At 39.3% G+C, this 211,167-nt stretch overlaps 14 protein-coding genes, 1 long non-coding RNA gene, 2 other non-coding genes and 3 pseudogenes across 22 annotated transcripts; 15 read left to right on the plus strand and 5 right to left on the minus strand.

The window, feature by feature from the left end:
- Positions 1-2,974: 2,974 nt before the first annotated feature.
- On the plus strand, positions 2,975-7,350 carry LOC122660208. Its single transcript, XM_043855423.1, has 8 exons — positions 2,975-3,211; positions 3,290-3,407; positions 3,502-3,924; positions 4,008-4,268; positions 5,660-6,195; positions 6,298-6,422; positions 6,510-6,685; positions 6,806-7,350. Exons 1-8 carry the CDS (start codon positions 3,012-3,014, stop codon positions 7,343-7,345), a joined length of 2,379 nt encoding a protein of 792 aa, XP_043711358.1. The 5' UTR covers positions 2,975-3,011; the 3' UTR covers positions 7,346-7,350.
- Positions 5,519-5,600, plus strand: TRNAS-GCU. The gene has a single exon. It is a non-coding gene; the product is annotated as a tRNA-Ser (tRNA).
- Positions 7,351-11,097: 3,747 nt separating the features above from the next.
- Positions 11,098-12,111, minus strand: LOC122659585 (ethylene-responsive transcription factor ERF073-like). The gene is made up of 2 exons (XM_043854687.1): positions 11,921-12,111; positions 11,098-11,833 (listed from the first exon to the last, which is right to left on the minus strand). The coding sequence occupies exons 1-2, from the start codon at positions 12,078-12,080 to the stop codon at positions 11,133-11,135; spliced, it is 861 nt and encodes a 286-aa protein (XP_043710622.1). The 5' UTR covers positions 12,081-12,111; the 3' UTR covers positions 11,098-11,132.
- A 5,664-nt stretch (positions 12,112-17,775) lies between these two features.
- On the plus strand, positions 17,776-20,120 carry LOC122659586 (annotated as a pseudogene).
- Positions 20,121-21,408: 1,288 nt separating this feature from the next.
- LOC122659636 (ethylene-responsive transcription factor RAP2-3-like) lies at positions 21,409-22,325 on the minus strand. Its single transcript, XM_043854731.1, has 2 exons — positions 22,114-22,325; positions 21,409-22,046 (listed from the first exon to the last, which is right to left on the minus strand). The coding sequence occupies exons 1-2, from the start codon at positions 22,294-22,296 to the stop codon at positions 21,447-21,449; spliced, it is 783 nt and encodes a 260-aa protein (XP_043710666.1). The 5' UTR covers positions 22,297-22,325; the 3' UTR covers positions 21,409-21,446.
- An 11,131-nt stretch (positions 22,326-33,456) lies between these two features.
- LOC122659589 lies at positions 33,457-34,365 on the plus strand. Its single transcript, XM_043854689.1, has one exon. The coding sequence runs from the start codon at positions 33,457-33,459 to the stop codon at positions 34,363-34,365; it is 909 nt and encodes a 302-aa protein (XP_043710624.1).
- A 2,358-nt stretch (positions 34,366-36,723) lies between these two features.
- LOC122658496 (F-box/LRR-repeat protein 3) lies at positions 36,724-39,974 on the plus strand. 2 transcript variants are annotated; one of them, XM_043853485.1, is made up of 8 exons: positions 36,724-37,436; positions 37,580-37,705; positions 38,005-38,109; positions 38,214-38,366; positions 38,532-38,613; positions 38,739-38,868; positions 38,974-39,268; positions 39,360-39,974. In XM_043853485.1, the coding sequence occupies exons 1-8, from the start codon at positions 36,750-36,752 to the stop codon at positions 39,624-39,626; spliced, it is 1,845 nt and encodes a 614-aa protein (XP_043709420.1). In that variant the 5' UTR covers positions 36,724-36,749; the 3' UTR covers positions 39,627-39,974. The 2 variants fall into 2 exon arrangements, with proteins under 2 accessions (XP_043709420.1, XP_043709419.1); XM_043853484.1 differs by having other exon boundaries at positions 38,214-38,613.
- Positions 39,975-43,949: 3,975 nt separating this feature from the next.
- On the minus strand, positions 43,950-62,749 carry LOC122658493 (putative GTP diphosphokinase RSH1, chloroplastic). 4 transcript variants are annotated; one of them, XM_043853481.1, is made up of 25 exons: positions 62,321-62,749; positions 62,000-62,190; positions 57,518-57,703; positions 51,997-52,062; positions 51,796-51,888; positions 51,509-51,640; positions 51,276-51,377; positions 51,068-51,145; positions 50,922-50,993; positions 50,206-50,313; positions 49,907-50,004; positions 48,025-48,085; positions 47,837-47,899; positions 47,686-47,742; positions 47,483-47,584; positions 47,155-47,310; positions 46,890-47,021; positions 46,690-46,776; positions 46,526-46,597; positions 45,855-45,941; positions 45,681-45,765; positions 45,312-45,605; positions 44,617-44,678; positions 44,459-44,530; positions 43,950-44,379 (listed from the first exon to the last, which is right to left on the minus strand). In XM_043853481.1, exons 1-25 carry the CDS (start codon positions 62,343-62,345, stop codon positions 44,281-44,283), a joined length of 2,580 nt encoding a protein of 859 aa, XP_043709416.1. In that variant the 5' UTR covers positions 62,346-62,749; the 3' UTR covers positions 43,950-44,280. The 4 variants fall into 4 exon arrangements, 3 of the variants coding, with proteins under 3 accessions (XP_043709416.1, XP_043709414.1, XP_043709415.1); XR_006332451.1 differs by having other exon boundaries at positions 43,950-44,382; positions 44,462-44,530; positions 44,617-44,712; positions 45,312-45,765; XM_043853479.1 differs by having other exon boundaries at positions 43,950-44,382; positions 44,462-44,530; positions 45,312-45,765.
- LOC122658497 lies at positions 56,753-66,833 on the plus strand. The gene is made up of 3 exons (XR_006332452.1): positions 56,753-56,764; positions 58,918-58,921; positions 66,693-66,833. It is a non-coding gene; the product is annotated as an uncharacterized LOC122658497 (long non-coding RNA).
- A 2,314-nt stretch (positions 66,834-69,147) lies between these two features.
- LOC122658495 (sucrose synthase 2-like) lies at positions 69,148-95,744 on the plus strand. The gene is made up of 16 exons (XM_043853482.1): positions 69,148-69,164; positions 86,157-86,318; positions 86,484-86,616; positions 86,721-86,872; positions 86,980-87,172; positions 87,521-87,639; positions 87,791-88,007; positions 88,375-88,470; positions 88,590-88,763; positions 90,116-90,232; positions 90,321-90,487; positions 92,314-92,538; positions 94,393-94,714; positions 94,810-95,054; positions 95,165-95,303; positions 95,570-95,744. Exons 2-16 carry the CDS (start codon positions 86,221-86,223, stop codon positions 95,606-95,608), a joined length of 2,436 nt encoding a protein of 811 aa, XP_043709417.1. The 5' UTR covers positions 69,148-69,164; positions 86,157-86,220; the 3' UTR covers positions 95,609-95,744.
- Positions 95,745-99,369: 3,625 nt separating this feature from the next.
- LOC122657650 (probable acyl-CoA dehydrogenase IBR3) lies at positions 99,370-139,789 on the plus strand. The gene is made up of 17 exons (XM_043852420.1): positions 99,370-99,588; positions 99,721-99,855; positions 100,463-100,603; positions 100,795-100,926; positions 102,030-102,215; positions 102,509-102,586; positions 102,744-102,863; positions 103,249-103,347; positions 103,446-103,563; positions 104,445-104,713; positions 104,904-105,098; positions 126,815-126,957; positions 128,040-128,124; positions 128,227-128,436; positions 138,174-138,326; positions 139,211-139,315; positions 139,593-139,789. The coding sequence occupies exons 1-17, from the start codon at positions 99,454-99,456 to the stop codon at positions 139,782-139,784; spliced, it is 2,496 nt and encodes an 831-aa protein (XP_043708355.1). The 5' UTR covers positions 99,370-99,453; the 3' UTR covers positions 139,785-139,789.
- On the minus strand, positions 108,132-108,244 carry LOC122660612. The gene has a single exon (XR_006332723.1). It is a non-coding gene; the product is annotated as a small nucleolar RNA snoR100 (small nucleolar RNA).
- A 3,079-nt stretch (positions 139,790-142,868) lies between the features above and the next one.
- On the minus strand, positions 142,869-147,660 carry LOC122657651 (pectinesterase). Its single transcript, XM_043852421.1, has 2 exons — positions 146,656-147,660; positions 142,869-143,563 (listed from the first exon to the last, which is right to left on the minus strand). Exons 1-2 carry the CDS (start codon positions 147,650-147,652, stop codon positions 142,869-142,871), a joined length of 1,692 nt encoding a protein of 563 aa, XP_043708356.1. The 5' UTR covers positions 147,653-147,660.
- A 14,242-nt stretch (positions 147,661-161,902) lies between these two features.
- LOC122659869 (pectinesterase-like) lies at positions 161,903-164,344 on the plus strand. Its single transcript, XM_043855014.1, has 2 exons — positions 161,903-162,917; positions 163,639-164,344. The coding sequence occupies exons 1-2, from the start codon at positions 161,903-161,905 to the stop codon at positions 164,328-164,330; spliced, it is 1,707 nt and encodes a 568-aa protein (XP_043710949.1). The 3' UTR covers positions 164,331-164,344.
- Positions 164,345-166,446: 2,102 nt separating this feature from the next.
- Positions 166,447-168,314, plus strand: LOC122657960 (probable pectinesterase/pectinesterase inhibitor 21). The gene is made up of 2 exons (XM_043852773.1): positions 166,447-167,500; positions 167,623-168,314. Exons 1-2 carry the CDS (start codon positions 166,447-166,449, stop codon positions 168,312-168,314), a joined length of 1,746 nt encoding a protein of 581 aa, XP_043708708.1.
- A 3,657-nt stretch (positions 168,315-171,971) lies between these two features.
- LOC122657961 lies at positions 171,972-173,836 on the plus strand (annotated as a pseudogene).
- A 1,618-nt stretch (positions 173,837-175,454) lies between these two features.
- Positions 175,455-177,701, plus strand: LOC122659590 (annotated as a pseudogene).
- A 6,718-nt stretch (positions 177,702-184,419) lies between these two features.
- LOC122660273 (putative pectinesterase/pectinesterase inhibitor 28) lies at positions 184,420-186,284 on the plus strand. The gene is made up of 2 exons (XM_043855507.1): positions 184,420-185,461; positions 185,593-186,284. Exons 1-2 carry the CDS (start codon positions 184,420-184,422, stop codon positions 186,282-186,284), a joined length of 1,734 nt encoding a protein of 577 aa, XP_043711442.1.
- A 751-nt stretch (positions 186,285-187,035) lies between these two features.
- LOC122660276 lies at positions 187,036-187,802 on the plus strand. Of its 2 annotated transcripts, none has more exons than XM_043855510.1 (2): positions 187,036-187,361; positions 187,569-187,802. In XM_043855510.1, exons 1-2 carry the CDS (start codon positions 187,049-187,051, stop codon positions 187,703-187,705), a joined length of 450 nt encoding a protein of 149 aa, XP_043711445.1. In that variant the 5' UTR covers positions 187,036-187,048; the 3' UTR covers positions 187,706-187,802. The 2 variants fall into 2 exon arrangements, with proteins under 2 accessions (XP_043711445.1, XP_043711444.1); XM_043855509.1 differs by having other exon boundaries at positions 187,036-187,357.
- An 8,026-nt stretch (positions 187,803-195,828) lies between these two features.
- LOC122660274 (pinin) lies at positions 195,829-202,760 on the plus strand. Its single transcript, XM_043855508.1, has 6 exons — positions 195,829-196,134; positions 200,005-200,083; positions 200,169-200,231; positions 201,793-201,837; positions 201,924-201,980; positions 202,356-202,760. The coding sequence occupies exons 1-6, from the start codon at positions 195,929-195,931 to the stop codon at positions 202,446-202,448; spliced, it is 543 nt and encodes a 180-aa protein (XP_043711443.1). The 5' UTR covers positions 195,829-195,928; the 3' UTR covers positions 202,449-202,760.
- Positions 202,761-211,167: the final 8,407 nt, after the last annotated feature.

A 211,167-nucleotide genomic window follows, 5' to 3' on the forward strand; every position in this document is an offset into this window, starting at 1 on the left:
GATATTCTTTATAGATAATACAGCTAAGTGATTACTCTTTTCCCATGCAGCATGCACGGATTTTTCATCTTCAGTACTATCAGTTATTAGGTTTACTGGCCTATCCATTACAAGGGATGTATGCACATTTACCATTTCCATAGCAAACATAAAGTCATCTTGCCACTTCTTCAAATTTAACTCAGTAAAAATCTCAATGGTTACCATATTATTGTTGACAGAAAAAGTGACAAAAAAATCAAACAATATATATTATTAGTACAATGTGAGCAATGTGTAACTTTGAAAACCATATAAGTACACATTTTAGAGAGTTCACAAGCATCACCATGTAAACACTTTTGGGCAGAATTCATGATATGCAGTTGTAATACCCCCTCACGCATTAGCGGCCATGAGAATATATTCTAATCCTTGATAATCTATCACCTTTGGGTGTATAGACTTCTTGGGTCAGTCAATCCTCAATCATATGCTGCATGTGTGACCCTCTAAGAACTAATATACAATCACCACCTTTGGGTGTATAACTATGCATTAGAACCAGAGAAATCCCATTACCATATGAGACCAATATTCCATGAACCCAATCAAGAGTGTCACTTTGGCGGTCAACCCTTAATTAGATCCACAAAACTCTCTCATATAGGGACATACTTAATGTTACTCACACAAACCATAATGTATGTAATTTTACACTGGATGACAAGGGGCTAAATTGTCCAAAAATTACAACACATGCCAATCACATCGTTTGAAAAGGTTTGGGATTGCAAAAAACAATCAAACTTAATTAACCAAAATTGCTAGATTACATAAAGCAAACATTCCAATAATATAGAATATGCAAAAAATTCCTGAATTAACAAAAAGATTCCAGAAATCATGCAAAAAGATGGAAAAGTAACAAAAAAAACTACTATTATGCAATTTTCACAAATCCTGATGCATCAAATATACCAAAATTACCTATCAAAATGTAAAGAATTTCGAGACGAATCCAACGGTACCTGAAACCCCCCAAACGGAGCTCCTACGCTCCCTCACGTGTCGGTCAAAGTGTACGCGTGCAAACAACGCGCGGTCAAAGATTTCAAAATCAAAGCAGAATCAAACCAGGTTTAGGTCCGGTCCAACCGTGAGTTCGACTCGGTTCGGTCCAAACGATCCACCCACGTGAACCGGATCGGTCAACCAAGTCACATGTCGACCCAACGGGTCATCAAAAAGGGGTTCATGGGTCGACCTTAATGGGTCATCGGGTCGGGTTCCCGGGTCGACCCGAATGGGTAAGGGTCTCTTTTTCGGGTTAACCCAAATGGGTCAAGTTCTCGGGCCACGGGTCTGACCTGAATGAATCGCGGGTTCGGGCTTACCGGTCCGACCCATATGGGTCAGGGTCACTGGTACCGGGTTGACCCGCAGGTCAGGTAAAAAATGCTTTTTTTTTTTAAACCCAGCGAGCAAGTGAGATCACCCGCCGGAGTCCGTCGGCGCGTGAGGGCGCATCCGACGGCGATCCACATACCAGAATGCTCGCGATGCCGAGACCTTCAACCCCGTATGGTTGGTTTCAATTTTCGCCGGTCGAAAATTTTAACAATGGCCGGAAAACGTACGGATTCAACAGGAAACCCCATAAATTATTTTTTTTCGACAGATCGATTCAAAACCACAATGAACAGAAGTCACAAATCAATCCATATAGGTTCATAATCAAGTCTATAACCGCTCTGATACCACATGTAAGCACAAATCCGTACAGGATCGCATATAGATAGATTAAGAACATAACAAAATATGTGACAGAATCGTTCACGGGAGCGTACCTTCTTTAGAATCCATGGAGCAAAGATCTTCTCCTCTAAACTTCCCTTTAGAACTGGCTCAATGGTAGAACCTTCAAGTCACCGTTTCTCTAGAGTGCCGACGCAATATTGTGAATGAACAGGGTTTAGAGGAGGGACCTAGCTTCCCCTTTATACAGATTCTCATTAGATCTTCCCATTAAAGATCTAACAGTGATCTGTGAGCCTACACTAGCCAGTCCATATTAGATCCTCAAGATATTGTGTATCTACCTTATTAGACCAACCCATAGAAATACTAACTGCCACAATTAATAGAGCCCACCCAAAAAGATAAGAATATCATAAATTGTTTACGCCTAACCCCATGTGTTTAAGTGCAGCCTACGTTTCCGACACAGAGAACATTCTCCCTTAATATAAATCTCACATGCTCAAGATAAGAGAGAAAATAATAATAAACTAAACTTTCATAGGTGACAATAATACATGATGTCGTGGGAAATTTTTTCCCATTTGTTTATTAGATCATCCCATTATATTTATTAGGGTAATACAATCGCATGGATCCCATGCCTAGACACATAAAGCATCTTTGGTGACTAGAAATTCTGTCTTTACATGGGTATAAGGCGGTAATTTCCAAGCCCATAAGGCGCTTTGTTTGTCTAGGCATGAGATCCACGAAGGCGTACGACTGGCTAGCACTATTTTTTTGAATATATTATTTATTAATTAGACAAAAAAATTCATTGTAGAGGAATGTAGCATTGAGACAGAGGAAATGAAATGACTGTCACCCTCAATGAAAGATGGAAATCCCACCCCCTATGATACTAAATAGTGCATTTTCACTTGCCATCTCTGCCTGCGCAAGCAAGAGCTAGACTCCCCCCACAAAGAACGCCGACCCTGATTAATAAATAGTAAACACACCAATTATCAAAATTATCCATAAAAAACAGAATAATGATCTCTTCTTTCTTATTAGCTTTTTCCAAATTGATTAAAGCCTAAGGCCCCTTCCCTCACCAGGAATCTGACACCATCCCATTCGTACATCATACAGAGAATCAAACCATCCACCTGGCCTCTCTCACTCAATTTGTGTATAGTATAAATAATCCAGACCCACCTCCTCCATGCTTCGCCATTGGAGTTTTTCCAATCTGAGTCCAACACTGTAAGTGTAATTAAGAAAGAATGTCGAAGCTGAGTAAGGGTATCGAGGTGTCCGACGATGCCTCGATCAGAAGTCTCAGTGAGATATTGGACGATTCAGCTTCTATCCGATTCAGTATTGATCTGGTCGGCGCAGCCAGAAGACATCTCTCCTTCTTAAGAATCGTCGACGAGTCTCCATGGCTTCACCACTCCAATACTACCCTCCTCTCCATCCGAAGGTTTGCTTCTTTCGTAAATCCCTAATCTACTCTGCTCTACTTCCTCAATTAATTTGATCGGATTCGTTTGCTTCTTAGGTATGACGAGCTGTGGATGCCTTTTATCGCTGATCTCACGGTTGGGTCAACAACGCCTCCGATGCTTCTTCCTCCTTTGGACATTCAATGGGTCTGGCACTGTCACTCTCTGAATCCGGTAAATTAAACAAACAAAATAATGGAGCTCTACATGTTCGATGATTTTCCCTTTCAGTTGGAAACTCTGAAAACGGGACGATTCCCCATTTCAGGCAAAATACCGGCAATACTGTGAGTCCAGATTCTCGAAATTGGTGGGGAAACCCGTAATCTTAGACGATGAGAACGAAGAGTACGCTTTGAATAGATGCAGGGATCTCTGGAACCGCAGATACCCGTCGGAACCTTTCGAGCTCGAAGCCGACACCATCACCGGAATCGACGATTCCCTTGCCACTACTGTTACGAACGAGGACATCTTCTCCCAAGTTTCTAAGAACAGATCCTTGTATTCCAAGTTCTCCCAGCCTTACATGTTCGAAATCGTTTATCTGATCGCAGCCAGGCAAAGATACAAGGGGCTTCTGTATCTTCTGCAGAGTTTGCAGAGGTCGGGAGCTGGAGTCGACGGAGGAGGTTCAAACTCAGTTCTTGTGCCCACATCAGATATTCTGCTGATGTGGTTGACCCATCAGGTGAAATTGTGAGAATATATTCGCCTTTGTTGCTCCCTTACTTACTCATGAACTATGACTAATCTGGGCTTGGCTTGAAACAGAGCTATCCGTTGGCGTACGCCGGTGACATGAAGGAGATGGAAGGGGACCTAGAGAAGGTGGTAGGGGTTTGGGATTCTGTGAAGGAAGAGGACATGGAAGCCACCAAGGAGCTGTGGGAGAAAACGATCGGCCAGCCATACGAGAAAGCAGGAGCTACCTTGGATCAAACTCCATCTTCGAAATCGCTGGTTTATTGGGAAATCTCAGACTATGACGTCAACAGGAAATACAAGTCCATGGAACCCAGGTTCTTGTTGGAGGTCTAACCCTGTCTGTGAGACTCAACACTCTGCATTTTTAGATTCTATGGCTTCTAGGTTAGTTTCATTAGCCGCAGGGTGTGCGGTGCACATCCTGTGGCATAATAGGAGCCAAGTGTGACACGCATGGCACAGTCACACTTGGCCCCTGCCGGGATCTTGATTCTCTACGGCCGAGCAATCAAACGATTGTGTGGGGTCTCAGATAGGCAGGAGTGAAATGACCTTCCTACCTACTGCCCGAGTCCATGTCCTACATGTGTGAGGCCGCACAACGATCACTCGACTACCTGACCGTAGAGGATCCAAATTGGCCTCTATTGTATGCACCGCATGCTCTGCAGGATAGAGAATTTTTATTTTTTGGTGCCTAAATTTACTTTAACTATTTTTTCTTAACTTTTTTGCTTGGCTTCTACTTCAAAAATATTTAAATATCCTTAGTCAATGCGGATCGAAATCGATGATGGTTGGACCTGATTTTGGCTGTTTTAGGGATGAAATTTTGTTGCTACACTGTAGCGAGAATGTTTTTACTGTATGGCTTGCATCTAAGAAAATGGGATCTTAAAGAGTATTTTAGAAAATACTGAAACCTAGGTTGGTTTTTATGAACCTAAAGGGGAAGTGAATTATTCCATTTTCTTGGCTGCTAACCTTGTAGCAGGAACACATTCCTGGGGGCACCGATTTTAGTCGATCCAACCCGAATCAAAACCGATCATGGCCAGTCCTCATTTCAGTTGATTTAGAATAGTCAATTCTAGTGTATTTTTGAGATCTGATTGATCTGGATTGAAATTGACCAATTCGATCCTCAATTTCGAGTTTAAAATCCTTTCATGAAAATAGGACAGCTGGAAGTAGAGGTGGTCAGTTCATTTGTTGGTTTTTTAAATTGGACACCCCATTACATGGTATCAAAATCGGCTAACTCGGATAGGAATTGATCAAAACCGATCCCAATACTATCTGATTAGGTCGGGTTGACCCACTTCTAAACAAGTTTTAAACCCTGCCACTGTCTTAATCTTTAGAGAAGATATTAGCATCAACAAACTTACAAACCCAAATGGATATCAATTGAAAACCAAACAAGCTCATGTTATTGATCTCTAAAGTGATGGTGTCCGTCGCTGATCATGACGGACAGTGTCTTTTTATTCTTTTTTCCTTTTGTATATGTAAAGGTGGACCCATCTTACCTCATAGAGGTAAAATCAATTTTAAACCATTCATTAACATCAATAGTCGCTTTGGCCGAGTGGTTAAGGCGTGTGCCTGCTAAGTACATGGGGTTTCCCCGCGAGAGTTCGAATCTCTCAGGCGACGAATTTTTCCTTTTTCCTCCTTTCCGATCAAACTGTGAAATCTCTCTCTCCCTCCCACAGGTATGCGTTTTCATAGGGTCGAACCCCAAAGTCAAAGAAGTGGTCAAAGGGGCGAAACACGAGTTCCTGCGTCTCTGCACCATTAAATGCCATAAGGAGCTAAAGATCGACAAGAGCATCGCCGACGGCGTTTCGTGGAGGAAGACATGGCATCTGTATTGCGAGTTTGGGACGAGAGGTGTGGTCTTCGAACGCCGGTGCCGGCGCGGCGGAGGTTGTTTCAGAGGAAAAAGTACCCTCATTGACAAAGTAGAATTCCTGTGGAACGACTTACTCCGAGCTCCCTCTCTTACTCTGGCAAACAAAATGGAGCTGCAAACGGAACAGTTGAGCCTGAGGGTAGTGGCCTCCATTACTCCACCCGTCCAAGCACCTTACCTGTTGAAGTGCGTTCCTGACAGGGTCACCGACGACTCCGGCGCCATGATTTCCGACGTGATACTCAGAATGAACAATTATCGTCCGCAGGAAGGACGGTGGTTGTCTCGCACCGTGCTCGACTATGCTGGTAGGGAGTGCTTCGTTATCAGGATCAGGTACTATAAAACCCATAGCATCTTCTCTCTAGCTACTACCAGTAATAAGTCTCCAATCATTTCTTGAATTCCACCAAACAAAAATATTTATTCTGTTTATAGAGTGGCCGGAGGATTTTGGAGGAGAGGTGGAGAAACGCCGGCGGCGGTGAGATGGCAGGACAGGATCATAGAGATACGTGAAGGTTCTTGGAAGTACGTCGCCGGTTCCATCGGCACCGCTCCAGGTTTGTTTTTTTCAATACCATAACGTACTCTAATGGCCTTGTGCATCTTTGTCGGTGCTAACTCAGCTCTGGCGTTCGCACAAACAGAGAAAGTGGTCGGAACTGCAACGCCGGTGGAAGAAGAAGAAGAATCGAGAGCCAGAAAAGCTTCCTGGCATCTCTCCACGGGAGAAGAGTTAACGATACATTGGGAATCCACATCACCCCTTTTCGTTCTCTCCTTCCACCTTGAAAACAATAGCTCCCTTGAGCCATCCGAAAAGGTAGAATACAAATTCTTTCATTAATTCTTCTGAGGAGGAAAATTGGGAAAAGAAAAAATTAATTTCGTCCAATTCATCATTCTATTTCTGTGTTGTAAACTTGGAATGAACGAAATGCAGGTGAGGTTGCTAAAAGGTAGGAAGATGCAGTATCGAGAATCAAAGAAATTTGATTCAGAGAGAAATCAAGTCCAGGAAGAGGACCAGGAGGAGAACTGCGTGGAAGAAGCAGAAGAAGAAGAAGGTTTCGTGACAGTGGTTCGATTCACGCCGGAGAACCCGAATGGGAGAGCAACGGCTTTGTTGAATTGGAAGTTATTGGTGGTGGAGTTGCTGCCCGAGGAGGATGCGGTGATGTTATTGCTTTTGTGCATAGCGATACTCTGGAGCGTATCGGAGAAGACAAAGGAGGACTTTGGGAGACTTTTGGTGAGGAGGAGATTGAAAGAAGCTAAGATTGGAACCAGAGATTGGGGTTCTGTCATGCTTCACCCTTGGTGTACCACTTCTTCTCCTTCTCTTCATTCGTCTTACCTTCTTCCTTGGTACTGGAATGCCAAGGCGGTAATGGCCTCAGTAGATGCTGATCCTGCTTCGAGGTTTAATTACTCTCTGGCTGAAGGTGGTGATAAGCTTTATAAGCGAGAAATTTTGTTCTAAGCCTTCCAAAGAATTTATTTTATTTTTCTCACTTTAGAACCTGCTTTTTTGTTAATTTTTAGTTTTTGGTTGTTGAAATCTTTAGACCCTGTTTACTATCTCCTTAAATATTAGATACAAAAAATGGGAAATAGCAGTGATTTATTAGAACATGCAACAACTCAAGGCATTGAGAGCAAACATATCTCTCCCAACCAAGGAGTGGAAAGCGGTCAAACAGAGCCCTCCGAGTCAGGGAGTCAGCCACACTGTTTATTTCTCTTGGAACATAACAAAAATTACAAATAACAAACAATGATGACAAATGTAAAATATCGTCAAGAATCGGACAGATCAGTAACGGTGATGGCTGTGTAACATCAATTAGAAATCTGATTAGGTTGAAATTATCAGATTCTATGATGACTCTCATGTGACAATATGCTTGTAGATCCACCAAGCTTTGACGAACCACCATCGCCTCACCAACCAGAATATCATTGAAATGTCGTGGGGATGACATAACCATTAGTGGGTGCACTTGCATAATCCCACCAGACATAACCATTAACCAATACCACCAGAAGAGCCATCCAAAGTTAGACTTGCATCACAATTGCATTTAATAAAATCTGATTACTGTAATTGCCAATGTAGAAGACCATTCATATTTGTAGTAGAAACACTTCGAACAGTAGGAAGAGATCCAATAAAATCCTTTCCGTCCATATGTTTTTCAAGAAAAGGTTCTACATGCACGTGTCATTGTATGAGTATGGATTAGTGGATCAAAATGTTGATTAATGAGCTTGGTTAGATGGAGCCCAAGACATGAGGTGGTCTCCTTAATGGGTGATGGGTTTTCTAGTTAACTCGCTCTAATGTGTAAAACTGTAAACCTTGTTCCTTTGTGTGAGCCTATAACAACTGACCCTATTATGGGAGAGAGTTGAAGCTCCTCTACGCTCGCATCGTCCAACTCATATTCGAAGTCGTATCGTGTGATCTCATGTGCGGCCCTCATTAAGTCGGGCCTGGGCTGCCTATGGTTACAGAATTGCCCGCAGAAGACGCTATCGCGACTACACCATCCGAGCTATTTCTATGAATCCTCTAAATAGAATGATGGCGGAAAGAATTTTTATCTAAACATTAATTGATCGTGTCTTGGTAGACGATATATATGGGTCCACGATGGATTGCCACCCGAAATCAAGATTTCGGGATTGGGCTTGGACAACAACTTAGTTAGTCTCTACTTCTAGTATATATAATATTAGTAATACACATTAGTTGCTAACTCTATCACCTATATGGACAAGGGAGCAAACAAGATCAATGGAGGGAGACACAACCTTATCCCAACTAAATGGGGTCGGCTACATGGATTCTTTCAAAACAAAGTAATAGGAATAAAAAATATATATATATATGAAGAAATGAGATAAGTAAAGTGAGAACTAGAAACAAAAAAATGAAGGATGAAAGTAAGAGGAAAACTGACAGCCTAGGAAATCAGGAAAATCTCAACGACATGGGGTCGACAACGTGGATCCTTGCCCTCCAATAGACTCTATTTGAGTTCATATTTGACACAAGACCCAGATTATGCATATCATTCTTCACAACAAAATCAACAGAGGGAGAGATAACGACTATGAAGAATTCATTCAAACGCTAGGAATCTAGGTACGAATTTCTTGTCGAATCTTTTCTATGTAATTTTATGATCAATGATTCATCATATCAATCCTATAAATAATTCTTAAAGCATGAACCTGGCACCAAAAGCTTCATCAACTTCTAACTAGAAAATCAGAAACATTAAACCAAAAGAGCCCTTTTTGTTTTTCTTTCATTGTTTCTGTTCTAGAACAATACAGAAATTATGTTTTTGGATAAATACATAATCAACTTGATACGAGTTCCAGTTTCACCTGTTCAAGTATGGTAACAAAACAAACTAAACAACAAAGAGTCCCTATTAGCTCAGAGATCTCCGACTTGTTTCGCAAGGAAGAGAGCTGTACACTGCTCTACCGGATCTCCAAGACAGGTGACTGCAAAAAATTCTTAGTTCTGAAGTTGAATGAATGATAATAGAATAGTATAAATATAATGAGAAGGGAAACTAAAGTTTTTTTTTTTTTGGTGAAGAAAACAAGACCGATCCAGACCGGCGATACGGCTGATCTGGACCGCCGATCTGGATTGGAATTAGCAGTGTCCGATGTTGCTTACTAAAATCCTGGTTTAGACTCTGTCACTAGAGTTTTTTTTTTATATTTTTTATATGGCACGAATTCAATTATTTAAGAGATTATCTAGATCAGCATTCTAAAACAATAAATGAGGGTTGAAGCAATTTTAAAAATTCTTTTTTATTTTCTTCTTAAGTGGCATGATCAATAAATAAGAGAATTAAATAAATTTTGTTAAAATAAAAACTAATAGGTGTAAAATAAATTTTAAACCTATTTATATTGTAATTTCAATTCTTACCTAGCGGATCTAGAAATTATCCCTTTTAAATTTCTTGTGACCATATTATCGGACACCACAAGCAAATTGCCTAGGAGAGTAGAGGCTAGCAGCAGCCTGGGAAAAAAAGAACATTCCTTGGTTACGCACTCCCTAGAAAAATGAAAAAAGACTAAACGTACCCAGTCTTCTCGCGTGCCACTAGGCGTAGGTACACACCGAGCGACGACCGGTGGCTTCATTTTCTCTTTTTATATTTTAAAAAATTTCTCCTTAATTTGCGTTCCCCAATTAGAGGATCACAAATCATAAAATGATTCTCTAATAATTGTTAACAGTTTTATACGTGGTAATACTTTTTTTTTTTTTTTTTTGGTAAAGAAGAAATTTTATTCAAAGTTTACCAAAGAGAAGTTCTGGACATATGAAGAGAAGGATTTACAATAAAAGTTGCCAAACTCGGGGAATTTTTAATCTAGAAGACCCAGAAGCTTAAGTAGTCAGCAAAGGTATTTAAGTCCCTGCTTATGTAGCGCAACTGAGCTGATGAGAAAAATGTCAACTGCGGCAAGTAAGTAAACACGTGAAGTTACAGTATTGCATAAGTTTCCACGCAATAAAATCTGTGGGCGTTCCGCCATCCAGAAACCGTCAGCCCGCCGCAAAGGAATCCGGTATTTCGCGATTCTGGGAGCGCCCATCGTTTTTAATTCGCGATTCCCAAACACTGATGCGTGATCCCGGCATTCCTCGATCCGTGTCTATCTCTGCGACAGACCATAGACCCAGGAATCGCAGCTCCCTGAGAAGAAACTAATTTGTTATAAAAAAAAAAGAAGAAATTAATCGTAAAAGCTCTGAAACATATCCATCGCCGAGGTCTGCAAAATCGACTTTCTAGAGGTGAATGGTTCCTTTCCTCTTATTATTCAGAATCATTATCATCGATGTTGTCTCTTTCTAAAATCGAGCACGACTCTTTACGGTCGAGAGAGAGAATGCATGAAAGAATTCTGAGCAGAAATGGACCATGAGTCTGATCTAATCTACGCTATAGTACCAGAGGGGAAGAAAGAAAAAAAAAGAGAGAAATTTCTCTGATACATGCTTGATGATCCCATCGATTGAAGATAAAAAGGGCAGTCGATGCTTCAGAGACATGAATCACAGTCAAAATGGAGCATACATAAAAACAAATCCAAAGCCTTCCATTAATCTTTCAAATAATGAAGAAGAAAGAGAATCTACCCTCATCAAATCTTTTTGATAAAATTATTTACAGGACTATCCAATGAAAAAATCAAGCATTTTCCGTTTATATAAACGGTTATGATAAATCAAAAGAGGTGAGGGAAGGAAGAACATCGTCGTCGAAGCTCCAGAGCTCCAACGGAGCGCCACCAACTACGTTTTCCTGAGCGGCGTTCTGCTCATCTCCCCCGTCCAGATATGGAATCTGATAGAACTTCATGTATGCCTCGAACGCCATCAGCTCCTCCGACAGCCTCTGCACTTCATTCTCTTCTTCCTTCACTTTAGCTTTCTCATCTAGTCCAGACAAAGGTGTCTCCTCCTTCGGCATTGGCACCGGCATAGGTGCAGGCGTAACAGCCGCAGGGTCACTTGGGTTGGGATTGGAAGCAGGGCGGCCATAACACTCCGAAAACGCTCCTATCTGATTCAGATCGCTGGCGAACCCGACATTCGAATCGTTCAAGAAATCAGTACCTGATAATTGATACAAAGGTTGGGGATCCCTACGAGTAGTAGGCTTTTGGGTATTCTGCAAACACTCCTCTTCTTCATTTGGGAAATTAACCTTGGCTTTCTTACCCCTTATCTTCCTCGCCTCCCTATCATAAGCCCTCGCAGCCTCTTCCGGGGTGTTGAAGGTACCCAACCAAACCCTAACTCCTTTTCTGGGGTCACGAATTTCAGCAGCCCATTTCCCCCATGGTCGCTGTCGAATCCCCCTGTACTTATTCTTTCTTCTCCTCTTGACATCCTTCTCAGCCCCACTCTCACTACCTGTTCGAACAAAGTCCAAAGTTAAAAATCACACACAGAGCGTATATATATATATATATATATAGAGAGAGAGAGAGAGGGTGATACCTGAAGAAGGGGAAGGCCGTTTCTTAGGTGGTTGTTGTGGGCTGAAGCAATGGAAATCCGACTTAGCAAAGTGGGAATCAGACCAGAAGAGGTCGGAAGAAGAGACGGAACGACCTCGGTTGCGAGGGATGAGGTCATGGATAATCGCACCGCCGCACATGTCCTCAATGGAACTCGGACAATCTCTGGGAAACTTTGATGGAAGTACTGACCACCAAGCAAAGGAAGGAAAAGACCGTTTGAACTTTGCTGTTGTCGTTGTTGCTGTGGAATAAGCAAGTAGGCACTAGAGGGGTGGTAGCATTTATATGGTTGTGTGCGGCCAATTCCGGTGCTTCGCTGGAGCGCATATCGCCAAAGTTTAATTAATTCCACGTCGTGTTTGCCCTGTTTGGAAGTCATGAAAACAAAAGAATGAAAGATTTTACTCCCATCATTCTGTTGTGACGTTTGGTTGTTAGGAAAATTTTTCTCTTCAATTCCCTAAAATTGTGTAGTGTGGCAGTTGGGGGTGACACACATGGTAGTTCAGACATCCAACGGATCGAGCTTAACAAAAAAAAAAAAAATGAAAGTCAATGTGCTCGGATCGTTGGATATTCAAGCTGCCACATATTGAAATCTCTATTTACTATTGCATTGCATAGTTTAGGGAATTAGAGAGGATTAAAATCCAATTGTTTCTAGTGGGATGGAAGAATGAAGGCTCTTTCTTCAAAATTTCAAATTTGTATTGTTTAAAAACTTTCTCACTCTGCTTCAAAGTAAATTTAGCCAATACAATGAGAAATGTTAATTTCTTGACATGAAAATTTTTGATAAGTTGAGAGAGAAAGGGAGGGATTTTCTCTTGGATTCCATGGCCCGTACGAGAGAGATTCTTTCCACAGGGAGGGATTTTCTGCTCTTATACGGGATTATGTCAATTGGAAGAAATTATACAGAATGTAAATCCATTGTATTCGTTATTTTATTAATATAAACTCTCCACTTTTCCAAACATGAATCTACACTGCACTCGTTTTTACACCACTATTGGATTCCATTTATGCGAGTCAAGCCATAGAGAATGGTTTGCCTAGCACAGTTGGTGAGTTGTGGTGCTCTTCATGCCCATGCTCACCAAGAGGTCTCGAATTTCAGTCTCTTACCTACCCCCTCCCCAATTCAACCCCCCCCCCCCCCTAAAGAAAAATATATAAAAAGCTCCCAACTAGTAGAAAAAAAAACTAAGCTACACTCGCTTTTACACCCCTCTTGGATTCCATTTGTGCGGCTCAAGCCATACGAGAATGGTTCTCATATGAGAATTGAACCAGCGTCGTAAAAACAAATGGGGGAGAGAGAAAAGCACAATGATGCCTGGATCTCGTTGGGCTGAGGGACTCACCTAGTGCCATGATATGAAGTTGATGCTTGATCCTAGCCGTCCATTTGTCTAAAGTTCGATCTAAGCATTAGTTTTTTTCTTTCTTTTATGGTAATGATCCAAGCATTAGTGACATGGATTGAGGCTGTGTGCCTGTGTGTGTATAGATTCCTCCATGCACGACCACATACAACAGTCTTAAGAGTCAGTTACTGAATTTTACCAAAAAAAATTCGGTTGCTGAGAGAGATTTTTTTTCTTTTCTTCTTCACAAACAAACACAACCCTTGGCATACGTCATCCGTGACACGCAATAATTAAGGCTTAAGACGTTCTTCCTTTCTTTATAGAAGGTTTAAGTTACTTCATTTTTTTTAGGGCAAACACTTACAAGTTACATATTTTATAATCCCCAAAATACCCATTTATATCCTTGTAGGAAAATCATGTCAAGCATTAAACATCCAGATTCATCCCCTTGTAGACCTGTCCAGCCAATCAGCAAAATCACGGTCAAACTTGGACTTGGTTTTCATCGTCCTTACAATTTCATTAATCACGACCGTAGAAAAGTTACGAGAAAATCCCTAATGGCCTAATTGGCTATTGCTAATTTGCATTCCATATAACTTCATAAAGATTAAAGAATGCCATACTATTCTCAAGGTGACTAATTTAGTCATATCCGGTCTTAGGCTTGAACCGATTGAGTTGTACTGGTTCAACCAGCCAAGCAATAGGTGTTGTACTCAAGGTTCGTAATCTCGGTATCGGCTGGATCGGATTGGATCAGGATCGAATCAGGATCGCCCAAACTCGGGCAAATATGACACTTGTCTCAGTTTTTTTTATAAAAATCTGATTTTTAAACTTTTTTATCATTGTCTGTACAGTTAGATCGGATCAGTATCGAGATCGGTCTCAATCGTATTGATCCTATCCAGCCAAAATCGGCCGATCTAATCCAAGATTATGAATTATGATTGTACTCTTTCCTTATCAAAGTGAGATCATATTATAGGCTTAGAGGCAGGGTTTAACAAAAGAGGAATCGGAATCAATTCAGTCAGTGCCAATTCCAATCAAAATCGATCGAAATTGATTGGAATCAGTCAGAATTAATTGGAAACTAAGCAAAATCAAAAAGAACCAGCCGGAATGGTTGAAATCATGTGTAGAATGCTATTTGAGACTCGGATGGCTTCTTCATGTATTACGGTCCCACCCATATAAGCCTCTGTTGCAGGCAGCTTAGGCTTAGTATGTAGTTAATCAGTTCAGATTTCAGTGTGACCCTCAAACGGTCCGGCCAGAGTCCCAGACCCGGTTCATTTGATACCGTGTTGCAACTTGGAAGTTTGAATTTTTTTTATTCTCAAATTCCGGAGTTGAAGCAAGTTCACAAGTTGGTGCGGCGGCGGCAGTGGTGGCCAAGTGCCACACTGTCGAGTTGAGTCAAGATTGTGAGTTGTGAGTTGTGAGTTGTGAGCTGTGATTGGTCAAAGAGAGCTTAGGAAAGCAAAATGACAATTGTACTGTAATATATTGTTCCTCATATGGGTGAGGCGGTCATAGTTGTGTTCTCTTCAAATTCTGTTGGGGGCAAGGTTCAAAATCCAGGTATCGGATTCGGGATCGGTCATGGTCAAAATCTTTTCGGATCAAGATCGGATCGGCCCAAATCGATTAAAAAAACCCCCAAAATCATTTTTTTATGGATAGGGTCATCTATCGGCCAGAGTTGGTAGGTGTTGTGATCTCGGGATCGGATCAGCCAATATTAATCTGGATCGGATTGGTCAAAATCGGTTGGTATTAGTCAGTATCGGCCGGTATCTATCAAGATAATATAAAAAAATTTAAAAAAAAAACCTAAAAACTTTGAAAAAAATAAAAAAAATTCTGTTGGATCGGTCAAAGATCGGATCGGATTGGCCGATCCAACCGAGTTGGGCGATCCAATCAACGATCCAGTCAAATCTTGTTGTATCGGTCAAATCTCAGGATCGGCCTTGACCGATACTGGTCCTATCCGGCCAATCCAATCCGATACCTCAAACCATGGTTGGGGGCATGGTTGTGGGATCGGATCCCCAATTCCAAGTTGACTCGAATCTTGATTTCGTTCCTACCGGACCTATCTTATTCATATTGGATTTCTACTGTCGATTTCATTTACTTTAACTAAGGTTGTTAGCAAATAATCGCTAACTCGATTGATTGGAGGGATTGTAGGTTGAGTGTATGCCCCCCAAGAGATCAAGGGACTGATTCTTTTGGATTGCCATTAAAAGGGCACCCCCGCCCCCTCCCCGTAGTCCTAAGATTCTAGGACTGACCAAATTAGAAAGGAAAAATGCTAAGATTGTTAAATGGTTTGGTTTCAATTTGGTTCAAATGTAATAGGGTAAAAACTAAAATCAAATAATTTATTAAATAGTTCCAATATCTCAAAACAAATTCAATTACTAAATTGCTTCAATTTAACAATTTTTTTAAATTCGAATTTGTTGTCGATTGGATAAGAGGTAACATTTTTAGGCTCAATTGGGAACAATCCTAAATTTTAAACCCAATAAAGAAATCTGATGCTGATGGATTCGAACCACGACATCTAGGCTCAAATTGTGATTTTTAAAATAAAAACAAGGAAGATGGATCTACACACTACACTACAAGTGTATAATGGAATTTTATAACTAAAGAGTTATTGATTGTTGGATGAGATGGAAAACATCTCAATCATTTTTTATCGGTTTGTTATGTATAACGAGTTCAATAGCAAACTAGTTATAATCGGTTTTAATTGGTTCAAAACGATGGTTAAATGATTTTACATATTAAATCAAACCGGACTATTTAATATACGATTTCATTTCTTATGATCAAAATTGAACATATTAATGAACGACCTATCTGTTCTAATTTAAACCGTTTGATTCAATTTTGTTTAATTATATTAGTTTGTAATTCACACCCTTAACTAGAACCATGGTTGAGTGTATGATTTGGAATATTGCGTGGAAGGGAATACGAGCAAGATTTTGGTTAAGGGAAGGGATCAATAGTAACTTATTAAGATGAGTGTTGTGTCATTAGTAGAGTCCGGATCCTCTACTTTCCTTGCCCTAGCGTCTTGTCCGAGTGGGGGTAAGGTGGTCTTTGATCGCCTCGTTGTGTATAGGGTGCACATGAAAATAGAAGCAGACGGAAGTAGAGGATGCCGATTCTCATTAGAACCTCTCAAGAATAATATTACAAGGTGATTAAACGCTCTTTCTTTGTCTCCCAAGTGATATGATTAGAATTCATTTTTAATCCACAATTCTTTTGGTTAAAACGTTGAGCGACTTGGTCAAGCCAAAAAAATTGCCAATTTAATGTTCCAACTCTACCGTGCTAAGTTCTTTACCTTAGGATACTCAGATTTGTGGTCACATAATAGACTCTTGCAGTCAGGAAATTTCCATTCCAGCTGGAAGTAGAATAAGAAAAGTTGTGTGAACTAACCCTTAGACCTTCGGCTCGGATACAGATTGGATGTGATCGGATCTAGATATTCTCTGACCGAATACAAATACCTCTGAACAAATTCGGATGGATTCGGATACTTATTGAATTCGTATTTTTTGACCATCCGTTTACATCTCTACCTTGTGTAACCCGGATCTTCCTCCTCCTAGTGGATACAATTCACTCTCAATCCATATCTCTTAAACCATGATTCTCTTTTCCTCATATTCTAGAACATGTTGATTCTTCAAAAACCCTCAAGATCATTATTTACTTAATTTTTTATTATTAAAAAAAAAACGATATGTGACTATTAATGTGAATATAAAATTTAGCACACAATCAAACATTTCCTTGTTGGCATGATCCAAGTTTTTTTTATATGATAGCGATCAAAAAAGGATTAGTGCAACTATAGGTATTAAGGGAAGGTTTCTCAGTCATTGAGGCATGTATCTTTGGCACCTCTTTGCTATAATTAATATTTCGCCCAAGCATCGGTTGGATTGTCACATCATCCACGGGATACTAGGGTTGTGTTTGGTATGCATTTTAGATTTAAGGTGTTAAAAATGTTGTTTGGCATGCATTTTCTAGAACTGGCTTTTTTCCCATTCCACATTCTCGTTCGTTTTGTGATCTAAGTGGGAGTATTGTTGGAAAACTTTGATATTACAGATTATAGTTAGGCAAAAGTTTTCATGCACGGTCATGTATGTACCCGACCTGCATTAAATGCAGTCAGATTGGCATTTATGCTCATCTAAAATGTCATACAAACTCTTAGACCCCCTATTTGATGGACTTGATGGGAGAATCTCTCATGTATGAATACCTTCCCCTTACAGTTAAATTAAGAACAAATGACTCGTGTACTGAATAGGCAGTCTATGACTCATTGCGCAATGCCCTCTTTTTTCAATTCAGATCCTCTACGGTGCGCTGCCCGCAGTGGCCTGAGAGGCGCAAACACATGGGTGCATGCAATGACCGCCTTACCCCCGCTCAGGTAACGTGCTCGGGTAGGGGTAAGGTGGTAAATGCACGCACCCATGTGTCTATGCTGCTCAGGCCGCTATGGACAGCGTGCCATAGAAGATCTAGATCCCTCTATTTTCTTGTCTTTTGTTGGGTCGTTTCTGGATATCAACTTAGTTGGATGGAATTTTTTTTTTTTTTTATACAGAATGATTGCCCATTTTAACAGGTTTCCACTGTGTTCAATGCATATGAAATTGGAATAGTAGATGTTTCCCTTGAGATGTTCGATATAATGCCTGAGGCATTCTAAAATAAAATACAAAAAAAGCATTTGAATTGTATCCAAACAATCTTCTCATCCTCAACAAAGAATGCATTCTGCATTCTAAGAATGAATGTGTGTATACCAAACACAGTTAAAGGATTGAGATCTCTCTATCGATATCAGTATGTGCTTGGATCGGTCAATTTTATTCTTACTTTTCATTGAAAATAAAAAAATTTACAATTTTATCCTTGATTTGATACCAATACCGATACCGATACTATTATCGGATTCAAGATTGACTAGGTATCAATATCATTTCGGCCGATCCAATATTGATACTTTAATCCATACCACAGACTAGATGTCCAGTGCCTTAAATAGACAAAGCTAGAGAAACTTTTGCCTTGTTCATTCAATGATTGATTTTTCATTCACCGAAAGTGAAGTGACCATTTTTATTGGTGTTGAACAAAGGGAGTCTCTGAATGACAAGACACCTCTCTAAGTATATTTAGAGCTTGACATTCTTTTATTTGCCTCTTGTTTCATTCCCAAAAGATCATTATTATAGGTACATAAACTAGCTTTTAAAATAACCTGAAAGTGATATATCATTATGTCATTATCAAAAAGAGTTGTTGTCGTGCATATTTTTTCGAATGAAATAACACTATTATCTTTATTGGAAAAAAAAATTTGTATCATATTAAAACGGCAAAAAAATAAGATTACAAAATATTTGACACTTTAAGGCAACATTGACACTTCGTACAATATTTACCAAAAAACAAAAGATTAAATACACGTACCCCCTGTAATGCACCCAATATTCCTCGTACCCCCCTAAGCTTCTAATAAGTCCACATACCACCCCTCAATATTTCACGTGCCACCCCTGCTTTACCCCCCTAAAGCCATTTAAGTCCACACCAAATGTTAAATGCTAAAAATGACCAAACTACCCTTCTTCTATCCTTTCTAAAATTTGAAAAGACCTAATTACCCTGATCTATTTGCTAAAATTTGAAAATACCAAGATGCCCTCATCTTCCCCAAATCATTATCTTCTTTTACATACCCAATACCATTGCCGCCACCACCACCGCCACCCACCAAATCAAATACTAATTCCTAAACTTGGAGTTCTGGACCTTTCGATCAATAACCTGGCTTCAAGAAGCTACGGAAGCTCAAGTATCTCGACATCTCAACCTGCAACATTTCAGGGAATTCGAATCTCCTATCCAACCTTCTCTCGTTGAAATACGTCGATGTATATGAGAATTCCATGAACGGTAGCTTCCCTTCTGATTTCCCTCCACTCGATAATCTCAAGTATTTGAATGTCTCAGTAAACAAGTTCACCGGTCGAGTAGACCCAGATAAAGTTAAGAGATTCGGTAACTCAGTTTCATCAAGACGAGGATTTTCAATGCTTCAAAGGCCCTAAATCCGATAATTCGAACTCATCCAAGAAAAACTGTCCCTCCCAAATCCCCCAGAGAACACCACCAACCTGGGGTCCAAAGCAAGAAAAAGAAGAAACCCAATTCAAAACCAAAAGCTCTAGTTCTGGGTTCAATCATTGCAGCTACTTCAATCATCTTCGCCATGGCTGTGCGCATAGCCTGCTTGTATAGGAGAAAGAGAGCGAAAAGAAAGCAATGGGTGATCTCAAGACCGACTTACTTAGCAATTAAGATTGAGAAATCAGGGATGTTTCATTCGAGACCGAGTCAGGGACATGGGTAGCAGACATTAAAGAACCATCGTCGACGCCGGTGGTGATGTTTGAGAAACCGTCGATGAATCTGACATTTATGGATCTGATTGTGGCCATGTCTCACTTCGGAAAGGAATCGCAACTTGCAGAAGGGAGAGGTGGGCCTGTGTACTCGGCGGTGTTACTCGGAGAAATCCATGTTGCCGTCAAGGTAGTGGAGAAGAGTAGAGATGTCGCCCTCGAAGATGCCGTGGCATTGTTCCATTATCTTTCTCGGCTAAAACACCCTAACATCCTTCCTCTTTCCAGTTATTGCATTGCAGGTACTATAATTTTTAAATTGTAATTCATTCTTTTGAGAAAAAAAAATTAGCTTCATTCTTCTTCCACCAATTCTATTTATTAAAATGGATTCATGGGTTCCGACACCGTCGACGTCACAATCCAACGGAACTGGCGGATCCCAGAATTTCTGCAATGGAGGTGGTGCTGGAGGTGGGGCTTCACGGTGGTGATGGTGTTAATGGTGGGTGGTGGTGGTGGTGGTGGTGGTGTTATTGGGTATGTAAAAGAAGATAATGATTTGAAGAAGATGAAGGCATATTGGTATTTTCAAATTTTAGCAAATAGGTCAAGGCAATTAGGTCTTTTCAAATTTTAGAAAAGATAGAAGAAAGGGTAGTTTGATCATTTTCTAGCATCTAACACTTGGTGTGGACTTAAATGGCATTAGGGGGTAAAGCAGGGGTGGTACGTGGAATATTGAGAGGTGGTACGTGGACTTATTAGAAGCTTAGAGGGGTACGAAGAATATTGGGTGCATTATAGGGGGTACGTGTATTTTACCCCAAAAAAAAGGGCATTTCATACAATGAGGGTAGAAATTATGATGGCCCAAGAAATCTCTTCACCTTTCTCCTTCATTTATTATTGTAGTTGAAGGTTGGAGCTTCAGTTTGGTTCAACTCCATGGTTCTAAGTATCATCGTATCGGGCGATACATATCGGGTTTTTTAGTCACAGATACCGATACTGTGCCGATACTATTTCGATAGCATGATACGAACAAAGAGTAAAATGATAGAAAACTCATTTTTAAGAAAATTCAGGGGTAATTTTTATCCGATCCAGGCCGATATCATATCGATATTGTATCGATTTTGCGTGTTGCTGATATACCGTGCACTAAAACCATGTTCAACTCTATTCAATCAAAACAGAATGAGGATTGACTAGCCTTGGTCCAGCCCGGCCCAAACCAGGAAAGGCCAGGCCCTAGCCCAGTCCGACCTGAAATTTTTGGAGCGAGCTGGAAAGGACGTAACTTCCGAACTTTCCCCATCCATAGTGCCCAACGCCAACGGCCCCACTGTCAGTTCCATCACCAATAAATAACTCACTTCACGACAAAACTACGATGAAGTCATAATCCCCAGCGCACCACACGAACCATTTATTCACAATAAGAGTTAATGTGATTTATTTAAGGTTTAACTGTGATTATTAATGGAAATACGTATTAAGTAAGATAAACAGAAATTAAGTATATTAAACCACACGCGCTCACATATGCGCAAAAGAGACAAGGAGAATGACTTGAGGAAGAAGCCACAGTGACTCAGCAAGAAGTAGTACCTAGTAGGGAATAGTAGTAGTAGTAGTGACTGAGTTTCTAAACGAGATCATGAGCAGTTACGAGGACGTCGTCCCACAGCCAAAGTCCATCACCCACTCCATCCCAATGATCTTTAGTGCTCACCTCCGATTCAGAAGACTCGGGAGGTAGACCCAGAAGCGATTCCAAGCTTGAAATCTGCTCTTTTATCTTCAGCTCAGCATCCTCGCTCGGTTTAGTTACTACTTCCTCTTTAAATGCCGCCGGCGGTGGTGGCTCTGTTAAGCCCTTCTCGCCATACTCTGGTTCCAGGCAGCGCCGCTTGGCAGGTGCGGCAACTGGAACAGGTGGAGGTGGTTGTGGTTGATAAGGTGGTTGTTGTGGGAAGTTCAGCTTTGCCTTATCACCTCGGATTCTCTTTGCCGCTTCGTCATATGCCATGGCAGCCTCTTCGGCGGTATTGTAAGTGCCCAGCCAAACACGAACTCCCTTTCGTGGGTCGCGCGTCTCAGCCGCCCATTTGCCCCATGGTCTCTTCCTGATGCCTCTGTATATATTCTTCCTAACTTTTGCTCCTCCTCTTCCTTTCTCGCTCTTTCCTTTCCCAGCATCTGATGCTTCTGCAACCGAGTTTGTCTTTTCATTTTTCTCAATCGTTTCTGCCAAAAGAAAAAGATCACGTTAGAAATTCCACATTTAGAAACTCCAGAAACTATATTAACTCACCTTCGGTTCGTTGCTTGGGCTCATCGGCTGATTTAAATTCAGTGGAGCAGTCGTCTTTTTCACCGAAATCGAAGCCGAGGAGATCGGAGATGGCTTCGAATTCCGATAAGAGGTCTTCCTTCGTCAGCTTCCGGCCATGTTTTCCGGCGATAAGCTCGGAGATGATTGCCCCTCCACACATTTTCTTCCTTTCTTTGGCTTTGAGATGATGAAGTGAGCGGAGAGTTCCTTCCCACCGCATTTATTTATAGTGGGTGAGTAATGTATTATTCTAAAACTGACTAAACCGTCTGATGGGTACCTTTTCCTTTTTCATATCATGACGAGTCGATTTGGTGGTGATGAATGGTGAAGATCAATTCTGTAAAAAGCTAATATTAAAGAGATACGTCATACATGGCCATGTGAGTGTGGATGTGACAATCGACATAGACCGTACGATCCTGCGAATTTCGAGAGGGCCTGAAACTGATTGTGGGGCCTACCCGTATTTTGTTATAAGATCTGACAAGTTGGGCCAGAGATATTCACGTGGCAACTCCTAACTTGAGAGATGGACAAGACTAGTGTTGGGATAGGTGTTTCAGTTTGTAACGCTTTTAGGCTTTAGTTATAAAGCTTCCAAAATATAACGGCCATGTGCGGCTGCGAGGAAAACGTAATTGGGACCTGCCATTTGGGATGGCCTGAAAATAAATTGCCCCTAACTTCTCCTAAAATATCCAAACTAACTCTTCACACCCCCCCCCCCCCCATGCTGTCGTTTACAAAATGTCATCAGGGTAGCCAACACAGCTAAAGATGTAACCGGATATTTGAAACTCCGTATTTGGATCTGTGTTTGTATCTGTTTAGGAGAATTCGAATTCGTTCGAAACTAATCGGATACTAATATGATAATTTTTCTATTCGATCGATTATTATTCAATTTGTTTAGTAATACGATGGTAATAAAATATGTGAAATATATCTCTGTGTCCGTCTATCCTTTTAAGTTACCTTATTGGATTTTTGTTATCTTAATTTTATAATTTTATAAGTTAAGATAATGTGATTTTTTTTCTATATTTTCTATTGATTTATATATATTGTTTATGGAATGTGATAGATGGAATCATATATCTATGTGAAAAAATAAAAAACTAAGAAGAGTAGAAGAAAGGATAGTTGTCGAACTCTCAAGTCTCAACCTTAACCCTTATCATAAAAACGGTAAAGATGTCAAGGGATTTTTAAAAATTCGTATTCGATCCGCATTCATATCCATTTATGAGAATCCATTTTCAAAAAATCACTATCTGGAACCTATCTGAATCCGTCCGAAAACCGATAAGATATTATCCGAATCCGTCCAAATATAAACAGATACGAATATGATAATGCCACTATCCGATCGAATTCGATCTGTTTACATCTCTACACACAGCCCATAGTTCATGGCCCAGGTCTTTGCCTATATAATCTTTTATCGGCTCTACAGATGCAAGAGATCGTTGCCTGGTTGTGTAGCACCTGCACGAGCATGGAGGTTAATGGGAACGCATGCAAGAGTATCAACATCGATGACATTTTTTTTTTATGAGGGTAGGGCGGTACTTTCATGCATTCCTATATTTGGGTGCAAGAACCACATGATGATGTATATAACATTCTTTTTCTTTAATAATCAAAAAAGAAACAAGTTTTCTCCTACAATAAATTAAAGTGTTGTGGTAATTTTGACCATTTAAATATTTGGTAAATGGGAAAAAGAATGTCGCCTGGTCATGTGACCCCTATGCTGCTGCACCTAAACACAAGAGCACATGAAATTATCACTTTGCCCCCATGAAAGAAAAGTCCCACCCATGTTGATGCCCCTATGTGCACTCTCATTCCCCCCTATTGGTACAGAGGCCATGTGACCAAGCAACGATTCTCTTGTCCCAAAAAAATAATCTTAGATTGGTCAAATTTCAAACTGAAATTCCCATCAATGATATATTCCCTTTATTTTCAGCCGTCAACTTTTTAACAAGAAGAGTCATTTTTATTGGATTTGTGGAGTTTTATTTTGCCACTTGGCCAGCTATACTTAGGGCTGTAAACGAATCGGATTCGATTCGGATAGTGCTATATCCGCATCTGCATCCGCATCCGATTAGTTATCGGACGGGTTCGGATAGTGCTAAATGGATACGGACACGGATACGGATCGAATATTTTATCCGTTTACATGTAAATATAGCTTTTCGGATAGCTATAGCCTATCCGTATCCGCATCCGTTTAACTTTCAGACGGATTCGGATAGTGCTAAACGGATACGAAAACAGATTTCGACTATTCATTTATACCCCTAGCTATACTTTGACTAAAACTTGACAAATGACCATGGCCTTTGGAGTTTGTCTGTCCATGAAATTTCAGCCCTACCGAATCTGCTACGTGATAAATATTTTTTAAAAATTCCAAAACATGGGGGAACCAATTGTTAATATTCTGATATACTAGTTTGGTATGAGCTGACCTTTTTAAATCGCTTGGCTATTGAGATCCAAGTCATTAAGCCCAAGCCCAACCATGCGTGGTCGGCCCAACTTCCCTCCATTTAGGATTCAAACGTCATCATATTTGAACATGGTGGAGCTCTTCTTGCTTCAAAAGATAGGATTTTCATCCTCTCAACTGCAGTGCACTGCCTAGCGGCATCTATTATCCTTTCAATTGTTGGGTGGACGGTTGGATTCTTAAGTGTAGTGCACTGGGCGGTGCAAAAAATCATTTTCACTTGGCACTAAAGGGTGGAGAGGGGTTTAACAAAACATAAGTAGCAAAACACGAAAAATCGTCGTCACTTGGCACTTATAGGTATGGGCCTACAAAAATAGAGAATAGATCATCTGCCCGTACCAATAGGTGAACGTACATCTCAAAGCCAATCACATTTTAATTTTGTTTCCATAAAAACCTCTCCTCCTCTTGTAAATGGCAAAAATAAGACAGGTGATTGGCTCTCACATGTACGTCCTCCTGTAACCGAATTCACAAAAATATTACTTCTGAGTTTTCTCTCTCTTCTCCCTCCACTTAGCCTATTGCTTTTAGGTGCATAATCTGGGTTATCAAAAAGTTGAAGTCAGTTAACATTTAATACAGTTCTTATGGGAAATGATATATTTATTCTTATGTTAAAAACCTACATTAAATATTTTTGAGAATAAGACAAGAGATTATTAACGAAAGTATCAAGTTCTTATGTGTAACTAGCCATCCATAATAATAATAATAAGATGAATTATTACTAGAAAATTAATGAGAGCGTGCAAGCATGGACATTTGTCTAGATGGGATTTTTTATTTCATGGGGGGATGGTAATTTTGTGCGCTTACATGTTTGAGCACAAGATTCATACGACCAAGCAACTTTCATTTTCCCATTATTATTACATAGGTAGTTATCCATTTAACGAAGAAAAGCGATTTTTTTAATATCACAAGATAAATATGAACCATTCGTCTCTTCCCTATTAGAATTGGGAGAGTGCAAGATATTGTCTAGAGTATTGATTACACATGCTTGGACGCACATGAGATACATGCCAATAAAGGGTGGTATTTGATTGATGAACTCTAAAATTTAACATGTGTTTAATCTAGACCATGCCTTCTATATCCATTGGTTGGAATGAACGTATCATTTATCCATGTAGTAGATTACATGTTTGTGACAAATATTAAACCCTTTCTACCAAAAAAGACAAATATTAAACCCTTGTGACGATAATAATTTGCCTAATAAATATTTTATGGTGAGCCATGCTTCTCCTATCTTTTAATCATGTCACAGGCTTTAGCTCAAATACATATCAGCAAAAGGGAATTTTTTGTTTTTAATATGGATACTGGTGAAATGCATGAGAAATACCAATACCTTCTAGAGATGAGACGGAATGAGACATTACCGACGTAGGCACTACTAATCCATCCATCTCAACGTCTAAATGACCAAGTTAATTTTGCATGATGTAAAAAGCAGGTAACCAAATTTACTGGGAAAAAGATTGCTAGGTACATGGTTCTTTATACCTTTTTCCCATAATAAACAGTGGGGTCCAACAAAAAGAAAAAAATAATAAACTGTGGGGTCTCACATTGACACGCTCTCTCTTTTATTCTCATCTTGTAGGCCTAATGTGAATTCATATGGATGATACCATTTGTCAACTCGTCATCAGTATAGTGAATAGATGCCTTCTGATTCTCCTTGCTACGAGGAAACTACCGGCACCGGGGAGGAGGGCAATACCAGGGGAAGGAGTACAGAGAATATGGATTTGCGGACCACGCACCACTCTCTAGCACTGTAGGTTCAGGTTGGCGTACAGGCTGGCCGAATGTCAGACATGCCAATCACAGGCCCGACAGGGGTGCCAGAGGACAGAGATATGATGTCTCCCCATTCCATGCATGTGGTACCCCATCCATCCCCCAGTCATACGTGTCCAAAGTCCCATAAAGATTATCCCCATCACCATAGCACCTACCCCCATGCAGGCCAATCATCCCCGTCCCAAATTTCAAAGCCAATACCTATGCAATCATATTGTACCTCGATGGACCTGCCATACCCCATACATGATTACCTTAAACGGTGTCCCGAACATTCCACAGTTGTCATCTCACTACTCCAACACATGGCTGGAGTTTCATTAGCTGCCAATCAACCGAAATCTACTCTTCACCCAATACCGCTCACTACCCCAGACCATGGCCCACTCGGAATCACCCATCTTACTGCTCCGCACACTGCAACTGTATCTGTGGCCCAAGCCTCTGACCTGAACCATAACATACCTTATTACCCTACAACCCAGCCCAGAACTAATGCAACCGGGATGCCTCCACCCCAAAGCCCATCTACCCAGAGGCCCATACCAACTCTCACACACCCAATATCCGACCCCCATTGTCACGCCCCTATTCCAGACAAGGAATATAATATCATATAAAGGGTGACTAGGACGACGCGTGTCATCCTACTAAACCGCCCGGATCACAGACACAGTGTCCCAACGCACAGTCATAACCAATATTAACACAATATAATATTAGAATGCAGAAAAGAGGAATATTACATTCCAAGGATCAGTAGTATTGCGGAAGCGTATAAATCGAATAGTTACAAGATGTTCAAAGGCTAGATGATAAATACAATAATTAGTTACATTTCCAATGACCATCTAATAACTATCAAAAACGGTATAATAGTAAGTATTTCAACATAGGCCTTAGCCTCAAAAGTAAATCAAAAAGGGATCGAGTCCCGAATATCCTCACGGTCCGTAGGCACAATCATCGCAAGGACACCCGTCGCCATGTTCCTCAAACACGGCCTCCGGTTCCTCCTCACCAATCTCATCGTACCCCGAGGGCTGCACTCCAAGTCCCGCGAGATATCCGTCACCTGCATCATAATCTAAAACATGTGCGCACGAGGGGGTTAGCTCCACTGAGCCAGTGAGGGGATGGGGATGCACAAACACGCAATTCACATAGTCCAATGATGCATGCACATGTTAAGTCCATTTTTCCACCAAACAAACAACTAAGTCAATGGCATATGCTACTGTGACAACTCGGGAGACACTGTGGGTCACTTAACTTATCGCCACAATGAAACCTCAATTGTCACGTGGGACCTACGCCGATCGAAGCCTCCAAGACCACTCAGTGGCAGACCCCTGATAACCAATACTACCATGATTGGCCTCTCCCACCTCCACAGAATCCGGTGTACTGATTACCCAATACCTAAACCCCTGTTGGTAAGGGTCGTAGCATAAAGGTGTGAAATCCTAGCCACAATATACTACATGCCAGTCCTATCGTCCCAAGAGGTAATCCGGGCTCATCAACTTTTCATCTGGTTTAGTGCCCGGTTACCAGCGACGCACGCGCATATAGTTCAACATGACATTCAACATAATTTCTTCATAAATGTATATAGTGTTCGGGGTTAAGCACGGCACTCCACCGCACCGAGACCCATCAAGGTACAACATTACCGATCAACATTATAACAATTGTATATAAGAGTATGCAATATGCGCAAACATGCTTATTAATTATAATGATTACATAATATATAATGCAATAATAATAACAGGCCCAAACGACCAAACCCACTCACAACGTATACGCCAAGCACCAAGATTATCGGTTGTCGCCTCGATCAAGCAATAAGCCACAAGATGAATATATTAACCTAAACAAAGAGTGAAATAAGGTTAAACGAGCGAAGGAAAAGGATCCCCAAAAGGTCTCCCATAATCACTTAAGTATAAGGTTTCAGAAACAAAGTGGTTGCAGGAGTGGTTTCATGCCCAAATTCTACAACCACATGTAAATCCTAGGAAACCGGGGGTTCGGGACAGTTTTAGTCAAGGTCGGATGCGAGATGTGGTTTCGAAAACTGAAACCGAGTGTAAATCCGAGCTTCACAGGGCTCAGGACAATTTTAGTCAAGGTCGGATGTGATGTGGTTTTAAACGAAACCGAGTGTAAATCCGACCTTCACAGGGGCCTTCTCGGGAAGGTAATTTCGGGGTGGTTTCTTGCAGTGCGAAACCACATGTAAACCCTCACACCTTCAGGTCCAAAATCCGAAGGATTCTCCTCCAAGGACCCCATTTTCAAGTGGTTTTAAAGCACAAGAACTTCTAGGGAACTCCATCCTAAGCTCATTAGGGTCCAACCTTAAATCTCTCAAATGGCAATGAGAACCCTTACATTAGAGCTCATAATGGAGTGAAATAACTCTACCATAGCTTGGGCTTTAATGCTCCATCGACTCCCTAGGTTCCAAGAGAGATCTAGGTCAATCTCTCCCATTACCCAACCCCTTTTAAAATCCAAAATAGAAGAAGGAAGAAGCTTCAATAGCTTACCTACCCCCAATATGAGAGAGCTCCACGATTTATGGCCCAAGAGATGGGGTCTCCACCTTCCTCCAAGCCTCTTCACCTTCCTCTTCCTCTTTCTCTCCTCTTTCTCTCCTCCAAGATTTAGGGTAGAAGAGAATGATGAAGGAGAAGTAATGTTCTCTCTCTCCCTCATGGACTCATTTATAATAAATGGGTATTTGGGTACCTCTAGACAAATGGGTCATGAGGCCTAATGGGTCAACCCATTAGCCCTATGTGGGTAAGTGGATGGAATAACCCATCATTGGGTCAATAGGTTAAATGGGCCTGCCCACAACCTTAATTAGGGAAAAGCCCATTCTTAGATGGGTTCATAAGAGATGGGTATAAGTCCCCAATGTACTTCCTAAAGGTACGCGGGACCCGAACTTAAATTATTCCCTTCTCTCATGAAATAGCTCGAGCGGTTCAAGCCCGGACCCGCACTTCGAGGTTACCAAGGGAAGAATAATTAATAAGTCTTGAGGCTAGAACTTACTTTTCCCCTGTCATGGTTTATTACCCATGACCCCGAACAACTTCGCCATGGCAATGCTAAGCTCATCACCGAACGAATTATCCAACTGAGGTGACGGTACAGGATGCTCTCTCCTAAACTCCTCGCTTCCCGGGCTGGTACTTGGAGGGTAGTCGACGAAGTCGCCGTCAACGAACTTTCCCCACTGGCGGTTGAGGAATCTTTCCTCCACAGGCAAACCCGTGCTGTGGTCAACGATTTTGTAGCTAGGTTTGACCATCATGGAGAACAGGTCACTAGCATACATGGCAGCGGTATCTACACGTCACGAGAAGAAATGATATTTAATTATATCCCGGGGTACGGGTATAACACCCATGACCCATCAGCCCCTACACCCTAACTCTGAACCCATCCAGATACCCCAGCCCATAGAGACTCGCTTAACCAGAGGCCAGAGATAGCCCCAACATCCCAAACATAGGCAGCGACTCACCATTTCGGATCCTTTCAAGACCGTTAACACGCTAAAGAGAGCCAGACTCGGCTACAAACCTCATGAACTTCCCCTGGAGGGGGATGGAAACAATGGAGGAGCAGACAATGAAGCGGTGCACTTTTTAACTTCTGGACCCATGGTGACTGGGGTGAAACAATCCCATGGGTTGCCATAAAAATACTTAGTTGGAACTGCCGTGGGTTGGGGAGTCCGCAGACAGTTCGAGTGTGGCATCACCTCTCCAAGACTGAGAATCCGGATATCATTTTCCTTGTCGAGACTAAGAGCCAAGAGAAGAGAGTAGCTGACATCAGTAAGAGGCTGCAGTTTGGCAATTACTTTGTAGTTAGTGCTGATGGTCTGGCTAGTGGCCTTGCTTTAATATGGCAGAATCATGTCAAGATCCAGGTAATCTCGGCTAGCAACCGCATCATAGACTGTAAAGTTGAGTCAGACTATGGGGAATTTTGGTTGAGCTGCATATATGGAGACCCGATTAGAACTCGTCGGGAGGCTGTTTGGAACCAGATCACTGCCTTTGGCAACACACGGGTAGACCCTTGGTTGTGCGTCGGGGACTTCAACTCATTCTTAGGATGGCACGAAAAGGCTGGGGGCAATCGTACAGGGGACAGGGACATTGCCAGCTTTCGCGAAATGGTGCACAATTGTGGTCTTATAGACCTGGGTTCGAAGGGGCCCCAATACATTTGGAACAACAGGAGGACTGGAGCGACAAATATCAGAATTAAATTGGACCGCGCTTTAGCCAATCTTGCTTGGCAAAGTAAATTTGAAGATGCGGCAGTGTTTGTCAGTCCATCTATTTGCTAGGACCACTGCCCGTTAGTTGTTGACACTATAGGGGGCAAGGCGAGGGGGAGGAGACCATTATGCTTCAAGGCGATGTGACTCCGTCACAATGGGTGCAAGGACGTTGTGCAACAGGCGTGGAACCAAACTCACTTAGCTCCATCTCCGACACAGTTGACGCAAAAACTGGACACTTGTAAACGTGATTTGAGGGTCTGGAACCGAGAGGTTTTTGGACATCTTAAGACCAATGTTCAACACTTAAAGCAGAAGTTGGAAGAGTTACAAGATCATCCTGCTGCTTCCTTCTGTCAGGCCACCGAAGCATAAACTCGCCAACAGCTTGAGGAGGCCCTCTTGAGGGAAGAGATCCATTGGAAGCAAAAGTCAAGAATAGAGTGGTTGCGGAATGGGGATTCCAATTCAAAGTTCTTCCATGGTGCTACAGTGGATAGACGCCAGCACAATAGGATTTTGAAACTGAAAAACTCTTCAAGGAACTGGACCAGAGACAGCACTGGGGTGAACTCGGTTCTCTTAACTCATTTTGCTCAGGCTTCCACTTCTGAAGGGGTCAACCAGGAGCAGCTGCAGCAAGCCTTGGTGTCAATACAACCCGTTGTAACTATGCAAGAGAATGTGGCTCTATGCTCCATACCTACAATGGATGAGATTATGGGGGCCCTAAATAAAATGGGCCCATTGAAGGCCCCTGAACTTGACGGATTCCCACCAATCTTTTTCCAAAGGTTGTCGGATATCACAAAAGAGGAGCTGCATACGGTGGTCACTGAGTTTTTCTCTAATGGCATACTTCCACTGGAACTGAATCGCACATACATATGTCTGATCCCTAAGGTGGCTCTCCCAGAAACGGCAGAACAATTCTGGCCCATTAGCTTATGCGGTGTGGCTATCAAGGTCATATCCAAGATCTTTGCAAACAGGCTGAAAGGCTCCCTCACAGGTATCATTTCTCCTTACCAATCAGCATTTGTACCGGATCGTCTGATTTCAGATAATATTTTTATAGCCCATGAGATGTTTCATTACATCAAGCATCAAAAGGGAAAAAAGAAATTCCTAGGCCTTAAGCTTGACATGCGTAAAGCCTATAACCGACTAGAATGGGTCTTTATTAGTGCCACCTTGTCTAAATTGGGTTTTTGTGACCAATGGATTGATATGATAATGAAGTGCATTTCTTTGGTCTCTTACACTCTGCTTGTGAATGGAGTGGAGGGTGGCTCGTTTATTCCATCTAAGGGAATCTGACAGGGAGACCCCCTATCACCGTTCTTGTTTATTCTGTGTTCCCAGGTTCTGAGTTCCATCATCGGAGCAGCTGAAGTTGCGAATCTTACTAAGGGTATCAAGGTACGAGGTCGAGCCCCTCCTATTTCCCACCTACTATTTGTTGACGATTGCTTACTCTTTTCGGAAGTGAAGCTGCAGAAGATCATCCACTTAAAGCATTGCCTAGAGTTATACTGCGACGCCAGTGGACAAGAAATTAATCTTCAGAAATCCTCCATCATGTTTAGTCCCAACTCAGCTCCAAGACTCAAATGTCGGCTCTCTAGAATTCTGAGAGTTAAATATGGAAATGAGCCTTCCAGATACTTGGGCCTTCCTACCGATTTTGGAATTAAGAAATATGACTTGTTCAAGGAGATAGGAGACAGGGTAGCCAATAAGATCCAGGGGTGGAAACACCGGCTGCTCTCCCCTGCTGGCAAAGAAGTTTTGATCAAATTGGTGGCAAGCTCAATGGCCACCTTTGCTGGGTCCCACTTTGCATTACAGGCGTCCATCCACAACTCAATCAGAAGTGCAATGTCCAAGTTCTTCTGGGGCCAACAGGGGGAGGAGAAACGAATTAGTTGGATCTCTTGGACGCGTCTGTGCCGCTCCAAGGAGAGGGGTGGATTGGGCTTTAGGGATCCACTTCTCCATAATCGGGCTCTTCTGTCAAAAGTGGCGTGGAGGCTTTGGGCCAACCCGGATTCCTTGTGAGCTAGATTTATAAAGGCCATTTACTTTCCCAATTGCAATTTTCTTCAGGCCAAGGTTGGATCCAGATCTTCGTGGGCCTGGAAGAGTCTCTAGGTGGGCCGAGAGGTGTTACAAGAGGGGCTTCTATGGAAGGTTGGAAATGGGAACCAAATTGACATATGGGATGCTAGGTGGGTTCCAAATCTCCCTGATGCCAGCATCAAGAGTCTGAAACCAAGTGGCTGCACTCTATCAAATGTGTCGGACCTTATTGACACAACTCATATGGCCTGGAAAATGGAAATTCTTCGACAATTATTCTCTCCACTGGAGGTGCAGGCTATAACTGAGATCCGGCTCCCTTGGTCTCAAAGGGAGGACATGTTGGTATGGGGAGGTGACTCCAAAGGAAGATTCTCAGTTAAATCGGCGTATCACTTCTTAACAAACAAAAGGGATAACCAACAGAATCTTAGGGCCTCTTCTTCCTCGAATCATGGTTGGGACCTCATATCGACCCAGACATGGAAACACATCGGGAATTGCAAAACCCTGCCAAAGGTTAGATCTTTCTGTGGAAAGCTTGTGCTCAAGGCGTTGCGTCTGGGTAAAACATGATCAAACGACAGCTGCGAGTCGACCCGAGCTATAAACCTTGTGGGAATGAGGTGGAATCTACAGATCGTATCATCTTGGGATGTTCGTTTGCTAGAGCTGTCTGGTTTGGAAGTAATCTGTCCTATGTGATGCCCAATTCAAACAACCCGAAGTTATCTCAACTATTGGGCTTCTGGAGTCAACTACAGTTTCCCAACAAGAAGAGCCGGATGGCAGCCCTCTACTTACTTTCTTTTATAGTGTGGCATTTATGGCTCGCAAGAAATGAGCTGGCGTTCAGGGACATGCGATATACTCCAGAAGAGATAATTGAGAGATCACAGAAAGCTTTCCAAGAATTCTGGGCTTCCTGCACAGCCCCGTCGTCAGCACATAGCAACTCTTCCAACCAGCCTGTTCATTGGACGGTGCCCCCTCCAAATCGGTACAAACTAAACTGCGATGCTTCTTTACCACACTCTGCTTCGAGGGGAGGGATTGGAGGCATCCTGCGCAACTCGATGGCCAGACCTGTAATGGCCTTCTCAGCTCCAGAGCATTTCTTAGATCCCTTTGTAGGAGAGGCGCTTGCAGTTCGGACTGGCCTAAAGGCGACGCTGGATGGAGGCTTCGAGAACATCAACATTGAAGTGGATAATGTTAGCCTGGCGTCTCTGCTGATAGATGAATCCCTACCTGTGCCTATGAGTGCGGCTAATATTATTGACGATATTAAAATTCTGTTGCAAAATTTCCCTTTTGTAAACATCAGTTGGATCCCTAGAGAAGCGAATGATGTCGCTAACTCTCTAGCCAGGAAGGCCACATCCTTGGTAGGCAGGATGGATTGGCCAAATTCCAATCCTTGGCTCCTTGACCTTTGTCAACAGGATGCCTTGTGTAACGCTTGCCCTCCTTTGCAATGAAACTTCTCTTTACCAAAAAAAATAGAATAGATGCCTTCTTTACACTACCCCTGTAAGAAAACCTCCCCCAAATTTATTACACCCAAAGAGTTTGGGAATGGGGTTGAGCAGGGTAAAAAGAGGGAAATCCGTAAGGTGTCAATTAGGGGTGTCAACCAGTCGTGCTGGGTCGAGCCTAATCGGGCTCCACCAATCTCAAGCCCTGCATTGGGACCGCGTCGTATTGCTAATCGGATCAAGCCTAGATTGGCTCGATTGGTGTCTAGCTATAATCAGGCCTTAATTGGATGATGTTCATTATTTAATCATCTTAATCAATCAATTATCCATTAATTAAAGAATAACTTGATCATCAAGGTTTCCTTCATAAATGTTTCTTATGATGTAAAGAAAGAGCACCACTTAAAATAGCATATGAGGTCCATAATTTTTTTAAAAATAAAATAAAATTACCTGAACACCCTATGATGCCTTTTTCTTTTGTCTTATTGCATAGCAATGATTCGACAATAGAATTTACGTATGCGGCAATCAACCCAAAGCTTAAAAATAATAATCAATTGTTCTAATTTGTCCAAATTATCTTTCTAGTTCTACCCTCAACTCAACTACTCATCCAATCAACTTAATCAGTAGAAAATGTATCTTAGGGTAAAATGAGAATTTCAAGCAATCTTAAATGGATCAGGCTATGTCGGGCCTGGAATTGGTCAGTCTGATCGGATGCCCGACGGACTAGGACCCCACACCATGATCGCGTGATTATTAAACGCTTCGAGCTTAAGCCCGACACATTTAATAATCGGGTAGGGTCGATCTGAGCCTAGAATTGACACCCCTAGTGTCAATAGGTAGGTTCGGTATGGTTTTATCAAATGAACCTGTCTTGGTCTTAATTGGCCAAATAGAAGCAAGCTCGATAAGAATATGATCGGTTTTAGTTTGAATCCAACTTGGACCAATGGGTTCGTTCATTCTTGGGTTGGTTCGATTCATTTAATATAAAAAGCTATTTTATTGAATTTTTTTCAGTTTTTTCCTGATTTCTTATTGGTTTTGGTTGATCCATTTTTTTGGCTAGACTGATCTCGATTGTGAACTAATTTCATAAAAGCTAGACCGAAGTTGGTCCGATAAAGATTTATTTTCGTTCGCTCGAGGCTGAACCGAATAGTTTTGATTGATCCAATCAATTCGATTTAAAATTCGACACCCATAGGAATCGGTTTGATCAAACCGACCGTGACCCATTCTGATTTCCTTCGAATTGGCCTCTCCACTAGGTTCCATCCCCTTCTCAACCGATTCCAATCCAAAACGGATCAAAATCGTCTGATCCGATTCGGAGGCCGATTCCAGCTTTTAAAACCCTTGGGGTGAGTCAATCCAGATCGGTCTTGGCCAATCCTGAGTTATATCGGTTGATCCAATACCATATGTTTTCTCTCTCTCTCCCTCTTTATTGCCTATGATGCATATTCATGATACCTATTTTTAATTGGTACACGTGGTACATTCTTTTACCTCCAAAGTACGGGCGGTGGAATTCTGTCCTGGACATCGTTAGATGGGCCAAGTACCGTACGGGTGCAGACGGAAACACGTAAAAGTTCGCGATAGACATCGTTAGATGGGCCCAGGTACCGTACGGTTACAGACAAAACACGTAGTGCCGGATAGCTGGCAAGTGGCAAAGTTAGTGCGGCCTAGGGGGTGTTTTTCGTACTTTTCGTACTTTTTTTGTTTGAAGAAAGAGTTTTTAATGTTTTCTGTAATAAAAAATCAATAAATTCCAAACTACACAATTACCTAAAAAAATATTCCAAATTTCACCTGTCCATTGACTACACTATCGTACGCCGAGAGCCAACTCCACCCCCAACCTCCAAGGCCCAAGGGCAGAGAAGTCCCAATAACCAAACAAACCTCACAGACCCTTCGTTCCATCCTTCTCTCCCCCTGTCTCTCGCTCTCTCGCTTTCTCTCTGCGTCACTGGTTGTCTCTGTCCTTTATGAGATTCGAGGATCTCTGGTAATTGCTAATCTGAGAGAAAATTTTCTGAAATCTGATCGTCGTCGACCTAAACAGAGCTAAGGAAAGTATGCAAATGAAGCACAATCGCTTTGGCCGGAGGAATTGTTTCGGCTTGTCTCACCTCTTCTCTGAAACCATCCAACAACCTCTCCTTCACTTTCGCTTTCTCTTTCTCTTCGTACCCACCTGAATTCTGTTCCTACTTACAGTTTTTTTTCTTTCGAAATTTGTTTTAGAGGATCCAGATTTCTGACCCACCCGCTTCTCTTCCTCCATCACCGTCGTCTATCTATCTTACTCTCTCTGATCTCTTCTAGTGTGTGACTGAAACACCTGTAGTGCTGTTGGTATGATGATGATGATGATGATGATGATGGAGGCTATGGTTGCTACAGTTTCTGTCCCTTTTCCTTCCATACTGACTGTCTTGACTGAAGACTTGCTTTTACGAATACTTGACATGCTCGTCGACGACTCCCACCGGAAATCCTTGCGTTTGGTTTGCAAAGAGTTTCTCCGGTTGGAATCCCTTAATCGTCGATCCCTTCGTGTCCTCCGCCATGATTCTCTGCCTCGCCTCCTTCGCAGGTACCAATTCCTTGACCTCCTCGACCTCTCTGTATGCCCCTGTATTGACGATGCTACCATGACCCTCCTTTTCGGGATCCCAAACCCCTACTCCTGCTTGGCTCGATGGATCAAAACCTTGGTTCTTTCCAGAGCATGCGCCTTGAGATCAGGTGGCTTGGAGGTGGTGGTGAAGTCGCTCCCCTGTCTGCAAGAGATCGACTTGTCTTATTGCCGTGGGTTTGGAGATCGGGAAGCTTCGGCCCTCTCGTACGCCCAAGGATTGAAGGTTCTGAAACTGGTCAAGTGTTTGGGCATCACCGATTTCGGATTGGCCAAGATTGTTGTTGGGTGTGTTAGGTTGGAAAGCCTGAACTTGAAATGGTGTTTGAAGATCACAGATCTCGGAATCGAGCTTCTGTCCAAGAAGTGTACCGCCCTGAGAATCCTTGATCTCTCTTATCTCAAGGTAAATAGTGTTAAAGTTGTTATTAAGACAATAACTATCCATGTCCCACCACACTTTCTCTCCTCTCCATTCTTTAATAAATACTACTATTAGTTCATTCTCCCTGAAAATTTATTTGCTTATTGGTAATTGAAATCCATCAGGTGACCAATAAATCCCTTCATTCTATCTCTTCTCTCTGGAGACTGGAAGTTCTGCACATGGTAGGGTGCTCCTCTGTAGATGACAATGGCTTGCATTTTCTAAGTAATGGAAACCCTTCACTCCTGGTAATTTTCTTTTCCTTGGCTCAAGTAATAAATATGGGTTCCTGTAAATGTTCTCATGTAATTTAATTTTGCTTCTCAATCAAATATAGGTCACATGCTAGTTCTTTAATTAATTTCAGTCCATGTCAGAAACCCTTACTATTTGTTGCTTTCTATGAAAAGGAATGTACAACTTGCCTCATCTATGATCTAACACAGGAAAAAGGGACTAAAATATAAAATATAAATAGGAATTGTAAAGTGGAAAATTGAATTCTTTAGGTTTTGATTTTGATAAGTATAATTTCCATGGATTGCAGTCTATTGATGTATCAAGGTGTGATAATGTGAGTTCACGAGGCTTACTTTCGGTTATTAGAGGACATAAGGGTCTGCATCAGATCACTGCTGGTTACAGTTTTTCTGTGAGTTCGCTTTAAAAAATTAGTGCCTTGCCACTCTTGGCTTATACTGTTATCTTGGTAATTTCTGGACTGGATCATGACTCAGTTGAATTTTGATTCCACAGGAGCTTTCCAAACCTCTTGTCTACAAATTGGGCGAGTTGAAAAACCTGAAATCCATTAGAGTTTATGCAGCTCGAGTGTCTGATTGGAGCCTTGGGATCATCGGCAACAATTGCAAGCAGTTGGTCGAAATTGGACTGAGCAAATGCACAGGGGTGACTGATTTAGGCATAAAAAAGCTGGTATCCGGTTGTCCTGATTTGAAGATACTTGATCTTACATGTTGCCATTTAATCACCGATGCAGCACTTTCTGCTATAGCAGACTCCTGTAAGAATCGTTTGTGCCTCAGGTTGGAGTCTTGTAATTTGATCACGCAGATGGGTCTTGGTCGTCTTGGATCATGTTGCCTGCTTTTAGAGGAGCTTGATCTCACCGATTGTATGGGTGTGAATGATGCAGGTAGTAAACAATAAAACTTGAACTTGGTTTGGTGTTGCTCATAGATGTTTCAAGTTTGGCTTTGGTAATTAAATTCCAGCTTCCAAGATGTCGAATTTAAGCATGTATGGCTTCTTTCCTTGCAGGTCTCGAGCAATTGTCAGGATGTTTGGAGCTCCTGTGCTTAAAATTGGGGCTTTGCACGAACATTTCAGACAAGGGTCTGATCCATATCGGATATAAATGCACAAAGCTACTTGAACTCGATCTATACCGGTAATGTTACTATTACTTGTAATGCCTTCATGGGCTTGTGTGAATGCATATTCTAAGGTTCTTCGATGATTTTCTAGAATGGTTTTGTGCATTTATTTGTTGCAGCTGCAAGGGCATTGGAGACTATGGATTGGCTGCCATTGCAAATGGATGCAGGAAGCTAAAGAAGTTGAACTTATGTTATTGTGTGGAGATCAGCGATGAAGGCCTAAAGTATATAAGCACTCTAGAAGAGCTATTAGACTTGGAGATTCGTAGGTTAGTGAAGATCACTAGTCTGGGATTGACAGCTATTGCAGTTGGGTGCAAGAGCCTGGCAGAATTGGACATGAAGAGGTGTTATAGCATCTGTGATGCAGGTTTATGGTCTCTTGCCCACTATTCGCCAAACATCCGGCAGGTTGGTTACTTCCCTGACTGTCATCGATCAACCAACTCACTGAAAAATGCATCTTTACCATGAATAAGTGGGAAATTTTGTTTTTGCACAGATAAACCTGAGCTACTGCCGGATATCAGATGTAGCATTGTGCATGGCGATGGGAAATATGAAGTGCCTACAGGACGCAAAGCTGGTGCACCTTACCCTTGTCTCAGTGGAAGGGTTTGAACTGGCGCTTAGAGCTTCCTGTGTTCGACTCAAGAAGTTGAAGTTACTGAGCACTCTTAAGTTCTTGCTGTCCGCAGAGCTGCTTCAGATGCTGCAAGCTCGGGGTTGCAAGATTAGGTGGATGGAGAAGGCTTTGGTCTTGAGTTAACATGAAACCATGTTTCTTCTTCTTCTAGTACTATGGTTGGTCCACCTAGCCAAGCGTGGTTGTGTAGCACCTGGAATAGGGTGGGTTGATGGACCAAAACATCTTCCTTCTACTAAGAAATTGAAAAGAAGATTTAGTGTAATAAGTTAGACAGTTAAGTCATAAATTGAATGTCTCTTAATTGTACAAGATTTGAGCTCTGTACCCTTTTCTTTACTATTACTCACCCTGAACCAAAACATTAGAACTGTTTGATAGATTTCTAGTTTTTGGTTGGCCAAAAGGTGGTCCTAGAGAAGATGTGGAATCCGCTTACCAAAACAGAGCAAAATGGGGTGGGCGAATGAATGATTTGGAATCCATATCCATTAAACATTTCTCAGTGTACATGGGTGGTTTCTAAATCTGCCGGAATCGGCAATCCAATTCTGGTTGGATGGGATTGGACTATCTGATTCTGGCCATTGTGGCGGCATCAATCGTTTCATACTTGCTTTATAGGATTCAGGTCAAATTTGGCAAATTCTTGACGGAATTTCTATACTGATACCGATATAGATTGATCTTATTGGGTTCATTGTTTTGTCCTCAACTTCAATTGAAAAAAATCATTTTGTGGACAAATTTACCTCCAGTAAGATTCGTTCCATCGATAGATACGGGGAGATGACATACAGATGATACAGTATTACAAAACAGGTAAATTTGACTTTGTTTTACATTTATTTTTCTTGTAAACATCCTTGTTTTGTAATATTTTTTCTTACCTAAGTAGATCAAGGAAGTTGACCCTTTTAAAAGCATGTTCTGAGCATAAAGGAAGGGCCGATGCGAACTATCCGACTCCTCTGCTACAGATGAGCAACCCACGGTGCTAAAGACCCGTTCAAATGGTAGAGACTAGAGAGTAAGGGGGGGGACTACTGACTAGAGAAGAGAAGTGTGAGAGAGATAATCCTCTCCTATAACAAAACCAAGAAGAGTGCAAAACCCAAATTAGTAGATTTCAGAATTTTCAGGTGCGAGGATTTCTGAACAAACCTCAGGCTACTCTTCATCAGTAGCGATTAGAACGTCAGGTGGTGACTTTGCCAAAGGTTTCCGCTTTAAACTCCGAATCCAAAAAGAAAAATCCTGCTCACATACTCCATTTAGATTAAAAACCAATTTAAATCCGGAAAGAATAAGAATCTAGTCCTCACCATCAAAGACAGAAAAATGGGATCAGAGATCAACTCTGATCAGGGGAAGGAGAAGGAGAAGAAGAAGACGACGAAGCTTATCGTCCGTGGTGGTGCCGGATGTGACATCGGAAGACTAATTGCATTGGCCGGAGCCTTAGCTGCTGCAACCCTGATAGCAGCTCTTACGAACAATGCAAGAAAAAGGAGACCAAGCGACACCACCCCGACCCAAAAGTCTGTCAAAGACCCACCAAAGCCCATTGGTCTAACAAAACCATTAAAGAACAGAAGCCACTGCAGCTGTGAAGGAGGAGGAAATGAAGGTCTTCGTTCTCTTCTTCAAACTCCATCCCAGTCAATGCAACGCAAACATAGCTCCTGGTAAACTTAAAAAACCCAAAGCACAAAATTGCAGATTAATTTTTATTTTCTTATCCTTTAATTTGATCTAAATTTAGATAATTAAAGCATTGGTTACCAATAATCTTCAGCTGCTTCTGCGATGAAGGGTTATCAAAAATTGATTCAACCCATGTCAATTTTTCTGAACTCGTGGTGGTTCAAAATCTGATATTGGTAATTCTTTTCTCAATTCTCTTTCTTTTCTCGATTAAGAGAAAAAAAAAACCCAAACACCATTTTCTGATTAGTATTGTTACCGTTCAGGAAGCAAACGTCAACAGATCGAAGGAGGAAACAGATAAGAACACCTCCGATGATGACACGGAGGTTTGGAAAATACCAACATTTGAGTTTGATAACTATAATATCAACAAGGCTGGAACTCCCATCAGCACCATTGAAGCATTGCCATTGTTGAACTACGGCGCCTGCTCGCTCAAACAGGAAAACATAGAAAAAGATGATTACTTCGGGGGCTCACAGGCTGTGGACGAAAAACCATTAGTGAAGGCCAATGGCGAGGGAGAAGATGATGAATCTTTCGATCAGCTAGAAGAAGAAGAAGGAGAAGGTTCAGAAGTAACACCAGACTCTTCTGTGGAATCCAGAGCTGAGGCTGTTTGGCCGGCTGAGTCAATTGAAGCAGAGATGTTGGACTTTGGAGAAACAAAGGCTTACTGTTTATATTCAGATGAGCAGAATGGCAAAGAAGCTAATAAAGCAAGCAGAGCAAAAGATGGTGAGAAAGAGGATGATATCACAGGGAGAACGATGGAGAGTTTGGATCCAAAGGATGAAATGGAGTTTAACATGGTTAATCATTCATCATTGAGTGGCAGTGCATCATCAAGATCAAAGCTCTCAATATGCTTAATGATGCTAGCGATACTGCTGCTTCTTTTGCTCACCATTACATCGCTAGGTGTAACCATTTCCTTCTTCCTAATTTCATTTATGACATGATTTACTCTCCCCCATCCTATTAATAACTACCACATTTAATAGGGCAATCTGATTTTTTTTTTTTTGCCCTTTTTTTTGGAGTTGGGGGTTGGGGAATATACAAACCCTCGCCCACATCTTTCAAAGAGATTAAGAATAAAATATAAGAAATCCCTAACTCCAAAAAGTACAAAATTGCCCCCCCCATAAATCCACCCGGTTCAGTCTTGAATCAACAAAGGGCAAGATACATATCAAATCGAAGCTCTCGATGAGCTCTATAAGGCCAAAGCCATATGCATTTTTTGGCCATTTTTCGAAGGCGATATGGCCCGCCAAAGATTCATCATAGCACTTTCTAAATTAAAACTGAGATCAGGCTTCACCAATACCAAGAAGGTGGCAGTGGAGGTGACAACAGAGATTTCTCCAAACACCATCAAATGTGGTTCAAAGAAATAGCCCTCGAGACTCTAAGAAAAGGAATCGTTATCACCTCCAATTCCTACCCGCTCCAATTCCCTCTAATTCCTCACATAGGAGCAAAAATGACCACCCTACCCCCTGCCCGAACACACTACCCAAGGTGGGGTAGGGTGGTCATTTCAACTCCTATGTGAGGAATTGGAGGGAATTGGAGCGGGCAGCGAATTGGAGGTGATAAAAATTCAGAAAAACAGCATCTCGTGAGGCCCCGAGCATGAGCCTGAGCCTGAGCCTCGCTCATAGCTTTACTCAGCTTAAAAATCAACAGATGAAGAAGTAGTCAAGATAAGCTCGAAAGGAAATCACCCCACAGGGTGAAGCTCAAGGTTTTGAAATTTCGGATTCCGATCATCACTTTGATTTTTGTCGAAATCAAAATATTTCGGTAAAATTTCAGTCCGTTTCACATATTTCGGTCCATTTTTACACTGCATTTTTCCTAATTATTTTGCTTTGAAATGATTAGCAAAATAACTAGAACTGTTTCAGCCACTGGTTCTTATCTCTTTCAACCACCAACCAGATCAGTTCAGTTTTATAACTACGTTCAGCAGAAAGTACAGATATGCATCCTGACCAGGCACCCAGACAACAAAGAAGAGTTTCAATTGGCTGTCATCAATGTGATGCACCACCAACCACCCCAACCATCCGCACCAACTAATACTGCTACACCATGCCAAAACCTATTTACAGAATTTACCTTAGTTTACCCAAAAACTAATCTGTGATCCAATCTAATTATCTAATCAATATAAAGTGTCCAGTTTCTGATCTAATCCAAGTGGGGACCATGGTTCCTAATCTCAGGATCAGATCGATTGATATCGGTTTCAACTGAAGCTGATCCTGAATATTGACCCATGTGATGCTGATACACTGGTTCAACCCTATGGCAAAAAAAGTAATAAAAACCATTTTTATTAAAAATCAAGGGCATTTCCATGGATTTTCAGCACTGGCCAGTGGACATTTAAAATGCATCGGATGGTGACCACAGCATTCGAGAGGATAAAAACCCAAAAACATGTTCTTGGCCATCATCAGATACACTTCAAAGGTGCACTGGGCAGTGCACCACACTTGAGAGGATAAAAATTCCAATTCCATCCGATCTGGACCGATTCAGGGCGATCCGGATCGGTATCGGCCAAGACCGATCTTGATCCCGATCCAATTTCAGATGCCTTAAACCATGGTGGAGTTCTCTCTGAGTTGTTGGGAAATCTTCTATGGATTTGCCTGAAAGCTAGCCGAGAAAGGCCTCTGCTATTCAACCATCCCATTTGAAAAACCACCATAAAAAACATAAAGAATGTCTATAACCTGTTGTATAAATATTTTGTATTACCACCTTGCAAGAAAGAAAGAGCATTTACAATCACACAAATCCATAGTAAAGAATGTCTAATTCCTAGCACTCTTCTCTATATACAAGCTCATTTAACTGCTGTTGCTGCATATCTCTCCGGGCTTTGAAAAAATAAATGAGAATTGCTTACCAAAAAATATGAACCAAGGAATGTAACTAATCTCAAAACCCACTACAAAAACATACCAGATTACTGGTCCCATGAGCAAAAATCTCCTATTCACACCCTAATTCACTTTATGTAGTATGGGTTTCGCCCCCTAACAAGTTAGCATTCAAGAAATGTCTGTCCATTGTAGCTTGGCCAGCTACAACCAGTAGACCAGCATAGAACACCAGGAATCAGGTCTACACTTGAGCAAGCATTAATCTGAAGAAAAGTCGATTTAACATTAAGAGCAGAAAGAATAGGAGGCGGCAAAATATGGAAAGAAAGCCATCAGACATACCAGACTGCCAAAGCTACCCTCAATGTGAAATAACAGCACACCCATTCCTCTTCTTCTGTCAATCTCTGCCTGCTCATTAAGTGAAATTTTAGAACACATTATGCAACAATGAACAAGTACAGACATCAAATGTAGTCCAAAAATAAATTACTTACAACGCACGAACAAATAGCAATTCCCACAGTGGTCAATATGGATGAAATATCCGCCATCATACCTGAAGTTTGGTTGTTCAGTTTAAAATACCAAAGCTTAAACATCATCGTCATTATTATTTAAGGTCATACTCATAATGAAGGAAATCTGGACCCTAAGAACTGCAATCGTACACCAGTAGTCTGGGTGTGTTCATGACAGGATTCAAGGAATAGGATCAGTCGAATCGGAATCGGCCACAACCGATCCTGACTCCGGCCAATTTGACAGTTTTTTCTAAGGTTCAGACGACTATGGCTGATTCCAGCTGGCATCGGAATCAGAATTGGTGGGAACAGATCCCATCCCTGACCCCGTACTCGTGAACCATGAGGTGTTCACCTTGTAACAGGGGAACCACCAAGATCTACTAAGAAGAAATATAAGTTGAAAGTCGACTAAATTCCATTACAGGACAAAGGAAACCCATCTAACTGACAGTAGCCCATAGAAGATATGGTTAGTCATCATTTCCAGTATCTTTTAGGTCCACATCTCCTAAGTGACCACTGTTAATGGTGGCTCCCACACCTTGCATGTCTGCCAAGATACACCTTATTTTAAGTAGTCACAAACACACACCTCAGCATATATGCATATGGTGGTTTTCTAAACAAATCAGAGTGGACATTGCTATTAAAGTTGTGAAACTCACCTCTTCGATCGATACATACTACAGAGAACCAAAGAATTGAATGCCCTTCGAGGTTGTGCCAAGAGGCAACCTTCCCAGCTTGCCAGCTTTCTAAACCAGGCAATACTTCCTTGTACATTGGAATGTTAGTATGGATCAACTTGGCGAAACCATTTCCTTGAAACCATTCTTCATTGGTCTTAAAACTCATATGCTGCACATTCTTGTTATGGTTGCCATTGACCTTAGGGATTCTAACACTGCCATTTTGAATGTGAAGGACATCTTCATGGCTTCTCTCCAAAGTAGAGAATTCTGCAGCATTCCCAAGGATTTGCTTCCAAATGGGGTTGCTTTCTTCAACACAGTTGGATAAGTCAACCGATGTACTCTCATCCTCAATATCAGCAACTGAGTTATTTACAGTATCTGCCTTCATTTCAGCAGCAGCTAGTGCAGCTTGTTCTCTCAAGAACTAGACACGTGACAAAGTATTGATTAATAGAAAAGTCAAATATAACATTGAAAAGCAATATATAATCTACACCACATAAGATGATTTACTTTTATAATCTTGTGTCGAGCAGATCGGGTCTTTGCATGTTGCAACCACTGCTGATGCCTTTGGACAGAAGATTTGTTTGAGAGAGCCTGGTAAAACATAATCTAGGCATGTCAATTGATTTTTCATATCTGTGCAATCTGATAAGCTTCAGCGGATGTGCATACTCAAAACATCAGACAAAAGGCCAGTTTCTAACCTAAACTGGCAAAGATACAAGGGATATCCAAATTTCCACATGGTGTGACATCACATGTTGAAGTTAGTTAAATAGTAAAAGAAAGAATTTAGACTTTAATTTTGTCAAGTTCAATCTGACAAAATTAAGATCACGTGTAGAAGTTAAAAATGTTAAACATAAGATCTCATTTATCACTTTATCAGTTTCATTTACATGCGGGTGTGCCATTCAAGATCACGTGCACCAGCATGTAAATGAAATCAGAGAATGTAAAAAACAATAACATGAAAATAATCATAAGCAATTTTATTTAGTTCCATATTAGGGTATGAACTAAAAAAAGGCCTGCCACCATAGGTAAGATCTAAATTATGTCCCTAATGATCTACCACCCACAAGAAGTATAGATGATATACAAATAATAAAAGTACTAAAACAATCATTGTAAAAATGCATTAGAAAGACGGTTATGATAAAACGCTGGGTACTAACATTGTATGTAATTATCTCCACAACTTCAGCATTTGCAAGTACATGCATGGGAGAGACAAGATTACCATTGACCTGAATCATAAAATCATGCAGTAAGACTCTCGACAAAAAAAGGAGACGTAAGTACGTAACAAAGAAAGACCATCCAAAGGTTAGAGGACAACCTTTGCAGCCACCATTTTGTTCCCAATCTCGGTGTGTATCATATAAGCATAATCAACCACCGTAGCTCCCTTAGGTAGGTTTTTTATCTGTATGACATGGTAAAGAAGAATAGGGAACTCGGCATCAAAATATCTTATTCGTAAATGTGTGTGTACGTGCATGTGCATTTGTCTTTGATGCTATCCAATATATTTCCTACCTCTCCTTTTGGAGTAAAGACAAAGACGCGACTCCCTAGCAGGTCCCTTGTGATAGTATCAACAAACTCCCTAGAACTCATGTTCCCAACAAACTCTTCTTGCCATTCTCTGATAGCATTTAGCCAGCCAATCTATAGGGGAAACAGGAAGGACTTTCATCCATAAATAAATACTCAGGGCAGAGGATATGAAGGAGTTTACCATAAATCCCTCCAGGAAAGACTTTTCAATATAAAAACTCATCATGGACAGTTGATCACATACCCTGAGAGCAATGTTTGCATTGTTGAGACAGATGGTTTTCCCTCTAGAATTTTTCCCATTCCGGGCATGTCCAACTAAGCCAGTACCAAATACTCTCCCATTGTAGTGAGCAGCAATTCCTCTCTCAGCTATCAGATCCATCTCTTCAGTTCTTATCTGCCAAAAGTCGACAAAAACAAAGACACGTCAATTTCAAAGAAATAAAAACCAACAAGACAGCAAATAAAGGACATAAATAATAATAATAATAAAAACTATTAAATGAAGCAAAAGGCTACTGTATGAATGGAAATTGTGAGTTCAAGAAGAAAAAGCATTTATGGATCACCTGAACTTCAAGCCGAAACATACTCTCATACAGAAATGGTATTACTGTTGTGTGAAGACTTTGATAGCCATTAGGTTTTGGGGTGGCAATATAGTCTTTCATCTGATACAAAAATAAATTGGTGTCACTTTCCAAATACAAAGATTAACCACCTCCCCACACCCCCAGGGTACCTATATAGACAGCATGCAAATTATACGCACAGCTCGAGGAAGAGGGGTCCAGATTCCATGAACCAGCCCAAGAACATGGTAGCATATCTGCACACAGGAAAATAATGAGGGGAAGGAAATATATAATACAAAATGTCAAAAACTATAAAACCCTATGACTTTAACATAAGTGAGGACTCACCTGTTGTGCACTACACAGAGGTCCTACTCCAACACATGGCTTTGGTTTTATGATAATACGAAGCTGGTACATGAAACAATAACCAACAAATAGGATTACATAAGAAGCAACTTTAGTACAATGATTATCAATGAAAATTACAGATTTTTCTTGTAATCAGACTTCGAAGGATGGCATCAAAATAAAACCTGTGCGATTTGGTTGATCTCATTTATTGAACCTTGAGATTTCAGCACTTCCTTATAGACACTGCAATACACAATCACAATCAATTTTCTATCAGAAAGAATAACTACAAAATAGAGAAGCTTGAATAATTCAGAAGGTCTATGACTATCACCTAGCTTCTTATAATCATATGCAGGATATGCTCCATTGAACAACATCAGATATCTATATAATTTTTGTCAGAAGCAAATAGAAAAACACCAATATCCAAACACGGCTGATTTTTTCAAATTTTATGTGCTATCCAACAAAGATTGTTATCTACACAAAGGGGAAATAGTTGAGTAAGAACATTATTGTTCCAATCTCCTTCCAGACATGCATGACAGCTTGTGTCCTATGTATTGATCCCAATGTTTTAAAAGACAGACCTGGCATTTGAATGCCCAGTCAAAAAAGTCTGATCTGGTGGGCCGACCATCCAGTCTGATGGTCTGAACTTTCCTACATTTTTTTAATACATATATGGGAAAAACTTCCCGCGACGCCAAGGTGCAATTTCCCTCCCCCATTGATATCTCCTAATCTGAATATGTGGGTCCCATGGGGATGATACCTTTTCCAGAACAGCCATTGTTGTGGTGTGCAGATTCCTTCCCACACTGGCAGCGTTGGAAACCCTATCTGTGGATATACATATATATATATGGGAGTGTCTGAATGACACCTCTATAGGTGTATTTAGAACTTGACACCTTCTTTTAATTGCCTCGTCTTATTCTCAAAAAGGTCTTTAAGATAGGGATATAAAAGAGTTTTCAAAATTAAGTTGAAAGGGACATATCATTATGTCATTATCAAAGGGTATAATTGACATGCACATTTTTCGAGTATGCATGTGAAATGCCATTATTACCCTCATTGGAAAAAAAATTAGTGTCATAGCAAAGGTTGACAGTCCGCAGCCCAACAGCAGTCTGACTATACGGTCTGGTGGTCCTTGAAACATCATTGAACTTAAACCATCTTAATGACTTTTGTGCTCATGTAGTGGTTCTTGAAAATATTGTTGAACTCAAAATGTCATCATTTTCATAACATTTCCATGACTACTAAAAAAATATCACACAATGTCAACAAACTTTCATAAAAGATTTCTGTTTCCACAAGGGATCAAAATAATGAGGGAAATCAAGATATTAAATCATGGTGTCTACCAATATGGTAGTATCTGAACATTTCTACCAATAACCAATCATCTGGACATCTAATTTAGTCCTTAAATAGTAATGTAATAAAAGCATCCACACTCACTCCATCACTGCCCTTAAGGATGCAAAGGCAGGGCAAGGCTGAGCTGAGGTACATCCAGCCCAGTCTGGCCCATTATAACATCTGAAGCATCAGGCTGGGTTCAACATGTCCTGGTACTAGAGAGCCTCCAACAATTTTACATGTATTTTATTGCAAAAGCGCAACATTGGAGTACAAAGAGTTGAACTCATTACCTTCTCAAATATTAATGTAAAAACTTGACCAATGTACCACTAATCATATTCTGTCTAATTAGAGACAGGTCATTAAATATATAACAAATTAGGTCATGCATATATGAGTAATTCGAGCCTGTGCCTGGACCAGGCCATGGCTATTGGCTTTGACTGATGTCCGCCTAGCCAATACTTGGCTGTGGCACATAAACCTTTTGTGCTGATGTTGGACTGGGCTAATGGCCCACACCCAAGTTTCATCCCCAATTGACCTTGAACAATGATGTAAAATGTCACATAAAAACAATAGTCATAACTATAAGCAAGGTCAATTCACATATGTAGACTGAATAAGAAAAAGTAAACACCGTATGACCGTAATAGAAGTGAGGTACTGAGGTTAATGTATGACCTGTAAGGTTCTTTGCATACAAAGCGGACATTTGTTTTCACTGTCATTAGATCCAAAAACTGATCATCTTCAATCTTTTTCATTAAAATCTTTTTGGCCTGAAACAAGGAACGAAGTGTTATGTAAGCAGAATACCTGACACCACGAGTAATGGCATAATTTCTTGAGGCCAAAAATAAGAGGTGTACCAAATTGAATTGTCAACAAACAATCGTGTTAATAAATTTGAGAATGAATAATAATTCCTTAAAACTTCATTCAGGTACTCTTTGTACGCATTAAGGCCACACAAGACATACCTCTATGAGTTCTTTCTCATGCTCTTTATACAGGTTTGCAATTCTTCTCTTAATCTTTGCATAATCTTCAGCATTTGTGTACATGAAGGACAGATTTTCCAGCTCCGACTGCAAAGGATCATCAAAATATGTATCTTTTAGACTGCAAAATTTTAAAAGAATAGGGAAACAGAAAGCGAAACTACTCCAATATTTAAGTTCTGTAGACTTCAGCTGATCAATGCAGATGGGTATGAAACAATGTTGTAGAATTACATTGTCAAATTTTTTCTTCTTAAAGGGAAAAGTAGAAGAACTGTTTCAGAGGCAAGTTACTTGATGTCACACAACAGAAGCAGACAATATCAAACCTAAAACAAGAAAACTTCACCAAAATGGAGAGAAGCTATGATGCAACTTGGGAGAGCATTTTATAAATTTGGATCCCCCAATATATAACAGAGAAGGAAAATAGGATCGATAGATTAAAAAGAATAATACAAATTGGGATCCTCCTGGACAATAGAATCTTGAAAGACTACTAGGATTAGAGCATAGATGGTGGAATACGACTTCTTGAATGTTAAAACATGACTGGGGACTGGGGCAGATCACAGGTAACCTTTGAGATGGCAATGAGAACATTTTCTAATTTATAGGTAAGGTTGTAATCACAAGGTCTTCAGGATTCAAAAAGCAGAAGATTAAGTTAGGATTTCAGAATTTGGTGCACATACCTTAATCTGGTACATCCCCAGTAACTTTGCAAGTGGGGCAAAGACCTGCAATGTCTCCAATGCAATGCTGGACTGCATACAATGCAGTAAAATTAAATATAATACAAATTTTCCAGCCACTAAATATCAAAGTAAGATGGTACCACCTGCTTATGTGGGGGCATGTGTGAAAGCGTTCGCATATTGTGTAACCTGTCAGCTAATTTGACGATGATAACCCGCACCTGGAGGAAAAATGTTAGTTTACATGTCAACATGTCAGCAGCAGAGATAACAAATTGCCACAGGTAATCCAATAGATAGAGAGTAATTTATAAAAATGTGCATGCACGTGTGACTAGCGTCTACAACCACCTCCTCTGTCATGGCTAGAAACATTTGACGCAGATCGTCAGCTTTGACATCTTGTGCTGAGCTGTTAACATCTTTACATTGAAGTTTACCCAGCTTGGACACCTTCATTGCAAAAGAAAAAAAAATGAGATACAGCTGTGCCCAGACCAAACTTAAAACGTTTTCAAAATATTCAGAGAGAACGACGACATACAAATTGCAAGTACCAACAAAACCGAAAATAAATATAACACCTTAGTTTCTCCTTCTACGATGTGACGCACAGTGGCACCGAACTCCTCCTCAATGCTTTCAAAAGTAACAACATTTGTGTCTTCCACTGTGTCATGTAATAATCCAGCAGCAATGGATTCCCAGTCCAGTTCCTGGTAGTAGAGCTAGTGGTCAGTTTACAATGTTGGTTACAACACAATGAAGTAATGAACACAAGAAATTTCTTAAATAATTGCACCAATGAGTTTTCTAATAAAAATTGAAATGGAAATAAAAAAAAATCAACACCATAAATCAGGTGCCTTACAAGTTCTCCAAGTATACGTGCAACTTCTACTGGATGAATGATAAAGGGCTCTCCACTTCTTCTTTTCTGACCATCATGAGCCTCAAAAGCCAGCTGTACTGACCAAAAATACAATTTCAATATAATTACTGTTCCAGATGGTGACTAGGAAAAATGATCAAAACTAATGTGATAAAACAATAATACTGTGCAGGAATTTACCTCCAAAGCATCACGGATCAATTTCAACTCTTTTGGTGGAAGATATGAAATAGTCGGTTTAAGATCCTGGAACAATCAAACAAAATATTATTGTTGAGATAGTGGGAGTACATTGGTTTGTTTTGGTCCTTGGTTCCTCCATATACTTAAGGAGCACCCTCCACCTAATGCCTTAAGGTTTTGGGTTGGACCCTCCAACAATAACATTAACAACGACAACTTATTATTATCCAGTGTCCGACAATGATTGTCCTCTTTGAAAAAGGACAGTTTTTTTTTTTGGGTGGGGGGGAGGGGGGATGGGAGTGGGACAGCCATGGCATTAAAAAAACCCTTAACTTTCTAAATATGCCCTTCCTCTACATATTTGAACTCTCGTAAATGGGTTGTGATAATCAGCACAAGTGGTCAAATAGAAAACTTATAAAAACATTTCCTAGGTTGAAAGATGGAGAAAGAATTTGGGACAGCCCAAAATGGGAAGGACTGTCCTTGCGGGATGGATGGAGTAAATAGGGGACGTTGCAAAAGACAACAGTAGTTCATTTAGATGATCATGTTCAGAGAAGAAAAAACAAGTAAACAAAGGTAGGGTAGGGTCAACATCTAGCAGGATCCCACATAGGGTGCAACTTGGGTTGAATTGAGCCACAATTTTGAACCAAAATGAGCCAGGCCGGGCTGGGCATGGGCTCGATTTGGTTCAAAAAATATCAATTCCCCAACCAGGCCTGGCCCACTTGGACCCTAATCCCACATTACTAAATAATTTAAAACTAGTCCAGCAAATATACCAATGCATTACAAGCAGGGGGAGGGGTGGGGACGGAAATCGAGAGGGATGTGTGTAATGGACAACATGGAATGGAATACTAAGATCACTGCCAAGAAACCACAACCATACAGCCAAAGTCTTACATCTTCCAACCCAATTAAAAAATCTTCATTTTTCTACTTACTGATGCAGGACAAGTTATGTTACACAGGTTCATGTATGAGAGTACATGTCAAATAGTCAGAGCCACCTGACCCTCAAAATTTAAGAATTGGGGGCATGGTATAAGAAGTGTCTGAGTATCCAACTACTAGGTGCATGTCCGGCAGGAATCCCAGACCTATAACCATGTCATGCGTTGACATGGTGCTCCAGAGATATACGAAGTGTCAGTGTGACATAAGGACCAGAGCAGACAACTCTAACATGCAGGTCTATGGGCCCAAAGCTCATGAAACAGCATTCTGGGAAATAATTTACACAGTTCTTCCTTATATCTTAATAGATGAAAAAAAGGTTTAAAACACATAACTCCAACCAGCAGGTATTCATTCTTTAACTCCTCAGTCAAAATACTTTACAATGCATTTAAATTTTTTTTACATAAATGCATTGAAAATTTTTAACAGACTCACTAACAAATACAATGCAGTTCGAATCACAATTAAGAGAAGAATAGGCCCCAAATAAACAGGTCAACAGACTGATACGCACCATAGTTGTCATGGCGTCGCCATATCGATGCCATGGCCGCACCACGGCCATGGCGTCATATCGCTGGAGAAGTGGGCATATCGACCACCGATATGGATGATGTAAGAATATCGACCGATATGGCCTCCGTGTTGTCGCCATGGCGCCGCCATGGACGCCATACCACAACATATGGCCATATCAGGCGACATGGTTGTTTCAAATTATAAAACTTAATTTTTTAACAATAATTTTTTTTAACCATTTTTTATTTTAATGCTTTTTCCTTAACATAAAATAAAAAATTAAAAAAAAAAACATCAAACAAAAAACACTAATACACTATTGACTAATACACAATCACATATTCACATCAGCAAATTTTTTTTTTATTTAGATGGGTTGTTTATTAGCTTTATTCACTCAATATAAATTACATTCTTGTAATTGTTTTTTTGTTTTGTTACTTTTGTAGTCACTTTCATATGAATCATATCTCAACTCTCATGATTTTTCAACTTTATTATCAGCAAGACTATTGCTATCAATTATTTGATAATCCATGATTTCATATACACTAATGGATATTACACTTTCATGAATTAAACCATAGTAGATTAGTAGTGCACTTTCATGTTAATTTTTTATGTTATAGGGTATATATTATAGCATACTAAATAACATTAAAAATAGAGAAAATAAAAAATAAAACATGGTCAATATGATCGCCATGGCGGGTGACATGTCGATATATCGACATGACACCCCTCCACCGACTTGGATCGCCGTGACGATGTGACAACTATGATATGCACATGAAGTTGCAGACAACCTGCCTTCTCCCAAATAAGATGACTGACAACAAGAACCCGTCTCAAGCTGACAATTACAGGCTAATAGAAGACATCTAGAACCATCAGGCTACTGCTTGCAATCCAGTCACAAATTCAATGTAAGGTTTCTATGCTGATCTATCTGACTGGCTTCTGAGACTAGATACTCAGTTCAACGTGTAAATTGAAAGAACTTCAAATCTCAACACAAGCACTAGAATCTCAGAGATTGATGGTCGTCGAGCATCTATTTTGTGAATCCAATCAACAAGTTGCTTGAACCATTAAGAGATAGACTACTTGGCAATCTACATTGTGGAACATAATGGTCCGAATCTCCCTTACCCCAGATCTGATTGGAAGCTTGAACCTCCATGACATTGACAAACTACTTACCTCCAGGGACTGGTTCACCACTCCCCACCCCCTACCTTTCACAGTTTCACTTTTTTTTTTCTCTTCCATTAACTCCCCTGGTATTTCAGGAACCACCTTACTATGCTTGACAATGTCTAGACTCACATATCAAGTCTACGCATTGTGCTCTCCAACCGGGGCAACCCCCCACCTTTTGAAAATCACCACTAGTGTCATATCTGCTGATGACCCTAACCTGTCCTCTATTCTCGCCACTAAATCACATTTGTGGCACCTTGGAATGATTCTAGAAGAATTCATTTTCTCCAAATCTATCACCAGCAACTCTGTTGAAAGGTTTTAGGGCACTTGATCTTGGCAAGAAGACGTAAATGAAGTATATAAAATTCCGGATTTTTTTTTTTGGTCCTCCCTATAGTTCATCCTACTGTGGTTTACCACCTACCTCCATGCATAGTTGTCACGGCATCTAGGTGATCCAAGGCGTTGGAGGGGGCCTGAATGCAAGGTGACGCCAACAAGGCAACCAAGGCACCTAGGCAACTCCTTAACAACTATATCTCCATGCTTGTCAGATGCCAAACTAAAAAAGTTTCCACCAAATGAAACTTTGGTAGAGTCATCCACCAGCAAGAGCGGTCTTCCTTTAGCCCTATATCTCATCCGCAGCAATTAGAGCAGTTAAGAACACCTCCTCCTTTCCCCCAGTTTTAGTACATCCATGCCTGCTGGGGTTCTATACTTTTCTTAGTTCTCCATTCTCCCTCAAATCCTGTTGACGAACTTCACCTGCACAACCCCCCCCCCGGGGTGTCTGTAATTCCACTTTACCCTCACTCAGTACCCATGCAATTCTAAGCATACCTAAAATCACATCTCTTAGAATTGGCCTGTCAATATTCCCACTGACACGAATGCTTTAATCTAAGTGTTTTTGTTTCAGAAGCGTACAGATCCTGAGGCAGGCTTGTGTTCCCAGATATGTGCACCAGCCGTCTAGTTGTTTAGTCAATGCTTTGACCATACTTCTAAGCATAGGAGTAGAAAGGAAAAGGGAGGAATCCAAAGCTCATAATCCACTATTATCATAAATAATCAGAAATTATGAAGCTCCCAATTGATCTGACATGTCAAACATATAAGCAACGCTGGTAACCAGCAGAGAACAACAAGCAATCCTCTAGGTCTTCCCTTAGGCTATGTTTGGAAGCCAAGGAAAGAAAAAATTCAAAAAAAATTGAATTTGAGGAGAGAGATAAGATACATAAATCAATCATTGTATCATCATGATTTTTGTCTTGTTATATTTTTTCTTTGGTTTTCTTGGCTTCCAAACATAGCCTTAATACCTTTAATGTACTGTCAAAATTCAAATCATAACATTATCACATTGTCAAACACATTATCAACTCTACTTGTTTTTGCAATTTTCTGGACCTGAAACTTACTTTCTGAAGCCTAATCATCTACTCTTCCATCAGAAGCTTATTCCTTATTTTATGGTATAAAGTTTCATATACCTCAAACCCTGTTAACAACATTCACCAAATTGACGTTTTGGTGGCATAAACCTAATCATCTGGATCACCATCATAGCTGTCCTACATTAGCCAGAAGTTCCATCTTTCTATTCTTCTATCTTAGAAATCGAATAACAGCAACATTTAGAGACGGTAAAGGTCGTCAAGTCAAGTAAAAATAGTTGTCAAAGCGTCGCTTAGGCGTCACCTAGGCGCCGGCTAGGCATAAAGGTAGAAAATCTAGGCCAAAGCAAGCTGTCGCCTTATTGTCCAAGGCACCTTGGTGTCGGCAGCACATGCTCACCCCTGCGACTTGACTCCCCCCAACCTGATAAGGAGGAAACAACAATAGAAACACTGTCGCTGCCACCACCAGCGCCATAATAGCAGCGTAATAAGTAGAAGAAGATGAAGATGGAAGGAGGGAGAGGAGGAAGAAAAAGGAGAATGAAGAAGAAATAGCAATGGCAGCCACAATAATTGCCTCCGATGAAGAGAAGTTGCAGAGGCCACACCACGTCATAATCGTTACCATAAAAGGAATAGGGGGAAAAAAAAGAAGAAAGGAGGTAGTGTACCTGTTTGAGTTCCAGCGCCGTTGTCATTCCCTTTAATGCTATCACAGCCTCGTCGAGAACTGGCAGCCACGGAGTCGCGATTCTTTCAGCGTTGTGCATAGAGCACGTTTCCAGGAGGACGAGTGGATTTTGCTCCTCTATTCTCCCTGGCCCTCCGGTCCCCACTTCTAGAATCCATCGACATCGAGAATGCCCTCAACTCCCCCTTCTTTAATAAGATATTTGTTTATCTCATTTTATATATTAATTCCCTCAACCCCCTTTCTTTCATAAGATATTTGTTTATCTTATTTTAATATATTAATTTTCTATTTTATTATAACCAAAAGGAACATGAGTAAAAAATTAATGCATAAGTAAGGCTTCCAAAGTTTTTCTGGACATCTTAAGAATGAGATGGTGACAAATCTTACGTGAATACATAAATAAATACTAGGCGCCTTGTCGCCTAAGCGCTTAGCTGGCCTTTGAACGCCTTGGATCCCCTAGTGTTTTGACAGCTATGCAAGTAAATGTCTTGCCCGATCAAAAGATTACCTTTCCCAAAAAAATACATTGTGATGTTGAGTACATGACTATAAGTACTTCAGCAGATAACAGTTTCAGAGTTTGGAACAGTTATTTCAAATGAAAGCATAAATCACAAGACAACAATAAAGCCTTTTGGAAATAATAGTGACAATGAACAAAAAGGATATTCTATAGATTAAAAGGAATATATATTTTGCAAGAGTCGAGTAATACCTCCCACAACATTTGAGGAGATATGGCATCAGAGAATTCTGAAGAAGAGGTAGAACAGCTCAACTGCCATCGTTTACATTCAGTATAAAGCAAACAAGATCCAATTAGCCTCCTGGAAAATGCAGAATAGGAAGTTTCTATGTTGCCAGAGTCCCCAACATCAGAGGCTTCACATCTCCAGCACGACTACAAGAGCAATATTCTTACAATTAACAAATATTAGAAATTATGCAAACCCGTTCTAAGAAAATGTAGCAAGATACTAAGAAACGTCCATAGTAGTCACAGGCTCACAGCAACCAAAAAATCTTTGACATAGTATACATGCTCAAGGACCAATGAATTACAAGGTGGCAACAGAGTTCCTCAACTAGAGGACCCCTGGCACGCTGGGGAACCAGCTGCTTTTATGGACTAAATATGCCTGCTAGTGGAATTTTGTGAATTATCATCCAGCTTTACTTAGAAAGAAGTCAATAGGACAGAATTTCCCATTTTAGAAATAAAATCAAGCCTGACGTGGTTTCATATAATTTTAAAGCATGTTCAGCAAATACCCTGTAAAGATATTGATGAAAAACCAGAAACATTTACCTAATGCAAATGAGAGTCGGTTAGTATCCGAATTCATCGTTGTCAAAGAAGGAAAACCATAAATATGGTATGGGTGTCCCTCAATTGCGTCATTGAGTTTCATCTTGTCAGGGAAATTTAATTAGGTTCCTGGAGTTCGATGAAAATTTTAGATTGTCCATTCTACAAATATTTTCATCAATCTACTTTATCTTTCGGATATTCTGTTACGTACACAGATATTGGTGGAGAGAAATTAGGGTAGAAGACAGGAAATAATTGAGGAAGAGATAAACAAGAGATAAAATAGGAATAATGTATAATTTTAGTCAAACTATAATGGATATTGAGATGGTGTGAATCTCTCCAAAAAAACATGTTTTTTTTTACTGACACAAAGAAAATATTTTGTTGCAAATGAACAAGATATTGAGGAATTGTCCATACGTATGATCATAATTATTGATACGGGCCTTTTCCACATAAAAAGGGAATCTTTTGTTACAATTGAACCAGAAGTGATGTGGATTATTCAAGAATCGAAGTTGATTTGCTTTATAAAAAGAAGAGATCAATGAACTTCTATGAAATGGTTTCACGGGATTCAGCCAATTCTCTTGATGATGGGATATCATTGAGAAATAGGAATAAGTGTTATCAAAGGATTTCCTGCGATTATTTTGAGGAAAGGAGATTCCGTAAAGTGACTATTTTAGATATCTGGGGTCAATCATAAGTAAAGAAAGTGACATAGAGGATGGGATGGATGAAGTAGAGAGGTGCGTCCGGAGTGCTGTGTGACCAACATATTCCTTTAAAGCTTAAAGGAAAGTTCTATAGGACCATTGTACGACCGGCTATGATGTATGGGGCAGAATGTTGGGCAATTAAGAAGTGTCATATTAATAAGCTATGTGTAGCAGAAATGAGGATGTTAAGATAGATGTGTAGAAAAACAAGGATAAAGTACGGAATGAGCATATTAAAGCGGACTTGGGAATCGCCCCGATCTATGACAAGCTCCGATAGAGTCGTTTAAGGTGGTATGGTCATATTCAACGGAGGCCTAGGGACGCCCCAGTAAGGAGGAGTGATATGATTCCGATTGAAGGAGCTAAAAGAGCGGGGCAGGCCTAAAATGACCATAGGAGAAGTGGTGAGGAAGGACATGCATAGTCTAGGTCTTGCACCAAGAATGACCTCGGATAGAGCCTATTGGAAGGCAAGGATCCATGCACCAGACCCCATTTAACTGAGATCCTCCTGACATGTTGGGTTGTGCCTCTTTCCTCTTACTAACTTTCATCTTTCATTTTTCTATTTATTTCCATCTTTCATTTGTCATTTTTCATTTTTAAATCTCTTTCCCCATCCCTCTTTTCTCATCCTTTCTTTCCTTTTTTTGGTTAGAACTCAGTTTTCCTTGCTTTGTTTTGTTTGGATCCATGTAGCCGAGCCCATTAAGTTGGGATAAGGCTGAGTTTGTTGTTGTTGTTGTTGTTGTTGTTGTTGCTTTACGGACGAAGCAAGGGCGTCTGGCTTATTGGGAGGTAGCCGACCTCTTTTCAAGATAACCTCTAGAGATAATTTAGGGATTCAAAGATTATCTTTTCATTATGACTAGCTATGTTTAAATAGGCATACAAGATATCTACCTAATACAACTAAGCATCCCACTCCCGAATAACTCCTAGCCACTTCACTAATAACTTCTACCCACTACGTTGATTACTCCCTAAACCACCCAACTACATAAAAGAACAGCTAACCCAATGCTGACTCAATAGCCTCCATGAATACAATTCCCTGCACAATAACACCACAAGATAATAGCACACACTAATACCTAGTATAAAAAACCCATGAAAGCCGATGCATGTAACATAGTCATACACACATAATCGTATTCCCCTTAAAAAATTTAGACAATACACACCTGAAAATGAAGAAAGATAGTTTTTGCTCCACTTTTACAGAGGCATAGTTAGGAGGAGCCTTACACTTTTAAAGTGCTTGTTTATTACAAAGAAAAAGTTGACCTCCACCTCTAATGCACTCTGATAGCTTAACTTTGTAGATGAGAATGATTTTTAAAGTTTGAACCTCTCCACAACTACCAAGGAAACAGAGACAAAATAATTTAAAAGAATAACACCAGTGCATCTTTGAACTTAGTTCAAACTTGCGAAGTACTAATAAGAAGAAAGTTTCTAATAGGGATTGACCATGTGAACTAAGACTCCTTTTGTTCCAACAGAAAATATTTTATATGGATTGTCTTTAAAGCAAAAGAAATTGTATAGGATTAAAAAAACAGAAATTATTTCACAGAACTGCAATACAAACATTTCAAATGAATTTCCACTTAAAAATTTTCTGATTTTGTTTAAAAAGAAAAAAAGTGGTGCTATCTTAGTCACCGAGACAATTGACACAAATGGAAGACGCCACTCCATCATATGGTTGGATTCTTTCACTCAATCAATGATACCCAAATATGCTTCCTTGGCATGTGCAACCAAATAAAGGGGATAAAACTAAAAGGAAAAAAAATACAAAATAAATTGTATAAAACTAGGAACTGATTATCCATGAAATATTTTTCATCGAAACAAATGGAGTATAAATGTAAAAATCCATCTCACAAAGAAAGCCCATGAAAAGAACTGTGATTCCAAAGAATTTCTTGCCAAAATGCTTTGATGACCTGTTCAGTAACTAAATGGAAAATTTTCAAGACAACTTGCATGCTCTCAAGTTCCATAGTTGGGGATTGAAGCTAATCTTTACGCAATATGTTAATTCTCAGTTTAAGTTTACTTAAACCCCGCTCAAAACCAAAATCCTGCCTGATTTTTTGGGTCTTTGTTCAAAACCAACTGGAACTCCAAAATAAAAGTAATAAATTTCTTTATCTTTCCTATTTTTTTCCATACTCTTGGTACTCAGCCAACTATTATTCCCCCCCCCCCTTTTCCGTTACTATTTATTCTGTTTCTTTCATATTACTTTCCCATCCCTTTTCTTAGCAGTCAAAACTGGTACATGGACTTGTGCAACTTATTCTGTGGAGATTCATCAGTCACCTGCTAATAACTACTCAACTGCTTGGGATCCATAGAGACCATGTTTTCATCCATAAGTACCCGGATCAATCAAAAGTTTGATTCTATCTGAACTACTCATTTTCAAATGATATCCACATTGCTCCTCGGGAAAATGATAACGTAAACCCATGGTGGGGCTGTGAAGTTCTAATATAGTAAATCCTCTTGGAATATAAGGACTGCACCCAAATGCAGTCTTTTGTTTTTTTTTGTTTTTTTTTTTTTTTTTTCATGTGTCTGAACTTCTGCTAGAGGTTCACGGAAGTTGTGCCACATTGGGTTCACACTATCAAAACCCCGTCCATTTTAAGAGGGGAAAAGGAGGAAAAGAGACAGGATCACCGAAATAACAAATCCAAGTAGATAAAGCTATTCTTGTATATGCAGATAGCCCAGGTTGTTCTAATTCACCAACCAGCACAATCCGTCATTGGTCAGTACAGCGTAGGTAAACCAACGATTCTAAGCAAAGAAAGGTTAGTAACGTCCAGTTAAAGATAATTCGAGTAGATAACAAGGACGTTTCAGATGAGGAACAGGATGTAATATGTAGGGACTTCAGTGCCCGCATTTTTTCAAATATTCTATGATACATTGATAACCCCCAGGCGCAACTGCGCAAGTAAACCACCCAAAGCTCTAGCCTGTATTAAAGCTTACAGAAGTAACTAAAGAACGCAGTAGAAAGTTAAAAAATATATATTGAAAATTGTTGGATTCTATGAACGGAAATGTTCCAATCCAATTGAAGTTGATAGATGAAACGAAAATATAATATGGCACAATCACTGAAGAAACATACGGATTTAGTCCGGTTTCGACTTCCCGCCCGCCCATCCAACAACGAAGAACAGTGAGAATGATGGGCAGTACTCGCGAGGAAGCCAGTCAGGGCCCTCGGAGTCTTCCAGGCGCAAGAGAGGACGGTACAATCATATCTGCTAGTCCCATCCCCTTTCGACAACTTACAGAGGTTCACGCATTCTACGGAGACTGCAAAATTCAAATTCACCACCACAAGTCCGCAAGGAATCAAGAAAAGAAAGGTTCCGACCGTAACAAGCATAGCAAGAAAGAAGAACAAAAAAACTCTTCCCAGAGAAATTTGCGAGAGAAAACGGACCTGACATAGAAGGAGCAGAAGCCATTTTCTACAATAAAGCATCGGAGTAAAGAAATCCCATCGACTCGAACGAAAGGGAAAATATAGAAATAATCGGACCAACAAAAGAACACAATCCGTGAAATCACGAAGCCGATTCAGAACTTCTCAAATAAGCAGAAGAAGATATTCTTGCTAATCCGTTAACTCATTCAGCTCATCGTCTCGAAACGTCCACAAGTCGATTCTTTATATCTTTGCTTTCGGTTCGGAAGCCCTTCGGATTCGATTTCGAACAAGAAGAAGGTCTATTTTCCGACGAAGAAGAAGATCTACGAGATGTTAAGCGTTGGTAAGCGAAGCAGAGGTCGACGAAGGAAAGGATAATGGAGAGAAGTAGAAGTGAGAGCGCTCAGCCAAGGCCACACAAACACAACCCCTTCGGTTTTATGAAGATATCTACAATTCTATATTTCTCTCTCTTCCTCGCTCGCTTGCTCGCTCGTCAATTTGTCATCTTCGTTGTATTTTCTTTCAGTTTGGTTGACGCTTTTGCCACTGAGATTTGCTCAAATTCCACAAATGCCACCAGAATCTCCTTTCGATGATTCAATTTCGATTCTCTATGAACTACTAAAAAATTTCTCCCTCCCTCTCCAGTTTTCCTAATTCCTTCCCACCAAAAATATGGAATGAATTCTGGCGGTACCTACTTATTACCTAAAATTTGTAAATCAATATGGAACAATTGTTATAGGGTCCCATTATTATATGGGAGAAGGTTCGCTAAGCAAGCAGTATAGAGTATAGAGGAACGCAGCAATAAGGTGTGATAAAAATAATATCATAAGTAAGAGAAAAATATTGTTATTTCATGTGAGAAGAAGAGAGATGGACACGGATGTGCTAGTGTATCTTGTCGTGGTTGTTCAAATAATTTTTTCCGAGGCTTCCAACACACATCAATTGGTGGGCGATCGGTTTCGTCAGTAGAATATAGACAAAAGAGAATGTCACACTTTGGCGTTATGGAAAAAAATTTAATCCATCGAGGAAGCTTTAATAGTTCTGATGACCTGGGCTAAAGGACTGATAAGACCATTCACATCACTCAATGGCCAATGGGCTATGAATGACATAACTTTTAAATTTGCGAGATGAGCATTAAGTTTCATGATCTATTTCAACATTGTGGTTCCATTATGTCAAATCTTTTCTCAACTATGTAAGCATTTTATTAGAATGTTGATATAGTGGTCAATGTTTTAACTTAATACCTATACAACTCTATCACTAATTACACATTATCTAAAACTTAGTTGTTGAGAAGAAGGTGTTGGAACATAGATAATACGTCCACAAAACATGATTAATGCATTGCATTAAAATCCACCAAATCCGCGAAACCCTAGGAATTCTCTATCATCAAATTAGAGGGTTGTTTCCAAATGGATTGGGTAATATTACAAATGATGTGATGTAATTATTAATAATTTATTAAACGCCGACATTTGATAGTGATTAGTCATTTAAAAAACTACTAATTCGACTACCATATGCCATTTGTTACTTGTGCTAGTCGATGAAAAGAAGTAGTTGAAACATGGATAAAACATTCACAAAATTTATGTGCAAAACTTAATTACACAATCGTGTGCTAGAACGCATTGCATTTAAAGTTACCAAATCTTAGAAATCCTAGGATTTCTCTATCATCAAATTAAATGACTGTTTCCAAATGGATTGGACAATATTACATATGATGTGATGTAATTACTATTAACTTAATGTTACACATTTAAATGTTCAACATGTAACCAGTAGTTACATATGATGTGATGTAATTACTATTGCCTCCCAAAGAAATTGTATCATTGATTTTGTGTTTCAATTCCTACAATATATCAGAACAAGACCTCCACCTAGAAATAATATCGTGGAGTTTGATTTCCGTTAAGATGTGGGAATTATTTGCCTCTATGGAAATCTAATTGACTAATTAGAACAATTATCATTTGTAGACTCAATGTTAAACCAAACTAATTCAATGTGTTTCAAACTCTTACAAATTATGATACCAAATAAATAAGTGTCTAATGAAATTTTTTATTTAAAAAATTAAAAATTTTGGGGTATAGCAAGCATTATTACATATGGGTAAAGGTTCTCTGAGCCTACAACACACCCTACACCAAGGTACATTGTCATATTTAATTTATTTTTGTAAAATAGAGAAAATATTATTAAACAAACCTTATGTGTTTTGGCGTAGAGAACGCCTTAGGCTCAGAGAACCTTTTTCCCATTACATGTATAGCCCCCTCCCACCTTGATCTCCAAATCCACCAATAACGAGGGCAAGTTTCTATCATTAGACTTGGATATACAACTAATCAATGTGCTTACCAACTACTCTACTGGAAAGCTAAATTCACAATTAGTATATTGATTATTGTTATTTCTTTGAAAAGAGTAGAAGATCAATGCTAGGCTGTGTGGCCCTTACACGAGTGCGGGGCCAGTGAGAACGCATCTAAGGACATCAACAAGAATGAGATTTATTTTCATTTCAGGGGCAAGGCAGTCATTTTGTGTGGTCCTATGTCTGGACAGGCTACATGTAGCTTGGCAAGGATCATTTTCTTAAAAAATCAATTGATAACTATATTAATAATCCCCTTTCAATAATATTTTCAAACATATAATTAGTTAAACAAAAACTATTTCTTACTACCACTTTGGCATGCATCCCCATATATTTCCATGCTCGCCTACGATCATTCTTCCATGGTCCTAAATTTTGAAAGTTCTATTTTACCACTTGGCAAGTTCCATTTGGACTGAACTTTGACATATCAAAAGAGGATGATTGGTTTTACATGTCCACAAAATCTGAGCCCCATATGATGTACCAAGAGACATATATTTGGGCCATCCTAAAAAGATTTAGGCCAATAATTTACTACTTTCTCAATTTTGATAAGAAAAAAAAGAAAATTTCTTGGTAATTGGTAAGCAATACATTTATTAAGTGCATTAAATTGATTGCCTTGCAAGATTAAAAAGATGGACCTGCATCCCATAAAATAAGGGGAAGAGTTTTTCAACCTGAAGCGTGGCTCTTGCATCTGCACGGGGCCAGTGGTATGTAGCGCATATGATGACATCAACATGGGCGGGATTTCCACCTTTTATGGGAGGCGGGCAATCATTATGACACATCCTGTGTCTGAGCACAGGAGCCATGCTCTCGAGTAGAGTCCTTATTCCCATAAACTATATGAAAAGACAACCGCCAGCACAATTGGATGGTACCCTGTCAATAAAGTGCAGAGGTCCATGGAGGTTAAGAGATATGACTCTTTTGTCTTCATCGACTGTTTCTAACTCCCTTGCCTTCTCCCACCCCTCTTGTAGCCCTATGCGTTGTGTAATTTCTAGTTCCCACTTCCCACCTCTCTTCTAGCCATTGTGCATTGTTTTATATTTTTTAAAAAGAAATAAAATAAAATAACATATCAGGTCGGCTTTTTTTTTGTTTTTTTTTTTATGGAATCAGGTCGGCTTTTTTGAACCTAATAGTTTGAATTTGACAATTAAACCTTATTGACTCCATCCAAGAACTTTGGATTTGCATTCAAATAAAGTTTTAATTTAAACATAATGGTAGCAATGTTGGATTTGTCTTCTTCTATCACTGTGCAACAAAAAGTGTCTGAACGAAAAGGGTTTCACATCATTCCAATTGAAATTTCATTATGGCTAAATAAAACAATGATGGCAGTGCTCCATCAATCTCAGTCATTGATTTTCTGACATAAAATCTGAACCGTTCAAATTTTTAAAGCACAAATGTTATTTTTGAAATTCGGTTGATCCAAGCAAACCAAGCCGGACAGGTCGTAAACTGAAACCGATCAAACCCACTAGGGTTTTGTTTTGAAGAGAAGGGAAAATCGTTCGAGAAACCAGCTCGTTTTCTTCCTCTCATGCTCATGGAAACCCTGCTTCGTCTTCTCACGCATCTGGTTCTGGTTTGTCCATAGCAGAAATTTGAGTCTTCTTCTTCTCACGCATCTGGTTTTGATTTGAGTAGCAGAAATTGAAAGTTTTATTCCTCTCATGCATCTGGTTCCATTTGAGTAGCAGAAAAAAGGGGATTTTGAAGCCTTCCTCTCCAAAGGCCGTTGTCTGCAAATCGTAATTGTTCAAGAACATTCATCAACTTCTTTAATTCAAGAAACACTATTTTTAAAGCCAGCACCAGCAAAATAACATCTGAAATGAACAAAGAAGTGGATGGATAGATTGAATGAAACCGCAAAGACACTGCTTCAAATTTATATCAGAAGTTGTAAAAGGATGATTCCATTATTTTCATTGCCACTAAAAGGGGAAAAAGAAGAACCCAATTACGGATTTCTCAATTCCTGTATCAGAGCTTCTTCCAACAAACTCTCTGACTCCTCCATCAATTCATGGCTCAATCTAAACATTAAAATACAAAATTCCATCTGATTAAGAGCACCATCACCATCCAAATCACCTTCTCTCAACATAGACAACAATTCATCATCTTTCAAACCCTGCAACCCTAGTAAATCAGCGTTCCTTTCAAGCTTTCAAACATGATGACTTCCTTGTTAGGGCCCATCGATAAATGGAACCCATTACAAAGCTCTCAAATCAATCCTTCCCCATCCAATTTCTCAGCCATAGTTGGCAAGAAATCTTCAAAATCAACTGCCTTTCGTCCTGCCATTCCTGAATCTTCAAGTTCTTGAATGAAATCGAAGAAGAGAAGATAAGAGAGAATTCAAACTGAATTGGGAATGAGGAGAAGTGAGAGGAGGCAAGAGAGCTAAATAATGAAGAAAACAAAAGGGGTTCGTGCAAAGAGAGTCCATGGATGCCAATGAAAAGTCTGTGAGGTTGGATGGGGTTTCTTTGGATTCAGAAGCGTGAGAGGAAGAAGACGAGCTTCCTTACCCACGTATCAACCGACGAAGTCCGCGAGGTTGGGTGGTTTCGGTTTGACTGGCCGGTTCGGCTGGTTTGCTGGGATCAACCGAGTTTCACAAACAATATTTGAAAATGTTAAAATTGATCATTCGATTTTCATAAGTACACGTGTCGCTTAATTTGTGCTTTAAAAAATTGAATGACTCAGATTTTATGTCAAAAAATCAATGACTGAGATTGATGGAGCACTGCCATCATTGTTTTATAAAACGCTGCTTCCGCTCGCCCTTTCATTATTATCCTTGAGAAGGACACTTTCAAATTTATTTTTTTATCCAATTTGGTCTCATTTATTTGGGGAAAATGTAGGGGCACCCCCTCAACTATGGCCTTTTTTCATGTATATCCTCTCATCTTTAAAACCTGTTAAACACAACCCCTCATCTATTGAAAACATGTAAATTAGTCCATCAAACCAACTGTTGTTTAGTTTTAAACGTCAATACTCACCTTATCATATTTTTAGGATCAAATTGCCCAAATTAAAAGTTTGAAGACAAAAATACCATTTTAAGGGTAAATACAACTATGCCTTTTTTTTCCATAAGTCTGCCGCATCTGGGTCTGGGTGCAGCCTGCAATCACTATAGAGTTAGGATGGATGTCTATTCAGTCCTTCATAAAAAGTGAAGGACCAGTCCTTTGGGATAAAAATACTTGGAATCAACATCATTGTCAATTTCTTCCTCCTCTCGTATCTTGCAAATGGAAAAAAAGCATCTCAAAGCAGCCAATACTATAACATCAAACTAACGGAAATGGCAGAATTACCAAAAATCCATTTGCAGGATAGGAGAGGAGGAAGAAATTGACAATGATGTTGATTCCAAGTATTTTTATCCTAGAGGACTGGTCCTTCACTTTTTATGAAGGATTGAATAGACATCCATCCTAACTCTATATTCAAGGACCAATAAGACAATTGCCGAACTTGGTTGTGGAAATGGATGGATATCCATTGCATGCACTGGCTAAGAACTGGTCTCCGTTTAAAGGTTTGTTGGTTTTCTCTGTTTCTTTTTCATTTTCTTGGTGAGTGGGAGAAGCTAGAATGATTCTTTACTTCTAATCCTCTTTCACTTTTGATGATCTATTTTCACAGTTAGAACTTAAAATGGAGGATTGAAATAAAAAGAAAAAGAGAAAGGACTTTTGGATTTGTTATTTGGTGTATCTTATCTCCATAAGAAATTTTATATGCGTTCAATTGTTGACGCTTATTGGGTCCGCCATGAAAACAGAAATTTTATATGCGTTCAATTGTTGAGGTTTATTGGATTTGCTCCTCAATAGTATATTGAGATTCTCTGAAGGCTGGATTTTTTAGTAAGAAATGGCATCATTACCACCGGGATCTCCACCCCTTGTTGTAATTGGTCCATTTGTAAGGAACTCCGACGACATTAACGTCAGATCCCATTTCCCTCCCAGCATTGCAGTCAGATCTGACAGAAACTGAAGAATAGAAGGTATTTTAGTCTTTTTATTTTTAATCTATTAAAGTATAGAGGGTATTTTAGTAACTTTACTTTTTCTATTGGTTAGATAATGGTGTCATAGATGAGGGGATGTGTTTTAAAGGTTTTAAAGATGAATGGGTGTACATGAAATTAGGCCATAGTTGAGGGGGTGTCCCTATATTTTCCCCTATTTTTTTTATTGTTTTAATTGTAAATTATTACGTGTAAATTATATTTTACACAAAAATTTTCATACTTTTTCACTACATTTATTTGTATTTTATGTAAAAATAAACATTGCAAAATCTTAAAGGCATGAAACCACTGGTCAACTGTGAAGATTGATGGACATTAACCATTGTAGCAGAAAATGAAGGAGGTGCAATCGTTAATTGCATATTGAGCATTTAAATGTATAACCATTGATTGTATGTTGAGCATTTAAATGTATAACCGTTGGCTGCATAGTGAATATTTACATGTGTAATCGTTAACTGCATGTTAAACATTTAAATGTATAATCGCTGGTTGCATGTTGAGCATTTAAATGTATAATCGTTGGTTACATGTTGAGTATTTACATGTGTAACCGCTGGCTGCATGTTGAGCATTTAAATGTATAACCATTGGCTACATGTTGAGCATTTAAATGTATAATTGTTGACTGCATGAGTATTTACATGTGGAACCGCTGACTGCATATTGAACATTTAAATGTACAACCGCTGACTGCATGTTGAGCATTTAAATATATGACCGTTGGCTACATGTTGAGTATTTACATGTGTAATCGCTGGCTGCATGTTGAGCATTTAAAGATATAACTGCTGACTGCATGTTGAGCATTTAAATGTATAACCGTTGGCTGCATGTTGAGTATTTATATGTATAACATGTATAACTGCTGACTGCATGTTGAGTATTTATATGTATAATCGCTGGCTACATGTTGAGCATTTAAATGTATAATTGTTGGCTGCATGTTGAGTATTTGCATGTGTAACCGTTGACTGCATGTTGTGCATTTAAATGTATAACCACTGACTTCATGTTGAGCATTTAAATGTATAACCGTTGACTGCATGTTGAACATTTAAATGTATAACCGTTAACTGCATGTTGAACATTTAAATGTATAACCGTTGACTGCACGTTGAGCATTTAAATGTATAACCGCTGACTGCATGTTGAGTATTTACATGTGTAATTATTGGCTGCATGTTGAGTATTTACATATATAACCGATGGCTGCATGTTAAGCATTTAAATGTATAATTGTTGATTGTATGTTAAGCATTTAAATGTATAACCGTTGGCTGCATGTTGGGTATTTATATATGTAACCGTTGGCTGCAATGTTGAGTATTTAAATGTGTAACATTGGGCTGCATGTTGAGCATTTAAATGTATAACCGTTGGCTGCATGTTGAGTATTTACATGTGTAAACTTTGGCTGTATGTTGAGCATTTAAATATTTAACCGCTGACTGCATGTTGAGCATTTAAATGTATAACCGCTGGCTGCATGTTGAGCATTTAAATATATAATCGCTGGCTGCATGTTAAGCATTTAAATGTATAACCACTGGCTGTATGTTGAGTATTTACATATGTAACCGTTGGCTGCATGTCGAGTATTTAAATGTATAACCGTTGATTGCATGTTGAACATTTAAATGTATAATCATTGACTGTATGTTGAGTATTTACATGTGTAACCGCTGACTACATATTGAGTATTTACATGTATAACTGCTGACTGCATATTGAGCATTTAAATGTATAACCGTTGGCTGCATGTTGAGCATTTAAATGTATAACCGCGGGCTGCATGTTGAGTATTTACATGTATAATCGTTGGCTGCATATTGAGCATTTGCATGTATAATCGCTGGCTGTATATTGAGTATTTAAATGTATTTAAATATATAACCGCTGACTGCATATTGAGCATTTACATGTATAATCGCTGGCTGTATATTGAGTATTTAAATGTATTTAAATATATAATCGCTGACTGCATGTTGAGTATTTACATGTATAATCGTTGGTTGTATATTGAGCATTTAAATGTATTTAAATATATAACCGTTGACTGCATGTTGAGTATTTACATGTATAATCGCTGACTGCATATTGAGCATTTAAATGTATTTAAATATATAACCGCTGACTGCATGTTGAGTATTTACATATGTAACCGCTGGTTGCATGTTGAGCATTAAAATGTATAATCGTTGGCTACATGTTGAATATTTACATGTATAACCGTTGACTGCATGTTAAATATTTACATGTGTAATCGCTGGCTGCATGTTGAGTATTTACATGTGTAATCGCTGACTGCATGTTGAATATTTACATGTGTAACCATTGACTGCATGTTGAGCATTTAAATGTATAACCGCTAGCCTCATGTTGAGTATTTATATGTGTAATCGCTGGCTGCGTATTGAGCATTTAAATGTATAAATGTATAACCATTGACTGTATGTTGAGCATTTAAATGTCTAACTACTGGCTGCATGTTGAGTATTTACATGTGTAACCGTTGACTGCATGTTCAGCATTTAAATGTATAACCGTTGGCTGCATGTTGAGCATTTACATGTGTAACTGCTGACTGCATGTTCGGCATTTAAATGTATAATCGTGGACTGCATGTTGAGCATTTAAATGTATAACTGTTAACTACATGGGTATTTACATGTGTAACCGTTGACTGCATGTTGAGCATTTAAATGTATAACCACTGGCTGCATGTTGAGCATTTAAATGTATAACCATTGGCTGCATGTTGAGTATTTACATGTGTAATAACTCGCTGCATGTTGAGCATTTAAATGTATAACCACTGGCTGCATGTTGAACATTTATGGCTGCATGTTGAGTATTTACATGTGTAATAATTTGTTGTATGTTGAACATTTAAATGTATAACCACTGGCTGCATGTTGAGCATTTAAATGTGTAACCGTTGATTGCATGTTGAGTATTTAAATATATAATCATTGGCTGCATGTTGAGTATTTACATGTGTAATCGTTGGCTGGATGTTAAGTATTTAAATGTATAACTGTTGGCTGCATGTTTTACATGTGTAATCGCTGACTGAATGTTGAGCATTTAAATGTATAACCACTGGCTGCATGTTGAGCATTTAAATGTATAACCGCTGGCTACATGTTGAGTATTTACATGTATAATCACTGGCTGTATGTTGAGCATTTAAATGTATAACTGCTTGCTGCATGTTGAGTATTTAAATGTGTAATCGCTGATTGCATGTTGAGTATTTAAATGTATAATCGTTGGCTGCATGTTAAGTATTTACATGTGCAACCGTTGATTACATGTTGAGCATTTAAATGTATAACCGTTGGCTGCATGTTGAGCATTTAAATGTATAATCGTTGGCTGCATGTTGAGTATTTGCATGTGTGTCTGCTGATTGCATGTTGAGCATTTAAATGTGTAACCGCTGACTATATGTTGAACATTTAAATGTATAACTACTAGCTGCATGTTGAGCATTTAAATGTGTAACCACTAGCTATATGTTGAACATTTAAATGTATAACCACTAGCTGCATGTTGAGTATTTAAATGTGTAACCACTAGCTATATGTTGAACATTTAAATGTATAACCACTAGCTGCATGTTGAGCATTTAAATGTGTAACCACTAGCTATATGTTGAACATTTAAATGTGTAACAGCTAATTGCATGTTGAGCATTTAAATGTGTAACCGTTTGAATAGAGTTACGATCGTTTAATGCAAAGGCTGGTTGAAGGGAACAACCACGAGGAATCACTATAACAACACTGAGCATGCCAAACCAAAATCGCTAGCTAGAGCATTATTTCAGGCTTCTTCAACACTTTACTCAAACTCGTCCCTTACCATGAACTTGTGTTCATCTTCATCTTTGTCTGCGTCTTTGCCTTCGTCTTCCCTGGTCGCGTGTGGCACATGACTCCTATGCTTAGACACAAGGCCTTGTAAAATGACTGCCACGCCCTCAAGGACTTTTGCCTTTCCATGCAAGCACGATGGTCATTTCTTGCACTTGTGTGTCTACGCACAGGAGCTGTGTGCCACATGCGATCATATAGCATTTTTTCCCCCTTTTTTTTTTTTTTTGTTGCCACATATGAACATAGATATTAAACGTTGAAAATCCATAAAATTTTATACAGGAAGAAATAATGGCTCTCACCGAGGTAGACAATAAATTTGATTATTTTAATCAAAAAATGAAAATAATTCAAATATACTGAACTTGTCATATTTTATTATTCAACCCCAAAAGATTGAAAAGTGAAGAAATTTAATTGTTATGTTAGAAAGTGTTTTAGTTACATGATGATTGTTAGTAATTATATAAATGATTGTGAGATTATCAAAAAAGTTACTATTTTATTATTCTTTTTCTAAGTCTAGCAAATCTCAAGGGTATCTCTAGCCTGGTGAAGATTGTTGCCACATAGCAGATTAGAAAAAGGCTGAAATTTGTAAACACTAAACAGGTACATCACAAGGTTTCCCGTTCGCATGTTTGGCCTAGTAGCAAAAAGAGCTAAGGAAACCTAGAGAAAATATGAAACTTTTCTAACAAAACTATGGAAAATACAAAATACTCAAATATCGAAAAAAAAAATATGGTGGGCTTAGGGATGTAAAAAAAAACCCGGCTAGCCTAAGCACACCCTAACTTGCCCTGAGTCATGACAGGGCTGGCCGGGCTTGTGTTTTTTTTTTTTGGGGGATAGGTCCTACTCTATTCTATTCTATACGGGGGTGGGGGGGGAGGGGAGATGTGAACCTGGAGAGTTAAACTCAGGACCTACCTCCTGGTAGCAATGGACTTCCACACACCACATACTACCAAGTGCGCTAGGCACTTGTTCATAGTGTCGGGGCTAGGTTTAGTGTTTTCCTGGCCTTGGCGGCGGGGGCTAGGTTGGGTCAAGCATGGGATGAGGTTTCCACCCTGGTAGGGGCAGCCCAACCCTGTATTATATGGGAAAGAGAACGCCACCCGGTCACGCAGTGCACGACACCCCTGCACCCAAACACAGGGGCACGTGAAATGACCGTTGCACCCCTGGTCATTTCCATCTTTCCAAGGGAAGTAACAGTTATTATGCATGCAGCACGCCCTTGTGTTTAGTATTATATATATATATATACATGCTTTATATAACAAAGCATGGGCTTAGTTAAGTGGACTGTGATTGGGCTTTGTAAGTTCCACGACTCAATGGGCCAAGATATTCAGGACCAATCAGGGCTAGCCCGGCCCAATCAAGGTCAATCAGGGTCGGGCCAGGCTGGACTTGGGTTTAGATTAAGACCCCTAGGGTTGATCTAGGGTTTAGGCCATGCTCGGTTCTCTCTCCCATATATTATATATACATTACATATAATAAAGCCTAGGCTTTGTTAAGTGGGTTGTGATTGGGCTTTGTTAGTTCTACGACTCAATGAGCCAACTTATTCAGGGCCAATTAGGGCTGGCCTAGCCCAATCAAGGTCAATCAGAGTCAGGTCAGGATTGGGAAAACCCTGCCACACTCGAACTGATTCTAAGTGTGTTAGGCCCTGGCAGGGCCGGACTGGACTTGGGTTTAGATTGAGACCCATAGGGTTGGTCTGGGGTTTAGGCCAGGCCTGGCCCAGCCTGGCTTGTTGACACCCTTAGGTGGGCTTGCCCTGGGTCAGGCCAAGACGCCTAGTATATGGTATAGGGGCCTTATGCCAGGCCCGGTCTCACCTAGACTTTGGAACAGATATTCAAGGTATGGCCCAAGTCCACGACCCTAACTATATGGGTCTGGCTGAGCATGGGCCTCTTAGGCATTTTTAGTAGTTCGGGCTGACATCCACGGTACCCTACATTGGATGGTGATGGAAAAGATTGACTACCCTATAGTCAAACAGTGCAGGCTTCTCTTGCCATACATTTGAATGGGTAAAGAAAGGAAAATAAAATCTTACTCTCCTTGTTTACTCCCTTGTAATTTTATTATTATAACATACAATGCAGAGATGCAAAGAAAGGTATTCGATGTAAGATGCCAGCATATATTTCATTATACAATGCTTCTCCCTATATTTTTAATATATTTTAGAGAGAGAGAGAGAGATCACTGCCTTAGCCTCTAGAGTCTGCATGCACTGGCTAATGGGAGCATGCGCACAAGCATATTGCCTTAAGTGGGATTTTCACCTTTCCATGGGAGCAGCACGATACTTTCACATGCTTTTGTGTCTAAGCGTAGGAATCATGCGATACATGTGACCAGATAGCATTCTTTTCCCTATCTTCTAATACTTTGTTTTGCCAGATTTCATGGTTTCTTAAGATGTGATGGACCTAAAGTCACAAAAGTTTGGAGTCGAGTAAGCTATCATTACAGAATTGATAAAAGTAAATCACCATCTTCTACAAGTTGCAGGTCCATCCAAATTTATTTATTTCAATTTTTGTCACTAGGATCCATGTAATACATTAAGGATTAGAGAAAGTTTTCCATCTCCCACTTGGAATGACTCACTCACGAATCTATGGCCATTATTACTCTCATACTCAAGCCTTTATAGCACCAATCTCACCCATTATTGCCACCGATGAAGGAATTCCTCTTTCACTATAGCATGAGGAAAACTTGATCCTAAAGGATTTTCAACATTTATGTCTTTGTAAAATTGGTGTATGATGACATTTTTTTTTAGGGAAAAGACTAAGCACACCACCCGTATACCGCAAATACAGTTGGCCCTACAGTGTAAAGCAATGGAACTAGTGTATCAAATGGTGGGAAATGAGTGTCAAAAGCTATATATGGTCCCTCCAATAATAGCATTGTATCTCAGTGAAACATGCCTTTACCAAAAAAGAATCTCAGCGAAACAAGCAACCAGTGTTTGATGAATCCACTCTTCCTGTGGATCTCACAGTGGATTCCATGTGAATGGTCCTGAGAGGGCCTTGGACAGTACTTGTACAAGGACATAATCCAGTTTCGTGTTTGATACCCTTATCCACAATAAATGACCACTGAGAGCAGGGCTTTAGATTTTTATTGGTTGGGATCAATATCAGCCTTGGCCGAATCCAATCTGGACCAGTTTGAATCGGACAGTTTTATCCTTGTTTTCTTTTAAAAAATTAATTTTTTTTTGGCATTTTTTACCCTTATCCATACCGATCCATCGATGCGAGATCGGCAAGGAATATCGGTCTCCATCGATATTGATAAGAATGGGCTGATCCGATACCAATTCTTCAAGCCATGACTGGAGGTCTTATCCAAATCTCAAACAACAGAACCTCCCAGCCCCTCATCCAGTCATCCTTGTGCTTGATCAAGATTTTTTCAGGACAATTCTTGTTCTTCTCTCCCCACCAATAACACCAATCTGGATTTAGGTTCTGTTACAACCTTCAAGGTAGGGAAAGGAATGAAACACAAATTGGCAACTAGTTAACATCATAAAAAGAAGTTGTGGTGGTTCCAAGAATCTAGACTCATTACAACTATTCGATAAGGATAACTGACACAAGGATCTATACCGTTTGAATGCTTCAAGAAGACTCATAAACCTTTCCAAAGATACAGAAGAATATACATAGAATTGACCACCGAAAGCAAGCCCAATAATTAAGCAGCTTTTCACCTTTTCCTTTGATGTGTTTGGTATTGGGTCTCTGAGGGAGACGATTTAGTATATAAAGGGATGAAACCTCTCCAGCTTTGCCGTGGCCAAGCAAGTTAGTAAAACTCTGGTTTATATGTAGTTTGTTTTTAGGGATGGCACCTTCAGGAGAATATCGTGGTTGGGTTGGGAAGGAAGAAATCGCTTTACTGGACGAGTTTGCGCGCAAGGTGAGGGCGGTGAGGCCTCCTCACCAACCACTTCATGTTACTCATCCTCAGTTTCCAGCTGCAGTGAAAAATCCACCTAGAACATCTGAACCCATTGATGCTAACCAGGCAGCCCAAATGTTTGGTGGAGCTGTGGTTGTTGAGCACCGTGTCAAAATGCTTCCTCGTAATCAGCCTCTTTATTAGTAGACCTTCTTGGCTTCTTGTACTTTTAAGATCTTTATTATATGCCCCCCCCCCCCCCCCCACTCTCTCTCTCTTGTATGCCATAGTGTGTATTACAATAAGAAGTAAATAAATAAAGTTTAACTCTCTCTCATCTTGCCAAGTTCTTGAATTTATAATTAAAGAGCAAACTGGTATAGGTAGCTCGATCTAAATATTCCATATTCTATTTAGTGGTAGCAATTTGGTGGGCTGGCTCTGGGTCAGGCCTAGTATATGGTATTGGGACACAGGCCCGGTCTCACCTAGACTTTGAAACAGATATTCAGGTTGTGGCCCAGATCCAAGCCGGTCCTATGGGTCTGACTGAGCATTGGGCCTCCAAGGCTTTTTCAGTAATTCGGGCTGGCAATGGGTACCCTTTTATTTGGTAAATTGCCTAATCCACCCTGAAAGGTTGTGGAAAAGATTTAAATTTTTTTTTTTTTTTGGGGGTATATGATGGAAAGACCCTATAAGCAAACATAGTGGGGGTGAAATGATGGCCCCCACCCCCATGAAAGGTGGAAATCCTACCCCTTGAGATATCAACACACGTTCTCATTGGCTGCCGCATGGGCGTGGCCCCTGCACTCTCCCATTTTGTTATTATAAATACGATGATGAGATGCAAAGAAGGGATCCGACAATCAATAAAATGCCAGCATATATGATTCTAGTACACAATACCTCTCTCTATATTTTTTATGGGAAATGGTTGTCTATCTAGGAGTATGGCCTATGCAAATACTCCCATGTGTCTAAATCTCTCCTCCTCTAAACAAGGGGGCAGAGGTGTCTTTTCATATGGGGAGGAGAGAGATAAACTCATGGGAGTGTAGTGTAGGCCACATTCCCGGACAGAATTCGTTTTCCCATTTCTTTATATCTTATAATACTTTGTTTTAGCCCGATTTCATGGTTTCCTAGAATTTGATGTGCTTAAAATCACAAAAAAAATTGGAGTCGAGTAAGCTATCATTACATAGATATGGAATTGATAAAAAAAAATAAAAAAAATTCGGTAATAGAATTGATAAAATTAAATCTCCATGTAATACGTAAAGGCTTGGAGAAAGTTTTCCATCTCCCACTAAGAAGGACTCACCCACGAATCTATGATCATTATTACTCTCCTACTAGTTGAAGATCCAAAATACCCCTCAAGCCATTATAACACCCATCTTACCTATTAATGCCATCTATGAAGGAATTTCTCTTTCAATATAGCATGAGGAAAATTCGATCCTAAAAGCTTTTCATCATGTATGTCTTTGTAAAATTGGTGTATGACATTTTTTTGGAAAAAGGCTGGACACACTGCCCGCATATCGCAGACTAGTGCCCGTTGTGTCTATCTCTCTCTTCCCTTCTATCAAATGACCCTCATTCCTCATCTTGTGCCCTGATTGTTGCCACCTGGTAATTTACCACACGCAAACGATGTGCTTATCCCTTTCTCTTTTTTTATTGAAAATAATCAATGAGTTTTTAAATGTTGTCTGAAAACTTGAGTTCTTCTAAAAGAGAGGGGAAACAAAATAAAATTGAGGAACATATTTGCTAAAAGGAGAAATATATTTTATATGTCATAAAAATCGATATGCCCCAGCCCAGCTTCTTTTCGGAATTTGAAGGTGGAGATCCAAGACCAAAGCCCAACCAAATAAAAGACAAAGAAGATGTTCAAGACATCAACATTCAAGAATAGCACGAATTGAGTGGGACCGAAACCATGGGACCCACATGACCAATCATCTGATAAGAATATTTGACAATGTTATTGACTATTAAGATTATAGTCAAGCCAACACATGCACCATTTGCGGCTAGAATGTATCATAAGGTTCATACCGATTGATAACTTGAGATTGTTAAGTATGAGAATTTTTATCTCCTCAAGTATAGTATACCTCAAGTGTACCAAAAAGGTACATCTGACGGTGCACCTTAAAGTACTTTTATTTAAAACACTCCCCTAAGTGCATGTGTACCGTTAAATATACCTTTTTGATACACTTGATAGTGCAAGTGTACTGTACTTGAGGGGATAAAAGTCCAAAGTATGTGCGTTTGTTTTGAAAATTAAGGATAATTTACAATTGATAGCACTTGAGAGTTGTATATATACAAGATATGTGTACCAATATGAGGAATTAGGACAAAAGTTTTAAAAATCAAAATTGGATTAATTGAATCAATCGTGATTTTGGTCATTCTAGAGTGGTCGATTCTAGGGTTTTGAGGATCAGATAGTTGAATTTCAGATTTGAGGGGTCGATTCTAAGGTTTTTGAGGATCAGATAATTGAATTTCAGATTTGAGAAACCGATTCTAAGATTGATTCCAAATGGGAACCGATTCAATCTCTGGTTCCGTGTTTAGAATCTTTGCTACAGACTTTATTTTCTATAAGCTTTCCATCTGAATTGTACATTCTACATCACTGAATGTCCTTATAAGCAACTGTACAAAGAAATGACTTCAATGATATGATTATCAGTGAAGGAATTCTTTCATCATGACTCACGGAAAACTCTCTTGGATTCATGGTTTTAGTGTACGATATCGAAACGGGTATTGGTAACCTGTAAAATCGATATGATATCAATACGGTATCAGTCTGGATCGGCTGTATCAGACAAAATTATCCCTGAATCTCCTTATAAAATGAGTTTTCTAACCATTTACCCCTTGTCCGTACCGTGCTACAAATAAAGTAATGGCACGGTATCGGTGACTAGTGAAACTAGTATATATTAGGCGATATGATACGGATACTTAGAACCATGCTTGGATTCCATCTATGAGGGATGAGGCATACAAAAACTTGAACCATGCTCCTTAAATGGTATGTGAAATGGATCCAGATCGTCTATGGCGTAGCTGCCCGTCCTGCCTGTGCTGCATAGACATAGGGCCACGTGCAAAAACCGCCTTACCCCTACTTGGGCAAGATACTCAGACAGGGGTAAGGTGATCTTTACATGCAGCCCTGTGCCCGCGCAGCATAGATAGGACGGACAACTGCGCCATAGACGATCCAAATTGATGTAAAATATATTACTACGTACAACGGTTGTAACTTGAGTATGATTGATCCAATCACCCAATTCTGTTGGCCCTACATTGTAAAGGACTAAAGCAGTGGGACTAATGTATTTAATGGTGGGAATTGAGTGCCAAAAGCTATTGTCCCTCCAATAATAGCCTTGTATCTCAGTGACACATGCAAGCAGTGGGTATCCACAACAAATGACCACTGGGAGGTCTTATCCAAATCTCAAACACTAGAACCTCCTGCTGAAAACGAATATTCTTAAAACGATGCGGAAAAAAAAAAGAGCAATCGAAACAGTAATCATATAAATAATCTCAAGGATTTATGTGGTTCGATAAGATTGTCTATGTTCATCGTGAGATGAGATATATTTTACTATCAATAGAAAATAAGTTACAATCGTTTATCCTCACACCTCTCAGATTTTGTTACAGATAAAGAGAATAGGTTACAGCCACTCGTGCTTACATCACTCAGATTTTGTTACATAGAAAGAACCCTCGCTACATATTTATAGTGAAATCCTATACATGAATTTTATCAAAATACTCATATAGTCCTTAAAAAAATTTCCTCTAGACCTATATGGTCTCTTAACAGTCTTTTGAAATCAACCCACAAATCAAGCAATGGAATACAAGACATCGTACCCCCAACACCTCCGGACCCAGCCTTGAGTTTGATCAAGATTTGCTGAGGAAAATTCTTGTTCTTTCTCTGATGACACCAATCTAGATTTGGGTTCTATTCCAACCTTTAAGGTAAGGAAGGGAATAAAAGATAAATTGGCAACTATCTACATCATAAAAAGTTGTGGTTCCAAGAATATAGACTCATTACAACTATTCGATAACGATAACGATAACTGACACAAGGATCTATTCCCGCTTGAATGAATGATTCAAGGAGACTTATAAACCTCTCCAAAGATATAGAAGAATATACATAGAATCTCTCTTATAGAATTGCTGACCACCGAAAGCAAACCAATAATTAAGCAGCTCTTCACCTTTTCCTTTTGTGTTTGGTATTGGGTCTATGAGGGAGACGATTTAGTATATAAAGGGATGAAGCCTCTCCAGCTTTGCCGTGGCCAAGCAAGTTAATAAAACTCTGGTTTATAGTTTATTTTTAGGGATGGCACCTCCGGGAGAATATCGTGGTTGGGTTGGGAAGGAAGACATCGCTTTATTGGACGAGTTTGCGCGCAAGCTGAGGGTCGTGAGGCCTCCTTACCAACACCAACCACTTCATGTTACTCACCCTCAGTTTCCAGCCGCTGTGAAAATTCCCCCAAGAATATCTGAACCAATTGATGCTAACCAGGCAGCCCAAATGTTTGGTGGAGCTTTGGTTGTTGAGCACCGTGCCAAAATGCTTCCTCGTAATAAGCCTCTTTATTAGTAGACTTTCTTGTACTCTTAAGATCCGTTTATGTATGCCCCTCTCTTGTATACCATAGTTTGTATTATGTCGTAATAATAATAAGTAAATAAATAAACCATAGTTTGTATTATGTCATAGTAATAAGAAGTAAATAAATAAAATTTCCTCTCTCTCTCTCTCTCTCTCTCTCTCATCTTGCCCCAAGTTTGTATTATGTCACATGTGATTATGAGAAAAGCTAATATACAACACTAACACAAAACCGAACTCAATATGATAACTATATAACTACTCACACACAATAAGGCTCATATGTGGCATGCAAACTAAGGGTGTCAATTTTGGACCGGAACCAGTAATTGGACTAAAACCATCCCATTAGGAATCGGAACTGACCCACCCAATAGCTTATTGGTCCGGATCTAGTTGTAGTGATATATTATTGGTCCGAATCTGGTCTGATCCCCGGAACCATTAGAACCGAAAGAAATGCATACACTTGAGCTTGTCTTGCATCATTTTTTTGGTTTTAAAATGTTAAAATATGATCTTTGCTATTTTAACATACAGTTAAAGTGACTTTTATTATACAGTACGTTGTTGTTCAATTGCTAATAGAACATGACCCAAGACTAAGTAGGACACGTGGCCCTTCAAATTCTAGTATTCTACCCCTCTCATATCTGTTGCACATAGAGGACACACACCAGTAGTTAAGGAATTGCTTTTGAAAGATTCTAGTTTGCTTGAGATTTCTCATTCCAATGGGAAGAATGCTTTACATTTGACTATTCAACAAGGGCATGTTTGGACCCGATTAGGAATCAGAACCGGACCACACATTAGTTAATGGTCATGGGTCTCAGATTTGGAATCGGTGAACTTATTGGTTCGGATCTGGTCTTGATACCTTAGCACCGGAACCGTTAAAGAACTAGATTGATAGCCCAAAACCGGACCAGTTGACACCCCTAATGCAAACCCATGCATGTATCAGTTTTATTTTAAAAACAAAAAACATTTTTTTTTGATAACGTAAAAACTCATGGCCAAAGGATACATAAATTCAATAATCATGGACCAGAAATAGACCACACCATCTTATTAGTTACTAATTAGGCTTGCGCTGTGCGTCCTTGTGAGGGAAGTCCTAAATCTGTAGCCCTCTGTACTGATAGGCTGCCTTCCCGTTATCTATAACTTTCTCCTGCAGAATGATAAGAACTGCCGGAGCACGATTACCGGCTTGGGGTCGGAGATTCTTCCCTTTCCGGCCAACTTGCTCGTCCAGGACTTGGAAAGCTTCTCTCACGATCTTCTCCAGATTGGCTTGACGTGCCTTTCTACTTTTTAAATCTTGGAATGCTTCTTTCCCTATCTTCACAAGATCCACTTGACGTGCCATTTCAATCTCTATTGGAAACCGAACAAAACACAAAACTAATGCAATAATATTTCAACTCAATGTAAGAATCAAGTGGCCGGGGCTCCATTGGATGAAACATCTTTCACGTGTCGAGTTCTTAGGCCCGAACTGCAAGACTAGCCAAGATGAAAGAATTGAAAAGAATTTAAATTCGTTTCAATCCTACTTAATTATTTAGGAAGTGAACCTGTTCTGTCTTTTTGAATCTTTGATCATGAGAGTCATGTGTTGTTCGTACCCACCTTACGTAATAGCCATTGACGAAAGCATCAAACATGTCCTTGCTCATCATGCATGCCTCTCTCTCTTTTGGGGCAAGAGTGGATGTCCTGCTGCAAAGAAACTTAGAAAAGGGTAAATTACATGTCACCCCTTGGTTTTCAAACAAACTCAAATCACTTCTTGATTTTTGAAAATACTCATCTGTTCCCCTCTATAGTAACAGTGTTAGTCAACTGTTAATTATTGATGTGAAAGGACTATTTTACCATTGTACTAAAACATTAGAATTAAATTTATAATACTATTCTTCTTTCATCTTCAAGGGTAGTTTAGAGGTTTAAATTTATTTAACTGGCTAACATCATCACTTAACAGCACAAAACTAACGGTAAGGACTAATTTGTTATATTGGGGTCTAATACAGAGCGTGATTTGCATATTTTAAAAAACCAAAGGGTGATTTGAGTTTCGTTTGAAAACCCGTGTAATTTACCCCTTAGAAAAACATATAACAATAACCTATGGACGATCTAAATATTATATTCTCTTTTGTTTTTGTTTTTTTTTTTCTGAAGATGCCTATTTACTGGACTGGTAGCTATTTGGTGGGCTGGCTCTGGGTCAGGCCTAGTATATGGTATAGGGACTTTATGCCAGGCCTGGTCTCACTTAAACTTTGGAGCAGAAAGTCAGTCTGTGGCCCAGGTCCATGACTGGGCCTGGGGGCCTGGGCCTCTAAGGCTTTGCAGTAATTCGGGCTGGCAATGGGTACCCTTCTGCCCTGTTATTTGCCTCATCCACGTGTACCCCTACTTTGGAAGGTGATGGAAAAGATTGACTACACTATAAGCAAACAGAGCAACATACTTGGTGTTGATAGGTCTCAAGGAGAATTGAACTAATGACCTCTTAAATACTTGGTGTTGGTGTTTTCCAGTTGATCTATGTACCACTTGGCGTCAAACTTGACTGAAATTTTATGTACAAGTAAACTCCAAGATTCGTCTACTCATGTGTTAAGTTTCAATCCTATCGGATCAGCGCCACCATGTAGAAAAAATAAAAAGCAAGAAAAATCTGAACATCATCAAGAAGGTGGTCGAAGACTATGAGGTGTGTATGGACATACATGAAATGACATACAAGGGGAAGTTACCAAAGAGAATTGTTTGTATCCTATTTCGGTCAAAAGACAGGGCTAATGAAACTGGACAAGAGCAACATAAGCTAAGAGCAGGCATAATGGATGGTTCACTCGAGCGAAGTCGAGAAATTTGAAATAAATTGGACGGTTTAATTGGGTCTAGATAAGGTGGTTGTTTTGTAATGACAGGAACGGTTATAGTCGGTCTTTGAAATCTTAATACCGACGGCCATGATTAGTTAAGAGTGGAGGTTACAACCATTGGTGGGAACATGGGGTTTAATCAATTATGGAACCATTCAAGTATAAATAAGAGATTTTGAGAAGAGAGAAAGACCTTTCGTCCAATCAACAACTTGAATCATTCATCTTTTTTAAGGAGCAGGAGTAAGTTAATTTAGTTTTAGTTCTTAGTTCCTATAGTGTAATCATCCCATCCATGGATCATCTTTATGTATCATTTTCTTCATTTCCTCTTATTGTCTTATTGTTAACCTGTATCAATTGAAAGTCCTTGGAGTAATCAAGCCAATAGGGTGATTCACATTCATTTAGAGAGGCTAGATCGGCATTTATGGTCAAACCACATTTCTTGAGTCCCCATGACTCTGGCATGCTCGCGCATTCAACAACGGTCACGGGACTGAAATTGTGACAAACAAGAATATACAGTTGTTTATACCTCTTTTTTTTCCGGTCTTGAGACTGTAGGTTGAGATGTGCAAGCGTGCCAAAGTCATTAAGACTCAAATAAAATTGGCTGAAATAGTGCAATTCATGTTGGCCCATGTCCCATGATATAAATCTAAACTAAAAAAATATCATAAAAATATATTCAATACTTAAAGCCCAGTCCAATAAAAAATTAATGTCATAAATAGATTTGAGCCAATAAATCAAACAGGTCCAAGCCCAAAGCAAAGTTTACAAATTAAAAGGGTCGGACTAGGTTGGGTTGAAACCGATCGAACTCCCGACGGGCTCGGACCCTACCCCGTACAGATTTGAGCCAATATTTATCTTGAAGGAAATTTCGTCACGGACTTCTTGGCGATTTTTAGGTTTAAGAACCCCATCTCTTTGTTGGAGACTTGGAGGAGGGATCAGCTACCTCCTATGATCTGGTTCATCCATGTAATGGGACCCACCTCTGGAGTGTGAAACCCACGACCCATGGAGGGTTCAGAACATTCCCCCCTAGTCCACTGGACCGTTCAAAAAATGGGACCCAATGATATGGCATATAAAGCCGTGCTTTTTTTTTTTTTTTTGATAATGTAAAGCCGTGCCAAATATAAAGACAGAAAGTCATAATTACCTTTCAAAAATCAAAACTGGCAATGGCCAACAGCTAACGTTATGCAATTCAGAATTCTACAAGTGATGTAGCGTGGTGTGACGTGACTAGGCTTCGGGCAAGGGGTAAGATAGTCTTTGCACACCTTGTTGTATCTGATACTGCGCATGCAGCGGGCAGAGTGCTGCACAGGAGTCTTTCCTGTGACGTGACTAGTAATCATTTATGCGGACCGACTCAACTCCAGCCGTGGCGGGAGCTGGAAGATCAGTCCAGTCAAAAGAGAGGGTTGACAATGAAATGACATAAACACCCCTCATTTTGTTGGATTGGTGGAGGAGAACCGAATTCCATTTACGTTTATGGTCGATAGACTCAACGACACGTTTTGGAAAGTGACTGATCTACCATTCGTTGCATACTAATGGAGTTACTGACCAATCATCTTTGTGGCTTTGTCACCATCAACACCCCCTCGGAGAGAGAGAGAAAGATTAGAGCAGAGTAATCCCACTCGCTGCACACAGACATTAATGTCGGTTTTATGGAAATAAAATTATTTAGTTTTGGATAAACATAGATTAAATTCATTCAGCCTTGACCCTTGTTTAGTCTCCTAGAATCGAGAATCGAGGATCGAGAATCATGATCCACCATTGATGAGCGAACTTTCATCCTCTCCTTCTGTGATCTACACATGCCATCTTGTTCTTTAATTTGATCCACTACCATCACCTCTGGTTTTTTGTTTGGTTTGTTATTGGTTACTAGTTACCACTTCTGGTGAAGAGAAAGTGCAAGATCATGGCGAATCCTAAACTTCAACGACTGCCAACCTTCCGAGAGAGGGTCGAAGATACCCTCTCTACTCACCGTAACGAACTTGTTTCTCTCCTTTCCAGGTTCTTCTCGCTTTCTTTTCGATCTTCTGAAGCTAGGGTGTTTTTGAGTTTCATTTCATGGTTTCCCTTCCTTTATTCTTCCTTCTCTCTCTCTTCTCTCTCTCTCTATCTTTTTGGTTTTGTTTGGTTCATTTCTTCTTAATGTGATATATTTTTGTTGGAAAGGTACGTCGCCCAGGGGAAAGGGATTCTGCAACCGCATCGCATCTTTGATGAGTTGGCCAACGTTGTCGGAGAAGATAAAGGAAATCAGAAGCTTACTGAGAGCCCCTTCATTGAAGTCCTAAAGTCCGCGCAGGTTCACTCTACAGTTTTGCACTTCTGATCTTGCACAACCGCATCACTTGGCTTCTGTTATTTCTACTTTTTTTTTTTCCTGATCTACATGGTATTTGCTTTTAGGAAGCTATAATTCTTCCGCCGTTTGTCGCTATAGCGGTTCGTCCAAGGCCTGGCGTTTGGGAATTCGTTCGTGTTAACTGTGATGAGCTCAATGTAGAACAATTGAGCGTTTCTGAGTATCTTCGCTTCAAGGAGGAACTCGTCGATGGCGAGTGAGTACTTGTTCTCCTCTTCTCACTCATTTTTATCACTGCCTCTTACTGGGGATGCCCTAATTATTTCTTCTGACGAAATCTTGACGTTTAACATTTTGTTTCAGACACAATGAACCTTTCGTGCTTGAACTTGATTTGGAACCCTTCAACACATCGTTCCCTCGCCCTAATCAGTCATCGTCCATTGGCAACGGTGTTCAATTCCTCAACCGTCACCTCTCTTCGAATATGTTTCGGAACAAAGACTGTTTGGAGCCTTTGGTGGACTTTCTCAGAGCTCACAAATATAAGGGACAGGTTAGTCTGCCGTCGCCATTTCTCCCCTCTTTTTGCACTCTGTTTCTCATGATTTCACCAACCTGTACACCATGCTATGCTCTAATACTTTATTACTTATATTTCTTTATCGAATTCTCTGCCTTTTCTTCTAATTGAACTTCCAGATTGCTACACCCAACTTCCTGCCCAGTTTTTTTTTAGCTTAGCAGGTCCCAACTCCCAACCAGAATATATAGAGGGCAATGGCAAGGGAAAAAGATAAAGCAACTATGAAAGAAAAGCAAATTCTGCTGAAGAGCATTCTTTGCTGTTAATGCTGTTAAACCTTAGAGCTGAATAGTGTGATTTGGTTAATATGGTGTGCAGGCAATGATGCTGAATGATCGCATTACTAGCGTATCCAGGCTCCAGTCTGCCTTGGGGAAGGCAGAGGAGTATCTTTCAAAGCTCCCGCCAGAGACACCTTATTCTGATTTTGAGCATAGGTAAGCTGCTTAATTCATGTTTGTATGCTCTGCCTCTTTATTCCTTAACGGTGTATCCACTTTCAATTGTTTTAAAGGTTTTTATCGCTTATGTGATGCACAATTCATTTGCTTAAAGTTTCTCATTTACGGTTCATCCCCTTGTAAGCAGATTCCAGGAAATAGGTTTTGAAAGAGGTTGGGGTGATAATGCGGATCGAGTTTCAGAGACTGTACGTCTACTCTCTGACATTCTTCAAGCTCCTGATCCATCTGTTTTGGAGACCTTCCTTGGGAGGATTCCTATGGTGTTCAATGTTGTCATTCTATCCCCGCATGGATACTTTGGCCAAGCAAATGTCTTGGGTTTACCTGACACTGGTGGGCAGGTATTGTCATCAATGGCTGTGTTTATGGACAATATATAGAATACAAAGTTGGATTTCCTTTTACCTCTTTCTGTTTTTTCTTTTGGTTCATACACTGTAATGTATTTCTTTTTAATGTTAAATATTTGATATATAGGCTCTGTTTGGTATGCATTTTTGGAATAGATTCTGGGTCTGGAACACATCTGAAACCCGAATTTTCTCTAATTTCTCGTTTCAGAATGCATTCTAAACCCAGAATCTATTCCAAGAATGCATAGTAAAGACAGCCTTAATCTCCAGGTATGTGTATTATATTGACATTGTCATTGTGAAGTTCATGAATATCGGAATAGCATTCTCCTCAGATCTTTTAATTGTTGCACAGATTGTTTATATACTGGATCAAGTGCGTGCCTTGGAGAATGAAATGGTTTTGAAAATAAAGAAGCAAGGGTTGAATGTTACTCCTAGAATTCTTGTGGTATGTGCATTTTCTTTGCTTCTCACAAGGTAGAATTTATATCAGTATGCTCTACTTTGTTTCACATAGGTTATCTTCGTAGTTTTCTATGTAATACTTTTACTAATGTTTGGTGCAAGGTTACCCGACTAATACCTGATGCAAAAGGAACGACATGCAACCAACGCCTTGAGAGAATTAGTGGGACAGAATATACACACATTCTGCGGGTGCCATTTAGAAGTGAGAAAGGAATTCTTCGTAAATGGATATCAAGGTTCGATGTATGGCCATACCTGGAAAAGTTTACAGAGGTAAAATCTATTTGACAATGGCATCCTGAGCTATTCCTTCCCTAACATTTGGTAATTATTCATAAGGAACAGCTTTTGTTGGATGGTTTCCTCCCTTTCCAAGTTTTTTGTTTGTGAACCACAGTTTATGGTTTGCTGAAATGGGCTGAAACTTCTAGAAATTTTGGATCATATTGAAGATACTTAATGAAAGTACAAAACCTTTAACATACTTCTAAAGCAATAGGAAATACGAAGTCAAAAAGTAGATTTATCTTTTAACATGTTGGCCTTGGCAGAGGGTATTGAGAAACTCAAGAGATTACCTTCCTATCACTTTGTTGCTAGGAGTGGTTATGATTGATTATTATTCTTTGCCCTCTATGTGGAGGTCTACTGCTTCACTATTTTATTTCTGTTATTAATAAATATTTATTTGCATATAAAGAAAATTGTTGCAAATTTTTAATAGTGGTTGAAAGAAAAGGCATTATTTGGTAAGATTCCCAAGCACAGTTCCTGAATTTCCCATTCTTCTTGGTAGCAGGATACTCTATTACTAGGAACACTAGTAAAATTAGGAACTGTGCCAGGAATATTCCCACATTGCGCCTAAGTATTTCAAAAGCTATTGCTTCTCGCTTTGTGTTTCCTGCTTTCGTTGCTTATCACCTTCTTCTGCTTCTTATTCTTCTTTTACCACCTGTAATTTGCTCTTTAAGTTATTTATCTTTGGATATCCCTGCTTCTCAGCTCAGACTTTTGCTTCTCCCTGTATAGAGTAATGTGTTAGTAACCCACCCACTGGGATCATCTTGACCTTTGGGGAGATTTCTGTGATGTGTCCGCTTAGAGAAGTTAGAAAAATTAGTTTGGCAAAACCACAATTGCATTATTGGACTATAGATGGGTATGCGAAGTTAGATTCACTGGTGCTGATATAGACATGTTCTTTGACACAAATATTAGAAACAAAATGTTAAGGAACACGGGGAGAGATGTCTGTTGTCCCCACATTGAAGAGACATCTGTTGTTTGGTTTCAGAGATAAAATGGCAATTCGTTAACTTTTTTGATTCCTACCATACTGAAATTTTGTGTTTCATATCAATTTTAAGATACTAGTAACTTAGGAGGATATACCCTGTTTAGACCAAAAATTAATTAAGTTTGTTATTTTCCCATAAAATGAAGCAACAGAAAAGAAAACCATAAACTTAATGAAATGAAGTAAATATTTTGTTTGCGGAAGTACAGTTTGTGTGTGTATCTGTGCACATCATGCATGCATCTGTGGTATGGGTGTGTGTGTGTGTGTGTGTGCTTGCCTTCTTGTTTATGGGATTTCTCTAACTGTTTTATGCTGTGATTAGGATGCATCAAGTGAAATTGCTGCTGAGTTACAGGGTGTTCCAGATCTGATCATTGGCAATTATAGTGATGGGAATCTTGTTGCTTCATTATTGGCTTATAAGCTCGGAGTCACACAGGTCTTTTATCATTACTTGACTCAGTGTTTCTGCAATACCATTGCTATCTATTGAGAACCAAATTTTACTTTGAATTGTTTATGTGCAGTGTACAATTGCACATGCACTGGAGAAAACAAAATATCCAGATTCAGATATATATTGGAAAAATTTTGATGACAAGTACCATTTCTCGTGCCAATTTACTGCTGATATACTTGCCATGAACAGTGCAGATTTTATAATCACTAGTACATACCAAGAGATTGCGGGAACGTAAGCCCATTCTTTATTATTATTTTTTTATTTGGATAGATAAGTTCATTTATTAGTGTGTTGATATCCAAATGAATTTGCATGCAAGCAGATATATTTGTTTTACCTGTTAGCATATACTATTATTTTGAGATGCAAATCCCTGGTGCATACTGTGGTCTGCTGTAAGAACAGCAATAATCCTCAAATTATGCAATTCATGCTCACTTTGTGAGGTCCTTAGGTGTTGTATTTCCTAATGCATGTATGTAATCTAATATTCTCCTGAATTATATTTTAATACAATTGACTTTTCCTACTGTGGTAACCAGTAACCCTTGTATGGTTGAAAATGAATTCACTATTTGTTTTTGGAATGGAGATTCCGTCTACTTGTTTTCCATGTGAACCTCTTGTTTATCCTTAATTTATTATTCTAAAAACCACGAATTGTATCTTGGATTGCCTCTTATTTTAAGGCTTAAATAGACTATTCTTCTTATTGTTGAATCTAGTACTGGTCTTTGGTTGTTTTAATTGATCACATTTTTTTTTTTTATTATTATAGTTTTCCACGTCATTATGAGATTTGTAGTAGTGTTGTACCTCATGAACTTTCTTGCAATTCCTTCTGATTTTGGCCCTGATGTTTCTTTCTATGCCGATTAGGTGCTAAAGGTGCATAGTCTCAGTGGGGGTTTCAATATCCTCAGAAACCGTAGGTCAAATCCCCAAGTAACTGCATTTATTTGTCACCACTGCATATTTGAGTGACATTGCTCATGCAAAACTTCTGAAAAATATGGCTAGAGATCCAGCAGTCTCATTGGCTCAGCAAAGCCTCTGTTTCATGATATGCTGTACACTAGGAGGAGACTAGCAAAGACTGTTTAGTTGACTAGTTCTTATGGTGACCATTAACTTGGAATTTTGACTAGTGAGTTATTCATGGTGAATGGTGTGCATCAAACATCTGAACGGTATTCTCAGACCAATTCATGATGACCTTCCATGCAAATATGAGAAGCAATCAGTAGATTAAGATGTAGAAGCCAAGAAGTTAGGAAGGTAGTTCACTCTGAAAGCTCTACAGGATCCAATTCCATTATGAATTTAGTGATGTCATGAATTCTTACTAATTCCACAATTAGATGCTTTTTGTGGATCATACATGTTCTTTCTCCTGAGACTTGATTTTTATGTCAATCAACATAATTCTATTCTTTTGGAATGTGTGCTGTCAACACAATTTTTTTCTCTTTAAATCATTTAATACAGTACTCAATTTGTTCTTCCTCCTTTCCTTTTGGTTGCATACTTAAAGATATCTTTTTGTAGTCCTGTGCTATCTATGCCATTCGAGTATATCCTGGTTTGCTTTAGTTTCTTCTTCTTCTCATCATGCACTTTTTGCTTGGTCATTATGATGTTTTCAGTCTCTGCTTTGCATAAGTTTTTCTGTATAACATATGGAATTTATCTGCAGCTACCAAAAATTGTACCTCAAATGAAGCTTATCATTTCCCCCTTTCCCTTTCCCCTTGGTATGCATGCTTATATGTTTTCTTACCTATTCTAGTATTCTAGTTGTGTTGATACTTCAAACAAGATATCTTTACACATCAATATTCTTTGTTAAGGTTTTTGACTGCATTTTTGTCAGTCCATAAATTGTAAAGATGGTGGTACCGGATGCATCACAATGTATTTTGCATGATTTAGCCTTGCTATGATTTTGCCTCGTATAATGGCATTTGTTATTTGGAGGTGCTCATGTTAGTGCAACAGTGGTTCAATGTTTCTGCTTCTCTAATGATGGGTTTATCTTGTATCCTGTTTTTTCTCAGCAAGAATACTGTTGGACAGTATGAGAGCCACAAATCTTTCACTCTTCCAGGGCTCTATCGAGTTGTTCATGGCATTGATGTTTTTGATCCGAAGTTCAATATAGTGTCTCCTGGGGCAGATATGAGCATTTACTTTTCATACTCAGAAAAGGAAAAGAGATTTTATGCCCTACATGATTCAATTGAAAAACTTGTGTATGATCCTGCGCAGAATGATGAGCACATGTGAGTGTGTTTGGATATTACCTTCTCTAATATGAAATGTTTAATTTCATTGCCTTTAACACATTTTGTGATCATTCATCTTCATTATCCTCTGGCAAAAATCTTGCTTGGAAGAATATTAATAGAATGATTCTGCTGTGCTTGTACATTGATGTTTCAAAATTATATTAAGAAACTTATTAAAATGATGCTTATTTTTTGTTTGGGCTAGTCAAGTCTTTTTGCTGTTTGTTTATTGGGGTTATGTTTTAAAACCTTTCTGCAGATTATCAGTTTCCTTATGGTGACCTTGTGTGTGTCATTCATGTATCTTATTTGTGTATTTTCTTCCTGGATCTTTCTGTACGTATGTGCTGTTGAACTGTGGCTTCAACACTGTAGTTCCCAGATAGACACTGAGAGGGAGGTGGGGGTGAATCAGGGTAAAAAAAATTCTTTTAAATTTGAGCTTGCAAGTGTATTGTACTTGGTGTAACTGATGATCTGTAATTCCCAACACGCAATGGTTTGACACAGAGCTTACTTGCACAAACAATCACACACTATCCGCATGCACACTGTGCTACAACCACCATGTGGCTAGGCATATCTGTTTGTGCACACCCATCCTAGAACACACAACACTTCTAAACAAATACAAGAACAATACACAAGATATGTGTGGTTCGGCAAGTTGCCTACATCCATGGAGTAATACCCAACCCAGGGTTTTGTATTGGTTTAATATTGACTACGTATTCAACTGCAACTACAGTCCAGGTGATGCAACACCTACTTCCACCTAAGCACCCACTTTGGCTAGGGCACATACTGCTTTTCAATAAAACACCCACTTAACTGGTTACGGTATATGTGAATCGAAAATCAAAATAAATGCAAGTCCCACCCTCTTTCAATACATGCCATAGATTCTTCAACACAATTCAATCTAGGATAAATACAAAAGACTTGCTAATCTTAAAGTTACATCCCTTGACAGTCATATTCTGAGTGGCTTTACAGAGATCTCCAGGTGGTACTGGAATCTTCAACTGACCCCAAGAAAGGGGAGACTTGAATCTTCAAGTACCTTAACATAGTGGCCCCCTTCTTGTTTTCACTTGAGCAAAGTGATGCTGAGTTCTTCTACTTCAATGGAGCACAACCACCAACATTTGCACTTGAATGTGTTAGAGTTTATGTAATAGGGGTACTTTGGGAAGGGGTTTATAATCTTTGTTGTTTTATATTGTCTTTCCTTTTTTGTCCTTTTACCTCCCTAGGGAGGTGTATGCAATTTCTTATCTCCCCTCTTGCTTTCTTGCAACCTTTAGATCAAGAGAGCAATCAATGTCCCACAGACCTTAAGAACAGTTTGGGGTCACATACTGTGATATTATCAGGATTGAAATCAAAGCTGCAGATATTCCTTCATAATAATCTTAAATGAGAGGTTGTAACATGTGAACCATATTTATCTAAGTTGCCTCTGATGCATCTTAATCTCATTGATAAGAATGTCAATTATCAGAATTAGCTGTATTCAAGTTACCACCAATCAATCTCACTAATATTTAACTACATAGTTGTGGGCTGAAAGTGAACTAAGAATATTTGAACAACAATAATGTTGCAATTATAGGCCATTGCTTGGAGCAATGGTAAAAGGTTCAGCCTGCCAGGGCAAATGCCCTGGTTCAAGTCTTGAGAACGGCCACTTTGCGGTTTGCGCAAAAAAATGCCAGAGGTTAGAACCTTCTCCAAACTCACCCCTCCCAGGACCCCGCATAGGAGTGACCGACACTGGATAATGGCAATTAATATTGCGATTACTAATTAGTATTTGCAGTTAATCTGATAATTTATATGTTGCAGTGGTACATTAAGTGATCGATCGAAGCCCATCATCTTTTCCATGGCTAGACTGGACCGGGTGAAAAACATTACAGGGTTGGTTGAGTGCTATGGTAAGAACACCAGACTAAGGGAACTCGTAAACCTGGTTGTGGTTGCTGGTTACAATGATGTGAAGAAGTCCAGTGACCGTGAAGAAATTGAAGAGATTGAGAAGATGCATGGCCTCATAAAGAAGTACAAGTTGGATGGCCAGTTCCGGTGGATATCAGCCCAAACGAATACAGCACGCAATGGTGAGCTTTATCGCTATATTGCTGACACAAGAGGTGCCTTTATTCAGGTAAGTGGTGTTGGTTGCCTTCTTTTAATTCAATTGCTCCCCTTTGCACGGAGAAAGCACACATTATTTTAACTCCACTCTTTGCTTGAATACAGCCTGCTTTCTACGAAGCTTTTGGGCTTACTGTTGTCGAGGCCATGACTTGTGGCCTTCCAACATTTGCCACTTGTCATGGAGGTCCTGCTGAGATAATTGAACATGGTATCTCAGGCTTCCACATTGATCCATATCACCCTGATCAAGCAGCTGAACAGCTGGCCGACTTCTTTGAACGTTGCAAGAAAGATCCCAGCTACTGGGATAAGATCTCTGATGGAGGACTGAAGCGAATCTATGAAAGGTCTGTCTTTCCTATTCAGTTAGTTAAACAGTGTTGCACATTATTTATGTGGGATTGGTGTTATACAATCGTGATTTCCCTAATTAGCATGTCAACTTAAATTTTGGCAGGTATACATGGAAGATATATTCTGAAAGGCTAATGACATTAGCTGGAGTTTATGGCTTCTGGAAGTATGTGTCAAAACTTGAAAGACGAGAGACCCGGCGCTATTTGGAGATGTTCTACATTTTAAAATTCCGGGATCTGGTGAGGATTTATCATTCTTTGTTTCCTTCACATACTAACAATGACTAAAGGTGTGTTGAAATGATGGTAAAACCCGTATGAGAGTTTAGAGTGGGATGGCAAGCACAGTTGTATTCTTTGTCTGCATTGAAATTAATTAGTGAACTGCAGCAAAAAATAATTGAATTAGATGGATTGGAAGAGTATTATAGTTGTACTTTACTATGATATATGCTTGATCATTGAACATGGAAGAACTCTTTCACCCTTATTGATTTTTTTTGCAGGCAAATTCTGTTCCACTGGCAGTTGATGATCAAGACTAGAAGCTGGTGTGCATATGAATATCAATGGAATTTGAATAATGTCCAGAGTGAATAAAATTATCTGTGAATATTCTTTCAGGATGCTTTTAGACTCCCATGTTTAAATTTGTTTGTCTAGCAAGAATATTTGAATTTCATGTTTCTCAAATAATCCTGTGAATCTGCTGCTACAGTTCAGCTTCGAGTTAGCTGCCTTAAAGAAGAAGGCAGGTAAGCTCCCTTTGCTTACTTGAACAGTTGAACCTAGTTTGCTGTAGCCTTGTTGGAACTCTTTCTTAAATTCCAGTGGGGCCATAATTACTGTTTGATATATTATTTTTGGGTAAATTTATTTGATAGTTGGGTAAGCACCTAAATTTAGTGGAAAATTTATCTACACATCATTTAACCATGTATTGATTGTAAACTATTCTTATTCCATGCATTCAATTTTAAGCTAATTAAATTTCTTCACATGTCATTATCATACTTCGAAAGCTATTTGGAAAAGCAAAAATTTATGATGGTTTGCATCACAGGTAAACAATCAAATTTAATCGACTATTTCAGTGTTTTAAAATTTGAGATCGGTCAATTGAACCTGTACAAGATTTCTAAAGTTATTTCATCACAAAAAAAAAAAAAAAAGATTTCTAAAGTGAGGTTTTAATTTGGTTGATTTTGACCCATTCCTAATAGATCTAGATCAATCCCAATAATTTTAGCTTTGCACTATTTGCATTCCAAATCGTTTTCATATAATGTTAAATCTAATTTTTAATCACGGTATTGGAACAAGTATCAGCCAATTTCAAAATATGTATCGGCCCATATTGTGTAGTTTTGCCTTCAATAATATCAATTCCGTGAACTATTAATTTTATCCTCTGTTTGTACTGTATCACCAATCTGATATTAGATATCGTTATCAGTTGTCCTGTGCAACCGATACTGATTTACAGAACCCCTGTAAAATTCATTTGCAAAACGATGTATGCACTGTCTTGCATGGTGCACGATCATGCACACAACCCTTAGATGGACTTAGGGGAGGGGGGGTTGCACCGGAGGGACTTGGCTCCTCATCCAGTTCGGCAGCAGGCGGCGATACATGGCTTTAGTGCCATTTGGACGGCTCGGATTGATAAAGCATAACTGAACGTTGTGCACGTGGGATGAAGAGAAGCATTCGACTCCTTATTTCCAGCTTGAATCACGCCGTCTGAATGGCACTAAGAACACGTGTCGATGCTTGTTGCTGCATTGGATGATCTCCAGCTCGAGGGGGACCATGATGGATAATAGAATTGAAAGTAGTTTAGAAAAAAAAAGATTGCTACACTGCCCTTGAATAGGAGGAATAGAAGGTTAGGACTCCCATTATATTTCTCTCTTCTATTTTAGCCATGTTGGTTTCATATGGATCCCATATGGATGCTACTGTTTCCTAATCTCTCTTAGGGAAAATTACAAGATTAAGCAAAATCAGCTTTGCTTTTACAAACTAGCGACTCATTGTTTGGGTTTATAAAAATACACTCTTTTGGGTTTGTGTTTACAAAATTAATCAAACCAGTACTTCTACTTTCAATTGAAGAATTTTGTGGACAATATTAACCGCACCTCCTTCTCTTCCACAATCAATGTCACCGGCTCCGACTCTTTTCTTCTTCAACCTGCAGTTTCTCCTCAAACTAACAATGTTTGTAGAAATCAAATTGATCGAATCGGAAGTAGTAGTCCCGACAGAACCGTAGATCCTCAGATCCGAAGAATATTCCAATCATTGATGTCTTGGAATTGTTGATTGAAGTGGTTTCTCTGAGACGGCTTCTGAGACATTAACTTCTCCCGTGCTGGAGGAAGTGGAGGAGGAGCTATTATCGTTTCTGCTATTGAGAAACCCACAAGCAATATCGAAGAGAACATGCAAGAGATTGACTGAATCCCAATTCCTCTTCACTGAATTGGGTTTGAAGCCCTAAGAAGCGAAAGAATTTCAAAAAAATAGGAGGAGGAATGCGACAATGGGGAGCAACAGAATCAACAGAGAATGATTAAGGAGGAGAGACGATGAATGGTGATTGCAGTGACGATATAGAGTGTTGTTGGTTTGTAGCCAAAAGGGTGTCACCGGATCTCCATCTTCTTCAATGATTTGTGCTAACATAAGATAGATGATAATTTTGTGATTGTATTATGTCTCTCTATCAATCGTAGAGGAGTTTAGTTAATGTAGTTATATACAGTTCAATACATGGAAAAATATAGAGCAAACGATGATTCTGAAATATTCCCCACTTTGCAACGGTAACATCATTAACGGATCTTGTTATACATGTCATATACGAGCACACTTTGATTCGCCACCTACTGTAGCTCTTAAACTTTCTATTTTCCTCCCCCAATCTTTCCTTTCTTTACTAATTTTCTATTGTTCAATCTTTAAAAGCTTTATTGTTCTTTTAATTAGTTTTCTTTTCTTCCCTTTCTTTCTCTCTTTCTCGCTTATAAAGCCAGCCTGAGTTTGAGACTCTCGATTGTTTTTCGGGGTTTTTTGTTACTTATTATTCTCTGTAGCCATGGAGTTGCAGAGACCCACTAGCCTTTTTGTTGCCATGTTAATTGGTTTTGTCTATTCATCGCAAGCTTGTAATTTTTATGTTGGAGGAAGAGCTGGATGGGTTTTGAACCCTTCTCAAAACTACAATCACTGGGCTAACGAAACAGGTTCCAAGTTACTGATACTATATGGGTAATCTCTGGGTCTCTCTGTAAATTGTTGTTTTTCTTAAAATTAGTCATTTAATGTGCACTGAAGATGCAATACAGAAAAAGAAGAAGTAGGGGGGTAGGTGCGGGTGGGGTGGGTTGGCGTGCAGCAGGGTGTGGAGATGGGGGCAAAATTATCAAAAAAGTTTCTTAATTGAGAGAAGATACTTTTGTGGTTAGTTTTGTAAGCCCAAACAATGAGTGGCTAGTTTTGTGAAAATAAAACTGATTTTGTCTAATCTAGTAATTTTTTCTTATTGTATTATGCAGATTTCTTTTTACAGTGCCTTATGAATTTTTATCCGCTGCTGTAATTGGAGTATTGGTGTGCGCATCGTGCGATGCAGCAGCAGTCATGTGTGCATGGTGGGTCCCACTATGCACACATGGCCACTGCTACATCGCACGATACGCACAACAGCGCTCCAGTTATAGCACTGGATAAAGGTCTGCCCCGCCCTTTGTAGGAAAATAGGAAACTTCTCCCTAATAGTCATGTGTGCACAGTGAATTCTACTGTGCACACATGGTCACTGCTACGTTGCACGTACAGCAACGCTCCACATACAGCAGCGGATAAAGGTTTGCCCCGCCGTTTGTAGGAAACTAGGAAACCTCTCCCTAATAAAGTAATAAGTAGGCCTTATCCGTTGGGGGTCAGTAAAGGGGAAGGTCGAAGGTACGATCCTTTGACAAGTGTGCTTGCGTATACAAAGCTGCCTTGGGCATTTATATCCTCTACGAAAATTACATTTATCAGCTATGGTGTCTACATGAACCGGGAAGCATGTGGTAATGACTAATCTTTGATTTTGCCATTTTGGAAGAAAAAAAAAATCTCTTTCTAGTAATGAGAAAGAAGATCACAACGACATGACTCATGACTCTCTCCACGGTTGTATAGAAGAGAACGAGTGACGCTGAAATCCTTTTTAAGGTCCAAAGCCTGCAACACATCCCCCTTATTATTTTTTCGTGTGCTCTTCTTCCTTTCTTCTCTCCTCTCCTCTCCATTTCTAGGGTAGTTTTGCAGAGTTCCGTTTCACAGTCACAGGGATTATCTGATCAAAAGATCACTTGAAAGAAACGAATTCATGGCGATCCGTACATCTGATCTTCTAGGACGCGTTCAAGCGGCCAACGAGTTCAACGTTGATGCCTTGTTTCGCTATGCTAGTGATAATGTCGATGGCTTTCCTCCCCCTCCAGCTCACCTTTCCGTTTCGCAGGTTAGCCGTCGTTTTGCTTCTTCTCGTTGGCACTGTCTCACTATTTTATTGATTTTCAATCCAGTAAACGCCTAATTTTGATTCTACTTCGTTTCTGGCAAATTATATTGATTTCTTTTGAATTGTTTGCAGTTTGGGCATGGACAGTCGAATCCAACTTTTTTATTGGAAGTTCGTTCGGGATCTTCGGTGAAGCGATACGTCCTCCGAAAGAAACCTCCCGGCAAATTGCTAGAGTCCGCCCATGCAGTTGAGAGAGAGTATCAGGTAGAGTTTCCGAAACTCTTGCGCAGAAAAAAAAACAAACATTATTCTGAGAGGAAAAATTGGAATAAATTTCCATCTAGATCTGTGTGCTCATGGTTGAAATCTACACTGGAGTTAATGTGCTTCTTGCAAATCAAGCATGTGTTTCCACAGTCCCTCCAGAAGTTAAAAAGCGATGGACATAACATAACTGCCGAGAGGGAAAAATGAGTGCCAGAAAAGTTACAGAACACGAGATACGGAAGCAGTAAATGGATCCTTTCGTGAATCGTAAATGAACACCCCTAAATGGGATATGCAACAGAAACAGATTTCTTAAGAAACGCTCTGTTCATGCAAAGAATGAGTTCCTATTAACCATGTAGTTGAAATCATTTCGGGGAATTGTCTGTTTGTCAACCATATAATGGACTGTACTTGATGTTTAAATTTGCATTTTATCAAATTCTTCCAATTGATTTGAGTTGTCATTTTCTCTTCTATTTTGATTGCAGAAGTTCCTTTTTTTTTTTTATTTTTATGCTCAAGCTGTTAGCTTCCTCGACGCCGTATGCTTTTTTATAATGGCCACATTTTTAGCATCATGACTTTTTCAGTATTCTGACAGGTTCTCAAGGCACTAGGTTTTCATACAAATGTCCCAGTTCCTAGGGTCTTCTGCCTTTGTACTGATCCAAATATCATTGGAACTGCCTTTTACATTATGGAATATTTGGAAGGGAGAATATTTTTAGATTCGAAGCTACCGGTAAGATATTGAGTTTGAATACATCTTCAAGTTCATTTGGAAGTTGTTTGTATGGTATGCTGCACATTGCCTCTGCTCTTGCTTTATTCATTTGGCTTGTCCTACAGGAAATGGTTCTAATTTTCAGTTCCTGAACCTGTTTCTATTTGCTTTGTTTCATTCTATAATATTGAAATCATCATTATGATCAGGGAATAAGTCCTCACCAGAGGAAGGCTCTTTATTCTGCAACTGCCAAAACCTTAGCTTCTTTACACAGTGTTGATGTGGACTCAATTGGTTTGGGAAAGTTTGGGCGACGTGACAACTATTGCAAGAGACAGGTGAGTTATATTCAGAAGATTTAGCTAATGTAAGTAGATACTTTGATCATGTAAAAACTTTTGCATCTTGCAAAGTGAGTGCCTTAGTTCATGTAGATACTAAGTGAGTGCCTTAGTTCATGTAGATACTCTGGTTTCTTTCCATTTCCAATCTCAATAGGGAGAAAACATGGGACACTCACAAGATGTGTTCTATTGGATTACTGACTTTTATCTAAGTAATTAAAGAGCAGTAATAAATTAATAATAAAAGAGAGACTTCTTAAAATAAGAACCAGCTAGAGGCATTAGTTTAAACCATGCCTAAGAAGACATCTACACCTCATGAGTTTGTGCCCATGTGCATTATGATTCTTCTCAAAGGTTTGCAAACAGATGGCAATTTCTAAAAAATACTTCAGATTGGGGAGAAGCACTCTCCTGAATTTATTTGAATCAATTTGTTAATATGGAGAGCTGGTCTGGGTCCTTTTTTTTCAAGGTCAATTTTAACTTTTTATTCCCTAATTCCTAAACATATTGTAAGTATGAGTAGATCAGGTTTTCCCAGAAATGAATTACATCATGAATTTACTGATTCATATACTATAGGCGAACTACACATTCTTCGGTCCCATACCTTTTGCCAAAACATTTAACAGCCAACATTTTTTTTCTTAATATGAATAACACAGTTTTTCATAGGTGTAGCAAATTGTATGTGCATATCTGTAACACTTGCCATACTTGGCCCCAAATTTTAACTGAAAATCATATTGTACTATGCATTTCTTGTCCTTTTTCAGCCACCAGATCCCAGTGTTTGTCCCTCTATCCAATCTTTGATTGTTAAAATTTAATAAGCTCCTATTTTCCTATATAGTCCCATAATGTGACTTTGCCATGTGCTGAATTGCTAACTATGATTGGATACTGCAAAGTATGTCATCCATTTGGATTTGGAATTTCATTGACACTCTACATACTTTTCTTGCAGTTATGTGGTTGAGGTCCCTGACTACTCATTTCTTTCAGAATTCCTTTGGTTATGAATTCTATAGAGATGTGGTATGCTATACATATTTGTGGAATCCTTACATTATTAAAATTATTGTATGATTTAGGTGGAGAGGTGGGCTAAACAGTACATTGCTTCGACTGGTGAGGGTAAACCTCAGAGAAATCCAAAGATGCTAGAGTTAATTGACTGGCTACGGCAACATATTCCTCTCGAAGATTCTTCCGGAGCAACTGGAGGGCTAGTTCATGGGGACTTTCGGATTGACAATCTTGTATTCCATTCTGTTGAGGTCTAGTATTTTCAATACCTTATTTAACTTAATGCAACTTTATCTATGTTTTACACATTTATTTTTAATATCTCAATGTTTTGTTATGCGCTCCAGCTTTCTTGGCATGCTCCCCTAGCATGAAATGATGTGGTGGCAAACCTCTCATTCTAATTCAGTGCTCTCCATGAACTGTGTATAAACTGAAGTCTTCTCTTGCACGAGGTTATCCTTGTGATGAAAAGAGAAGCAAAAACATACAGTTTGTGGACAAGTACCAATAATGCTATTAATGAGGTAAATTCATGTTGCAGGATCGGGTTATTGGCATTATTGATTGGGAATTGTCAACTCTTGGAAACCAAATGTGTGATGTTGCATACAGCAGCTTGGTACGTGATCTATTTCTCATCCTTTAGATTGTAATGTTTTACACGCTTCTGTTTCATCAATCATCATTCCATCTACCCTTCTCCAAGAATTTAGAAGTGACATTGTAACTCAAGAAGTTATAAACCTGAGCTGATCAATGATTTCCTTTCCTGGCAGCCTTACATTGCAGATATTCAGCATGCTGATGGACAATTCTACGATGGATTTGAATTTACTGGCGCTCCAGAAGGGATTCCTTCACTGGCAGAATACCTCGCAGAATACTGCCGTGTATCTGTAAGCCCTACCTTGGGGATACTGATCCTACAGCTGTACTCACGTATCCAATATGTTTCTTTAGATCTATTTTTTTATTAATAAATTTAAGGTGATTGCTTACTTGGTAAGTGTCATGTAGGCATGGGGAGTTGGATCTATCATGTAATGGTTACATGTAACCCAACCTGATCTCAACTTCAAAAGACCACTATAATGATGATCCGATGTTCAGAGTAAATTTTTAGCAAGTCACATCAAATGATGGATCGTCTTTGAAATATTTTTTTATTTTCATCAGTGACTTTCCATTTGGGTCAATCTAATGGTCACCTATGCTTTTGCATGCATGTTTTGTTACTAAATTTTGACAGAGACTTATGTTTTATGAGACTATTGGAATTAGGGCAAGTCTTGGCCTGTGGCAGAATGGAAATTTTATGTTGCCTTCTCCCAGTTTCGTGGGGCATCAATTTATGCAGGAGTGTATCACAGATGGACTATGGTATGTGTACCCATTGTTAGGAAGTTAAGTATTTTGTTGTTTGTAAATCAAGAAGAAGACCTAGAGATTAGTGTGACATGATTTACATTGAAATGCAGGGTAATGCTTCGGGGGGTGAACGTGCTCAATATACAGGAAAATTAGCTAATGGTTTGATAGATTCTGCCTGGGCATTTATCAACCGAAAATCAGTGCTTCCTGACCAGCCTCCATCTGGTAAGTTGATTAGTTAATGAATTTAAAGGAACTAGAACTATGTAACAAATTGAACTTGGTCTGATCTAAGCCAGCCAAAAATCTGTTGGGCCTAATTTGGACTGACTTATTGGGCTTCGGGCTGGCTGGCACAAGTTCCATTGCTAATAACATTCCCAATTCTTATTTCTATTTCTTTTAAAACATTAAATTTATCTTTAGCAGCTAGAAAAGAAAATAAAGTTTCCACCCTCGTGTACTGGAAGTCAATTTTCCGTTAAATTTTTTTTAATCTATTTTATAAAAGAAAAATAGAAATTAGGATACATTAGCTGGACCCCTGAGAGATGCAACTTTGTTCATGTGAATTAGGAAATATTAATTTGCATTCTATAGCATGTGAATCCCTTTGCATCACCATATATGTTATGATTAAGCTCACTAGGGATGGTCATGAAATAGAGACACCGAGTAGTTGCCGATTGGAAGCCAGGAATATTGCTTGGTTTCTCTCTCCTTTTTTTTTTTATATATTAAAATAAGTAGATTTTTTTTTTTGATAAATTAATAGATTTATATAAAATATGTTCGGAAAACCATGACTTGATGTCCCTTTCCCTTACATTATACTAGTTGCTGCATCAGTAGAGTCCTTGGCTACAATAGAATGTTCAACTCCCTCTACTGTTTTCTATGAAGCAATAAAAATTTCCACATTGAGCTGCTAACCAATTGTCTACAAAACTATCCTATGGGTTGGGTTAACTGATTTATCTGGGACACTGTATTTCTGAAGAAGCATTCTCCTTTCCTCAACTGTCTGAGTCCTTAATGGGAGTAACTGTTTTGAGATCCCCAAATCCGGGTTATCAACTGAAGCAAATTGTTCAATTTCATTTCAGGTCATTTGGTTCCTGTAGATGATTTGCGACAACTTGAAAATGACAGTGAAGTTCAAGAACTCACAAAACAAGGTGGAAAATTTGTTCCTAGTCAAAAAGTTGAGGAATTGAGAAGAAGACTGCTTAAGTTCATGAAAGACAACATATACCCCATGGAAAATGAGTTCTACAAACTTGCGCAGTCTAGCTCACGATGGACAGTTCACCCAGAGGAACAGAAATTAAAGGAGTTGGCTAAGAGAGAAGGCTTGTGGAACTTGTGGATTCCTGTATGTATTCTTAATAATGTTGCAGTCATCTTGTTTCTCACATTCTGATGATTTTCTACCCAAAAAGTGGCTTGATATAATTGTATTTCGTAACCTCCTAAAGAAGATATTTGGTTCAACCAAGTATATTAGGTAGAGAGCATTCCTTTGACCCAACTTCTTGATTCATGCATTTTGTCTTATTATGCAGCTGGATAGTGCAGCCAGAGCAAGAAAACTTCTTTCTGAGGGGACAAACCATGCTTATTCTGGGGTTGCAGACAATAATTTATTAGGCGTAGGACTCTCAAACCTTGAGTATGGTTACCTTTGTGAGATAATGGGGCGTTCAATTTGCGCTCCTCAGGTGTTTAACTGTGGTGCACCTGACACCGGAAATATGGAGGTAAAACATTTTTTTTTCGATTCATGAGGCATGTTTGAAATAGGAACTTCCAGTGAATTGTTTTCCTTGTTCTTGCTCTGTTTATGTTAACCTTCAAGTATCATTTGACTGATAGTGAAATCACAGTACTGTCATGCAAAATTGTGTTGTGAAACTAATAATTGATTGTATTTGGCTGCTGTTGTTCATATGGAGTTGTGATAGATCTATATTTGGTTTCTATTAAAGACCAATAGATCAGATACATCAGAAAATGAGTAACTTGCCTTTTTGATTTTCCTTTTTTTGTTTTTGTTTGGGGAGTGTGGGGGGGGGGGGGAGGGTGGGGGAGGAGTGAAAATTGTACCCTTTGCATCATAGTTCTCGACATCTAGGGATTGACATAAATAATAATATCTTCAAACAGAAAGGAGAAAGCATTATCTAGTACTGAACTTAGTGAAATCCCATGTCGATGGGTCAAAGAAGGTAGGGCCCCTACAAACCATTCGAGCTAAAATTGATTATTGTTCCCATACAGCTTGAACTATCTATGGGTACTAGCCATTGAAATTTGGATATTAATGGAAGAAGAACAAAGATCATATCCTTGTCTTTCACTCTTTCCAGCTATCCAGTTCTGATGGAACAACAAATGACAAACTCTCATTTTTCCCCCTGCAATCAAATGAAAATGAGACATTCTAATTCTAAGAGATAGTTGTGGCATCACTTATCAGCTCAAAACTGTAGGCTGAATTTAGATTCACCACTGTTCAGGATCACTCAGTTATCAGCAAGCCATCTATCAAAGCACATGATGTGCTAGATTGAATGTTCAGGGTACATGAAAAAGTCCTTTCCCTTCATTTATCTGTTATTTTGTTTCCCATTTCTCATTTGTCCCTTTTCAATAAAATGTTCATTGCATGATGTCTCTCTGTCCCCAATAGGGAATAATAAACTCTTCAAGGGCCCTTCTCTGGTCTTTCAATGGTCTTTCAGTGCGGAAACTGGAAAGTGAGGCGAGGCAGAGACAAACTAAGGTTCAGTGAATATCACAGATGATCGGCAGAGATATTAATTTGAAGGAATTTCTTTGAGGCTTTGTTACTTAGATGCTTCAAAGTTTCTTCCTTGTTTGTTTGGGAAAACATCACTTTTAGGTGTTTGTCATTTCCACACTGCTAGAGCTGCACCCTTGCCCAGTAATAACATAACCTCATGGTTGTTCTACTGGTCCATAATAGAGGAAACCCCCCTCCTTTTGGGAAATCATCACTTGTAGATGTGTTTGGGAAAACATCTCGTGGTTGTTCTTCAAAGTTTCTTCCTTGTTTGTGATGCAGATACATAACCAAAAGAGGCTTATTTTAATGGGAATAAGTCTAGGATTGGGTAATATACATGTTGGGTCTTTGATTCCATGGGTTTCCAATGTAATAGGTCACTTTATGGACCTAAAATATGGGTAATAGGGTTGCATACCCCCATTAAAGCATAGTTTCAGACCTTCAATCATAACTGATTCTGATTTCATGCTCAGAATAAGTAGCTTAGTTCAGGATATATCAATTCTGAAATTAGTAACCTAATCATATCTCTTAACCCTAGTTCCAGTACCCTATTTACCATAATATCCTCACTCCTACCCCAACTAGGATTCCTTCATAACTTCAGATTTAGTCATTTGATTTAACTGTAACTTTCAGCATCTCTTCTCTCCTGTATAATCCACACTCGACCTTAATTTTACGCCCATTCAACCACCCGATTTTCTACTATCAAGAATTCCCCTAATCTGACTATCCTTTGATGAAAAGATTCTGTTTTGGTTCCTGGTTTGAGCATTCAAATATAGGGCTACATTAGTTTGTTTGGGAAAACATCACTTCTAGATGTGTTTGTCATTTCCACACTGCTAGGGCTGCACTCTTTCCCAGTAATAACATTACCTCGTGGTTGTTCTACTGGTCCATAATAGAGGAACCCCCCCTATCCTTTTGTGAGTTATTTTTTGGGAAATTTACACATACTACCCCTGAGATTTGACGAAAGGATATTTTCACCCCCCAGGTTTGGAAAATTCTGCGTACCCCCCTGAGGTTTGCAAACAGTAACAAATAAGCCCATTCCGTCAGTTCATGACTAACACTGTTAAAAATCAGACATGAATTGACGGAATTGCCCTTTTAAGAAAAACCCAAAAAAAAAAAAAGGTGAATGGACAAAATTACCCTTACAAAGGAAAAAAAACCGGAATTGGGGAAGATGAGTTGCAGGTTTCAAAACCATAAGGGTTTTTTTTTTTGCTCTTCGATTGCTCCGCTGCTTGAATCTCCAATTTGAGCTCCCCTCCCTCCAACGCCAATTGAGGCATAACAGTTCACATCCATTTCCTATTGGCTGATTTATCATGCCAAATATCTTGGGTTTCCGTCCAAGTTCAGATGGAATCCGATTAATTGTGACCAATTCTACAGATCCATTCCAACTGATTCAACACAAAATTAAATCAAACTGACAAGATCCAATTCAGATCACACTTGCAACAAGTTAGCCTTTCTCCCAATTAAATGGAGTCGATTAAATGGGATCTCGACCATGTGGATGGTTGGTCTGGAGCTCTCTATTCGAAGTCATCAAAGATTCGAACTATTGATGTCTTTTATCACCAATCCACAGAATTTGCATCTTAAAGCCTCCATTGAAAACTTAAGACATAGAATTGGATCAATAAATCAACAGATTCAAAATCGACATATGAAATCTAATGATTCATATTAGACTTTCAACAAATAGATTCACACACAAAAACCCTAAAAACTCTATTTTTCTGGATAGAAGATTTGATTCTAAGGGCCTTGACTGAAGTCAGTCAGTTTTATAGACCCAAATCAATGATCAAAAAACCCTAAAATCAATTCTCATATCCAAACTCCATTGTTTCTTGGATGTAAGGAGTGGCGATAGCCAATTTTAGTAAATGAAGAAAACGAAATCATGAGCAAGTCTCTGTGAAGAAGAGAAAAGGGGAAAATAAAAAAAGGCTAAGAATGTAGGTCGGCTCCAGGCCCACAAATCATAACCACAAAGGATTCAATGCGAGTAGACATGAGGACCTTGTTTGTTCAATCTCTGTGCACACTACCATGCTTGAAACACTCTTTTCCCAGCTCCAATAGAGTAGCTTCCTCGGCTATTCTAAAAAACTTCCGCACGATTCCAGATTTCCAGTGGCGTTGGAGGGAGGGGAGCTCGAATTGGGGATTCAAGCAGCGGAGCAATCGAGGAGCAAAAAAAAAACCCTTATGGTTTTGAAACCTGCAACTCATCTTCCCCAATTCGATTGGGGAAGATGAGTTGCAGGTTTTCTTTTTTTTTTTTCCCCTTTGTAAGGGTAATTTTGTCCATTCACCCTTTTTTTTTTTTTTGGGTTCTTCTTAGAAGGGCAATTCCGTCAATTCATGTCTAATTTTTAACAGTGTTAGTCATGAACTGACGGAATGGGCTTATTTGTTACTGTTTGCAAACCTCAGGGGGGTACGCAGAATTTTCCAAACCTGGGGGGTGAAAATATCCTTTCGTCAAACCTCAGGGGTAGTATGTGTAAATTTCCCTTATTTTTTTTGGGTGTGGGTGGGGGGGGGGGCCAGGGGAGAATTCAGTAAGGCACTAACTATAAGGACCCTTATAATTGCCAAATTGAAATGACTCATTATTAGCACTTTGAATTGGTTGCCCTCTTTAATCAGACTGAAAGCTTTATGTCCTCTGAAACTTATTCTGTTGAACACAAGATAAAGTATCATTCTAGCTTTGATCTCTCCCTACTACTAAGTAAGAAAAAATGATAGAGACATAATGCAAGTATGCAACTAATTAAGGCTATGTTTGGATAGCATATTTCAGACACATGGAATTAGTCTTTAGATTTGGATTGAATGTACAATCTGGATGCAGCTTTAAAAAGGTTATTAAAAAATTGTGAGGTGAAATTCCGAATCCTGCAATAACCTTGGATTGTGGATTTTAACCCTCAAATTCGACAGTTCTAATTCCTGTTTGAAAAGCAAAATCCATAAGGTGTTAATATTTTGAAATATTATAGCTCCTGACATTTTTTCATTATACCATTTCAAGACTTCGACATCATCGCATTCCCTTTCTGGTGCAGGACAGGTTTGGGAATTCTAATACAAGTGTAAGGAATAAATGAATTTGGGTTTGGAAAGGTCTACTGACACAAAACTCACAACATACATGCAGAAAATCAGATTTGACAGCAACCATAAATGATGAATTTTTCAAACCACAAGTGCAGTAAATTCATTTTAGGATTAATGGAAATTTAATAAAAGATACATGACAGGCAGTACCTTCCTTTGCTGTCCTGTGAGTTGGAATGCTGTGATCAAGTGCTGATTGGTGAAAAGGAATAGGGGAGAGGAAGAGAGTTGTAGCCTAAGTGTTGGTATGATGAATATGTGTTGGCAGAATTGTGTTAGAAAGAGAGAATGAGAGAAAATAATGTGTTGTATTCATTGATAGGTAAGCCCCTCTATTTATAATAAAGGGGAAATTACAAAGAGACTAAACTAGGCGATATGGGACTAAAACCCACATAGCCCACTTACACTTAATAACATAAGAAGAATAAACCTACCCCAAAAATACCAGAATACCCCCACGGTATTATGGATTACATAGTCCAACACTCCCCCTCAAGCTGGATTATACAAATAAGCAAAGAAAGAAGATCCAGCTTGAACTAAAGAAAAAATAACTCCTAATAATGTTAACACTCCCCCTCAAGTTGGCGCATACAAGGTATTAATGCCCAACTTGAACAAAAAAAGGGAAAAAACGAAGTTGTAGCATCCAGCTTGACAGATGAATGCAGCTCCCAAATAAACCTTCAAGAACTTGAAAAAAATAGGTCTTCAAAACCTGGGTAGACTTGAGCAACAAACTTTCACCAATCTTTAAAACCTGGGTAGACTTGAGCAACAAACTTTCACCAATCTTTAACAGCTATCCAGTGATGAATCTTTGACTGATAATCTTAAAGATAAGCAACTCATATAGGCAGGCAATAACCAAACATCTTCAATACTTTAATACTTCAATCTCCCCCTTACAGCAAACTCACCCCAATAACAAAGTAGATACCCATTGGCAATGGTGAAAACTCTGATCTTCTATGTTTTGCACCAAGCGTTCCTGCAAGTTTTGCTTTCTGCAATGGCTGCAGTATACTGTACATAATCTCCCCCTCACGTGTAGTAGTACACGTGGACATAACAGAGATGATGTAAGTGATAGGGCAAAAGCATAATATTCCAGAATTTTCCAAAAAGGGTACTAAGGGTAACGGAAAAGAGAAAGAAATGGCATATTAGAGAATACCATTATCGTCCAAAGTGGTTATGGGTATATGCTAAAGGTATGTTTTGGGAGGTGATGAAGTGAAAAGAGCAGTGGGATAATGAATTACGGAGTAAAACAATGCAACATATAAAATTTCAACCATCTTTGGACGATCAAACAAACACTTTTGATGGAAACTCCTGCAGGGGAGAAACTCCTAACTCCAATATTCAAATCTGATAAGTATACAGATGTGATTTGAAGTAAGGAAAAGCTCTAATCTTCAAGGCTTAATCAATCTTTAAACAAGGAAGAACAAGTGTGCAAAAACTCCAATGTATAAACTCCCACATGCGAAATAGGATTGACGAAGATATCTGGACAGCAGTTGATGTAAGAAGCTTCAACAAAAAACTTGGATCAGATCTGAATTAGTGAACAATGCTAGGATCAAGCTCTAAAATAAGCCGGATATGAACCAGACAAGCTTCACATAACTGAATAGGTTCGTAGTTGCAACCAATAACCTTGGAACACACTGTTGTAATCCCAAATAAGCTGATCTCTAGGGTAGTAGATTTGAGTCTTCAATAATGAAAGAAATTCGATCTCCAATAATAGGATACTCAATCTTAATAATAGGGCAACAGTAGTCCACATAAAGGTAGCAGTAACATGTCAACCAGTCATGCTTACAGAAGCTAATCAATAGAACCAACAAGGTATGTAGTAAAACTCAATAGAACCAGCAAATAAAGAACCCGACAGATCCATAGGTAGTTGAAGCAGCGGGCCACATAGGAACAAGTAAAAAAATAGGTTGATAATTAGAGAAACTGAGCCATAAGAATGAACCTGAATTTTTGCCAAAAAGAACTGATGAATGTTGCTGAAATATGTGTTGAATACTCCTTTGATGGCTATAAAACTCTCTTCAAAAAATCAGCAAGAGTGGACTGCCCTAACCCTTAGATCGATTATAGTCAGGGTTTTGTAAAAAAAAACCTGAAAGTGAAGATCGATTGTAGGGAAGGGGGGCTTCAACAAAAGTGATGATGACTTATCAAAAGTGATGTCTTCTGGCAATAGATGCTGACCACAACTGCGGGAATGGATCTCCAGTTCGAATAACCAATCTCCTTGGTGATTGAGACTTGATCTTCAAGTGGGAGAAACACAAAAAATTGCAGAAAAAATAGGGCAGCAACTATCTTGTGTGATATAACTTCTTAAAGCCATGAATAGTTGAAGTAGAATGTCCCATTTGATGGTAGAAACACCTCCAAAAAACTCCAACAGTAGCAATCAACCCTAACCCTAAAATCGACATGTGTAGGGATTTTGGGAAACCTTGAAAAGGAGGGTCGATTGGGGTTAGGGGTCTTCAAACACTTGGAAAGAGGCTAAGATTGAGGTCGAGTGGGGATTGTAGTAGGAGGGAATCACCCCCAAAAATTCAGCTGCATCTGAAAAGGGAAACCCTAAAATCGATTGGAGTCAGGGTTTTGAAAAAATCCCTAACAAGTTGAGATCAATTAGGGTACTATAGGTTGGAATGGGTAATGAAAGATGGAGAAAATGGAAAAAGAAAAGAGGATAATGGAATAGGGTAGAAAGGTGCTGGAAAAGGGTGCATAGGAGGCTCCAATAATGGAAGATCAGCCTTCCATGGTGATAGGGATCTGATCTCTAAAGAAGAGGGAAACTCCAAATCGCAGAGATGGTTCCAGCAGAATTTTAATGACAAAAAATAGATAGAATGGAAGAGGGCAGCAACTAAATCATTGGATACTTTATTTACCTCATTAGTGCTGCCCCCTTACAAGGATGAGAAGAAGAAAACCAGAAGAAGGAGAAACCGAGAAAGGGAGAAGAAGGGAGAAGTCGATTGAGGAGGAGTAGGGGTTTTCCTCTTTTTCTAACCTAGATCAGACCTGCTCTGATACTATGTTGGCAGAATCGTGGGTTAGAAAGAGAGAATGAGAGAAAATAATGTGTTGTATTCATTGATAGGTAAGCCCCTCTATTTATAATAGAGGGGAAATTACAAAGAGACTAAACTAGGCGATGTGGGACTAAAACCCACATAGCCCACTTTCATTTAATAACATAAGAAGAATAAACCTACCCTAAAAAGACCAGAATACCCCCACGGTATTATGGATTACATATTCCAACAATATGACTTGTGTTGAATGGGACACATGCCAGCTTTATTTATAATATGGAGAACAATATAGAATGCGTACAAGACTAAAATACCCCTAAAGACAATTCTACCCCTGTACCCATATTACAACACTCCCCCTCAAGTTGGTGCATATATATTACACATGCCCAACTTGCAAACAATAGGATGAAAAATTTTCCACTGAGACCTTTAGTAAAAATATCAGCCAATTGTTTACTACTAGAAACAAAAGGCACACAAATAAGACCCGAGTCCAGTTTCTCTTTGATAAAGTAGCGATTGATGTCCACGTGTTTTGTTTAATCACGCTGGACAGTGTTGTGGGCAATGCTGATGGCAGATTTGCTGTCACAAGAAAGCTTCATAGGAAGTGTAACAGGGACAGCTAAATCGGTGAGAAGACCCTGAAGCCATAGAAGTTCACATATGTCGTGGACCATTGCACGGAACTCTGCTTTAGCACTAGACCGAGCCACAACAGCTTGCTTCTTACTCTACAAGTGACAAGATTGACACCAACGAAGGTACCATAGCCTGTAGTAGACCTCCAATCATTGGGGGAACTTGCCTAATCAGCATTCGTGAAGGCCTCAATTTGGAGATGATCATGAGGAGCAAAAAGGATGCCACAACCTGGGGTAGACTTCAAGTAATGGAGAATGCGCAACACTGCTTCCATGTGAGTAGGGTAGGGATCATGTGTGTACTGGCTGACCAAGCCTATTGCATAAGCAATGTCAGGATGAGTATGTCAAGAGGTAAATCAATTTGCCCAACCAGTCTCTGGTAACAACCCTCATCAACAGGATCACCTTCCTTGCTAATCGGGTGGTAGTTAGCATCAATAGGAGTATCTGCCGGCTTGCATCCCAACATACCAGTCTCTGCTAGAAGATACATACTTTCACTGAGACAGGTAAATTCCACGAGAGGACCTAGCAACTTCAATGCCAAGGAAGTAACGAAGTTGTCCAAGATCATTAATCTCAAATTCCTTGCCCATATATTGTTTGAGGTGAGAAATTTCTTCAACATCATCACCGGTGACAACAATATCATCGACGTATACAATCAAAACTGCAGCCTTTCCTCCAGACTGCTTGATGAACAGAGTATGGTTAGTATTGCTTTGGGAATAACCTGTAGTGACCATAGCCTTGTGGAAACATCCAAACCACGTACGAGGTGATTGCACAATAAAGCACCCTTCAGCTTGCACACCTTTCCCTGTGTTTTTGAGCATGTAAAACTAGGAGGAATGTCCATGTACACCTCCTCCTCAAGTTCCCCATGAAGTAACACATTCTTCACATCCAGTTATTGCCAGTCCCATCCTAAATTAACCGCACAGGATAATATAACATTACATTGCTGAAAAAGAAGAAAAAAATCCTATCTAGAGTCGCTAATGGTGGATGTCCCAAACGATGGTGCCACTACAATAACTCAAAAACGGAAGGCGACGAAGAAGTTTGAAGAGCCTGACCAGAGACCAATGAGGAGCCATTGTCAAGCAGATACAGACCATCGCACACTCTACCAGAGCCAATCGTTGTCCCTACACCAAATCCTGAAAAACATAATGAGAAGTGAAAAAAGTGACTTTGCAATTCAGATTTGAAGTAAGACTTCTAATGGACAATAAATTAGTGGGAAAAGAAGGAACGTGAAGAACTGAAGAAAGAGACAGAGTAGGAGAACACCAAACAGAACCTTTCCCAGAAATGTTGACTAATGTATTACCAGAATCCCGTGGGGGTATTCTGGTCCTTTTTGGGTTTTATTTTATGATTTCTGACTCTCTTAATAGAGTCGGCTAGATTAGGGACAATTCTGTCCTATTGTAATTTTTCTATTCATTATAAATAAAAGGGTTTAACTGATCGTTATGATCATTCACTCAATTTTGTTTTGTTAACGTGGTATCAAAGCCAATTTTTCTGATTTAGGTTTTCAGAACACTTCCCTCTACCATCGTCTCTTTTTTCTCCCTCCCTCTTCTTCTCGATCTCTTCTCTCTCTTCTTTTTTCGTTGGTTCTCATCATCCACATTAGGGCAGCACTAATGAGGTGATCGTATGATCTAGATGCTGCCCTCAATCCAACCTCTTCAACCAATGGTATAAACACAGATTTAGATTGATGGCTACTGCCTCTCTCCTCTGCGATTTTTTGGAGTTCTCCCCTTCTTGAAGATCGAGCCTCTCTCTGTGTTGAAGGTTGATTTTTCCTTGTTGGAGATCCATTCTAGCAGTCTTGGACAGCACCTATCATTCCCCTACATCTATCTCACTTTCTGAGTTTTTCAAAACCCTGACACTCATCGATTTTGGGGTTTCAGGTTTCAGCTCTAGCTGATTTTTGGAGGGCACTTTTTTTCTACTTCAAGGAGTACTCGAACATGTTGGTGCCTCTTTATATTAAAATTTTTTCAAGTTTTATAGAGTTCTCCTCCTACGATCGATTTCTGCCCATATCTATCTTATTTTTCTGTTTTGGTTCTTGACTAGCCTCATCAATTCATTGCTGATGTTGCTGATCTGAGTGTGTTAGTTTGTTTGGTTCTGATATTTCTACTGCTACTTCCGGTATTGAAGGCCAACAAAGGAATGAATCTCTCCCTTATGCTGCTGCTATTAAACTCGATGGGACAAATTATCTGATGTGCTCCAGATCTACCTATTTGACTGTTGCTGGTTGTGGCCTTACCAGACACCTTTTGGCACTGCTACAAAACCATCTGACTCTGGTCCCCTTCAAGACCGATGGATTTCTAATGATGCTATGGTGATGTCTTTTTTGCTGCATTCCATGCAATCAGACCTCTCCAATGGTTACTTATTATTGGACACTACACATCAGTTTTGGGCTGCTGCAAAGGAGACTTATGGATAGGTTGGGAATGATGCTCAGGTGTATGAAATCAGGAAGAAGGTCCATGACACCACTCAAAAGGAACTCTCTATATCCCAATGCTATGCTGTCCTCAAGAGTTTATGGCAACAATTGGATCACTACTCCGCTTTTCAGCCTATGACGCCTATAGAAAGCATGTTGATAAAATTCTGGTGTGTGGCTTTGGATTGACATGACTTTTGCTGGTTTTTCTATTTGCGACATTGTTGGAAAGTTAGTTTTTTGTGCGACCATCAACCACATCTGGATGGAGCGTAACCTAAGGAAATGGACCTCCAAATCGTGAACTCACCAGTAGATTTGGGACTCCATTTCCTTTGAGATTGTTAAAACTTTGTAGAACTGAATGCTTAGATGATCAAAATAGATCATCCAGGCCCTTTATTTATAATAAACTGAATTACAACTAGTCACAGTAGAAGTAGGAATGCCACCTCAGCCTAATCCTATTAGGAATTCCTAATCCAACTAGGAATGCCAAAATAGAGATCGGCTGAGGGGGGAAAAATAGAAAAAGAGAAAAAAGAGAAAAAGAGAAAACAAAAGAAGGATAAATCATAATACAACTAGGACTAATTACCCCTATCGGGTAAAATAGCCTATTTCAACACTCCCCCTCAAGTTGGAGCATAAACATCAACCATGCCCAACTTGATCAGAATAGGATGAAAAACCTTTCCACTTAAGCCTTTAGTGAACACATCAGCAAGCTGGTCAGCATACTGCACAAAAGGAACACACACCAGCCCCCCTTCCAACTTCTCTTTAATAAAATGCCTGTCAACCTCCACATACTTGGTACGATCATGCTGAACAGGGTTGTGAGCAATGCTAATAGCAGCCTTGTTATCACAGTATAACATCATGGGAAGAGGAACATGAATACCAATATCATATAATAAACCCTTGAGCCATAACATCTCACAAATACCTTGTGCCGTAGCACGAAACTCAGCTTCAGCACTAGATCTTGCCACTATGTTCTGCTTATTACTACGCCATGTAACAAGGTTGCCACCAACAAATGAGCAATAGCCAGAAATGGACTTTCGATCAGAGGAACCAGCCCAATCTGCTTCAATATATGCTTCGACACGAAGATGACCATTTGGAGACAAAAGAATTCCTTTTCCCGATGATGACTTCAAATACCGAAGAATCCAGATAACTGCATCCATGTGAGAGGAATGCGGATCATGCATGAACTGACTGGCTATACTTACAAATACTGCAATGTTAGGTCTTATATGAGACAGATAAATGAGCTTACCAACCAATCTCTGATAGCGACCTTTGTCGGCCGGTGTTCCCTCCTTTTCTTTAAGTCTGGTAGTAGCATCCATAGGTGTATCAGCAGGATGACACCCTAGCATCCCAGTCTCAGTCAATAAATCTAGGATGTACTTCCTTTGAGAAAGAAAGATGCCTTTAAAAGACCGAGCAACTTCTATCCCTAGAAAGTACTTTAGGTTTCCCAGATCCTTTATTTCAAATTCTTGTCCAAGGTACGTCTTCAACTGGGTGATTTCATGACTATCATTCCCAGTCACCACAATATCATCCACATAAACTATTAGGATGGTTACCTTTTCACCATTTTTCTTGATAAACAGGGTATGATCAGCATTACTCTGCTTGTAACCCGCAGAGACCATTGCCTCGTGAAATCGTCCAAACCAAGCACAGGGGGACTGTTTCAGCCCATATAAAGCACGCTTCAATTTACAGACTTTCCCGCTGGTTTTATCACAAGAGAAACCTGGTGGAATGTCCATATATACTTCCTCGTCAAGTTCTCCATGGAGGAAGGTATTCTTCACATCTAATTGTTGTAATTCTTAGCCCAGATTCACTGCACAAGAAAGTAGCACTCTGACGGTGTTTAGTTTCGCAACTGGTGCAAAACTCTCCTGATAATCGATCCCATAAGTCTGAGTAAATCCCTTTGCAACCAAACGTGTTTTTTATCGATCCACAGTGCCATCTACCTTCTGTTTCACCACAAACACCCACTTACATCCAACTGGTTTCTTTCCTGGAGGTAGAACCACAAGTTCCCATGTATCATTCTTTTTTAAGGCTTGCATTTCTTTCATCATTGCTGCTTTCCACTTTCCATCTGTAAAAGCTTCCTACCAATTTTGGGGAATACGAACAGAAGAAAGAGAAGAGACAAATGTACGAAAGGATGGAGAAAGGGAGTCATAAGAGACAACATGAGAAATGGGATGCTGGGTACAAGCCCGAATACCTTTACGATGAGTAATAGGTAAATCAGGAGAAGAAGGAGAAGATATGTTACCTGGGGTTTGATCTGGTTCCAGGGTCGACACCTGTGGTGGTGTCGGTGCTGTAGTGGATGGGAGCTGCTTGTATTTGGAATGTCCCCTGTGATAGCTTTTGAGATTAGAGTCATTAATTTTCTTCTGAAATTCCCTAATGGTTTGTTGGACTGGAGTCATCTCCCCCGAAGGGAATTGTCACCAATAAGATTTTCAGCATCTTCTAAGTTCTCCCCCTTAGGGAAAATCCTGTGGGGAACCAGTAGAGACATCTTCTAAGTGCTCCCCCTGGGGAAAATCCGGTTGGGCACCAGCGGAGGGAAGAGGGGTGGAAGCAATAATCGGTTGAGGGGTGGGATCAACAGGTGGTTGGTCCCTGGTCTGGGTCTGTACGGGAAGGTCAACCATCACATCTTCACTGAAAGTCTCCCCCTGAAGAGGTGTGGATTGATAATAAGAGAGAGATTCATGAAAGACAACATCCATACTGGTGAAGGTACGACGTGTAGGAGGATGGTAACACTTCTATCCTTTTTGGGATGGAGAATATCCCAAGAAAATACAACGGACCCCACGGGGTTCAAGCTTGCCAGGAGAGCAAGTATCCCGAACATAACAGACACAACCAAAAACTTTAGGTGGGACGACAAAGAAGGAGGAACCCTGCAATAAAGAGGCAGGGGTGTCAGAGTCAAGGACTCGAGTAGGGAGACTATTGATGAGATAGGTAGCACAGTTGTCATGTCGTCACGGCGATCCAAGTCGGTGGAGGGGTGTCATGTCGATATATCGGCATGTCGCCCGCCATCATATCGACCATGTTTTATCTTTTATTTTCTCTATTTTTAATGTCATTTAGTATGCCATAATATATACCCTATAACATAAAAAATTAACATGAAAGTGTACTACTAATCTACTATGGTTTAGTTCATGAAAGCGTAATATCCATTAGTGTATATGAAATCATGGATTATCAAATAATTGATAGCAATAGTCTTGCTGATAATAAAGTTGAAAAATCATGAGAGTTGAGATATGATTCATATGAAAGTGACTACAAAAGTAACAAAACAAAAAAACAATTACAAGAACGTAATTTATATTGAGTGAATAAAGCTAATAAACAACCCATCTAAATAAAAAAAAATAAAAATTGCTGATGGAAATATGTGATTGTGTATTAGTCAATAGTGTATTAGTGTTTTCTGTTTGATTTTTTTTTAAATTTCTTTTATGTTAAAGAAAAAGCATTAAAATAAAAAATGGTTAAAAAAAAATTATTGTTAAAAAATTAAGTTTTATAATTTGAAAGAACCATGTCGCCCGATATGGCCATATGTTGTGGTATGGTGTCTATGGCAGCGCTATGGCGATGACATGGAGGCCATATCGGTCGATATTCTTACATCATCCATATCGGTGGTCGATATGCCCACTTCTCCAGCGATATGACGCCATGGCGACGCCATGACAACTATGATAGGCAGCAGTTAGGACAACATCTCCCCAATATAGGGGAGGGACAGAATGGGCAAACATAAGAGCCCGAGTCACCTCAAGGAGGTGGCGGTTTTTCCTTTCAGCGACACCATTTTGAGCTGGGGTATCGACACAACTGGTGTGATGGAGTATACCATGGGCAGCAAGGTAGTTTTGGAACTGACCATCCATGTATTCTTTACCATTGTCACTCCGCAATATCTTGAGAGTGGCATTGTATTGGGTTTGGATCATCTTATGAAAATTTTGAAAACAAGAAAAAATGTTACTTTTGTTGTGCATTAAGTAAACCCATGTACTCTTAGAATAACAATCAATAAAAGAAACAAACCAACGATGGCCTTTGAGAGATGGTTTTCGGCTAGGACCCTAAACATCAGAATGAATAAGATTAAAAGGAGAAGAAGTTCTTTTATTAGAAATGGAATAAGTAGAACGATGTTGTTTAGCCAAAACACAGGCTTCACAAAAAAATTCATTTTTATGACATTCCCTAATGCTGGAAATAAAAGTGATAATGTTCCTAAAGGGGGATGACCTAGTCTATTATGCCGTTGTTGAAGTTCAGAAGAAACTAATGCGCTTTGATGTATGGGAGAAGCCAAAGGTGGTGGTGAAGTAGGACTCCCATTATCAAGCAGGTACAATCCACCATGCATCTTACCACATCCAATCGTCGCCCCCGTTGCCAAATCCTGAAACACAGTGAAAAGGAAAAAAAGTCACTTTGCAATTTAAATCACGGGTAAGGCTACTAATGGAAAGAAGATTAGTGGTAAATTTAGGAATATGTAAAACAGAGTATAAAGGTAAGGAAGGAGTAAAACTGATAGAGCCCTTCCCAGAGATAGAAGAGAGAGAGAGAGCCATCAGCCACCCGTACTTTATCTTTACCAGATGTAGGAGAGTAATGAGTAAAGAGGCTGGAGGATCCAGTCATATGATCAGTGGCACCTGAGTCTATGATCCAGGGAGAGGAGACTACCGATGCACAATGACCAGCAAATGAAATACCTGAGTGGGCTAAATGTGAACCTGGAGGTGTGGAAGAACTGGCAGGTGTTGATGTAGTAGAAGCAGCAAAAGCCTGTAACATACGACGAAAAGCCTGAAGTTCTTCCTTGGACAGTCCAGTGTCAGTAGGAGGAGCTGGAGTGACAGCCTCAGTATGATTAGCTTTTTTTTCCGATTTTCGAGCAGCACGTTTAGCATCAAAGTCGGCAGGTTTACCATGTATCTTCCAACAGGTGGCCTTAGTGTGCCATAATCTGCCACAATGCTCACATTTAACTGCTGTTTTTTCGGCTTTGAAAGTGTCAGAAGTAGTAGATGTCGAACCAGCCCCAGCTTGTAAAGCTGATCAGTCAGTAGGGGCAGAGTGGAGCATAGCTGAACGACGTCGGTCTTCAATGTTAACCAGTGCATATGATTGTTCTAGTGTAGGAAAAGGATCCTTACCGAAAATTTGTATTCTTATTGGATCATATTCGACATTGAGACCAGCCAAAGAATCATAAACTCGGATTTTGTCAACATGTTTTCTATAGGCAGCAATATCAGTAGCAGAGGTGGGTCGATAATCCGAGTAATGATCAAGTTCTTGCCAATACTTACGAAGTTCAGCATAATATTGAGAGAGAGTCAACTCATTCTGTTTAGTCTCATGAATTTTCTTCTGTAACTCAAATACCTGTGCATCATTCTCTACCTGGGAATAGGTTTCCTTGGCAGCTTTCCATATCTGAGCAGCAGTGTCGAGGAGAAGATAACCAGGTGCAATGGAAGAGTGCATAGAATGGATGGGATATGACATTACCATAGTGTCATGAGATAACCACTGATTTTGTGCAGGCCCCTCTTCATCAGGTTTCACGAGGCTGCCTGTAAGGTGGCCTGTATAACCACGGCCAGCAATGGTGAGATAGATGGATTTAGACCACAGCAGGTAAGTAGTTCCATCTAATTTAGTTGGGGAAGCAAAAGGGAGATACTCCGAATGAGTGGATCCATCTGAATCAGCTGAAGTGAGATCAGACATGATGTACAGCAAATGGGTTTTGAAATTCCCAAAAAATTAGCCGTCAGAAAAGGCTGAAACTGAGGTTGAGTTTCCCTCTTGTAGTGGAGAACAAGTCCTCAAAAAAAGGAACTGATTCTGACCAGCCAATATGAAGCCCTAATTTTTGCAAAAATTAGGGCAAAAAAAAAACTGTTTGGAGAGAAATTGCAGATCTGAATCTGTTTTGTCTTGATTCAATACTGCAGTCTTCAAACAGGAAGAGGTGTGTGCCAGGGATAGCAGGAACCAATCTCCAAAAAACCGAAATCAATCTTCAGCCTTGTGGGAAGAACCCAATCTCCAATGGTAGAGGGAACCTGTCGGCAGTAGGCAACACCAATAATTTGCAATCTTCAATGAGGTGAATGCAAGGGCAGCATCTAAATCTTCATTAGATCACCTCATAAGTGCTGCCCTGAGTGGAAGAGATGAGCCGAGAGTGATGGAGAAGGGAGAAACCAGAAATCGTGGGACGGAGGAGAGGAAAAAACCAGAGAAAACTTGAAAGCTTCTTCTTAGATCTGTTTCTGCTCTGATACCATGTTAAAACTCTGTAGAACTGAATGCTTAGATGATCAAAATAGATCATCCAGGCCCTTTATTTATAATAAACTGAATTACAACTAGTCACAGTAGAAGTAGGAATGCCACCTCAGCCTAATCCTATTAGGAATTCCTAATCCAACTAGGAATGCCAAAATAGAGATCGGCTGAGGGAGGAAAAAACAGAAAAAGAGAAAACAAAAGAAGGATAAATCATAATACAACTAGGACTAATTACCCCTATCGGGTAAAATAGCCTATTTCAACAGAGATCAATGCTAGGCTCTCTTTGGCTCCCCCCTCTTTTTGTAATGACTCCCCAAGGAACAGGCTTATTGTTGTCTCCTGTGGTCTTTCTTCCACCTCCCTCCGATCCTCCTCCTCTTGAGGATTTGGCTCTTCTTTTCTATTCCTCTTTGCTCCCTAAGGGTGCTGCTGTATTTTTTCTCTTTGGTAATGAATATATTTATTCACCCCAAAAAAAAAAAAAAAAAAAAATTTCGGGTGTGTGATTTCTTGGCAGATCTGAACATCGAGTACAACCCTATTTGTGTGCAAGTTCTTAGTAGGTCTCCTTTCCCTACACTGGAGCAGTCTTATGCTTTGGTACATGTTGAGGAGACTCGTAGGGTTGCTATGCTGCATACTTCTATTGTTGATCGGTCTGCTCTACAAGCTGGTTCCAGCCCTACTCCTATTACTGATGGCTCTCCTAAGGTAAATACTTCCTACAAGGAACTTGTTAAGTGTGAACACTGCAACAAACCATATCACACTAAGGCTACTTTCTGGAAACTACATGGGAAACCTGCTGATTTTGAAGCCAAATGTGGTCGTGGTAAAACTAAAAACAAGGCTAATCACACTGAAAGTGTAGCTAGAACCCCCACTTCTGAAAATGGTCTCTCCCAGGAAGAATTACAGGCTTTCAGGCGTACGTTACAGGCTTCTGCTGCATCTACTACGTCACTTCTTGCCACTTCTTCCACTCCATCAGGTTCCCACGTTGCCCGTTCAAGTATTTCATTTGGTGGTCATTGTACATCGGTTGTCTCCACTCCATGGATTATAGACTCCTATGCCATTGATCACATGACAGAGTCTTCTAGTCTCTTTCACTCGTATTCTCCCACTTCTGGCAAGGACAAAGTCTGGGTAGCTGATGGCTCCCTCTCATCTGTTTCTGGAAAGGGTTCCATTAGTTGCTCACCTTCCATTACATTGTCTTGTGTTTTGCATATTACTAACTTTACTACTAATCTTCTTTCCATTAGTAGTCTCACTAAAGATCTGAATTGCAAAGTAACTTCTTTTCCAACTCATTGTGTTTTTCAAGAACTGGTAACGGGGAAAACGATTGGATGTGGTAAAGTGCATGGTGGATTGTACCTGCTTCATGATGGTCGTCTTCCTCCAACAACATTATCTTTTCAATTGTGTCAGACTTCCTCATTCTCTTCTGAATTACACCAATGGCATTTTAGATTGGGTCACCCCCCTTTAGGAACTCTATCCCATTTATTTCCATAGTTGTCATGGCGCTGGGAGAGGTGGCATATCGAGCTACGCCATGGTGGATGTAAATATATCGTTCGATATGGCTTCCATGGCGTCGCCATGGACGCCATACCACGATATGTTGGCATATCGGTCGATATTTGTACATATAAAAGTTAGATTTAATTTTTTTTTTCTTTTTAACCATTTAATAGCTTAGATACTTTTTTATTAATGTCTATTGGAGGTGTAACTTAAAAGTATACACCTGCAATACACATTATCAATTTATCATAAAGTTTAAAAACAATAAACATATTACCCTAATAATTTGGGGGAAATAGAAATCGCAAAAGGCTAAACAGTTTGAGACTTCAAGGTCCTCCTCAGAGAGTCGAGACGGAGGAAGTGAGGAAGAGTTCGTGAGAGTTGAGACGAGATTCCGGTAAGCTTCCTGCAACTCTCGGCAGCAGTTCTTCACTCCTTCGAAGTTACGAACATCTCCAGCAACCTCCAGGATTCCATTCCGGTAAGTTTTTATTATTTTGTAATTTGTATTTTTGTTTAATTTGGTTCTTCTTCCTCCTCCCAGTCCTCTGCAACTCGATTTTTGAGATCAGTTCTTCTCCTCCCAGCAGTCCTCTTCTTCTTCTAATATTAACTTCTTCTTCAGTTCTTCTCCTCCCAGCCAGTAGTAGTAGTATCGTTTTTTTTTTTTTTTTCCCCTTCTTGTCTTGTACAGCCACACATACGCAGTTACACACAGAGACAGGGAGAGAGTTGAGAGACAGAAGGGGGGGGGGGGGTAGTAGTCCTCTCGGTTTTTTTATTTTTATTTTTTTCTCTTTTCTTCTTCGCAAGTCGCAACTACTTGTACAGTGGGAGATAGTCGAGAGAGAGGGGGGCCTCTCGGTTTTTTTTCTCTCTTTTTTTTTTTCTTCTTCGCAACCTCTTTGTCCAGTCTCTGTGAACAGGGACTCAGGGAGATAGTCGAGACTCGAGAGACAGAGGAGAGCCTCTCGGTTTTTTTTTTTTTTTCTTCTTCGCAATTGCTTGTACAGGAGATAGTCGAGAGACAGAGGGGGGAGGGATTTATTCCGATTCTGACCACGTGACTGCTTTTTTTTTCTTTTTCTTCTTCTTGCCTTGCAGTTGCAGGCTTGCTTAGAGCAGACCTCTACTCTGTTTTTTTTTCTTTTTTCTTCTTCTTGCCTTGCAATTGCAGGCTTGCTTACAGCAGACCTCTCAGTTTTTTTTTTTTTTTCCTTTTTTCTTCTTGTTGCCTTGCTCTTGCAGCCTTGCAGTTGCAGGCTTCCACATAGACAGAGAATGAGAGAAGGTGTTTTATTTTTTTCTTCTTCTTGCCCTGCACACAGCGACACACAACAGCAGCACATATTCAACTCCATTAGTCCATAATTCAGTTTCCCCCCCCCCCCTTCAACTTAATGTTATAGCAAAAAAACCATTACTTTGATAGTTTGATTTTGTGTTTTAGTTCAGCCTAAAAACCATTTTAATTGTTATTTTTGTTTTGTGACTTTAGTTACACTTTCATGAATTAAACCATAGTGGCATCGTATATTAGTAGTAGTGTAGTACACTTTCATGTTGATTTTTGATGTTATAGGACATATATTATAGCATATTAAATGACATTAAAAATAGAGAAAATAAAAAATTAAACATGGTCGACATGCTCGCCATGGCAACGCCATGGCGGGCGACATGTCGATATATCGACGTGACACCCTTCCACCGACTTTGATCGCCGTGACGCCGTGACAACTATGTTTATTTCCAGTATTAGTTAAAAAGTGTAATAAGGAGGAATTTTTTTGTGTGGCTTGTGTCTTGGCCAAACAGACATGTTCAACTTATTCTATTTCTAATAAAAGATGTTCTTCCTCTTTTCATTTGGTTTATACTGATGTGTGGGGTCCTACTCACAATATTTCTCTTTTTGACCATCATTGGTTTGTTTTATTCATTGATTGTCACTCTAGGAACACATGGGTCTACCTGATGCATACAAAAAATGAAGTTTTTTCATGTTTTCAGCACTTTCATAAAATGGTTCAAACCAAGTTCAATGCCACTATCAAAAATTTTGAATGACAATGGGACAGAGTATATGGAAGGTTAGTTCCAAAAATATCTTACTGCCCATGGGATTATACATCAGATCAGTTGTGTTGGTACTCCAGCCCAAAATGGTGTGTGGCTAAGAGAAAAAATCGCCATCTCCTGGAGGTGGCTAGAACCCTCATGTTTGCTCAGCATGTTCCCTCCTACTATTGGGGGGATGCTGTTCTCATTGCAGCCTATTTGATTAATAGGATGCCTACTCGGGTCCTTGATTCCCGTTCCCCAGCTGAGCTCTTACGTGGCTCCTCCTCCTTTATTGTTCCCCCTAGGGTGCTTGGCTATGTTTGTTATGCTAGGGATACTAGATCTCCTGGTAAACTTGAGCCCCATGGCCTCCGTTGCATCTTCTCAGGTTACTCTGCCACCCAAAAGGGGTACAAGTGTTATTATCCTCCTACCAGACGTACTATGGTGAGTATGGATGTTGTTTTTCATGAACATCTTTCGTAGTATTCGTCCCCACCTCTTCAAGGGGAGAATTTTAGTGAAGATGTGCTGACTATAGAAATCCCCTACTTCAGTATGTGCATGATTAGTTTGCTCCTGTTCCTTATGTGCATGATGAGTCTGTTGTTTCTCCTACTCCTGTTCCTCATGTGCATGATGAGTCTGCTGTTCCTCCCTCTACTACAGGGGGAGACTACAGATAATGCTAACACTGAAATTCCAGTTCAGGGGGAGCTTACTCCTGTTTAGAAAATCATTAGTGAATTTCAGAGGAGGATTGCTGATTCTAATATGAAGGTCTATACAAAGAGCCGTACCCGACCTAAGCAGCTCTTGAAAAGGCAAGAATGATGGTCTCAACTCTTGAAAAATGAGTTCATGGTTCAAATATCACTGTTCTGACATACCTAATAAGTGGGAGTATTTTGATTGGGATGCTATTCCTTGTGTAAATTGGATTGTTGTTCATCATGAAATGTATATGGCTTTTTATTCTAAAAGAGCTAACGACCTGAATTCACTCCACGCACTCCAACAAATAGGCAAATAGGAATGATTTAAAGCTCATGTTTGAATTATTTCAAATTTGATGTCATGACGTCATTATGCATGCAATTGTATATCCTATTGGATTGCTCTATTGTCTCCATTCATTGAGGGAAGGTGGAGGGCAATATCCTTTAGTCTAAGAATCTATCATGGACATATTATGCTTTTCTTTTTGTAAATATCTTTATGAATGTTTTACAGGGATTTATGAACAGTCATTTCTCCATTGTAGGTATTGTTGCGGTATGGAACTAAAGAACAATTAGAAGAGTGGCTTATTCCATTACTTGAGGGGAGGATCCGGTCTGGGTTTGCAATGACTGAACCAAAAGTGGCGTCTTCTGATGCAACAAATATTGAGTGTTCAATTACAAGGTAGGTTCATGCAGGAAGTTTAGAACTGTAATGATGAAATATGCTACATGGGAACAGTTGCACAGTTGTGTAGTATGATGTGGAAGCATCTACAGCTCCATGCGATGGTGTTTTTCTTCCCAGAAGTCTAAATGCTATTAAAGGGAGGTTGAGTAATGCATGCAGCAACATGGTTTTTTTTTTCAGTTTTTAATCATATGGAAGTTATTTAACTCTTCTTTTCAAGGTTATTTTTGGAAGGTTAAAATTTTCCCTTTGCAAGATAAAAGCACCTCCCTATCTCCTTGCCCCATATGTACATAGAATAGATAAAGCGGCATCATTCCAAATCCTGGGTCAAAATTGATAATTTGCTTGGTCTGATAAAAGGAGTAGATGAATCTCTCCCTCCATGCCTTTTATCTTAAACATTTTATTTTTTAAATAAGAATAAATCTACCAAAAACAGAAAATGAAAAATAGAAGAAACTTTAACACTTATGTAATATAGATATTGATATTTTGTGTACTTTGTTGCGGTGATGCCCTTTGAACCTTAGAGTGGAGGCAATGGATTTTCTGGGATGGGCTGTTGATTCCACATTTGGGAAGCTTAAAATAATAGAATCTCCGTGATTAGATTATTCTGAGAGAGAGGATCAAAATTAATCTTTTTGAATGATGCTATTTTTAAAAATAATGTGTTAGTGCTACAAATCATATGATTTGGGGTTAGGGATGGAAAGTTAGAGCTTCTAGTTCTTCTGATAAATACTTAGGGAACTACAGAAAAGTAGAAGCTCTCTCTAATGATATACAAGGGTTATGCTTTTGATGTCTAGCAGTCAAATATCAGGTGCTAAAGATTCATTTTTGGTAGTTTTCAAGATGGTGAAATTTGGTTGTTACCTTTTGCTTTCAAATAAAAAAGTTGAAAGCAGACATAATGCTCCAAACAACATAATTTGTGCTCAAGTAATGGCAACAATATTTTGTAGAACAAGGGAAAGAAAGCAAGTGTTAGTAATTTATAAATGGTTTCTGGTTTAGTTGGAGAATCTGCTTGTTGTAATTGTGACAATTCCAATATATGATCTAAACAGGCAAGGAGACTCATATTGCATCAATGGCAACAAATGGTGGACTAGTGGAGCAATGGATCCTAGGTGCAAACTTCTAATAGTCATGGTCAGCTCTACTTTTAAAGCCACTCCATCTCCTTAAAACTGTTAGCAGCCTTTTTTCTTTTAAAATTGTATGGGGATTTAAAGCGACCTTAACAATATGCAGGGAAAGACAGACCCTACTGCTGCCAAGCATAAGCAGCAATCCATGATCTTGGTGGACATCAACACTCCTGGTGTTCGCATAAAGAGACCACTCACGGTATTTGGTTTTGATGATGCACCGCATGGGCATGCAGAGGTGCTGTTTGAAAATGTCATCGTTCCAGCCAAGAATATTCTTTTGGGAGAAGGACGTGGGTTTGAGATTGCACAGGTGGAGTTCATTTAATTTATTTTAAAGTTTAGGTACCAGTAACTTGAGCTGTATGGTTTGTTTACCAACTGCACAGAAAGTATTTATTGTGATCTGGGGTTTTTTTTTTTGATGAGAAGAAAAACAAAGACTTATATTACAGTAGCATCCTTAATAGCGCAACTATTTCTAGCCAAGTTCTTAGCCAAGTTCTTAGCCAAGTTCCTAGCTATATATTGTGATCTGGGGTTTTCCTGACCATTAGATGTTCCCAGTTCAATCTTTTTGAGCTAGAGGTTTAACCTGAGGATATGATCTGGAAAAGAGTTTGACGCAGATTTATCACCAAACTGGGCTTCTTTGCTTGGGAATAAGTCTAGGGTTGGGTTATATACATGTTGGGCCTTTGATCCCATGGGTTTTTTATGAAATATGTCACTTTTATGGACCTAAAGTATGGGAATTAGGTTGCATACGGGATTAGCTTCTATACTTAGTTTGTTTTCATGTTTTAGTGTTTTAAATTGAACTGGTCCAAAACTGGTTTGAACCAGTGGTTCAATTTAAGTGACTTGAGTCACCTTTCTTTTATTTGTTTTAAAATATAATTTTGGGTCCATTCCTCTCCACGAATTTGAGAGAGGCTATGATTTGTAATAGAGTCGGTTAGGGGCTTTTTAGTCTCCTAGTCTGATTAGGAATTTGGTTTTAGGCCTTTAATAAAAGCCATTCATGGGCGGGCTCCTCTCTTCCCCATTGAATGTTAAAAAATAAAATTAACTCTTGAAGCTGCTCTGCAACTTTGTCTTCTTCCTTTTAAGATTGTATTGTGTTTGATGTTTGATCCAATCGACACCTTGCGGTGTGAAGCCGGGGTGGTTCTATTGAAGCTCTACTATCAAGTTCTAGTGCAAGATATGCTTTTTATTCAAGTTTTCATCTTCAAACAAGCTGCTGCTACGGATTCTCTGCAATAGCAGTGGGTTTGAATTTTCCCAACCCCTACCATTCTTCTTCTAATCCTTTCACAGCCCAAACCCTAAACTACCCCTTTTTGTTTTCAATTTTCTCAAGACCTAAATCCATCACAGACCTAACCGGCCATCAAAACCCTCTCATATTTGGATCGATTTCTCCTCTCACAGGGAAATTCGATCCAAGACTGGTCCACTTTTGACCACTCTAAACCCTAGATTTCATCTTCTTCCTCTTTTCAAAAATCCAAAACCCTAACTCTAACCTTGCTGCCAATTCATTCCAGCACACTTCCAACCAGTGTTTACTGTTTAAAGTATCGGTCCGTATCATATCGTATCGGCCGATACGTCTCGGTATCGGTCAGTGTCAATACGATACATACCGATACGTCTCTATTTTTTAAAAAAAATAAAATGTCTCGATATGTATCGATACAGCCGAGACGTCTTTTTTTCATTTTTTAAATTATTTTTTAATGTGTTGGTACGTATCGATATGTATCAGTACGTATCGATATGTATCGGTCGTATCGATACGTACTGATACATATCGATACGTCTCGACACACTTAAGCAGCACATGGATTTTTTTTTAAATTTTTTTCCACTAAAACATGATACAGAGAGCCTCTAGGCGGAAAAAGCCCTATCCGGCCAAGGGAAAAACCCCAAAATCAAGGTTCAAACCCATTTTTTCTACCTGATTTTTTGAGGGCTTCAATTCCTTGGTAAAAAACGATTCTAAAGGAGGTGGAATCACAGCCTTTGCTGCATCCAACAACCCAGATTAGAAATCAAAAGGTGTTCTTGAAGGGAAAGGTAGGTTTTTTGAAAAAAACTTGATTTTTTTTGTTCAAAACCAGATTCGTAGTGTACATGCATGATATATGACATAAATTGATTGTTTATATTGTTTTTTGTGTCCAAAAGTGTATTGCCATGTGTATTTTGATCATTTTCATGTGTTTCTGCACCGATCGATACGTATCTCCGATACGATACGATATGTCTCTTAAAATCGCCTGACCGATACAATACCCGATACCGATACTTTAAACCTTGCTTCCAACCATTAAAACTTAACGTAACCTTCACTGATAGACTCCCCTACATCAACTTGACATAACCCTACCATCAAACCTAGGTCCCATCAAACCCTAACCCTAATTTCATAATTTCACCTTTTTGAGCAGGTCTGGTCCACCTATTTTGTGTGATGCCGTTCTTATGGCTTGTTATTTGATTAACCGAATGCCTTCTTTTGTTCTAGCTAATCGTTCACATTTTTTATTTATTTCCAAAATCTCGCTTATTTTCTTTGCCACCTCGAGTCTTTGGATGTGTATGCTTTGTTCATATTTTGCATCCTCAAGTTGGTAAGCTGTCTCCAAGGGCTATCAAGTGTGTATTTCTTGGTTATTTTAGAACTCAGAGAGGGTACAAGTGTTATGATCCTCTTACTCATTGACAGATTTCCCCCCTCCTGCACCTAGTTGTTCTCTTGCCAAATGGTTTTTTGCGTACCTCCTCTTCCTACTCTTGTATCTTTTGATGATGGTCTTGCTGTTACATCGTCTGCTCCATTGAAGGTGTATTAGCGGCGTAAGAAAGTAGTGTCCTCTACTTCATTTCCTCCTGCTTTACAGCCCACCTCACAGTTTGATCCTCCAACTGAAGCTCCTACTACCTCCTCGTCTCTTGCTGACTTACCAGTTGCTCTTCGCAAAGGTACCCGTTCTTGGACTCATAAATCTATGACTGCTTATCTTATAAAAGAATTTGTTTCTATATCACACCTTCCATCTCCTTTCCATAACTTTGCTTTCTCCTTATCTACTCCATTCTTAAAACTCATCCTGAATGGAAAATGGCTATGGAAACAGAAACGGATGCCTTGATTTTCTCGACAGACTTGGACCCTAGTGGATTTGCTTCCAGGTAAGTGCCTTGTGCAGTGTCCTAGGTGTACACCAGTAAGTACAATCTAGATGGCTCAATTGAATGGCTTAAGGCCTGTTTGGTTGCGAAGGGTTATACTTAGACCTATGGTGTGGATTACTTTGAGTCATTTTCACTTGTTGCTTATCTTAATTCGGTCCGTGTACTTATCTATTTAACTTTGAATTTAGACTGGCTTCTATATCAGTTGGATATCAAGAGTGCCTTCTTATATGGTAATCTACATCATAGTTCAAGAAATCGGCGAGATCTCGCCGAGATCTCACTATTAACTCGATCTCGTAGGATCTCGAGACGAAACACTATGTGATACTAAAAAATGTCATTATCTCGACCGAGATCTCGGTATCTCGTCGAGATCTCGAGCTATTTCTCGGTTTTGACCATCTTATAGCTTATAAAACACCACATCTGGGTGAGATTTCGACACCTCTCGCTTCTCTCTTGCCTGTCTCGCCTCTGTGAAGGAGAAACTCCATCTTTGGGTAATATTTTTTTTTTGATTTTTTTTTGGCAAATCACACCTCCAACATCTCACTAAAGCTTGATTTATTGAAGATTGAAGCTGCAAACCTCCTCCAATATGCATAATAGGATTCAGTTTCTTTTTATTGTGGGTAAGTGATATGTGCACACCAACAAATCCCCACTCCACCTGCACATGTTGCAACACAACCATCTTGTCCACTTTCCCTTTTCCTTTGCCTTCTTTATAGCCTTGCATTTAACATTTGAATAAGTCAAGACTTATCTTTTCAACGTTGCAATATCTTCTCAGGTTGTTGAGAAGAAATAGGAATCAATTGCATTTCTTTATATATTTAAATACTACTAGAATAATGAAATGGGAGTGGGGAGTTTTCAAACAAAAACCTAGACCCTCGTGGCTTTATGCCTTGGGTTTTCAAACCCACCATCAAGTTGAGGGAAAAAAAATACATGCGCCGAGATCTCGGTTTCGTGGCCTGGTGAAACCAATGGCAAAACCAGTGGCAAAACCGAGACCTAAAACCTTGATCTACATGAGGTGTATATGGAGCAACCTCTAAGGTATGTTGCTTAGGGGGACTAGGGGAGAATTCTCATAGAGTTTGTAAGCTATACAAGGCAATTTATGGTTTCAAATCACCTAGAGCCTAGTTTGACAAGTTTAGTTCAATTGCAGATCCTCACAATGTTATTCTGACCTCACAATGTTATTCTGATCACTCTAGAGTGGTAGTTTTGGTTGTGTATGTCGATGACATTATTAAATTTAGAAATGATGCATCCGGAATTACAAAGGTAAAATTTTATCTACATCAACATTTTTAAATGAAAGACTTGGGTTCCTAATGTACTTCTAGATTGGTAGGAGACCAACTAGAAGCCAATAACCAGGATCTGCTATGAACTAGGTAATTCAGGTAGGCCAAAATAGGTGAAAATATTGAAATTAGGATTAGGATTTGATGGGACCTAGGGTTTGATGGTAGGGTTATGTCAAGTTGATGTAGGGGAGCCTATCAGTGAAGGTCTTGTTAAGTTTCAATGGTTGGAAGTGAGTTGCAATGGAATTGCAGCAACTTAGGGTTAGGGTTTTAGGTTTTTCAAAAGGGAATAATGGTGGAATCTAGGGTTTAGGATGGGAAATTAGGGCAGGGTTTGGATTGAATTCTTGATGCATGCCCAGCCTACATCTTGAAGACCCTATCACAAAACTAGCCCAAACAAGGTTGGTTCTTAGCTAAGACCAACTCAAGTCCAAGAACAGCGGACCAAAAGAGAACCAACCTTTCTAGTGGAGATCTCTACAATGCCTCTTGATGTACCCTAGTGGATTGATGATGTGGAAAGCTTCTCAGTGGATGATGATGTGGCAACACTTTCTTGAAGACAACATGAAGACTGTTGAAGATAACATTAAGACTCCTCAAAACAATAACCAAAGTTCCTTGGAATAAGTATCAACACCTTGGGGCAAGTTCCTATGTCTTGGAATTTACTTTTAGTTATTTATTTTCTAGAATTGTCATTTTCTTGGAAATTAAGCATGTACTCTCAACCCTTGAAAATTAACGGCTGAGATATCGTAGGAACTTTTAGGATTTCTTTTGCTTTGGCTATAAAAGGCCTACTTATCTTATTTGTAATAGACTAGAGATTTGTGAATGAAAGTTGTTATAAGCATTCCCTTGAACCAAGATGTGTTCTTGAACCTTGAAGAGTTCATCCCCTAAAAAAGCCTAGAAGAGTTGGTGTTTTTCCTTTTGAAAACCTAGAAGAGTTGGAGCTTTCTTCATTGCATCTTTGAAGAGAAGTGTTCTAGCCCGTATTTATCTATTTATTGTTTTTAATTTTGTTCTTCATTTTATTGTTTTGTCCACATTTGCACACTTTGTTTTTTGTGCAATTCACTCTCCCGGTCTGACCTTTCCGCTGCCTACATATGTTCTCCTTAGGGTTAGAGGGAAATTCGATCCAAATATGATGGTATTTTGATGTCTGGTTTGGTTTGGGTAGACTTTGGGTTATGGGAATGATGTTCAGAGATGGAGGGGATGTTAGAGTTTGGTGGTTTAGAGGATTAGAAGAAAGGTTAGGGTTGGGATGAATCAAACTCACTGTTGTTGCAGAATTCCCTTGGCAGCAGCTTGTTTGATTGAGAAACTTGAATTAAAATTGAATCTTTAACTAGAACTTGAAGGAGATCTTCAACGAACTCGAAGGAAAGATTCAAAAAAATCACCCGGGCTTCACACCGCAAGGTGTCAATCGAATCAAACATTGATTCCTTCAGACGATCCACCCGGGCTTCACACCGCAAGGTGTCGATTGGATCAAATACCAATCCCACTAGCCTTGATCAAACACATGACAAAAATCTTCAATGGAGAAGAAGAGCAGCAAAAAGCTTTTCATTAATCAAAATTCGTGTTCAATCTTTGCCCCCTTACAACCTTATCTGAAAGACTCAAAATAGACTCCTATATTAAAAAGGAAAGGCCTAACCCAATCCTTAACTAATAAGGTAAGCTAAACTGACTAGAAAAATGAAATAACAAACAAAATAGACTCAAAAGTAGAACTTAGGATTCCCAATTAGGATTACAACTCAAATAGGAAACTAAATAAGTGTCTAATAATAAAAATAACACCAAAAATCAACTCTCTAAGACAGCAGTCCATATCAGCACCACATTACTATTCATGTGAACAGTGTGACGTGAACACTAACAGTAACTTTTTTTCTTTCTCTTTGGTCTTCTTCATTCTTCGATCTACATCAGTTCCCTTAGGTGTTTTCTTGGTATTGAAGTGCTATGGAGTAAGAAAGGTAATCTATCATAGAGAATATATGTTAGACCTCGTATGAGATTGTTATGCTTGCTTCTAAACCAGTTGATACTCCTATGGATTCACACCAGAAGACAAGTGATGGTGAGGAATTTGATGACAAGCACCTATATATATCCTTTGTTGTTGATGTTATTCTCCAATTTATGCAATCGCCTAAGAAGACTCATTCATTGATCTCATCAGCATGTTGATCTGTTCAGATTTTCTGATGCAAACCGGGATGTTTCTAATGGTGATAAGAGATCTATCATTAGTTGTTGTACATTTATTGGTGGCAATCTTGTCACGTGGAAAAGCAAGAAGCAAACGACTATGGCTAGATCCAGTGTTGAGGCTGATTGAGTATAGAGCTATGGCTCATATTGCAGCCAAGTTGATGTGGTTGAAGTAACTTCTTCAAGAGTTTGGATTTACCGGTCACTAAACCTATAAAGATGTTCCGTGATAATCAAGCTGCTATCTACATTGCCAGTAACTCGGTGTTTCATGAAAGGACCAAACATATTGAAGTTGATTGACACTTTGTGAGGAATGCAATTATGAGGAAGCTAATTATTACTCCATTTGTTTATTCTGCAGGTCAGTTGGGTGATATGTTTACAGAGCCTCTGTTTTGTCCTGCTTTTAGGAAGAGTTGTTCTAAGCTGGGCATGGGTGATTTATATGCTTAAGTTTGAGGGGGTTTGTTAAGATATGTGTGTGTAATATACTGCAGGGGTATTATTGTCTAGTCCCTGCAGTAATCAATAGTTAGTCATTAGTTGGAGTTATGTTAGTAGTGATAGTATTTTGTTTTTATTATGTTTATGGGTGTTATAGTTGGTAAGTTAGTAAGTCTCCTAGTAGTTTTCTACTTCAGCAAGGACTGCCTTGCTGTATTGCTATATTCTAATTAGTGCTTGACTTATATACATACAAGGAGAGGGAGGGGGGGGGGGGCTTGGTGCAATGGTAAGGTTGCTCCATTGTGACCAAGTGGTCACAGGTTCCAGTATGGAAACAGCCTCTCTATGAAAGCGGGGGTAAGGCTGCATACATTATGACCTCCCCAGACCCCTCAGTGGCAGGAGCCTTGTGCACTGGGTATGCCCTTTTATATATATATACAAGGAGGGACTGCCGATGGGGATATTGATTGTTCCCTCCACCTATGGCAGTCTTTGTTCTCTCTCTTTCTTCTCTCTTGTTCACTATTATTAGTACTGGTTATCTTCTTCTGGTATTGTCACATATCAAAATCTATGAAACATTGTAGGGAAGTATAATATTTTCCTTACTCATTTTACTTCTCGGCATTTTATGTCGATTCAAACGGAGCCCATATATGAGCTATGCATTTGAGTACACGGACGTATGCCTTCAGTAGATGGCTGTCCTCTGCCATGACCACTACCACAACGGCCTCGGCCTCCCCCTGAACCTCGACCTCTGCCAGGAAAACCATGACCACGACCCCGACTATTTGAAACGAGAGTTAAATTATCCTTAAGAGGAGGTCGATTCAGGTTTGGTGAAGGAGGGAAACACAATACGTTGAATTAGACAGAATGCCTCATTCATGGATGGTATCTTCTTGCCTGCAGGAATTTGGCTTTTGACGGGTTGAAGGTCAAAATCTAACCTAGACAAAATTAGCAACCAGGAATTCAGCACATTGAGATTTAAGAACTTCAATATCAGTAGAAAGAGATTGATACACATTGAGTTCTTCCCACATGCCTTTTAAAGAATTGTAGTAGTCTCCAACAGATTCACCATTCTGCTTAGAGGAGAAGAACTTTTCTTATAAAACATGTACTCTGAACATATTCTTATCTTGAGAATAACTTTCTTTAAGATCATCTCAGACACCCTTGATTGTGGTATGAAACCATAGTTGTCAAGTTGTCGCCATGGGCGCCTTGTTGCTGTCGCCTTGCTTTTGGACCCTGTCCAACGCCTTGGATTGCCTAGATGTCGTGGCAACTATGTATGAAACATTATATCGGCAGCCACAAAAGGCTCTATGCTATTCTACAACCAACAAAGTATGGTGGCACTCTCCGTCATCCACTCCTTATACTCAGCAGAAGTCATAGTAGGTGGTGAATAGTCAAATAGTCCATCTTCCGTTTAGCAGTGATATAAACTCTAACAGTCTGTGCCTTGAGAAGATAGTTGGATGCACCATTAAGCTTGATAGATGTAATTTGGACATTGAGAGAGTCCACTTGGGGTTTTGAATATCCCATGATGTGTATTATAGAGTAAACAGCAGTAGTATAGCAATAGAATCACCACAAAACCAACAGAACAGCAGCCCAAAAGATAGCCACTTATATAAGGATGGATTTCCAGCATTGTCCCAACAGTAACGACAACAATCTGACAAATATTGAATCCAACTTGAAAACCAAATCAATTCGTTGAATAGGACTAAAATTTTGGTTGGAGATTGCCGGCCAATAGAACACTAAAAAACCCACAATAGAATTAATCCAGCAGTTAGATAAGAATCATAGATCGAAAAATCAGAATCTGAGAAGACAAACCCAGAATTGGCGAGAATTTTTATTGCAGTAAATCAGAGGCTCTGATTAGCCTGAAACTCAGGTTGAAGGGGCCTCATAGATGGGTCTTCAATGACCTGAAATATCACTAAGATCTGATGGTCAAATCTTCCGCACTGGCAGATCTCGATTCTGCCAGAAAACCCCAATTTACAGGGTATCGCCCAGTCCAGAATATCATTAGTCTTCAATGGGTTTGTGGCTTGGATCAGCCTCAAAGTTGGGTCGAAGGATTTTACCAGGAGGGCCAACAATGCCCTAAAAATTCTGGCGAATCCAATGGCCAGATGCAAAGTATTGGCAGATCTCAATTCTGCCAAAAGAAACCCATAAAACAAAGTACCACAGGAAATAAAAGCAACAACAACTTCATATAAATCAATTTTTGTAGATAGGTAACTCCATGGAATCACTGTTGCAGGTAATCTCCTTCATGTAATAGTATATATGAAGGAAACCCTAGTTTATTTCATATAATCACCTACTAAGGTTTCAGGATAGATATGGCAGCATAGGTTGCTGCAAACCATAAGGGAAGATCCCTAGAAGACAACCAAAGCAAGGATTGAAGACGGCGGCTGATTAATTTTGCTTGGATACCATGTAACAGTATCAACCAAAACAACCAGCAAGCAAAGAGAAGAGGAAGAAGAACAAGGAAGGGAGGCAAAGAGGAGAGAAAACGAGAGAGAAGAAGAAAAAGTAGTCTCGGCTAGATGGGATGTCTAGCCGATACCCATAATGCATTATAAATTTTAATGGTAAAGCATGATTACAAGCAAGGACAAAACTTAAATCAACTAACTACAATATTACCCATAATTCACTAAACACTACCAAAGATACCCTTAGAATAGTGGTAACACTTCAATAACACTTAACAGAGATCAATCATATTATTAATTTCTTACATTGCTTACTTGAAGTTTTGCAGGGTAGGCTGGGTCCTGGAAGGTTACACCATTGCATGAGATTAATTGGTGCTGCAGAGCGTGGCATGGAAATGATGGTCGAAAGGGCTCTAAGAAGAAGAGTGTTTGGAAAATTGATTGCTGAGCAAGGTTCATTTCTGTCTGATATTGCCAAGGTAGGGCATTTGATATCTGTCCTTCAAATTGGTAAAACCAACCCAACTTCAAAGGAAACAAATCTTCTCAGTTCATATAGTGATACTGACAAACTAATGCAATTTATAAATGCATAAAGAACATGACAGAGGTAACACAAAGAGCAAGCCGACAGGAACTTGTGAGGTTGGTAAAGTCTTTGACCCTTACTGATGATCCCATAAGCTGGACCAGCAGAAAAGAAAAGGGAGAGGGGTGGCTAAGGGCTTTAATTCCCATAGAACTTGCAGTTATTAGATAGCCATCAGATATATTTGTTAATACATGACATGATAACAAAATATCCTCTGAAATATGTGTATTACCAAAGCACCCCTGATGGCTTTGGCATTTAACACTCTCAAGCTCCAAAGGCTTTGTAGCTCATATACCTATGCACTGAATGTGGATCCTTCCATCTGGGAAAATATGAGTGATTCTTTTGGTAAGTTGCATGGTTAAACTCTAAGGGTAAGGGCTAAGTGCCCAAACCAGACTTGACCTATATATTAACCAGGCTGAAAATGCCAGCCTAGATCCTGTATTTATGGGTCGTTCAGGTTATGCTAGATGTGTTCATATTTGTGGCCCTGTAAAAGTATGGTTTAGGCATTGGTATGTGGGGTTGGAGTTTTTAGATCGGATCTCCAGACAAAACATGTATATAAGTTTCCCTTGTGGCATATATTTCTTACTACCCAATGGCCCAGTGGTCCAACACTCCAGTTCAGACTACAAATGACTGGATTTCTTGGATCTGGCTTTCTGTTGAATTGGTTTGTCCAACTGGTCCAGTTGTCTGCGATGACATTCTATGTTAGTTCTGCCATTGGTTGTCTACTTGAAATTGCTCTATATTATGCAGTGTCGTGTGGAGCTGGAGAAGACTAGACTGTTGGTACTGGAAGCTGCAGACCAGCTTGATCGCCTTGGGAACAGGAAAGCCCGTGGGACCATTGCCATGGCCAAGGTAAGAGATTTCCTTTGTCTGGAAATTTGAGTCAACTAACTCCACTAGTGCTTTTTAACTGCTGATGCCAAGCTAAATATTTTATGGTGGAATGAGGGACAGGATTGTGTATCAGAACCTAATTAGTTGACTTGAGCTTAGTTTAGTTGGACTGAGTTGAGGAAAATAGATGTCAATATCATGGGATCTTGTAATTTTTATTTTTTATTTTTGTAAAGGATCTTGTAATTGTCAGTAGCCTTAATTTGTTTAAACTGTTTTCTTTGGCTAAATGCAGGTTGCTGCACCAAAAATGGCGTTAGAGGTGCTGGACATGGCAATGCAAGTTCATGGTGCTGCTGGTTTGTCGTCTGACACTGTTCTAGCGCATCTCTGGGCAACGTCAAGGACATTGAGAATTGCTGATGGCCCTGATGAAGTCCATTTGGGAACCATTGCCAAGTTAGAATTACGAAGGGCTAAGCTATAATGAGTCAGAAAGAATTAAATCACAGACATTAGTGGCAGTTCCCTATGGAAATGTAAGTCTCTTGGTCAGGAAAGGTTTTCCCCCCCCCCCCCCCCCCAACCATATCGGCCACTGTCATACGAATAAATCTGATCATTTCAGTTTACATTGATCAAAACAAATGATAATAAAGAAATTAAGTAAAATATAATAACTTAATTTCCTTTGTAAAAGTTCTTGAAAATTTATAGTAGTGATGTCACTTATCCTTTTGCTGATTAAACTGACCAATATGTTCATTTTTGGATATCTGTTGGATATTTGAATCACAGATTCTGCATAACATGTCAACATGGCTTTAATTTTTTGGACAGTGAGACTAGTAAAGTTGGATGGTCTCCATATTTAAAGATAGACCAGATCAAACTAGAATGCTATTTTTTAGCCAAGGAGTGGATGGGGAAGCTCATTGATCGCATTCCTAGCTATAGTTTAGTTTAGTTTATTTTAATAGTTATGTTTCTAGCTAGAGTTGATGAGCTTTTGGGGAAGAGAGAGAAAGGGGGTGGAGGAGAGTGAGGCAGGGAGAGAACTTCAGCATCTGAAATTTAAGGGCTGCATTTTTAGCTAAATAATATGATCTCTCAGCTAAGGTAGAGGCAATACCTTAGATTCTGATTAAAATACTATGCTTTGCATGCATCTGCTTCACATATTCATCTGTTATTATTATAACTTTTATGAGAAGACGATACTTTGGGTTTTTTGTCTGGAACGCAGAACGCTATACTGCACCATTCCTGACCATCAGAGATAATAGGTCTTCAGAACTGGGGGGGATTAAGTAATTCATTTGCAGATAAATAAGCCTTGTATTATTCACTGGTCAGTGTGGCTGAATGTGTCCAATGTACCATTTCATGTTACCAGAATGTAAGTTAAGATCAAGACATGTGTGTTTCAGCTGTTAAAATTACCCAGCAGGTTTGTATCAGCCATTTTTCATTACATTTGAAACTACCATGTTCTTTTAGGGCTTTAATTTTCCTGGGCACACATTGAAATTGAACCATGTGGAACAAGCTTGAGTACACTTAGAACCTGGCAATAGCCCAAGCAACACTTTTATAGTTATAAAGACATGGAGATGATGCTTCCTTCATTAAAATGGCTTGTCAAAAGATGGTCTCTTTGTTAATTGGGTAGGTCTTATTATCAGCAGGTTGGGTCATAGTCTTCGACAATGCATCAGTATTCATTCTGTATCCATAGTTTAATTCGTTTTCTGGTCCCTGTGAGTTTCATTTGCATTCTGAAGTATTTCTCTCTCCAAGTGCTTGATTGCCTTCTGAATCACCTGCATAGGCTTGATCTGAATTCAGCAGAAACGACTAGTGTTTTCTGGGCCCTATTTGCATTCTGAAGTTTTTCGCTCCCCAAGTGCTTGATTGCCATCTGAATCACCTGCATACGCTTGATCTGAATTCAGCTGAAACGACTAGTTTTTGATGTATGTGATGCGGATTGACTAATTTTATAACACATTATATGTATCTCCGTATTAATTTAGTCTAACTGCATACTAAAGTAATTTGATGCTTTAATTAATTCACTAATTCGGCGAGAAAATTAAAGAATGTAGACCATATGATTGAGGTGTCTATATGGTTGCTAAGATGAAATAGAAACATTAAAAGGATAATATTATTTAATATATAGGTACGTCTCCTCAATGCATGTTTTGGATGTGGATTAAAAGCTAAAATAATTCAAGTAGTTTAAAATTTGCCTCTCAGAATTATTTTGGGTATTTTAAAAAGTTAGGGAAGTGGAGGGGCGAAATTTTGAATTTTAGTTTCTAGAGAAATAAAAAAGAAGTATTCCAAGGGGGAGTTTGAGTAAATATAGGTTGAGTTAGGGGATTGGACAGAAATTTCCCCTAAACAATTTTGGATTTGATCTTGTGATTAGAAGGCTTGTAAAATTTTCTGCAGTTGGTGTGTTTCCATGCTAGAGTCAAACAGTGCAGGACTTCAGGTCCGCTATATCACCCTAATCTTGTAACAAACCTTTATAAATGACACCTAATCAAGGGGGCTCAAACTTTGACGACATAATATGCTGCAGCCTCTCAGCTCAGGTGAAGTATCAATCCTGCCTCGTGGAAAAATGTAAAAAAAAAATTAGGAAAAAGAATGTTGTTTGGTCACATGGTCACTGCACTAGCAACTAGGCCAATGGCATCGACCAGTAGGGGGGCGAGGTGGTCTTTTAATGCTCTCATATGAAAGGGCATGGGGGTGCGATGAAGCAGTGTTTTTTCCCCTAAAAAATGAGGGAAAAGTTTCTCTAAGCTGTTGGGGCCTTGGGGTACACTTTCTCTTACTCTCTCTTTCAAGAAATGACCTCTCTCTTTCTCTCGTGTTTACAAGGGGAATAACAGGATGTCAAGCATCCGATGGGGGGGGGGGGGGGAGTCGAGAACAAGTGACCTCTCCATTAGACTTAAGCTAGCACTCTCCTGCAAGTGGCAGCCACCAACACACCAAGAGGCATCTCCCCAATTGTTTATTGTTCTTAGTTATAAGTTTCAGTTACAAATTATTATGGGTGAGAGAATGCTAACCAATTGTGTAGCCCTGCACCAACACAATAGCCAATGAAAGTACGTACAAAGGCATTGGTTTGGATGCATTTTTCGATTTCAATAGGTACTAAATGATCTATTCGCACACAAAAACATTGGTGTGTCTATGCACAAGAACCATGCTAACCACACAACTAGTTAATGTTATTTTTCCTTTTCCTTTAACAAATTCATGTTATGATCAATATTCATGAGATTTAAAAACTAAAACTATAAAAAGGGTCTTTCTAGGCATCACAATGCCTAGTGAAATATAACGCGTCAATACTATTTACCCCTTGGAAATACATAGGTTAGTCCATATGATAGAAATGAAGATTAATTGAGGATGCATTACCACCTCTGATAGTCTGATACTGATACATGGTAATAGTCTGATACTGATACATGGTAACTCATGAGCTTAAGAATCAAAAACAGAAATTTGTGCTTCAAAAAGCCTTCATAGTACTACATAATTAACTGATATTAGCGGTATAGGAAATCTGAGTTCCTGGTAGCCATTCATTCCCATCAATGAAGTTGGCAACTGAGAACTGACTAACCTCAGTGTAGTTAGTGATAACCCTATAACCAGGCCACGTCACTCTTTTAGTGGTATTCGAACCAGCTCCTACATTCTTATACTCCCCATAATAAAGTGTACTCAAAGCAAAATCACCCGACCATTCTAACCAACCGGCCGGGTCGATCAGATCTTCCAAATTGCAACGTATGAACACAGTCCTTGAGTACTCTTTCCATGGTCGACCCAAGTAATTCTTGAAAGAGGATTTCACCGGAATGAGATCCGCTGCTGCTGCAACCTTGGAGTTGATTATGGAAATTCCGGTGTTCTGGTTCGGATCTTCCCTTCCCTGTGCGGTGAAGATATTCTTTTGTTCTTCGTTGGGTTTACGAGCGTAGAGGTTACAATTCTGTAACACCACAGCAGCGTTGCCGAAGACGAAGTCGACGGTGCCGTAGATATCGCATTCTCTGTAGAACTGCCGAAGGGAATGGACGTAAAGAGTGTCTTGGTAACCCACGAAGCTGCAGCGATAGAAAGCTGATAGATCAGAACCGCTTCTTAAGGCCACTGCTTGATGTTTACTGGGTCCAGCCGAGTTCTCGAAGGACATGTCCCGAGCAATGAAGCCATTTCCCACTACAGCTGTAACAGTTTTGAGTGAATAATTACTAACCAACAACAACAACAACAATCATAATCTTATTCCAATTAAATGGAGTCGGTTACATGGATCCGAAGAAACTATGACAGTAAAACACATAACAGAAGTAAGAAGAAGTACAAGAAGTAAAAGAAAGAAGAATAAAAAATAAGTAAAGGAAAAAAGAACATTCCCCTACAAGGGGTCGGCTACACGGGTCCTAGTTCTCTAAATAACTCTATCTGCGATTATACTAGGATCGAACCCTATCACATGCATATCATTTCTTACCACTTCTCCAATAGTCATTTTAGGCATACCCCTACCTCTTTTAGCTCCATCAAACTGAAACTGGACACTCTTCCTTGCCGGTGCATCCATAGATCTTCGTTGAATATGACCGTACCACCTCAAGCGGCTCCCACTAATGCCATTGTGAGTGAATTACTAAATTATTTCAAATCATTTGAGGGAAGAAAACGAAAGAACATGGATTACAACGGACAAAGTTTCGCCAAAAATTCAACGTTGTACAAAGGGTTTCATGAGGAAGGAGAAAGATGTACTCATTAGACAAAGACAGTCTTTCACAGTTTCAGATGAGCACGGAAGGAAGATGGAGTTGCAGACAGCTAATTAGTGCTAATCTACTATTGCATTTGAAATGAAGGCATGGATGAATGGTTGAATGCTCATCTTTGGGACCCATTGAGGTGGAGGGAGCATTATTGTCAATTTATCAAGCAAACCCAGTCTTTTTCTTTCATCTTCACAGTGTAAGCTACCCTACATGCTTGATTGGGAGACCCTTCTATGTCGGGGAGTGCAGGGACCAGAGAATCAGAGAATGGATCATCTCTGCACGTTCCAACAAGTGAAATAACAAAAATAGGTCAGCTGGTTGGCTCTCACATATACGTTGACTTGGTTACAAGGGGAGGAGGGGTTTTTATGAAAACAAAATTAAAATGTGATTGGCTCTAAGATGTACATTCAGCTGTTGGTACGTGCAGATGATCCATTCTCAATCAGGGTGGAATTCCACTTTTCATGGTTTCAAGGCGATCATTTGCGATCATTTCGCATTGTGTTGCACTATGTCTGGGCGTGACTTGCGGTCCTCCAACAGAGAACATTTTCCCGACTCTTAATTACAAAGATTTGGGAAAATGATGTTCAATGTTTTCCCACGCCCTATTAAGTATTAACCATGGGACCAAGATCCTTTGTAGTACCGCAGGGTGTGTGGTGCACATCCTGCGGCACTGTCAAGACCACGTGACACACATGGCTGCTGTTGTACCGTAAGATGTGCACCACACATCCGACGGTACTGTAGAAGATTTTTATCCATTAACCATGTGGTTCTTGCAGTGAGATTCACTAATTTTTCTGTGTTCCAAGACCATACCATATCCATATGGGCCCTTGCCATTTCCGCCGACGGAATGATTGATGTAGGACAAGGGATTTCCCGCATTGTAAGAGTTATAAATTCACAAAAAGAAAATAGAAAATTCTCCAAACCGTCGGTGAAAAAAGGGTAAACAATAATTTGACATTCATTGTTACTTTCTAAATACTTTTTAGGAAAGAGAACCACCCTAACCCGTGATACTTTTTTTTGTGTCCATCCTAAATAGTTAAGTTGAGAAGATCACAAATCCAACGAATCTCGCTACAAATAAAACCAGAAAACCTTCGGAGCCAAGAAGTCAACTAAGCTGTATCCCACCCCATTAGGGATTATTATCCTCTTCAATTCCTAAAGTTGATAATTTTTCCCCATTAGTGCCTATGATAAAAGAATATTATCCAACTCTATTTTTATATTGTTTGCATTTTCCCAAATATTTCCTTTATCTGTGTAGCTTGTAACTAAAAACATTTTTTTTCCATAAAACAAAAAAGAGAAAGTTTTCATACACGGTCGTGTAAGCCTAGTATGTGAGAGGGTGAGAGTTTCAAAGCATTAATTAATAGGTGGAGATTTATAACTTTTCCAATTCTTTGTGAGATACCCACTCACATATACGGCATACACAGCCGTGTATGAAAACTTTCCCCAAAGAAAAAACTAAAGACATCTTTTTTCAACAAAAAAACCCTAAAGACATCTTAGATTTGACTACCTATTTTTTTTTTTTCTTGTAATTTTCAATATGTTTTTTAGAGATATCAACAATTTAGCTGCTTCCCTAGTAAAAAAGGTGTTGTGATGTATACAATAGTATTACTTAAATCCATTCCGTGGTTGACGGAGTTAAATACTTTATCAATTATGTATTTCTCACATGTTTAGGGATAAATTGGTTAAAATAAAAAAAGGCAATAGAACACTCCTTGGGTCTCTAGAGTCTGCAGATGCACCCTGGCCAATGAGAAAACGTGTGCAACTTGGGTGGGATTTCTGTCTTTCCATTGAGGCAGAATGGTACTTTTCGATAGAACGGTTTTGTATCGTTGGTGTAGGAGCCATGCTGGCCAAGCGATCTTTTCCCCAAAATGATAGTCCCCAAAAGACAATAACTTATAGGGAAGAGTTTTTTTATCCAAAATATAGCCTCTGCGTTGATCTGAGGGCCAATGAGAGTGCATGCTGAAGCATCATCAAAGACAAACTTTTAGACTTTCTTGGAGGCAGGTGTCATTATGCCCCTCCCCATGTCTAGGTATGTCTAGGTATGTCTAGGCGTAGGCGTTTTGCTCCCGGACAGAATTCTTTTCCCATAAATTATGCATAAAAGTCATAAAACACAATTTCTATTGAATTGTTTAGAAATTTATCCTCTCAAGTGTAGTGGATCGAATCTGGTTTTCAAACCCGTGAATGGGGAATCTTCACGTATGGTATGACTCACAACCGTTCAGATGGAATATTCTCACAGAATCCCCGGCCCATCCAAGAATCTGGGACTCCAGGGCCTGCTCTGTGTCCCCTGCACCTCCATTTCACCCAGACAGTTTTTCAGACACTCACATAAACCCAGAGAACGGAACCCATCTCACCGTCGGTCGATGTTACCACTAGATAAACTCATTAAACTACTAAAACATAGAATGAATGAGAAGTGTAAATCAAATTCAAACTCACCGACAGTTGCAGATCGAAAAGTAGTCCAACCATCCACCACATTCCGGCTAGCTTTGACCACCGTCTTCTCAATTCCATCTCCGATGAACATCAACATGGTCTTCTTGCTCACCACCTCCACATTTTCCAAGTACGCACCAGCTTTTATATAAATGACGAACCTCGTCGTCGTTGAGTTAGGAGCCGCAGCCACAGCATCGCTGATTGTAGTGAAGTTCCCACTCCCATCTTTAGCCACAACCAGATCGTATTTCGTTGCGTTGATCGATGTCTGCAACAACCTTCGATCCTTCTTCGACACCCAACTCGGAAACCCATCTACCATCTTCCCGTAACCTGGAAATGCCTCTTTACTCTTGGAAGTGGAAGAGATGTTAGCGATTTTCAATTTCTTGAGCATCGCTAAGGAATTACTAACCAAACGACTGATACGGTACAATCTCTTCTCAATTTTCTTCCTCACTTTCCCGTTGCTGTAAGCGAACCCATCGAGACAAGTGTACTGGTTCGTCATTGCTCCACTCAACAGCGTCTGCAAGTCATGGTAACGCTTCAAAGTTGAGGTTTTCGATAAATCAGAGAGAGAGGATTTAAGCTCAGCAACCGTTTCGCTAAAGAGTTCGAGACAATCATCGAGAGCCCTCTTTTGGAGTGGGTCTAGAATTTTCTTTTCTTTCTTGCGAATGCTGCTGCAATTGGAAGCCGAAGAGTGGACTTCAGCCACGGTTTGGTTAACAGTGGCAGAAATGATTTGGGGGATGGATTTAGTGGCGATGTTTGGAATGGTGGAGATCGTTGAAACGCAGAGTTCTGGGTACAAGGTGCCTTCACAAGCTGAATGGGCCACTTTGAGGTGGTGGTGGATATGCCATTTTGGGGTTTTAGTGGTTTTGGGGCTCTGCTTTGATCGATTTGGTGAGAATTGTAGAAGCAACAAGAGTCCTAAAATGGGTAAGAGAGAAAAAAGAATTCTTCTTCTTCTTCTCAGAGTAGACATTGTTGATCTACAGAAACAGAGACGCTTTGCTTGCTTGATTTGCTCTGGAAGCAGAGAAGAGAGAAACACCGGTGGATAAAGAAGGGGGGACGCGGAGGAGATGTGTGTTGTCAGTATTGATCAGACTCTCTTTTGATGGGAAATAGCAAGCTAAGGCATCTCCTATGGGTTACATGCTAATTCTAAACGATCCTATCCGTTAATTCAGAATAAACCATTCTGGTGATGCATGTGGTTGGTTCTAATGTTGTAATCAAAATGATCATGGTTTTAAATCAATTCTAGGGTGGTGACGAAATTGGAAACGTATCAATCCGAAAACATCTTACTTGTTATTTATGAATTTCTCTACAAGAAAATTGGTAATTTACATCGAAGGGTTGAGGATAAGGCACCGACAGTGGGTCCCACATGAAACTTCATTCTGTATTGGGATGTGCACACGTGGGGACCAGGGAGGATTGTCGGACCAACATTGTCATTTGGCTGATGATGGTCTTCAAGCTCTTATCGGACGACCTGTGATGACTTTAACGGTTTGTTTGTTTTTTTTTAAAAAAAAGTGGGGTGGGTGATTTCAGTAATGGCTTTAATTGGATGTCACCAACCTACGTGCGTCTGCAGCTAAAACACAAGGGAATACACAAACCCTGGACGGGCCATGGAGTCCATCCATGGTTCGTGATCTCGGTATCAGTTGGATCGGATCGGATAGGTTGATATGGATCAGGATCATCCAAACTCAGGCTAGGGGTGTCAACGGGCCGGTTCGGGTCTGTTTCGGTTCGGGCTTTTCGGTTTCGGTGTGACTTTTATAGAAACCGAAACCAAACCATTAAGAAATATTCGGTTTCGGTGCGGTTTTGGTTTCGGTGCGGTTTGGTTTCGTGTCGGCTTCGGTTTATGATAACGGATTGATATCGGTTTGGATTCGGTTTGGTACCGGTTTTATATAACTAGTAAGATCCGGTTAGTACTAATTTTTCTTCTCTTTCTCTTTTAAGTACATAAAATATTTCAAATACATATCTTTGTATCCTATGTCCTATGGCCTATGGATACAATTGGTTGATAATCCTAACAAAGGATATGAGATAAAATGAGAAACTATCACAACACATTTAGGGGCAATGGGGCATTAGGCATTTACGATTTACTCATTTATTGGGTTAGGTCCGTTCGATTTGGGTTCGGCCTAACGGTTCGCACGGTGCACCGTCGGCTAGCCCAAACCAAACCAAACCGTTTGCCTTCTCGATCCTCAAACCAAATCGAACCATTAAGAGTTCGGTCCGGCTGGTTCGGGCCGGTTTCATCGGTTCGGGTTGGGTATTGACACCCCTAACTCAGGCAAATATGATATTTTTGTCCTTATTTTCTTACAAAAAAATTAATTTTTTTATATTTTTACCCTTGTCCGTATAGCTGGATCGGATCGATATCAGGATCGATCTCAATCGATACCGATCCGATCTGGCCAAAATCGACAGATCCGATACCTCAAACTATGAGTCCATCTCAGGCATATATGATCTCTGTATGATATTAAAGGCCTATTAATGCCCACGCCTTTGCTTTATGAGCATTCTGGCTATGATACCATGGCACACTTAACAAATTCAGATTTAGGAATAATATGTTTATGGAGTCCTTTATACAAGGCTTCATGTGGATGATATCATTTTTCAACCTCCTCACTAAAAAAAATAATTTCAACTCCTTATTGGTTGTAGCATGGTTCGTAATCTTGGATCAGATCGGTTGGATCGAATCTGTATCGATCGAGGCCGATCCCGAGATTAGAACGATATGGTAAGATTTGACTGGATCGTTCCCTGGATTGGCCAACTCGGTTGAATTGGCCGATTCGATCTGATCCTTGATCGATCTAACTATTTTTTTGTTGTTGGATTTTTTACATTATCTTGACCGATATCAATCGATATTGACCAATCCGATCCGGAGATCTCAACACCCACCAACTCTGGCTGATACAAGACCCAATCCATAAAAAAAAACCGAATTTAGTGGTTTTTTGACTGATCTTGACCGATTTATACCGATCTGATCCCAATCTAGAAAGGTTTTGACCATGCCCGATATTGAGTCCGATATTTGGATTTTAAACCTTAGGTTATGGTGTGTATATTTCTTTTTACATTGCCCTTGTAGGATACACTCCCATTTTTTTTTTGGGTCTACCTATGTAATAATGTTCCATGAGATTGTGAGTACAACTACTATTGAGTGAAGTTGAAAAGTGAAAGGGAAAGGTAAGGGGAAGAAGGTGCCTTAAAAGAATAAGATGAAGATAGGAAAGTTGAACACGTGATCTGTTAGAAGCAAGGGATTTCCCACATTGTAAGAATTATAAATTCACAAAAAGAGAATAGAAAATTCTCCAAACCGTGGGTGAGAAAAGGGTAAACAAATAATTTAACAGTCATTGTTACTTTCAAAAATACTTTTTAGGAAAGAGAACCATCCTAACCCGTGATATTTTTTTGTGTCCATCCTAAATAATTAAGTTACAAAGATCACAAATTCAAGGAGTAGAAAAGGGGCCAAATTTTCTCACTCGCGACAAACAAAATCAGAAGACCTTTGGAGCTAAGGAGTCAACTAAGCCGTATCCCACCCCATTAGAGATTATTATCTTCTTCAATTCCTAAAGTTAATAATTTTCCCCCATTAGTGCCTATGATAAAAGGAATATTATCCAACTCTATTCATATATTGTTTGCATTTTCCCAAATATTTCCTTTATCTGTGCAGCTTGTAACTAAAAACATCTTTTTTCATAAAAGAAAAAACTAAAAACATCTTTTTTCACCAAAAAACAAAAACCTAAAAACATCTTAGATTTGACTACCTATTTTTTTTCCATGTAATTTTCAATATATTTTTAGAGATATCAACAATTTAGCTGCTTCCCTAGTCAAAAAAGTGTTGTGATGTATACAATAGTATTACCTAAATCCATTTTGTGATCGACGGAGTTAAGTACTTTATCAACTATGTATTTCTCACATGTTTATGGATAAATTGGCTAAAATAAAAAAGGGCAATAGAACGCTGCTTGGGTCTCTAGAGCCTACACATACATCCTGGCCTATGAGAAAACACGTGCAATTTGGGCGGGATTTCTACCTTTCCATTGAGGTAGAACGGTACTTTCTGACAGAGCAGTTTTGTATCGTTGGTGTAGGAGCCATGCTGGCCAAGCAACCTTTTCCCCAAAATAATAGTCCCCAAAAGACAATAAATTATAGGAAAGAATTTTTTGTTCGGAGTGTGGCCCCTGTGTTAATCTGAGGGCCAATGGGAGTGCATGTTGAAGCAGCATCAGAGAAACTTTTAGACTTTCTTGGAGGCAGGGGTCATTATGCCCCACCCTGTGTCTAGGTATGTCTTTTCACCAAAAAAAAAAAGAAGAGTCTAGGTATGTCTAGGCGTAGGCGCTCTGCTCCCAGACAAAATTCTTTTTCCCATAAATTATAGGGGTGTAAATGAATAGCCGAAATCCATTTTCGTATCCGTTTAGCACCATCCAAATCCGTCTGAAAGCTAAACGGATGCGGATACGGATAGGCTATAGCTATCCGAAAATCTATATTTACATGTAAACGGATAAAATATTCGATCCGTATCCGTGTTTGAATCCGTTTAGCACTATCCGAATCCATCCGAAAGCTAATCGGATGCGGATACGGATATAGCACTATCCGAGCCGAATCCGATCCGTTTACATCCCTAATAAATTATACATAAAAGTCATAAAACACAATTTCTTTTGAATTGTTTAGAAATTTATCCTCTCATGTAGTGGCATTGTCCAGTATACCTTTAAAGTGCATTGTCTCTTGAGAGGATAAAAATCCGAGGTTTAGAGGTTCTTAATCAGATTTTCATGGGTCCGATCTGATCCTTGATCGATCTAACTGTTTTTTATTGTTGGATTTTTTACATTATCTTGACCCCGATATCAACCGATATTGATCAATTCGATCTCGAGATCACAACACCCACCAACTCTGGTCGATACATGACCCAATCCATAAAAAAAACGATTTTAGAGGTTTTTTGCTGATCTTGACTGATTTATACCGATCTGATCCCAGTCTGGAAAGGTTTCGGCCATGCTCGATACCGAGTTCGATACTTGGATTTTAAACCTTGGGTTGTAGTGTGTAGATTTCTTCTTACACTGCCCTTATAGAAAACACTTCCCTTTTTTTTTTGGGTCTACCTATCTAAATAATTAATGCTCCATGAGATTGTGAGTACAACTATTATTGAGTGAAGTTGAAAAGTGAGAGGGAAGGGCAAGGGGAAAAGGAAAGGGAAAGGTGCCTTCAAGAATAAGAAAGAAGATAGGAAAGTTGAACTCGTGATCTGTTAGAAGCATGCACTCTACTGACAAGTCACTAACCAACCCTGTTAGCAGTTGTCTTCATTTAGAAATGATTTGGAGCATGAAGGCTTGGTTGGATTGCAAATAAAAGGAAGGGAAGAGAAATGATTGAATTAAAAAGAAAGGAGAAAGGTCCCCACGACACAAGTGAGAAGAATGTCTCATCAACCCATGCTGCACCAATAACGACATGAGAAATCGTTTCATTAATAAGAGTCCACATGGTCAAGGATTAGAGAGTATCAGTGTGGGTCCTACATATGACTAGGATGACAAAGGGTGTGACAAAATATCCCACACCGTTGGTATGTGAGGATTTGGTTGCGATGAAAAAAGTTAATTATTAATACAAGAAAACTTCTTAGTTCATCATTTTGATTACAATAAGATTAATCATAAATTACAAAACCGTGTAAAGATTTCAATTTATTGGCCGAATTTATCATAAATTGCTCACGACAACATTTTTTCTGGATTCCAAGTTTTCTAGCCAAATTATTTGTTTACAGAAATATTTGAGGGTCTCAAAAGATCATGAACTTTTCCAATATTTTCAAATGAATCCGGATTTTGGCGTAATTTTGCTTAGAGGTACAACGGTACATTGGTTCACTACTAATGGGCCCATGGGTTAGGGCATCGAAGGATCTATTTGGCCCATTGTAGGTCCTAAATGTAAGGGTATCCAAATGGAACCGAAACCGAATATCGGAACTGGAACTGGAACCAACCGTTTATGATCGAATCGAATCGCACTGCAAAAAAATGATTCAGTTTTGGTTTTATAAGTTATCTTTCTGATTCGATTTTGATTTGCACCACAAACTGTGGTTCTAAACTGAATAGGACCAGAAAAACCGAATAGAAACTAGTACCTCTTACTCTAACACTAACACATGCATCAATTGGATTAATTAATAACATAATAAAAAAAGGCCGTACCTAGTGCACAAGGCTCCCGCGTTTAGTAGGGTCTGGGGAAGGTCAAATGTACACAGAACTGGGTCATACTTGAAACATAAAATAAGTAAAATGTCTTGGGTTAACTATATATTATATTTGTTCATGTACGAATTGAAAATGATGTATAATGATAAAATGGATTAACAAAACTCTACTTGCTAATAGAAGAAATAGTTTGTGTTGGAATTTTTCCAAATAATAGATGTGGGATTTAGTCCCACATCGGTTACGGATAAGTGTTTCCTTTGGTTTATATATGATTATGTGCTATTATCACATGTTATGTTTGGAAAGGGTTGTACGGTGCACTTGCGAGCGAGGACGATGATTGTCCGAGCGCGTGCGTGAGGCGCAATGTGACGTTTTGATGGAGCACTTTGCACTTTATACTTTTAATCTTTTCAGGATCGGCGGTGTCTGATCAAATGGTGCTTAGGATCGATCTGATTGTTGGATCGGTGGCTAATCAAAGGGGGGTGCAACCATTGGTTCAACGTTGAGCCCAATGGTTGCAGCCCACACGTACAGCCATGAAAGCCCAGCCCAATAGTCATGACCTGTCAGATCAAGCCACATGAGCCAATGGGTGTGACCCATCCGAACAGGCCTTGTGGGCCTATAAATGGGCCACGAATTCTCTCAGTCCAAGATATAAAAAAATCTTTGATAGCTTCAGTGGTTACTGTCTCTGCAACCAGTAACAAGACCAACTTGATTTATCTTGGGAGGTAGGTTTGCTGCAACCCTTTGCAAGAATAGGAGGGTGCAAATATTGTCTTAAGGACAGAACGACCTCGTTCGACTCAGGCTATAATTCTGTCCTCTTCTTTTGATCCTATTTTTCCTATCAGTTTGTTTATGATGTGAGAGTACTGCCCTGTTCCCTCTTAGGTCCAAGGCTAAGCAATTATGCCCTTTGGTGCAGCGCATTAAATCTCGACTGTGTTCTTGGAAGTCTAATATGTTATCTTATGCTGGTCGTTCTGTGTTAATTAAATTAGTTTTATGCTCTCTTCCTGCTTATCTCATGAGTTGTTTCTATTTTCCTTCTTCTGTGTGCAGGGCAATTGACTCAGTTAGTTATAACTTTTGGTGTGGTGGTACTGACTCTTGCAGAAAATCTAATCTGATTCCTTGGAAGTCCATGTGCACTCCTTGTCACATGGGGGGCTTGGGTTTTCGCTCAGCTAGACTTTCTTGGAGGCAGGGGTCATTATGCCCCACCCTGTGTCTAGGTATGTCTTTTCACCAAAAAAAAAAAGAAAAAGTCTAGGTATGTCTAGGCGTAGGCGCTCTGCTCCCAAACAGAATTCTTTTTCCCATAAATTATAGGGGTGTAAATGAATAGCCGAAATCCGTTTCCGTATCCGTTTAGCACCATCTGAATCCTTCCGAAAGCTAAACGGATGCGGATACGGATAGGCTATAGCTATCCGAAAAGCTATATTTACATGTAAATGGATAAAATATTCGATCCGTATCCATGTCTGAATCCGTTTAGCACTATCCGAATCCGTCCGAAAGCTAATCAGATGCGGATACAGATATAGCACTATCCGAGCCGAATCCGATCCGTTTACATCCCTAATAAATTATACATAAAAGTCATAAAACACAACTTCTTTTGTATTGTTTAGAAATTTATCCTCTCATGTAGTGGCATTGTCCAGTACACCTTTAAAGTGCATCGTCTCTTGAGAGGATAAAAATCCGAGGTTTAGAGGTTCTTAATCCAATTTTCATGGATCCGATCTGATCCTTGATCGATCTAACTGTTTTTTTGTTGTTGGATTTTTTACATTATCTTGACCGATATCAACCAATATTGACCAATTTGATCCCGAGCTCACAACACCCACCAACTCTGGTCGATACATGATCCAATCCATAAAAAAACGATTTTAGGGGTTTTTTGACTGATCTTGACTGATTTATACCAATCTAATCCCAATATGGAAAGGTTTCGGCCATGCCCAATACCGAGTCCGATACTTGGATTTTAAGCCTTGGGTTATAGTGTGTAGATTTCTTCTTACACTGCCCTTATAGAAAACACTCCTCCTGGTCTACTTATCTAACAATTAATGCTCCATGAGATTGTGAGTACAACTATTATTGAGTGAAGTTGAAAAGTGAGAGGGAAGGGCAAGGGGAAGAGGAAAGGGAAAGGTGCCTTAAAAAATAAGATGAAGATAGGAAGTTGAACTCGTGATCTGTTAGAAGCATGCACGCTACGACAAGTCACTAACCAACCCCGTTAGCAGTTGTCTTCATTTAGAAATGATTTGGAGCATGAAGGCTTGGTTGGATTGCAAATAAGACGAAGGGAAGAGAAATGATTGAATTAAAAAGAAGGGAGAAGGGTCCCCACGACACAAGTGAGAAGAATCTCTCATCAACCCATGCTGTACCAATCACGACATGAGAAATCGTGTCATCGATAAGAGTCCACATGGTCAAGAATTAGAGAGTATCAATGTGGATCCCACATATGGCTAGGATGAAAAAGGGTGTGACAAAATATCCCACACCGTTGGTATGTGAGGATTTGGTTGGATGAAAAAAGTTTACTATTAATACAAGAAAACTTCTTAGTTCGCCATTTTGATTACAATAAGATTAATCATAAATTACAAAACCATGTAAAAATTTCAATTTATTGGCCGAATTAACATAAATTGCTTACGACAACATTTTTTCTGGATTCCAAGTTTTCTAGCCAAATTATTTGAGTGTCTCAAAAGATCATGAACTTTTCCAATATTTTCAAATGAATCCGGATTTTGGCTTAATTTTGCTTAGAGGTACAATGGTACATTGGTTCACTATTAATGGGCCCATGGGTTAGGGCATCGAAGGATCTATTTGGCCCCTTGTAGGTCCTAAATGTAAGGGTATCAAAATGGAACCGAAACTGAATATTGGAACTGGAACCGGAACCAACCGCTTATGATCGAATCGAATCGCACTGCAAAAAAATGATTCAGTTTTGGTTTTATAAGTTCTCTTTCTGGTTCGATTTTGATTTGCATCACAAAACTGTGGTTCTAAACTGAATAGGAACCAGAAAAACAGAAAAGAAACTAGTACCTCTTAGGGCGCATTTGGTAACGGTCTAAACAAAGAACACCGTTCTTGACTAGAAACGTTCTTTTGCGTTTCTAGTCTGGAACGGCGTTCTAAGACTGAAAATGACCGTTTGGTAACGGTCTCAAGAACGCCGTTCAGAACAAAAATGGTGTTTGGTAAAACCTGTTCTTCCTTATTTGATGTTAATTACAATAATGCCATTTCTTTGTCAATTATACCAAAAAAAGACTTGTAAAATCCTTTTCTCTTACCAACCTTAGCATAAAATTAAAATATCTCATTAACATAACTAAAATAAGTATAAAAATATGTCAAATTTCAAAGATACCATTAAAATTGGGTTCTTGTGTGGATTAGTGGCATAACTGACTATGCTATGAACAGTTGAATAAAGAGGGCCTTGGTGGACTCGAACCACCATCCTCTTGGAACATGCCCATGTTCCAAGTGCTCTACCAATTTGAGCTAAAGACCCATCAAGTTGTCAATGAATTAACACAACAGATTAAACCAAATTATATTCTCCATTCTTTTTTGAATTAATTTGCAATGAATGAATTTTAACGGCCCAAGAAGCACAAAAGAAATCACTCAACGAAGCTGTGGAAAGGGAAAGCGTTTTTACCCTATATGTGTGGCCTGTAATCTCCAATTTATACAATCTTTGTCTTCAATTCTAAGCAAATCCTAGATTTGCATTTTGCTAAAGCCTTCCTGAATTTTCCTTTGTTACAGTAAACTTCCAGCATCTCCTAACAACAAAATTAACAATTAAAAATGGAACCGAATATATTTTGCTAGTCTGGTTCTTAGGAGGTCCTTTGATCATTAATACTAAAATGGTACATGTCATGCAGGTTTAACTTCCTAGGTGAAAGCCTGGAAGTCGTCGTTTTCTCCTCTAAAAAGCTTACAGATCTTGGATTTGAGTTCAAGTACAGCTTAGAAGAGATGTACAAGGGAGTCATAAAAACAGCTAAGGAGAAGGGTTTGCTTCCCCTTTCTAATCCAAACCCAACTCAATAACACTAGCTGGAATGCTAAACCAATATCAAAGGAAGTTGGAAAAAAAAAAAAAACACAAACAATGAAAGCCAAGAGGATATAAAAGGAGGGAGGGGGCAGAAGAAGAGGAATTAGGCACAGCATCATAATGCAAAATCTCTTCGATTCTCTCTACTTTAACCTGAAGCTCCAAACTTTAATTCCCAATTACTAACTAGACTGTTCTGTGTTGTGCAATTGAAAAAAAAAAAAATAAGGAAACACATTCATAATGATCCTCATGCTTCTGTAGGAACATCTCATCATGATCATCTCATAGAGAACTAGTTCTACAAATTCAAAAGTGAATGTGCTAGAGATAGATGTATCTTTAAGGGAGTCTATGCATCAAGGACACCATATTTCTATGTTGCTTTACCTTTTATTGTATAGAGCAATATCTGGTTTGTCGTCCCACTTAGTGGGGTTTCTTTGTCTTCTTAATTGAAGTGCTTATTCATTTAGAAAGGGGGAGGTGGGGGGGAAGAGATTGAAGTACAACCAAATCCTCAGAAAGAATTATTCCTTTAGTTAGAGACCTGACTACCATGCCAAGCCTTCCAATCTAAGCTGGCATCTTACAGAACATAGTCCATCAATCACATAATATCAGTCCATATAAAGAAACCAGTTGATTAACACCTGAGCTCAACCAATCAACAATATTTAATACTGAAAACAAAATAAATCAATGTTGAGCAAACCATACATGTTTGTTCTAGATCAAATCATCAGGCATAATTTGAGAACCAACCAAATTCAAATTAAAAATCCCCCATTTTCAATCGAATTACCTCACGAAGCTGATGTGAACACCCAGGCTTCGGTGAACAGCAGAGCAATCAATGCAAAGAAAAATCCCATACGTGACGAACGCTTATGTCGGATTCTTCGCATTGCAATCGAAACACATCTGCATAAAAAAACCGAAACAAATGAACAGTGAGAACCGAAAATGAATCCGTACAGATCTGCAACTCTTAAACCAGATCTCAAAATAAAAAAACCAATAAAATTGAGATAAAAAGAGGAGGGAAAAACAAAAACATGAACCTTGTCACAGGTCATACAAAATTCCCAAATCACACCAAAAAAATCCCTAAAATTACAGATCATACAAAATTCCCAAATCATACCAAAAAAATTTCTGAAATCCCATACCTTTTCGGCTGAATCCTTCGAAGTATAGGGTTGGTGACCCAATTCGAAGACAGAGAGAGTGAGAAGGAGAGAGCCAGAGAGAGAGAGACATGAGATCATGGTTTGGCCATATTTGCAGGTACCTTCTCTTCCTCTGCTCCTTCTATTTCCTTCTCTTCCCCTACTTCTATTTCCTTCTCTTTCCCAGATCTATCGCAAGGAGGCAACGAGCATATTGGCTTCTTTCTCAAAATCACGGGTTTTCACGATATCGCAATGTAATTGCCGTTCTTGTTCTTTTGGTGCTCAAGACCTCTGGTTCGTTCTAAAAGAACGAATAAACAAATCATAAAGCCAAACACTTTTTCATGTTTTTTTTGTTCTTTTTTAAAAGGTATGGGATTTCAGACTCTCGCCCTTCACGGCTTCACCCCTACCCTAATTGCTGCATCTGCCGCCCCTTCTTCTTCTCGGCTGTAGATTTTCGTTTGTTTGTTCATGGCAAAATTGGAGTTGAGGCGGATCCAGATGTAACGGCAAAGGCGTTTTCTTTTGATCCTCCGTTTCTTTTCTTCTCGATTTCTTTTTGTTTCTCTTGAAGTCTCTCTTCTCTAAGAATGATCCTCTCTCTGATTTTTCTCACTCTCTCTCCCTGATTTTTCTCTTCTGAAATCCCTCCCCCGAAATCTCTCTTTCTGTTCTGTTTCAATCCATCGAATTGAGATGGCAATTGGGTTAATTTCATCATTCAGGTCAACCAAGCCAAAAAAAACAAATCTTGATTTTACTGTTTAAAGTTTTAGACTTTAAAGATTCAATTTTGGTTCCTGTTCTGTTTGATGGGGATGGATTGTAGATTAGATTATAGAATGGCCTAGTTCAAATTTTAGAAAACAGAGTAAGAGCCTTTGTTCACTGATCTTATAGAACTACTACTACTACTGTTCACTCAGATCAGTTGCAGAGATTGTTTTATAAATTGGATTTGTTCCACTATTTAGTAAAAAAAAAAAAAAAAAAAAAAAAGACTCCTTTCTTGTTCTGAATTCAAATGGGTCATTTGAATCTGTGAAAACAATTCAAAGAAGAAGAAGACACAAAGATCCAAACGTACAACAAAACTGACAGTTTTCTAAAAAATCTTACTTCTTCAAAAGAAGGGCCTTGAAACCTCAGTTCTGCAAAAGTAAGAAGCCCTTTAATTAGGTTTGAGGTGCAACTATAATATTTAGAAAAGAAAAAAAAAAAAAAGTGGAACAACTGTTGAAGAACAGTGGAAAAGCTGTGATAGATTTAAATAAATCAAGCAAGCAAAACTAAGGATTTTGCTATGAGGCGGAAGGAAGAGGAGATGAGAGAGAAGGCCTTGAACTCATACACTATTTGGAACATGACTTGTAGAGGTGGGGATTGAATCAGGGTAGTTCAAACCCTAACTCCATTCGGTTTAACAATTTGGGGAAGAAGGAGAGGAAATATTCCCTCTTCGATTTCTTATTTTAATTAAGAAAAAAAAAAGAGTACGCGTTGGGTTGTAAGATCTAAGGGTAAAATAATAATTATACTTTTCTCAAGAGTAGTTTAGGGTTTTCAAAAAATTTAACTAGCTGACTTCATCAGTTAACTAACGGTAGGGTCTAATTTGAGTTTATGGCTCTTATGCAGGGGGTGATCTGAGTATTTTCAAATATGAGAGAATGATTTGAGTATCGATCCATTTTTAAGGGGTGTTTGTAAATTTCCCTTTAAAAAAAGAGAATGTCAAAATGACAACTCTATCGATGTATTTAGATCTCGACACCTTCATTTAATTATCCATCCCTTCTCTTATTCTAAAAAAAAAATGATGCAATTATTTCAATGAGGGTAAATCTATCATTTCATTTTAAATGGCATTCATCTTTTCTGAAAATCCCATTTTACCTTCCATTAAATATTGCATTAGTTAACTTTTGAGAATAAAACAAGAGGAAAAAAGTAAAGTTACAATTCTATTGACACTCCCCCCCCCCCCTCCAAATGATTACAAAATCCTTGTAACGGCCATTGGGACAAAATACCTTTTTTTAGCATACTTATTCATGCCATATGAAGATGTAATATGATCATACAACTATAGGATAGAGAGAATATATTATAGATTAGCCATGTGTCAAATTCCATAACCAAATTCAATCAAATACCTTGCTATGGATTAACATGCATCAAAGAATGTGTCAATGCATGTCTACTAGAACTTACAGGAAAATCGCATTAAATCGAACGTTTTGAAAATAATTCACCTAAAAAAAAAACTGATTTCTGCACATAAATGTGATCAGTGGTTGCATGCATCCGAGTCTATTTGTGTTCTGCCTTACTTGGATTTTGACCTAATCTATAACCTTATTCAATTGCCACCAACATTAACGCGAATGTCTGACCTTAAAAAAGTTTATTAAATCTTTCAAAAAGCAATTATACATAAACCATAAACCGACCTAACCAAATTTTTTTTTTTTGGGTGGGTAAGGCAGATAAAATTTAAACAATCTGACCGCATAAGCTCTAATTTCTTACTCTTAAAATTTATTCCCTGGGCCCCAGGTGTCGTTAGTTGTGTTCCTCCTTGTCCATATCCATTATAATGATCTGAGAAAAAGTCAATATTCTTTTCTTAAATCTTTTTTTTGAGTAAACATGCAAGTCAAATACTAATGTCTAATGGTGCCCAAAACCGAAAGTTATGAGCTCAAAGATGAGTTAGAAACCATAATAATTAAATATTTTGTATTACTTGTCATTATTCTCTAGTGGATGGAGTAGGATTACCTTAATTAAGATTACTTTTAGTATATTACTTGGAACTATTGTCAGTCTTTTTCATTACCCACTCTCTCTTGATTGGGTTTTTTCTAAAGCATTTGAGGATTTAGTGGAGGGTTTTAGTTATTTTTTCATGGTATTGGCATCTGAGTTAGGTCTACAGAGATAGGAGGCAAGGAAAGACTATTAGAATAATCTTGGGTTTTCATGAAACCCTAAACAAGTTTCATACATTAAACTAGAACACTATTGAATAATAAAATACGAGAGAAACGATATGTATTTCTCATTAGTACCTCTCAAATTCTTGATGAGAAGAACAAAATATGAGATTAAGAAATTATAAAGACCCTAACCATGTATTTATAATACAAAACTCTAATTCTTGTCTATCTCACAATAGAAAATACTAAAATATCACCATTAAGCTTAAAGTGATCTCAAACTGGATTTATAGCCATGGACCCACACAAATAGCTTAGTTATTTTTTCATGGCATTGGCATCTGGTTTCGGTGTACTGAGATGGTACTATGGTAGCCAAAGAAAGACTTCTGGCTTTTAGCTTTCCACTGAGATCTCTTAATTTGACGATAATAAATTTGAGGGATTACAGCTCGATCGGCTCTTCTTTTATTGATAAATTGATAGAAGACTTGACGAACTCAAGATCGAATGATTGATTGAGATCGACGTGCTCTGTGGAATTTTTTTTGAGAAATCATCCCTTTTTCTCTATAAATACGTATTCTAAGTTCCTAGAGTTGGAAACCAAACCCACTTCGCCTGAAAGCCATGGCTTCTATTTCTAGACCATTCTCATCTCTTCCTGTCTTTCTCCTCCTCGTCATCTTCTTCTTCTCCTCCTCTCCGCCGTCTACGGCGGAGGTAACCACTTCAACAACTATTCAATCCGACTCTATCTGCAAATCCACCCCTCATCCTTCATTCTGCACATCCGTACTCCTAAATAATCATTCGGGGGGTAACATCTATGATTACGGCAAGATCTCAGTTCGTCGATCATTATCAGCAGCATCTAAGTTTCTGGGTTTGGTGAATTGGTATCTTGGACGCCAATCCTCTTTATCCTTATCTGCCATTAGAGCACTTGAAGATTGTAAGCTCTTAGCAGAACTCAACATTGATTTCTTGTCAAGCTCAGCTAAAACCGTCAATACTTCAACAACAACTACACTCCCAAAATCAGAAACAGAGGATGTTCATGCCCTGCTTAGTGCAATACTGACAAACCAGCAAACTTGCTTAGATGGCCTTCAATCTACTGCCTCAGCTTGGAATGTGAAGAATGGTCTCTACACTCCTCTTACCAATGGAACCAAACTTTACAGTCTTTCTCTTGCACTCTTCACCCGTGGATGGGTTCATCATCAAAAGGAGAAACCCAATCACAAAACAGAGAAAAAACAGAGGAGGAAGCTCTTATTCTCTAGCATGAGAATGTCAAGGAGAAACCAGGAGATCTATGAGAATGTGAGTGGAAGGAGACTTCTACAGACGAGTATGGGGGGTGATGCAGTGGTGGTGAGAGACATGGTTGTGGTGGCTAAGGATGGAAGTGGGAATTTTACTACCATTAATGATGCAGTGGCTGCAGCTCCAAACAATACTAATATCAACGATGGTTATTTCCTTATTTATGTGGTTGCTGGGGTCTATGAGGAGTATGTGTCTATAGACAAAAACAAGTTGAATATTTTGATGATTGGAGATGGTATTAACCATACCATTATCACTGGCAACAGAAGTGTTGCTGATGGCTGGACTACTTTCAATTCTGCAACCTTTGGTGAGTTCAATTAAACCATCAATCTTTTAATATTTATATAGTTGTGTTATGTGTTTAATGGGGTTCACTCTAGCGTATGGACGCTAGATTGAGAATTCAGATCCTCTCCAATAACATTTAACCATCAGAGTCGATCTCCCACCATCCTTGGGGTGTGATCTCCAAACTCCATGGGTTGAGCGATAGATGTAGTATATACATTATAAACTTTAAATGTCACCCACATTTTGTTATGTAATATATTATATATGAAGATAATAAGTGATATAAACATTTTATTATAGTGTTATTTTAAGTAAAATTGATAATTTTCTCCCCGACCCAGTGCAACCCATGCATCTCCCTTCCTCCTCTCCATGATCAGGGCCAATCAGGGTCAGCCCGACCCGACCCTGACTGTGAGTCAGGGTTGGATCGAGCTTGGGCCCAGCTAAGGAGACTTAGGGTTGGACTAGGGTTTTATAAAGCCCGGCCCAACCCGACCCAGTTGCACCCCTAATGTCAAGCATAAATGTACATATAAATGATCAAGGCTCATATAGTTGAGTCTGAATCCCCTCCTCAACAGGGAACCACCTTAACTCATCTTACATCGTCCATGGGATGTGGGGATCACACCTCATGGATGGTATGAGATGGGTTGGAGTGGTTACGTGCACGGGAGAGGAACCTGATTCCATTTGATTTGGGCTAATCAACTTTTGATTTGATGAAATGACAGCCGTGGTTGGACAAGGATTCATCGGAGTAAATATGACTATTCGCAACACCGCTGGAGCGATTAAGTACCAAGCAGTGGCACTTCGAAACGGCGCGGATTTATCGACATTCTATAGTTGTAGCTTCGAAGGTTACCAAGATACATTATACACCCATTCCCTCAGGCAATTCTATAGAGAATGCAACATATATGGCACAGTTGATTTCATATTTGGTAATGCTGCAGTGGTCTTTCAAAAATGCAATTTATATGCAAGGCAACCCATTCAAGGCCAATTCAATGCCCTCACAGCCCAAGGTAGAACAGATCCGAACCAGAACACTGGCACTTCAATTCAAGGTTGCAATATTCTGGCCGCACCAGATTTGATTTCTAGCAATTTTTGTACCAAAACATACTTGGGAAGACCTTGGAAGGCTTATTCAAGAACTGTTTATATGCAATCATTCATGGATAGCTTGATAGATCCTTCTGGTTGGGCACAATGGAATGGTAGCTTTGCTTTAAGTACTTTGTATTATGCTGAGTTCAATAATACAGGGCCAGGATCTAATACTACTAATAGAGTTACATGGTCCGGATACCATGTGATCAATTCTACAGTTGCAGCTAATTTCACTGTCTCCAACTTCATATTGGGGGATAATTGGCTACCCCCAACTGAGGTTCCTCACACTGGTGCCTTACTGTAGAAAGTCTAGATTGGGTTTTTTTTTCTTCTTACTATTCCTTGTAAGTAAAAGGAATGGAAGGGAAGTGAAATTGAATTAGGACAAAAAAAATAAAAGGTTCTTTGAACCGCTGGAGTAGGGGATACAAGCATTTCTCTGTTTATTCTCCTTTTTTTTTCTTTGCATATAAAATGACTTTGTTGGCCTCCGATGTATGATATTGTTTTGTGCACTACTGTATGTTGTTTGTTCGAAGAACCATCGATTTTTAATATAATAATTATATTTTTTTTCCATGTAATCTTTGTTTTCTTTTTCAAATCCAAGGAGGAATTTGATTGTAAATTTTATAGTACTTGTAAAAGTTCCCTATTTGTATTGATTTAATTTCTGTTTCCTTCTCCTTGTTTTCTTTGCAACTAAATGAGCTTTCGATCATCTTCAATATTTATTTTAGGGAAAATTACATGATTAGCTACTTTTGGGTTTTCATTTACAAAACTGTCCACCCTATGTTTGAGTTAACAAAAATAGACAAAAAAAAGTTTAGTTTTAAAAAGCTAGACAAAACAGTGACACTCCTTCCTTCCTTGGCAGTTTCCCTTTGAAAAACATCTCTTTTTTTTTTCCTCTGTTACTTGGGGTAGCAAAGAATGGCGGTGGCTAGGACAAGGGTAGGGTTGTAGGGAACAGAGAGGATGCTTGGGTAAGAAGGCAATGACAGGGGTAAAAATATCTAAAAAAATATGTGTGGGAGGGAGAGACACTATTTTGTCTAGTTTTGTAAACCTTAACTTGTTTTTGTCTATTTTTATTAACTCAAACATAGGGTGGACAGTTTTGTAAATGAAAACCCAAAAATAGCTAATCATGTAATTTACTTGTTCTATTATAAGAAAATCATGAAACAAATTGGACTATGTTTAGATTTTGTAAACTACAAAAAAAAAAACCCTAAAAAAAATGGACTATTTACCAAAAAAAGGCAAAAATAGGTTGGGTCCAAACTTATAGGTTCCCATGAAATAAAAAAAAGGGGCACCTCACTGGTCTATTTGGGTCAATAAAAAAGAGCTTAGTCAAAACTGGTCAAGAACCGGGCAAATTAGTTCGAATTACAGAACCCTTTTGGTTTTCCTTAATTAATAATTTTAAAATATCCACTTTCAACAAATTTGTTTTGGAAAAAAGACTGAAAATAGGTCGGTTTTGGTTCCTTATTAGGCTTAGTCGCTTAGGATCTATTTTAGATATTTGAGGCAACTTTTTACTATCTTCATTAAAAAAAAATTTTATTTGTCAGGGTCATAATCCATCAAGTTTTTTTAAAATATTAAAAAGAAATAGAATGTATCATCTAAATTATTGAAAATTTGAAATATAAAAAATATATCCGGTACCTTATTTTGTTTGAAAATAAGTAGTTCGGTTCAATTCAACAGTTTTAGTCATGAAACAAAAAAAATCAAACTAAGAAAAGATTCCAATTTTTGAAACCAAAATTGAATCATTTTATTTCAATTCAGTTTGGTTTTAAACTAGACCCTAATGGCAGGATCCTACTGTCCAGACACAGCAAGGTAGAGAATGACCATCTTACCCTTGCCCAAGCATTTTGCCCGAATGAAAGTAAGACGATCATTTGCCGCCTTGTTGTGTATTGACAATAGAATCCTACCGGACAGCTCAACAGTAGAAGATACCAATTGCCCAAAAACTAGGAGAGAAGTTATAAGAGACTTTGTCCAAAAACAACACATTGGGGGTGAGTGAGCGACAGCCCGTAAGAGTAGTTGATAGAGAGCTAGAGGAGAGAGGGAAAAAAACCTACACCAACCAACTTCTATTTTGTCGTGACTTGACTTTCCCTCCTTCCTTGGTCTTGGGTTTAGTAACAGAAATAACTACTTCTCTAACTATTTTTGGGTCTCCTTCCTCATATAAGTAGGGCTTCTCTGCAAGCAACCAAAATCAGAGCTGAGGGAGCATAAGCAGTTCGTCTCCCTTCAATTTAATCTTGGCTCTGCTCCGTTCTCTCTCTGATCAACCCTCTTTATAGAAAAAAAACAAAAAAAAAAGAAAAAAAAGAAAAGAAATAGCAAACTACTTAAGTTCAATGGCTAGGGGTTACGGGCAAATGTCCGACGAGAATGGAGGAGATGATGGAGGTAAAAAGAAGAGAGTCACGATAATTGCCGTGTCTTCATTGGTTCTGGTGGCCATGGTAGTCGGTGTTGCCGTCGGCGTAAATAACTACAGCTCCTCGCCGAACGAAACCCCGGCAGCTCCAACCACTGAGATAAGCAGCTCCATGAAATCAATCAAAGCTATATGTGAGCCCACAGATTTCAAGGAGAATTGTGTGGAGAGTCTATCGTCGGCGGCCGGTAACACTACCGACCCAAAAGAGCTTGTGAAGGTTGCATTCAAGGTGGCTATTAAGAACATCAAACAAGCCCTCAACAAATCAGAAGTGCTCCATGAGCTTGAAAAGGACAATTTTACTGCCCAAGCTTTGGAGGATTGCAAGGAATTGATGGACTACGCCATTGACGACCTCAAGCATTCTTTTGATGAAGTGAGCGCGTTAGACATGAGCAAGTTGGACGATCTTCTCGTCAACCTCAAGATCTGGCTCAGCGCTGCTATTACTTACCAGGAGACATGTCTCGATGGCTTTAAGAACACCACTGGGAATGCCGCTGAGTCGATGAGGAAAGCATTAAAATCCTCAAGTGAACTCACCCGTAACGGTCTTGCCATTGTCGGTGAGATCGCCTCGGTGCTTACCTCCTTACAAATCCCATTCAGCCGTCGTCTTCTCTCCAAGGAACAAGAAAACTTCCCCCAGCGAACCGAAGACGGTTTCCCAGTTTGGGTCTCTGCCTCTAGACGTAGACTTCTTGCAGTCCCTAAGAGCCAGCTACAGCCCAATGTGATTGTGGCTCAGGATGGCAGCGGCAAGTACAAGACAATCAATGAGGCTCTCAAAGATGCTATTAGACCCAAGACCGATAAAACTAACACCACCTTCGTCATCTATGTCAAGGCCGGAGTCTACAAGGAGACCGTCCATTTCCTAAAATCGATGTCTTATGTCATGTTGGTTGGAGATGGACCCCTTAAGACAAAGATCACCGGAAATAGGAACTTCATCGATGGCACTCCCACCTTCAAGACTGCTACCGTTGGTAAATACTAATTATAATTACTCGATCAGTAGAACTCATCCTTAAAAGTTAGCCGCCGGTTAAGTCTTTACATTGGGCTACTCACTTATATTTTTATTTTTTTTTTATTTTTGATGAAACAGCCGTGATGGGAGATGGTTTCATTGCCAAGGACATCGGATTTGAGAACTCAGCCGGAGCGGCAAAGCATCAAGCTGTGGCACTAAGGGTATCGTCTGATATGTCAATGTTCCAGAACTGTCAAATAGATGGCTACCAAGACACCCTTTACGCCCACGCTCACCGTCAATTCTACACTGGATGCACCATTTCTGGAACCATCGATTTCATCTTCGGCGACGCAGCTGTTGTCTTCCAAAGCTGTAAGATGGTGGTAAGGAAGCCATTGGATAACCAACAGAACATTGTGACAGCTCAAGGAAGGAAGGACCAACGTGAACCCACCGGAATTGTCCTTCAAGATTGCACCATCACCGCTGACCCATTGTTGGTTCCCTTCATGGCGAAGAACCCATCTTTCCTTGGTCGCCCATGGAAGGAGTTCTCAAGAACCATTATCATGAATACCCAGATTGAGAACGTGATCCAACCAGAAGGGTGGCTCCCATGGATGGGCGATTTCGCACTCAACACTTTGTACTATGCTGAGTTCAACAACAAAGGCCCCGGAGCTGCTCTCACAAAGAGAGTCAAATGGACTGGCATTAAGACTCCACTTACCACTCAACAAGCTCTGGAATACACTCCTAGTCGGTTCCTTCAAGGTGATCAATGGATCAAACCCACCGGAGTGCCCTACAAATCCGGCCTCTAGGATTTTTAAATTAAACTCGTATTATTATGTATAATTTGTCTGAGAAGCAGTAGTGAAGGAGGATTTCCATATACTAGTTTTATTCTTTTTTCTTTTTTTGGGGGGGGGGGGGGGAGGGTGTCTTCCCTTGGTTTCTTCTCGTTCCTGTGGTTGTGGTTTTCATCAACAGTTCAAAACTTAATAAACTTTGAATAAAGGGATTAAAAAAAAAAAAAGAAGCTAAAAGGAATTGTGTTGAGGGTTGCACGGTCCTGCCGGGCAGCTCGACAGTAGAGGATCTGGATTGCACTTTCTTTTATCTAGAGGAATTCGCCGCCTTCGCTGTTGGTTACAGACAAAGTAAACTCGCCTTCGTTGGAGGATGGAGAGAGCAAGGAGTCCCACCGAAGGTTGCAGTGAGAGGAATTTTTATCCTCTCAATTACACTGCCAGTACTTGGCCGTCAAGTACATCTAATAGAGGGAGGTGGACCCCACCTCGGGTAGTGTGTTCGGGCAGGGGGTAGGATAGTCATTTCTGCCTCCTCTGTTAGATGTACTTGAGTCAAGTACGAGCAGTGTAATTGAGAGGATAAAGATCCCAGTGAGAGACGATGTAGCCTTCATCGTTTCGGGAGGAGTGAAGATTGGAAAGTGGAGACTGGAGAATGGAGAGAGAGAGAGAGAGAGAGAGAGAGAAAAGAGCCAAGGATGTCAATTATGTACCGTTACCGTACCGTTATACTGAAACCGTATCGTTTTTTGGGGTATATTTGTAAAATCAATTTCTAACTCGTAAGACCCTAAACCTAAATCCCTAATTTCTTAACGGCTTAGCCTCTCGTCCTCTCTCGCTTTCGACTTTCAGAGTTTGAGACTTTGAGTCTCAATGTCTCACAGTAATGGAGCATTTCACGCTTTCGACTTTCAGAGTTTCAGACTTCAGTCTCACAGTAATGGAGTAATGGAGTAACCTTAACCTCTTCAAAGTTCAAACACAACTCCTCTCACAAGGGTCGTCTTCTTCAGTTCAGCGAAAACCCTAACAGTGGAGGCGGAGATTTATCAGGTACACAATGAATCTCTCTCGTTCTTGGTTCCTCTGAGTGTAGTTGTGGTTTTTTTTCAAGTGAGTCATTGGAAAATTTGTGAAAAATTTCAGTTCGATTTCGTTCTCTGTGATGTGGTTTCTTCTATTTTCTGATTTATTTCCTCAAAGCTGTTGCTGCTGCTCTCTCTTTCTCTCTCTCTCTATGTGGTGTGTTTAAAGATATGCTGCTGCTACTCTCTCTCGTTCTTGGTTACCTCTGACTGTAGTTGTGTTTTTTTTTTCAAGTGAATCACTGGAAAATTTGTGAAAAATTTCAGTTCAATTTCCTTCTCTGTGATGTGGTGTCTTCTATTTTATGATTTATTTCCTCAAAGCTGCTCTCTCTCTCTCTCTCTCTCTCTCTCTCTCTCTCTCTCTCTCTCTCTCTCTCTCTCTATGTGGTGTGTTTAAAGATATTTCTGGGTTTTTGCTGAGCAAACCGATTTTCTTCTCTCTTTGTTGAACTTGAACCAGTGTCTTTTGTTTGTTAAACATATTGCGCAGGCTGCTGCACTTAGGCTAGAAATTAGAGGTGGGGAATGGAGAAAAGCTTATTTGCAGATGGATGGGGAACCATGGAAACAACCAATGGACAGAGAATTCCCAACATTTGTGGAGATAAGAAGGGTGCCTTTTCAATTGCTAATGATAAATGGAGATTGATTTTTCTGGCTTACCATTGATTTAGGGTTTACATATTGAAGTAAGTTCAAAATTAAAATTAATTTTGGACGCCATGTAAAGCTGTTTAAATTCTCATTGGGCTTGTAATCAATGTTTTGCTGCTTAATGACTAGTTTCTAAAAAAAAAAAAAAAAAATTGGTTCCAATACCGAATAAGCGTCATTTCTAATGCCTATAAAAAAAAATTGATTTTCAAACCATTTCATGTCGAATTTATACTGTTTTTATAGTTTTTTTTTATAAAAATAGAATTCATACAGTTTTTGTACCGTTTGCATACTGTTTTTATACCATACCGAAACCGTATCATTGTATACCATTTTATATATCGTTTTCATATCGTACTATGATGGTACGATTGCTGTATTGAAAGTAGGACTTCTAAACGGTACGGTATCGGTATTGGGTACCTATTTTTGGTACCGTACCGCTTTACAGAAACCGTACCAGTTGACAAGCCTAAAAGAGGAAAACAGAGGAGAGAAGAGAGAGCGAGTTAATGAATGTGTACGAATTTGCTTTTTCAAACTCAACCATTTGATTAGAATAATCCAAGTGTCGTTCATCGGACTAACGAATCGGACGAACAGGATGGGATCAGAACAGGAGACGATAAAAATCCAGACAGACACCCTGTGTCCCTCGGTCCTTTAATGTAGACTCTTCCCTTCACGTGCTCCTTTGATTTTACATAATTACCCTTGTAATTTTACAAAAATCACTAAATCCCTCACGTTGTACGGGTATTGTTCTCTTCCATCCGGGCTTAGTCAGACTTGCATTGCTGACCGTTAGATTGATATGAGTCATTAGATCATTTCACGTGAAAATCTCTATAATTATTGGTCCGGTCGGTTTCGATCCATTATCGATATCTTATATGCTCTGTTTGGTTGCAAGGAGAACTAAAGGGAAGGAAAGGGAAAATTTTCAAACCTAAAAAAGAAACTTTAGTAATCATTACCCCATGTGATTGTATAAACTACTTAAATATCTTGTCATATTTAGTAATGAAACATTTTACATGTAATTTTTATTTTACATTTTAAACCAAAGGGAATTGACTGCAAAGTAAAATGAGATTTAATAACCACATATGGAATGATTTGGAGTTAGTGATATTGTCACATGGGTTAATGAACAAAAGTTTCTTTTTAAAGTATAAAAATTTCACTTCCCTCCCCTTTTATTCCCCTTGCAACCAAACGGAGCCATAGGTTCATTATTGATCTATTATTAACCCACTATTGAAATTTCATTTATAAATAAGAAAAATGAATACAAATCTTGAATTTTGTCAGCTTTTCTTGATTTCTATTGGTCCATGTTTGTTTTGTTTCGTTTTGTGTTTTGTGTGTTTTTTTTTTTTTTTAAAAATATCCAGTGCTAATTTACAGTGAGGAGGTCGTTGATTCACATTATTGTGGGGCCGGGCGTATCCTACATACCGAGTCCCACTCCTTGACCCACGCCTTACCCTACCCAAACAACGAGAAAATTAAAACTTTGAAATTTGATCTTAAAAGTAAAAAAAATAAAAAACAACTACCAACTTCTATTCTTTACCAAAAAAAAACAACCAACTTCTATTTTGTCGTTTACCAAAAAGACAACCAACTTCTATTTTGTCGTGACTTGAATTTCCCTCCTTCCTTTATTGGCCTTGGCTTAGCTACAGAAACAACTGCCTTTTTTACTATTTTTGGCTCTCCTTCATCATATAAGTAGGGCATCTATGCAAACATCCAAAATCAGAGCTGAGGGAGCATAAGCAGTTCTTCTCCCTTCTATCTCATCTTGGCTCTGCTCCCTTGACTTTCTTGAGAGCGATCAGCCCCCTTTTTCAAAAAAAAAAAAAAAGAAAGAAAAGGGAAGCTAAGTTCAAGATCTTAGGTTTATGGAAAAATGTCGGATGATGGATCTAAAAAGAAGAGAGTCACATTAATTGCTGTGTCTTCTTTGGTTCTGGTGGCCATGGTGGTCGGTGCTGCCGTCGGCGTCAATAAATACAACTCTTCGCCGAGCGAAACCCCCACCACTGCAACAACCACTGAGATAAGCAGCAACATGAAATCAATCAAGGCCATATGTGAGCCCACTGACTTCAAGAAGACATGTGAGGACAACCTATCTTCGGCAGCCGATAACACTACCGACCCAAAAGAGCTTGTGAAGGTTGCATTCCAGGTGGCTACTGAGCACATCAAACAAGCCCTCAACAAATCAGAAGTGCTCCATCAGCTTGAAAAGGGCAATTTTACTGCCCAAGCTTTGGAGAATTGCAAGGAACTGATGGACTACGCCATTTACGACCTCAACAGGTCTTTTGAGGAATTGGGAGCGTTAGACGTGAGCAAGTTGGATGAACTTCTCGCCAACATCAAGATCTGGCTCAGCGCTGCTATTACTTACCAGGAGACATGCCTCGATGGCTTCCAGAATGCCACTGTGAAAGCCGCAGAGTCGATGAGGAAAGCATTGAAAACCTCAGATGAACTCACCCGTAATGGTCTTGCCATCGTCGGCGAGATCGGCTCAGTGCTTACCTCCTTACAAATCCCAGTAAGTCGTCGTCTTCTCTCCAAGGAACAAGAAGACTTCCCCCAGCGAACCGAAGACGGTTTTCCAGTTTGGGTCTCCGCCTCTAGACGTAGACTTCTTGCAACCCCTAAGAGCCACCTAAAGCCCAATGTGATTGTGGCTCAGGACGGCAGCGGCAAGTACAAGACAATCAATGAGGCTCTCAAAGAAGCTATTAGACCCAAGACCGATAAAACCAACGCCACCTTCATCATCTATGTCAAGGCCGGAGTCTACAAGGAGACCGTCCATTTCCTTCAGTCGATGTCTTATGTCATGTTGATTGGAGATGGACCCCTTAAGACAAAGATCACAGGAAATAGGAACTACGTCGATGGCATTCCCACCTTCAAGACTGCTACCGTCGGTAAATACTAATTATAATTACTCGATAAGTAGAACTCATCCTTAAAAGCTAGCCGCCCCCGTTAAGTCTTTACATTTACATTGGGCTGCTACTCACTTAATATTTTATTTTTTATTTTTTTGATGAAATAGTCACGATAGGAGATGGTTTCATTGCCAAGGACATCGGATTTGAGAACTCAGCCGGAGCTGCAAAGCATCAAGCTGTGGCACTAAGGGTATCGTCTGATATGTCAATCTTCCAGAACTACCAAATGGATGGCTACCAAGACACCCTTTACGCCCACACTCACCGTCAATTCTACACCGGATGCACCATTTCTGGAACCATCGATTTCATCTTCGGCGACGCAGCTGTTGTCTTCCAGAGCTGTAAGATGGTGGTAAGAAAACCATTGGATAACCAACAGAACATTGTGACAGCTCAAGGAAGGAAGGAGGAGAATGAACCCACCAGAATTGTCCTTCAAGATTGCACCATCACCGCTGACCCATAGTTGGTTCCCGTCATGGCGAAGAATCCATCTTTCCTTGGTCGCCCATGGAAACAGTACTCAAGAACCATTATCATGAATACCTAGATTGAGAACGTGATCCAACCAGAAGGGTGGCTCCCATGGATGGGCAATTTCGCACTCGACACTTTGTACTATGCTGAGTTCAACAACAAAGGCCCTGGAGCTGCTCTCACAAAGAGAGTCAAATGGCCTGGCATCAAGACTCCACTTACCACTCAACAAGCTCTGGCATACACTCCTGATAAATTCCTTGATGGTGATCTTTGGATCAAACGCACCGGAGTGCCCTACAAATCTGGCCTCTAGGCTTTTTAAATTAAACTCGAATTATTATGTATAATTTGTCTGAGAAGCATTAATGAAGGAGGATTATTTCCATATACGTACCCACTCATTTTATTCCTCTTTTTTTTTTATGGGTCTTCCCCTTGTTTCTTCTCCTTCCTGTGGTTGTGGTTTTCATCAACAGTTCAAAACTGAATAAACTTTGAATTAAGGGACTAAAAGAAAAAAGAATTTAAAAGGAATTGTATTGAGCAAACCACACTTTCTTGGGCAAGGCGTTTGGGCAGGGGCAAGGCGGTCGCTGCACTCCTCACTGTGTCTGGGCTGCACAGTCCTGCCGAGCCGCTCGGCAATAGAGGATCTGGATTGCACTTTCTTCTATCTAGCTTCTTCATGAGACTTTGTGCACTCTTATATATTCTTTTATTTTCTTTTGGGGTACTGTTCTATGTTGGCAGTCATGGGATCAATACTTGGTTCACCCAATCCCAATGGGATTGAAAAGATAAAAGTTGAATTTCTTGCCATGGGAAACTAATATACCTTAGACTTGAGTTTGGTAAAAATATTTTATACAACTCATCTCTTTTCTTGGCCTATAAAAATTATGGTAAAGAAATAAGAAAAGAAACACATCTCTTTCCATCTCATGGTAAGAGAAAACCATCTCATACCCGAATGCACAGCGGAAAAAGATCTATTTGGGTATAACAAATCAAATTATTACTAAGGAATCAAAAGAACTTGTTAACCTGATGAGCCTCAAGTGTTGCTTCTCCAATAGATAGTGGTTTATCCTCCAATGAGCACACCAGGTAAACAATCTTGAATCTCCTTTGGTACAGCCAAGGTTCTCCAAATCAATCCAAGATTCTCTTAAGATCTTCAAGCACAAATCTGGGTTTCGAAAACCCTAACTCTCAAAAGCTAGAAAGCAAGAAGAAGGAGAGAGTACAGATCAAGAGAGAGAGAGAACAAATTTCGTCCAAGGGGGAGGGAGCCAAAATTCGCCCAAGGCTGTGATGATATGTAGGGCATCCCCCCCCCTTTGGTGTGTTTATACTTTAGATAGTGGGGTTTCAAAATCCTACTTGGAAAATCCCAGTGGGAGTCTGACTTTCTCTCTCTTCTTTAACTTGGTCCTGTTTAAACCTGATGGGCTTCTAATTGGTGAAGAAGCAGAATCTTAAAGGGAATAGTAAATTAAATAATTATTTTATATTTAATGGATAAATATAATTAGCACCACATCCGTTAAATTAAATAAACAATTAATTAATTAAAAAATTCCAAATTTACCCCCACATAATAATAAATTATTATATATTAACCCACCATTAATCAACATCATCATTATGGAATCTAGGGCATGTACACATGTACTGCCAAAATCTATTCCATAGTATATGTCCATATCAAAGTGTTTGTGTACGTGATCGAAACCCGCAAAACACGGTCAAACATTTTTAATAAAAATTACATAAAAATCTATCATTTTATGTGAAAATAGGTTTGCAAAAACCATTTCTAAAATGGTACTGAATCCAGTTTCTAATCTGACCATCCACAGACAATATCTATCTTGATGTTCCCCAATCGGGCAGTGGTGACCATGTTGAGCAACTCTCTTACTCACGAAATGTTTGTGCATTCCCAGAACACTGACTTTGATTCTCTTGAATCTCAGTCATTGATGATCCAAAAAATGTGTTCACATTTGGCAGTGACGAGGTCCTCTCAGGTACAAGGTCTTGGTGACCCATGTCTATCCCATCCTACATCTAGCAGTAATACATAGGGAATCGACAAATTAGATTCTTCGCCAATGCACAACATGATGTGCACTTGCATTCGTACCCTAACATCAACATGTCTAGGCATACCCAATGCGACGACCATATGATGAGGATGCCCAGCCCAAACCCTAGTCATGACTACCATTTTAAGTTAAACTTACGGACACATGATGCCCAAAAAGTTTAATTGCATGTGATAATATTAAACCATAATGTATAAACGGTTTAATACAATGTAAACCTGATCAAACCGGAACAAATCGAGTTTGATGGGCTCATAAATCCAACATTCTATACAAGCACTTATCCTAATTACATCCAAATAAAATTTGTAGTGATAACTCTTTTAAGTTTCCCTTTAAATTAAGGTATCTACACTGAAAGAAGTTGGAATCTCTCCTAATCCTAATATTTATTTAGTGTCAATCTTTTTTTTTTTTTTGGGTGAATGGATAATATACTAAAAAGAAAACATAATACAACTCAAAGGCCCCGAAGGCTAGGCAAGGAGAACATCCTAACCAAAGAAAACAAAACAACCATCAAAAGGGATACATCAAAACCTTCGAGGGTGACAAAACAACAAACCAAATAGGGGAAACAACAAAACAACAGGAGAGGTAAGAAACACAGATCAAAGATGATACACCAAAATTATGGGGGAGAAACAAAAGGAAGATCCCAAGCAAAAACGAGATGCTTATTTTTAATAGTATCTGGGCACACAACACATTTATGGAGGATTCTATTTCTAATCTCAAAAGTAATAGTGTCCCAATGTTCAATAAAAAGCAAAGAGAAAGTCCATCTCATCAGGTAAACTATCACCAGATATACAAGCTAATTCAAACAAAACAAACATCCATACACATTTTTTCAAGAAGGGAGGAATCAGACTGCTTACACTATACCGACTCTAAAATTGTTCAAGCTGGAAACTCAATCTCCAAACCACACGCATTTAAACCTCTCATATCTACCAAATAACGACAAGAAGACTTCCCCCAGCTAACCGAAGACGGTTTCCCAGTTTGGGCCTCCACCTCTAGACGTAGACTTCTTGCAATCCCTAAGAGCCAGCTCAAGCCCATGGCCAATGTGATTGTGGTTAAGGATGGCAGCGACAAGTACAAGACAATCAATGAGGCTCTCAAAGATATCCCCGTTAGAGCGAAGACCGATAAAACCAACACCATCTTCGTCATCTAGGTCAAGGCCAAAGTCTATGAGGAGACCATCCATATCCTTCATCAAATGTCCTATGTCATGTTGGTTGGAGATGGACCTCCTAAGACAGAGATCACCGAAAATAAGAACTTCATCGATGGCACTCCCACCTTCAAGACTGTTACCTTCGGTAAATAAATAATTACTCAGTAGAACTCATCCTTAAAAGCTAGCCGTTAACCCTTTACATCGAGTTACTCACATATATTTTATTTTTTTGATGAAATAGTCGTGACAAGAGATGGTTTTATTGCCAAGGACATCGGATTTGAGAACACAGCCGGAGCTGCAAAGCATCAACCTGTGGCACTGAGGGTACAGTCTGACATGTCAATCTTCCAGAACTGCCAAATAGATGGCTACCAAGACACCGTTTACACTCACACTCACCGTCAATTCTTCACCGGATGCTCCATTTCTAGAACCATCAATTTCATCTTTGGCAACGCAGCTGTTGTTTTCCAGAGCTGTAAGATGGTGGTAAGGAAGCCATTGGATAACCAACAAAATATTGTGACAGCTGAAGGAAGGAAGACAAGCGTGAACCCACCGAAATTGTCCTTCAAGATTCCACCATCACCGCTGACCTGTTGTTGGTTCCCGTCATGGCAAAGAACCCATCTTGCATTGGTCTCCCATGGAAGGAGTTCTCAAAAACCATTATCATGAATACCCAGATTGAGAATGTGATCCAACCAGAAGGGTGGCTCCCATGGCTGGGCGATTTCGCACTCAACACTTTGTACTATGCTGAGTTCAACAACAAAGGCCTTGGAGCTGCTCTCACAAAGAGGGTCAAATGGTCTGGCATCAAGACTCCACTCACCACTGAACAAGCTCTGGAATTCATTACTAGTAGCTAGATTCCTTCCAAGGTGATCAATGGATCAAACCCACCGGAGTGCCCTACAAATCCGGCCTCTAGGCTTTTTAAATTAAACTCAAATTATTATGTATAATTTGTCTGAGAAGCAGTAGTGAAGGAGGATTTCCATATACTCATTTTATTCTCTTTTTTTTTTCTTTCTTTCTTTTTTTTTTTTTTTTTAGGGGGGGGGGGGGGTGAGGTGGGGGTCTTTCCCCTTGTTTCTTCTCCTTCCTATGGTTGTGGTTTTTATTTCAAAACTGAATAAACTTTGAATAAAGGGATACAAAGAAAAAAAAAATTTAAAACGAATTGTGTTGAGCAAACCACACTTTCTTCTATCTAGCTTTTTCATGTGACTTTGTGCACTCTTATATATTTTTTTATTTTCTTAACTTTGGGTATTGTTAATACTGTACTATACAAAAACTCATCTTAATTACAGCCAAATAAAATTAATAGTGATAACTCTTTTAAGTTTCTTTTAAATTAAGGTATCTACACCGAAAGAAGTTGGAACTCTCCTAATCCTAATAACCATTTAGTGTCATTCTTTTCTTTTTCTTTTTTTGGGGAGGGGGGGGGGGGATGAATGGATAATATACTAAAAGGAAAAAAATTTACAACTCAAAGACCTCGAAGGCTAGGCAAGGAGAACATCCTAACCAAAGAAAACAAAACAACTATCAAAAGGGATACATCAAAACCTTCGGGGGGGGTGACCAAAAAACCAACCAAATAGGGTAGGGAAGAAACACAGATCAAAGATGATACACCAAAATTGGGGGGGAGAAACAAAAGGAGATGATCCCAAGCATAAATGAGATGCTTATTTCTAATGGTATCTGGGCGTACAACACATTTATGGAGGATTCTATTTCTAATTTCAAAAGTAGTAGTGTCCCGAATTTGTTCAATAGAACGCGAAGAGAAAGTACATCTTCTTTTATTTAATGTCAATCATAGTTCTTCTTCTTTCACTTCAGAGATTAGAATTGACCCTGTATTTCAAAAATAGCCATCTTATATGATCTATCACTGAAGAGGGCAGGCCTTGGTGCAATGGTAATGTTGCTCCATTGTGACCATGGTCACGGGTTCGAGTTTGGAAATAGCCTCTCTAAGAAAGCAGGGGTAAGGCTGCATACATTATGACCCTCCCTAGACCCCGCAGTGGCGGAAGCCTCATCCATTGGGTATTCCTTTTTATATGATCTATCACTGAAATTTCTTGATTTTCCTTTATTTATTTATTTATTTTGAATGAGAAAGAAAATATATATATATAAAACGACAGTTTTACAGTTGTTTTAGATCCTGCCAGGCACTTCTATACATATGAAAAGTTAAATTAAAATGTTTCACGTAGCATCAGCTAACCTAAGGAGAGGGGTAGTAACGTTTAAGATATAGGGGATTGGGATTGGAAGGTTAGCATATTAAAAATTGTATTGTTGGTTAACCATATATCTGTAATCTCTAATCCTACACGGCATCCTTCATGCCAGCCCTCCCAAAAAGCCATCAGTTTCGCCTGCTGTACATCCGTTGTGTCAGATCTACCTACATCTGTTCGAACACTTTGACCATTCACCAAAATATAATAAGTCCACCGGGCTAATTTAAGATTTGGTTCAAAATTCCTGCGATCAGCAAGCCAGACGTTTTGAAATGAACAGGTGTTAATAAAAGATCATTAGAAATTAAAGGGGGGAGGAACTGAAATGTTGCGGTTCAGATGGGGTAATCCCCAAATCCATTCCCTCTGGAAACATTGTTCATGACCATCATAGGGTCAACAGGAGCATTGCACATCAATACTTTGTTTCTTACAACCCAAATAAAATAACAAGTTATGATAAAAACTGAAAAAAACCAACTAGAGAACCCCTATGCAGGGAGAGAAAGCCATGCAAAGAGATAACTAGATCGATGAAAGAGGAAGCAGAGAAATGCTCAGTTCTTAGTCCCAGAGGACCAGAAGCCCACACGTGCTTAGTCCAATCAAAACATAAGAAAAAGTGTCAGATGGATTCAACACAAGAGCCACAGAGAACATATTGAGACTCAATAGCCATCCAATTCGAAAGAATGCCTCGAGTGGGAATCCTTGCATGTAAGACACGCCAAAAAAAAGATTTTAAATCTAGGGTGAATTTGCAGTTTCCAAAAAAATTTCCACCATTTGGAAGTAGAATAGTTGGGAGAATTAGAGGTAGTTAAAAAACTAGCAACCTTCTTGGTGGAGAATTTGCCAGTTTTAGTCAAAGTACACCTCCAAGTATCATCAGCAGGAGAAATATGTATTCCAAGAATTGCATTGAGATTGTTAATGCAAAAACAACCCACCAACTTGGAATAATCAAACAAATTACCATTAATTAGGAAATCTGAAACCAAATGAAAATTGGGAGTGGGGTGGATCACCTGGGGAAAAGACGTACCTTGTTCGTTAGGGATCCAAGGGTCATTCCAGCAGGAAGTTGAGGAACCATTACCAATTTTTTGGAAAGAGATTTTCTTTAGTTCAGGTATTATATTTGCTATACTATTCCAAGTCCAAGATCCTCTTTTTTGGGCAAACTTTGGATCAAACAAGAAGGAGTTAGGGAAATATTTGGCTTTTAAAACCCGAGCCCAAACCGAAGTTGGTTCAGTTAGTAAACGCCAACCCAATTTAAGGATGAGTGCTTTGTTCTGAGTTACAGACTTTCAAAGTCTAAGGCCACCAGCAGATAAGGGTTTACAAATCCTATCCCAGCTAACTAGGTGGCATTGCTTGCGGTGACCAAAGTCATTATTCCAAAACCGGAGGTAAATGGCATCTAAGACATGACAAATCGTAAGGGGAAACAAGAAATGAGACATTTGGTAAGCCGGGGTGGCAGCCAAAACCGATTGGATCAAGACCCGTTGGCCAGCATAAGATAGGAGATTGGCCTTCCATGATGCGAGTTTGGATCGCACCCTGTCCACCAGGGGCAGGAGGTCTTTGTATTTAGATCTCGAATGGCATAATCTAGTTCCAAGATATAAAGTATTTGCAGGCATTTCCTTCATTTGAAGGAGTCCACAAAGGTGCCGTCTACGCTGGTGATCAACCTCCTTATTAAAGAAGATATTGCTTTTGGAGTAATTGATTTCCTGACCAGTGAGATCAAAGAAAAGTTCAAGGACCGATTTAATAGTGGAAAAATCATCATCAGAGGCCCGGCAGAAAATAAAAGTGTCATCACTACGTCTGTGGTTGTGGATTGCTTACCGCAGATACAAGTGTCATCACTTGGAGAGAGAGAGATGGGTTTCGCCTTTGCCTGAAGCTGTAGACCCCTAGGACGAGGACTTCACTGCCTTCGTCGTTGGTTACAGACAAAGTAAACTCATCGTCGTGAAAGGATGGAGAGAGCAAGGAGTCCCGCCGGAGGTTACAGTGAGAGACGATGTAGCCTTCGTCATTTTTGGGAGGAGTGAAGATTGGAAAGTGGAGACTGGAGAATGGAGAGAGAGAGAGAGAGAGAGAGAGTTAATGAATGTGTACGAATTTGCTTTTTCAAACTCAACCATTTGATTAGAATAATCTAAGTGTCATTCATCGGACTAAGGAACCAGACGAACAGGATGGTATCAAAACAGGAGACGATAAAAATCCAGAGAGACACGAATCGTTATCCTCTCCCGTTACTGCACGGTGCAGTAAAGTATCGTGCGGTGGCTGCGGAGGCCATGTGCACCATGTGGGGCCGCTGTGCCACATGGCCTCTGCAGCGCTGCACGATGCAGTACTGCACCGTGCAGTAATAGGAGAGGATAAAAATTCGAGTGACACCCTGTGTCCCTCGGTCCTTTAATGCACACTCTTCCCTTCACGTGCTCCTTTGATTTTACATAATAACCCTTGTAATTTTACAAAATCACTAAATCCCTCACGTTGTATGGGTAAGGGTGTCAAAACCTAGCCCGAACTGTTAGGACCGACCCAAAAAACCCGGACCAAACCGAACCGATCTTTATTAGGTTGGTTTTGGACTGGGGTATGACGGGACCGGCTGAAAACCGAATCACACCTAACCGACCTATAACAAATCGAAAACCGAACCGAATGAAACCGATAAGAAAATCATTGAGTATAAGGTTATGAATAGGTTAATTGATTATCCATTGATTTCAATATTAGTAAGCAAATTTATGGTTGTAAGGGGAACTTGTTACAAATCAATGAGTATGAGGTTATGAAACAAAGGAAATTGATTTGTAACCATGCTTCTTCCATTGATCTCCTTGTTTACTATACAAAATTAGTTGGTTATCAAATAAATGATTTGATAGTAGGATTCATTTTGTGATTTCAATATTAATTATCTTCTCAATGACCATTCATTGATTTCAATTTTAATTATCTTCCCTTTACAATTAATGATAAATATTTATATCATTTGTAATAATGATTTTGCTGTAAACTCTATTAATCCATTGATCTAAATATTAATTATCTTTCATTATTCCCCATATAATTTAGGGGAAAGGTTTCGTACACGGTCGTGTAAACCATGTACGAAACTTTTCCCTCCTTTACTTTTTTTTTTTTAATGAAAACCCCCCCCGTCCTCTTTCCTCTCCATTTCCTTCTACCATTCTTCTCCGTCACCGGCTCCCATCCCCCTCCTCCTCCGGCTCCAGCTCCCTCTTCCCTTCCCTCCCTCTCTCTCTCTCTTCCACATACGGCTCCGACCCTCCCGCCCCCTCATCTTCCACAACCCTCCATGCCAACATCCCCCATCACCTCCTGCCCTCGGGTAAAGCTGAATAGCAAGAGTGACGGTCATAGACTGTGAATCACACAGAAGAGTCGGAGAGAGATAGAGTTTTAGAGAAACTGAGCCACCGAAATCCCTAAGAACATAGAGAGGAGAACAATCGAGGTAAGTAAATTTTTAAGTTTCTTTTTCTGGGTTTTTTTAATCTTCTTCTTTTGTAGTTATCTTTTATAGATTTGTTTCTGGTTTCTCTCTCTCAAGTCTTTTTCATAATTCTGCGAAAAATCGTAAACAACTCAATACGATCTTTGTCATATTCTGAGTTATGAAATCGTAGCCATTGATTCGTAATCCTCTTCTCTGTTTTTCTTTTATCTTTCTATTCTTTTTGTCTTGTGGGTTTTCTCTTTTTATACTTGAACTGTTCTTTCTTTCAGGTTCTCTTTCTCAAATCGGAAGAATAAAGGGAGATTTACAGAGAATAGGTAGATTGGAGGAGTTATGTCGGCTAGTTTTGGTCTGTTGATTGGAAGATGAGGGGGCGGGAGGGTAGGAGCCGTATGTGGAAGAGAGAGAGAGAGAGAGAGGGAGGGAAGCGAAGAGGGAGCTGGAGCCGGAGGAGGAGGGGGATGGGAGCCGATGACGGAGAAGAATGGTAGAAAGAAACGGAGAGGAACGAGGAGGGGGGGTTTTCATAATAAAAAAAAGAAGTAAAGGGGGGAAAAGTTTCGTACACGGTTTACACGACCGTGTACAAAACCTTTCCCCTATAATTTATTCTTCTTTGTTCAAATTATAACATCAACATATCAAATCAATTTTCTTATTTTTGGTTGTATACTTGTTTTGACTTGGGAAGGTGAATTGAAGTGTTTTTATCGAATTTTTCCTCACTACAAATTATGAATTTAAGATTTCATTGTGGCTCAAACTCGAAAACAAACTGATCTAAATCGATATTAATCCGACATTAAAAACCTAAAATAAACTGAAATCGCACCGGGCCGAAATCGAAACCGAAACCGAAACCGAAACCGAAGTTTCTTAACGGTTTGGTTTTGGTCTCACCATTCCGGGATCGAAACCAATTCAGCCCAACTAAAACCGAACCGAACTGACTATTTGACAACCCTATGTACGGATATTGATCTTTTCCATCCGGGCTTAGTCAGACTTGCATTGCTGATCGTCAGATTGATATGAGTCATTAGATCATTTCACGTGAAAATCTCTATAATTATTGGTTCGGTCTGTTTCGATCCTTTACCGATATCTTATAGGTTTATTATTGATGTATTATTAGTCCAGTATTGAAATTTCATTTATAAATAAGAAAAATGTATAAAAATCTTGAATTTTGTCGGCTTTTCTTGATATCTATTGGTCCATGTTTGTTTTGTTTTGTGTTTTTTTTTATTTTTTTATTTTAAATATCCAGTGTTAATTTACAGTGAGGAGGTCGTTGATTCACATTATTGTGGGGCCGGGCGTATCCTACATACCGAGTCCCACTCCTTGACCCACGCTTTACCCTACCCAAACAACGAGAAAATTAACACTTTGAAATTTGATCTTAAAAATAAAAAAAATAAAAAACAACTGCCAACTTCTATTCTTTACCAAAAAAAAACAACCAACTTCTATTTTGTCGTTTACCAAAAAATACAACCAACTTCTATTTTGTTCGTGACTTGACTTTCCCTCCTTCCTTTCTTGGCCTTGGCTTAGTTACAGAAACAACTGCCTTTCTTACTATTTTTGGCTCTCCTTCATCATATAAGTAGGGCATCTATGCAAACATCCAAAATCAGAGCTGAGGGAGCATAAGCAGTTCTTCTCCCTTCTATCTCATCTTGGCTCTGCTCCCTTGACTTTCTTGAGAGCGATCAGCCCTCTTTATCAAAAAAAAAAAAAATAGAAAGCAAAGGGAAGCTAAGTTCAAGATCTTAGGGTTACGGAAAAATGTCGGACGATGGATCTAAAAAGAAGAGAGTCACGTTAATTGCTGTGTCTTCTTTGGTTCTGGTGGCCATGGTGGTCGGTGCTGCCGTCGGCGTCAATAAATACAACTCTTCGCCGAGCGAAACCCCCACCACTGCAACAACCACTGAGATAAGCAGCAACATGAAATCAATCAAGGCCATATGTGAGCCCACTGACTTCAAGAAGACATGTGAGGACAGCCTATCTTCGGCAGCCGGTAACACTACCGACCCAAAAGAGCTTGTGAAGGTTGCATTCCAGGTGACTACTGAGCACATCAAACAAGCCCTCAACAAATCAGAAGTGCTCCATCAGCTTGAAAAGGATAATTTTACTGCCCAAGCTTTGGAGAATTGCAAGGAACTGATGGACTACGCCATTTACGACCTCAACAGGTCTTTTGAGGAATTGGGAGCGTTAGACGTGAGCAAGTTGGACGAACTTCTCGCCAACATCAAGATCTGGCTCAGCGCTGCTATTACTTACCAGGAGACATGCCTCGATGGCTTCCAGAATGCCACTGTGAAAGCCGCAGAGTCGATGAGGAAAGCATTGAAAACCTCAGATGAACTCACCCGTAACGGTCTTGCCATCGTCGGCGAGATCGGCTCGGTGCTTACCTCCTTACAAATCCCAGTAAGTCGTCGTCTTCTCTCCAAGGAACAAGAAGATTTCCCCCAGCGAACCGAAGACGGTTTTCCAGCTTGGGTCTCCGCCTCTAGACGTAGACTTCTTGCAACCCCTAAGAGCCACCTAAAGCCCAATGTGATTGTGGCTCAGGATGGCAGTGGCAAGTACAAGACAATCAATGAGGCTCTCAAAGAAGCTATTAGACCCAAGACCGATAAAACCAACGCCACCTTCATCATCTATGTTAAGGCCGGAGTCTACAAGGAGACCGTCCATTTCCTTCAGTCGATGTCTTATGTCATGTTGATTGGAGATGGACCCCTTAAGACAAAGATCACAGGAAATAGGAACTACGTCGATGGCATTCCCACCTTCAAGACTGCTACCGTCGGTAAATACTAATTATAATTACTCGATCAGTAGAACTCATCCTTAAAAGCTAGCCGCCCCCGTTAAGTCTTTACATTTACATTGGGCTGCTACTCACTTAATATTTTATTTTTTATTTTTTTGATGAAATAGTCACAATAGGAGATGGTTTCATTGCCAAGGACATCGGATTTGAGAACTCAGCCGGAGCTGCAAAGCATCAAGCTGTGGCACTAAGGGTATCGTCTGATATGTCAATCTTCCAGAACTGCCAAATGGATGGCTACCAAGACACCCTTTACGCCCACACTCACCGTCAATTCTACACCGGATGCACCATTTCTGGAACCATCGATTTCATCTTCGGCGACGCAGCTGTTGTCTTCCAGAGCTGTAAGATGGTGGTAAGAAAACCATTGGATAACCAACAGAACATTGTGACAGCTCAAGGAAGGAAGGAGGAGAATGAACCCACCGGAATTGTCCTTCAAGATTGCACCATCACCGCTGACCCATTGTTGGTTCCCGTCATGGCGAAGAATCCATCTTTCCTTGGTCGCCCATGGAAACAGTACTCAAGAACCATTATCATGAATACCCAGATTGAGAACGTGATCCAACCAGAAGGGTGGCTCCCATGGATGGGCAATTTCGCACTCGACACTTTGTACTATGCTGAGTTCAACAACAAAGGCCCTGGAGCTGCTCTCACAAAGCGAGTCAAATGGCCTGGCATCAAGACTCCACTTACCACTCAACAAGCTCTGGCATACACTCCTGCTAAATTCCTTGATGGTGATCGTTGGATCAAACACACCGGAGTGCCCTACAAATCTGGCCTCTAGGCTTTTTAAATTAAACTCGAATTATTATGTAGAATTTGTCTGAGAAGCATTAATGAAGGAGGATTATTTCCATATACGTACCCACTCGTTTTATTCCTCTTTTATTTATTTATTTATGGGAAATTTACACATACCACCCCTGAGGTTTGACGAAAGGATATTTTCACCCCCCAGTTTTGGAAAATTCTGCGCACCCCCCTGAGGTTTGCAAACAATAACAAATAAGCCCATTCCGTCAGTTCATGACTAACACTATTAAAAATTAGACTTGAATTGACGGAATTGCACTTCTAAGAAGAACCCAAAAAAAAATAAGATGTGAATGGACAAAATTACCCTTACAAAGGGAAGAAAAAAAAATCCTGCAATTCATCTTCCCCAATCGAATTGGGGAAGATGAGTTGCAGGTTTCAAAACCATAAGGGTTTTTCTTTTGTTTCTATAATTATGATTAAGAGAAATAAAAGGAGTAGGTTTTAAACTGGAAAATCCTAGGCAATTGGGTTTCAAAACACTTTTCAATCGTTTAGAAGTTTAGGGTTTGAAATTGGGGAACAATCCCAAATCCCTTTTCGGACCTGCAACTTGTCTTCATCCCCAATCATAACAGAAACTGTTCATATGACTCTATTAGTACTCCACATTCTCTCCTCAGAATTCGATTATGCTATTGTCGCCATGAAAAAGAGATGCCTCTGCCTCTGAAAGTTTAGTACGAGTTCTCAGGTATAGACATCGTTCAAAATTCTTCTTCTCCTTCTATCATGAAACCAAGTCCTTTGCATTTTGATCAGAGTACACCAAAAAAAGAGAGGCCCAGTCCGATGAGAACAAGGGGCAATTTTCCAAATTCTCCACTGATCAGAGGGAGAATGGTTAAGGATGAAAATTCAAGCATGGTTTTCAGATCTACAGTGGGTGGGCTTTTGTCTAAGATGTCAGATTCAAAGGGAGAAAGCCCTGTCCATGTCAGGAAGAGCTGTGTTACGCCTTTTTCTGTCTTTAAGGTTGCAAGGAGCAAGAGTGTGTGCAAACCAGAGCCAATGATCCCAAAAAGTCTCTTCAACAATACTGTAGGTACATTTTTCCTCTGTACCATTTTTGTAACTTTGCAATATAACTGGACACAATTGTACTTTCTCCCAATTCTTTGGTACTACTCAAAAGAGCTAGTCCATTCACAAAGAACTGCATAAATTGAAACAGTCCCAGTTAAATAGTTCAGTTTCCTTGAACAAGTTTTGGAGATGAACTAAATTATTATGTCTATTCTGCTTACTCCAGGAAAAGAAGAGTTCAACTCCCACTCCCAGATTAAGAAATGTAAGAGTAGGAGCCTCTTCCAATCAGGCAGGGGAAGAACAGAAACAGAACAACTCAAATTCCAATGGAACTTTACAACTGCAATCTCAGTCTGGTAATTCAAAATCCAAGCACGTTGGTAGTCTGTCCATGTCTTTACCTGGAAACCTTAGTGTGCTTGGAAAGGTAACTTTATAATTTGGGATTGTTAATGCATTTCCAGCGTGAGCTCTTCTTCTTCTTTGTACTATTTGGACGCTATTGCTTTGTACGGGCATCAAAGGAAAGATAGGGAGTGGTGGTGAACAAATCAGAGTTTAGGGTTAAGGTTTGAGGGTGGAGCAAAGAGTGATGGTGACGATGGTGATGATTCAGTTTTGGATATCTGTTTTTTTTTTTTGGGTTCTTCTTAGAAGGTCAATTCCGTTAGTTCAAGTTTAATTTTTAACAGTGTTAGTCATAAACTGACGGAATGGGCTTATTTGTTACCATTTGCAAACCTTAGGGGGTACGCAGAATTTTCCAAAACTGGGGGGGTGAAAATATCCTTTCGTCAAACCTCAACAGTGGTATGTATAAATTTCCCTTTATTTATTTATTTTTTTGGATCTTCCCCTTGTTTCTTCTCCTTCCTATGGTTGTGGTTTTCATCAACACTTCAAAACTGAATAAACTTTGAATAAAGGGATACAAATACTAATCTAGGAATACAAAGGCATCTCCTTCATCATTATGATTTCCTCTCTCTCCTTCTCTATATCCTTTATTAATATATAATCTTGTTATGTAAGCACTATAGGCTGAAAGACAAAAAGTATAAGCCACGAATTAAAAGAGTCAACCATATAAACGGAAGAAGCGCTCGGCTTATCTTTTATTAAATTCGAAACACTTAATACAAATAGTCCATCACTAACATATCATTTGCCTATGAAAACAGCATTCTTCAACAGTACAAGTTTGTCAGATTCAAAGGTGAGTTTCATTCCAGCCTTAATAAGAAGTGGTCCCGAAACCAAATTTCACCTGATATCTGGAACGTGAAGCACATCCTTCAACACAAGTGTCTTCCCCGAAGTGAGTTTTAAGGTGACAGTTCCTTTACCGATAACATTAGAAGATTGGGAGTTACCCATGAACACTTGATCACCAGTATTGATAACAGAGTAAGTACCAAATGTATTGCAATCTCCACAAATGTGTCGAGTTGCACCCGTATCAAGTATCCAATCTTTTGGTTTGTCAACCAGATTCACTTATGCTATCATAGAGGTGAAAATATTTTCCTCCAATAAATTCACCTTCATCTTCTCAGACTTCGTGGACTTCTTGTTCCGACAATCTTTCTTAAGATGACCATGCTTGCCACATGCGAAACACTTCACCGTTGATCTCTTGAAATTGTTGCCTTTCTTGACCTGAAGACCCTTTTTGAAATGACCTTGTTTATCTGATTCAACAAGGTTAGCTTTGAGTCTTGTATACCCAAGAGGCTTTCCACTATTGTCCTTATTCCTATTCCTCTCCTCAATCTTGATTCTGATCACAACCTGTTCAAAGGACCATTCCTTTCTCTTATGTTTCATATTGTTTTTTAAATCAGTCCAAGAAGGAGGGAGTTTCTCAAGAATGAAACTTGTGACGAAAACATCATGAAGGATAATATTTTCCTTAGATAACCTTCCCACCAAGATTTGAAACTTATCAATCTGGGAAGATATGCTTTTGTCATCAGTCATTTCAAAATTCAAGAAGTTTGCAACCACATACTTCTTGCTTCCTGCATCATCAAGAGTATATTTATTGCATAAGGCGTTCCAGATCATATATGCATACTCATATGAGTTATACACATTGTATAGATCAATGGAAAGCGCATTCAAAATCCGATTTTTACATTGGAAATCGGCTTGAATCCATGCAATTCATTTGACATCTTCTTCCAGAACCTCACTTTGTTGTGGTTTCGGATCCGTCAACGCAAAAGCAACCTCTTTTTGGGTTAAAGCAAAGAGAAGCATTTGTTTCCATCTCTTGAAATTCTGTCCATTGAACTGTTCGATCTTGTCGAACTCTCCAACAATAGTCATCTTCTCCAATGCTGGTTGAAGAGTAGTAACAGCAGGAATCACATTAGTTGGAATCGGATCAACATTAGATGCATCCTTTTGACCAAGTGTATCTTGTCCAGCAATAGTCTTATATCTGTTTTAACAGTATTGATAAGCACTGTTAGAAACAGTATTAAAGACCTTACGATTAAAGACCTTAAGATTGTTATGTAAGCACTATAGGCTGAAAGACAAAAAGTATAAGCCACGTTATAAAACAGTAACGCAAATAAATAACACACACTTACTAGTGACCGGCAGTTCGTTGCAGACAAAGGTTTGGATTGATTCGTATCCAAAGACACTCTCCTTAAGGTCTTTAATCGCCCCTTATTAGTGCAGAACCGGGTTGACTTACGATTACACCTCCAAGATAAAACAATCCACTAACCACTTTTAGACAACACTCCGAAGTGATTACAGAAGGGGCCCAAAAGCTACACTCAATGCTCTTATAAAGAATACGGAAGGAAGGAACAAAAACGAAGAGAAAAGATATGCTCTCTGGTTTAGAACACTTTCTGTCAGAGAAAAACATACTCTCTGGTATGAGCCCAGAAGCACGTTATAGTTCTTCTGTTTGCTCTATGGTATTTAAAGAGATGTAGGGGTAAGTCTGTACGTATGCAGGCATCCCTATATACATACAGAGGTGATCGTATGTATACAGGCATCCCTGAATACATATAGATGTGACTGTATCCTTATATCAATACATGTATCCAACTGGTGCCTCTACGTTAAGGTGTATGCCCTTCGAACTTAAATTCGAAATAAGAGAGACTTCCCATGGAACCCTATGTCCCTTAAGGACTCAAGTAAACTTATATACAAGTTCACCTCTTTCAAGCTAAGCAATGTGGGACTAAAAAGTAGTAGATTCCCATATTCCATGCTTGCTTTTAGCTCCAACCATAACAAGTGTAAATTCAAAATAATGAATAGGAGGGAATAAGAGGGAAACAAAACTAAATAAAGTGAGGGAAATGAAAAGTTGAAAAAAAAAGGAGGGAAAGCACAAAAGTGATTTTGAATCTTTTGAATTTTAATCCAACAAATCTTCCTTTCCCAGGGTCTAAGCTTGAATCTCTCTCGTATTCGCTATCTTCCTCTTTCTGATATCAATTCGTTTCCAAACAAAACAGAATTCCAAATCCCCTCTCTTTCTTTTTCCCACTCTGGTCGTTGTTAATGGTGGAAACCGTGCGTGTGATTTCATGCATGCTTTTCTCTCACTCTGCGAGGGTAATCACACAATTCCCAACTGCACAGTATTCCTCTCCATCTCTCTTTGCTTCAGCCTACTTCGTCCCTCTCTTTGCTGTCTTTGCCTTCTCCTTTGGCTCCTGGAAGCAAGGTTGGTTGTTCCACCATTTTAAACCCAAGTTTGAAACAGAGTCCTTCCTCTTCCTCCTCTTAATAAAAATGCACATCTTCTCTTCAAATTCATATGTAAGTTATCTAGATCTTTGCTTCTCTATCATCCATTCAGAGTTCCTAATCCTGCAAATCCCAAAGCCTCACATCTACAGTAATATGATGATCTTAAAGGAATCATTGGGCAGAGGAAAGGTATAGTATTTTGAGTTGCAGAGGCATATATAGTCCCCTAATCGTGTTCCAAGTTGGGAGTCAAAACCAATTCAGATCCTCTAGGGCACGCTTTCTGTAGGCACAGCGCAATGATCGACTTACCCCTGCTCGGGCAGGGTAATGCAGACATTGCGCTGCGCCCTGTGTCTGTACTGCTCAGGCCGCTATGGACAGCATGCCGTAAAGGATCTGGATCCGAGTCAAAACAAAAGATAAGTAAAACGAGAATGTGGAACAGAATTTTTCCCATCCCGGAGATCGAGGTTTGTTCTTCATTCCATTCTAGGAATTTGGAACGAGAATATGCACCAAACAGCGTTTCTGAAGTCCCAAAATACATTCTAGACCTAGAATGCGTTCTGAGAATGCATACCAAACACTACCTTAGTGAAAATCTTAGTTGTTCTTCTTCTTTCACTTCAGAGATTAGAATAGAACATGTATTTCAAAAATGGACGTCTTATACGATCTATCACTGAAATTTTTTAATTTTCCTTTATTTATTTTATTATTTTATGTATTGGCGCCCATGCTGATGATTTCAGTTTTTTTCTCTCTTTTGTTTTTAATCTAAATCATAGATCAATGGGACTAGATGATTCTTATTTAACTCGTCTCCAGGGAGGCGTGCGCCCAAGGTGCTACCAGGAGGCATCCAGCGGTTGAGCTGTGTCGCACATATCTCGACGCATGCCTAGTGATGTGTGCAGCACAGCCCAACGGCTAGTGGCACCCTGGGCATTCCCTGCTCCCCTGGAGATGATCCCGATCCCCTTATATCACTATTTTAAGACTTAATTGGATCAAAATTCAATGACTCAGAATCTATGCATATTGAGTTTGACTGATGATCTAGACTCTCATTTGAAGAAGAAGAGTTGCTAGAAAGGAAGATCATAACGACACATTTTTAAGGCAACCAAAGAGGATTGAGGGTAGGAAAATTCAAGTTGGGATTGTTTTTCATTTTGTTTGACTTCCCAATTTAATTTTAGGAAAAGGTTCTCTGAGCCAACGATGGCTATCTCTCTCTATCTTCTCCTTCTCACATGAAATAACCACTCTTCCCCTATGCATGAATCGATTCAATCTCTTTGACACTTTCAACATAGTAGAGCTTTGGTGCCTAGAAGAGCACTCAATCTAGCATTCCTGTGTTTCTCTTTGCCATTTGCCCTTTCCATTTGATTCTTGTTGCGTTAGATGGGGTATGCTTTAGATTGCCCATGCATCAAAATTTAAAGGGACCGTCTAAGTCAAATACCTCTACAAGTGTTCTTAGAACTTGGCATCTTCTTTTGGGAAAAAAATCATTTGCAGTGTGGGCCTGATCGAGAGCTCGACACGTGGAAGATGTGACATCCAACATTGCTGAGTTCGAGAAGAAAGAAAAGAAAAGAAAAAAAAAACTGTCTTGCATCGAGCTTGCACAGTTGGATGAAGCTTGTTCCACGTGTTGAGCTCTCAGGCCCGCACTGCAGAGGATTTTAATTCCCTTCTTTTAAATGTCTTTTATTTTATATGTGTAAAAATTCTTTAAGTTAGGGGTATAATGGTTTTTCAAAAAAAAATTGAAAGCAACTTTTGATTATTAAGAGTTGTCATTGTTTTCCATATTATTTGAGTACACTTATGAAACTACAATATTTACTCTTGTTGGGAAAAAAAAATTGTATTTCGAACTCACTTTTAAAATAATGTTTCTCTCCTCCTCGTGAGTCTCCTCATTGTGAGTGAATCACTATGACCATGGGTAGCCATCTAGACAAAGATGAAGATGAAGAAAATGACGATGACGATGACAGAGACAAATACAAAAATGGAGATGAAGACGAGATCGTGGTAAGGGATGAATTTGCGGGCATCGCTGCAATTGTGGTTTTGACATGGAATGTTTAAGGCGAAGTGAAGATTTTTAAGATGGAAGCAGGTGATGATAGTGTTTGGAATTTCAAATATATTGATATATGGATACAATTTCATGATGTTCCTTGCGAGTTATAATCTCTCAAACTTGCACTTTGTCGAGCACTCAAAGTGGGACTCCCGTACAAGGTGATGTTGGTGCATGGTTTTCAAGCAGGTACGCAAATGCAATATCTTGGATGTAAGTGTGATCGTCTTGGCCATGAAAACCAAATCCCACCATTATCAGGTAAATATGGCTCCTTTTTGCTTGGTTTTGTTCTTGATTCTCCCTGTTTAGACAATGCAACTCTTCTGTATGAGAACTCTCGAACTGTAGCCTCGAATGTGGCTGCTATGCTGCCATCAGCCACAGCTACCGGTGCCGAAAAGGACAGTCATCAACAGGGTGGTTGGCAATCTTTTCTTAAGATTGGTTTTGGCTCTAAAAGCTAATAATCATCATCAAGGTTACACATTTAAAGGCCCCTCAACCCCTACATATAGTCAGCACTAATGTCTCCATAATGACTGCAACTCCTTGCATACTAAATGTTTTACGAGCTATTTTATCGGTATTTCAAGCGTAAAATTTTCATAGGTATTTTCCAGTAAATATAAAGACCTTGATAAAAATTTTCCTCATGAAAAATTTTCAAGAAAACAAATTGTGAAAAATCTAATTTTACGGTAAAATTTGTTTTATCGACTATTTTACACCAAAATAAACAGAGCCTATATTTAAATACATTAAAAGTCGTATAACGAATTTTGATGTTTCCATCCAACCAAATATAGTCTAGGTAGAAAAAGAGGCAATTCCTGTTAAGAAGGAGTTATGTGATTGAGAATAAGGTGAGGGACGAATAAAGGAAGGTGTCCAGTTTTTTTATGTTTTTTTTATCAAATTGCAAATACACCTATAGAGGTTTTATTTAGAGAGTCTAAAACTTACAAGAGCATTGTGGTTCGAAACCCAATTTACAATACATTGTTTATTTGAAATAATACTCCTCAAATTTATGTCATATTGTTCAAGATCTAAGCACACGAGGTTTAAACAACCGGAATCAGAAAATGGGATCAGCCTGCATTCGAATTGAATTGGGATCGATCAAAATTTGCTGCAAATAGAACCCTAGAAATTGTAATCAGGAAGAAGTGATATTTTTTTTTGTTCAAATGACTTGTATATCTTTTTGGGAGGTCAGTTTCATTTCAAATACATGGTTGATTCCAAAATAAATTACAAAATTTGACATTAATGAGAATTAAATTCTTAACTCACTATGTTTGCTCTATGATTATTTTCTTTGTTTTAGTATGAGGTTCTCAAAGTTGGACACATGAAATGGTGGTTCCAAGGAGGGATAAAATGGGTTAGATAAGACCATCGCCTCACCATGGGAAAAAAATTTGGTTGTAACCCATGTTCTTGCTGCCCCCAATAGTAGGCACCAACTTTGAATAATTCTTTTTCCCTCTGGGTTCATTATTATGTTTTTATATTTTCCAAAATATCCTTCAGGATTCCCTATGATTGAGGTAGCAGGAACATGGCTGCAACCCGGGCAACGGGCAACGACCAAGTTTTGTCCCTAACCATGAGCTATGATGGTTCCAATTGTTGCGATGTTGGGATTTCAAAGATATAGTCTCACATCGAAACCTTGAATATGGCATTGATATAGCATTGGGTTATCTCTATTTAATAGCTTAAGCTTTTGATTGGACATCGACGAGCCAAACTCAAATTGGACTGGAACTTCTATCCTTGACAACTTTGATTGCAAGAGAGATGAGACTTTTATATTTGCAATGTTATTGCTAAGATTGAGACCAATCTCGTTATAACCTTAGGCCTCCTAACCAATCTTGAGAAGTCAAACTTTGCTAAGATCTTTGAATATACTCATAATATTCTTTTAAACCCAATGAAGATTTACCTTACACATGGATTTTCTTTTATTGAACGCAAATATAAAATCTGGTGTGTGTGTGTGTGTGTGTGTGTATGCGAATCACTATCCCCTCCAATTCGTTGCTACCTCCAATTCCTTCAATTCCTCCAATTCCTCATATGGGGGCGGAAATGATCATCCTACCCCCTACCCAAAAACACTGCCCAAGGTGGTTCCACTCCCCCTATTAGAGAAACTGGAAGAATAAAAGGAGGCAGCGAATTGAAAGTGATAATTATTCATGGGTACGCTAATAAGATAGACAACTGGACCACTTTAAAACATTTAATTGACCCAAATGGTATTTTGTGAGTATCCTTATTTTATTTAACTTTAACACCTATTAGGTTAGGCACGGTTTTAAAAATCCGTACCAAATCTTACCAAACAAAAAACAAAAAAAATTCGTAGCAAATCGGTCGGATCGCCCAATTAATATCGGTATCACCTGATCAAGATAGATTGGTCGGATCGGGTTATAATTAAAACCGGATCCAATCCGGGCCCGGATGAACCGCCAGTTCTGTTCTGATTTCCGAGTCTCTGACCCCAAAGGCCATCAGTAGAATTAGGGATCAGAAATATCAAGACGCAGGAATTATTACCCTTTGTCCCCTATCCCGCAATCTAATATCTATCGTGTCTCGATTTGGAAGCAAGAAGGGAAGAGAGATTCAGAGTGATTTCATAGTTTTTTCTTCTTGATTTTATCTTCTTTTTCTTTTTTTAATAGTCAGAGCGGAGCGATCATCAAGAAACTCGGACGCTATTCATGGCTGCTTCGTCCTCTTCTTCATCTTTATCGTCTTCGCCTGACTCGTCGTCTTCGTCTCATCGGGACCGTCGTCGTAGTCGTCGTCGTCATCGTGGGGACAAAGACGCTCTCAAGATTAGAAAGAAGAGCCGTTTGAGGTCGAAGCGAAAGCGAAGACATCACACTTCTGACAGTTCTTCTTCTTCCTCTACCGATGGTTACAGGTTTGGTGATCTATTTATTCTCCTTTTACCCTCTTTCCATTATCAGTCACTTGAATGCGTGGATAACTTCTTTTTATTTTGCTTCTTTCAACCTGAAACAGGAGTTAAAGTTTGAAACTTTCCCCTGGTGTTGGTTTTTTCTTTCTTTACGAGTTATGTTATCGGACTTACTTAAGATCTCTTCAGGGTTGGAGATTCGTCGTCCGGTTCGGAGTTTGTGCATTCAGTTTGATTCGATTTTGTTATTTTTCTTTTTTACCCAACCAGAAAAAGGAACTGGATGAAGAAGCAGTCCTATCCGAATTATGAATTCCAAGTTTTTATTACATTGTACGTAATTCTAATGATCTTAGTATTCTACAACCGACCTCTTACAGCCTCAGCCTTGCTTCGCTGGCTAAGCCGAGTCCCCCTCCTTGACCCACCCTTACTTTGCTTGATTTCAGATGATTGAACTACATGCTTGGGTTGGGAACTCCCCCTCCCAGACCAAACTAGTTACCCCACCCAAACAACGAGAAAGGAATTTGATTAAACGGGGTGGCATTTCATTTTTTATCTTAGTGGTTAGGCCATCACTGATTGTGCAAGAAATATTAGGTTTAGTATGGGATTTATGTTGACATCTCAGGGTTCTATTTTGCACTAACGCCATGTTGTATCCAAAATGCCTTCAGTAACCCAGGAACCATTTAGATCTTATATTGTAACTTGTAAGACACTGACAATTACCATCAAATAGGCTCGTTAGGAAATGGATCACTAATTAATGAATGGCAAATTCACTCAAAAGGTTGTCTATTATTCTGAATTTTCTTTTATTCTAAGAGCTGTTATAGATAGAAGATTGTAATGAATTTGCCCTCTTTTGTATTAGTTCAGTTGAAGTAGGCCCAAAGAGAAGAAGCAACGAAAAGTCAATAGTATGCATATCGTCTTTGAAGCTTGTAGGACTAAACAAAGCTATACTTATCAATTAGTACTGAAAAGTTTGATTGGATGTAAGTAATTGATAACAACCAACTAATAAGAGGTAGAATACTAGATTAAGATACAAAAGATATTTCATTTCATTCACTTAAACATGTCATATGAGGACTGGAATTTGAAGGAACAATTTAGGGATTTTAATCATTTTATGAAATGGAGGAATTGCATGACTCTTTCCCCCGAAAACAGATTTGGCTGACTGGATTTAAAGACAAAAATTCTAGCTTGAGATTCTATTGGTGCCCCCTTTGTCTTCTTTGGGCTGGAACTCCTTGTTGTACCTCCTTCCTCTTCTCTTTTAATGAAAAATCAAAATAGAAATACAGAGAACTATTTCTAGAGGGTGCCACGATTGGAGAATTGCCTCTTCAAACTTCATTTAAAAAAATATTGTAATTCTGTTTACACATCAATGAAGGGGAGAATTGATTGTATTTTAATGTCTCTGGTAGAACGTAGTATAGGAGAGCATAGATTGTATCTTAATGTCTCTGGTAAAAAGGAGTACTGCTGTACGTTAAAGAGTGTAATTGCTCTCTTTATTCTTTTGGAAGTCATTTTTTAAATGGTCAAATCCCCAGTAGATAAAGTGGATTCTCTTCTAAAATTGTACTGATAACCTGGTCTGAAGCACGAACTGCTCCTCCCTTATACTCCATTTGGTTGTGAAAAAGTTAAGATAGAATAAGAAGAGAAAGAAGAGAAATAGAATAAGAAAAGAAACAAGAGGCTTTTTTTTTTATTTGGTTTTGTAGATAAAGTTTAAGGAGAACGTGGGAGGTTATGTGCTGTGTACTGGTTACCTAAATCATTAGATTAACGGAACTCCAAGAAATAACCAGAATCATAGTCAAGTAAAGAGCTGGAATTTAGTAAAAATTTAATAACAACCAAACAGGGATTCTGATCTAGCTTAAAGACTGATTCAATGTGAGTCTAATGGGGAGAATAACTCCTCAAAAAACTGACTGAGAACTAATGGGCAGATCTGAAGTTATACAAATATCCTACTGAAGTTAGGTTTCCAGATTAAAGGCTTCAGAGCAAGGTATTGATCTTAGATGTGAATGAGATCAAATCAAGGATCGTAAGATGATTAAACAGTAAGCAGATTCAAGGATATTTAACTGAAAATCAATCTGAACTGAAAACAGTATTTGATCCGGGGTAGATACAAAATGAGAAGTTTGATCTGAAATAGGATTCTTCCAAAACAATTAAACACCGATTCTGATATTTGAAATCTCAGGTTCTGTTAAATAGAAAATCAGAAATCATACTTGGTGAAGGATTCTCAGAAACAGCACAAAAAATTGGAATTTAGATCAAAACAGCAATAGAAATTCGGGCAGAAACTTGATATAATAAATAGTTAATGGAACATTGGAACCTCAGATTTAAACAATCAGGATCAGATAGTATAGCATATGCATCAAGAACAGAAATTTCTGTGCTAACCTGATTTCAATGGAAGGAGGAGGATATGAATCAAGATTCTCACTTGATCCTTTACTGGAATCCCACCAGCCTTACCTTAGCATCTCACAACAGAATTCTTAATCTCACAGAACATAAGGGCTAAAGCCAAGCTTCGTTCGATAAGTAAAATCATGGGGGGAGGCTCTATGGCCTTACATGATTATATAGAAACTGAATAGGTTTTATCATACTGGCCTTAGGATATCCAGCAACAATAGGAAGCAAACCTTCACAAAAGAGGAAATTAAAATAACAAAAATAAACTAGGACAAACCCTCCCATCCGCAACTGATCCTGACTAGGACTCTTGTCTCTTACTAATTTAACAGGATCGGAATTAATAATGAAGATTATAGCCCTTACAAGGAAACTTACTAAGAATAAAACACTGAAATAAAAATCTTAACTGGTCCTCACGATCTGGTTTTGAGTAAACCTGTAACATCCAAGCCGCAAGGCTTGGCTTGAACCAGAAACTGGTCCAGTTGAACCAAGGCTGGTTCAAGGTGGAACCACAGGCTCTTTAGACTTGGCCTGGTTCCTGTAATGGTAACTTCAAGCAGTACCTCTGATCTGCCTGGTTTTTTGTAATGGTACTTCAAGCATCATATGGCTTTTGTTTTTTGAATTTCCTAGTACCTTCAAATAATGAAGTTACACAAAAATTCCAGGAGAAAGGATGTAGAGAGAGTTGATCAAGACAGATTGGTGGATGGGGGCCGAAGGGATGGAGTTTCGTTGAGGGTGAGGCATCAGGTGGGAACAAGAGAGAGACTAGTTGAGGGATTGAGATTGTTTGGGATTGAGAGATCAATTGAGGCAAGTAGGGCTGGTTGAGAGGGAGAGGGAGAGGGGATTGGGTCTCTCTCTTTGATTTTCTCCCCTTCTCTCTCTCTCCTCTCTCCCTTTTGGAAAGAAATCTTGGGCACTAAAATAGCAGTGGGCCTTAAAACATCTCTTAGAATGTTTTTTGCATTTTAATTTCTTTCTAGAACCAAATTGTGAAGTTGGGAATCCATTTTAATTTCTTTATCCTTCCTGCTAATGGATTGCTGGTGTATGTCAGAAGCACTTTTTCAGATAAATAACTATGATGCTCTATGACACGTGTTACAAAATCCAGACTATTATGGGGCTCAGAATAAGCACTCTTCCCCCTTGTTAGTTTTCACTTTAGTGGACAAAAAATTTCTCTGTTACATGTAATTTCCCTTTTAATGCATAACCGGTCATCCTCTTGTTACCATTATATATTTTTGAATGCAGTCTGCAGTTCTGTTGTCTTAATGCTTTTCATGTTTGTTCACATTTGGGAATATTCTCTACTATCCCTTAGCCTAAATGGAAGAATCTATTAAGGTTCTACTAATGCCCTGCTATCTGATGTTGTGTGATCTGCAGTTGTAGCAACTCTTCTGACGGTGAGCATGAGGTATCCAATCATTCAAGGAAGCGCAAGCATTCTGACCATCCACGGAAGGTAGTTCTTTTTAACCGGCTTTCATTTTCTTTTGCTTCTTGGAATTGCAAATCTGTTTGATCTTTCCATTTTTCTTTCTTTGAAGACCAAGGAGAAGGATAGAGGCAAAAATCACCAGCACAAGCGCCATAAGCTTAAAGTTAAAGAGGTAGGCCACTTGTCTCTCTGTAATTTTCTTTTTAGATTAAGAACAGGTTTAGATAACTTTACAGTTGTTTTCTCTGTGTTTATGGTTTTCAGTTCTACATAAGAAAATATAATCATGCTATAATGATAATAATTGGAAATTAGTTTTATTTAGTTAAAAAACTTGATTGTAAAATTGCGGTTCTACACTTGATTTGGTTTTGAATAGCGCATGGACTGTTTAACTAGGTTTCCTTGGCCATGTTTTCCTCCCTCATTTAAATTTAATTACTTGTTAACATATAATATCCAGTAATCATCATTTTTCATGTTCACTCCTGGTTGTTAAACGAATTACTTCATTTTTTTTTTGGTAATGTATTTGAAAATGATCTCAGATCTAGTTGAAGGAGAACTTTTTAATTGAAGTTGCTGGTTTACTAGTTGGTTCAAAATGTTTTTGACTCTGAAAAGTCAATATGAAGGGCTTCCTTGCAACATCATCCTATTTGCATGAGGAAGAATGGACTTGAAACCTATCTTTAGTGTTTTGACATGTCTACGTGTAAACATTCCTTTGTCTTGATATCAAATGACTACTGATCTGGTCATAGATGAGAACACAGAAGCCCCCTTATAATCAACATGTTATAAACAATAACTTCCCATATCAACAATATGCCGAGGACCCCAAGTATTTTTTATGCATGTAATTAATAGTTCTTTTACCGCATTAAATAAAAACCCGTCCGTACAGGCATATATGGCACTAGACATTTTTGTCCAAGCAATATCACCATTGTTTCATCCAGTTGTAGTGAATGTAGATGGTAGTCGAAATATGTACAAGGATATAAATTGTCCACGTCTCCCATTCCCCTAATTTACTACAGAAAACTCATTTTACCAAAAATAATCACTTCTTATAAGTGACTTATTAGAAAAAATAACCCTCATAAGCTCAAAAGAGGCAATGTCTTCTAATTCATGGGGAAATATTTGATAGAATACCCTGACAGTAACGTCTATTAAAAAAATATATAATAATACCAATATCTTCATAATCCCATTAAACTCATACTTTAGAGGTTCATTTTCTCTAGCCTTCAGCCCTTATTGTTGACCCCTTCCCTGGTTTTACCCCTAGGACTTCCTGCTGAGTTTTGATTTTAAAAATTGCTATTAATTATAGTCTTTAGCTGTAAAATAGCCCCACCGTTTTGCAAGGGTCCTTTGCTTTGAGCAAGAGCAACATAACAACATACTTCTAACCCATGGCAATTTCCCCTTTGATAATTAAGATAATTTTTGTTTTAGAACATTTTTTTTCTAATTATCATAATTTTGTTTTGGAGTTGCATTGGTACCCTTCCCTTCCCTTTCTCTGTTTGGCCAGTTAATGGCTGAATTGTCATAGATTATATATCCTATATATGAGGTGCTAATAGTACTTGCTGCCTTTTTATGGATTGGCTCTTCAACATTGGAGCTGGGGTCTGTGACCTGGTGACTGGACGCTGGATTGGCTGGTCTTGCTTTTGGTTCTGGGTCGGGTTTGTCTTGGCTATGGGAGCCATATATAGAAACAGCAGGATGAGGGGAGCAGTAGCCCAGTACAACTTTCCAAGGTTCTCTTTAATGTCACTTGAAGCGCTGGCATTTCAGCTTCCTATTTATTTCACTTTCTGCTAACTTGGTTATCCATTCCATTCAGTTCTTAGGGCGTGACAAAGAAAATGGTGTTCGTCGTAGTGCAGTATCTGGCAAAAAGGTGAGCATTTCTTGGTTTTCCCATTGTCCCATGATTTCCCATAACGTATTAAAAAAATATTTAGTCATTTTAACCATGTTTTAGCTCCCCCTCCTACTATCATTAATGATAACCCTACATGGGCCAGAAGGGAACCCTGAGGTACGGACCTGATGATGTTCTGGTTAATTTTTGTACATGGTACTGAGAACTAAGTTGTGTACTTGGCTTAGATGCACAAGTAACATAGACTGATCTGAAACTCTGCTAAATCATGCATTTGAATTTCCTTCCAAGGCTATTTATGGCTCCTCGTCCCCAAAAAAAAAATTCCATGAAGCTAAATTTGATATCGTGTTACTGTCATTGATGATTACCCTTTTGCTCCTTTACTAGATTTTGTTGAAGCTTGAGAAATCTAAGGAGGACAAGTTGGCAGAAAACAATCGCAATGAATTGCTGAAGTTTTTGAATGCAAGTTATGATTAATTATGTTTCTTTAGACATTCTGGAGCTTCCTGAGGTGGTGACTACTACAGCCTATGAAATTAGTCACCTGCTTCAGATATTTCAATGAGGAAGGTAATGCCTTGGTATATATTTATCCCTTGCAGTTGCCATAACATGTCCAGTCTTTCATTCTCTGGTAATGTATATCAGTGCTTCTATCTTGCTTCATATGTTTGGCCTTTTTTGTTGAGTGTTTGGAATAGAACATGTTACCGATTTGTAAGGTATAACATTAGAGCAAACTGTTCACCTTAAGTTGTACTTATATTTTAACGAGGAAGGGACCATTATCCAATCTTTCATCCTGAAGGGAGAACACACACACACACACACACACAGGTAATGACAATTGCTGATTATGGGAAGTAATTCAGGTCGAGTGTGAAAGTGGGTGATTTGGGCAATGTTTTGCTTTCTACAGTTCTACTGAAAGGCGTGCTTTTATTTGAGAGTACTGAGAACTAGAAAACCAGTGAAAAGTGCACCGTAAAGTTCAAAGTTTATGAATTCCGGGCTGGTATCGATTTCTTTATCTGGTTATATCGGTTTCAGTCTAGTTTTTAAAGTTTGGTTCAATATCTTTTCTGTTTGGTGCGGTCCAATTTGGTTTGGTTTTAGTGTCACAAAAATCCAGTTCAAAATATTATCCAATAAACTCATATCGGTTTTGGGTTAATTCGGTTTCATCCATTCGGATAGGTTTTGACACCCCTACCTGGACCCAACTGTACATCTGTGAAAGCCAAATAGAAAGTGGTGATAAGTCATAGTGAAATGTTGCTGTGAAACTGTAGTGACACTTGGAGTAACACACATCATCATTTGCTTTAGGGCTTTTTGTTATCAAGGTTGAGTTTTGGGTCTTGCAAAAATTTTTGCCCATTTGAAGTGAATAAAATTCCACCCCATGACCCGGAAGGTTGGGTTTTGGGTCTCTTTGTTCTAGGGGTGCAAGTTTGGCCCAATCGGCCCGAACCTGCCCTGGCCCGCCCTGAGCCCGAACAGGGCCTGTGCTAAGATACCTGGCTCTGAGGGCTGGTCAAGGCTGTAAATTTCTTTCCTTGTGTTAAGGTCTGGCCAGGCCATGGTTGAGGCCTTAGGCTGAGCCCGGCCCAGCCCAGCCCAACTCAGTCCAGTCCATGCATCTCTCCCTTTCCTCACTCCATGATCAGGGCCAATCAGGGTCAGCCTGGTCCGACCTTGAGGGCCGATCATTGTTGGATTTTTTAGGCCCTGAGTCAGGGTCGGGTTGGGCCTGGGCCAGCTAAGGGGACACAAGGTTGTGTTGGGGTTTTAAAAAACCCAGTCCAACCCGATCTTGTTGCAGCCCTATCTTTGTTCCGAGGAGCTCATACTTATTGTACAAACTTTTGTGCCCCTTTGAAATGAATCAAACTCATCTCATGAGCAAATAAAATTCCATCCATGAGCGAGTTTGCACCAAAAAAATTCATCCTTCGCTCCTATGATAATTTTCCCCCAAAATCATTATAGCGTGTGGCAGATCCAATAATTCATTTTGGTTAAAGATAGGGATGTAAAGAGAAATGGTTTATTAAGCTAGGGGTCATATGATTGAGTTCAGCTTAAAAATTTTACAATTAATAGATTCTCATGTTAATCAAGTATCATTTTTTTTTTGGTTGTTAAAAAGTCAATTTATTCAGCAAAGCAAGATACACTCTTGAGATATGGCTGGAAATGCTCAGATAGACAGTGATTGGAAATAGGCCAAGATGTATTTTTCGCAACAGAAAAGGCCCTCCTTGCAAGAGCATCTACTATAGCTTTAGCAGCTCTTGGAATAAATGGAAAATTACTGGACTCAAAGCGACTAACAAGATATCTAATGTCAGATACAATGGAACAAAGGATAAATGTTGAATTGCCAGAGTTGGAATGAAGATACGATATCAATTCTTGATTATCACTCTCCACGATCAAATTGTTGACGTCTTCTGAAATAGCCTCGAAAAGACATTGTCGCACTACTAGGGCTTGTCCCACCTGACCATTATCAAAAGAACCTGGTTCTGAAAGTACGGTTATACATCTTCCCATATAATCTCTAATAAAAAAACCCAAGACCTCCTTGATTCCCCTTTGCAAGGAAAGAAGCATAACAGTTCAACTTCACAAGAGGATGACAAGGAGGATCTCATGTCGTCGTTGCTACAGTTTGAGAGCCCATCATAACTTGCCCCTAAATCGGTGGAGCACTCAGGAATTTTGATCAAGCTGTCCAGGCCGATTCAAAAATCTCATATGGCCTTGGTGCCAGAAATCCACAAGAACCAGCAAATAAAATCATAGAGATATGCCATTTTCTTGAAAAAATTCTTCCCATGAATAGAGAGTGAACTCCAATCATCAATCCATTGGAACATCGAAAATCCTTTATTTCTTGAACAATATATGAAAGACTGCAACCGAACCATACTGCTTTTGCGAAATGACAGTGAAGGAAGATGTGATCCAGTGTTTCAAACTCAGCTTCACACTGTTGGCAACCAAGATCCACCATAATTTGCTTTGACGAAGAGCCGCCGATGGAGATTTGTTGCCCGCACAGATTCTCCAAAGTAGAATTTTAACTTTCGAGGTAGTGTTACAATTCCAAATCCACTTCCATACATGTGAAGGCGCCAAATCCAAAGAGTGAGATCTAGACGTCGATGGTTTTGACCTGGATGAGTTCATCCATTCATTACAAAGCAGATGATAAGCGCTTATAACCGAGAAGGCCCCATTCTTTGCAGCGCTCCAACTAAAATAATCGTATCTCTCAAAAAGGTCGAGAGGGATATGGAGAATACAGTCTTTATCGGTTGGATGGAGATACAAATCAAGTTGTTCCCAATTCCAAACTCTTAGATCTTGATCAATAAAGTTCGAAACCCAATTGTATGGACAATCACGAATTGGAGGGAACTGCACTTGGAAGTTTGGCGATGACGGCACCTAGTTATCCTTCCAAACATTGATGTTAATATCTTTTTCAACATGCCACAAGATACCTTTTTTACGAACTTCCCGACCCTCCAAAATATTCCTCCAAGCCCAAGAAGAGTTAGAACCCAACTTGGCATCGAGGGAGGAATGGTAAATAGATACACTTCATGACGGTGGCCCATATCAAGTTAGGTTCAGACCAAAACCGCCATGTGACCTTACATAATAAATCCTTATTCTGAAGAGAGGGGTCTCGAAACCGCAAATCCCCTTTCTCCTATTTGGCACAATCTTTGGAAAAAAATCCAATGCATTTTATCCCAATCCGAATCATCACCTCAATGGAACTTGGTGGCGGACTTTCTCAAGTGATTGTGATGAGATTTTGACAATTTTAAGTGGGGACACACATAATTTGTTCTCCAATTATCCTATTGGTGGAATTTTTACATTAACATTCAATAAATTCTTTTTTTAATTATTATTATAGAAAAATCAATCCTATCAATTTTAGCCTTTTTGGATGAAAATTTTACATAAAATATACAATCATCCAATCGCACTTTATTTGACAGTTACAGGAGGAAACTCTACCAAGCATGATGGAAGATGGTGCATGTAGCTGTAAAAGACTTATCTGTCATTCTTGATGAATTTCTGACATGCGTTACTGAGGAAAAAGGTTGCCATTTGTGGTTTCCAAACATCCCCATCTTATAACCATTTTAATATGACCAGGACATATGAAGGAAATGTGACAAACCTGATTGTCAAGTCTGCCACTCCAATGTCTATAGTGGTTCTACCAAGTGTGAAGGATATATTTAATATATCTGATTCTTTTGTTAGATGGATTCTCAGTTTCATTTTTAAGGATATCAATGGTTGTGTCCATTCCTTAGCACAAAAGGTCTTGTCTGTATGACATGTAAGACTCCACTCTTTGGTTTCTAAATTAGGATTTTTTTTTTTTTTTTTTTTTTTTTTGACATATATCTTCTATTTGAATATAATGTCTTTCTATCAGAAGAAAAAAAACCCTTCAACAACCTATCCATATAAAATAATATATGAACATCCCCATGGCTGTTTACTAGCCTCTGCCTTAGAGAGAAAACTAAAGCACCTACAGCAATTCCGTCCACACTTTTAGGTCATGTTTGGTTGAAAGTGTCGAACGAGTTAGATCTCGTCGGATCTGGATTCTGTGTTTTTTTTTTTCCTGTTTGATTTCTTTGAACACAGTTCCTTGTTCAAATCCATAGATCCACGAGAGTCCACATTTTAGGCTATTTTGAGAATCCAAGAGAATTACCCCTTGGGGTAAATTCAGTAACGAATCCACACGAGTCCACCTTCTCTGTTTTTCTCTCTCGCTCTCTCAATTCTTGTTCTCCATACCGGTCATCTTTCGAATTGGGTTTCTCAATATGGAAGAACAAGATCTTACTTCACCTTTATCTTCTTCTCCTTCTGTCCACGTCAATAGCGAGCCTTCAGTTTTTGTTCCCTCCTCTTCTTCTTCTTCTTCGTCGTTGTCTAAGACTGTGCGGGAAGAAGAGAACCATAATGATCAAATTTGGGAAGATGGAACTACGATCGATCTGCAGGAATTTAAACAAAAAGGAAGATTGAAAAAAAAAAAAGGAAACAAAGTTTCAGAAGAAGAAGAGACTTGGAACTAGGGATAAAAGAAAGGAGATTCAGATTTGGTAATTGGGGATTTCAGTCATTTTCTTCTTCTTCTTCTTCTTCTTCTTTTTTCTTTGGGACAAGGCCTATAATTATTCTAATTTCTAGTTTTTTTTACCCTGCTTAGATTTGTACTCCTCGATCTCAGAATAATGGCACATTCTAATGCTGTAAGGCGTTCCCCCATTCCTTCTAATTCTCATTCTTGACCCTCCACCGACACATGATTTCTTATCTTCCGTTCTATTTCCCTTCTATTAAGGGATTTTTAATTAAGATATATACACACATTGTATTCTACTCAATATAGAATACTGTTTTTTCTCGTTTTCCTTCTTAACAAAATGGTATTAAGAGGTTAAAAGAAGAATGGAAAGTTGCAGTAGTGTTTCCTCCTCTGGAGAAATATCTTCTCTTTCAGTATAACATGCTGTGAATTGGGAATGTACAATGGCTGGTCCATATCTAGTACAAAAATTTTCAATCTTTATTTGGTAGAAACTTACTACTTAGCTATGTTTATTTCTAGTTGTTAATGTTATAGAGGACAATGGAGTGTTGTTATTTCACCTTCATATAGATTCAGGATGAATCCAACTGACAGACTCAGAAAACCAAACATTTTTACACATGGATTCAGGATGATTCCAACTTACAAACTCTGGGTAACCAAATAGTTTTTTTTTCCCTCAACTACGAAGCCACATGAACCAAATTCGTATGAAGTAGATCCAAAATTAGAATCAGACCCATCTGACACCTTCAACCAAATACATCCTTAAGGAGTCACAACCAGACATCCTTGCCCCTTTGAGGCCTTGGAGCACTCTTGTGATTGTGGCCTCCATCCTATCTCTTGTACCACCAAAGATCATTTCCCAACACTCATTGAGTAGTCTAAGTCAAAATTTTGGCTTTATCTTAATCGTATGATCCACCATTATTGAATTTCTTACGTACATTATAATTAATCATATCTGATTCAGAATAATAATAAAACGATTAATGTGATAATTCTATCTGTTGGATAAATAGAGGACAATGTCAACCTCTAATGGTATAACAATTTAATTACAAGAGAAGAAAAGAATTAATCTGATAATAGATTTTAGGATCTAGTTTCTCTAACCCATAGTGAAGAGATTATATCTCTTCATCTACATCCACACATTGAGAAAGGTATTTTGAACCTTTAACAATAGGGGGTGGATGTTATTGATGACATTCACTCTTCCCGGAGTCCAATCATAGCATCAAATCCTATGGCGAATAAAAACTAAAATTTATAACAAAATTTAGGGAAAAAGGTCGTATATTGTGTAAAAGTGTACAACCCTCTCATAGTCTATACCCTCCTCTCTCTGACACACCCTCTCCTTACTTTCGTGCCCACTATTTGATGAACCGTCTCAAACCCCACAATTGGTGGGGTATGTTGTTGATACCACCTCAATTTATCCATCAAATGTGATGCATTGTAGGGTACAATGCTATAAGTTGGGCCAAACAATGCTACAAGTTGGGCCAATGTGGGCAATTAATGTTCAAAATTTATCAATTACCCGACTCAGCCCGGTTGCACCTACTAGAAAGTAAATAATGGTACCCTTTTCATAAACACCCTCGGATTTTTTTTTGGGAAAATTTCACGTACTACCTCTGCTTCTCAAACTAAGCAACAAAAAAAACCAGTCTGTCAACTGATGATAAAAAACGTTAAAATTATATTATAAATGACCAAAATATCCTCATCTTCCCCAAATTGCCAAAATCCACTTCAATGGATTTAGATTGAAGCCAAAATGATGAAGCAGCAATCTGACCCCTCTTTTGGTTTCGTCAAGCTTCGATTAGGTGTTCTACTTTCAAACCAATCGATTTGGGGTTCAAACCGTAAACGATTAAGGTTTATGATCTTAAAAACTCTTTCTATGATGATGATGATGGTTCACACACAAGTGTGACGAAGGAGGAAATAAGAATGGAAGTGGAGGATTCAATATACCTCATAATTAGAATGCAGGCGGTGGACGGAGAGGCGGAACCGGTGAGGAGCTTCACGAGAAAATTCAGACTCCCGATTATGATTGACGTTAATGGAATCTCCGCTGGCTATGAAGATGGGGTTTCGAGGGTTACCGCTCCTAGATCTTTCATCAACAGACGACTTCGTATTGATACTGCAAATCTGCCGGAGTGCTATGAAGTTCTTGCACCAGCGACTCTAAGAAGGAGGGGGGGGGGGGGAAGATCTCAATTCTCAAAATTTGTAGAAGAACCCGCTTCCTATTTCATCTTCGTTCTCTTCTTTGCTCGATCTCATTATAGGCATGGATGGAGAATCAAGAATGGAAGCCTCAACACTCGGATGCATTGGGGCCGTCTATAGGGTTCACTCTGGGCACGACTCTACTGCTGAATGTCATATTTTGCCTGAGCGGCTTTTTCTCTTGCTACTACTACTACTACCGGGACAAGATTCGCTCTCTTCGTCGATCTTTCTTCGACGATAACGATTCCGACATCGGTTCAGCCCCCAAATCACCTTCCAAATCTAAACCCACCCACATGGTACATCTGTCCTCTATGTTTCTCCGGGACAAGATTCGCTCTCTTCGTCGATTTTTCTCCGTATATCTTTTTCTTTTGTTCTTCCCTGTTTGTTTTGTTGTTTACAAGTTACAACAAACCTTAAACATTAATTTATGTTTTGTGCTCTCATCACTTATCAGGATTCGAAGTTAAACAATAGTGACAACTTGCCAGGAGTAATGTCCGACGATCGGATTCGGCGGAAGATGAGGGCATTTTGGTCAATTAAAATACAATTTTAAAGTCACCAATTAAAAGAAGGGTTTTTTATCATTACCATCCCAAAAACTTTGATATTTACTATTATCCCTTTAAAAACTTTCAAAAAACTATTACCCTCCCCTGTTGCATACTAATAACTAACTGGCCCTCACCGTTATATTTTCGTAACGGAGAGGGTTAGTCATGACAGTGTGCTGTTGTCATGGATTTTTTAGGACCGAAATGCCCTTTTGGGTGGTAATTGTAAAAAAAAAAAACCCGCCCATCACCGCCCCTTCTCCTTCTTCTTCTTCCTCTACAATCCCAAACCTTGTTTTCTCCACTTGATTCTTCTTCTATATAGAATAGATTATCCAAAGCCAGAAAAAAATGTTATTAACTCACTCCCTACAAAAACTAGAACGTAAACAGAGCTGTATACATTAAAGGATATGGTGATAAATGTTTAAAGAAGAGAAATCCTATGGGAAAGCTAAAATGAAAACATGAAACAAAGTTTCTTCGAATTGAATAAGATGGGGACAAAATGTAAAGCAGAAATTTCAATTTTTCTCAGACATAGAATTCAGCAAATTTAGGATAAGAGAAAATCAGATTCAGGGAACGTACCTCCCGATTCATGGCTGGGAACATCCGCAGTAAGATGGAGACCTTATCTTCAAATCCTAACCCGAAATCAGAAGAACAGATCGAAGAACCAAAAGTCGAACACCAAGCTCTCTTAGCTGAGGAAGACGGCGTAGAAGATCCGAAGATTTCTTCGAACCCCAGCTGCTTACCGCAAACACCAGCAGACATCGCCACCAAACCCTAGTACCCGAAAAAACCCTAGGGTTTTGATCGGAACGAAAACGATTAAAATGATAAATTTCAGAGATTTGTAGGGTTTCTGAACCTCTTCTTCTTCTAGAAACCCTAAATCAGTAAAGCTCAGATGAATTGTAAAACCGATTTATCGGTCTTCGATTCACCAATTCGTACAATAATCTCTCCTAATAATTTTGCACCTTTGAGTTTGAAGGAGGAGGAGGAGAAGGGACAGTGATGGGGTGGGGTTTTTTTTACAATTACTATCCCAAAATGGGCATTTTGGTCTTAAAAAATCCGTGATAATGGCACACTGTCACGACTAATCCTCTCCGTTACGAAAATGTAATGGTGGAAGCCAGTTAGTTATTAGCATGCAACAGGGGAGGGTAATAGTTGTTTGAAAATTTTTAGGGGGATAATAATAAATATC

Source organism: Telopea speciosissima, chromosome 4, assembly GCF_018873765.1.
Source record: "Telopea speciosissima isolate NSW1024214 ecotype Mountain lineage chromosome 4, Tspe_v1, whole genome shotgun sequence".
NCBI lineage: Eukaryota > Viridiplantae > Streptophyta > Magnoliopsida > Proteales > Proteaceae > Telopea > Telopea speciosissima.

What these genes read in the sequence shown, in the direction of transcription:
- LOC122660208 (XM_043855423.1), top strand. Translation starts at nt 3,012, where the DNA reads ATGTCGAAGCTGAGTAAGGGTATCGAGGTGTCCGACGATGCCTCGATC. An exon ending in ACCCTCCTCTCCATCCGAAG is followed by an intron (nt 3,212 to 3,289) that starts GTTTGCTTCTTT and finishes TTTGCTTCTTAG; the next exon opens with GTATGACGAGCTGTGGATGC. An exon ending in TGCTTCGTTATCAGGATCAG is followed by an intron (nt 6,196 to 6,297) that starts GTACTATAAAAC and finishes TTCTGTTTATAG; the next exon opens with AGTGGCCGGAGGATTTTGGA.
- LOC122659585 (XM_043854687.1), bottom strand. Translation starts at nt 12,080, where the DNA reads ATGTGCGGCGGTGCGATTATCCATGACCTCATCCCTCGCAACCGAGGT. An exon ending in ACGGCCTTCCCCTTCTTCAG is followed by an intron (nt 11,834 to 11,920) that starts GTATCACCCTCT and finishes TTGTTCGAACAG; the next exon opens with GTAGTGAGAGTGGGGCTGAG.
- LOC122659636 (XM_043854731.1), bottom strand. Translation starts at nt 22,296, where the DNA reads ATGTGTGGAGGGGCAATCATCTCCGAGCTTATCGCCGGAAAACATGGC. An exon ending in CCAAGCAACGAACCGAAGGT is followed by an intron (nt 22,047 to 22,113) that starts GAGTTAATATAG and finishes CTTTTGGCAGAA; the next exon opens with ACGATTGAGAAAAATGAAAA.
- LOC122659589 (XM_043854689.1), top strand. Translation starts at nt 33,457, where the DNA reads ATGATCAAACGACAGCTGCGAGTCGACCCGAGCTATAAACCTTGTGGG.
- LOC122658496 (XM_043853484.1), top strand. Translation starts at nt 36,750, where the DNA reads ATGATGATGATGATGATGATGATGATGGAGGCTATGGTTGCTACAGTT. An exon ending in TATGGGTGTGAATGATGCAG is followed by an intron (nt 38,614 to 38,738) that starts GTAGTAAACAAT and finishes CTTTCCTTGCAG; the next exon opens with GTCTCGAGCAATTGTCAGGA. An exon ending in CTTGAACTCGATCTATACCG is followed by an intron (nt 38,869 to 38,973) that starts GTAATGTTACTA and finishes TATTTGTTGCAG; the next exon opens with CTGCAAGGGCATTGGAGACT.
- LOC122658493 (XM_043853479.1), bottom strand. Translation starts at nt 62,345, where the DNA reads ATGGCTTCTGCTCCTTCTATGTCAG. An exon ending in GGACCCCTCTTCCTCGAGCT is followed by an intron (nt 47,585 to 47,685) that starts GTGCGTATAATT and finishes TTTTTGTATCAG; the next exon opens with ATGAAAGACTATATTGCCAC. An exon ending in AGGGTAGCTTTGGCAGTCTG is followed by an intron (nt 44,383 to 44,461) that starts GTATGTCTGATG and finishes ACTTTTCTTCAG; the next exon opens with ATTAATGCTTGCTCAAGTGT.
- LOC122658495 (XM_043853482.1), top strand. Translation starts at nt 86,221, where the DNA reads ATGGCGAATCCTAAACTTCAACGACTGCCAACCTTCCGAGAGAGGGTC. An exon ending in CTTGTTTCTCTCCTTTCCAG is followed by an intron (nt 86,319 to 86,483) that starts GTTCTTCTCGCT and finishes TTTGTTGGAAAG; the next exon opens with GTACGTCGCCCAGGGGAAAG. An exon ending in GCGCAGAATGATGAGCACAT is followed by an intron (nt 92,539 to 94,392) that starts GTGAGTGTGTTT and finishes TATATGTTGCAG; the next exon opens with TGGTACATTAAGTGATCGAT.
- LOC122657650 (XM_043852420.1), top strand. Translation starts at nt 99,454, where the DNA reads ATGGCGATCCGTACATCTGATCTTCTAGGACGCGTTCAAGCGGCCAAC. An exon ending in TGTATCACAGATGGACTATG is followed by an intron (nt 103,348 to 103,445) that starts GTATGTGTACCC and finishes ATTGAAATGCAG; the next exon opens with GGTAATGCTTCGGGGGGTGA. An exon ending in ATTGAGTGTTCAATTACAAG is followed by an intron (nt 126,958 to 128,039) that starts GTAGGTTCATGC and finishes TGATCTAAACAG; the next exon opens with GCAAGGAGACTCATATTGCA.
- LOC122657651 (XM_043852421.1), bottom strand. Translation starts at nt 147,652, where the DNA reads ATGTCTACTCTGAGAAGAAGAAGAAGAATTCTTTTTTCTCTCTTACCC. An exon ending in TTTTCGATCTGCAACTGTCG is followed by an intron (nt 143,564 to 146,655) that starts GTGAGTTTGAAT and finishes AAACTGTTACAG; the next exon opens with CTGTAGTGGGAAATGGCTTC.
- LOC122659869 (XM_043855014.1), top strand. Translation starts at nt 161,903, where the DNA reads ATGGCTTCTATTTCTAGACCATTCTCATCTCTTCCTGTCTTTCTCCTC. An exon ending in TTTCAATTCTGCAACCTTTG is followed by an intron (nt 162,918 to 163,638) that starts GTGAGTTCAATT and finishes ATGAAATGACAG; the next exon opens with CCGTGGTTGGACAAGGATTC.
- LOC122657960 (XM_043852773.1), top strand. Translation starts at nt 166,447, where the DNA reads ATGTCCGACGAGAATGGAGGAGATGATGGAGGTAAAAAGAAGAGAGTC. An exon ending in CTTCAAGACTGCTACCGTTG is followed by an intron (nt 167,501 to 167,622) that starts GTAAATACTAAT and finishes TTGATGAAACAG; the next exon opens with CCGTGATGGGAGATGGTTTC.
- LOC122660273 (XM_043855507.1), top strand. Translation starts at nt 184,420, where the DNA reads ATGTCGGACGATGGATCTAAAAAGAAGAGAGTCACGTTAATTGCTGTG. An exon ending in CTTCAAGACTGCTACCGTCG is followed by an intron (nt 185,462 to 185,592) that starts GTAAATACTAAT and finishes TTGATGAAATAG; the next exon opens with TCACAATAGGAGATGGTTTC.
- LOC122660276 (XM_043855509.1), top strand. Translation starts at nt 187,049, where the DNA reads ATGAAACCAAGTCCTTTGCATTTTGATCAGAGTACACCAAAAAAAGAG. An exon ending in AAAGTCTCTTCAACAATACT is followed by an intron (nt 187,358 to 187,568) that starts GTAGGTACATTT and finishes TGCTTACTCCAG; the next exon opens with GAAAAGAAGAGTTCAACTCC.
- LOC122660274 (XM_043855508.1), top strand. Translation starts at nt 195,929, where the DNA reads ATGGCTGCTTCGTCCTCTTCTTCATCTTTATCGTCTTCGCCTGACTCG. An exon ending in ATTCTGACCATCCACGGAAG is followed by an intron (nt 200,084 to 200,168) that starts GTAGTTCTTTTT and finishes CTTTCTTTGAAG; the next exon opens with ACCAAGGAGAAGGATAGAGG. An exon ending in GTGCAGTATCTGGCAAAAAG is followed by an intron (nt 201,981 to 202,355) that starts GTGAGCATTTCT and finishes CTCCTTTACTAG; the next exon opens with ATTTTGTTGAAGCTTGAGAA.